Below are 288,358 nucleotides of genomic sequence, written 5' to 3' on the forward strand. Positions count from 1 at the left end.
GAGAAAACAAGTATGTAAACCAAACAGACAGTGTAAAGACTGAAAAGTTAAATTACGAATGTTTGCATTATTTTTGTGTATCGTGTTCTACAATACCGCTTGACGTTGTCACCATTATATCATTCTGTGATTCTATATTAATTTATTTAAAGCAAAACACATAGCAGCTAGTGCAGATCTTATTTGCAGCCTGATGCATACTCAGTATCAGAAGCTCCACTGAAGCTGCCCGAAAAATGTAAAATATTTCCAATTAACAACAAAATCACGGGTGAAGAGTTTATTAGCAAGATACACAGCCTCGCGCTCAGAAACGTCAGCTGGGTGTGAGTGTCGCCTGTGTTTCCAGTGAAGTCGCACGACGTCCATCCGATTGCTCAACAGCAGTGAAGAACGTGAATTTCGTGTAATCGCCAGCCATGGGCGTAGAACTCAGCCTCACGTTTCCGGAAAGTCGGCAGCGTGATGTGCAACCACTTAACAGCTGATCACGAGCGTCATATTCTCCCTAGAACTTCAATTACAGTTACACAGTGTGAACACGGGTAACCTACCTGTGTGTTGTCACCAGGCCAACGTTGGTGCGATCTGGTACTGGTTGGGGAGCATTGACATTAACCTTCCGACAGCGAGCGATTTTCCGATTTTTATGTGTAAAATCGCGAAACAATTATATTCGATGACTGAAATACACTACCGATAAAGAGTTTTCGATCACTCATGAAAAAAGCTATATACTTTATTTTAATATACGAACACATCGCACATACTAAATAGGTCTACAAAACAAATATCTTCTCTCTGTCGTTAAATTCAATATAAAATGGTATAGATTTCAGTTTCTTCAGCATCCTTTGGCTTCAGAACAGCTGCACAAACTCTTGGTATTCTGGAGATACGACTTTGTAGTTTTTTTTTTTTTTTTTTTTTTTTTTTTTTTTTTTTTTTTTTTTTTTTTTGCAAATGATGCACTCCAACATGACTGTAAACTGCGAGGGCTGTCCAGAAAGTAAGTTACGATTGATCGCGAAATGAAAATCACAGTGAAAATCAGAAATGTTTCATTTGTAACAGTTAGCTACACCTTTCAGCTACTTCTCTACGTAGTCGCCGTTCTGACTCAGACATTCGTCGTAGCGTTGTACCAACTTTCCAATACCCTCATCATAGAAGGCAGCCGCCAGTGCTTTCTGCCAATTCTCTACGCTAGCCTAAAGCTCGTTGTCGGTGCCAAAATGTTGTCTTCATAGCCAGCGGTTCGTTTGAGCAGAGATGAAACTCAGTGGGAGACAATTACGGGCTGTATTGTGGGTAACCAAACATTTCCAATTGAAACGATGCAGGAACATCTTCATTGCCCATGCAGAATGAGGCTGAGAATTGTTGTGAAGAAGAAACCGCACGACAGTTATGTAATGTTGGTTGCATAGCTTCAGGGGAAAATTCTCACCAGGCCCTCGTACTTGGCGGGAGACACTATTTTCTATAACATCTTTACGCGCTCACTAACAGCTCAGGAATGAAAAGAGCGCCATAATTCTACCTAGAGTCATACTAGAGACCCTGCCCAACACATCATTGCAAAGCTTTATCGGATTTTCATAGTCGTTTCCAATTCGCGACCGATCGTAATTTTTTCTGGACAGCCCTCGTATTCCATAGAAGATGAACATTAGATGACCTCAGTTTTCTGATCTCCCTGTCAAGTTCGTGACCTCAGTTTTCTGATCTCCCTGTCAAGTTCGTTCCATAACAGTTCAATGGGGTTAAAGTCAGGTGACTGACATGTCCAAATTATATTCTTCATTTCTCCACATTTCTATTTTCTATTGACATACTCTCTGCACAATTTAGAAACATGTTTGGGATTATTGTCGTGCTGCTGAAACAAACAACGATTAATAAGTCTCTTGCCATATGGGACTGTATTGTTGACCAGTATCCTGTGATATCCTTCCTTCTTTAATGTTCCATTAATTCTCACTAGAGCACCGACGTTTTTAGCACCACATGAAACATCCCCACATCATGATCGATGCTCCACTGTGCTGCGCCTTTGGCGTCACACACTAGTTCTTCATACAATTCTCCACAAAGTGGACGAACAAACATTCGACGATAGCTTCCATACACTTCAGTCTTAAATTCGTCCGTGAATAACAACTTCGAACATTGCAGCAAACTCCGGCTTTTATATTGCCGTGCCCATTGCAATCGTTTCACCTTATTTTGCATGTGTAACAAAGTTTGTGGCCAATATGCAGCCCTTTAAACTTTGTTCACGCAGACGGGATTGCACCATTCACACAGAGACTAAAGTTGCTCGCATACCATTTAACTCCTCTCGAATTTCAGGAGCAGTATGAGTCCTCTGACGTTTTCTTTCAACACATATGATGATGTTCCTCGGGATCTTCCAGATCGCGAAACACTTGCATTGGCACCAGTTTTCTTGAATCGCTGCAACTCTTACATCACTACAGATTTGGCTATGACAACTTTTATTGTTGTTGTCTTACCAGCCTTCCTGGTGGAGAGCTACAGTTATTGCACATTTTTCAGTTCCACTTTCCTGCTTCCTACCATTGCCGGCCGGAGTGGCCGTGCGGTTCTAGGCGCTACAGTCTGGAGCCGAGCGACCGCTACAGTCGCAGGTTCGAATCCTGCCTCGGGCATGGATGTGTGTGATGTCCTTAGGTTAGTTGGGTTTAATTAGTTCTAAGTTCTAGGCGACTGATGACCTCAGAAGTTAAGTCGCATAGTGCTCAGAGCCATTTGAACCTTCCTACCATTAGGAGGTAATGTGCTATGAGCTTGATCAGCGTCCAAACACGCTGCTATACGCACACAATATACGGCAATGTAAATTAATGCCAAGTGATGGCTACGCAGACAGAAGAACGAATGAGGCCTATCGGAATGGAATTGTCTCAGGTAAAGGCACGTCATTGTTGTGGCTGTCAGTGCCACTGTTTGCGAATAACCAGCGATATACACAACAAAGGAGGTTAGTATTTACACGTTAATACAACAGACCGCTTAGTATTTATATATCGATACTTGTTTTATTATCAGAATGGGGATATGATAGAATATTCGGAAAGAAATCCCCGTTTTTATCACAAATCCATAATTGTAACAGGCGATCGAAAATTTTTAACTGGTAGCATAATTATTATTTTGTAACAACAAAATGAAAGACTGGGTGGAGAAGTGATCTTTAATTGAGGTTTGACGTATATAATCCAAAAATAAACGCAGAAGAAGCTAAGGCTCTATGGACACATAATACAACAGCCGCGCATGCTACCAGCGAGATCGTCGCGTCAGAAATCCTTTCAGTACACACACGGGCGGCAACGCAACAATAATGGCGCAGCGGTACTAGTTTGCAAGCAAAGCAGAGTGCACGTAAGCATTAGAAATCATGCAGCGTTTGCTTATTCCGTTTATGAATGCAGTAAAAAACGCAACAGCAGCTTTTGGCTCAACCAGTGGTTAGCTCACGGCTGCTGAAAGGAGCGTACGTTACGCTGTTCTTAGGTTTAAGATAAGATGAGAGTAAATATTTTTTAATGAATGCACAGTTGTTTGATGAATTAGCAGTAAAACAAGAGCTCTACTGACAACTGTTCTTCTTCACCTAATGTTCGGGTAGTGGTTGCACTCTAATCGATCTGCATCATCGGCACAGAACTGGCCACCCAAAATTATGTAAAATAATAAGGAACGTTTGTAAAGCTGTGTGAGAAGTGCAGCACAAAAGGTGCATATCGAAATTCACAGAAGAAAGGTGCCTGAAAACTGCGAGGGCATTTGAAAAGCGTACTACACGATCTGGACAATGAAATCTCATCAAGCCAAGGAGGAAGTTAATAACAGAAGAAATGTTTTCGCTGATTACCATGGCAAGACAAATGTATCTAACTCTGGCAGGTGACAATCGTGAACATTGAACCAATCCATTCAAATCACTAATGAAATGTGTGCAACTACACTGAAGGTCCAAAGAAACTGGTACACCTGCCTAATATCGTGAAGGGCCCCCGCGAACACGCAGAAGTGCCGCAACACGACGGGGCAAACAAATGGTTCAAATGGCTCTGAGCACTATGCGACTTAACTTCTGAGGTTATCAGTCGCCTAGAACTTAGAACTAATTAAACCTAACTAACCTAAGGACATCACACACATCCATGCCCTAGGCAGGATTCGAACCTGCGACCGTAGCGGTCGCTCGGTTCCAGACTGTAGCGCCCAGAACCGCACGACCACTCCGGCCGGCCACGACTGGGCATGTACTCGACTAATGTCTGAAGTTGTGCTGGAGGGAACTGACACCATGAATCCTGCAGGCCGTCCATAAATCCGTAAGAGTACGAGGTGGTGGAGATCTCTTTTGAACAGCATGTTGCAAGGCATCCCAGGTATGCTCAATAGTGTTCATGTCTGGGGAGTTTGGTGGCCAGCGTAAGTGTTTCAACTCAAAAGAGTTTTCCTGGAGCCACTCTGTAGCAAAAAAAATGGTTCAAATGGCTCTGAGCACTATGGGACTTGACATCTATGGTCATCAGTCCCCTAGATCTTAGAACTACTTAAACCTAACTAACCTAAGGACATCACACAACACCCAGCCATCACGAGGCAGAGAAAATCCCTGACCCCGCCGGGAATCGAACCCGGGAACCCGGGCGTGGGAAGCGAGAACGCTACCGCACGACCACGAGATGCGGGCACTCTGTATCAATTCTAAACGTATGGATGTCGCAATGTCCTGCTGGAATTGCGCAAGTCCGTCGGAATATACAGTGGACATGAATGGATGGAGGGGATCAGACAGGGTGCTTATGTACGTGTACCCTGGCAAGAGTCGTATCTAGACGTGTCAGGCGTCGCGTATCACTCCAACTGCACACTCACCGCACCATTAAAGAGCCTCCACCAGCTTGAACAGTCCCCTGCTGACACGCAGGATCCGTGGATTTATGAGGTTGTCTCCATGTCCGTACAAGTCCATCTGCTCGGTACAATTTAAAACGAGACTCGTCCGATCAGGGAATGTTTTCAGTCCAATGTCGGTGTTGACGGGCCCAGGCGAGGCGTAAGGCTTTGTGTCGTGCAGTCGTCAAAGTTACACGAGTGGGCCTTCGTCTCCGAAAGCCCATACCGAAGATGTTTCGTTGAATGGTTCACACGCTGACACTTGTCGATAGCCCAGCATTGAAACCTGTAACAATTTGCGGAAGGGTTGCACTGCTGTCAAGTTGAACTATTCTCTTCAGTCGTCGTTGGTCCCGTTGTTGCAGGATCTTTTTCCGGCCGCAGCGATGTCGGAGATTTGATATTTTATCGGATTCCTGATATCTTCACCGCTACCTCGGAGGTGCTTTGTCCTATCTCTCGTGCGCCAACTATAACACCACACTAAAAGTCAATTAAATCTTGATAAACTGCCATTGCAGCAGCAGTAACCGATCTAACTACGCCATACACTTGTTGTCTTACATAGGCGTTGCCACCCGGAGCGCCGTATTCTGCCTTTTTACATATATCTGTATTTGAATACGCATGGCCATAACAGTTTCTTTGGCGCTTCAATGTATCTGCTGTATATTGTGGCTGCAGTACAATGAAGCATTGGTTACATTTAGCCGGCTGAGATAACAGAATTTATTTCACACTGTTATTGTGAATCACAGATGTGTTCATCCAGATGAAAGGGCTATCGCGGGTGAGCTGCTTAGCACTGTTTCAAGTTGTAAATGGCCACATTCAAGCGTAAACGTCACCCCTGGAACACAAACACGAAGAAACGTAATAGTCACGTTTATCTATATTATTTCTCTTCTGATACAATTTTGAGCAAGAGCATCAAAAATTTTTTCACGTTCTTCAAAATCATATTCCTTATGAGACTTGTTCCATAACTCACTGTACTTTTTCACCCCTTCGATGAACAGTTCCACGTCCAAATCGACTGCATCCATGGCAACACGACTGTCGTTGCCGGTTTCTGGATGCTCAAGAGAAATAATGCGAAGCTCCCGGAAGTACTGGTAATTTTTTTACCCTCATGTGTAAGCTTCTTCTGCTTTTATTGATCACTGCGCAGCGGCAGAGACTGGCGAGCACTACTCTCGCCGTATCCTCGAGGCGAGTTCCCAGCGTCACCGTCGTAGTGTCCGTGACTCCATGTTTCAAATGCTCTGCTGAAACGCGCGAGAAAATGACGCAGCCAACTCGCGATAACAAACCGCTCGTGTGCAGTGATACTTACTGGTAATTGTTCTGATTGTTTGGAGTGCCAGTGGCTGTTAAAACAGCGTTCATTGTTGCGGCTTTCTTTGGCGCAGCAGCAGTGAGATGCGCATCGGCAGTGGTCCCTCCAGCGATGACTCGACACAGGACTGACACCACGTCGTCTTTTCAGACGATGGACATATCCGTGTCTGGATGCTCCGACCGTTACCAGACTGCACTCATCATTGTCATCTGGAAGCAAGCTTACACGCACAAGCTTGATAAAATAGTTACAAAATTGCTGGTGGGAGAAGGTACAGTCCAAGTGAGAATTGAGAACAAAGCAACAGAAAATACTCTACGGAAAACAGCGACTTCCGACGTACGAACTGCCCAGAAATTCTATCCCACGCGATAATAGAGTGCCCCGCGAAATCGCACGAAAAGAGCTGAATGCAAACGGCGTCCGCGCCTGGATGGTTCAGAGAAACTACGCGAAGCTTCCGGAAATACTGGTAATTTCTTTACTCTGACATGTATGCTTTTTTTCTTTATCCCTGTAGACATTTTTTAGGAAAGACGGAAAGGGGAAGAAAGTTGTGTACTATCATTACACGTCCTGTGTCTAATGAAAAACACATACTGCGCGCCTAACATATCCCAGGAACACGTCAGCAGTAAACTGCGACTCAGTTTAGACTTAACTGATTAGAGTGCTTTAAACGAAAGTAAGATGTCAAAGTTCATTGCTTTTGATGTCAGTAAAGATAATCGATAAACTATCGGCTAATTCTAGTCTCATTCAAGCTACTATTCGTAGTTTTTGACATTCACTTTCGAACAAGCCACAATTTAAATTGGTGTTATCTTTTTCGAATGACAATTATTACGATTTAAAATACAGGGTGATTCAAAAAGAATACCACAACTTTAGGAATTTAAAACTCTGCAACGACAAAACGCAGAGCTAAGCACTATCTGTCGGCGAATTAAGGGAGCTATAAAGTTTCATTTAGTTGTACATTTGTTTGCTTGAGGCGCTGTTGACTAGGCGTCAGCGTCAGTTGATGCTAAGATGGCGACCGCTCAACAGAAAGCTTTTTGTGTTATTGAGTACGGCAGAAGTGAATCGACGACAGTTGTTCAGCGTGCATTTCGAACGAAGTATGGTGTTAAACCTCCTGATAGGTGGTGTATTAAACGCTGGTATAAACAGTTTACAGAGAATGGGTGTTTGTGCAAAGGGAAAAGTTCTGGACGGCCGAGAACGAGTGATGAAAATGTAGCACGCATCCAGCAAGCATTTGTTCGCAGCCCAGGAAAATCGACTCGCAGAGCTAGCAGAGAGCTGCAAATTCCACAATCAACTGTATGGAGAGTCCTACGAAAAAGGTTAGTTATGAAACCTTATCGTCAACTACCCGAGGCGATGGATCGGCCGCCAGGCAGCCCGTGACAGAGCACTTCATCACTGGCCTCCAAGAAGCCCTGATCTTACCCCCTGCGATTTTTTCTAATGGGGGTATGTTAAGGATATGGTGTTTCGGCCACCTCTCCCAGCCACCATTGATGATTTGAAACGAGAAATAACAGCAGCTATCCAAACTGTTACGCCTGATATGCTACAGAGAGTGTGGAACGAGTTGGAGTATCGGGTTGATATTGCTCGAGTGTCTGGAGGGGGCCATATTGAACATCTCTGAACTTGTTTTTGAGTGAAAACAAACCTTTTTAAATACTCTTTGTAATGATGTATAACAGAAGGTTATATTATGTTTCTTTCATTAAATACACATTTTTAAAGTTGTGGTATTCTTTTTGAATCACCCTGTAGAATGAGCTGTTTCACGCGTTAACACTACGTTCAAAAATGACTACACTTTCCGTGGTCGTGTAGTTACTGAAATACTGATGAATCACATAAATAAATTCAGTTTTTAACAACTTTGCATGTCGCGTTCCCGCGCTGACAGCTGGTTCAAATGGATCTAACCACTATGGGACTAAACATCTGAGGTCATCAGCCCCCTAGACTTACAACTACTTTCCTAACTAACCCAAGATCATCACATACATCCATGCCCGAGGCAGGATTCGAACCTGCGACCGTAGCAACAGCGTTGTTCGGGACTGAAGCGCCTAGAACCGCTCGGCTACAGCGGCCGGCGCGCTGATAGCCCTCACAATAACTTCACCCTTCATAAATAAATCGCTTAATTGCGGTTCTGACTTCAGTTTTTGTATTTATAGAACGACGTGTCCTTAAGGCCTGACCACCTTGACCACTACACATATAATGTGAAAATTTATTTTTTTATCAGAGCCGGATACTCACAAAATTTAGGAAAAAAACGTATTTTACTTTTATAATTTATTCAAAAACAAGCACATAATAACAATGTATTAATTATATATAACTTGATTTAATCACTATTAGATTGCAGTTGCAGACGCATTTATTTTACATTTGTTGGCGGAGAAAATCAGTTTCAAAATGTCAGGTCTAATTCTCAAGTAGGTATGGAGCTTATAACATGATTTGTTGATGTTAGTATTGGTAATCAACATGGATTTCAGAAACTGCAACACTTACTGTATTTTGTCACTTGCCCATATCTTATTCATTAGAGAAAAACTCTTTCGACAGCTGCGTTACTTCCAGACAGACGTAAAACGTATTCAATAATTATACGAAATTTCGTACAATGCAGACTGTTGTCACGAAACTCTACCCAACGGTCTTCAGTAGCAACATTTTTAGCGTTCCAGCTTGATATTTTTTCATCTGTGACGTAGTTGGAAATAAGCGAAAACTTATCGAATACGTCCGTAACTTTGTTTCTGCTATAGTTGGGAGTCACGGACGATGGTGGTTGAGTTTAGACCTATTCTCTCCGAAAGCCAATGAGCGTTCAGCAGCATTGTAAGCGCTCTGCTGTTAATGCCGTAGCTAAGGCGAGCATTAAATGTTATCGTAGCGAGTTATTTAGTGAATTTATATTCCATTTGTTGCGAACTGTCGTCGCTGATGGCGGTGGTAAGTTATAAATTCTGCAGAAGCAAGCGAGAGGCATAATCTGCAGGATACACGCTTCCTTCAAGTGGAAAGCACGAGCATCCACGTATCGCAATTGTCGTTTGGAATCGTCCACAATGCAATCCCCATCTGTGCCTCGACATGCTCGAACTGCCATCGTTGGTGGATCGGACTATAAGAAATCCTTGTGTAATCAGCAAATCCGTCACTTTCTGAATTTCTTCCCAAGAAGGTACTTTTGTCAAAGTTGCCCGTTAAAACACTTCTAAGTCTGCACTGAACTGACACCACTGACCCAAATATTCTTTGCTAATCTTACAAAATTCAGCCGCCTCAGTTATTTCAACCTGTACAAGAGCGGCAGGTTCTTGTAGTTTTGATAGATTACAGACTGTGCGAGGAAGAAAAGGCGAACTCTCTTTACGTACCAGGTTATTTCGGAGACGCTTAATGTCCTTTGTAGATTCTACAGCAGAAACGCGCCTTGCTTCAGATTTTAACACCGGTTGATGGAAAGTCGCTGACTGTACATGCAAAAAGTATAACCATAATTCAGAGGAGGGATTTTCGAAAAAGTTTTTAAAATATTTGGGCATTTACCGGTTCCCTAAAAATAGCTTTTTACGGGCTGAAATATTTTTAAAATTCTTTCAAGCGTCGGCATCAAAGCGAGCCACCTGGTTTTGCTGTAGCCCAGCAGTTTCTGATACTCTGTGTCGTTGGTACCACGGAACGCTTTGAGAGATTCCAATCGAACGCTGTAGATGTAAAGTAATGAGTAAATTTTCACAATGACACATTCGATGTCCACAGGGAGGCCATCTGAAGCTGTTTTGATGACGTTGCGAACTACATGGGCTCCACATCGAATACCAGTGAGTTGCCTTCCGAGGGATAGGTTCAATTTTGCGTGAACATTATTACTCCCTTTTCTATTCTTTCCTCCAAAATTGCAAATAATTTTATTCTCACAAAATGCCGCAATTTTATTATTGAAACCATTGCACGATAATACCTCTTTCAAATAATCGACAACAATATTGGATGTTTCACCAGGCTGCTTTCGAAACTCTAAAATTTTGACGTTCACACCTTCATAAGGTAAAAAACAACGAAACAAAACAATGAATAATTTTACTGAGCAATGATCTGAAGCATCCGTTAACAAAGATATGCAGTGGGCTTCACAATGGTGCTGTTTCAACTCATCCATCACCATAGGTGACAGCACATTTACAATAGCCTGGGCTTTTGTAGGAGCACATCTAAATTTTTCTCAAAATGTGTTTCAATTAAATTAGAGGCACAATCATTTGAGAGAAAGCTGTGGTTTACTTGAACTGTGTGTTAGGACCAGGCATTGACGAGCTAGAAGCAGCAGCTTGATCGGAAAGACTGGGTTTTTTCGATTTTAAATGATTGCTAACACCACTGTGACCAACACTAAAATAAGTAATACACTTTGGACACGTAACACGTGATGCATCACGCCTTTGTTTTATAAATGGATACTTATTTTGCAAAGTAATGTTAAAGGTACACTTGCATTTACAAACACAAAAACATTGAATGAATTGTTTGATTGTGTACGTGTGCCCGAACATTCCAATACAAACTAAAGCTAAACAATGCTGCCGCACGTCAAGTTCGCACTCGCGCGATGTGATTGTTCGCTGAGTTGAGAGGCAGCTCTCGCGTGTAATTCTCTCTCTCTTCTCCACACCGCCCGCTGCTGGCGTCACACGCGCGTTCGAATGTAGGCAGATAGGGGTACGTCTAATCAATTACCGTTTGGTCTGTTTGCAAAAGCAGGACACTTTTGTTCTGGATGGGTAGAACGGGACAGACAGTTTGAAAGCGGGACTGTACCGCCCAAAGTGAGACGTATGGTCACGTTATACAGTATATATGCAGCCTGACAAAAAAGTGAAGCATCCAGAAGACACGGTCGGACGTAAATACAACTTTGTACATGCACACAAATTCGGCTGGTATGTAAATGATTAGAATTGCAATTCTCTGAGACTGGTAGAACAGCCACGAGAGTGCATTAATGTCGTTCACGTCTAGTTTTACTGCATGAACAACGAAAACGTAGTAAGCGATAAACTTTTTTTCCTTTCATCTTTTTATGGGGGTAGTCAGCGACAAAAAGTTTCGCAATGGTTTGATATTCTGTGTAAAGTTTGTTGCAAGTCACTAAGTGCTCCGATTCTCAAGTACTGAGTAAATAAAGTATGGATATTTTCACATCGTGTGCTACACTACTTTTCCATGCACCGCAAAGCCTGGTAGGGGCCGTCAACAGTGTCAAATGTAGCGTGATCACCTTGGAGAACACATAGATGTCGCTCACTCGTGCAAGACAGCGTTATCAGCACCTGGCCGTTAGAAAGGGGCCAAATTAAGGGTCTCCATTTGGCTAGTCGGTCGAAACATGTAATCCGAGAACATGTAATGGACACCCTGTGACATTCTGTTTAACTCCTCAGCTTTGGTCACTGACTCACAGCAGCCGGATCAGGGAATTATTGTTCCATGCATAGCCTACCTTTAACTCCGTGACACAAAGTTGCCTTTGGACTGACTTCGTAGGCTTTGAATGACTGACTGGAATACATCGATTGCTGTTCAGTGATGGGTAACCTTTCTGTTCTACCGCTGATGAGCATTGTCTGTGACTATGGCGGCAACCCGGAAAGATGTCCCGTTCTTCCAGTGTCTTCTGGAGGCACAGTGGTGTTACTAATGGCAGAACCATCGCGTATGACGTCAGGTCCCGGCTAGTACTTACTGAGGGAATTCTGAGGGTATAACGATATATCACAGCTTCCAACGTCTTCATGTGTTACCTCTCACGCGACAGTATCGTGTTGCCATTTTTCAACAAGACAATGCTCGTTTACATATGCCCCATGTCACTACGAACGGTATGCGTGATGTTGAGGTACTGCAAGATCCTCAGTGCCAGTATCCATCATGTCAAGAACCAGTTGCAACAGTTGTGAACCAGCTTGCCTCAGTACACGATACAACAGCTTTACGACACCCTCTCCTACCGAAACAGTACATACATCCACGCCAGAGGGGATGCATCGTCAAATAATTGAGCTCATACTGTCTAGCCTTATACGAAAATTTACGTGTGTGTTAGTACGTTTGTTACTCTTTCACCACGAAACTGTTCGACGCATCTGGAGGAATTTTGGAATGGGGATAGCTTATACCCTGAATTAATACTTACACTACATTACATACTTATACCTCTTAAAGGGATTTGCGGTAGATGGAAAAGTAGTGTAGCACACGATGTGAAAATATCCATACTTTATTTACCCAGTACTTGAGAATCAGAGCACTTAGTGACTTGCAACAAACTTTACACAGAATATCAAACCATTGCGAAACATTTTGTTGCTGACTACCCCAATAAAATGATGAAAGGAAAAAAAGTTTATCGCTTACTACGTTTTCATTGTTCATGCAGTAAAACTGCCGCATGGATCATGACGTTTTGATTTATTGCTTCTGAAGTAGTAACTGTATTGACGACTCATTTTGCAGACAGTGTTCACCTATACCACTGAATGTGTCAGCAAAATTGCATCTCTGTATGAGACATAGTTACGGAGAAACGACGTCATAAACATTCAGCCCCGTCGAAATGAAACAGCAGGGCAAAATTTGCTATGGATGCGTGTGAAATATGTATACAATTACGTGTGATATTTGTTAAATATATTAAAAATAGATATGACATGTCTATGCACTTGCGAAGCCACAGGTAGGAAGGCTCGTCCTAAATCAGTGGAACGATTGCACCCAAATTTGGTAGACATGCTAGTTACGATCTGGAAACAAATACTGTGCGGATAAGATCCTCTAGCCTCCTATTGGGGTGGGAATGATAAATGGATGAGAGGAGAGGGGATGAGCAAATAGACAGACAGAAAGGAGTAAGGAGGTGATGGACAGAGAGAGAGAGGGAGAAGGAAATGGACAGAGAAAGGTAAGAGGAGGAGATGGACAGGGAGATGGGAGAGAAGGAAATGCACAGAAAGAGGGGCAAGAGGAGATCGATAGATAGTGGGGGGGGGGGGGGGGGGTTAGAAGAGATGGACAGAGAGGGAGAAGGAGGAGATGGACTAATAGACCACTGCAGTAAATACATTATCCAGGCAACGCCAGGTTCTCAGCTTTCTGCACTTATTCGCAGAGGACAACACGTCTTGGAACGTTGTTTACAGAGATGCAGTTCAGTGGATTTCTGGCTCTCCATACATATTGAGACAATTGCTATTATCCTACCTGTGCTAAGCATGTCGCAAACGGTCGAGATATTGGCTCATTTTGTAATTTACTGTCCAGTCGCGTAAAAATATTTTCCGTGGAGCGAACGAGTGAGTTGCGAGTGACATAAGATCAGTATTGAGACAAAGGAGGCACGATGCCGCTCTGCATTGTTGCTAGATGCATCCAAGATGGTGGCGATAACGTCATCCAAAATGGTGGCGTGTAGTCTTGGCAATAGGGGATGACGTCATCCAAGATGGCGGCCATGACGTCAGCTGATGATGCAAGTACCGTTATCCAAGATGGCGGCTTTTGGCGGGAAAGTACCACGCCCCCCCTCCCCCAGAAAAATGGCAGGAAGTTCAAATTCCAACAGGATAATGCATCACACCAAGATTATCTCTACTAAGCTAAGAAAATCACGGGAAGATAGGTCACTTGGGCTACCTCCACTAACCTAAGTCAACAAACCGCCACTTCTTCCTATGAACCACCGCCAAGTTTGAATCTTGGCAGGAAGATAAGTCAATTGGGGTTTCGTTACCAACCTAAGAAAATTGTGGGAAACAAAGCTCACCTCCACGAACTTAAGTCTCCTGGCTGTCACCTCTTCCTAGGAACTAGAGCCAAGTTTGAATTTTGTCTGTGAAGAAAGGTTACTTGGGGTTTCGCTACCAACCTAAGAAAATCGCAGGGAACAAAGCTCACCTCCAGTAACCTAAGTCTCCCAGCCGCCACCTGTTCCTAGGGGTCGGCGGGAAAATGACTCAGCCTGCACTAGGCAGATGGAGAGAGGAAGGAGTGTAATTTATTTATTTTGGAGCAATTTATTTAGGGATAGAATATATTTATCACAGTGATACAGAACACACACTCTGACATACCCCAAATATACGGACCTGCGAACTCAAAAAGATGGCTCTGAGCACTATGGGACTTAACATCTGAGGTCATCAGTCCCCTAGACTTAGAACTACTTAAACCTAACTAACCTAAGGACATAACGCACATGCATGCCCGAGGCAGGTCTCGAACCAGCGACCATAGCAGCAGCCGATTCCAGACTGAAGGGCTTAGAACCGCTCGGCCACAGCGGCCGGCAATAATGATGATTTTCGAAGTAGCGAGAATATAAAATGTAGACCAGCTATGGCAAGGAAAGTGTTTCTGAAGAAGAGAAATTTGTTGACATCGAGGATAGATTTATCAGGAAGTCCTTACTGAAAGTATTTGTGTGGAGTGTAGCTGTGTGTGGAAGTGAAACATGGACGATAAATAGTTTGGACAAGAAGAGAATAGAAGCTTTCGACACGTGATGCTACACAAGAATGCTGAAGTTTAGATGGATGGATCACGTAACTAATGAGAACGTACTGAATAGAACTGGGGAGAAGAGGAATCCGTGGCACAACTTGACCAGAAGAAGGGATCGGTTGGTAGGACATTTTCTGAGGCATGAAGGGATCACCAATGTTGTATTGGAGGGAAGGGTGGAGGGTAAAAATCGTAATGGGAGACCAAGAGATGAGTACACTAAGCAGATTCAGAAGGATGTAGGTTACAGTAGTTACTCGGAGATGAAGAGGCTTGTGCAGGATAGAGTAGCATGGACAGCTGCATCAAACTAGTCTCTGGACTGAAGACCATAACAACAACAACAACATGTGTATAATCAACATCAGCATTTGAAATGGTAGCTGTACTCACCGAATTGTCGCGATGGTGAAATTTAGCTTTCCCTTCAAGTTTGTGGTCGTTCATGGTGTGGTTCCTGTTGTCATGTCCTAGTTCATGAACCACGGGCAACGTATGAGTGGCCAAGTAAGTGGTCCTGACAGTCAGGATACCAGTTACTTTGGAATAAGGCTGGACATCTCGGACATATTCTGAATCGTGGTCACCTTTGCGCTCAGACGGCAAAGACTACCAAATCCACCGGTTAGTCCCTCAACCGTTAGGGATAAAACTCAATGGGACCCAGGGCAAGTAAAGCTAGCAACCTGCTTCCCTGGTACTTTAAATATGATGCTGGGAACAATCAGAGCAAAATGCCTCGGACCTTTGGAGGTGACGGAGCCCCACCTCCAATTGACAAACCAGGGACTCCCAAGATACGATTCGGCAAAAGAATGGTAATGAGATGTGGAGCTATTAATATCAATGGGGGCTACTCTGGGAAGAAGGCAGAGTTGGCAAAGGCTGCAAGTAAGATGAGGTTGGACGTTTTAGCTGTTAGTGACTTTCGGGTAAGGGGTGAGAAAGGAGAGGAAGTAGGAAAATACAAGGTTTACCTGACAGGAGTCAAAGCAGGAATAGCGCAATGGGGTGTAGGGCTTTACATGAGGAAAGAAATGGAATCCAGTGTAGTTCCAATAAGGTACGTAAACGAACGACTGATGTGGATAGATTTGATAGTGTCTGACAAGAAAATTAGGATTGTGTCAGTATATTCACATTGGGAAGGGACAGATCAAGATAATATGGATAGTTTTTATGATGCACTCAGTGACGTAGTTGTTAGAGTGAAGGACAAGGACAGCGTTCTGCTCATGGGTGATTTTAATGCCAGGATTGGTTATGGGTAAATTTGGAGAGGACATGGAGGCCAACAGGAACGGGAAACAACTCTTGGATTTCTGTGCCAGTAAGGGCTTAGTAATCACAAAATCCTTTTTTAAACATAAGAACATTCACCGGTATACTTGGGAAGGCAGGGGAAACAGATCTGTGATTGACTATATAATAATAGATCAGGAATTCAGGAAGGCTGTGAGGGACACACGTGTATTCAGGGGATTCTTTGATGACACTGATCACTATTTAATCTGCAGTGAAATTGGTATTGTGAGGCCGAAAATGCACGAGGTCAGGTCCATATGTAGGAGGATAAGAATGGAGAAACTTCAGGATAAGGAAATCAGGCACAAGTACATAACAGTGATCTCAGAAAGGTACCAGTTAGTTGAATGTAGTCAATTACAGTCATTGGAAAAGGAATGGACGAGGTACAGGGACACAGTACTAGATGTGGCTAAAGAATGTCTTGGAACAGTAGTGTGTAAATGTAGGATGAAGCAAACAGCTTGGTGGAATGACACAGTCAAGGCAGCCTGTAAAAGGAAAAAGATGGCGTATCAAAAATGGCTACATACTAGAACTCAGGTAGACAGAGAAAGTTATGTTGAAGAAAGAAACAAAGCCAAACAGATAATTGCAGCATCCAAGAAGAAATCTTGGGAAGACTTTGGAAACAGGTTGGAGACTTTGGGACAAGGTGCTGAAAAAACAATACTGGAGTGTAATTACTAGTCTTCGAAAGGGAGGTAAGAAGGAAATCACAAGTATTATCGGCAGGTCAGGAAAACTGCTGGTGAATCTTGTTGATGCCTTGGGCAGATGGAGGGAATATTTTGAAGAGTTGCTCAATGTAGGTGAAAATACGATCAGTAATGTTTCAGATTTCGATGTACAATGGGATAGGAGTGATGATGGAAATAGGATCACATTTGAGGAAGTGGAGAAAATGGTCAATATATTGCAGTACAATAAAGCGGCTGGGGTGGATGAAATTAAGTCGGAACTCATCAAATACAGTGGAATGTCAGGTCTTAAATGGCTACACAGGATAATTGAAATAGCGTGGGATTCGGGACAGGTTCCATCAGACTGGACGAAAGCAGCAATCACACCAATATTTAAACATGGAAACAGAAAAGATTGTAACAACTACAGAGGCATCTCTTTAATCAGCGTTGTGGGTAAAATCTTCAGGTATTGTTGAAAGGAAAGTCCGAGTAGTAGTTGAGGACAAATTGAATGAAAATCAGTGTGGGTTTAGGCCTCTTAGAGGTTGTCAGGACCAGATCTTTAGCTTACGGCAAATAATGGAGAAGTGTTACGAGTGGAACAGGGAATTGTATCTGTACTTTATAGATCTAGAAAAGGCGTATGACCGGGTTCCTAGGAGGAAGTTATTGTCTGTTCTACGAGATTATGGAATAGGAGGCAAACTTTTGCAAACAATTAAAGGTCTTTACGTAGATAGTCAGGCAGCAGTTAGAGTTGACAGTAAATTGAGTTCATGGTTCAGAGTAGTTTCAGGGGTAAGACAAGGCTGCAACCTGTCTCCACTGTTGTTCGTATTATTTATGGATCATACGTTGAAAACAATAAACTGGCTGGGTGAGATTAAGATATGTGAACACAAAGTAAGCAGTCTCGCATATGCGGATGACTTAGTTGTGATGGCAGATTCGATTGAAAGTTTGCAAAGTAATATTTCAGAGCTAGATCAGAAATGTAAGGACTATGGTATGAAGATTAACATCTCCAAAACGAAAGTAATGGCAGTGGGAAAGAGATATAAACGGATTGAGTGCCAAATAGGAGGAACAAAGTTATAACAGGTTGACGGTTTTAAGTACTTAGGATGCATATTCTCACAGGATGGCAGCATAGTGAAAGAACTGGAAGCGAGGTGTAGCAAAGCTAATGCAGTGAGCGCCCAGATACAATCTACTCTCTTCTGCAAGAAGGAAGTCAGTACCAAGAGTAAGTTATCTGTGCACCGGTCAATCTTTCGACCAACTTTGTTGCATGGGAGCGAAAGCTGGGTGGATTCAGGTTACCTCATCAATAAGGTTGAGGTTACGGATATGAAAGTAGCTAGGATGATTGCAGGTACTAGTAGATGGGAACAATGGCAGGAGGGTGTCCACAATGAGGTAATCAAAGAAAAACTGGGAATGAACTCTATAGATGTAACAGTCAGGGCGAACAGGCTTAGATGGTGGGGTCATGTTACACGCATGGGAGAAGCAAGGTTACCAAAGAGTCTCATGGGTTCAGCAGTAGAGGGTAGGAGTCGGGGTACACCACGGAGAAGATACCTGGATTTGGTTAAGAATGATTTTGAAGTAATAGGCTTAACATCAGAAGAGGCAGCAATGTTAGCACTGAATAGGGGATCATGGAGGAATTTTACAAGGGGGACTATGCTCCAGACTGAACGCTGAAAGGCATAATCAGTCTTAAATGATGATGATGATGATGATTCAAGTTTCTGTAAAATCCTTCCCAGCACTAAGCGGTAAAGCAGATTCATAAAAAGCAGTATTGCTCCAAGTAGCAATAAGCAGTGTGTGTGTGATCCGAATAACATCAACGATCCAGTCACGAGTTTCCAGCGTACTTGACTGAACATTACAGGTTGCTTTGTCAAATCCAAATCTTAGAGTTAGCTTCATGGGAAACATGGTAGCCATGTCAGTAGTCAATAGACTGGTACCTCGCACGAGAAAATATAGTCGCTGCAAGCCGCATTGACGAATGGGTGACATGGTCGAAGTCACATTCAGAAATGTTTCACTACGCCGCCGCAGCGGATCTTCTAATTACAGTACCGCTCACAAAGTCCACGATCATCGAGTAACACGTCGGCATCGTGAACCAATATTCTGTGTTATATTATCGACTCGTTCTCCTCGCAGTTGTTCGGGCGAGTGTATTTTCGTTTGGTCCAACAGGAACATCCGCAGCCAAGGCAGCCGAAGTGTTTGGTGTGTCAAGAGGTATTGTATCAAAGATTTATATCGCTTTCATGGGAAACGCGAAAGGGTGTTCTGATCGCTCGTAAGCGACGGTCGCTGAAGAGGATTATGACGGAAAATAAGAGGACGCTACTAACGTCACTGTAGAACTAAATGCCGCACTCGCGAATCCTGTCAACACCGAAACAACTCAAAGGTTGTCCATAAGGTGTGAATTGCAGGGCGAGCTGGAACACCGAAACGACTCATTAGTGAAGCAAATGCTCGTAACAAGGAAAACGTGGTGGTGAAGCATTAAAACCTGGACTTGGGAGCAGTGGAAGGAACTCATTTCGTCGAATATATCTTGCTGCACACTGTTCCCAACTTCTGGCCGAGTTTATATGTCAGGAATGAAACATGGCGGGCGTTCGGTGATGATCTGGGCCGCCATACCATGCTTTTTTTTTCCATAGGCTCTATGGGTGCTTTACTAGGTCGCATAACTGCTTAGGATTACGTGACCATCAGGTCCATCCCACAGTACGATGCTTGTGCCCCAGTTGTGATGCTGTGTTCCAAGACGACAGGACCCTGTCGTCCCAGCTCGCATTGCACAGAACAGATTCCTTGAGCAAGAGGACGAATTTCCGCATCTTCTCTGGCACTCCAGCCCTGAAGCTGCTGCCAGAGCTGGAATTTTGCCGCCGCGTAAAGTATAGGAGCCAGACTGTAGCAGTGGTGACCTGGATTTTTCATTTTTTTCGTTTTATGTATCGCATATTTAGAGATCTGTTGCCTAGTGTTTTAAGACAGTTCGTACATTTTAGAATCCTTCATATTATAAAAAAAACTGTTCCATTAGTCCAAGCAAATATTTTATTCAGCAATAAAAATCGAAACAATAACAACGCGTTACAAAGGAAAAATTTAAATGCATTAGCGAAAACAGAGGCTGTTAAATAATATTGATAGTAAGTCGCTGAAACTGAAGCAAGTATATAAACATGATGTCGAGGATTAGAGATGAGTTGTAGATTTCCGCCATCGTATTCCAACCTTACGGGTTAGGGTGGGGAGGCGCTGATGGGTGGGTGGGGGGGGGGGGAGAGGGGGAAATACCTTGGAAAGACATCGACCCATGAACCCGTCATTGGTTCTTGTTGTCTGTGAAGACGTCGCTAGATGCGACTTTTATAAGAGGTTTTTTATTGTTTTCTTTCTTGCTTTCTTTTTTTTCGTAGTTGTACATGAATTTCTGGTGGTACAGGATAGAATTTATTTTGTTCTGTAGTGTAATGAGTAAATGTTCGTTGAAAATAATAATATGTAACTGATATTATTTGCATTTTTGACATTAGTAATTAGGTTTTTATGTTTATTGTATACGTAAAATATTTTGATTCTTCGTTTATCATTTATTGCGTTAAGTTTGAGTGGAATGACTTTGTAAAGTTAAATTTATACCGAGATATTGTATAAGCAGAGCGAGAGCGAGCAGAATATCGATTGTGAGGGTCGGACAGTATGAATAGAGCGTGTGTGGCACTTAAGGTTGTACCGAGAAGGCTTTCGAGGTCAAAAGTGTGCTGACTATGTCAACTGGTGAAACAATCAAAAAAATGGCTCTAAGTACTACGAGACTTAACATCTGAGGTCATCAGTACCCTAAACTTAGAATTACTTAAACCTAACTAACTTAAGGACATCACACACATCCATGCCCGAGGCAGGATTCGAACCTGCGGCCGTAGCAGCCGCGTAGTTCCGGACTGAAGCGCCTAGAACCGCTCGGCCACCGCGGCCGGCGAGAAACAATCCGTGGCAACGAAACTGACTAACGATGAGATACTTTTCTGCTCCTTCCCATAATGGAACGTAAAAACGTTTTAAAGTGGACAGAGAAGTCGGACTCTGTAAAACCGCCAGACGATGAGTGTCGCGTTAACTACGACAATATAGCTGTGGACAGATGACATTGTAGTTACGGTGTTCGCTGTGACTGTGCCGTGTGCACTTTAAATACTTTACAATTTCAATGCATATTCGCGCCGTCGCTAACAACCGTGTGCATGAACTGTTAATTGTGCCACGGCAGATAGAAATTTTTGATTTTGAGTGCGCTACTACTGCCAACAGTGGCGAGTTCGCGGTCGCGTTATTCGCATGGTAAACGAACAGACTGTAATTCGGGGATCGAAATAACTTTAAAACCCTGTACTGAACAGTATTACTTCACCGTTGTGCATGAGAAACATAATAAATCGCTTGTGCAAAGCTGAATGTTGGCAAGAACTGTAACAACTTCCAACTATCCAGTGGCCTGTAATACGTCACTGATGGAATCGTTGCCGAGTGGAAAGTGAGATAATTCATCTGTAGCATCTACACTCGACGGAGCAGCTTTCAACACGCCGTCTGCAACGATAAGCTGCCGACAACATTGCACCTTACCACCTGCATCGTAACAGATAAGGATAGCTGCTTTAACTCCCGTCAAAGACTCAAGCAACTATTAAACTTGTTAACTGTCTGGGTGGAACTTGTTCAAAGAAACTAGTCTAACTTGCTTCTTCTTTAAAATAAATGTCATGTTAGCGAAATTTTGTTATTAATGTAGACATTGTTGACCTCCTTTAGCGTAGATGCTTACAGTCCTATGCCTGTTTCTTTCATTCATAATTTCAGCGCTGCTGCTACCGCCTGCTATTTTGGTATCTTATGGTGAATTGAAACACGTGTGCAGTGTAATTGCTGTGAGTGAATTTAATGTGCAATTATTTAGGCATTGCATTTGTTCGAATTGTGGCGTCTGCCATTAAGTTGAATGAAACAGCCAATGACAGCAGAGCTGCTTACACCCGATTGGTGCAATATACGTAGATGCGAGTAAACATACTAACAAGTGTCAGACAGAGCACTGTGTGTTCACTTAGAAGTAAATGTCCTATCACCACATCATCATAACCATATGTGCATGCAGTTGTACTGTACTTAACTGTGTATGCAGAGATAAATATTAGGCAAAATAGTGGAACTTTCGTTAGCAAAATTCAGGAAGTTTTTTTTTCCACACGTCATCAGACTTGCAAACAGCAGGATTGGCTCCGTATTTTATGGTAGTTTTGCGAAAATTTTTGTGGCACTGTTGGGTCATGATCACTGCATATGGCTTTATACATAACTGAACTAGATAACATAGCAGGTTCCGTGTTAATTTTGTTAGACGTGTGTAGCTGGATCACTACATGTTGTAGACTAGGTACCAATGTGTACTGTACAAGTTTTACGTGACTGCACATGCAGTAACCGGTCACAGCTTAAAAAAAAAAAGTGAGCTTATATACTAAGTGATTTGTGATCATCGCTGTGTTGTTTCCTGGCTCAGTTTTGCCTTCTTTCTCTGAAGTGTCGATCACTTTGATTGTTTTCTTTGACCTGGGTCACCTGTCAGTTCTATTTCGTTGTTCGTTTATGTGGTGCAGGGCTGTTGATTTCTTTCCATGCTGTTTCGACTCTAATCGCGTTGTAAAAGTCCCCTCTGTGTGCCTTAGTCATGTGGCCTGTGTGAGAAATGTGCAATGTACACTCCTGGAAATGGAAAAAAGAACACATTGACACCGGTGTGTCAGACCCACCATACTTGCTCCGGACACTGCGAGAGGGCTGTACAAGCAATGATCACACGCACGGCACAGCGGACACACCAGGAACCGCGGTGTTGGCCGTCGAATGGCGCTAGCTGCGCAGCATTTGTGCACCGCCGCCGTCAGTGTCAGCCAGTTTGCCGTGGCATACGGAGCTCCATCGCAGTCTTTAACACTGGTAGCATGCCGCGACAGCGTGGAAGTGAACCGTATGTGCAGTTGACGGACTTTGAGCGAGGGCGTATAGTGGGCATGCGGGAGGCCGGGTGCACGTACCGCCGAATTGCTCAACACGTGGGGCGTGAGGTCTCCACAGTACATCGATGTTGTCGCCAGTGGTCGGCGGAAGGTGCACGTGCCCGTCGACCTGGGACCGGACCGCAGCGACGCACGGATGCACGCCAAGACCGTAGGATCCTACGCAGTGCCGTAGGGGACCTCACCGCCACTTCCCAGCAAATTAGGGACACTGTTGCTCCTGGGGTATCGGCGAGGACCATTCGCAACCGTCTCCATGAAGCTGGGCTACGGTCCCGCACACCGTTAGGCCGTCTTCCGCTCACGCCCCAACATCGTGCAGCCCGCCTCCAGTGGTGTCGCGACAGGCGTGAATGGAGGGACGAATGGAGACGTGTCGTCTTCAACGATGAGAGTCGCTTCTGCCTTGGTGCCAATGATGGTCGTATGCGTGTTTGGCGCCGTGCAGGTGAGCGCCACAATCAGGACTGCATACGACCGAGGCACACAGGGCCAACACCCGGCATCATGGTGTGGGGAGCGATCTCCTACACTGGCCGTACACCACTGGTGATCGTCGAGGGGACACTGAATAGTGCACGGTACATCCAAACCGTCATCGAACCCATCGTTCTACCATTCCTAGACCGGCAAGGGAACTTGCTGTTCCAACAGGACAATGCACGTCCGCATGTATCCCGTGCCACCCAACGTGCTCTAGAAGGTGTAAGTCAACTACCCTGGCCAGCAAGATCTCCGGATCTGTCCCCCATTGAGCATGTTTGGGACTGGATGAAGCGTCGTCTCACGCGGTCTGCACGTCCAGCACGAACGCTGGTCCAACTGAGGCGCCAGGTGGAAATGGCATGGCAAGCCGTTCCACAGGACTACATCCAGCATCTCTACGATCGTCTCCATGGGAGAATAGCAGCCTGCATTGCTGCGAAAGGTGGACATACACTGTACTAGTGCCGACATTGTGCATGCTCTGTTGCTTGTGTCTATGTGCCTGTGGTTCTGTCAGTGTGATCTTGTGATGTATCTGACCCCAGGAATGTGTCAATAAAGTTTCCCCTTTCTGGGACAATGAATTCACGGTGTTCTTCTTTTAATTTCCAGGAGTGTATATCGACGTATCGGTTGCACTTTGTAAATACACTGCCGGTTTTAGAGCTGTATATTTAAGTATTGATTTATCATTGGATATTGTCCGCAGCTCGTGGTCTTGCGCTAGCGTTCTCCCTTAACGCGCACGCGGGTCCCGGGTTCGATTCCTGACGGGGTCAGGGATTTTCTCTGCCTCCAGATAACTGGGTGTTGTGTGTCTTTCATCATTTCATCATCATTGACTGGCAAGTCGCCGAAGTGACGTCAACTAAAAAGGACTTGCAATACGGCGGCCGCCCTCCCCCGCATGGGGCCACCCGGCCAACAATGCCATACGATCATTTCATTTTCATTGGATATTCTTTAGAGCAGGAATTGAAAGGAATACGATGCCCGTTCACATTTGCCGATAACCACTTTGTAACAATGGTAATTGCGTGTAAGTGGCACAATAGAAGGTGTCCGATGGGTCCGTCGTTCGGTTTCGTCACGTATGGGGTTTGCCAGGAACATTTCATGTTGACTTCCCTAGTTTTTTTTTTCTTTCGTTTCTGCCAACGCCAGCGACGTAGCAGTTGTAGTGTCAAAATTGCGTTGTGAAGTTGAACGTTGCAGTTTCTGTTGGTAGCGCCGAGTGCCGATTACGTCAGCATTTTCCCTCATGCGTCTCCGCCGACCACAAAGACCAAACTTGTCATTTGGATTTTTTTTTATTATTTTCACCCAACTGCTTTTCAAGAATGCCGATGTGAAGAAACAGCACACTAGTCGCGATAAAAATTGTTTCTTGATGCAATGGGTGCGCTATTTCTTCACATCGGAAATCTTGCTACTCCACTCACATCACCACTCCTCCCCCCACCCCCAGTGCAATCGGACTTCTTCTTTGTTGATTGTATATTTGCTTCACACACTCAAAGAGAAAGAATGGGCGTGATCAAAACTAAAAAGTAGTGTCACCGATGCATATCGATGCTTTTTGGAAAAAATATTGATATATCCACATTTTATGAACAGCTCTCCTGCGGCCTGCTGTGGCACTTCACTTCCTGAGATGCTGATGACGTAATCTGGCCACCACTGCGGCCTGGTCGACGCGGCGGCGACAGTGTGTGCTGACCATCCCTTGAGGGCACGTGCTGAGCTGAGCGCACTCCACACCCTCTGGGGCCAGGTTGCCACCCTGGATACCGACCGCCGCAAAACGATATTCCGACTGTCGTTCTTCACGCAAAGAATAAATGATCTAATACTTTTCGTGCCTCTATGACTCTTCGCCGCACATCCACCTGACTTCACATACCTGCTGCCGTGATAACGAACTCGCAACATCATCGCAACCTGGAACAGGATGAATAATTTCACCTGCCATCCCAACCTCCTCTAAAGCCGGTAGGCAGTCTGGTGCCCTGGTCGTGAAAAGTACGGCAACAGGGTTTTCCATTCTTGACGCGTACTTGCGAGCATTCAGTCACCCTGAAACAGTTACTATCTCAGTCCTATTTCTTGTATCCAGTACCTCCCCACATCGTGGTTCCAAGAGTTGGTGAGGTGTGTGTCTCAAGAATCACTATTTCTTGCGCATGGCAACTCGAGATTTCAACCCAGCTTCCAGTGAAACGTCCAGACGGACGGTGGTGACAGTCTACATTTAACCTTTGTCCTTATTTCAGCTATTATCATCTGTCTATTCGTCAGGGTCAGATGAACGATCCCACTATCTTTTGAAGGTTTAGTCGTTCTGTAAGAACTGGTGATTACTCATCGCGCCACTTTGTTATACAGTCGCCCTTATAGCCAGGCCTCATCTGTAGGAATAGCTGATTTCTTTACTGAGGATAAGCTCTCGTAAGGACGAAAGTTTAATCTACATACCTCACATACGTGGAAACAGTGGAGTATAATTCTGGTTGCGTTCGGCCTAGGAATTCATGATGTAACATTTTCCATTTTCGAAATTAGAATTATACATTAATACCTTCAGCTGCTGATGGTGCTGATGGGTGTTGATATGTATCACCGGGGACAGGTGAAAATGTGTCCCCCGACTGGGACTCGAACCCGGAATCTCCTGCTTACATGGGAGACGCTCTATCCATCTGAGCCATCGAGAGCACAGAGGATAGTTGGAGTGCAAGGACTATCTCGCGCACGCCTCCCGCGAGACCCACATTCTTACCTTATATGTCCACACACTACATTCTAGTGTCCCTAACCAACAAACTCATTACTCGTGGAAGACATTCTTACCAAGTCCCATAAGAGTTCGGGTAATATGTGTGCATCTGCACAGAAGAGGAAGATCATGGCCGGTATTGACAGAACTATATACGTATATGGATATGATGTCTGTTCTTTCGGACATGTCCGAATGAACAGACACCATATCCATATAAGTATACTTTCCATTTTCGTCCGCAGGTCTTGCTCTCACGGTCGCGTTCTCGCTTCCCGAGCACGGGGTCCCGGGTTCGATTCCTGGCTGGGTTAGGGATTTTCCCCTGCCCCGAGATGACTGGCTGTTTGTCTTGTCATCATCATTTCATCATCATTGATGAATGCGGCGAGTTTGGACTGAGCAAAGGTTGGGAATTTGTACGGGCGCTGATAACCGCGCAGTTGAGCGCCCCAAAACCCAAATATCATCATCATCTTTCCATTTTCAGTGAAAGGAGGGAGCGAGACAGAGGGAAGGACAGAGAGAGGGATTGTTGGGTAGAGATAGCTACTGGCAAAAATTTTGGGATCATGTTTTAATGCAATCCTTTGGGACTCGTAGGATGACACCTGCAAAAGTAATGAAGAAGCTTAAAATTTGTTTCTTATGCACTGTCTGATCACAAGTATCCGGACACTTGCTAGTGGCCGGCCGTTGTGGCCGAGTGGTTCTAGGCGCTTCAGTCCGGAACCGCGCTGCATCCTGCCTCGGGCATGGATGTGTGTGATGTCCTTAGATTAGTTAGGTTTAAGTAGTTCTAAGTCTAGGGGACTGATGACCTCAGATGTTAAGTCCCATAGTGCTCATCGCCATTTGAACCGTTTGAACACTTGCTAGTAGACGTAAATATGGGATGTGTCTACGCTCCGCATTCATGACCGCTTGAACTCTGCGGGGGACACTTTCAATGGGGTGTCTCAAAGTTTGTGGAAGAATGCAACCAAAGAAGGTAGTGATGTTGGACCTGGGTTCTGGAGCGAAGTGACATTCCAACTCATTACAAAGGTATTGCCCTAGGTTCAGGTCGGGACTGTAGCTAGGCCAGTCGACTTCAGAAATGTTACTGTCCATTGTCCCACCCACTAGCAATGGGTGCATTGTCATGGTGTTACAGTCATTGCATCCGAATTGTTCCTCTTCTGTATGCTGTATGCAATGCTTTTAAATACGAGTATGTTCGTACCCTCCTGCATTTAACCTTTTCTTAAGCGCAATAAGGAGACCACACCCTAGCCACAAAACATCTACATACTGTAACACCACCTTCTCCGTAATTCATTGTTGGCACATGACGGCAGGTAACGTTCTCCATGCATCGCGAAATAGGACACTTCCATCGAGTTACCACATGGTGTTGAGTAATCACTCGTTTCTGTCATCCACTGTCCAGTGGAGTCGCTATTTACACCACGTCAAGCGTCATTTAGGACTGTCTACAAAGATGTGTGGCTTATGAAAAGCTGCTGGACAGTTGTACCTCATTCTTTTTAACTCTCTACGGACATTGTACTAGCTGGACTGCCTGTAGCATTTTGTAACTCAAGAGTGATTCCTTCTGTTGATGTCACAACCATCCTCTGAACATTCCAGAGGTCTTTCTGGGCTTAGTTTGACAGTGGTTGATCCCTTGCGTTTCCTCTTCACATTCATGTCACCGACAGTCTAGAGCGGTTGAAATGTCCGTAATGAATATGTTACTAAGGTGACATCCAATGACTGATTTACTCAGCTCTTTTGATTAACCCCATTTTGCTGTTACTGCTTCTGTGCTGACAACACAATACTTCCCGCCTCCTTTTATACTGGGGAGGGGGCGGTCCGCCTCTCCTTCAGAAATGTCATGCCCTCGATATACAGGGTGTAAATTTCAAGTTGGCAAACCAGAATAACTCGAAAATAAGCATCACACGAAAAAATGTGTAGAATCCAAAGTTGATTATTTTCGAAGCGAACATCTGCTGGTGCTAAAATTAGTCCGCCACCCCAGACCCCTGGGGGTGGGGCGGGTGGTACCTTTAAAATTTCAAATGGGAACCCCCATTTTTTGCAGAATCAGATTCTATACAGAAAACTACGTACGTATTGATTAAACATTTGTTTTGATTCTTGGTAGTTTGCACTGTAATTCAAGAAAATCTATGTTCTCATTTTTGCGTGGAAAATGGTTACGGATCAGCAATCTGCGGAAAGAATTAATATATGTGTCAACATTTGTAAAACTCTAATTCCTCTCTTTCAAACCCCACCCTATGGGAAGAGAGGGAGAGTTTTACTTTTAGCGAATCAAAATTTACGAAGTAAATAAGTAGTTTTTGTTAATACGTAACCATTTTCCACACAAAAATGAGAACATGGATTTTCTCGAATTACAGCGCCAACTACCAAGTTTCAAAACAAATGTTTAAGACAAAATGTACGTAGTGTATATGTAGAATCTGATTCTGCAATAAAAAATGGGGGTTCCCATTTGAAATTTTAAAGTTGCCTCCTGACCCACCCCCAGGGGGCTATGGTGGCGGGCTAATTTTAGCACCAGAAAATGTTCCCATCGAAAATAATCAACTTTGGATTCTATACATTTTTTCGTGTGAAGCTTATTTTTCGAGTTATTCTGGTTTGTCAACTTAAAATTTACACCCTGTATAATTACAGGACGTAAATACAGCCACCGAGCGCTGTGGCGCAGTGGTTAGGACACTGGACTCGCATTCGGGAGGGCGACGGATCAAACCCGTCTCCGGCCATCCTGTTTTAGGTTTTCCGTCATTTCCCTAAATCGTTTCAGGCAAATGCCGGGATGGTTCCTTTGAAAGGGCACGGCCGATTTCCTTTCCCATCCTACCCCAATCCGAGCTAGTGCTCCGTCTCTAATGATCTCGTTGTCGACTGGACGTTAAACACTAATTTCCTCCTCCTCCGTAAATACAGCCACTTCGGTTCCACAAAATTTTGTCAATTAATCTTGCGGCAGCGGCTGTATTATGCCGCTGTTGGCCCTAAGCGACCTTGCGGTTATCATTATATTCCATGGAGTATTTTATCTAGTTGGTTGTACTTTTATATTTGAGTTTTTATACCTACGACATTTCTGTTTGACGAGAGCACTTTTGGTCAGACATTTTAAACCACGGTGTGATTACATGTATTCCATGTAACTTTTTATTCTGATGAAGATTGCCCTAGTGCAATCGAAACCGTGGTCAACTGACAAAATTTTGTGCAACCAAAGTGGCTGTATTTACGTGCTGTAATTAAATAGCAGACGGTTGCTTGATCACAGCCAATAAGATGTTTAAAATTTCAAGATGCCCGGATACTTCTGAGACTTCTGCCTGGCAGTCCACTCAGTGGCGACGACGGTCTTCGTTCCTACAGCGTGGACTTCACACAGGCGACTTTTTCCGAAAACAGCTGTGGTTTGCCAGCTCTACCTACGAAACGTGGCAGTATTTCAGTCGGAAGTGAGGAGAATTTTGCGAAGACGAAACTCGACAGGGATTTAAGGCGGTTTGCCAGATGAAGAGCTAGCAGGTGAGTGACGTTTGGTGAATGGGGAGATTGCGAGATGTGCTCGGACCTCGTCGCACAAACGCTGGCGGCGCGTGCGCTGAATGTCTGCGGCTCGTGGCGCGTGTTAGCGGCACTTCGCCGCGGTTAGCACGGCGCGCCAGGCGCCGAGCTGCCACGCGCGCCCTTCGCGAGCTGTCGGCACGCGGAGCGCTTCAGCTACCTGGCGACCTTGCGGTTCAGCCAGACGGGAGACTGCCCGCCCGCGCTGACGCGACCATAGAGCGCCCGCTGACAGAGCCGTTCCTCGTCCGGGGTATTATTAGCGCAGAGCCGAGGCAGCTACAGGGAGCGCGGCGTGTCAAATCGGCAGCTCTCGGCCGTCCACGGTCACGCGCTCCAGGGCCACTCAAATGACTTGCCCAAATTGTGCCTTCAGAGATTCTGTTTTCCACTCTGCCGCTAAGCTGTTCCATTACGTTGTTACGGAGAGTTACTTTGTTTCTTACCAAGTTAACTTCCTTACCGAGCCACCCGGATAACCACGTCTGTTAGCAAGCCGCTTCTGGGGATTCGGGCAGGTGCGCTTGTCCCGCATCGAAACCGCCCGGCGGATTAAAGATGAAGGGCGTATGATGGCCAGCCTGGACGTTGTTTTTCGGCGGTTTCTCACATCCGACAAAGCGAATACCGGGCACATACCCAAGTCCCGCCTCAGTGACGCGACTCGCAAACATTTTGAAAACGTCCGCACTCTTTCCAATGGACAACTCTGTACACAGACGGGTGGGCTACACATATACCGCCGGCCGAGGTGGCCGAGCGGTTCTAGGGGCTACAGTCTGGAACCGCGCGACCGCAACGGTCGCAGGTTCGAATCCTGCCTCGGGCATGGATGTGTGTGAAGTCCTTAGGTTAGTTGGGTTTAAGTAGTTCTAAGTTCTAGGGGACTGATGACCTCAGAAGTTAAGTCCCATATTGCTCAGAGCCATTTTGATTACACATATACCACTCCGGGGAGGGGTGGCGACCAGAAGATCATCCTAACACACCTTAACCGTAGAGGGAGAGGGGAGAAAATTTTACATTGTTACTAAACCATTGTAAATATTACTACCCCAAATATTATTCAAAGGAAGCCATAATTTATATTGCAAAATTTATCCACCAATTGCGAATTAGAGTGTATGCCGGCTATAAGATTTACTAGTAACATATGAAAATTTGTGCCGGCCTGGGACTCGAACCCGGATTTCCCACTTTACTGTAGCAGCCGCCGTAGCCGCTTTGATTATGCGTGCATAACTACCAGTCAGACCCAAACTTCCATATGTCCTAGCGTCTACGTCCCATAGTACTTGTATATGATGCCCGCAGAATTAGAGATATTATTTTTCTCGTCGGACTGCCTTTGCTTTGACATGAAATGCGGTAGGGCAGTCTTTGTATTTTAGTGTCTGTACAGTTCGATGCGATGTTCCTTCAGACATGCACAAAACAGTGTCTCTCCCTCTACGAGAATGGTTCAAATGGCTCTAAGCTTTATGGGACTTAACTTCTGAGGTCATCAGTCCCCTAGACTTAGAACGACTTAAACCGAACTAACCTAAGGACATCACACACATCCATGCCAGAGGCGGGATTCGAACCTGCGACCGTGGCAGCAGCACGGTTCCGGACTGAAGCCCCTAGAACCGCTCGTCCACAAGGGGTCGGTTCTACAGGAATCATATGATCTGTATGCGTGTACAAGGGGACGTAGACATTAGGAGATACGGAAGTTTCGGTTCGGCCGTGAGTCGTGCACAGATAGCCAAAGCGTTCGCTACTACAATGCATCCGGGCCAACATACAAAATGACCTACTACGCCCGCTGAATGTGTGCCAGACTATCACCTTCCTCAATACCCACCTGGCAGCCCGGATACCCCATATCTCGCAGATTCTGCCCGTCACTGCGACAATGACAGCCAGACTACAGGCGTATTTCGCATATTTTATACATTCTAGTCACATCTTCAAAGTCCAGTATGAAGCTCTCACCTTACTGAAGCGGGATGGTGGCCTCGATATGATTAACTACGACAAATTACACCAATACTATGCTCCGGCTATAGAAAAACCAAAACGCTAGTTTTACTGGAATGTTGACCACCGAGCTCGCACCTGTTTCGAGACGCCCACCGACGTCTCTGGCACACAACCCACCTTCGATGTCACATATCGGCCGTTTCTTTTTGGAATTCAGCTACATATGCACCGAGCTGCCCAGGACCAGGAAGACGACCACCCGCGACATCTACCACCTTCTCCGAAAGTCCCCTCCCCGAAACCCCATCGAAGCACCTCACCCCCAGATTTCATGGCCTACAGCTTGGAAAACGATCCACCAACCACACCACACCACTGACACAACCAAGAAGTGGTACCTTCTCGCCAACGGGAAAGCTGCATCGCATCGAGCTGGTGGACTCACCCCTGTGCGTCAATTGCAATGTCGAAGATACAGATTTACATCGTTTTGAGTGTGGGCCAGCAGCTGCTGTCTGGACCATCGTACACAAGATCGTGGCTCTCTACCTCCGAGTACCACAACATCACGCTTCTCCTACCATGATGATATATCCTGACACCACCTGCTTTCCATCGTCTAAGTGGCACGTCATCACGTGTATCAGTGGCACGGATATCAACTACCTCTTCCAGGACGACATCGTCGATCCGGCGGACTTTTGGACACGCCTCCAAGTACATCACCACACCCTTCACCGACATCGACACTGTGAGGCCACTTTCGCGAACTATTTACAGATATTTTCGCCAACCGGCCTCGAAGCTGAAATCTCAACGTAACGTGCCAGCCAAAACTGGACGATCCCACGTTCCCCTTCTACTGGTCAGTGATAGAATGGACGTTGTTCTGACGGCACGCCAAAGTGGAGCATGGCTCGGAAATACTCCTAATTTCTTTCACTACTCTTTTCTCCTCCTCTTCTATGTTTTTTTTCCCTTACACGTGTTTATCCTTTTCATGCATAGCTCTCCATGTGCAGCCTATTTGTTTCTTTCTCCTGTGCTGCCCCATAAAAATACAATAGAAAGTGGGTTGCTGCTGATGGTGAGGCCGTATATTTATATACGTTTACAAAATAAAAAAAGGATATTTCGAAAATATGCCTTTTTACATATTACATTTTCGAGGAATATTGGGTTATATTATGAAGAACGTCGTCTTTTATTTTCATACACTAGAGGTTTTTATTTGTTTCTCATTACCTTCAACTTTTTGCTCGTGTAGTGAGTGTTTCTTCCTTTTGTTCTCTACAAGGACAAAAAAAAGAAAAAGCGTTTAAGGCAACCGCTTGCGTAAAGCGGGAAATCCAGATTCGAGTCCTGGTCCGGCACAAATTTTCATGTGTAAGTAGTAAATCGTATAGGCAGTGTAAATCGTATTCGCAATTTGCGACTACATTTTGTAATATATTCTGGCTGTCATTTGTCAGCAGCGGCTATTCCTTCTGATATACATGCGTGTCCGAAGGAACATTGCGTCGAACTGTACAGACACTTTAAGGGGCTCCGGAACGCCCTATACTTGCAATGTTAGAATAACGCTTATAAATTACATCTTTCCTCACAAAGTATTTGAGGTAGGAAGTTGAACTTTTTACAGACTATTTATTGGAATATGGGCTACAACTTAACACAGGGATTTTACAAAATTTTAGTCCAGTTATTAAAGATGATTTTTTTTCAATTGTAATGAAAATTCACAACATTTTTTTGCAATTTTTTATTTATATATTCAAAAATATACAGCTTTTTGGAAAAAGGCTGTGTTAAATTATGCAGAAGGTACTGTGTAACATTTACTGAAAGTTTGAAACAAATATGTTTGGAAGATCCTTAGAAAACATGTAATTAGTATGAAAAAATAAAAGTTTTGGGAATCGAGCGACAAAGATTGGATTAACTTTTTAGTGCATTCCAGGTCCATAGGATGGATTATCTTCATCCTCTGCAAACTCCTCCTCCAGCTTCCTTTTGTTCCTCCTCCTGTTTACTCTTGCTTGTATTTCTAGACTCTTTACAGCCCTGTCTGCAGCCCGAAGGCGTTCCTTGTCTAAAGCAAGCATCGCTCGTACCATGTTAGAACCTATCTTCATTCCCATATTTCTAAATACCTTGCACCTTACAATGTTGCCATCATTGAAAGTCGCAACAGCATCATACACACCAAAGTGAAGTGTTTCTGTTCCAACAAATACAGTCTTGGGGATTCTCGACCATATAACACTATTTACACTTTCATTGGGGTTTTGAGTTTTTCCGTGAATACACTTTTTCAACAGTTCAGGTGCTGCTAAGTCTCTGAAAATAGGTTTTATCACCTCCATTATTGCATGAGGCAGACTATGCTTATGAGTGTACACTTCACCAGTTAGCAATCCTTTGTTATATTTACACCAACTGTCTTCTTCTTTGGGACACTTACTTGGTTATCGTCTTTATTGTTTACAGTAATAACACATACCTTTGGCTTTCCAACATTTCTCCTTTTCTTAAAAGCCTTCAGAGGATTTCTAATAACTTTACTTTTACTCATTATTATACTTCAACAAAACAGAGACTCAAGAAACAGAATTAATTACGAATATTTTCGAGATAACGACAGAGTAAATAAATATGAAACAATAGACAATCACACCAGCGATATATATTGAACCATCACAGGTTAGCCACAACACATACTTTATCTCACATCACTAAAATGTACCTGATGAACACGGACGTTAATAATAACACCATTTGACAGCAGTTTAACAGCGCCACAGTGGGTCACGCCCATGTAGAACACATTTCAAAAAAACTTTAAAAATAGTTGTAGTTTCGGAATTGAATAAATTATATATCTATTAAAAGGTAATAGTCTGCAGATTCAGAAAACGCAAAAAAGTAAAAATTGAACTTTTCATGATTTTGAACCTTTCCGGAGCCCCTTAAAATACAGACACTGCTCTACTGTCTAATATGGTATGCACTTGTTAAGTACAATTATTAGTGAGCAGTGTGCGGCTCGCATTGATGCCGTTCATAGCTTGGCATCTTGTAATAGCGATAGTGGCGTCCCGTTTTCTTAGTGTGTTCATTGGCGCCACAACGTTTGCTCCCCTTATCTGTCCGTGAGTGGCAGCAGCAGCGCTTATCGATAGCGCGTCCTGTGGTACCGACTTTGGAGCGGCCTCTAGTATTTCCGGGGTCGTCGTGTGTCGAGCCAGTTGAATTGGGACAGAGCAGCAGTGAGGTCCGGACAGCCAGTACTCGCCCAACGGCTGGCGGCACAAATGCGCTGTCCGACGGAAGGATGTGATCACGAGAGAACACGACCACGTCAAGGACCGGATTCAGTGAGTTTTAGTTGAATGGACCGTGATGTTCGAGTAGAGGAACTTTCACTGGTGTGTGTGTGTGTGTGTGTGTGTGTGTGTGTGTGTTTTTGTGTGTCCACCTGTCGAAGTGACCTCATAGCAATAAGTTGTGAGTCGACGATTTGTACTGGGATCTTTGGCATGCCTGACTTGAGTGGGGACGACCATTGGTTGCTCATTCGGTCGGCCGTCGTAGCGGACGACGTGCATTTGGTCTTCCGACCGCTTGTGGCTTCTCTGTGTTTGTGCTGACTTATAATTCGTCCGTGTTGTTTCATAGTGACTGGTTTTAGGATAGTGAGTTTTGGTGGATCTTGTGGTTTTGAATGAGCAGTTATTTTAATGCTGTCTGCATACTGGATGTGAGGGTTTGCGAACGGACACCAGGTCGGGTTGGGGCGCAGCAGCGAGCAGGTCCGTGCAGCGCGAGGGCAAGCCGGAGCCGCTGGCGGCGTGCTGCCACTGCCGGATCGAGGAGGCGTAGCTGCGAGAGCGACAACTTCGTTGCACACCAAACCCTGGACGTCTAAGCTGAGTGAAGAGTTAACTGTTTTAAGGCGGTGAAATATTGCAGCCGTCTTTCATTATTTGTTATTCATCATTGAATCCAGTATTATTCTTATTAGATTTTCTGCCTTGTGGCCGCTAATGACCCAGTTACCTGCTCTGGAGGTTAGCGTACTTTTCTGGCAGTGTACCTTTCCTCGTCGTGTTCATGCTGTCCGACACTACATATAGTTGGACAGCCTCTTGTATTGTACTGTGCAAATTTTTTTTTGGAGGTCTACCTTGTTTCTAATGTTTCCTTCAGCCTCGGGTGTTTCCTGAACACGTTGTGCTGTCTGTCTCTTAACCCTTACCTAAAAATATTCCATTGTTGTACCGGTGATCGGACGTTAGGCGGATTGGTTAGTTGGCTGGTCGGCGCTTAAGTTCCCCCCTAGTTTGAGTTGCCATCTTGTTATATGAGTACAGATCTTGGCTGCCTGTCTCACCTTACCTTATGTTACCTTCCCAGGCCGACCCTTGGAACACTTGCTGAGAACCGCTTGGCCCGATTCCTTAGATTGTGATGTTGCTTTAAGGGTATTTGTAATCTTCTAATTATTGTTGGTGTGGCGTTCAGCCGAGAAATAACTTCACTTCCTTCGTGATAAGGCCTTCAGCCGTGTTACAATAAGTTTTTTTAAGCAAAATTGTTTTAAAAGCAAGGTATTTATTTAAAAAGTGCTATTTGGAATTGTTCTTCTGACTTCTAATTCAGGCCTTCAGCCGTTTGTTGTTTGAGGTTATTGTTGGTGGCCTCCGGCCCCAAATTTGTGGAATTTTTTTCTGTGGTAAGGCCTTCAGCTGTCATACAGTCAATTGTGTTTTTTTAAGAGATTGTTTTAAAATTTTAATTTCTTAAATAAAGTTTACATGTTTGTTGTGCAACCGAGAGTAACTGATTACGGCCCTTTCCACAATCGTAACCTTAGCCTGCCCCATCCTGAGTACCCAGCTCTCACTTAGATCTCCAGTGGTATTTTACATACAAAATAGGTACAAGATGTCTTATTTGATATCCTATAATGACAATTTTACTGCTTACAATGTTATTGGAAAAGAAGTCGTAATTCTGTTATGCACTAGGTACAAGTTGTTACAATTATTATAGCTCCGAGAGCACGGTATTCTACACACGAAAAGAATATATACTTCTTTATTTTAAACATAGCTGCGTAACAGCAACGGTTCCACGTAATTAGATTTAAAAACAGCCGACCCGTTGCAAAGGATAAAGCAATCTTTACCTAGGTTTCGATAAGTTTAAACCTATCTTCTTCAGAAGTCGGCCTGAGGAAAATGAACATCGTGATTTATATGAAAGGTATACACATAAGTCAAGCCCCCCTTTTTTTTTCATTTATTGAATTTCAATTCCCCCCGAAGGGGGGCGGGCTGGCAGCAGCTTAGTACGCCGCTCTTCAGCCGACAGATTTTGTGACAAAGAGCAAGAGAACAAATAATAAAAAAACAGGCGATAAAATCGGAGACTTAGAGAGTAACAAGGCGAAAAGAAATCGTGGAACTTAAAACAACAACACAGGGATGATGACGCTAATAAAAATACATACGAAGTAGACAGGGAAAACAATAGACAATTAAAAAACACGGCGACAGTCTGGATTCTGTTCGCAAAGGAAATAAAATTCACACCGAGCGACAGCATGGTTTCTGTTCGCAACACGAGAAAGACAAACAACACTGAATAGTCACTGGAACACTGCACTAAAAAGTTGGCAAATGTGACACCACAGTCGAGAGCAGGTGGGGGGAAACTGGACAGAAGATGGGAAAACGAAAAAGGGGGGGAAAGGAGAGTAAAAGCGAAGGGGGGAGCCGGGAAAGGAGCTGAAGGAGGATGAGGACCCATAAGAGGGGTGGGGGGCAGACGCGACAGGGAGTGGGGTAGGCAGAGGAGGGGAATACAAAAGGACTGGGGGGGAGAAGGGAGGTAGGGAGGGGTTTAGTGGGGAGAAAAACAGGACAGAAGGGGGGGGGGGGAGAGGGAGCCCAGGGAAAGGACAGAGGGAAGGAGGGGGATGGAGGATCAGAGTTGATAGGAAGGATAAATGGAGGGAGAGAGGGCATCATCCGGGAGGGGGAGGTGACGGAAGCCACCTTGGGAAAGGAGATGGAGGGTGTAGAGATGGAGGGTAGGGGGGACACAACAGTGAAGACGTGGCAGGGGGCGGGGACGGGAGAGGAGAGGAGCAACCAGGGGGTGAGGGTGTTCAAGACGGCGGGAGGTGTAGAGGATGCGGATATGTTCGAGGAATAGGAGCAGATGGGGGAAAGGAATGAGATCATAGAGGATCCGCGTGGGGGACGGGAGGCGGATACGGAAGGCGAGGCGGAGTGCATGACGCTCAAGGATCTGGAGGGACTGATAGAATTTGGGGGGGGGCAGATATCCAGGCAGGACTGGCATAACAGAGGATGGGACGGATGAAGGATTTGTAGGTGTGGAGGATGGTAGAGGGGTGCAACCCCCATGTCCGGCCAGAGAGGAGTTTGAGGAGTCGGAGGCGGTTGTGGGCCATAAGTCAAGATTAGAGTTTAACATATATTAAGAGAATCTTGTATTACAGAATATGAGAAGGATGTCTTGTACTTACAGTATTATATTAACATGGAGTGATACGTCATTGCCATTTTTACAAACATCTCCATAGCTCCATTAGTCAAAATCAAATATAGCCCTAAGAGTAGGGTTTGTCAGATAAATAAAATTAAGTACATGGAAGTTGGAGAGCGCATAAGCAACTGAGTAAAATCGGCCTGCGTGGTAGCACTGCGACCAGGGCAGGTGGCGCTCAGGTCGCGTACTATGTGCCGATTGGGGTACTGAAGCAACATGTAAACTATAAATATTAATTGCGTCCTTAGATAGAGTGACAGTAAATAAAAGGAAAGCATTTAACATTCCCATTATGACAATGTGGGAGCCTTAGAAACAATAACGTAGAAACATATTTCAAAAAGGTAGGTGGCGCATACGCCATGAGTTACATGCAGTGGCATATACAGCCAAAATAAAATTATATTACCATATTAGTGAAGCACATAGAACGTATATAAGTCAAAACTTTAAGAATAAACAGTAATGGCATCTTAAGACATAAATTATGAAAGCTGGTCCACAATCTAGTTAATATACGTATATTCACTGGGATCCGAGGTTTTAGGATAAGCGAGAATTACATGAGGGCCAGTGTAGTGGCAGCCATACATCATGAGTAAATCACATTGCATAAAAGGTAGTGAGCTTAGAGATATAAAAATGCATTATAGCTTCCTGAGGAAATAGACAACTGAGGTTATCAACATTAATGTTATGAATTAAATAGTACGGGTTTAAAGCCTTCAAAAAATTATCTACAGGCAAGGTTCAACTGATCATTGAGTATATTACCGTCTTTGAGCTCTAGATGTTTAAAAATAAATAACTCTTCCCACAGATCTAGTCTCCGTCCTTTAACTTGTCTGTGTAGGATAACCGTGTCTTCTAACTGTTTAGGCGTATGGCCGGTTATCAAGAGGTGTTCAGCAAAAGTAGAGTTGTGAACATTAGCTCCTTTTTTACCTAATAGATGTTCTTTATATCGTGTTTTAACAGCTCTGCCTGTTTGACCAATATAATATGAGGGGCAGTTGTTACAGGTTAGTTTGTATACACCTGAATTAGAAAACCAATCGTTAGCAATTTCTACTGAATGTATAAGATTTCTTTTTAAACTGTTGTCTGTGGAAAAGGAGACGTTACAGTTATATTTTTTATTTAGAAGACGTTTAATCCTATACGAAATGTTACCCAAGAAAGGGATGGAAATAAATTTTTTAGTTTCTGTGGTATGTGTGGGGAGGTTATTACTCAAAGTCGAACAATTTTGGGAAATTTTCTTATTAAGCAATTGATCGATCATATTATGGTTGTAACCATTATTAACAGCAATCGTTTTGATGACATTCAATTCCTTTTGTTGATCCGCAGGTGATAAAGGCGTGGTTACCAATCGGTGAATGGCGGAATGAAAAACGCCAGTTTGTGCGCTTTAGGATGAGTTGAGTCAGCAGGAATGACATTATCTGAATATGTTTCCTTGCGGAAGATATTGAAATGAAAGGTATTATCTTGTATAGAAATTGTTAAATCTAGAAAATTAAGCTCACGTTTATCATTTTGAAGTTCTTTTGTGAAGGAAATTTTTTCATGTAAACCATTGAAAGTGTTGAAGAGCTGCTCTAACTCATGGTCAGTGCCATCAAAAGCAATGAAAATGTCGTCCACATAACGTGCATAATAGCGGATTTTTTGGTGTAATTCTGAACTAGAATTGAAAAATGCTGTTTCCAGGGTGTTAATGAAAACCTCTGCTAGAATACCGGCGAGGGGGCTGCCCATTGCTAGACCATCTGGCTGTATATACATTTTCCCATTAAATGTGAAATAATTGTATTTCAATATGACCTTACGCAAACCAATAAGTTCAGCAATCTGAGTTTCACTTAGTTTTTTATGCTTAAAAAGATTTTCTTTTACAAGGTCTATGGTTTCATCAACCGGGACATTTGTATAGAGGCTGACGATGTCGAAGGACACCAGTCTAGTGTCAGGTGTACATTTTACAGATTGAATATTGTTAATTAATTCCTTACTATTTTTTATAGAAAAGTTATTTTCAAATGTGAAAGCATCTTTAATTTTAAAATGGAGGCGCCTAGCAAGAGTGTGATGTGGACTGCCTATACCATTCACTACAGGGCGGATCGGATGATTTTGTTTGTGCAGTTTAAACTGGCTTCTGAGCACGGGTGGTTTCGGGTTCATATTTATAAGCCCTTTCTTTTGAAACTTATTATACAGGCTGACGGAATTAGTTAGAGTACGCCGGATTTCATTTTGCAGTTCAGCAGTAGGATCTACGGTAACCTCAGTGATGTCGTTTTCCTCAAAAAACTTTACAGTTTTCCCTATATATTCATTTTTATAAGCCACGACAACGGTGTTACCTTTGTCACTCTTAGTGACTAAGGCGTCGTGTTCTCTAAGTTTATGATTAATGCTGAAAACCGGTTTAGAATCTCTGAAATTAGAGAAAACGCAGCAAGTTAAATGTGCTTACGAATGTAATAACATAATAGAAAAAGAAATTAAATTATCTCCTGATAGTCAGTCGGGCGAATATAGTATAGCTTATGCGCTCTCCAACTTCCATGTACTTAATTTTATTTATCTGACAAACCCTACTCTTAGGGCTATATTTGATTTTGACTAATGGAGCTATGGAGATGTTTGTAAAAATGGCAATGACGTATCACTCCATGTTAATATAATACTGTAAGTACAAGAAATCCTTCTCATATTCTGTAACACAAGATTCTCTTAATATATGTTAAACTCTAATCTTGACTTATGTGTATACCTTTCATATAAATCACGATGTTCATTTTCCTCAGGCCGACTTCTGAAGAAGATAGGTTTAAACTTATCGAAACCTAGGTAAAGATTGCTTTATCCTTTGCAACGGGTCGGCTGTTTTTAAATCTAATATATACTTCTGCTTTAGACACTATTATTACAACCTAAGCAAGACCTAGCTTAGCGTTCTGCACAAAGTGCTCTTGAGAAATGTTTACAAAATGTCATCATTTTTCATTTGATCTGTAAGGGCAAAATGAGCATACTTTTCTCCCTTGACGTCTGTACAGGTTCTGCTGCTGCTCAGATGAAATTCCCCAAGCAAATCACCCAACATGTTAGCGTCGGAATCAGACCAAACACCATTCATATTTTGCTAAATTCAATAGCAAAGGACAAGATTAGCACTGAAGAGGGCCAGTATGTTATAAACCCTCTTCTAACTTTGACTGCTTGATATTTCGCCTAAGATGCCACACTAAGATAAACTCAAAGCAATAAGGTAAATATGTCTGTTAGAAATCGGGGAAGCCATTTACGACAAGAGCACCAGTATCAACAAACTACTGGAGTCAGGCAATAAATAAATAGGTCATTGTTAACAACAACGTTTACATGGAGGCACTGGAGAGCACTTGTAGATCATTTGTACAAATTAACGGAAACCACGAAGAGATGTCAACCGCAGTCGTAAATTTTACGAGGGTTTAGTAATCAAGGGTTAAATTCACCATGCTAGATCCAGTGGTAACTATGCCGACACCGCGTAGATGCGGCACAAACATGCAAGGAAAAGCAGATAACTTTCTTATCGAAATAATATACCGTAGATTCCTGGAACAGAAAATCGTGTCCGTAATTGGAATAAAGCACAAAACTACTGTACAATGTCTTGACATAAGCTCAAACGTAATGAGGTATCTTGAACAGAATCACTTTAAAAGCCTACTCTCCTATTTATAATTTAAACCTGATGGTTCTGCTGCTGCTGCTCACGTGAATTCCTGTAAGCTTCGGAATCAGAACCAGCATCATCCACGGAATTTACGCCCTTCACATTAAACCCGATCCATAAGTGAATAAATGTAATCTCACTGAATTTATTTAACTTTTGGAATGACAAGTACTTTGGGAAAGCGTAGCGGGGGATATTGAATTTATGCTACTAAAGGCAGCACAAATGGTCTCAAGTTCGTCTGTACCATGGAAGAGTGTCACAGAGATGCTGAAGAAAGAGGGATACCAGACGCTTGAAGGGAGACCAAGCCTATCCCAAAAAAGCCTGCTGGCAAAGTTTCAAGAACCAGCGTTAAATGGTTAGTCTGGGAATACACTACAACTTCCTACTGTAAAACGTACCCTCCTTTAGGGATCCCAAGGAGAAGATTAGACTGCTTACAGCGTACAGAAGCTTTTAAACAATCATCGCTCCTGCACTCCATAGGGAATGGAACCGGAAGAAAGCGGAACTGCCCTCCACAGTGCATTTCACAGCGGTTTTGTTGAGTCCGAAAGAAGACGTGTATGTAGAAATTCATATTGTACCACAGTCTGCTGCTACAGAAACCTTTGTTATTTCCATAATCAATCTTTCACTCTGTTGTGGAAGGGACGTTGTTTGCTACTTTCTGATAGACTAAAACTGTGTGCCGGACCAAGTCTCATGTTCGGAACCTTGCCCTTCATGGGCAGTGCTCTTACTGAGAGAGAAGAGGTGGCCACGACGTTCGGACCACGGATTTACTTCAAACTTTGCGCACTTTTAGTAGTCCACTAGGGAAACATAACGTGCAAGTACTAAGGCGTATTACTTAGGAGATTTAGAGAGTATGGTAAGAGAAGTACAACGCGTCAGTGACACACCAGTGCGTTGCAAAACTAAGCACGAGATGGCAGCGGTCATGTGGTTAACGTAATCGATGGATTGCTGGATCGAGTCCAGCTCATGCTTTTATTAATTTATATTTTTTCAACACTAGTCATTTAAGACATATTAAATTTGAAAGGTAATATGATGAGGTTGAAATGGCTCTAAGCACTATGGGACTTAACGTCTGAGGTCATCAGTCCCCTAGACTTAGAACTTCTTAAACCTAACTAACCTAAGGACATCACACACATCCATGCCCGAGGTAGGATTCGAACCTGCAACCGTAGCAGCAGCACGGTTCCGGACTGAAGCGCCTAGAACCGATCAGCCACAGCGGCCGGCTGGTAATGTGATGAAAATACACTTGAATTTGCGTCAACTTTTATTGAATTTCCAATTTATTTGGTCGTTTGATGATTTTTACTATCACAACAAATATTATATGTATAAATACCGACAAGTAAACGATCAAACGCATACAGTTCTCCTGAAATTGTATGCGTGTCGTGATTTCCGAAATCCCTTATACCTTCAATCAGGTAAGGTACCGAGAACTGCTTTGCACCTGGATGCTTCGATCTGGAGACATAGGTTTCAAGGACTTGGGACCAGCTTGTAAAGTCGAAGTCAAATATGGATAACTGAAAATATAAATAGCTTTATTGAGTAATACAATGAGTTATAATATGCTAGAATATGCAGGTAATGTACGAATACTCGGCGTATGTGCTTTCGTCATTACAAGTTGCAGGATTATGTGAGCAATGACGACTTATCGGGTGATACCGACTTCGGTAGTCGCCTCTCATCTTCGACTGCAGGGCTTTGAAACAAGTGTGACTGCCTCTACGGGGATCGTGAGGGGTTTTATTATCTTTGGTCGTGGGAAAATGGGCTGTGGAGCGGAATCAAAAACAAGTTTTCTCGCAGCGTCCGGTCGGTAGGTGTAATAGGAGAAAAACGCCTTTAATATCGCGGCCTGAAGGAACCTTGTATTCATCATTTGGCGTTTTCGAGGAGCGTGGAGTTGGTTACGAAAGGCGGTTCAAATGGCTCTGATACTATGGGACTTAACATCTGAGGTCATCAGTCCCCTAGAACTTAGAACTACTGAAACCTAACTAACCTAAGGACATCACACACATCCATGCCCGAGGCATGATTAGAAGCTGCGACCGTAGCAGTATAATTGATGTCAAGTGCTTTTGAAAGCAGCCTTCACTGTTGTTATGTTCTTACGCGTGCCACCTTCTTCCCTCATCGCATTTTGATAACCCAGCTTGGTGTTTAAAGGAACTTCAAAATGCAATCCTCGTCTACGTCTGAGGCACATGTCACGAATTAATGTCGTAAATTCTTGCCTGTGCCCAGCTATTTTAGTGAGATGAATGTTCATATTTGGGTTGGCTTTCGTTTACCATGTCGGCATTAAATTATGTAACTCGACTAAGGTGGCCTTATTCGTTAGAGCATATTTAATGGGTTCTTAATCACGACATATTATTTCTCTTAAATATTAGCCTTAGCTTAAAATTTTTCTAGATTGTGTTTTTGCTGCAGTGACTGAATGATATGTGCCGGCTCACAGTGGCTCATTTAGTCTCTTTCAGTATTTGCTATATACCGGTGTCTCAAGATTTTCCTGCCGAGTTGACATTGTTATGAGGTGCTGAGCCGATTGTAGAAGCGTTTCTACGTTTCCACCAAATACCTCGTGAGACAAAATTTCACTATTTTATTTGTAATTTTGTTTTAAGTCTTCAAGTTAAAAAGGAAATTAAAGATTCCTTGGTATTTTCGCGCCCTGCTGAGACCGTTAGATTGTTGTTTTTTTATCTGAAGCAAACCATTCTCGACCTCTTGGAGTGTCTGCGTTATAATATATATTTGGGAGGAGGTCACTTGGTAGTGTCCTTATAGTAGTCCATATCAGAAGATAATTATCAAGAACGTGCCGTCGACATTTCTCTAAAGGAATCATCGGTGACGAGGCTCGTACGGAAGCGGCCCACTCAATCTGAGTCTGTCAGCCAACTTGGTTCCGCTGGCGTGCCGTCCCGCTCAGGCACGGCCGCAGTGGATGCTCTCTTTCTGCCACGCGTCCGCTGCATTCACAGTCGCCAGAGGCGGGGCGTCAGTCACACTTCCGCTCACTTATACTGTGGACGAGTTAACTTATCGTGTTTTGGACGTATCGGCTTTCTAGGCACTCCACGAGTGTCAGCAGAGCTTCCCGAGGTCTCTGGCGATTAACCTGTTTAAGTGGGTCCACAACCATCCTCATTGCCGGTCTAGCACGGCTAAGTTTAGTTTTACTAAATTCATGTTTCTTCGAAAGTACATCTGGATGATGTCTCTAAGACAGAGGAATTTACCTTAATTCCTTGTTGATTTAAAACTGCAGTGTAAGTTACTATTTATTTAAATTAAACTGAAAGTTTCTATTTTAAAAACTTTATTAAAGGGCGGCCCATGCCCGTTTTTATTTGAAGGTAAATTTTGAAATTGGTACAGTACGTTATTGGGTACTGTGTGTTCGTGTAATCCAGGGGAATTTGCGTATTGGTAATCCATCAGTTCTAAGTTATTGCTCCCGTTAAATTTGTCAATCGTTTGTACAGGGTGATAATTATTGATTTATAGGAAACAAAAACATAAATTAGTGCCAAACTACAGCGTGCACACACCTTATTCAAAATGTAAACATCACTAAGATATTCGGATTTAGGTTATGACATGTTCGATATGCCTGGCATCATTGTCGATGATGTGACGCAGACGAATAGCGAAATTCTACATCACCTGCTGAAATGTCGGAACATCGATGCTGCCTATGACCTTCTAAATGGCTATTTTCAGCTCAGCAATGGTTTTGGGATTATCCCTGTACACCTTGGCTTTAATATATTCCGACAAAAAGGAGTCGCATGTATTCAGATCCGGAGAATATGGTGGCCAATCGAGGCCCATTCCAGTGGCCTCTGGGTATCCCAGAGTGAGAATTGGGTCCCCAAAATGCTGCTCTAGGACATCAAACACTCTCCTGCTTCGATGGGGTCGAGTTCCGTTTTGCATGAACCACGTCTTGTCGAAATCAGGGACACTTGGATAATGGGGATGAAATCATCTTCCAAAACATTCACTTACCGTTCGGTAGTCACGAGGAATATCGCACCGATTATTCCGTGACTGTACATTGCACACCACACCACACCACACCACACAGACACCCAGTTCTCCATCGCGAAATCCGGATTCTCAGTCCCCCAGATGAGCAAATTTTCTTATTGACGAGCCCATCCAGAAGAAAGTAGGATTCGTCGCTAAACCAAACCATACAGCGCATGCTAATTCCATCATGCCCCGTAGAAAACTTTCCGATTTGAACGTCCTAACGCAAACAGTTCTGACGACTTTATTTCATACTGTTCAATAATTGTCACCCTGTATTATAAATGCTTACAAAATTTTTGTCAAAGTAATTTGTTGCTTGGGGAATTGCCCTGCTAGCTACTGTGTATTTCTTACCTTTCATTAAATTTAATGACAAAGTTTATGTAATTTGTAACTACGATTAGTCCGTAAATTATATGTATGTACTAAACTAGTGAATGAAGTATTTGAAATCCCCTAGACCCAGTCCTTCCCATAAAGCCTTGTGGCCACTTAAGAGGCCGTAATTTCCCATTACATTAAGTTTTTCATACAGACACAGGAAATATAAATTTAAACAGCATCCACTCCATCGAATGAATGTAATGTTCCCGAATGATTATAGCATCTTCCGAGTTTGTAAGGAAAGGCAAAGCTCGTTGACAGTTTGAAAAACTTCTCTTTCTTCTGACAGTTTGGGGGTAAATTTCTTGTTTATTGTCAGTCAGCTATGGACAAGTTTGAAAGCGCTTTACGAAGTTTTCAACTAGCCTATAGAAATAAGTCACATAATATTTTCAGCAATATTAAAAATTAATAAACAGCCATGTAACATCGGAAATTCAAGAGATGTTCATACTAATGCACGTACCTTTTCATCACATTTCCTTTCAAATGTATTATGTATGAAATAATGTGAAAAGTGATAACAGAAATACAAATAAAGAAATGGGCGAGACTCGATCCAGCGGTCCACCGATTACGGAGTTTTGACGCTAACCACATTACCGCCGCTACCTCATGTTCATAGCCGCAACGTACTGGTACATCACTGATGCGCAAAACTTCTCTTGCGATTTTCTCGAAGTTACCTAAGTAGTACGCCTTACTACTTGCAGATTGGCATTATTTTGCCGTAATGGACTACCAAAAGCCTACAAAGTTTGAAGCAAATTCGTGATCCAAACATCGTGACTTTCCCTTGTAATTTATGCAGACAGGACTTGTAACCTGTCCTTTACTTCTGGCGCTACCTCTTTCCTTCGTTATGAAAATCTTCACGAATGTTTTCTTATTGACTGTGCCGTAAATTAGCGATCCGCGGTACGGTGAAGTCCTGTCCCAACTGCCAGTTGCGCCTGCGCTCGTGTTGCATTCCTGCTGCTGCAGAGTGCACCCTCTGCTGCAAAACTGTTGAACGTAGCACCACGCTGAGGCTACGAACGAATCAGAGTGGCAGCAGAGAGGGAGCCAGTGGTGGAAGACAGAAGTGGCATCAAGTTAGAGCCAGCACTGCGCCTGTGGACAGCCGTGATTGACGACTTGGCGTGCGGTGCCGGGACGCGGTTGGGACACCGCCAAGTCTTGTTTACATTTCGCTGTGGCTGGCTCCAAGAGTTTGACCAGTGGTAGTGACCCCGCGTATATGGAAAACGGGATGACCGCTACCATCGTAACGAAGTGGAGTCTTAAAGGAGATGTAGCATTATTTACACGACCAGTAAGATGCAACACAGTGAGCGAGTATCGGTGAAGGAGCCAACTGGACGAGGCGGAGGGCAGCAGACGCAGCCTAGAGGATTTTGTGTATGGGCTGAAGTGCCTTGGTCTCAACAGGGCGCATCGGTTCCTGTCTGAGTGAACGGATGGTGCTTGGGTTTGTGGATCCGGGGAAGGCAGTGCTGACAAGATAAAAGAACTCTGCACCATCCGATCAATTATTGTGACCACAGCCTATGTTCGAGGTCAAAGTACAATAACCACTCCCGTATTGCAGGTGGCAGCAGTAGAAGGGGAGGAAAGGTTATAAAAAGTTTGTCAGGGGGATACGGAAAACAGTGCAGTCTTTGTCATACTGCAGAAATGGAGCGATTTATCTGACGCCCAAATATCATGATCATTGGCTTTCCGACCAAGGATGGAGGCATTTCAGAAACGGCTGAGTTTGTAAGATGTTCATGTTCCGTCGTGGTTAAAACATGCCGTGCGTGGAAAAGTGGCACTATCTAAAATAGGCACCGGGACAACAGTGGAACAACATGGGGCATAGATGACAGGGATGAACGACGGCTGTGGAGGTGTGTATGGGCGAACAACCGTGCAACTGTTCAGCAGCTAACCATTCAGATGATCCAAGGGGCTACCAACAGTGTCAACTACTGTCCAGCGAACATTGCTGCATATGCGCCCCCAAATCGAGTGCCTGGTTCATGCAGCCATGCTGACTGCCGTTCATCGGAATTTGCACGCCAGTACCAGAACTGTATGTCCACTGAGTGGCGACAGGTGCCGTTTTCAGACGAATCAGTTTTTATGCTTCAATGGACGAGAATCCTCTGAAAGCAAGCACCCAGTAACAATCATCAGAAGGGTCCAGGCCAGAGGAGGGAGCGTTACGGTATGAGGAATGTTTTCGTGGTATTTCCCGGATCATCTCGTCATTGTGGACGGCACAATGGATCAACACAAGTATACACCTATCCTTGGGAACCATGGGAACCCTTACATGAGTTTTTTTTTTTCTTGGCACAATGGCATCTGATGTGTCGACAGAAGTGCCGACACAGTGTGATTTGAGGGGACCGCAATGCACGCTATAAACACACGAAGGATGGCGTGAGGTCTGAAACAGGATACGTAATGAATGCTATAAAGAAAAGTACGTAGCTTTTGGAATACTTAACTTTAATCCATCCTTGTTGTATACATCGTTCTTGATGAGACATGCTTTATACGATAAGTATCAATTGCTATGTAAGGCTAATGGCGCCTTGCTAGGTCGTAGCCATGGACTTAGCTGAAGGCTATTCTAACTATCTGCTCGGCAAAGGAGCGAGGCTTCGTCAGTGTAGTCGCCAGCAAAGTCGACCGTACAACTGGGGCGAGTGCTAGTCCGTATCTCGAGACCTGCCTTGTGGTGGCGCTCGGTCTGCGATCACACAGTGGCGACACGCGGGTCCGACATGTACTAATGGACCGCGGTCGGTTTAAAACTACCACCTAGCAAGTGTGGTGTCTGGCGGTGACACCACAGCATCTATCACCAGGGCAATGCAACAAGTCACACAGCTCGCAGTGTACGTTGGTGGTTCAAAGAGGACCAGCATACTCCCATGGCCACTAAACACACCAGATTTAAGCCCAATCGAGAATCTGTGGAGTCTCAGTCAGGCTATTCATGCCATGGCTCCTGAACCGAGAACCTAGCGCAGCTGGCCACGGCACTGGAGTCGGAATGGCTCCACATCCCTGTCGGTACCTTCCTGAACCTCACTGATTATCTTGCCGCACATCCGCGCTGCAAAAGCCTGTTTTTCAGGCCTCTGACAGGAGGTCTCTTTATTGTGACTGAACCATGTATCTGTGGTGTAGTTATTTTCTTCAACGACGATCTTACAACAAGTTTTTTGGTACAATAATTCAGCTGCGCGGACTATTGCGTCTGGATGTGTTTCATTTAAATTGTGCAAATTGCTATATCGCAATAATGACGAGGCCACTACACGGCCTACTGTCTTCAGCCGTAAGAATTTACATTTTATTGTGAATCGTGTACCAAGAAATTTGTTCTTTCACTGCTGGCATTGGTTGAATTGCTGATCCCATGTATTGTGACCCATGTTCAGCAATGGGAAGCCAGGCTCAGTGTGCTTTGCTACGAGGAGCGTTCAATGAGTAAAGGAAAACTTTTTTTCCAGGCCATTTTCTGTTAAGGATGCGGAGTTTGTAGTGGGACATCGTAGAATATTCGCGCTTCAGCTCCCGTAGTTTCATGAAGTTCCAATAGGTGGCGGCCATACACGCAGTTTTCAAAATGGCGTCTGTGGCTGTAATGCGTTCCAGACAGACGGCTGTCATTGAGTTTCTTTTGGGAGAAAACTAGAGCATTGCAGGTACTTATAGGAGCTTGCAGACTGTCTACGGTGGCCTTGCAGTGAACAAAACCACCGTGAGTCGTTGTGCGAGGCGTCTGTCGTCATCGCAACAAGGTTGCTCACACCTGTCAGATTCCCGTGTGCCGTCTGGCTGAAAACAGCTGTGACTCCTGCAGTGTCGGAACGTGTGAACACTCTCATTCGAGGTTATCAACAGATCACAATCAAACATCACGCTAATCAACTGTATGCCTCTGTTGGTAGCTGACACACTCGTCCACCAGTGGGGGAACCTGTCAGATTCCCGTGTGCCGGCTAGCTGCACACAGCTGCAGTGTCAGAACATGTGGACATTCTCATTCGAGGTTATCAATGGATCACAATCAAGCACCACGCTACTCAACTGTACGCCTCTGTTGGTAGCTGACACACTCGACCACCAGTGGGGGTTCTCAAAGGTGTGTGCCTGCTGGGTTCTTTGTCGCCTAAGAGAAGACCATAAAGAGGAACGGAGAACCATCTGTGTGGAATTGAAAACTTCCTGGCAGATTGAAACTGTGTGCCCGACCGACACTCGAGCTCGGGACCTTTGCCTTTCGCGGGCAAGTGCTCTACCATCTGAGCTACCCAAGCACGACTCACGCCCCGTCCTCACAGCTTTACTTCTGCCGGCACGGTAACTCAGCGTGTTCGGTCAGAGGGTTAGTTGCCCTCTGTAATAAAAAAACTGAGTTAATGGATCAACGACGAATTGAAACGGGTGTCTCGCGACGTCCACCCCGGGCAGATGCAACGAACGAAAACGAACAGATTGATATTGAAAAAAAAGAAAAAGATGGTAGAGCACTTGCCCGCGGAAGGCAAAGGTCCCGAGTTCGAGTCTCGGTCCGGCACACAGTTTTAATCTGCCAGGAAGTTTCATATCAGCGCACACTCCGCTGCAGAGTGAAAATCTTATTCTGTGTGGAATTGCTTGGGTACTACGAGGCTGATCGTGACAATTTTTTGTCGAACATCCTCACAGGCGATGAAACGTGGATTCATCACTCCAAACTGGAAACAACCGGCAATACATGGAATGGCGCCACACCACCTCTCCTCTGAAGAAAAAGCTCAAAGCCGCACCCTCAGCCGGTAATGTCATAGCTTCAGTCTTCTGGGAGTCTGAAGGCGTTATTCTATTTGATGTTCTTCTTCATGGAGTAGTTGGTTGGTTGGTTGGTTGGTTTGGGGAAGGAGACCAGACAGCGTGGTCATCGGTCTCATCGGATTAGGGAAGGATGGGGAAGGAAGTCGGCCGTGCCCTTTCAGAGGAACCATCCCGGCATTTGCCTGGAGTGATTTACGGAAATCACGGAAAACCTAAATCAGGATGGCCGGACGCGGGATTGAACCGTTGTCCTTCCGAATGCGAGTCCAGTGTGTAACCACTGCGCCACCTCACTCGGTTCATGGAGTAGCTAACAACTCTGCTGAGGTGTACTGTACTACTCTCAGAGAATGAAACACACGACTTCAGCGTGTTCGTCGCCACAGAAATGGAAACTAACTTCTCCTACTCCATGACAATACAAGGCCTCACACAAGTTTTTGCACCCGAGAGAAGCTCATAAAACAAGTAATAAAACTTTATTGGACTGTTCTTCCTTATCCACTCTACAATCCGGATCTCGCACCTTCCTACTTTCATTCATTTGGCTCAATGAAGTATGCACTCTGCGGGAAGCAGTACGTGGATGGTGGGCAGGTCATCGCTTCACCAAGACGCCTTCTCCAACGTCGACCAGTTGAGTAACCCTCTCAGTATGTTGGCGTAACGCCGTCTCATTGAACAGAGATTATGTTGAAAAATAGCTGAAAGAGTGGAGAATAATGTGGTGTATTCGAATCCTGAGTAAAACCGAACTGCTTTAAAAAATGTACTGCATATCTACCAGTAAAGCCCCGATTATTTAACGAATCGAGCTTCCTTATATAATACAGCTTCAAACTCCTATCTGCCTTACAAATGAGTTAATACTCATATTTGACGTTAAGAGGGTAAGCGAGGAAAAGCTTAGAAAGACTAGTTCTAAAGTTTGTTGAAAGACACAAGGAGCTCTCATTCTGAAATATTAAATTATTGTTTGGGTACCTGCACGCCGTGAGTTATGCTATTGTACAAGGATACACGAGAGGCGATGGAGTAGCCATCCGGGCCGAGTTGGTCGAATGAACAACTGGCAGGACCTGACCCCTAACGAGGTTTATTTCTAAAAGAGAGTACACACTGGTGTCTATGGAAGGAAGAGGCGACCGCTAATTCCCAAAGTATAGCTGATGGTATGGGAGAGCCGAAAAGGTGCGAGTTAGCAGTAGAAGCGACGGCGAGCAAGAAAGCGAGCCAGTCCCTTGCACTTCCACGCGCGAGGCACCACGTGACTCCTCTTGGGTCACCTCATTGGCCGAGGAGGTTGAACGAAGTTCACTAAAGGCGTCCCTTGTTCACCACTGCTCACTGTGAGAACTCTAATACGTCAGCACCCCACATTGGAGACGTGAGACTGTGGGTGGCTGCGAAGCATACAGGCTGTTTACATTGACTCAATAAACAGAACAAAAAAATTATTCTCCAGAAATCTATCACGTCTATCCTCTCTGGCGGGGGACACTCACACACTGCTTCAAGATATGTACCCAGTTTGTTACTGTAATACTTGTGTAACTGCGTTAAACCTCAAACGTAAGATTATCTCTCTTTATAAGTGGCTTATCACAGCATTTTAAGTTTTTAAATTCGGTCAGTATTGTATGTAATATCGAAAATTTAAATTTTTGTTGCCCCTGGAAGCTGTTATATAGGCAATCTTTTGGGGAGCAAACAAACGGAACAGGAAACAAATTTCGTTATTTACTCAGGTAAACACCATTTAATATTATCAAGCTGCAATTGAACTGAGGTAAAATAAAAGTGAAAGCTGTTGTCTTGCTACTATAAAACAATTAACATCCTATTTTATCTCTGTAATACTCTGGTTATGTGTTAATATCTGAATATTAATGCTATTTTATAAGTAACTAGGATACATTAGTGGCAAGTTGCTATTACTGAATAGATATGCACTTGTTGTGGTGAGTAAAGACAGGTATAAAACCTTTGTAATTTTAGAATAGGTTCATAGAAGGGACTACAAGTCACGTGACACGGTCCACATAAGTAATTAGATGCATTTTGGTCGAGAGTCTCGAATTTCTCGATGGGACGAAGGAACTGACCTTCCATAAGGAATGGAATTTGACTGAGGGGCAGGTACAGAGGCGTGTAAGAAATGTTGTGAAGTATGTATGTGATACAGGTGCTATTGCATACAAGAAGAAACGAAGAGGGTAAGATCATATATATTAACTAAGGAAAAATATTAATATTCTCAGAGATCTGCAGGAATAAGTAATGATGCGGCAAACGTCTGTAAAAGTAGAAATTTAGCTCTGGTGACTAATAGAATAAGTATGTGTGCTCTAGCCTGAAGCCTGGTTCATAAACTGTCAAGTACTATTCATAGCCTTTTGTGTAAAATTTTCTCTTGATATTCTATAGATTAAAGTAAGCTTGTCATCTTGTGATGATAAAGAGTAAATAACTGAATATAGTTGAAGTAATTTACAAGGAAAGGCAATCTCGTAAACTAATCGGAGACTTCTTTGTTTAGTACATAAGTAACTGCCCATGTTAACGGATGAAAGCAGCAAAATCGATTGTAAAAACTTTCAACGTAAACAATTTCTGTTAGTAATGTAATTAAAATACAGACAGACTTTAGTCATCAAGGTCACTAGGAATGAATTGGTCTCTACCTGGAAAAATAAAACTGTACTTCGTGACCAACAACTCTGATGTTGGCTGGTCCCGGCGGAGGTTCGAGTCCTCCCTCGGGCATGGGTGTGTGTGTTTGTCCTTAGGATAATTTAGGTTAAGTAGTGTGTAAGCTTAGGGACTGATGACCTTTGCAGTTAAGTCCCATAAGATTTCACACACATTTGAACAACTCTGACGTTAATTATCTCGCTGTTCTCATTTCTGCTATTTCCCATTACTTTCCTCCTTCTTCGATTTACTCTCAGTCCATATTCTATACTCATTGGACTGTTCATTCCATTCAGGAGATCGTGTAATTCTTCTTCACTTTCACTGTGGATGACAATGTCGTCAGCGAATCTTGTCACTGATATCCTTTCGCCTTGAATTTTAATTTCATCCCTGAACCTTTCTTTTATTTCCATAATTGCTTCTTCGATGCACAGATTGAAATATAGGGGCAAAAGACTACATTCCTGACTTACACCCTTCTTATCAGAGCACTTCGTTCTTGGTCTACCACTCTAATTATTCCCTTTTGGATCTTTTACATGTTGTATATTACGTCTCTCCCTGTAGCTTTATTCCCTTTTGGATCTTTTACATGTTGTATATTACGTCCCTTCCTGTAGCTTATGCACCATTTGACATGCCGACAAATCCTATGGACGTGTCTTGATTTTTTTAGCCTTGCTCCCATTGTCATACGCTACGTCACAATTGCCTCTCTGGTTCCTTTACCTAACCTAAAGCCAAACTGATCTATACCATACTCAAATTTCTGATTCATTCTTCTGTATTTTATTCTTGTCAGCAATTTGGATGCATGAGCTGTTAAGCTGACTGTGCGATAATTCCCGCACATGTCGGCTCTTCCATAATTCGGAATTGTGTGCATAATGTTTTTGCGAATGTTAGATGGTTATCGCCAGACTCATACATTCTACACACCAAGGTGAATAGTCGTTTTGTTGCCTCTTGCCCCGATGATTTTCGGTATTCTGATGGAATGTCGTCTACACCTTCTGCCTTATAGTCTTTCAAAGCTCTTTTAAATTCTGATTCTAAGTTCGGATACCCTATCTCTTCTAAATCGACTCCTGTTTCTTCTTCTATAACATCAGACAGATCTTCCTCCTCCCAGAGGTCTTCAGTGTACTCTTTCCGCCTATCCGCTCTCTTCTCTGCATTTAGCTGTAGAATTAATGTTGCACTCTTAATGTTACCACCCTTAATATTAATTTCACCGAAGGTTGTTTTGACTTTTCTATATGCTGAGTCAGTCTTTCCGGCAGTCATATCTTTTTCGATTTCTTCACATTTTCCATTGAACTCTTTCGCCTTATCTTCCCTACACTTCCTCTTTATTTCGTTGCTGAGTGACACTTATTTCTGTATTCCTGGATTTCTCTGAACTTTTTTTTAAAGATATCTATTCCCCATCAGCTGTACTGCCTACTGAGCTATTCCTTATTGCAATGTCTACATCCCCAGAGGGCTACGAGTGTATGTAGTGTCTCCGTACCTCACTTCCTATGACATTTCTGTTTGACGAGAGCAAACGTTTTAAACCACGGTGTGATTACATGTATTCCATGTGACTTTTTATTCTGATGAAGATTGCCCTAGTGCAATCGAAACCGTGGTCAATTGACAAAAATTTTGTGCAGCCCAAGTGGCCGTATATACGTCCTGTAATTAAATAGCCCCCCCCCCCCCCAATGAACCATGGACCTTGCCGTTGGTAGGGAGGCTTGTGTGCCTCAGCGATACAGACAGCCGTACCGTAGGTGCAACCACAACGGAGGGGTATCTGTTGAGAGGCCAGACAAACGCGTGTTTCCTGAAGAGGGGCAGCAGCCTCTTCAGTAGTTGCAGGGGCGACAGTCTGGATGATTGACTGATCTGGCCTTGTAACACTAACCAAAACAGCCTCACTGTGCTGGTACTGCGAACGGTTGAAAGCAAGGGGAAACTACAGCCGTAATTTTTCCGGAGGGCATGCAGCTTTACTGTATGGTTAACGATGATGGCGTCCTCTTGGGCAAAATATTCCGGAGGTGAAATAGTCCCCCATTCGGATCTCCGGGCGGGGACTACTCAAGAGGATGCCGTTATCAGGAGAAAGAAAACTGGCGTTCTACGGATCGGAGCGTGGAATGTCAGATCCCTTAATCGGGCAGGTAGGTTAGAAAATTTAAAAAGGGAAATGGATAGGTTAAAGTTAGACATAGTGGGAATTAGTGAAGTTCCGTGGCAGGAGGAACAAGACTTTTGGTCAGGTGAATACAGGGTTATAAATACAAAGTAAAGTAGGGGTAATGCAGGAGTAGGTTTAATAATGAATAAAAAAATTGGAATGCGGGTAAGCTACTACAAACAGCATAGTGAACGCATTATTGTGGCCAAGATAGACACGAAGCCCACACCTACTACAGTAGTACAAGTTTATATGCCAACTAGCTCTGCAGATGACGAAGAAATTGAAGAAATGTATGACGAAATAAAAGAAATTATTCAGATAGTGAAGGGAGACGAAAATTTAATAGTCATGGGTGACTGGAATTCGGTAGTAGGAAAAGGGAGAGAAGGAAACGTAGTAGGTGTATATGGATTGGGGCTAAGAAATGAAGGAGGAAGTCGCCTGGTAGAATTTTGCACAGAGCACAACTTAATCATAGCTAACACTTGGTTCAAGAATCATAAAAGAAGATTGTATACATGGAAGAAGCCTGCAGATACTGACAGATTTCAGATACATAATGTAATGGTAAGACAGAGATTTAGGAACCAGGTTTTAAATTGTAAGTCATTTCCAGGGGCAGACGTGGACTCTGACCACAATCTATTGGTTATGAACTGTAGATTGAAACTGAAGAAACTGGAAAAAGGTGGGAACTTAAGGAGATGGGACTTGGATAAACTGACTAAACTAGAGGTTGTAGAGAGTTTTAGGGAGAGCGTAAGGGAACAAATGGCAGGAATAGGGGAAAGAAATACAGTAGAAGAAGAATGGGTAGCTTTGAGGGATGAAGTAGTGAAGGCAGCAGAGGATCAAGTAGGTAAAAAGACGAGGGCTAGTAGAAATTCTTGGGTAACAGAAGAAATATTGAATTTAATTGATGAAAGGAGAAAATATAAAAATGCAGTAAATGAAGCAGGCAAAAAGGAATACAAACGTCTCAAAAATTAAATCGACAGGAAGTGCAAAATGGCTAAGCAGGGATCACTAGAGGTTAAATGTGAGGATGTAAAGGCTTATCTCACTAGGGGTAAGATAGATACGGCCTACAGGAAAATTAAAGACACCTTTGGAGAAAAGAGAAACACTTGCATGAATATCAAGAGCTCAGATGGAAACCCAGTTCTAAGCAAAGAAGGGAAAGCAGAAAGGTCGAAGGAGTATATAGAGGGTCTATACAAGGGCGATGTACTTGAGGGCAATGTTATGGAAATGGAAGAGGATGTAGATGAAGATGAAATGGGAGATACGATACTGCGTGAAGAGTTTGACGGAGCACTGAAAGACCTGAGTCGAAACAAGGCCCCGGGAGTAGACAACATTCCATTAGAACTACTGACGGCCTTGGGAGAGCCAGTCCTGACAAAACTCTACCATCTGGTGAGCAAGATGTATGAGACAGGCGAAATACCATCAGACTTCAAGAAGAATATAATAATTCCAATCCCAAAGAAAGCAGGCGTTGACAGATGTGAAAATTACCGAACTATCAGTTTAATAAGTCACAGCTGCAAAATACTAACGCGAATTCTTTACAGGCGAATGGAAAAACTGGTAGAAGCTGACCTCGGCGAAGATCAGTTTGGATTCCGCAGAAATTTTGGAACACGTGAGGCAATACTACTGACCCTACGACTTATCTTAGAAAATAGATCAAGGAAAGGCAAACCTACATTTCTAGTATTTGTAGACTTAGAGAAAGCTTTTGACAATGTTGACTGGAATACTCTCTTTCAAATTCTGAAGGTGGCAGGGGTAAAATACAGGGAGCGAAAGGCTATTTACAATTTGTACAGAAACCAGATGGCAGTTATAAGACTCGAGGGGCATGAAAGGGAAGCAGTGGTTGGGAAGGGACTGAGACAGGGTTGTAGCCTCTTCCCGATGTTATTCAATCTGTATATTGAGCAAGCAGTAAAGGAAACAAAAGAAAAATTCGGAGTAGGTATTAAAATCCATGGGGAAGAAATAAAAACTTTGAGGTTCACCGATGACATTGTAATTCTGTCAGAGACAGCAAAGGACTTGGAAGAGCAGTTGAACGGAATGAACAGTGTCTTGAAAGGAGGATATAAAATGGACGTCAACAAAAGCAATACGAGGATAATGGAATGTCGTCGAATTAAGTCGGGTGATGCTGAGGGAATTAGATTAGGAAATGAGACACTTAAAGTAGTAAAGGAGTTTTGCTATTTGGGGAGCAAAATAACTGATGATGGTCGAAGTAGAGAAGATATAAAATGTAGACTGGTAATGGCAAGGAAAGCGTTTCTGAAGAAGAGAAATTTGTTAACATCGAGTATAGACTTAAGTGTAAGGAAGTCGTTTCTGAAAGTATTTGTATGTAGTGTAGCCATGTATGGAAGTGAAACATGGACGATAAATAGTTTATACAAGAAGAGAATAGAAGCTTTGGAGATGTGGTGCTACAGAAGAATGCTGAAGATTAGATGGGTAGATCACATAACTAATGAGGAGGTGTTGAAACGGATTGGGGAGAAGAGAAGTTTGTGGTACAACTTGACTAGAAGATGGGATCGGTTGGTAGGACATGTTCTGAGGCATCAAGGGATCACAAATTTAGCATTGGAGGGCAGCGTGGAGGGTAAAAATCGTAGAGGGAGACCAAGAGATGAATAGACCAAGCAGATTCAGAAGGATGTAGGTTGCAGTAGGTACTGGGATATGAAGAACCTTGCACAGGATAGAGTAGCATGGAGAGCTGCACCAAACCAGTCTCAGGGCTGAAGACCAAAATAACAACAACAATTAAATAGCGTACAGTTGCTGGCTCACAGCCAATCAAATGTTTAAAATTTCTTCCTCTATCTCTTCATCTTCAGCTTGTGTAATGTAATTTTCCTTAAGTGAGAATAAACACTAATTTTTGTTCAAACATTGGGTAATGTTCTATTATTTTGTACCGTCCATACCCTTGGTATGTTATTATTAGGCTTTACAGTGACAGTGTGGTCTTAACTGGCTTGGATGATATCTGCTCAGCCGCCATTGCGGTCATGTCATTAAGATAACTACGAATTGTAGTAATTACTAGAACCTGCATGTCATTAACTTTATAAAGTCCGATCGACCAGTGCGAATAATATTAGCGCACTTAAGATATTTCCAACTATCACGATGGAGGAAATAAGAAGCAAAGACAGTTATTTCTAAACAGTAGTATCCCGTGTCTTATAGGAATTCAATACGTAGACTTTTTGACGGCTCAAACCACCCTCTGTTAAAGGAACAGTTAAAATAAGGACTTTTGTGACGCTTAGGTGCTTACTAAGCAGACCTCTCACGGAACGCAGTACTCTTCTTTGGATCTTCAGCTATCAATCCTATTTGGTTTCGTTCGCATACTCCTAGATATTTAACGTATATGAGTGCTCCAACTGACCGTTTTGTAATCGTATAATCACTGTATAACGAGGATTTCCACTTATTTAAGTGCAGTATGTTACATTTGTTCATGTTGAGGAGCAATACCAATTCCTGCACCAAGCACCGATCCTTTGTAGATCTTTCTCGATTTCCTGCATGTTTCTAGCGTTGCGACTTCCCTACATAAAACTGTATCATCAGCAACTGGTCTCATTGAGCTTTTCCTGAGTCATTTATAAGCATTGTACTGTCACATAAACGTGACCATCTGTCAAAATCCTGAATAATCATCTTCTGCAGCGCGGACCTGCAGGAAGTAAGTCAGTGAGGTTCCGGAAGGTACCGACAGGGGTGTGAAGCAATGTCAACTCCAGTGCCGGGGCTACGCTAGATTTCTCGGTTGAGGATGCACTACGAAAACATCCCGAACGATGTGTTCCTACAGATTCTCGACTGGCTTTCAATTCTAGGTGTTTAGTTACCAGGGCAGAACGGAAAACTCATCCTGGTGCTCTTTGAACCACGCACGTACACTGACAGCTGTATAACAAGTTGCATTGTCTTACTAGTTGACGTCATCGTGCCATGGAAAAAACAAACTGCATGTAGGGGTGGTCATGGTCCCCAAGGACAAATACATACAAGGGTCACTCCAAAAGAAATGCAAACTGTTTTTTTTTTTTAATCCATCTTTTACTCTACATGTTTGAAAGTTTTACAGTTTGTAGATACATCCTTTAGGAACAATATTTTCATTTCTCCACATAATTTCCATCCCTCTCAACTGCCTTACGCCATCTTGGAACCAGCGCCTGTATACCCGCATAGTAAAATTCTGGACCAACCTGTTGGAGCCACTGTTTGGCAGCGTGCACATGGGAGTCATCATCTTCAAACCTTGTTCCACGAAGAGAGTCTTTCAGTTTCCCAAAGAGATGATAGTCACAAGGAGCCAGGTCAGGACTGTAAGGCTGGTGTTTCAGCGTAGTCCATCCAAGTTTTGTGATCGCTTCCATGGTTTTTTGAGTGACATGTGGCCGTGCATTGTCCATTGATTGCCTCTTCGTCTCTGTTGAAAAATGATGGAGCCATGTTTCTTCACCTGTCACAATTCTTCCAAGAAATTCATCTCCACCATTCTCGTACTGTTCCAAAAGTTCACTGCATACCATTTTTCTTGTTTCTTTGAGAGCCACTGTCAACATCCTGGGAACCCACATGGCACACATCTTTTTTAACGCCAACACTTTCAGTATTCTGTAAACACTTCCTTCCCCTATCCCAACATAGAGTGACAATTCGTTCACTGTGATGCGCCTGTCAGCAGTCACCAATTCGTTAACTCTCTGCACATTGTCTGGAGTGTGTGCAGTACGAGGCCTGCCGCTGCGAGGACAATCCTCAATATTGCTGTGCCTGCTTTCATCACGTAACCTGCTTGCCCACCGACTAACTGCACTGCGATCGACAGCAGCATCTCCATACACCTTTTTCAACCTGTTGTGGATGTTTCCCACTGTCTCGTTTTCACAGCACAGGAATTCTATGACAGCACGTTGCTTCTGACGAACGTCAAGTGTAGCAGCCATCTTGAAGACATACTGCGACGGCGCCACTCACGGGAACAGGTTGAACTAAGTTTGAAAACAAGCGGGAAGGATGCATCTTCTGCCTGTAAAACTTTCACACATGCAGAATGAAAACTGTATTTTTACCAAATTAGTGTGTATTTCTTTTGGGGTGACCCTCGTACTTGCGTTTGTCCACTTTGCCTTTCAAAATGACGAGATCACATAGAAACAGCCACGAAAACATTCCCTAGACCAGAACGCACGAAGGGTGATTGCTTTTAGACATTTCACACCGCACTGTCCAACAGCCCTGCGTCCGTTGGAGGATAAAATGTGATCTGCAATGGTCACTATTGCTACACAGCGGACGTCCAGTTGTGGCACTGGCGTGCAAATTTCCAGTCTTCGTTGCCGATGAACAGCAGTCAGTATGGTTCAAATGGCTCTGAGCACTATGGGACTTAACTTCTAAGGTCATCAGTCCCCTAGAACTTAGAACTACTTAAACCTAACTAACCTAAGGACATCACACACATCCATGCCCGAGGCAGGATTCGAACCTGCGACCGTAGCGGTCACGCGGTTCCAGACTGTAGCGCCTTTGACCTCTTGGCCACCCTGGCCGGCAGTCAGTATGGGTGCATGCTGTTGCGGAGACCTATAAGCAGCGACGTTTGCTGAACGGTCTTTGAGGAGACACTACTGACAGCCCTTTGGGTCATCTGACCGGTCAATTGCTCAAAAGTTGTAAGTCTATTCGCCCGTTCATAGCTCCACAGCCATACTTCACCTCTGTCGCCTATGGCGTGTAGCGCACCATTGTTGCCTCCGCCCCGGTTTTGGATATCGACATTTTGCCACGGACGGTATACATAAATCATGGCGGCATGCGAACACTATATAAACTTACCCGTTTTGTAAATGCTTCCACGAGCTCAAAACCCAATGATCATGCCATTTGGGATGTCAGATAAACCGCTCCTTTTTCGCAATAGATAAAGGCTTGCACTGCATCCGCGTCCCACTCCCCCCCCCCCCCCCCCCCCCCATGTGCTTCATGTACATTTCACTTTCAGTGTTGACATCCGCCGTCTGTAAATAGTAATACTACGTTTATGTATACCGTACATGTACCATGTATGTTGAGAACACTAATGGTCGCGCAGCACGTCCATAGCGCACGCCCGAAGTCTTAATTCTGAAGATTTCTCTCCATTAAGAATAACATGCTGTGTTCAATTTGCAAGGAACTCTTCCATCCCGTCACAAAGCTGGTCTGATATTTTTGACGCACATATTCTGCTCATTGGGCGGCGGTGTGGACGTTCCATTTATTGTTTTCAGTTGTCTCCCAAACTAAATTTTCATTGTCTCTCCTCACTTCCCCTCAAAGATATTCCCAACAGTTTTGTAAATTTCAGTATGTTCTATCACTTAGCCATTATTATTTACTTGAAATTCCGTCCTAGTCTCTAATAACAGTCTTTTTGCTCTGTTTCATCATACCTTTTGCATCTCTTACTGTTTTCAGAAATACATCAATAATTACCTCTTTCTAAATTTGTTGTTTAATGTGGTCTGTTACGCCTCCCTATCATTAAATATATTGTTATAATCTACATTTGTGATTACCTATCTGATGGGTTTTTCTCTCTCGCTGTTGTTGTTGTGGTCTTCAGTCCTGGGACTGGTTTGATGGAGCTCTCCACGCTACTCTATCCTGTGCAAGCTTCTTCATCTCCCAGTACGTACTGCAGCCTACATCCCTCTGAATATACTTAGTGTATTCATCTCTTGGTCTCCCTCTACGATTTTTACCCTCCACGCTCCCCTCCAATACTAAATTGATGATCCCTTGATGCCTCAGAACATGTCCTACCAACCGATCCTTTCTTCTAGTCAAGCTGTGCCACAAACTAATCTGCCCCCCAATCCGTTTTAACACCTCCTCATTAGTTATGTGATCTACCCATCAAATCTTCAGCTTTCTTCTGTAGCACCACATTTCGAAAGCTTCTATTCTCTTCTTGTCCAAACTAGTTATCGTTCATGTTTCACTTCCATACATGGCTACACTCCACACATATACTTTCAAAAACGACTTCCTGACACTTAAATCTAAACTCGATGTTAACAAATTTCTCTTCTTCAGAAATGCTTTTCTTGCCATTGCCAGTCTACATTTTATATCCTCTCTACTTCGACCATCATCAGTTATTTTGCTCCCCAAATAGCAAAACTCCTTTACTACTGCAAGTGTCTCATTTCCTAATCTAATTCCCTCAGCATCACCCGACTTAATTCGACGACATTCCATTATCCTCGTTTTGCTTTTGTTGATGTTCATCTTAAATCCTCCTTTCAAGACACTATCCATTCCGTTCAACTGCTCTTCCAAGTCCTTTGCTGTCTCTGACAGAATTACAATGTCATCGGCGAACCTTAAAGTTTTTATTTCTTCTCCATGGATTTTAATACCTACTCCGAATTTTTCTTTTGTTTCCTTTACTGCTTGCTCAGTATACAGATTGAACGACATCGGGGATAGCCTACAACCCTGTCTCAGTCCCTTCCCAACCACTGCTTCCCTTTCATGCCCCTCGAGTCTTATAACTGCCATCTGGTTTCTGTACAAATTGTAAATAGCCTTTCGCTCCCTGTATTTTACCCCTGCCGCCATCAGAATTTGAAAGAGAGTATTCCAGTCAACATTGTCAAAAGCTTTCTCTAAGTCTACAAATGCTAGGAACGTAGGTTTGCCTTTTATTAATCTAGCTTCTAAAATAAGTCGGAGGGTCAGTATTTCCTCACGTGTTCCCGTATTTCTACGGAATCCAAACTGATCTTCGCCGAGGTCAGCTTCTACCAGTTTTTCCATTCGTCTGTAAAGAATTCGGGTTAGTATTTTGCAACCGTGACTTATTAAACTGATAGTTCGGTTATTTTCACATCTGTCAACGCCTGCTTTCTTTGGGATTGGAATTATTATATTCTTCTTAAAGACTGAGGGTATTTCACCCGTGTCATACATCTTGCTCACCAGATGGTATAGCTTTGTCAGGACTGGCTCTCCCAAGGCTGTCAGAAGTGCTAATGGAATGTTGTCTACTCCCAGGGCCTTGTTTCGACTCGTGTTTTTCAGTGCTCTGTCAAACTCTTCACGCAGTGTCATATCTCCCATTTCATCTTCATCTACATCCTCTTCTATTTCCATAATATTGCCCTCAAGTACATCTCCCTTGTATAGACCCTCTATATACTCCTTACACCTTTCTGCTTTCCCTTCTCTCTCGCTATCCATCCTATAATTCTGTATATTATTAGTCTATGATCACATGATGTTCTTAAGTTGTTTAAGAAAGTCGCATTCTTTATAATTTGTGTTATACTGTTCGCTAAATTTGTCGATACAAAGAATAGTTTCTATGACATTTCTTCTGCGATAATTTCTTTAGCTAACGTATTATGGGGCTGATGGAGAATACAAGAACTAAGCTTCTGGAGGGCTGGGGTAAACGAAGTTTGAATTTTTCTACAATTAATATGTCAATAGCTAAAAATATATGCACCATCGGGTATAATAAAGCACCGTATCTCAATAACAGAGCCCAATCAAAGGCACTGATGCAAAAATATGTTTTATCCTAAATGGAGTCCCTCTGAATACTAAACATAAAGTAGATGACAAAAAAAGTAAATTTCAGTTTCGTAAAGTTAAATATTGCTTTTGCTTCCTAGGCAGAGTAGGCAGTATCAATAATGCTTGTTTCAGAAGGAACATGAAGAATATCGAGTCAAGGTTTTCTTCACTTTAAATTTAATTTATTATGTCTGAAATAGAAATGCACCATGAACAATTTGACGAATAATGGGTCCTCAGGCTTTGCACAACTTTCCAACACGATAGTTTTCATTTGTGGCTGTCAACAACTTTTATTGTTTACAATTGCCATGTCTACCAGCTGGCGTTACGAAACATAACAGGTGGTACAGTACACTTGGGGAATGTTACAAATGATCTTCATGTAAGTGTCCGAGTCTATGGCACCAAAGACACGTATGACTAGAACGAAAATAGCATAACGTTTCAAATTCGTCCCTTGTGTTATTTCCTTGGCGTTTACGTTACAAATTTGTAAACGATTAATTTTATCAGTGTTTTATTTGAGCACAAGTTGTCACATGGTACACGTATAGTTGATAAGAAAGTTCTTCCGCAGCTTCTAGATTGACCCCAAGGGATCGGAAGACAGACGACAGAGCTCGCTTATCGTGGGCTCCAGGTTCTCTCTATCTCTTGCTATGTAGTTTCTATCCTTAGAGATTTATGAAAAAATGCATTTGAGTGTCTCTAGTACCTACAGGACTTGGAAAACAGAACTCACGTAGTTGGTCCATCAATTCTTTCCAAATAAACTGTTAAGTTACTGTGAATCGTGCTCACATTCAACATTTGAAGCAGAAACAGTCTGACTGATATTACCTTTTCCTTTTCAAGTGTCTTTTAATTCTGTAAGTAAAATCTTACTTAATTTTAACTCGGATACGAATGCACGAGGCGGATAAAGAAGCCTGGCAAACATTCTCTCGCGGAACTGCACAGCTCATATCATCTGTAGATTATCCAGCACTAAGATAAGCCTCCGGGATGGCAGACCGTAGGGGAGATAAGCCAGATTGTGCGAAACAAGTCTGCGGGATAACTGATTCATGGTTCATACTGGAGACTAGGTTGGGGATGTGTGAGTTCGGTTCCCAAGTTCAGTGTCATAGTTCCAGGTTAAAACTAGGACTTCAACAAAGTCAATAATTACCATGAACGAACACACACTATTACTTTTCTCACTAGTTTTCATGAAGAATGAAATTACTCTGACAATGCTGAAAGGGATGATTGTTAATTCTTTGGTTTTTAGAATGCGTTCTGACTCAGTTTTACTCTGACTCAGTCAACACAGACACAAACGTATTGAAAAAGATTCACATTTGCATGTGATTACATTTTTAAAATTTGATTCGTAGTACAGTTTTAAATAAAATATTAATGGAAACTGATGACCGTGGTGCCAAGAGATCAGGCACTGTGATTATCTCCAAAATGAAAAATTACATGCTGTAGAACCTGCTTAAAGTTCCGCATAGCGGTTTGCTTTGGTAAAATAACGTTGGCCATGTACACTACTGGCTATTAAAATTGCTACACCAAGAAGAAATGCAGATGATAAAACGGGTATTCATTGGACAAATATATTATACTAGAACTGACATGTGATTACATTTTCACGTAATTTGGGTGCATAGATACTGAGAAATCAGTACCCAGAACAACCACCTCTAGCCGTAATAACGGCCTTGATACGCCTGGGCATTGAGTCAAACACAGTTTGGATGGCGTATACAGGTACAGCTGCCCAAGCAGCTTCAATACGATACCACAGTTCATGAAGAGTAGTTACTGACGTATTGTGACGAGCCAGTTGCTCGGCCACCATTGACCAGACATTTTCAATTGGTGAGAGATCTGGAGAATGTGCTGGCCAGGGCAGCAGTCGAACATTTTCTGTATCCAGAAAGGCCCGTACAGGAGCTGCTACATACGGTCGTGCTGAAATGTAGGGTTTTGCTGGGATCGAATGAAGGGTAGAGCCACGGGTCGTAACACATCTGCAATGTAACGTCCACTGTTCAAAGTGCCGTCAGTGCGAACAAAAGGCGACCGAGAGGTGTAACCAATGGCACCCCATACCATCATGCCGGGTGATACGCCAGTATGGCGATGACGAATACACGCTTCCAATGTGCGTTCACCGCGATGACGCCAAACACGGAAGCGACCATCATGATGCTGTAACCAGAACCTGGATTCATCCGAATAAATGACGTTTCGCCACTCGTGCACCCAGGTTCATCGTTGAGTAAACCATCGCAGGCGCTCCTGTCTGTGGTGCAGTGTCAAGGGTAACCGCAGCCGTGGTCTCCGAGCTGATAGTCCATGCTGCTGCAAACGTCGTCGAACTGTTCGTGCAGATGGTTGTTGTCTTGCAAACGTCCCCAACTGTTGACTCGGGGATCGATACGTGGCTGCACGATCCGTTACAGCCATGCGGATAAGATGCTTGTCATCTCGACTGCTAGTCATACGAGGCCGTTGGGATCCAGCACGGCCTTCCGTATTACCCTCCTGAACCCACGGATTCCATATTCTGTTAACCCGTCATTGGATCTCGACCAACGCGATCAGCAATGGCGCGATACGATAAACCGCAATCGCCATAGGCTACAATCTGACCTTTATCAAAGTTGTAAACGTGATGGTACGCATTTCTCCTCCTTACACGAGCCATCACAACAACGTTTCACCAGGCAACGCCGGTTTAGCTGCTGTTTGTGTATGAGAAATCGGTTTGAAACTTTCCTCATGTCAGCACGTTGCAGTGTCGCCACCGGCGCCAACCTTGTGTGAATGCTCTGAAAAGCCGATCATTTGCATATCACAGCATCTTCTTCTTGTCGGTTAAATTTCGCGTCTGTAGCACGTCTTCTTCGTTGTGTAGCAATTTTAATGGCCAGTACTGTAATTTGGTGAAATATTGTATTTGTTAACGTCCTTATTACAGTAGAGTTGAAATGAAACAGCAGAATTGTCACTGTCCGTTTTGCTCAGAAATTTTGAAACAGTCATTTCATGTTTTTCTCCTCCATAAATATGCAATATCCGATTAATGGACTCAAAAAATGGGTCAAATGGCTCTAAGCGCTATGGGACTTAACATCTGAGGTCATCAGTTTCCTAGACTTAGAACTACTTAAACCTAACTAACCTAAGGACATCACACACATCCATTCCCGAGGCAGGATTCGAACCTGCGACCGTAGCAGCAGCGTGGTTCCAGACTGAAACGCCTAGAACTGCTAGGCCACAGCGACCGGCTAATGGACTCATGTGAGAACTGAAGCAGGAGGTATTATCTCAGGCGTTTGAAGTATAATGGCTGCGATTTTGTAACTACGCAAAAAAAGAACCAGAATGTGACACTGGCACATGAACACAACTCCAGTTAAGGTAGAAGCCCCTTAGCATAGATTGTCACCAAAGGAAGCACGCGAAGAGGAAATCTATAAGGCCGATCAAAAAGTTTCCGTTGGAAGGCCCTACAGTCTATAATCCAATCAGCTAAAATCAGCATTAGCATTAAGGCTATCATCCCACCGACTCATACGGTTTAAGGTATCCTTTTGGTAAAACACCATATCTTAATGCGTAAAGGTTCATGCGTAATGGTTCAGGACGGTCAGGTGGTTGATTGTCTCCCACGTCAGTTGGAGTACCTTCTGCGTTACGCCACTTGCGATATGGCGATGTGCGTTATCATGAAGCAGCAGCATTCCATGGCGCAACTTTCCACACCGGTGACTGTCTACTGACATGCTGCCTCACACACATTCATCATTCGCCGACGGATGTCTGGTTTTAGTCGTCAGTCTTCAGATTGGTTTGATGCGGTCCGCCACGAATTCCTCTCCCCTGCCAACCTTTTCATCTCAGAGTAGCATGCAACTTACATCCTCAATTATTTACTGGATGTATTCCAATCTCCATCTTCCTTTACAGTTTTTACCCCCACATCTCGCTCTTATACAATGCAAGTTATTCTTTGATGTTATGACAGATCTCCTACCATATTGGCCGTGTTTTCCGTATATTCCTTTCCTCAGTAATTCTGCGGAGAACCTCCTCATTGCATACTTTATCAGTCCACCTAATTTTTAACATTCTTCTGTAGCACCACATCTCAAATGCTTCGATTCTCTTCTGTTCCAGTTTTCCCACAGTCCATATTTCACTACAATACAGTTCTGTGCTCCAAACTTACATTCTCAGAAATTCCATTCTCAAATTAAGGCTCAAAATGGCTCTAAGCGCTATGGGACTTAACATCTGAGGTCATCAGTTCCCTAGACCTAGAACTACTTAAACCTAACTGACCTAAGGACAGCATACACAGCCATGCCCGAGTCAGGATTCGAACCTGCGACCGTAGCAGCAGCGCGGTTCCGGACTGAAGCGCCTAGAACCGCTCGGCGACATCGGCCGGCTCCAGTTAAGGCCTGTATCTGATACTAGTAGATTTGTCTTGGCCAGGTATGCCCTTTCTGCCAACGCTAGTCGGCTATTTAGGTTCTCATTGTTTCGTCCGTCTTGGGTTATTTTACTGCCTAGGTAACAGAACTCCTTAACCTCATTTACTTCGTGATAACCGTGCCTCATGTTAAGTTTCTGGCTGTTCTCATTTCTGCTACTTCTCGTGGCTTTCGTCTTTCTTCGATTTTTTCTCAATCCTTATTGTGTACTCATTACACTGTTCATTCCATTCAACAGATCATGTAATTTATTTTACTTTGACCGAGGATAGCAATGTCATCAGCGATTCGTATAATTGATATCTTTCCACCTCAAGTTTTAATTCCACTTTTGAACCTTTCTTTTATTTCCGTCATTGCTTCTTCGATGTACAGATATTCAGATTGAGCAGTAGAGGGGGAAAACTACATCCCTGTCTTTCACGCTTTTTAATCTGAGCGCTTCGTTCTTGGTCTTCCAGTCTTACTGTTCCCTCTTGGTTGTTGTACATCCATTTTTCTTTGTCATTTGCAACAGTTTCCAACGGAACTGAACAAAGAATATGGAGACTTCATATCTTACTACAAAGTACGTCGGTTAAGTCAAGGGGCATGCCTGGAATGATTTTTAGGTTTAAAGCTCGCTATTGTTGAATTTATGAAGAAAAGAAGGTATACAGAACCGAGACTTAGAACATCTGGAATGGATTGCAGATTTCGGCTCTTGAGTGGACTTCACTGCACGCTGCTCACAGTAAGACACTGCAGGGTATTGTATTGTATGTATTGTAATTTAACCGGGGTTCTAGAAACGACAGAGGCTCCGTCCTCACCACAGCCGCAGTGGTCCACAACCCCACTTCACCCCTCCGCCGCCCCACACCGAACCCAGGGTTATTGTGAGGTTCGGCCCCCGGTTGACCCCCCAGGGAACGTCTCACACCAGACGAGTGTAACCCCTATGTTTGCGTGTTAGAGTAATGGTGGTGTACGCGTACGTGGAGAACTTGTTTGCGCAGCAATCGCCGACATAGTGTAGCTGAGGCGGAATAGGGGGAACCAGCCCGCATTCGCCGAGGCAGATGGAAAACCGCCTAAAAACCATCCACAGACTGGCCGGCTCACCGGACCTCGACACAAGTCCGCCGGTCGGATTCGTGTCGGGGACCAGGCGCTCCTTCCCGCCCAGAAAGCCGTGCGTTAGACCGCACGGCCAACCAGGCGGGCCATTGTAAGGTAACTTCCTTCTGGTTTGTTACTGACTCATTTGAAAAGAAAATCGCGTTTTACAAGGGACACTCTAACAAAGAAAGTCAAGTTCCGTAATCACACTTGTGTTAAAGAAAACGCGATACTTGAAGAATTCTTTATCGCCTTGAAAGAATAACAAGTTTTGACGACACCGTCAATCTTGCATCTGTTTTCAAGCTATTTGCGAGACCGTTTGCCGTTTCAGTTGAGAACGGTCCTGCGCCCTGTGCAAATGTAACTGACTGACCTGTAAGATAATTCCAGTCTTAAAGACAAATCTTTTTACATTAAAACTGTCCAGGACGTCGACATTACTTCCCTCAGGCAGAGTCTTCATAATGAGGCTGCAGAAGTGCTACAATATTTCGATTGACGCTTTTTAGATTATGAAACTAAATAACTCAAGATTACGTAGCAACTTGGGTCCGAACTTCTGTTAAATTTTCTGCGTCTGCCCCTATGCCAACGGTTTGTAACAAATAAAAATTACATTATGTGTTCAGCGCATCAGAAATAATTAAATAATACTGAAAATTAATTTTGTTTGTGGTCGATGTTGTTGAGAAATGTGAAATTTAAAACAAAGTCGTATATAGTGCAACTGCACTGCCATATAAATGCGGCGCGTTCGCAGATTTCCCCCTCTTCCCCGGTCTCACGCTCCAACAGTGCGATGTGGTGGTGGGGGAAATGTGCCACCCAGGCTTACAAGGGGAGGCCGCCAATTGTGAAATTCAGATTGGATTCATACTGCCCATAATAAAAGCTCATGGCCAGAGGTGTAATGTGGCAAAGCACCAAGATGCACTTCTCAGCCGTTGTCGAGAAAATCGACAGTTAAAAGAAACCGTTGTGGTGAAATACTCTCTACGAAAAACAGTTTTCTGCAGCGTCGTGGCGCAGCGGTAAGCGCTCGGGTTCATAATCCGAAGTTCGCCGGATCGAATCTCGCGTCATGCAATTTTTTTTATTATTAGTTTTTTGTTATTCAAATATATATATATATATATATATATATATATATATATATATATATAAACTATTAATGAATTGCTTATGCATGCTGGTGAATGCGGATCGCTCTCCAACTGTACCGCCTCCATTTTTCCGTTTGTTTAACAGGGTGTACCAAAGCTCTCACGTACGCACTGATTTTCGACGATGTTATAAGTTGCGCTAGGGACCGCATCTACCTTCTTTCGAAGTTAGCACGCAACTACGCTGTTATGCGGCGGCTCGTTTCGGCCCATTCAACATCTGTCCTTCAAGTGTAACGAGCGAGTAACGGAGTTTATATTTCATACCTGCCACAGCGAATTTGTGTTCGTGGGGTCTCTATCTTAATTCGAACGTTTGACTTACGCTATACGTATTCGTTTCGGAATATCGTTTCTACGTCTTCCGTTAACTATACGTGGTTAACATTATGAAGACAATTAATAACATTTGTGAAATACAACTTTGTTTGCGGAAAACATAATGATGTTCGAAGTCACCAGTTTTTCCGCGACAAACGACTTTCAACAACTTATTAAATGCATAATTGTTGCAACTGATTGCCGGGAATTATATATATATATATATATATATATATATATATATATATATGTGTGTGTGTGTGTGTGTGTGTGTGTGTGTGTGTGTGTGTATACACATTTGAATTACAAAAAACAAATACTAAAAAAAAAAATTGCACGGTGCGAGATTCGATCCGGCGACCTTCGGATTACAAACCCAAGCACGTACCGCTGCGCCACGAAGCTATGGAAAACTAATAATCGTAGAGAGTATTTCACCGCAGTGGTTTCTTTTAACTGTCGATTTTCTCGACAACGGCTGAGAAGTGCATCTTGGTGCTTTGCCACATTACACCTGTGGCCATGAGCTTTTATTATGCGCAGTATGAATCCAATCTGAATTTCACAATTGGCGGCCTCCCCTTGTTAGTGCTTTCGCATTAGGGCTCGGGCATGGCCCGTGAGCCGAAATCTTGGTCTTCCCTGCGCTACAGCAAAACATTCAAACACAAATTTTTTGATCGCCCACTACATCTCACAGAAATATTTTGGAGTAAATGAAGCCACATCTGTTTTAAATTATGGTAGCAGTGATCTGAATTGTCATTAACGCTCGTAGTTTAATATAGGTCCTGCTATCATGACAGTCAGTATTTCTTTTGTAAATAAACGTGAGAAGTATGTACTGCATTAAATGAGTGTGTACCCTACAAATTAGATACGCCTGTGAAAACAGTTTGGAACCAGTTATACTAATGGGTTCGGCAGTTTTATTGCGGTTTTTCTTTCATTTTGATACACAGGCTGTACCACAAACATAATTATTACATCTGAGTGTAGACAGCTGATAACCATGTATGTTTCTCCATAACATTTCATTCTCTAGATACAATGAAAGAATATTTGATAAAGCTCTCAACTTATAACCTGGTAACAAGTAATAAGAATATCTTGGTCACGCTTCTAAACAAACACTACGAGATGGCAACTGAGCTGTTTAACATACCCATAGGATACTGCATATCTCATCCCCAGTGACCTCAGGCAAGGGATGCTCCTCATAAGGTCACACCAATTTAAAGAAACGATGTCACACAGTGGATAATGCGTCATTGAATGAAAATTACTTGGGATGGTTCAATGAAGCATGAAAGTATAGATACCACAACTCTCACAGATACATTAATAACTTATCTATTGACAGAAAGAAACAAGTGGTCATGGTAAAAAATTATTTATTTTCATAAAATGATTTACCGGCCGAATAAAGATTAAAAACAATTAAGAAATGGATAAAATGTTGCAATTATGAACTATAGCCTTGGTACAGGTCGGTGGACATATGAAAGAATAGTATGAATCTACATCATGGATACAACCAGTGACTGAAAAATGGCTCATAATTTAAAGAAATATCCCTGAAAATGCAAGAACGAATACCAACAGATTCAGCAAAGTGCATGAAGAGTGCAACTACCTGGCTGCGAATATCAAAAGTGCGAAATTAAAATGTGATGCCATTTAGCTAGCTTCGTGCCCCCTTGCCTCAGTGATTGCATCACCTGTTCATGTTTACCACTTCTAAATTATGGGAATGTGGAAGACGGCTGCAGTAGAGGCTGGAAATTCTGAGTCCAGCTGTCTTAAAGTGAAGTGAGTTCTCAGTGGCACCTTTGAAGCAAGTGTTCTCTTTGACTTTTCTACCGCAAGTATTTCTGGCTTTACTTTATGAAAATTAGCTGGTTCTGCCAGCATAAGAATTTCGCCAGCCAACTGCGGGAAACATTACGAGTCCCGACCAATAAAAATTTTATAACCATTTTTAACAGACTTCAACATTTGTAGATTTTGTCATGCTTAACTAATAATGGGGTTGCGAAAAACATAAGGCAGAAAATCTCCCCCCGGAACATGACTGATTTCCAGTCCCAACCAACCCAAAGCCTTGCACATAGACAGGCAAGGAAAAGCTCGCCTTCTACCGAAATAAGTACTGCGAACCAACCACAGACCTTCTTACTGGGATTGAAACGAACATTCCTGTGTGGCACGACCACAACTAATGGCTGGTCCCGCGGTCTCAAGCTCTGACATTTCCTCCTGGCTCCCAGATCTTATTTTGCCAAAAACTATTGCTTCTAGCATCTCACACGAAGCAGTTTTTATGGACTACAGGTCACACTCCTAAATGCCCGCTGTGTGGACACAGTGTGCATATTGCATTACAAAATGAGATACATGACAGTTTGGGTAAAAACTTTTATGTAACAACACGCACTTATTGCACACCCTTTCAAACATACCTGGATAATATGAGACCGAAGTTTCTCATGACATCATCCTTGTGTAAAACATACTGAGTTTACTTGTCTGCCGGCCGTTGTGGCCGAGCGGTTCTAGGCGCTCCAGTCCGGAACCGCGGTGCTGTTACGGTCGCAGGTTCGAATCCTGCCTCAGGCATGGATGTGTGTGATGTACTTAGGTTAGTTAGGTTTAAGTAGTTCTAAGCTCTAGGGGACTGATGACCTCAGATGTTAAGTCCCATAGTGCTTAGAGCCATTTGAACCATTTTTTTACTTGTCTCGTCAAATCTGGGTAAAATCTCGAGATATCGAGGAAATACACTCTGCCTGTTGTGGCTGCTGTTGTGATAACCATTGCTGTTGGTAGCCAGGGTCCCTGAAATTTGTGATTCCTTGTGAGAACGGCAGCAGCTATATTGGTCAGACTGTCGTTGCCGTTACCAGCCACTGTTCAGAACACTAGAGGCGTATTAGAATTCGAGCACTCAAGTCAGTAGTTTCTGAACACAGCCTCTCAAATAAATGATATTTGATGAAATTAGGATCTTACCCTGTGCTTCTGCATATGAGATTCTAGAAATTAGAATATGCGAAATCAACTTCATCTGGGACAGCAGCTGTAATGTTAGCGGTACGTGGAAGTGAATTTTCGATGCCAAGTAGATACACACACTTGAGATGGATTGCTTACGATCCTACAACAGTGCTATCATCACCAGGGGAGAAAGGGGGGCAGTCTCCGACAGCATTACGTAATCATGACACACACTGAGCTGTCACAAGCAGTCTGTAGGCCACAAACGGTTATAACAACAGGAACCATGACCACAGTTGTTCCTGACTAAGAGGATGATAGATTTTCTCTAAATCTCTGTACTGTACGTAGATTTCACGCCACAAGTGAACTGAGAATGTTATATGCACAACTGGACGGCCTTAAATGGTTAACAGACCACAAAATTGCTCCTCCCATACCTATGCACCGATGATGTATCATGCTGAACAGTGGTGAATACCCACTGTTCAGGGGCACAGATAGTTTGGAAGTTCTCTCGAAATGCGGTCCTGGAAGGTATTATCGAACCTAGACACGTTTTCCATTATGGAGTGCCCAAGATCTGTAGTTATACAGAAATGTCAAATATCAATCTTCAGATCGCTTTTCTTTCTTTTCAACTAACCGGTTTTGGGCCAGTTTCACAACCTATTAGAGTAAAATTGAATTACAATTTATGCAAGACTTTTGTTTCAGATTTTTCAAAAGTTAGTTACTGTGCAAAAGTTGCATACCATCTGTTGCAGTTCCAAAGTAACTTGCTGATAGAGAACTGCAAGTTCACTGTCATAACTAAACTTATACCAGTCTGCTTGGATTTTATATAATAATTTTAAGGTGCGTATTAGGTGCAATACTTGGACCGCTGAATTAAAAAAAGGGTCTTCTCTCTATTTGATGATCGTAGAGAAAGCTTCCCAATTGCCAGACTCCATGCAATGCCACGCTAAAGTTTCCTCTGCCGTATCCAGTTCGCCTCCGCCTGTACGCTGACGTTCACCGCACGTGATGCTTGCCTGAGCTTCCCACCCCACCCCTAAGTAAAGCTGTAACATCTCTTTAAAGAATTCATAATGATTGTTCTCAAAGCCCTGGAGAACCCCCATTGCCCAAGTCTGACGCACATGTATGTGGTATATTCAGGATCAAAGTATAACCTGATAATTCAGCAGTTTCTCTGGGGTCTTCATCTGGTGGATGTAAATTTCTGTTTCCTCCAACACACTGAGATAAAAACATTTCAGCTCTGTGTAGCACCTCCATTTGTTCACTTACTGCGCTAACCTCATGTTTGCCCTCTTTTACTTGTACTCCAAACTACTGACTCTCAGAACTGTGGCCCCAATGTTCCCTGCATCGGATATCAAAATTTCGCCCATTATTCCCTATGTAATATTTACTGCAATACACTTATTCAATCTTGTATACCCCAGATTAATTGTATTTCTTTTGATTTTTCATGGTTGTTCTATGCCTTAATCTATTTCCCATTTGCCCTTTATTTTGCAATGCCATGGTAACATTTTTTGGAAAGAATTTAGCAATTATCTCTGAAACATGCCTTTTGTATGTGAAGTTTAATCCTCTTACTCTCATCATTCGCGTCGTGAATTGACTCTGTAATTAGTCTTCATTGACTGCCAGTCTAAGGGCTAAGGGCACTGTTGAACATTGCATAAAGGTGTGCTCTTTAATGCTGAGCTGAATGATGTGAGATTGCCCCATGAGCAAGGAACTTGGAATTCTAAAAAGTATTTGCTAGAACAGATACAAACATATTCTGAAATATTATGTATGATTAACACATTTAGGAGATGCAATGTCCCAAATGGAAGAATATAAAGCCCAAAAAGTTGGAAATACAGGAACATTATGAGACCCACATTGGCTGGTGTACATAACACAAGTGATAGTATTGACATTCAGCATAAAAGACTGAACAATACATCTCCGGAATACATATATGATGATAATCCCAACGAAATAATAGAATGGCTACAACTGCTCACAGCATCAGCTGCTGCAGGGAACACAGCTCACATAAATGAAATAATATCAGTTATTTTGTAGCTCTGAGAAAGGCGCATTATTGAAAAATTATGGAAACAGTAGTACATAAACTCCACAAACTGATGCGAAAACATTTCCACAAAGATGTGTCATAAAGTGGAAATGGAAATTAAGTCCCATGCTTGTTGACAGAGGGTAGGGGAACGATGCGGGAGACCCGCACCGCCGTACTAGACAAGGTCCTAGTGGAGGTAGTTCGCCTTCCTCCGACCGTAATGGGGATGAATGTGAGGATGAAGACGACACAACAACATCCAGTTATCTCGAGGCAGATGAAAATCCCTGACCCCGCCGAGAATCGAACGCGGGCCCCGTGCTCGGGATGCGAGAACCCTACCGCTAGACCACGAGCTGCGGACTGTCACAACATGTTTAGATAATTTATGGAAGTCAGCTGTCACACGCATTAGACAATATTCACGAATAAACTGTAGTTTTTAATTATATTTTAATGGTTACAGATAAATATTCTAAGTTCACCTGCGCCCTACCTGTGAGAGCAAGGACTGGGAAGGAAGTTGGATGGGTGTTTGTACAATTGTCGCACACAGGAACGACTTGTTCCCCAGAGAAACCTTCGAACAGTCCATGGAGATGGATTTTACACAAGCATTTGAAGAAGGAATGGAGTGGTATGGACTACACCACTACTCGACATTCTCCCACATTAAAGCGAGTATTGTGGAATGTTTGAATAGAACTATAAAAAACAGAATGCGGGTTCAATTTAATCTCCCACAAATAGTTGGGGAGTATAACTGCACTAAAAATAATATAATAAGAATGAGACCAATTAATCTTCAGCCGGCCGGAGTGGCCGTGCGGTTCTAGGCGCTGCAGTCTGGTGCCGAGCGACCGCTACGGTCGCAGGTTCGAATCCTGCCTCGGGCATGGATGTGTGTGATGTCCTTAGGTTAGTTAGGTTTAATTAGTTCTAAGTTCTAGGCGACTGATGACCTCAGAAGTTAAGTCGCATAGTGCTCAGAGCCAATTGATCTTCTTCATAAAGAGCTTCCAAATACGTCAAACGATCGTGTTAAAATGGTGGATCAATGGAAGAGGAATTCAGTACAGGTGTTGTATCCATTTCTGTCTGTCAGTCTCCTGTTTCCCCACTCTATGACCATTTCCCCCTTCCCCCATCTCTCTCCCCTTCCACCCTCTCACTGACCCCGAGCCTTATTTAGTGTTACTGCAAAAGGAATCTTGAGTGGGAGCTGAATTTGCTTAAAATGAACGGGCAATAGTTGGTATCATTGGTACTTGGGATAGGAGTAAGAGCTCTCCAGTTGATGTGTCTGTGAGGATAATACACTCCTGGAAATGGAAAAAAGAACACATTGACACCGGTGTGTCAGACCCACCATACTTGCTCCGGACACTGCGAGAGGGCTGTACAAGCAATGATCACACGCACGGCACAGCGGACACACCAGGAACCGCGGTGTTGGCCGTCGAATGGCGCTAGCTGCGCAGCATTTGTGCACCGCCGCCGTCAGTGTCAGCCAGTTTGCCGTGGCATACGGAGCTCCATCGCAGTCTTTAACACTGGTAGCATGCCGCGACAGCGTGGACGTAAACCGTATGTGCAGTTGACGGACTTTGAGCGAGGGCGTATAGTGGGCATGCGGGAGGCCGGGTGGACGTACCGCCGAATTGCTCAACACGTGGGGCGTGAGGTCTCCATAGTACATCGATGTTGTCGCCAGTGGTCGGCGGAAGGTGCACGTGCCCGTCGACCTGGGACCGGACCGCAGCGACGCACGGATGCACGCCAAGACCGTAGGATCCTACGCAGTGCCGTAGGGGACCGCATCGCCACTTCCCAGCAAATTAGGGACACTGTTGCTCCTGGGGTATCGGCGAGGACCATTCGCAACCGTCTCCATGAAGCTGGGCTACGGTCCCGCACACCGTTAGGCCGTCTTCCGCTCACGCCCCAACATCGTGCAGCCCGCCTCCAGTGGTGTCGCGACAGGCGTGAATGGAGGGACGAATGGAGACGTGTCGTCTTCAGCGATGAGAGTCGCTTCTGCCTTGGTGCCAATGATGGTCGTATGCGTGTTTGGCGCCGTGCAGGTGAGCGCCACAATCAGGACTGCATACGACCGAGGCACACAGGGCCAACACCCGGCATCATGGTGTGGGGAGCGATCTCCTACACTGGCCGTACACCACTGGTGATCGTCGAGGGGACACTGAATAGTGCACGATACATCCAAACCGTCATCGAACCCATCGTTCTACCATTCCTAGACCGGCAAGGGAACTTGCTGTTCCAACAGGACAATGCACGTCCGCATGTATCCCGTTCCACCCAACGTGCTCTAGAAGGTGTAAGTCAACTACCCTGGCCAGCAAGAACTCCGGATCTGTCCCCCATTGAGCATGTTTGGGACTGGATGAAGCGTCGTCTCACGCGGTCTGCACGTCCAGCACGAACGCTGGTCCAACTGAGGCGCCAGGTGGAAATGGCATGGCAAGCCGTTCCACAGGACTACATCCAGCATCTCTACGATCGTCTCCATGGGAGAATAGCAGCCTGCATTGCTGCGAAAAGTGGATATACACTGTACTAGTGCCGACATTGTGCATGCTCTGTTGCCTGTGTCTATGTGCCTGTGGTTCTGTCAGTGTGATCATGTGATGTATCTGACCCCAGGAATGTGTCAATAAAGTTTCCCCTTCCTGGGACAATGAATTCACGGTGTTCTTATTTCAATTTCCAGGAGTGTAGCTTCAATAACAGTATTTTGAATCGCTATAATTTGTGAACGGGGAGGATTACAATGTTTTGGATGATTCAGATTCCATACCAGTATTCTAATTATAAGCCAATAACCCATAGAAACTATTTTCCTAGTTTGTGTTAAGACCAACTGTGAGGAAGAAAAGAAAACACCACATATTGTGTATCCCATTTTTGTTTAAATTTATACAAGGAGAAAGAACACGTTTGAGAGATACCATTTGTCTAATGATGTACATGCTTCCTATCATAGTTAAAATTAGCTGTGAAAATGTTAATAAAACTGCACAGTTTCACAGCAAAGCAGTTATTTTCTCGCAATTAGTTTTAACAGAAAACCCAAAAATTGTTGTTAAAAATACATATATACACTACGTCAGTATGATTATTTATTATAGCATCGTGTAAAAATTCCAAATTGATGAAGCACTATTCGAGATTTTTGCTAACAACATTTTCACTTTATTATTATATATATTTATATATTTAAAATATACAGCCGAGTGTTTATTAGAGTATCATGTAAAAATCTTAAAATAGTCAAAAACATTTCGAGTTTTGTGTTACGTTTACCCTTCATATATTATAGATTATGTTAGGGGTATAAATGCTGACATTTTTATTGGTGACTGAGGAAAGTGTACAGAATATTACATTAGTATTTTCCTCATTTGCGAATAATTGTAGATATTATCAGTTGTAGTATGTTTTTAGGTTGGTTAATACTTCCAACTACATGCGGCAAGAGCAAGCCATTAATGCTTATTCCTCTGGGCATCATTTCAGGTGTCGAAGTGTGGATGCGCGGATACAAAATGGTTTGTTTATACTGACAGACGTAATCCATTTACTGATGCAGTTACGTCCATGCAGAAAACATCAGGTAGTAAATTAGTTGATGTGTTTGTGGAAAGACTGTTAGACACAGAAAAAAAACAACTATACACAATGGATACATATTAAGGTACCAATGATCACAATATCTGCACTTATACCTCTAACATCCTGTATGTACATCCATATACGATACGTATTCAAAAAATGTTCCCTATATCCGTGCGTGTTCATAGTATCGTATAGATATAAGTACATAGGTCGTGAAATTTTCGAGAATTTCGCTAACAAAGCATACCTTTGCATAATGTGTAACTATATAAAGTATATATTCTACATCTGTCCTAATGTTTGTTAGAGAACTGGGTAAAAATTCGAAGCAGCGACGTTTTCGAAATTTTTGGTGACGAAGTTAAACAACGACTTGTCTTTATATAGTAGTGTAGAACAGATAATAATTGTCAAGTGGTGTAGTAGACGAGGATAAGGATTTTGATTTGAAAGAAATGATTTAGTAATACGACCAGGGTTACATATCGTGGAGTCAACTGATTTCAATCAGGTCAGAAAACACTGGAGAGAAACCATCAGAGTTACTTATAGCAGTAACAAATATACTCGAGGTAGGTATTTGTTCCAGAGCACAAAATACATGAGACAAGAGAGTTCCCATCAGATTTTCAGCAAATCGTTGTCGTCACACAACCACAAACGATTAGACTGAGATTTATGTACAAAGAAACAGAAGATAAAAGTGGCATAGCTTCGTTAAGACTTCATAAAAAGTAACATTACCCGAGGAATTGTTCTGAACTTGTACTTAGTTGTTGAAGATTGGACTTAGGTTAAGTTTGTTGGTTTCTGCCGACGATAAACAAGGCAATGGACGTGCGCTGTGACATGAAAGTTTTAATAAGCTGAGTATCTACATTTTATGGTGAGGTATAGGGGTGGAAGGAGGCGTGGGGAGGGGGGGGGGGGGGTGGAGAACATCTTCCTTGGACAATTAAGCCAACGGTTGAATTCTCAGTTTTAGACATGAAATGCTGTACTATGATTAATTGACCGGTTATGTTTGTGAGTTTTAATGTAAGACAGAATGGACTTTAGCCAACGTAGGATGTTCTCTGTCACTGAGCATGGAGGAGTAACCTGAGCGGAATTGGGTTATTCCCGTTTTGATTTCTCTGACAGCTTCTGAGTAGATGGTGGAATTTGATTATAGTTTTCAGTGGCCTCTCTAGTATGGTTGCTATTGAGAAATTATGGGTGAGCTGATACTAGACAATTTGTGCAAACTGTTGGGGTTCAAATATACCTATCGCATATGCAAGAAAAAAGTGATCTAGTGGCTCAAGTTTCATGGTATTAGGTTAATTGTAGGTAATAAAAACGAATGTATGAAGAGAAAAAGCGTTGACCACGGGATGAATTGAAAAACAATAAATTATTATTCATATTCAAACTCATTACAAAGTAAAAAAGATATGCAATTAATAAGATGAGACTTGGTTAAGAAAACAAAAGTTATCGAGAATTTCAAAGTGAGCACGACGAAACAAATAACAGGTGAAGATGTGCGAAATCGATTTGGGGATAATTGTTTTTGACACGCATTAAGCCAAAGAAGACTGATAGGGCCCGTACTACCTTAGAAAATAATAGTTTTTTCCGTAATGAAGAGTGAGGATAAAAATTGGCGACCTAGAGTTACGCAGAGATTAACAGACTTACACAGGATACAGTAGCGTGGAGAACTGTGCCAAGCTACTCTGCATACTGGAGACAGTAACAACAACAAAATTATTATGAGCGTATCGAGTAAGTGGAGACGTTAGTATATTCTTAAAGTGTGCAATGGTGCAATTTCAGATACACGGTGTCTTGTCACTTGTGCTACAGGAAGACAAAGCGACGTCCAGTGAGAAGTACTAGTCACAGTCACTCCACCCTGATCTGTAATCATAAATTTTTCCAGATAATTTTATCCCTATAATCAATACTTTCGAAAGCTTCTGAAAACGTCGTGTGTAAAAGTACAGCAGCATATTTCAGTACACACAATTCGTCGATAGATTCTCAGACTGGCTACAGCAAAAATTTAAAAAAAAATGCAATTTATTCTTGTTTCTTTGTGAGTGCTTAATACAAGTTAATGGTGTTTCATATCTAACTTAATAAAGTATTTAATTATACAGACACTGTTTAATTTTTACAGCAATTGGACATTCTGGAACTAGGAGTAAGTGCAGTTTTCCCTTTTATATCAATAAAACAGAAAATATAAACTTGTTCTGCGTTGTAAAGAAAGGCCAGGAAACAAATTTGTATTTTAAAAAAGGAACGTACCACAGGGTGCTGGTTAAGGTCCACTGCGTTCCTTGATATATATCAGTAAGTAGTACTAAACAAAACAGTGGATGGAAAATAACTGGAGCTGTTACAGGTGCTGACGATAAATCGATGGTGATTATGAGAATGAGAGGAGGAGGAGAAGGAGGGGGAGAGAATGGATGTACAGAGAGATGTTAGAGTAAGAATCCAATTCGCTTGAATGATAGCCCCAAGCGAATTTCACGATGGCTTTACCTGCTCCAGTAACTGAGTGTTTTGATTCTCAGACGTGCCATTTTATGCAGATGTACCACCACCTAACTAGTAGAGACTATCGGTATGATTAAAATACTGGTACTAGTGAAAAATGTTTGACAAATGTGCACGAAACGCGTAGCAGTATAAATGAGAGCTACGATGATAATCCAGTATCGTTAAAAACCTTGAGGAAAGCCACGTGCTAAGCTTACCTGGATCTTAATCGGTATGTCTGCACAACAGAATGTCAGTCGCACCGCAACTGCTTCATCTGCGTTAATGAGACTCTGTGACGTAAGGGAAGCGTGCTTCAGCTGCTCGAAATTGTTAATGGACGTCACGAGCGACACTTCATTGAGTACGGAAATGGGGCAGGTAGCAAGCTGCTAGGTAGTTATTTCGGTGCGTTGTAGTCAAAAGTCTTGACCGTTGTCAGCAGCACTTACTTCATCTTACATATTCTTACAAGGTCACGTAAATGACGAATGCTATATTTTATCTTAATATATAAGCTTTGTACTGTATCAAAATGCATTAGAGGTTTATTTTCTACGTAACTTGTGACTGCGTATGATTACTTTATCTCTTTGACTACAAAAGCAGAGCATCCTGTGTAGCTGGTTATGGCGCAGCCACTGCAGACAGAAATTTTTTCATCTTTGTCATTATCTGCGGTATAATATGATTGGAGCTTTGGAAGCAGTTTTATAGAAATTCGATAATTTGATATGTACGATTTTTATCAAACAGAGTTCACATGACCAACTGCATTGTTGCAACCCGCTCATTAACACAAAATCGTCCCATACACCTGTAGCGTGTCTACTGCTTATTGTAAACAGCGTCTAACGGAAAAGCCGAAATCGGGCAACACCCAATAGGCTAACGTAGATTTCTCTGGGGGCGAGGTGTCATATCAACTTCCCAGTACCAAACCGTTTCCCTTGCATCTACAGCCTTATGCAAGAGTGATTCGCCTAGTTTATAGTGGTGTGCAAGTATGAAGGCGGGTGTATGATGAGCTTTGCACAGAGACGGAGAACACTTCGTGGCGTCGCCAATGTGGTCTTTGACTCAGTCCCACGTATCACATTCCAGCCCTTGGACTGCTGGATTAACCGCCACAGCGGGCCTTTGTTTCTGCTTCCGACTCTACATAGATAAATTTATACGCTCGGAAAACTATCGCCGTAATTTCTTGACTTAGTACTTGACGCGTTTGCTTTATGCTATCCTTAATGAACACTACAGTGGCTAGGTACCGTCACTATAAACTAACACGAAAAATCTGCATGGTACACCGCACCTTACGACTGTGCATCGCTCATTCACCTGCCTTCTTACGTGCACACCACCATAGTTTACTGGGCAACAGACCATATTCACGATCAAAATTACGTCAGGTAACATTTAACTCAACAAAATTCGCACATACTTCTGATTTTCATAAGTTGATGATATGGTTCTCATCTGGGAACTATCTGACAACTCTGATTTAATCTTTTTCATCCTGTTTCTCGAAAAATTACTAAAACTTGTATTCCATAAAAATATACGTTCTCTAATATAATGTTAAGATTGATATAAGGGTACCTTGGAAATTCTCAGCTGACTACAAATGGTGACAATTTTTTAGAGTTTTAAGCAGAGTACACATTTCTATTCAAGAGATCTTCTGCAGACTACGATGTAGTAGAAGTTGTTAGGGAGAAATTAAATTTAATCTGCTACTGTTGTCAAACGTGTTATTTTCTCAGTAGATGATCAAAGAGCTGTATAAATTTTCACCACTTTCTGTGCAACTTCTTCTTTTGGAGTATCCCATTTCTCGAACTCAAATGTATTTCACCTAGTACACAGAAGTAACGTGAGACTGGAGTTAGTACTCAAATAGCCTAAAAATGTATACACTACATGTGTGTGTGTGTGTGTGTGTGTGTGTGTGTGTGTGTGTGTGTGTGTGTGTGTGTGTATAAGTTAACGTGTTCATCCTGTGGTTTCGCACTGGATAATACTTTGGCGCAATTCCATCTATTTTTTGTGTTTTCATCCTTATGACTGGAGGCCTGAGGGACTTTTTGCGTTCACCTCTGTAATAAAATGGAACACCTACAACTGTTCTTACAATGTTGTGTATTATATGGCTACCAGTTTCGGTGCTTCAGTGCACCATCTTTCGGCCTTAACTGATGTTGAGTTAACCCCCTCTGCATCAGTTAAGGACTGAAGATGGTGCACTGAAGCACTGAAACTGGTAGCAACATAATAAATAAGACAGTAAGGACGGCTGTAGTTATTCCATTTTATTGCAGAATTTCTATTTGGTGTGATGAATTGCATCTTGCTCAAAATGTTGTAAAGTGTATTGTGGGTGAGTAGGAGATACAATCTCATGATGTTCTGACACAGTCTTAGGGAGTGCTGCTTGACACAGTCAAGTAGATCAAAAAAATAAACGTACCGTTGCTACCTGATATGAAATGGTACAACCACGTAAGGATGGTAGTAGGGAAAGCGAGTGAACGAGTGCAGTTTACTGAGAGAGTTTTAGCAATGTGTATCTCGTCTGCTGGCCGCTGTGGCCGAGCTGTTGTAGGCGCTTTAGTCCGGAGCCACGCTGCTGCTACGGTCGCAGGTCCGAATCCTGCCTCATGCATGGATGTATGTGATGCCCCTAGGATAGTTAAGTTTAAGTAGTTCTAAGTCTAGGAGACTGATGACCTCAGATGTTAAGTCCCATTGTGCTTAGAGCCATGTGAACCACGTTTTGTATCTCGTCTACAAAGGAGACCGCGTACTGAACATTCGTGCAACCCTTTCTTGAGTGCTGATCGCGTGTTTGGGATCCCCACCAGATCGTATTAAAGGAGAGCTTAGAAGCAATTTACAGGTTTGCTGCTAGATTTATTACCGATAAGTTCGGTTAACGCGCGAGTGCTACGGAGCTGCTTTGTGAACTAAAATGGGAATCTCTGAACGGAAGACGACGTTCTTTTCGCCAGACACAAATGAAAAAACGTACAGAACGGGCATTTGCAGCTGACTGGCGTACGATACTGCTGCGCCAAAGTACCGAGTGGGTATATGGGATAATTAAAGAGCGCCCACTCATGAAGGTCCAGTGTAGGCTGTATTGGTCGTATGGCAGCGAGACTTGACAGATATTGCAAGTTAAAGCGAAACCCATTTAAGCCTGAAAAAATTAGTTCCACTTTTGGCCACCACTGCCACCGTGAACGCGAGATAGATATATAGAAGTGCTTCCATGTGTAATTCAATGTTTCCACGTGTAATGTGATGTGGACAGAAAAAAGAAAACAATTGAGAAAGGCATAATGTTGATTTTATTATTAACCAACACTTACATAATTTGTTCAATATGAGCACTGGAGATGTCGAAGAAATGCTGCAACTGTAAAAAGACTGATCAATAGCTGTTCGCAGCAGTTCCAGTGGAATCTGAGCAACGTTTTCCTGTAGCTGGCCTTCAGGTCTAGCAGAGAACCGACGTATCACTGGTTAACATGTTCTTTTAGGCATCCTCAGAGCCAAAACTCACATGGATTCAGATCAGGTGACCTTGGAGGCTGTGCATCTGAATAACCTCTGGCGCTAACACATTAACTGAAAGTTGCGTTAAGCTGAACTTTCACTGGGCAAGCGACATGAGGTGTTGCCAGATCTTGCATAAAACCACTGGTTTCCACGCAGTTGCGCTCTTCTAAAGAAGGAAGCACACGCTGTACAAGGAGGTCTCGATAACTTACAGACATTACGGATAACCTGGCAGGCCCTCTCCTTGTATTCTCTTCAAAGAAGAGCGAACCGAGAATGAATGTGCTTGTGAATCCACTCCATACAGTCACATACAGCGAGTAAAATGATTTTTCGAGCACAGCGCACGGTTTAACAGTACCCCAAATTCGGGAGCTCTATGTATTCACTGCACCCTGTAGTGTAAAATGTGGCTTGTCATTCCATGGAATATTGCCAGAAACGGAAGACCAAATTTAGAACGTTGATGCCGATCACGAGGTTTCAGTTGCTGCAGCGTCTGGATCGTGTACAGGTACCAGTATAAAATGGACGGCAAAACTTTACGTACTGTTGGAAATGGAAATGTCGTGTGGCTAGGGCCTCCCGTCGGGTAGGCCGTTCGCCTGGTGCAGGTCTTTCGATTTGACGCCAACTTCGGCGACCTGCGCGTCGATGGGGATGAAATGATGATGGTTAGGACAACACAACACCCAGTCCCTGAGCGGAGAAAATTTCCGACCCAGCCGGGAATCGAACGCGGGCCCTTAGGATTCACAGTCTGTCACGCTGACCACTCAGCTACCGGGGCGGACTACGTACTGTTGACCATGGGATGTAAGGTTCTCGTGACACTGCGCGAGCGCTAGCACTACCCGGGGCACGTGTGGCATGGTCAGTTACAGCAACAACAACCTCGTCAATAACATCTACCAGAACAGCACCCTTCCTCTTCCAGGCGCCACACGAAGCTCAACCGTGTTTTCGAATTTCATTATTGTATTCTATAAACCATTTAATGACTTCAGGCTTCTCGTCAGACCTTTCAGTCGGCGATATCCCCTCGATGCAGCACTGTCATTCACGTAAAACAGTCTCACTAACAGTGCACAGTCTCTCTTCTCGACAGCTATACTGGTCACTCACCTTATGGCTTGTCAAATGACAGCGTGGAGGTCATACTGTCATATAACCTGTGTACAACGCCAGATTACACATGTTGGCCAAAATTTGAACTAATTTTCTCCGTTGTAAACCGGAATGCACTAGCATACGTAAAACGTTTCGCCGCGATATGGTGATTACAACCCACACTAGACGTCCGTGAGTAATTGCACTTTAATTATAATTACCCAGTGCATTTCGTGCAAGGACGGCGAAGATAAGTTATGGCTCGTACGGAAGCATACAGACAGTCGTTTTCCCCTCGCTCCATTTGCGAGTGGGATAGGAAAGCAAATGCGTAATAGTAGTACCTGGTATCCTCCGCCATACACCAGGCGGTGGCTTACGGAGAGTGTATGTAGATATAGATGTTCTAAAACATGTATACCTTACAAATATGCCTTCTCTAACGGAATGCTAACACAATTTCTCAGAATATTACAAATGATGACAATTCATCGTTTCAAGTTTCATTGTCTGCTCAGAGAATCCAAAAATAACTGTCGGCATATTTCACAGCAGTAGGTGCCGGTAAAGCTGTTTTTTTTTTTTTTTTTTTTTGTGGGAAGAATGTTACGTGGCCACGGGGAAACCGAAGGTGAGTCCTTGCCGAGGCTGCGGGGTCGGCCCGGCGCGGCGGCGAATTCTGGATGCAGCTGGCATCAGCCGGTTGCCGGGAAAGCTCCGACCTCGCGCACGCGCAGACGCTACGGCTGCCATCCGTCATTAAGTCACCTCTTCCATCCGAAACTGGAGGTGACGGAATAACTATGTTTTCCGACTTTCAAAATACCTCACATTCAGTGCAGTCAACTTATCAGCTCGTAAAGCCATTTGCCGGCTGACCGACCATACAAAAAATTTAGTGATCTCCAGGAGATACAGCGCTAATCCTGTGTATCTCCGCCCCAGTTGTTGATAGCGGTCTCGGCGAGGAAGGGGGTCCACAAGTTTTTTCAGATATGCCATACGCTGAGGTGACAATAGTCATGGGATAGCGATATGAACATACACAGATAGCGGTAGTATCGCGTACACAAGGTATAAAGAGGTAATGCATTGGTGGAGCTGTCGTTTGTACTCAGGTGATTCGTGTGATTATGGGCGCACGACGGGAAGTAACAGGTTTTGTACGCGGAATGGTAGTTGGAGCTAGACGCACGAGACATCCCATTTCGGAAATCTTCAGAGAATTCGATGCTCCGAGACCCACTGTGTCAAGAGTTTGCCGTAAATAACAAATTTCAGGCATTACTTCTCACCAGGGACAAGCAGTGGTGGGCGACCTTCAGTTAACTACCGAGAGCAGCGGCATTTGCGTAGAGTTGTCAGTACTAACACACAAGAAACACTGCACGAAAGAACCGTGGAAATCAGTGTAGGACGAACGACGAACGTGTCCTTGAGGACAGCGCAGCGGAATTCGGTTTTTAATGGGCGTGGCACCAGACGACCGTCGCGAGTGCATTTGCTAACAGTACAACGTTGCCTGCAGTGCCTCTACTGGGCTCGTACCATATCGGTCGGACTCTAGACGACTGAAAAACCGTGACCTGGTCTATTGAGTCCTGATCTCATTTGGCAAGAGCTGATGGTAGGGTTCGAGTGTGGAGTAGATCACCCAAAGCCAACGACCCAAGTTGTCAACAAGGCACTGTGCAAGTGGCTCCAAAATGGTGTGGGCTGTGTTTACATGGAATGGACTGGGACCTCTGGTCCAACTGAACCGATAATTGACTGAAAATGGTTATGTTCTGCTACCTGGTGATTTTTAATTTATTTAGCGTATGGCATCTATATCCTCTTTCATTTCCATAATATTGTCCTCAAGTACATCGCCCTTGTATAGACCCTCTATATACTCCTTCCACCTTTCTGCTTTCCCTTCTTTGCTTAGAACTTGGTTTCCATCTGAGCTCACGATATTCACGCAAGTGGCTCTCTTTTCTCCAAAGGTCTCTTTAATTTTCCTGTAGGCAGTATGTATCTTACCCCTAGTGAGATAAGCGTCTACATCCTTACATTTTTACTCTAGCCATGCCTGCTTAGCCATTTTGCACTTCCTGTCGATCTCATTTTTGACCAGCCTCTCCCCGCGCGACTGCTACGACCGCAGTATCGAATCCTGCCTCGGGAATGGATGTGTGTGATGTCCTTAGGTTAGTTAGGTTTAAGTAGTTATAAGTTCTAGGGGACTGATGACCACAGCTGTTAAGTCCCATAGTGCTCAGAGCCATTTGAACCATTTCCCCGATGTTATTCAATCTGTGTATTGAGCAAGCAGTAAAGGAAACAAAAGAAAAATTTGGAGTAGGTATTAAAATCCAGGGAGAAGAAATAAAAACTTTGAGGTTACATTGTAATTCTGTTAGAGACCGCAAAGGACTTGGAAGAGCAGTTGAACGGAATTGACGGTGTCTTGAAAGGAGGATATAAGATGAACATCAACAGAAGCAAAACAAGGATAATGGAATGTAGTCGAATTAAGTCGGATGATGCCGAGGGAATTAGATTAGGAAATGAGACACTTAAAGTAGTAAAGGAGTTTTGCTATTTGGGGAGCAAAATAACTGATGATGGTCGAAGTAGAGAGGATATAAAATGTGCACTGGCAATGGCAAGGAAAGCGTTTCTGAAGAAGAGAAATTTGTTAACGTCGAGTATAGATTTAAGTGTCAGGAAGTCGTTTCTGAAAGTATTTGTATGGAGTGTAGCCATGTATGGAAGTGAAACATGGACGATAACTAGTTTGGACAAGAATAGAAGCTTTCGAAATGTGGTGCTACAGAAGAATGCTGAAGATTAGATGTGTAGATCACATAACTAATGAGGAGGTACTGAATAGGATTGGGGAGAAGAGAAGTTTGTGGCACAACTTGACTAGAAGAAGGGATCGGTCGGTAGTACATGTTCTGACGCATCAAGGGATCAAAAATTTAGCATTGGAGGGCAGCGTGGAGGGTAAAAGTCGTAGAGGGAGACCAAGAGATCAATACACTAAGCAGATTCAGAGGATGTAGGTTGCAGTAGGTACTGGGAGATGAAGGAGCTTGTACAGGATAGAGTAGCATGGAGAGCTGCATCAAACCAGTCTCAGAACTAAAGACCACAACAACAACAACATGGCATCTACAGAGTAAAATTGCACACATACTATTAATTAATGTTTTAAACGAATTAAAAATATATTATTAAAGGATTGATTGCAAACAACAATATTCGAAAGATTAGGGAGACAGCCACTGCAGCTATTACAAGTCCACATCTAAGCAGGTCACCCACTGAACAGCACGTGAGGTAGCATTCATGATATCCCTCCATTCCCCTTCAAACCTCCTCGTAGGGCATTCGAGGATCAGGTGAGGGATTGTTTGTTCTCCTGCACCACAGTCGCATCGTGGTTCATCAATGAGTTTTCTTTGTGGAGAGTGGCCTTACACCTGCCGTGGTTAGTCCTCACACGATTAAGTCTGCACCAAGTTCTTCTGGACATTTGCATTCCTTCCACCAATAACGAAGGATCAAAATCAGTGATGAGAGGATGGTGATTATTCAGCGACTAGTATTGCCTCCATTCCCTTGCTATGCCGTAACTTTCTGGGAATTTGAGGACTTCGTCTTCCCATAAAGGTTTCCTGGATTTTAGGCGGGTAATTGGTAGATGGTCCAATATTTTTCGGATAGGTATATCTTCAGAGACAGAGGGGCCATTAATTTTCTTCCATTCTCGGATAGCTGCTTGTTGCCTTCTGAGGGAGGGAGGAGCTTTATTGCAAAGGGCATGAAGCCAGGGAAGTGGAGTTGATTGCAGTGTTTCTGAGACAATCCTCATGGTGGTATTAAGCTGGACAGCTATTTTCTTTGTGTGTATGCTCTTGTACCAGACTGGGGCGCAGTATTCTGCCACCGAGTAAGCAAGAGATTGTGCTGCGGTGCGTAGGGTGTTAGCTTGAGCTCCCCAGGAGGTTCCAGTCAGCTTTCTTAATATGTTATTTCGTTTTTTATCTTTTGACTGGTTATTTCTAGGTTTTTTTTATTGGTTAGTGACCGGTCAAGAGTGATTCCTAGATATTTCGGATGGCTGTTGTGCGTGAACGCTCGTTGCTTGTAACTCTCGTCTTGCTTCATGATTGTTCAGGTGGAATACGCTTACCTCAGTTTTATCTGGATTTGGGCAGAGCCTCCATTTCGTATAATACTGGTTAAGAAGTTGAAGATCCGTTGACAGAGTAGCTTCCCTCTCTTCGAATGTCTTGCTCTGAGTGGCTATTGCCATGTCATCTGCAAAGCAGAATTTTTGCGATTTAGTTGCTGGCATGTCGAAGTGTAGACGACCTCCAAGACGGTGTACCCCGGGCAACGGTCCTTGACGACGGAACGGTAAACAGTCTACACACTAGGCGACCGAACTAGAATGAATTTCTCTCACGGTCAAGAAAATCTGCAGAGGGAAATGAAAAAAAAACCTGGTGATCATATGCAGCCACTCACGGAGTTCATGTTCCCAAACAACGATGTAATGTCACAGGGCCACAGGTTTTCGCGATTGGTTTGAAAAACATTCTGGACTGTTCGAGCAAATGATTTGGCCCCCCACATCGCCCATCAAGAATCCCATCGAATATTTATGAGACATAACAGAGAGGTCAGTTCTTGCACAAAATCCTGAACCGGTAACACTTTCGCAGTTATGGACAGCTATAGAGGTAGCATGGCTCAGTATTTCTGCAGGGAACTTCCAAACTGTTGCTGCACTACGCCGGGCAAAAGTAGGTCCGACAAGATATTACAAAGTATTCCACGACTTTTGTCACCTCACTGTATCTAGCTGTAGCCACTTATTGATGATTATATGCCGTAGAACTTTAGTATTGCTTTATTTTACTCGCTGTTCGAAACAATCCCAGACATCTTCTATCGGAATAAGAGTGGATAACTTATCACGCCAGCCGTGGTGCGATCCGGTTTGTCAGCGTTCGTCAAACCATGAGGGAATGAGGGCAGGCTTGAGAACACGGCTGTTGCCATACTGAAAGACGAGAATATCCGCAATATACTCATCGTAAAGATGGTCGCCGAGAATGTTGAAATAAACCTGCTCCGTGTTCTCAGCAACCTGAATGAGTGGGCTCAATTCTTGATTGAAAAACACCCACAAAACATTGCAAAACCACCTCTCATCTGAAATGGACACTCCGCATAGTCAGAGTTAAAACCTCATTGGATCGTCTGTGTTCTTGACGGCTTCGTCTCATTTGAAAATATGCAAAATCGCGACTCGCCGGACAACATTAAACGTTCCCAACTGGATACTCCTCACTTTCTGTGTTCTTAAGCGTACCGAAGACTTACAGTTTTATTTGCAACAGTGAGTAGTTTTCTTGTGCCTGACGTTTTTCTTCTGCCTGGTTTGATGCGGCCCGCCACGAATTCCTCTTCTATGCTAAATTCTTCATCTCAGTGTAGCACTTGCACCCTGCAGCATCATGTATTTGATGGATGTACTCAAATCTCTGTCTTCCTATACAGTTTTTACCCTCTATAGTTCCTTCTAGTACTGTACAGGTGAATAACCTGATACATTACCACTTGTCGTATCATCCCCTCCCATCATCTTGTCAGCGTTTTCTGTATGTTCCTTCCTTCGCCGATTCTGTAATCCAACCTCCTCATTCCTCATCTTAGCAGTCCATCTGATTTTCAACATTCTTCTGTAGCACCACATCTCACACCCTTCGGTTTTCTTCGGTTCCGGTTTTGCCACAGTCCATGACTCACTACCATAAAATGGTGTGCTCCGTACATATATTCTCAGAAACTTCTTCCTCAGTTTAAGAGCTATGTTTGATACTAGTAGACCCGTCTTGGGAGGAATGCCCGTGTTAGTCTGCTTTCTACGTCGTCCTTGCTCCAGCCATCATTGATTATGGCTTCGAAGGCAGCAGAATTCCTTAACTTCTTCTGCTTCGTGGTCCTCAATTCTGATGTTAAATTTCTCGCTATTCTCTTTTCTACTATATTTCCCGTCCAACACATCCTGTAATTGTTCCTCACATTCACTGAAGATAGCAATGACATCAGCGAATATTATCATTGATACCCTTTCACCCCGACTTTTAATCCCACGTCCAAACATATGTTTTATAACTGACATTGCTTCTTCAATATATATGAGACCATGAAATGATGAAATTTACAGATCAATAGCACAAGTGGTTCTGAAGAACCAGAGATAAAAAAAGAAAGAAAGAAATGGTTCAAATGGCTCTGAGCACTATGGGACTTAAATTCTGAGGTCATCAGTCCCCTAGAACTTAGAACTACTTAAACCTAACTAACCTACGGACATCACACACATCCATGCCCGAGGCAGGATTCGAACCTGCGACCGTAGCGGTCGCGCGGTTCCAGACTGTAGCGCCTATAACCGCTCGGCCACCCCGGCCGGCCTACCGGAGATCGACCCATGATAAAACACACATATTAATATGTGGAGTAGCCTCCACTGGTGGCAATGCATGGGCTTACTTTGGCATCCAGTCGATCGTACAGAGGGCGAATACTTTCCTAGGGTACATTATTACATGCCTGCTCGAGTTGTTCACTCAGTTCTGTAAGAGTTGTTGGTTGACGAGTCTCACGAGTCACTTCTCGTGCCATATATTATACACATTCTCAATTGAGGACAAGCCCAGAGATCATGCTGGCCAGGGACGTTTCTGCACGTCTTGCAAAGCACGTCGACTTTCACGTGCAGTGTGTGGAAAAGCATTATTGGATCAACACATCACCTGTTGCAAAAGCGTCAAAGGAACGGGTCTAATAACATTCTGCACATACCGAGGGCTGGTCAGCGTCCCCTCCAGAAACACTGAAGGTGAACGAGACTTGTAACTTATCACACCCAAGACCATAAAGCCAGGGATGGCGCCAGTGTGTCTTGGACGAATGCACTCTCCGAGCCAGTTCTTACCAGGTTTACGTCATACGTGCAAACGACCATCCCTTTACGTGCTTCGTTATTTTGCAACCATGATTTATTAAACTGATAGTTCGATAGTATCCGCACCTGTCGACACCCGGAATTATTTCATTATACGTGAACCCTGACGTATTTCGCGTGTCTCATATATCTTGTACACCAGGTGGAATAATTTTTTCATGGCTGATTTTCCCAAAGATCTTAGTAATTCTGAGGAAATGTCATTTGTTCTATGACCCTCGTTTGCTCTTAGGTCTTTCAGTCCTCTGTCAAATTCTTCTCACAACACCGTATCTCCCAGCTCATATTCATCCGCTTCCTCTTTCCTCTTATATAGTCCCTTTGTATATTCTGTAAGTAGGCTGTTTAGGTTCTTATATTGGTAACGCCGCCGCCACATAGGGCTCTCTGTATGAAAATCACTGGCTGTGCTGTGTGCAGTCTGTGGCTAGTTTGCATTGTTGTCTGCCATTGTAGTGTTGGGCAGCGGCAGCTGGATGTGAACAGCGCGTAGCATTGCGCAGTTGGAGGTGAGCCGCCAGCAGTGGTGGATGTGGGGAGAGAGATGGCGGAGTTTTGTAATTTGTCATGAACTGCTGTATATATATTATGACTATTAAGGTAAATACATTGTTTGTTCTCTATTAAAATCTTTCATTTGCTAACTATGCCTATCAGTAGTTAGTGCCTTCCGTAGTTTGAAACTTTTATTTAGCTGGCAGTAGTGGCGCTCGCTTTATTGCAGTAGCTCGAGTAACCAAGATTTTTGTGAGGTAAGTGATTTGTGAAACGGATAGGTTAATGTTAGTCAGGGCCATTCTTTCGTAGGGATTTCTTGAAAGTCATATTGCGTTGCGCTAAAAATATTGTGTGTCAGTTTAAGCACAGTCGTTGTACAATTTTTCAAAGGGGACGTTTCAATTCCTTCCACATTTCAGCTTTCCCTTCTTTGCTTAGGACTGGATTGCTATCGTAGTCCTTGGTATTCATACAGTGGCTTCCCTTTTCTCTTAATGTCTTTTTAAATTATCTTGTATGCGGCATCTATCTTTCTTCTAGTTATTCAGCTTCTACAATCTTGCCTTTGTTCTCTAGCTACTCCTGCTTAACTAATTTATACCGTCTGTCAGACTCATTTTTATACTCTGTATTCTCTTTCGTCTTCTTCATATACATACACCGAAGTAACATCGGGTGAGCACAAAGAGAAGTAATGTATCTGTTGATGTCTATCTGGTATATTAATGATGTAGAGGAAATTGTTAATTTTAATCTCAGTATTTTCGCTGATGATGCTAAGTCCAAGAGCAAATTCTATAGAGTAAATATTGCAAATCCACTTGCATATCATCTTGGTACGAAAACAGATCTAAATTTCAACGTAGTAAAACGCAAAGTTGAGCACGTCACGAAACGGAAAAGCATTATATCCGTAAACTACAGGTTTAATGAGTCATAAATACAGCCTCTTATCTCATGCAAATATTTGTAAAACAAAGTTATAAAGTGGAACGTTGTCATGGGTTCAGTGTCAAGCGAAACAAACGATTCATTGACATGGTAATAAAAAACTACAGCTTTACTGCATGAGATATTCCGTGCTGAACTTTCGTAGGAACGTAGGGGCTACATGTTAGGACGCGCTAACAAGAAATACCGAGCACTTACAAGAAAGGGCAGCACGATCCAACCTGTGATGTAAGTACCGATAGAGAACTATAATGAAATTCCACGAACCTCGATTAATAACGTACCCCAGTTTGGAAGTATTTTTTTCACGCTAGTGTCATTTTACACATACAATACGTTTCATTCCACTGTGATGATTCGTACAAATGTGTTCTGTATGTTTTATATTCATTTTGTATTAATTTCAGTTTTTACAACATGTTTCGTTCCATGAATGGTTGCTCATAAGTAGAAGATTCATATTGCTTCTAAAGTTTTTGAATAAGCGCTTAGAAACTATAAAATACTTATTGGAGATATGTTACATGTAGAACTGCAAATAATGTTGCATAATCCCTGTGAAAATGTTAGTACAAAATCTGGAACGGAATTATGCCTAAATTATCAGTACGAAAATTGACTTGCAAATTTAAAAATCTTCATGTAATTCATTAGTTATTTATGGATATTCAATAACATCGTATTTTCGAATATAGATATTGAAATTAAATCATACAAAAATTCTAGGAAAGTTTGTAGCACTTAATGAATACATAGGTCTAACTGTAACGTAACAATTCTATCTATTTCTGTATTTTTAAAATGGCCGAGCGGTTCTAGGCGCTTCAGTATGGAACCGCACGACCGCTACGGTCGCAGGTTCGAATCCTGCCTCGGGCATGGGTGTGTGTGATGTCCTTAGGTTAGTTAGTTTTAAGTAGTTCTAAGTTCTAGGGGACTGATGACCTGAGATGTTAAGTCCATAGTGCTCAGAGCCATTTGAACCATTTTTGTATTTTTAAAAAATTGATTAATAACTCATACTCATGTAGCTATTGGTTCAGTATTTCTTTGAATAGGATGCAGTATCTCTCTGTATATCTCAGCTGTTGTTTATTTTGAAGTCAGTGATATGTAAGGGTGCTGTGGATTTTTGGACGTGATGTAATAAAAGTGTGAATTAATGTGAAACAGAAATACTTTAGTTTTATTTTCAGTTACACACCAAGTTCCTAGGATCGTAACTCGTCCCCTGACTAAGTTGACGACGCACTACATTATCTTATCAAAAGTAGCCGGACACCTTTTAGTGTACATTAATGCAGGGTGTGTCCATCCTTCTCCTTTACGACGGCTTGAAATCTGCTGTGAACACTTTCGATGAGTTGTCGGTATGTCTGTGGAGGAATCGCGTCTCATCCTCCCTCAACAGCCAAAACCAGAGAAGGTATTGATGTTGGACATTGGGATATGGAGCGAATTTGGCGTTTTAACTCATCCCAAACGTGTTCCTCAGAGTTCAGGTCGGGTATCTGACACGTCATTCCATTTCAAGGATGTTATTGTCCACAAACCATTGCCTCACAGATGGTGCTTTCTGACGGATGGCATGGTGCATTGTCATGCTGATACAATCATTGTCTCCGAACTGTTCCTCTATCCTTACGCGATACACAATGCTGTAAGATTTGTCCATATCCTTCCGCATTTAGCGTTTCCATAACAGCTAAATAGGGACTAAATCCTAACCGCGAAAAACCATTTCCCTACCAAGGGCCAGCGATTGGTGTGGGTGTAGTAGGTGAATCAACCTCTCAAAAAGTTCAGAGTGGGTCAAATACCCACAGTGGATTTGACGGAATATATGTGCACTGGGAAAACGTTCGTGGAGCAGTTGTGATAACTGCGGTTATGCGCGGAGCACCTGTGCTACATGCAGTTATAGTGACATGCAAACATCTTACTGCCGCAAGTCCTCTCCCAAATAGTAACGTACAGGCTCTAAAACGCAGGACAGTTGCTTTCCCAGCCCGTCGTGCAGCCATTCCAAAGTGAGGCAATAGCATCACGAACGTATGGTGACGTTACTAACCTAACATTCCGGTGTAGCTGCAGTCCCAAATGGGAGAGCAGTTTACTCAAATGATGTCATCGCTGCTAATCATCGTGAGGTACAACAGCCTTCCCGATCGCGAGAGCAGCTCCTCCAACGTTCTCTCCGTGTGCGAACACGTGCATTTATGAAAATACTAGCTGAGAAACCCGACGTTGCCCGTGTATTTATTTATTCCAACCTTCTATTACTCTCTCCTCCTCGCTCCTCTCTCTGTCCATCTCCTTCTTCCCTCGCTCTCTGTGGATGTCCTATTGCCTCTCCCCTTCCTCCTCGCCTCTCACATTACCGATCCCCTCTCTCTTTACCCACATCTCTACCCTCCTCTCTCTAACCACAACTACTGTACCTGCCCATCACCTCCACTCCTCCCTCTATCTATCTCTACTACCTTCTCTCTCAGTCAATCTCCTCCTGCCCCTCAATCTGTCCATCTCCTCCTGACTCACCTCTCTGTCCATCTTTTCTTCACTTTCTTTGTCCATTTTCTCCTCCCCTCTGTCTGTTCATCTTCTCCTCCTCCTCCTTTTCTCTGTCCCTTCTCTCCTCCCCTTTTTCTGTTCATCTCCTCCTCCTCCCATTCTCTGTCCATATGCTCCTCGCCACCTGTTTATTCATCTCCTCTTCCCCCATCTCTCTGGTGGTCTTTTCCTCTGCTCCTCCTCCCTTTGTCCATCTGCTCCTTCCTTTCCTGTCCATCTCCCCCTCTCCTTCTAATTCCATGTTCTTCTTCCTCTCTGTTTATCGGTCTCTTCCTACCTCCCTCTCTCTGTGAATCTCCTCCTCCCTCCTCTTCCCTTTCTCTTCCATTTCCTCGTCCCCTCTGTCAGTTCGTCTCCTCTCCTCCTCCTCCCTTTCTCTAGCCATCTCCTTCTCCCCCATCTCTCAGTTTGTCTTTTCCTCCCCATGTCTCTGTCCATCTCCTCCTCTTTCCTTTTCCTGTCCATAACCTGCTCCTCCTATTTGATCCTATTTCCTCCTTGTGCCTCGCTCTCCGTTCTTCTCCTCGTCCTGCCTCCTGCCTCCACTTTATCAGACTCACTCCAACAGGAGGCTGGTGTTTGTACACATTCACTATTTCTTTCCAAAGCTTAACTAATAGGTGTACCAAATTTGATTCAAATCTTTCCATGGGTTTAGGATGTGCTTTTTAACCGTAGCTTTTCTCGCATATTCACATATCAAATATATTTCACACATATTTAACATATTTCACCCGCATTTCTATACATATTTCAACTCTTTGTCTAGCGAATTTCACCTTGCAGTTTTATTTTCACGCAGCTTAATGTTTATGACGTCGTGTCATTTTGCTGCACAATGATATAATTTTGCAGGTATATTCTGTTGTATATGTGCCTGCTGTCTGCGAAACGTGATGTGAAAAGAGTCAGTAGTATAGAAGTAATAAATTAAAATGTCACGCATGATGCGACAGTTTCTCACGCATCTCAGTGTTTATTTCCTGCAGAATGTGTAGCATAATGATACACTTTTCTAGGTACATTCAGCATTGTAGATGGATTGTGTCTAAGAAACGTGCTGCGAATAGACTTAGTAGAAAAGAAGTAATAAATTAAAACGTCCTGCGTGATGCAGTTTTTCACGGATCTCAGTAAGTAATATATCCTGAACTATGTATCGTAGAATGATGTATTTTTCTAGGTACATTCAGCGTCAAAAGTAGACATCGTCTGCGAAAAGTTTTGCTTATAGTGTCAGTAGCAATGGAATAACGAATTTAAAGGTCTTGCATGATGCGGTAGTTGTTCAAGCATTCAGTGTTTATGACCTCGTTACTCCTGAACTAAGCGTTGTAGAACGATACAATTTTGCTGGTACATTCAGTGGTGAATGTGAATACTGTCTGAAAAAATATGTCAAGAAAACTACTAGTAGTAAAGAAATTAATAAATTAAAACGTCATGCTTCTTGCTGCAGTTTTTGTCTAAGAAAAGCGAAAATATAGTCAGCGAGAAAAAAGTTTCGCAAAGATTTGAAATTATGTATAAAGTTCGACACAAGTCACTAAGTGCTATCAATCCTAGATGATTAAAAAAAGGGTATTCGCGCATCGTGAGCTATACTGCTTTTTCACCCCCATCCTCACACCTTGATAGGTGGTAGTTCCTTCCGGACAGCAAACGAGATGTGTACCAAGTGTGGTGCTGGAAAAGGGACTAAATTTTGCGCCCACTGTAAAAATCTTGCCTGTCAAGGATTTTATCACTGCCGTTGGGCAAGGCATGCCAAAATTTCCCAGTGAGAGTGCTGAAGAAAGACGGCGAGAGACTTGCAGGGCCATAACTGGGATGCCCGCTCCAAATAAAACATCAACACTGAACAAAGAAAAGCGCTCCGTTCCTTAAGAGAAGACACAGAAATAGTCGTTGTACTTGCTGACAAGGGAAACACTACTGTTCTTTTGCCTGCAGCATCTTACTTCGGCAACATGACGGATTTACTGCAGGACTCAGCGTATCGTCGTCTCCAGAAGGATCCAACTGGTGCAGTACAACGGAAGACATCCGCCCTCTTCGAATCCAGGCAGTTTCCTGAACATCTTAAGAAGATCTTGAGAGTACAAGCGCCAGTTCCAGCAAGACACTTTATGGGCTGTCTCGTTTAAATACTGTGCAGCTTCCACAACATTATGCGACACGACGTTCTTTAATCAATGAAGCATTCCAGTTATTGTCGTAATGCGGAAACGGAGCGATTTATCTGACGTACGAAAGAGCATGAGCATTGGCTTTCAGGGTAAGGGTGGAAGCATTTCCGAAACTGCTAAGCTCGTAAACTGTTCGCGTGTTGCCGTAGTTTAAGTATACCGTTGTTGTTGTTGTGGTCTTCAGTCCTGAGACTGGTTTGATGCAGCTCTCCATGCTATTCTATCCGGTGCAAGCTTCTTCATCTCCCAGTACCTACTGCAACCTACATCCTTCTGAATCTGCTTAGTGTATTGATCTCTTGGTCTCCCTCTACGATTTTTACCCTCCACGCTGCCCTCCAATGCTAAATTTGTGATCCCTTGATGCCTCAAAACATGTCCTACCAACCGATCCCTTCTTCTAGTCAAGTTGTGCCACAAACTTCTCTTCTCCCCAATCCTATTCAATACCTCCTCATTAGTTACGTGATCTACCCACTTTATCTTCAGCATTCTTCTGTAGCACCACATTTCGAAAGCTTCTATTCTCTTCTTGTCCAAACTGGTTATCGTCCATGTTTCACTTCCATACATGGCTACACTCCATACAAATACTTTCAGAAACGACTTCCTGACACTTAAATCTATACTCGATGTTAACAAATTTCTCTTCTTCAGAAACGCTTTCCTTGCCATTGCCAGTCTACATTTTATATCCTCTCTACTTCGACCATCATCAGTTATTTTGCTCCCCAAATAGCAAAACTCCTTTACTACTTTAAGTGTCTCATTTCCTAATCTAATCCCCTCAGCATCGCCCGATTTAATTTGACTACATTCCATTATCCTCGTTTTGCTTTTGTTGATGTTCATCTTATATCCTCCTTTCAAGACACTGTCCATTCCGTTCAACTTCTCTTCCAAGTCCTTTGCTGTCTCTGACAGAATTACAATGTCATCGGCGAACCTCAAAGTTTTTTGACATGCATGACAAAATAACACTATTCGAAACTGGCGCCAAGGGAACTGTGCTGCACCATGGACAATAGACGACAAGGGTGAATGACGGCTGCGGAAATGTGTCTGCGGGCAAATAGAGGTACAACTGTTGAGCAGATGAACCAAGTGGTTCGCAACAGCGTCTCCTCAATGACCGCTCAGCGGAAGTTGCTACGTATGGGGCTCCGCAACAAGCACCTTGTTCGTGCACCCATGCAGACTCATGTTCATCGCCGATGAAGGCTGGAATTTGCACGCTAATACCGTAAATGGGCGTCCACCGAGTGACGCCAGGTGGCTTTTTCAGATGACTCGCATTTTGTGCTCCATAAGACAGATAGCCGTTGATACGGACGGCGTGAAACGTCTGAAAGCAAACGCCCTGCAACCAAGAGGAAACGTTACGGTCTGGGGAATTCTCTGGGTGATATCGTCATTCTGGAAGGGAATGGGGGATCAACGCAGGTATGCATCTATCCTTGGGGACCACGTCCCGTGTTTTTCCTCGGCACGATGGTATCTACCAGCAGGACAAAGCAACATGTCACACAGTTTGCAGTGTAGGTGCGTGGTTCGAAGAGCGTCAGGATGAATTTACCGTATCCCCCTGGCCAACCAGACTCTTAGGATTTAAACGCAGTAGAGAATCTGTGGGACCACCTCTTTCGTACTACATCTACATCTACATTTATACTCCGTAAGCCACCCAACGGTGTGTGGCGGAGGGCACTTTACGTGCCACTGTCATTACCTCCCTTTCCTGTTCCAGTCGCGTATGGTTCGCGGGAAGAACGACTGTCTGAAAGCCTCCGTACGAGCTCGAATCTCTCTAATTTTACATTCGTGATCTCCTCGGGAGGTAGAAGTAGGGGGAAGCAATATATTCGATACCTCATCCTGAAACGCACCCTCTCGAAACCTGCCAAGCAAGCTACACCGCGATGCAGAGCGCCTCTCTTGCAGAGTCTGCCACTTGAGTTTGCTAAACATCTCCGTAACGCTATCACGGTTCGCACCGTGGATCCTCAACCGAGAATCCTAGCGCAGTTGGCCACGTCACTGGAGTCTGTATAGCTCCACATCCTGTTGATAACTTCCAGAACCTCACTGAAGCTCTTCCTGCACGTCTAGCAGCAGTCAGCGCTGCAAAATGTGGTTACTCAGTCTTTTGGTTGGTTGTCACATTAATGTGACTGGACAGTGTATGTGCACCGCATAGGCCGTGCAGACAAAGTTAAATGACAGCTCGCGACGACACGTAGAATCAGCCATTTTTACCATCCGCGAATGGAACTGGAAAAATCTTAATATATGATACAGCAAAAAGTAATATCAGCCAAGCACTTCAAACTATTTCACACAAATTTTTCTTTTCGTTATCAGTCTTCTGACTAGTTTGATGCAGCCCGCCATGACATCTCCTCTGCCAACTTCTCCATCTCAGAGGTAACTTTTGGACCCTATATCATCAGTTACTTGTTCGATACATTCCGATCTCTCCCTCTCTCTCTCTCTCTCTCTGTCTTTTTCTACAGTTTATTCCCTCCTGTCAACATGTTCATGTCGTTTCTTATTGTCAGTAGTCTCCATGCGTTCTTCCCTCGCCGATTCTGTGAAGAACTTTCTCATTTCTTATCAATCCATCTGGTTTTCGACGTCCTTCTATAGCACCACATCTGGAACGCATCGATGTTCTCCTTTTCCAGTTTGCCCACACTTCCATCAATGATGTCCTCCAATTGTACATTCTCAGAAATTTCTTAGAAATGAAGCCTAATGTTTGATGCCAGTAAAATCCTTTTTTTCATGCTCGCCCTCTTTGCCTGCTATTAAAGTCCTTGTTCGTCCCTCATGTTAATTTCGTTTAAAGCTAGCAATATTCCATACCTTTCAACACTTGGTGATTACCAATTTTCATGTTAAGCTTATCGGTAATCTCGTTTCTGCTACTGGTAATTCCTATATTTTTCTTCGGTTTGCCTTCAGCCCATGTTCTGTACTCATTGGACTGTTCAGTCCATACAACAAGTCCTGTTTCTAGACTTTCGCTGAGGAATGCAGTATCATCAGGGAATTATATCATTAATATCCTGAATCCTGAATTTTAATCTCACAGCTGAAACTCATTTCTGTTTCCGTCATTGCTTCTTACAGACAGAACAGTTGGAGAGAAAGACGGCGTCCATGCCTTATACGGTTTTTTAATTTAGACACTTTTATCTTCGTCTTCCACTCTTACTGTTCCTTCTTGTTTTTGTGTGTATTGTATATTACTCGTATTATGCTCTCGCCTACCCAGAATTCTTTGAGGATTTGAAACATCTTGCACCATTTTACATTGTCGAACACTTTTTCTAGGTCGATAAATTCTACAAAAGGTACCACTATGGTAACGTTATCTTTCCTGAAGCCAAATAAAGCCAAACTCGTCGTCATCTAGCAGCTCCTCGATTATCTTTTCTTGTCTTCTGCATATTGCGGTTGATAGCATCTTGGGCGCATGAGACGTTAACCTAATTGTTTGATATTTTTCGCGCTTAACCTGCCCTTGTTCTTTTCGGGGTTGTGAATGGCATTTTTCCGAAAGTTTATCGTTGACATCCATTTGTTGTAGAACGTTAGAAAATATTCTGAGCTCAAATATAATGAGGTATCTCGTGCATAACGATATCCTCCATGCCAACCAACATTCCACTTTTGTCGCATGACATCCTGGAAGCTATGAATCGAGGCAGTCATGTAGATGAAGTATTTCTCGATTTCCTAAAAGCATTTGACCCGATAGCACACTTATACTTATGATCAAAAGAACAATCATATGGGGCATCAGACGAAGTATGTGACTGGACTGAGGATCTCTTGGCAGGCAGGACATAGTATGTTATCTTGGATGGAGGGTTACTGACAGATGTGTAAGTAACTTTGGGTGTACCCCAGGGGAGTGTGCAGGTCCCTTATTGGGTCCCTTGCTGTTCATGTTGTATATTAATAATCTTGCGGACAATATTAACAGTAACCTCCGATTTTTCGCAAATGATGCAGTTTTCTACAACGAAGTACAGTCTGAACGAAGCTGTACAGAAACTCAGTCAGACCCTGATAATATTTCAAAGTAGTTTAGTGATTGACATCTTGTTTTAATTGTTCAAAAATGTGAAACTGTGCTCTTCCCAAAACGAGAAAACGTAGTATCCTATGAATATAATGTTATCGTGTCTGTTAAAACCTGTAAACTCATAATACAAATATTTGGGTGTAACACTTAATAGGGACATGAAGTGGAACGATGACATAGGCTCAGTCGTCAGTAAAGCAGGTAGCACAATTCGTTTTATTGGTAGAATACTGGGTAAATGCAATCAGTCTACAAAGAAGACTGCTTACAGATCACTCGTGAGACCCATCCTAGAATATTTCGCAATGTGTAGGACCCATACCAAATAGGACTAACAGAGTATATTGAACGTACGCAGGGAAGGGCAGCACGAATGGTCACAGGTTTGTTTGACCCGCGGGAGGAGGATAAGGTTCGTTTAAAGCAACATGCATACACGGATTTCAACAATCATTTTTTTCTGCGCCTCATACGTAAATGTAACGGGAGAAGTTGTAATAACTGGTGCAGTGGGACGTATCCTGTACCCTCTGCCATGCGCTTCACAGTGGTTCACAGGGTACAGATCTAGACCTAGATGTAGATGGATATTTTAATCTCTTCGTACACCCTATACTTTATTCTTATGCTACTATCAGCACAGAGTTAACTACTTCTGCATTACTTAGCAAAATGTGTACAATCCGGTCCACTTTCTTGGTAAGATCTGGGCTGTTTATCCTAGTTTCTCTGCATTTAGAGCTTTATATGGGACCAATATCATTAACTTTATTTTCATAGCCATTATGTTAGATGCTTGCTCTCATATTTCCATCTGAATTCTAAGAATAATCCATGTCGTGCTGTACTAATCAAGAAAGTGGAAATGTTACTCTGCAACAAAAGTGTTTCACAAATGTAATACAACCTAAGTCTTTGGTGCCTGTAGCGATTAGTGTAACGGAAGAAAATCATCGGCTAGTAATATGGTATTTAAGACCTTCCATCGGCAGAATGCTATAAAATCTTTCAAATATGTGGATAACCTAACAATGAATAAATAAAGAAGGTAAGTGCAATTATGATGCTTTAACGGAAAGCCTCATGTCTGCAGACAAACAAATGAGCATTTCAGACTTTCGAGTATCCTTTGTGACGCAGTTTTCTGCTTAAAATCGTTAGCAGAGGTAAACGTTCAGTCAACACTTCTCTTTCAGAAACGAACACTGCTCTTTCAGTCCCATGACTGCACATATTAGCAAAGAAAGGCTCCTTGTATCTGCTAGCACTCCCGCACAGCTGTAAATGGTTGAAACAAACTTGAGCCCAGTCGTGGGGTAACTATTTCCTGCGAAGCTACATGCATCTGATATTTATAAGACATGTTTTATAAAAGTTTAGGCCTTGAAATCATTGCCTTAACTGGACTCACGTGAGAAGACAAGGGCTAAGGTTATATATATATATATATATATATATTATATATATATATATATATATATATATATATATATATATATATATATAAGGCTGCCAAAAGGTGATGGTGTGGTACGGACTGTGGAAAGCTCATGTGTTAGGACCTTTCTTCTCTGATGAACATGTAACAGGTGAGTCTTATCTGAACATGCTGAGTGACAAATTGATGCGTCAAACTGAACGTTTGTGCGAGGGACTTCCAGACCGGCTTCAGCAGGATGGAGGCCCTGTCCATTTTGCCAACGGAGACTGGTTGAATGACAATTTCATTGTACTAAAATCGATGGCAATTCAGACCCATTCCATCAAGTTCAACTTAATATTTCAAAGTGCATCAACTTTGCACTGAAAAGCACGGAGATAATGTTGAAAATATTATTTACTAACGTTAAAGTGACTAAAATGTGCTTTATTATTATTCATTAGAACTCCCTATGTACCCAGACTTTATGGATACCATGTATACATAGGTCGGACAGGTCTGGCGTATTAGTGTCCAGGTCCGGTGTGCCGGCCAGCCTGTGGATGGTTTTTCAAATGACTGAAATGGCTCTAAGCACTATGGGACTTAACATCTGAGGTCATCAGTCCCGTAGGCTTAGAACTACTTAAACCTAACCCAAGGACATTATACACATCCATGCCCGAGGCAGGATTCGAACCTGCGACCGTAACAGCAGCGCGGTTCCGGACTGAAGCGCCTAGAACCACTCGGACACAGCGGCCGGCGATGGTTTTTCAAGCGGTTTTCCATCTACCTCGGCGAGTGCAGGCTGGTTCCCCTTATTCCGCCTCAGTTACACTGTGTCGGCGATTGCTGCGCAAATACCGTTTCCATGTACGCGCACGTTGTAATTATTCTACCACGCAAACATTTGGGGCTACACGCGTCTGGTACGAGACGATCCCGGTGGTCCATTAGGGGCCGAACCGCACAATCAATTCGATGGGTGGCGGCGGTGGGGTGGATGGACTGCTGTAGCCTGTTGTGGGGTTGTGAACCACTGAGGGCTGCAGTGGGTCGTAGCCTCTCCTTCGTTTCTAGGTCCCCTGTTCAATTCATACATACATCTCGGAAACACACTGTGACGTTACAGTAAATAATTACGGTAGTGACTAAGGAAAATGCATCGCACTGTGAATGACTTCAAGACAGCTGAGCATATAGTAGCAAGTGGTTTAGCGTCTCCTTGTGAAATTTCACGATAAAAACTTACTGTAAGCCGATCGAAGCGCCATAACTCCCAGGTGCAATAATACTGTGGTGCCGCGCGAAGTGGCCGCGAGGTTAGAGCGACACCCCCGGGATAACAAGGCCGTCCAGCAGTGTTAGTGACGTCACACTAAGCGGCCCATAGCCGACGCAGCAGTCCACGGACACCTCCGTACAGACGCGCCTGATGCTAACGATCTTCTGTCCGTCATTCAGAAAGGAGCGAACTATGATTCGAACCAAAGACCAAATTAATATATTCTTGTAAACAGCATAAAGGTTCATAACGAAATACCGATTACATATACGGGCAGGAATAAGTTTAATCGATTGAAGAACTTTGCCACTATTTTATAATTGTCAGAACACTATTTAGCTTTAAAACTTGCATACAGGAGGTGACAAATGCCAACTGACAGCAGGACTTAACATTTTCAAGCTATTACACTGAAAGCAAATTATCTTAAACACTATCATACATAGCAAAACCCTCACAACTTTCGTTTACAATAAGGTAACAAGAGTTCGCTTTATCTCATAAAACACATGACTATTGTGAATTTACTCATATGTTCATGGTGACAGCTCTTTTCAAGAATTTTTACAAGTGTATTCCCAGTAATAAAGAATGGAAACAAAAGATAGATATCAAATATTCTCCTTTTAACATAGACATCACTGAACACAAGATTCTGTCTTGCACTGTGATACTAAGGGACTGCTCTTTCCTTTAAGAGAAGCCTGACAATTTTAAGTTCACTCTGCTATTGAAGATGCACTTCTTGAAACAATATTAAAAATGTTATGAAAGGTAAGGAAATGAAAAACAACCAAGTGCATTACATGTAAGAATGTGAGCAAAAGGCTGAGGCTCTCTTTACTTACCATTTTCAATCTCTCTACAGCTTTTCCACGTAGAAATCACCAACTGCAAGTCTCATTATTGCTGTCTGTTACTAACAAAGTGCTTTTCTATTTAGAAAACCTGACAATTTGATGTTCATTCTGGTACTGAAGATAAACACATTTCAGAGGAGTTCTAGAACCTATTCCTGCCCGTATATGTAATCGGTATTTCGTTATGAACCTTTATGCTGTTTACAAGAATATATATAATTTGGCCTTTGGTTCGAATCATAGTTCGCTCCTTTCTGAATGACGGACAGAAGATCGTTAGCATCAGGCGCGTCTGTACGGAGGTGTCCGTGGACTGTTGCGTCGGCTATGGGCCGCTTAGTGTGACGTCACTAACACTGCTGGACGGCCTTGTTATCCCGGGGGTGTCGGTTAGAGGCGCCATGTCTCGGACTGCGCGGCCTCTCCCGCCAGAGGTTCGAGTCCTCCCTCGGGCATGGGTGTGTGTGTTGTTCTTAGCATAAGTTAGTTTAAGTAGTGTGTAAGTCTATGGACCGATGACCTAAGCAGTTTGGTCCCTTAGGAATTCACACACATTTGAAGATTTGAATACTATGGTCGACTAATACGGTCTTCTTGGAAGCATATTCTCAGAGATGAGTCCTGTGTGTTGACGAACAGATCGTTTGTAAACAGCGTCGATTTTGCGGTAGTTTTCATCTAACTTTTTCCGTGTCTGGAGAAGGGAATTACTGTTGTAATTGGGAACGTAGTGTTTTATTTGTAGGGAATGTAGACGAAGTACCCTAAGTCTTCAGACACTAATGACTCTACAATCGTTGTGGTACGTTTGTAGGAAATTGACAAATGGCGACGTTGCTTAAATGAGATTGTACCGGTACAATTTAAAAACTTGTTCTTATAATAAGCTTTAAAACTGCGTTTGGCGTTGTTAGTGCAAGATAATTATTAGGAATTATGTGGTGAATTTTCGATGCATTCTTTATCTTAAGTTATTAATTGCATAATTATTCTGCTTTGCAGTACGGCAACAGAAAGGCGGTATGGAAAGTGGAACACAGGTGAATTGCATTTAGTTGTAACAGCTTGTTTAAAGGGGTTGATGGATTAAGTGAATGTTCATGATTATACAGTGTGCCTAAGCTAACAACTAAGAGGCATGCTGAAAATAAAAACAAAAACGCGGAAGGTGATAGAGAAATATTTGACCCCAATAAAGCGCTTTACAGAGAATTTGAAAACGACTTGGAAGAGCATATTCTTATATTTGAAGATATAACGTTCGGTTGAAGCATGTCGGACGTAAGAAAACTAGCGTTCGACATCGTAGAACAAAACGAATCGTGCCAGAATTTCAATACATTAGAAGCTATGGCAGGCGAAAAGTAGACTGAAGGAGTCCATCCAAGAAATATCACCGAATCCGAGGGAAATAGTGAACGCTCCAATGAAATGTCAAGACCCAGCCAAGGAGCGTGTGAACCGACGAGCAGTCCATGCAAAACAAGCTAATCGAAACAACGTAGAAGAAATCTGTAAGCACAGATCCACCTCTGAAAACAAAGTGTCTTAGCGACTCTGAGGGAAACAACCACAAAAATGGTTCAAATGGCTCTGAGCACTATGGGACTTAACATCTGAGGTCATCAGTCCCCTAGAACTTAGGACTACTTAAACGTAACTAACCTAAGAACATCACAGACATCCATGCCCGAGGCAGGATTCGAACCTGCGACCGTAGCGGTCGCGCGGGTCCAGACTGAAGCGCTTAGAACCGCTCGGCAACACCGGCCGGCTGAAACCACCACAGAAGCTCATTCAAAAAACAGAGCAGTTCAAAAAATGGCTCTGAGCAGTATGGGACTCAACTGCTGAGGTCATTAGTCCCCTAGAACTTAGAACTAGTTAAACCTAACTAACCTAAGGACATCACAAACATCCATGCCCGAGGCAGGATTCGAACCTGCGACCGTAGCGGTCTTGCGGTTCCAGACTGCAGCGCCTTTAACCGCACGGCCACTCTGGCCGGCAAACAGAGCAGTTGTGAGCTGCGAGTTATGCGAGGAAAATCGAATGGAAGAAATGACCAGTTCCCGGAAATGAAGAATGTGCTCGCGTGGAGAAAAGGAGTGAAAAAGTTCTGTTTCAGTGTCTGCAAACAGTGATGTAAGAACTAAATAATGGCACATGTCCTTGAACTTAGACTAGTATCCATCTTGAAGCTGAGGGAAGTAGTTGGTAAAGATGCTGTACCTACTGGTAAAAATTACTAAACCAGATTGCTTGTTTGTACCACCTGCAGATTTTTTATAAATCAAATTGAGCTTGTTCACTTTCTTTTTCAGAAATTCCGTTCTTTGAATCAGGTAGCAAAAATAACGCCCTGCAGTTGAGAATGACATTGTTTGAATAATTTTATAATAAATAAAATGTCAATAGTGGTGCGATTTAGGAACAGTCCCCTGTAATGATTGTGATGTAGCGGTACCTTTTATATTTTCTCTTTATATAAGAAACCGTGTGCTCTACCTTGTGTATCGTATCTCTGTCTACCAGAAGGTGACGGTCACGATTTGACTGAAAATTCTAAGAATTTTCCATCTTATGCTAAATCAGTAAATGGTCCTTAGCCATCTGTCCAGACTCCCTGTGTCCATAAGCAGGACGAAACATAAAAGGCCGAAATAATAAACGTCTTTTTCCAAAACTATTTGATAGAGGAAGAATGCACAGTAGTGCTTGTCTTAAGTTGTCGTCCGAAAGGCAAAATGGCTGATATCCTTATAAGTGACCATGGGACAGAAAAACAAATGAAATCGCTCGACAGGGAGGACCACTGGACCTGACGGGATACTATTATGATTTTACGTAGAGTATGGAAAAGAACTTGCCCCTCTTCTGGCAGCAGTCTGCCGTAGGTCTTCAAGGGAGCGAAGTGTACCCAAAGATTGGAAAACGCGCAGAAAACTCCTGATTTCACGAAACATCGTCGAACGGATGCACAAAACTATGATCTCTGACGTCGTTCATTTGCAGAATTTTTTAAAATGCTTTTTTCTCGGAATTTATAATATTTTGGCGGCCGATAATCTCCTCTGTAAAAACGAACATGGGTACCGAAAACAACGATTATGTGGAACCAAGATCGCTCTGTTCGTCGACCCAGAAAGCAGTGGATAGAGGCGCCCAGGTAGGTCCTGTGTTCCTCGACTTCTGGAAGGCATTCGATACAGTTCCGCACTGCCGGCCAGTGACGAAAATACGGAATATCAAACCAACTGTGTGGCTGGGTTGAAGAGTCTCTAGCAAACAGCACACAGCATGACATTTCGAACCACAAAAGTAACTTTGGGCGCGCCCCACGGGAGTGTTATAGCACCATCGCTTTTCACAATATATATAAATGACCAGGTGAACACCATTGGATGTTCCATGAGGCTTTCCGCAGATGATGCTGTTGCATACAGAGAAGTCGCAACGCTAGAAAATTGTAGCGAAGTGCGGTAAGTCCTGCACAGGGAGTAGAAATTGACCCTCAATATAAATAAATGTAGCTTACTACGAATTAGTAGACAAAAAGACCTGTTATTGTGTTATTACACGATTGCAGAACAATCATTGGAGGTGAAACTTCCTGGCAGATTAAAACCGTGTGACGGACCGCGACTCGAACTCGGGACCTTCGCCTTTTGCGGGCAAGTGCTCTACCATCTGAGCTACGCAAGCACGACTCACGCCCCGCCCTCACAGCTTTACTTCTGCCAGTACCTCGTCTCCTGCCTTCCTACCTATTCTGGAAACATTGGAGGTAGTTACTTCCCTAAAATATCTAGGAAGCTTCATACGATGAAGATGATGTTTGGTTTATGAGGCACTCCACTACGCGCTCATCAGCGCGCGTATAAAGTCCCAATTGTTACACGGTCCACTCTACCCACTGCCACATATGATGATCATGTAATGATGAGGACAACACAAACACGCAGTCCCCGAGCAGAGAAAAATCCCCAACCCGGCCTGGAATCGAACCCGGAACCCCGTGATCCAGAGGCAGCAACGCTAGTCACTAGACCACGAGATGCGGACACGGTCTCACGGAATGCGACTTGAAGTGGAATGATTGCATAAGATTAATTGTGGATAAGGCAGATACCAGACTGAGATTCAGGAAATGTATTCCGTCATCAGAGGAAGTAGCTTACAAAACAATCGTTTGACCAACACTTGAATTTGCTCGTCAGCGCGGGATCCGTACCAGATACTGCTGACAGAGGTAATGTAGAAGATCAATAGAAGAGTAGCAGGTTCATTTAGTAACCATGAAAGCCTCAGAGAGATGATTAACGAACTCCTGTGACAGACGCTTTAAGACTGACGTTCTGCAACGCTGTACGGTTTATTATTAAAGTAGCGAGAGCGTACGTTCCTAGAAGAGACAACAAATACTTTACTTCCTCCTACGTATATCTCGCGAAACTATCATGTAGATAAAATTAGAAAGATTCGAGTCCACAAGGAGGCTTACCGGAAAACATTCTTCTCGCGAACTATTCGCGACTGAAAAAGAAAAAATGAGAAGTGACAGTGATACACAAAGTACTCTCCGCCACACACCGCAAGGTGGAATACAGATTTAGTTGTAGAAACTAGTTGCAGAGCCATAAAATGAAAATATATAACAACTATCTGTCATTATTTTACAACAAAATGTCTATTGTGCAAGCTGTATCCCACATTTTTTTCAAAGAAAAAAAGTATGTATCTCTTTTATTCGTGACATGTTATTGCATTGGTATGTAATAAATTACTCAAGCACCGCACGAATAAAAAAATTATTTCTGCAACATAAAGAAAATCCCGCAATTCTTTACTGGATTTATTGGTGCAGGCAGATCTTATTTTTTTTTAAAAAAATCGATCTCTCACGCTATCGTTATTTTTTATCATTAATTTAAGGCGCTCATATAGGAGTCTAGTGGCGATACTCATTTACAGGGAACAAATTTCAATTAAACCTTGCTTGTCGTTGATTTCACAGTTTGATACATATCAAGACTCAATTCTTAGCTATGGAATTCTTTTTGGGGAACAAATGCACAAAATATGAACACAACATTCAAACTCCAGAAAAGAGCCATAAGAATAATAACCAAAACTACTAGTCGAGCTCACTGTAAAGATCTGTTAAAAACACTGGGGATTTTAACTGCTCCATGCGAATGCATTTACCAGTCAGTTGTACACATCAAAAATAACATTGGTAATTACTGCACAAACCGCTCTGTCCATGACCATGCAACGAGAGATAGACTTAACTTACATTTACCAAGAAAAAATAAACATAAAACTCAAAACAGCATTCTCTACCAAGGAATAAAACTGTACAATAAATTACCAAAAGTGATTAAAGAAATTGCAAAAATACACTTATTTAAAAGGCAGCTAAAAAGTACCTGTTATGCAATACATTTTCTACATTCAGGGTATACTTAGCTAAAACAGAGTAGAGGTTATGCTTAGCACAATACTAACACCTCTTCATCTTTCTGAGCTCAACATCTCACTCATTATGGAGGGATGCTGACTCAATTTTTCAGGATAGCAAATGGGAAGTTGCGCTACAGAGATCACCAGTGTGTGTGTGTGTGTGTGTGTGTGTAGTGAGTGAAGTGTTATGAAACAACGTGTGTAAAAAAAAGAATGTTATACAAATAAATAATAATAATAATAACGATCATAAAATATCCAACATTCTACATAACACCTTCACTTTATGTTTTTTCCTTCTTTTTTCCTTTCTAGAAATACTTACCCCCAAATTATGCTTAGCACAATACTAACACCTCTTCATCTTTCTGAGCTCAACATCTCACTCATTATGGAGGGATGCTGACTCAATTTTTCAGGATAGCAAATGGGAAGTTGCGCTACAGAGATCACCAGTGTGTGTGTGTGTGTGTGTGTGTGTAGTGAGTGAAGTGTTATGAAACAACGTGTGTATAGTGTGTGCAGTGACTGTTAGTGAGATTTGAGTGAACAGTGTGGCATTACATTATTTAATAAGTTATTTGTAATAAAAGTATTGTATAGCAGGAGTAACTCTAATGATTGTCTCTAACCAGAATTCTGTAAATATACAGGATGTTACAAATAGGTACGGCCAAACTTTCAGGAAACATTCCTCACACACAAATAAAGAAAAGATGTTATGTGGACATGTGTCCGGAAACGCTTAATTTCCATGTTAGAGCTCATTTTAGTTTCGTCAGTAACGTGATCAAATTGTAAATTTTCACAATCAACATGTGTGAGCTGACGAGTATCCGCACGCAATTGTGCAATCACGTCATCAACACAGATTTTCTGCGAACGTTTGGGCAGGCATTGTTGGTGATGCCTTGATTGGGCCCCATGTTCTTCCACCTACGTTCAATGGAGCACGTTATCACGATTTCATACGGGATACTCTACCTGTGCTGCTAGACCATGTGCCTTTACAAGTACGACACAACATGTGGTTCGTGCACGATGGAGTTCCTGCACATTTCAGTCGAAGTGTTCGTACGCTTCTCAACAACTGATTCGGTGATCGATGGATTGGTAGAGGCGGACCAATTCCATGGCCTCCACGCTCTCCTGACCTCAACCCTCTTGATTTTCATTTATGGGGGCATTTGAAAGCTCTTGTCTACGCAACCCCCGTACCAAACGTAGAGACTTTTCGTGCTCGTATTGTGGACGGCTGTGATACAATACGCCATTCTCCAGGGCTGCATAGCGCATCAGGGATTCCACGCGACGGAGGGTGGATGCATGTATCCTCGCTAACGGAAGACATTTTGAACATTTCCTGTAACAAAGTGTTTGAACTCACGCTGGTACGTTCTGTTGCTGTGTGTTTCCATTCCACGATTAATCTGATTTGAAGAGAAGTAATAAAATGAGCTCTAACATGGAAAGTAAGCGTTTCCGGACACATGTCCACATAACATATTTTCTTTCTTTGTGTGTGAGGAATGTTTCCTGAAAGTTTGGCCGTACCTTTTTGTAACACCCTGTATATGTGTGTACGAATTAACTCATTTTAAATTGATCTAAATTTGTAAATACTTTGACATGTCCTATATCCTTGTAAAAAGAGATCTACGGATGAATAAATCTACTACTACTACTACTACTGCTACTACTTCTAACATTTGCAAGACTTTTAGTGGAAAAACGCTCCCAGTGTGCAACCGCACATTCGGAAGGCGTCAGCAGTTAATCTTCTGATTTTAGTTTGGGCAGAAGATGGAAAAAAATGCCATCCACACCTGAACGTCACAGAGTACGGTGCGCACATCGCCGTCAGACAAATGCAGAGCGAGGTTTGAGTGGCGATGACCGTGGCTCGTGCGACGTAGCGTGACGCAGCTGTTGGCACGATACCCACGAGCGGGCGTGTGCGACTACTTGCTGACCGTGATCCTAGCACTTAGCACGGATTTCGCTGCAGGACACGGAATAATTTCTGTACAACCAAGTGCAATACTAGGAATATTTGAAGAAGGAATCTACTGTATAGCCGTGTGAGGAGGGTTATTGAAAGACGAAACAATAACGTCAAATTCTCACCTCGTACGACGAATAACAGTGTCGAAACAGATGAGCAAGGTGAATTGCTTGGACAAGCTTTATCCCCATCAATAACAGATCGAAAGTATGGTGGTAGCGAGCATCAAGCGAAGTTTGTGAGTGGATCAAGGACTTATTGTTAAGGAGGACTCAGATAGTTATCTTGGCTGATTGGCGTCGCTAAATAAACTCGATACAAATGATTTTTTTCCATACGTTTTCGTGTTTTTTGCTGGTTAAAATGTTTTTCTTTGTCATATATGACTGTTTTGCCGATACAGTCTTCACTTTTATTAATCGTCTATTGTCCTCTGTGACGTGTCCTACCGAGATAACAAATTTGTTTCACCTGATTAATTCTGTCGTCATTAATATTTATATTGATTTTAATTTCTTCCATGTGTTTATGCATCAACATTGCTTTTGTTTTCTGTTCGTTCAGTTTCGATTTCAGTAGTTAACAGTGTCTGATAAGACTTGAAGCATTCTATTCGTTTCGTTGTCGGAGTCTGCACCTATTACGATGTCATCACCAAATTTGATACAATGCACCATTCCGTCTTTGACTTTTATTCCCTTTGTCTTTTCCTTCATTAGTTGAATAGCTTCCTCAAGGAACACATTAAATAAATACAGAGATAGGCGCCATCCTTCTATAACTCCTTTTCTAATACTGGCCACTTTCTCTTCCTTACTGATGTTTATTTTTGTACTTTGGTTCTGATAAGAACCTTGAAATAGAGTGAAAACATCTAACAACTTGGTGTCATTATTTTACAACAAAATGTCTATTATGCAAGCCGTACCACACATTTTTTTTTAAAAACAATGCATCTCTTTTATTCGTGACACGTTATTATACTAGTATGTAAGAAATTAGTCAAGTAATGCATGAATAAAAAAATTATTTCTTCAATATAAAGACAATCCCGTAATTCTTTACTGGATTTAATGCGGCATAGCCACAGAAAGTGGGTAAATCCTGAATTAGTTAGTAAAAACTATACAGACAAGAAAATTATGAACTATAAGAAAATAGGGAGATAAGTAATTTTTTAAATGAAGGAAAAACAAATGAAAATATGTAGTCTTACCATGTATGGGACAAATATCTGAAAAAATTAGCTACATATTTTGTAAAACAGGATAAAAGTTGGGTCCAGGTGGTAATAAAATGTAATCCAGAATAAGATAAATCTGACCCAATACGATACTACCACGAATCAGGCATGTATAAAATACAGTGCATTGATTGCAATACATTTTACATTGGAAAAACCAGTAGAAAAACATGTACAAGTTATGATGAACAATGTAATACCGAGAAAAACAACCCACTGAAACTTTCTACATACTTAAGGCATGAAAACTATTTAGCAAACAAATAGAAAATTGTGTTACTACTCTAAACAAAGCAGAAAAAGGTATATCTAGAGATCTCATAGAGATAGACCTCTTCTCTCATTATACTTAAGATCCAAATTTCATTTTGATAAACAACTTCAACTGAATAACAAGAAAAATACTGAAAATTCCCATTAAATTTCATCACAAAAGTAATATTACTCATAATGATAATTATTTGATGTTTAATTTTATGTTTTCTGTAGACAGGTGTACAGCTGACACTCCATCCACCTTGTCCACAACAAAATATTATCCACAAATATTATATTTTGACATCGGCTTCATTATAATGTACAAAGGGTGGAACGGGCATAAGTGTAGATTTTTCTATTGGTGACTGAGTACAGTGTGCTGAACAATATTACATCAGTATTTGTGTAATTTGCAGACTAATAATTGTAGCTATTACGAGTCGTATGATTTTAGGTTGGTTAGTACCTCCAAGTGCATGTGGCAAGAGCAACCAATTAATGCTTGTTTTCCTCTGGGCAGCAGGTCAGTTGTTGAAGAATGGCCGCGTGGACTCAAAACGGTTAGTCTATACCGACGGAAGTAGTTCACTTAGTTGTGCACTTACATCCATATAGACAACAACAGGATATAAAGTTGTTGACATGTTTGGCCGGCCGTGATGGCCGAGCGGTTCTAGGCGCTACAGTCTGGAACCGGGCGACCATTACGGGCGCAGGTTCAAATCCTGCCTCGGGCATGGATGTGTATGATGTCCTTAGGTTAGTTAGGTTTAATTAGTTATACGTTCTAGGCGACTGATGACCTTAGAAGTTAAGTCGCATAGCGCTCAGAGCCATTTGTTGACATGTTTGGGGGAAAACTGTTTGAGACAGAGAAAAAACAACCGACACGCTGATGTGTGTACCTATTAAAGCACCACATATAAAAATATCTACACCTATAAGCATTACACCCTATGTACATAAGAGTTGCTATTAACAAATATTTGTAAGTATTGCTCGTATTTTGCTACAATTTTCAAACATCCTTTTTGATTGAAAATTGTCCAGTCTCCATAACGTTGTACAACAGGTACTGACTGAAACCAACCGTGTAATTAAATATAAATTATGCAGCAGTCTCACGTGTTACGTAATGTCATTTTTAAGTTTATGAATCAGTCCTCTATACTTTCAGTTCAGTCCTAATTTCTTCAACTTTTCCCGTGACAAAGCACATTAGTCGCTTTGGAGCGCTGCAGATCGTGAAGAACCAGTCATAGTTATATGCTGGTACCAGTGACCTTGCAGCTCTAGGATTAGCCATGGCCGTGATAGAGTTTTGTGTCTGCCGGTCGTATAGAATGACGGCAGTAAGACAGGTAGACAAGGAGACGCAACAAATCGGCAGAAACGAGCGAAGAGAATTGCATGTAACGAACACTTGGAGTCGTAAACCTCACACAAGGTAATTGCTCCAACGTGCAGGTAAAGCTACACATCTTCCATGGACAAAACAACACAGACACTACTGGCCATTAAAATTGCTACACCAAGAAGAAATGCAGATGATAAACGGGTATTCATTGGACAAATATATTATACTACAACTGACATGTGATTACGTTTTCACGCAGTTTGGGAGAATAGATCCTGAGAAATCAGTACCCAGAACAACCACCTCTGGCCGTAATAACGACCTTGATAGCCTGGGCATTGAGTCAAACAGAGTTTGGATGGCGCGTACAGGTACACCTGCCCATGCAGCTTCAACACGATACCACAGTTCATCAAGAGTAGTGACTGGCGTATTGTGACGAGCCAGTTGCTGGGCCACCATTGATCAGACGTTTTCAATTGGGCCAGGGCAGCAATCGAACATTTCCTGTATCCAGAAAGGCGCGTACAGGACCTGCAACATGCAGTCGTGCATTATCCTACAGAAATGTAGGATTTCGCAGGGGTCGAATGAAGGGTGGAGCCACGGGTCGTAACACACCTGAAATGTAACGTCCACTGTTCAAAGTGCCGTCAATGCGAACAAGAGGTGACCGAGACGTGTAACCAATGGCACACCATACCACCACGCCGGGTGATACGCCAGTATGGCGATGACGAATACACGCTTCAAATGTGCGTTCACCGCGATGTTGCCAAACACGGATGCGACCATCATGATGCTGTAAACAGAACATGGATTCATCCGAAGAAATAACGTTTTGCAATTTGTACACCCAGGTTCGTCGTTGAGTACACCATCGCAGGCCCTCCTGTCTGTGATGCGGCGTCAAGGGTAACCGCAGCCATGGTCTCCGAGCTGATAGTCCATGCTGCTGCAAACTTCGTCGAACTTTTCGTGCAGATGGTTGTGTTGCAAACGTCCCCATCTGTTGACTCAGGGATCGAGACGTGGCTGCACGATCCGTTACAGCCATGCGGATAAGATGCCTGTCATCTCGACTGCTAGTGATACGAGGCCGTTGGGATCCAGCACGGCGTTCCGTATTGCCCTCCTGAACCCACCGATTCCATATTCTGGTAACAGTCATTCGATCTCGACCAACGCGAGCAGGAATGTCACAATACGATAAACCGTAATCGCGATAGGCTACAATCCGACCCTTATCAAAGTCGGAAACGTGATGGTACGCATTTCTCCTTACACGAGGCATCACAACAACGTTTCACCAGGCAACGCCGGTCAGCTGCTGTCTGTGTATGAGAAATCGGTTGGAAACTTTTCTCATGTCAGCACGTTGTAGGTGTCGCCACCGGCGCCAGCCTTGTGTGAATGCTCTGAAAAGCTAATCATTAGCATGTCACAGCATCTTCTTCCTGTCGGTTAAACTTCGCGTCTGTAGCACATCATCTTCGTGGTGTAGCAATTTTAATGGTCAGTAGCGTATTAGCTGACACGAGGCGCTTAGCGTATTCCGACGAGTCACTACTTTACTTCTTTTCAAAATGATGCAGGATGTCGAGTACACCGACGGACCAATGAAGTCTTTAACTCACATTGTGTGGAACGAGTAGCTCAAGTCGGAGATGATTCTGTGACGTTTCAGGGGTATTTCCCGTCCATGGCTTGAATCCACTCATTCAGATTACCGCGAACATGAACCAAACTGTTTATTTCACCACTGTCGGTAACAAAGTGCTGTCCCTTCTTCTATGTTGTCACCACGAGTACGTTGCTGACGCTCCCCTATTTCAAGATGCCAACAGCCCACTCACATCGTTGCACGCATATATTGATGGTTTGACGGACATCCACACTCTCTATCACAACTTGAGTGTTCTGTTAAATCACGTTTTATTTCATCTGACACAAAATGTGTGGGGACTTAGGACCAGTGGGTAAACCGTAGCGATCAATAGCCTATCAATTTGGTATCTCTCCTGAATAAACGTATAGACTCTCTTACTTACACTGAGGCGGTGTTACATTGTATTAACTTGATATCTCCTCGGATGACTAGTTTATTGTCCAGTGCGGTTACCTCTGAAGGATTTATATCTTTCTGTGTCAAAATAATTCCGCTGAGTTATGAAGTATCCGTTACACTATGACGAAGTATGTCAATCTGTATTTACTGTTTATTAGCGTCGACCACTGCTACAGCAGTAATTGTAGTAAGTAGTTAAGAGGATACTTTACAACGATTTGGAAGTTTATTGTTGGCCTCAGTATCCAGGAGTTGGAATGTCTGCATAACCTTATTCAAAAAAACAAATAGGTTCCAGGTCTTCGTACAAGACTGATAGAAGTTTTGTAGTGATTTTTCACCCATCGGCTTTTATTTACAGTTCTGCCAACTCAGTAGCTACCTCACAGGGATTTTCCACGACAATCGAAGTTAGAGTCTGCATAATAAAAGCGTCGTATGTAGTATATTTTTGTTCACAATCCTCATAGCTAACACTCTCGAACAGCTAGCGACCAAGGTCGGAATACTAGTGACACCTACAAAAGTTACGTGTATCAACAAAGCTTTATTCTGAAAGTATCCAGAACTTTCAAAATATTAGTTAATGAATTTTTGTTTTTTGATTTGACATAATTCCAAAATATTCAATGTTTGTTTCAAACCGAAAATCTTTGAAGTTATTATCAAAGTAAAAGATATTTATGAAAGTAATAAAATAAATTACTCATTTTTCAAAATTATGTATATTATGTAACGATATTAATGCAAAATTGTGGATGTTATGCTACGACATTAATGTACATAACATTGAATGGTAAGTTAATAAAAACCGTTGAAATTTCCCATGAAGCATGTTAAAGCGATTTTGCGAAACAGAAATAAAAATAAGGTTGTGTTTTACAAGTTTTTGGTGACATTTACAGGAAAACTAATTTTCATGGTATAGCTACGTAGCATATGAAACTATCGATATTTAGCCGTCAAAAAATACCAGATTTAATGCATACTTGCACTTCAACTGTGGCAGACATTATTACAGTTTATATGCACACTACCGCTCCCACTTCGAATACAGATGTGTTCAATGCCCTTCATGTTGCCCGTATGTTGGCTAACTTTCGGCGCCCGTTCTATGTACGATATGCTATCTGACAGTTCATTGTTTGCTACTCATCGCACAAATATATTTTTAACAATGTCACTGTATTTTACTGATTTTGTAGCAAAGGTATGCTTAACTACCCTACATTTATTGTAACAAACCTGTTTTACTTCTGCTGTTCATTCCTTGTGCATTTGTTTTTGACATACATGCTTTGCACTGGTATTTTTGCCAAACCTTTGGAGGACACTACCATCAGATTCTTATTTTGATGTTGGTTTAAGAATAATATGAGCCTATTTCACTTCTGAAGATGACGGTTTAAGCCGATGAAACCGGTAAAGTGAACCAAACAAATGTTTTCTTGTGCAGCTTATGACTGACTATCTGCGTTGATATAAGCCAAAGCGTCACTCGAGAGCTAATAAACTTTGTAAATATCCAGAAACATCAATTATGTAATTTACAGCTGGAAATTGGTGTAAACATCGTTAAAGAAGCAAGTGGTATCACAGATTTCCGTAATCAAGAGAAATTCCATAAGATCCTGACTTATTACACAAAAAAGAGAAAAAGCAGTGATTATGGGCATGTCCGGAACCGCGCTGCTGCAATGGTCGCAGGGTCGAATCCTGTCTCGGGCATGGATGTGTGTAATGTCCTTAGGTTAGTTAGGTTTAAGTAGTTCTAAGTCTAGGGGACTGATGACCTCAGATGTTAAGTCGCATAGTGCTTAGAGCCATTTGAACCATTTTTGATTATGGGCATACCGTATCCCAACACAAATGTGTGAATAGATTAGTGATTAAAACCGTCGTCGCCTACGTATCTGGACATGTCTAAGCACTGATTCATCTGACTCCAGTTGATACGTTTTCAGCGAAGACGTCCTGGACATCCGGATAATATGTTGTTGGGGGTCAGTTTCTATTACATGAACTCTGAACTGTTCAGGAGGTGGAGATTCTTTTGGTCACCTGCACATGTCTAACGATGGGTGAGTTAGCGTTCCACGAGAAGTGGAGATTCAACAGCAGTGTCTTACGGCTTATGTGCGAAGATGAGCGAATACTACAATGATAAAATTTTCTGGACTCTTTAAGCGACCAATTGGTTGCTTAAATTTGATTAGTTTGTGAAATAGTAAAAAGCATTAGTGTTCCGAAGTGTACTTCTACAAACGAATACTTGTTTTGTGAACAATAGCAGATGTTCGAAGAAGATCAGTGTAATATCGTTCGAGTGAAAAGTATGACGCTTTAGAGTGTTCTAAAGTGTACCTTTAGAAGCGAGCACTTGCACTTCAGAGATGAGCAGATGTTCCAAGAAAATCGAAGCAATATGGTATGTGGGGCCAAAACCCCACAATTTTCAGTTTTTCTAATACTGGATCAATGAGGGGTAGATTTTCCCGCGATTTCAGCCTGAAATCATAGACTGAGCTGTAATCTATAAATGGTTCAAATGGCTCTGAGCACTATGGGACTTAACTTCTGAGGTCATCAGTCCCCTAGAACTTAGAACTACTTAAACCGAACTAACCTAAGGACATCACACACATCCATGCCCGAGGCCGGATTCGAACCTGCGACCGTAACAGTCGCGCGGTTCCAGACCGTAGCGCCTAGAACCACTCCGCCAGGCTATATAACCCATCCAAATTACAGCTCTGTCTAATTATTAATTACAGACATTTACAATTTAGATAGAAAAAATTATAGATTTTTAGACCACAAAATGGGGTAAAGCCCCACAGTGCTTCCCTGTCCCCGATTTCAGATACACATGGATAAAAATGGATGACTCATAATGAAAACATTTGAAACAATATTGAACTGTAATGTCTCCTAAATCAAAAATAATAATTTCTTCTTTACGGAATGAGGATTAGTAGGTAACCTTAAAGAGTTTTATTAATTAGACTAATGCTTCCAGGTACCCAATAAATAATGTACTTTGTTAGGTCCCCACATTTTTCGTTGAAGTCCCAGGCTTTCATTCTTCTTCTTCGGATACTTCTTCGCCAAATAGTAAGTTCACGTTTATATCTGAGCCAATGTCGTGATGCGAGAAGTCTGAATCTGTTTCGGAAGAAAATTAACTGACTGTTTGACCTTTTTTTTCCTTTTTCGGCCTTAATGTAATGAAATCTAGCATACGTCGTTTTATTTCTACAGAACGCTGCTTTCTTTCTTTAGCACGTGTCTCTTTCTCTGCAGTAAGTTTTTTTTCGGCTTGCATTCTTTTTCCGTTAGTTCTTTGTTGGGTGTCGACATTAGAGGCACAGGTTTCAATGCTTTGCCAAAAAGTTTCCCCTAAATCTTTATTTTAGAGAGCGGAATTATATCTTCAGTTGAGATAATATCACGCAGTGTGTATCGAATGTCATCTTTTGTGGGGATTATCACTGCAAAATTATCGTCACATTATTGGAGCAGCAGGGATGTACTCCAAAACACATGCGGGGATTTGCCCTATTCTACCACTTTCTGACAAATGTGTCATTGTTGATTTTGGAGACCAACTGAAACATCTACTCCCAAGCGAAAGTGAAGCTTAAATGCAGTGGTGTCAACGGGTAATTCGTTGATTCTTCTTTTCAAATCCTACATAATACAACGTTCAAGTAAAAGATAAAAGTTACACTTAAGTACTATAAACCCGACTTACATAATTTTCTCACCTCTCCAGTGACCTCTCGGAGCGAACGTTCATGGAGTATTAACTTACAGTAAGACAAACCTACCATCTAGTGGTCTACTCTTGAATCGGTGACACTCAGTTGAGAAACTTGGAGCGGGTTTTTTCTCACACCTAGCTTTACCCCCATCTACACTGTCGTTGGTATGAAGCTCTGTTCATATAGTGTAGTTATCACGCTCTCTGATAACAAGTCTGAACGACTGACATGATGCATTGTAGCTGCAGATAACACTTTAGATAGAAACAAGACTTATGAAGTTAACCTAAAGTATTCCAAATAGCCCTCAAGAAAATGGCATCTAATAATACGACTCGGTAAAAAAAAATAAGGAAAGAAAGCTACATAGGCGCCACGCGGAGTGGCCGCGCGGTCTCAGGCGCCATGCCACGGATTGCGCGGTCCGTCCCGTCGGAGGTTCGAGTCCTCCCTCGGGCAAGGGTGTGTGTGCTGTCCTTAGCGTAAGTTAGTTTAAGTTGCGTGTAAGTCTAGGAACCGATGACCTCAGTAGTTTGGTCCCTTAGGAATTCACACACATTCGAACTTTTTTTTTTTTTTTTTTTTTTGTACATAGGCATTAACAGCCCGTTAACCACGAGGTCATTAGAGGCTTAGATTGGGCAATGACTGATGCCGATCATCCTCAAGTAATTTAAAGAAATTACAGAAAAACTGAGTCCGAATCGATCCATTACGATTTTAATGCCTGCCCTCCCGAATACAAATCCATTGCCTCAATCATTGTGCCCATTCCCTCAGTAATGAAAGGTAGACGGCCAATAAGACAGGTTCGTAACTTTAAATTAAAGTCGTTTTTATCGCTGACGACTGATGCTCAGGGAAAAGCACAACTACATGAAATTCATGTTGAGGGGAAGGTTCTGGGCTCGATTATGTGAGTAGCGTTCAAAACAAAGGGTACTAAACAACACTAGGGGTATAATTTAAGTCTTTATTCAAAACTAATCACCAGTGGCCGAGCACAACTATGCCACTGTTTCACGAACGAACGATTCCCAGTTACCAGAACGCCAGTAGCTGTGACGTAAGCGAGTCACCCACTGTGTCCTGTCCTTCAGCTAGACGTCGTAGTTGAAGCGTTTCGATTTGAGGTATTTTTGTAGCGGAGCAAACACATGGAAGTCGCAGGCGACATGTCCGGACTGCAAGGAGCACGCTCAATGTGCCCCCACTTGAACTTGGCCACTACACTTTGTGTGACCTTGGAGACATGTGGACGCGTGTTATCGTGGAGCAGAATCACTCCCTCCGTGAGAAGCCCACAGCGCTTGTTCCTGGTGGCGTTGCGAAGGCTACGGAGTGTCCCACGGCACACATCGCTGTTAATTGTTTGTCCGTGCTCGAGAATTCGATGAGTATCGGATTTCGGGCATCGAAATAGACGGTGAGTATCACCTTGCCTGCTAAGGGCACAGCTTTAAATTTTTTAAGGGGAGGTGACGACCCTAGCTCGAGTACCTAGATATCTCACCACATAAAGTTGGTGGGGACTTCAACCTTCCCTCGATATGTTGGCAAAAATACTTGTTCAAAACGGTGGTAGGCAGAAAACATCTTCCGAGATTGTCCTAAATGCTTTCTCCGAAAATCATTTCGAGCAGTTAGTCCACGAACCCACGCGAATTGTAAATGGTTACGAAAACACACTTGACCTCTTAGCCACAAACAATCCACAGCTGATCGAGAGCATCATGACTGATACAGGGATTAGTGATCACAAGGTCGTTGTAGCTAGGCTCAATACTGTTTCTTCCAAATCCACCAGAAACAAACGCAAAATAATTTCTTTTAAAAAAGCGGATAAAGTGTCACTAGAAGCCTTCCTAAGAGAAAATCTCCATTCCTTCCGAACTGACTGTGCAAATGTAGACGAGATGTGGCTCAAATTCAAAGATATAGTAGCAACAGCAATTGGGAGATTCATACCACATAAATTGGTAAGAGATGGAACTGATCCCCCATGGTACACAAAACAGGTCCGAACGCTGTTGCAGAGGCAACGTAAAAAGCATGCGAAGTTCAGAAGAACGCGAAATCCCGAAGACTGGATAAAATTTACAGACGCGCGAAATTTGGCACGGACTTCAATGCGAGATGCCTTTAATAGGTTCCACAACGAAACATTGTCTCGAAATTTGGTAGAAAATCTGAAGCGATTCTGGTCGTATGTAAAGTACACAAGCGGCAAGACACGAATAGCTGCTAGCATGAGTTTCTTAGAAGTAGATACCTTAGGGGTTGCGAAGCAACTCAAATCGCTTGATACGTGCAAGTCTTCAGGTCCAGATAGTATACCGATCAGGTTCCTTTCAGATTACGCTGATACAATAGCTCCCTACTTAGCAATCATATACAACCGCTCGCTCACCAATAGATCTGTACCTACAGATTGGAAAATTGCGCAGGTCGCACCAGTGTTTAAGAAGGGTAGTAGAAGTAATCCATCGAACTACAGACCTATATCATTGACGTCGGTTTGCAGTAGGGTTTTGGAGCATATATTGTATTCAAACATTATGAATCACCTCGAAGGGAGCGATCTATTGATACGTATTCAGCATGGTTTCAGAAAACATCGTTCTTGTGCAACGCAGCTAGCTCTTTATTCGTACGAAGTAATGGCCGCTATCGACAGGGGATCTCAAGTTGATTCCGTATTTCTAGATTTTCGGAAAGCTTTTGACACCGTTCCTCACAAGCGACTTCTAATCAAGCTGCGGGCCTATGGGGTATCGTCTCAGTTGTGCGACTGGATTCGTGATTTCCTGTCAGGAAGGTCGCAGTTCGTAGTTATACGGCAAATCATCGAGTAAAACTTAAGTGATATCAGGTGTTCCCCAGGGAAGCGTCCTGGGACCTCTGCTGTTCCTGATCTATATAAATGACCTGGGTGACAATCTGAACAGTTCTCTTAGGTTGTTCGCAGATGATGCTGTAATTTATCGTCTAGTAAGGTCATCCGAAGACCAGTATCAGTTGCAAAGCGATTAAGAAAAGATTGCTGTATGGTGTGGCAGGTGGTAGTTGACGCTAAATAAAGAAAAGTGTGAGGTGATCCACATGAGTTCCAAAAGAAATCCGTTTGAATTCGATTACTCGATAAATAGTACAATTCTCAAGGCTGTCAATTCAACTAAGTACCTGGGTGTAAAAATTACGAACAACTTCAGTTGGAAAGACCACATAGATAATATTGTGAGGAAGGCGAGCCAAAGGTTGCGTTTTATTGGCAGGACACTTAGAAGATGCAACAAGTCCACTAAAGAGACAGCTTACACTACACTCGTTCGTCCTCTGTTAGAATATTGCTGCGCGGTGTGGGATCCTTACCATGTGGGATTGACGGAGGACATCGAAAGGGTGCAAAAAAGGGTAGCTCGTTTTGTATTATCACGTAATAGGGGAGAGAGTGTGGCAAATATGATACGCGAGTTGGGATGGAAGTCATTAAAGCAAAGACGTTTATCGTCGCGGCGAGATCTATTTACGAAATTTCAGTCACCAACTTTCTCTTCCGAATGTGAAAATATTTTGTTGAGCCCAACCTACACAGGGAGGAATGATCATCAAAATAAAATAAGAGAAATCAGAGCTGAAACAGAAAGGTTTAGGTGTTCGTTTTTCCCGCGCGCTGTTCGGGAGAGGATTGGTAGGGAGTTGGTATGGTTGTGGTTCGATGAACCCTCTGCCAAGCACTTAAATGTGAATTGCAGAGTAATCATGTAAATGTAGATGTAGGTGTAGATAATCCCAAAGTGGCATATTCAAATTTCAACTGGTCTGGTTATTACGAGGTTACGTATATTTTCATTCGAGCACTTATTCCTAAACATATTATTCACTTACTACCTTTGTGGGAGAATGGCCTAGATCATAGAGATTGATAACGTTAGGAAGAGAAGGCAGCGTAGAAAATTCCGAATGTCTAAGAGTAGCCGCGAGCATGGCATAAGCGGAGTCAAGTCACAACTCGCCCACACACGTCCTCGCCGGTCGTTGCGTAAAGAGTCGTTGATGGATTCGTCACGTTTCCATCTTTGACGATTTCTTTACTGACGTGTTTCGCAAACCTCATTTTGCGTACTCCGCAACTGCATCAGTTTCACATCGACCTTGCGTTTCGGCCTGGGAAGGCTGACCAGTGCGAAAATTTTGTAGCGTGTCTACTATCTGTTCTCGTGTGGGTCCCCCTAAAAAAATAATTCTGAATGAGGTTACAAAGTCTGTACCATTTGGGAATTGATTTAGAAACCTTACTTTTAATAGATAGTGATGATTATCGTCAGCAATTAAACTATCAGATAACGTTTTCGGTATAACGGGTTACAGAATACCCATAGACTTTAACAATCAGCTTAGCCACGTTACGAAACAAAAATTTAAAGTAAAACCCACCAGCTCAATCAATACACTGAACTACATCGATATAAAATAGCACTGATCTGAACTGATCCATGAGAAATGGTTTACGAACGTCAGCGACTGTGAAAACAATGCGTTTGTTTGTACATAACTTTTCTGCTACCAGTCACGACTTCCTTTTATTTACATTTTACACTATTCATTTCTGGAGATGGTTCCCATTTTCAGGTGCGTTTTACTTTGAATATTAACCATTTTTCGTAGACTTTTTGATGTGTGAGGTTCTGCTTTATTCTGTTGGCTTAACTGCAATATATAAAAAACCTGTCATTTTTAGGTGATTACCGATCTTTACATATTTGGAGGAACTCGTACTTACAGTTTTCTTATGGCCCTGTTGTGCAGTCTCTCACGTATGCTAAACTTCGCATACAATTTTCTGTGCACAGCTTGTATCGAGAATGAGGAACAGGACAATTCCAAAGACCTTTTTAGATGCAATCATCAGAGATAATGTTATAGGTTTTCCACAGAGGATGACATGCTTTTTTACAAAGTGTATTTATTTTACTAATTGCACGTTTTTTATCAACAGAACAAGTACAACCTCACACATCAAAAACATTACGAAGAAATAGTACAGCACGCGGAGATAAACACACTTGAAAATGGGAATCGTTTCATGAAACGCGTCTTGTAAACTGTAAATAAAAGAAAATCGTCACTAGCAGGAGAATAATTATTTATAAATGAATCCGTAAAACAGCTCAAATAAACATGTGTGCATGTGAGAGAACCGCTGCATCAATAAAATCAATGGGAATGAAATAAAATTTTCTCAAAATAACTTAAATTTTGAAATTGGTGCAAAAGTATGTTGTACGTACAAAAACACAAGTAATTTCCATTGGTTTGCCGCTGCACAGTAGAATGAAGTTCTACATTACCTTATTTCCTAGAAAACGTCACTTGTAGACGATGTAAATTTGGTTACATGTCACTGGGTAAACAGAAGAAGAACTATTCCGCCTCATCTTTCAGTCGATATAACGGTCGCGAGTGGTAAATGGAATGTGCCGTAAAAAAGAAATGCGATGTTGTCATACTCATATTTAGGCAAAAGAAGCAAATTCAGTCGATACACACAAATATTCCAAGAAATTCCAGCACTGTAGCAAAAAAATTTAAATTGTGTATGCATTTTCCACCTTGACAGTATTTTATGCCAACACGTCATTGTTTACACGATTAGTCGATTTCGGCTTTAAACGATTTTCAAGTGAATCCATGCAATCACCAAATAGTATATACAAGATATAACAAGGGATATTGAAAATATTCATATATCAAAGACAGTAATTAGTTCACGAAAGCACAAAGTTTGAACATAGGCACGCTTGCAGAAAAATGTCAGACGCTGTAGTGACGACATTCTTTCGTGGTTTATGTGGATGGAAAGGCTATGATTATGTAAGAAACATCAGCGCAATGTAAACTTTTTTTTAAAATTGTGCCCTTACCCTTTCGTGCTGATCGTGTGAAACACACATTGCATTCTTCTCCTATGACATCCTAAAAGCCATGAACATAAATGAAGGCAGCCAGATAGGTACATTACTGCTTGACTTCTGAAAAGCAGTTGACTCGTACCATATCTACAGTAATTATCAAAAGTACTATCACGTGATGTATCAAGTGAAATTTTTGAGCATATTGATAGTTTATTGTAATAGAAACGATGCATATTATTTTGGTTGGAGGATCATCTACAGATACAGAATTAACTTCATTTGTGTCGTAGGGAAGTGTTCAGGTTATATATTAATATTGTTGCAGACAGCATTAATAGTACTCTCAGAATTATTGCATATGATGCAATTATCATAAGGAAGTATTGTCTGAAAAAAGCTGCACAAATCTTTATAAGACTTCAAAGTGGTGCATAAAATGTAAACTTACTTTAAATGTTCATAAATGTAAAATTTGCTGCATTACAAAACGAAAACCGTAGTATCTTATGTCTATAATATCAATGAATCTCAGTTGGAACAGGTCAACTCACGCAAATATACTCTAAAAAAGAAAAAAAGAATACACCACGAAAGAAGTATATGAATGGGATGGAATCGGTAGATGCGACGTACATGTACAAACAATAGATTACAGTTTCAAAAAAATTGGATGATTTGTTCAAGACAAAGTGCTACACAAATTGAGCAAATCAGTAACGTGTTGGTCTGCATCTGGCCCTTCTGCAAGAATTTACTCAAATGGGCATGAATTTAGAGAGTTGTTTGAGGTCCTCCTGAGGGATATCATGCCACATTTTGTTCAACTGGTATGATAGATCATCAAAATCCCGAGATGGTTGGAGGGTCTTTCCCATAACGTTCCATATGTTCTCACGTAGGGAGAGATCTAGCCAAGGTAGGGTTTGGTAAGCACGAAGACAAGCGGTAGAAACACTGTTACTGAAATGTAATCCCAGGATGGCTTGCCATGAAGGACAACAAAACGAGGCATTGAGTATCATTGACGCTCCTCTGTGTTGTAACGGTACAGCGGATGACAACCAAAGGTGTCCTGCTATGCAATTAATTGGCACCCCCGGCCATCATTCCTGGTTGTCGGGTCGTATGGCTGGTGGCAGTCAGGTTCGTATCCCACCACTATCCAGGGCGTCTTTAGACACATCTTTGCTGTTCATCAGGGCTCAATTAGAAGCGGGCCTTATCACTGAACACAATTCTACGACAATCATTTGTTTCGTCTGTACATATGCACTACAACAACTGATTCCTGTCCCATCCGGATAATTCCTTCGTGATGTGTAGTTTATTTTATATTAAGGTTTACCTTGCTATAATAATTGGTAGGGATATGAAACGAAACAATCATATAGGATCAGTCACAGGTAAAGCAGATGGCAGACTTTGGATCATTGGCAGACGATAGGGAAAGGAAATCAGTCTGCAAAATATATTGCTTACAAAACACTCGTGATAACAATCCTAGAATATTTGTTCAAATATGTCGGACATATGCTAGATAGGACTAACCGACGACACTGAACATAAAGAAAGGACAGCACGAATGGTCACAGATTTGTTTGATCCATGGTAGAACACCAGGGAGATGCTGAAAAAACTAAAATAGCAAACACTTGAAGATAGACACAAACTATCCCGCAGGGGCCTACTTAGGGCCGAATGCAGAACTGCTGATTAAAAATTAATCGCAGTTAAGTCGGCATTAAGCCCCGGTCGACGCCAAGATTCAACTGCACCATCCTCACTTGAAGCTAAACGAGGGAGCTAATCGCAATTAAAGTTGACCGGGATCGGAGGCTCGTTTATCTTGAATTGATCGCAGTTGAAATGAAGTAAGCATATACTGTATTAAGATGGCGTCATATTTTGATGTTTTAGATGGCACAGAAGGTTAAGAAATGTTACATATTGACCGTATCGATCGTCAATACAACCCTATGGTGTGGTTGTGGAAAAGGAAATTTTTTTCGAAGATAATGGGGACACAAAATTGGAAGAGAGATACCGTATTTTAAAAGAAACAATCTGGTGGTTATTAGGTCAGATTAACGGCAGTCTGAAAATTCCTACTTTTCGGAAGGAACGGACTTCTAATGACAGTAAGGGCTGGTGTATTTAATATAATTATTGGTGACAGTGCTAATGCAAGTAGTGCAAAGAATTGTTAGTAATGTATTCGGATCATAGCAGCAATGTCTTCACAATACATTAAGTTTCCTTCTCGAGCCGGCTGGTGTGGCCGAGCGGTTCTAGGCGCTACAGTCCGGAACCGCACGACCGCTACGGTCGCAGGTTCGAATCCTGCCCTGGGTATGGATGTCTGTGATGTCCTTAGGTTAGTTAGGTTTAAGTAGTTCTAAGTGCTAGGGGACAGTTGACCTCAGACGTTAAGTTCCGTAGTGCTCAGAGCAATTTGAACCGTTTTTTTCCTTCTCAACCGGAATTACACTCCGTAATGGATGGTTTTAGCGTATTGGATTGATTTCCTGGAGTCGTTGGTACAGTGGGCTGTACTGACATAAAGATTCAGTCTCCTGCGGGATTCACACAAAGATTCAATCTTCTGGTGGATGTAACGTGGAACTCTACCACAGTAGAAAATCGTATTTTTGATTTAACTGCCAAACCACCTGGGACCACATTTTAACAATACTGGATATCATTGCTCGTTGGCCTGAAATGAAATTAAACACTGTTGTTGCTGTGTGTGACCACTCATTCTAAACTTTCGCATTACAGCTGACTGGCTCTAAAATGTTACCAGTTTAAAATTTTTAGACATTTGGCCTCCTTTTTTTGCCCTCCGCATTGCTATAACAATATTCACATTACGATAACAAACTGAACAAATTTTGTTAACCAGCGTTTTAAGTTGGTACAGCACAGAAATAAGCCTTTCAGTTATCTTGCTTTTTAATCAATGTTGGTGCCATCGGCCCTTTGAAAGTACCAAGTGATGAACGTTGCAATATACTGGTCTTCTACATGTCGCGAAAGCAAGACTACACTATTTACAGCTCACATACAAACGTCTAAGAGGTCCTTCTTCTCGCCCGCCACACACTGGTGAAACAGGAAAGAGCCCCAATAATACTTACAACAGGAAGTACACTCTGCCACGCACTGCACAGTGGATTGAAAACTACGGATGTAAATGTAGATTTCTTTCATCAGAGGGCATTTCTCATTTCATTTGCATATTGCTGTCTTGATTCTTTTGAGGGAGAGGGGGAAAGGGCAATTCAGTGCCTGAAACATGAATAGATATTAGAAGTCCATACATATTATAAAAATTGTGTGTGTGTGTGTGTGTACGTGAGTGTGTATGTTCCACATCTCCTCCTAAATCACAGAACCGATTTCAACCAAACTTGGTACACAGGTACCTTACCGTCAGGCGACAGTCGTGGTGGTAAGAACCACCTGCCTATGAAATAGGCTGGGTGTGTGTGAGGGGGGGGGGGGGGGGGGGGGAGGAGGTGGGACTGAAAAAGAAGCGTAGCCCGCGACGCGTGAATTCTCAGACTTTATTCGTCTCTTATTTGAAAATGACAGCACTTAGCGACTTGCAACAAACTTTACACATAATGTCAAACCTTTAAAAATTTCTTTCTCGCTGACAACCCCTGCAAAATGATGAAAGGAAAAATGTTTAGCCCTTACTACTTTTCCGCTGTTCGTTGAGTAAACGTACTGCTTGGGGCGTGACGTATTTATTATTTCTTTCTTACCAACTGTTTCCGCGACACATTTTACAGACGGTATGCACTTACAACACCGAAAGTAAGTGCAAAATTATATTATTTGACGAGACTTAGTTCACGAGATATGACTGTTGCATCATGCACGATGTTTAAATTTGTTACTTCTTTGATGTAATCCATTAGTAATAAAGCAGACAGTGTCCACATATGTCACTGAATGTACATACCTTATTATATCACTGTACGACACATAGTTCAGAAGATGTGAGGTCAGAAACATTAAGTAGAAGGCCATATGCTTCATCGTACGGGCATGGGCGCACACCTGAAAATAAATACCTGGGCAACACTGGGTTTCTCCGCTAGTAGGGTATGCTGTATTTCGTACTTACTTCTGAAAACGTAACGTCTTGGTAGAAAACATCTGCAGCTGCTTAAGTGGGATGGAGCGTGATACTGGAGAACATAATAAAGTCGTTTGAAAGTCTCCAGTGCGTTTGTGAAGCTCAACCTTTTTTATTTATTTTAATTTATTTATTATTTATATTTTACGGCACAGTTGTTTTGATTGAACGGGCATGATCGGCTGCGCATGTATCAAAAACATTCAGTCACCTTCGTTGATTCTGCGTATTAGCAATCAGCTGTGAAGTTCAGGCTAGATATTGTTTTCCGTAGAAATTGAAGAAAAGAGGGGAATACAGTACTGGAACAGTGACATGTACACATAAATGTGTAACTAGCTCGAATGACGTCAATGGTTGACCTCCAGTGTCTTTGCTTGCGCTTGCCTAGTTGTTTTTCACTGAAAACGCTCAAGTGCCTGCTGTCAGCTTCCAGCAAAAATAAAAAGTAATAACATTCCATACAAGTGTATCCTGCAGCTGTCGAAGTACAGGCTGTATCAAAAAGAATCATCCGATTTGGCACATCTGTATTTCTGAAACTGATAAACATATACAATGAAACTTCCGGGCAGATTAAAACTGTGTGCCGGACCGAGACTCGAACAATGGTCCCGAGTTCGAGTCTCGGTCCGACATATCAGCGCACACTCCGCTGCAGAGTGAAAATCTCATTCTGGATATGCAATGAATTTTGTTTTTGATGAACGGGAAACTCAAAAAGTTACTTTTTCATAGGTGTTCAATCTGCCCTCCTTGAGATCACGACATATGTCAATGCGGTATTCAAATTGCTCCCACACTGTAGCAAGCACGTCTTGAGTTACAACTTCCACAGCTGCTGTTACGCGATGCCTCAGTTCATTCAATGTTGCTGGGAACGGAGGCACATAAACAGAGTTTTTTATAAACCCTCACAAGAAATAATCACACACAGTCAGGTCCAGTGACCCTGGATGGCAGTACTGCAAAGCTGAATCATTTGGTCCAGTTCGACTGATCCATCGTTCAGTAATTCTTTGATTTAAATTGCCCGCACTTCCAGATGGCAGTGTGGCGGTGTCCCATCCTTTTGGTAAATAAAGTCGTTCGAATCAGACTCCAACTATGGGAAAATAATGTTCTCAAGCATCTCGAGATATGTGCTTCCTGTAACAGTGTTCTCGGCAGAGAAAAATGGCCCCTCCACCTTTTCCTGTGAAACTGCACAAAACACATTAAATTTTGGAGAGTTCCTCTCATGTTGTACGGCTTCACGTGGTCGTTCCGTACCCCGTATTCTCACATTATGACGGCTCACCTTTCCATTTAAGTGGAATGTTGCCTCGTCGCTAAATACTAAGCGCGGAGGAAAACTGTCACCCTCGATCTTAGCAAGAACGAAATTACAGAACTTCTCACGTTGTCGTTTGTCACCTTCAGGAAGAGCTTGCAGTAGCTGAATTTTGTATGGTTTCGTGAGTAAACATCGAAGCAACACAAGCCAGACGGGCATCTTGGGCATGTTGAGCTGTCGAGCTGCACGGCGAACGGACTTCTGCGGACTCCTTGTGAAACTATGGCGAACAGATTTCTGCGGACTCCTTGTGAAACTATGGCGGATGCGTTCGACGTCTGTGTCAGACGCTCGGGGACGACCCGGTGATTTTCCTTTACACAAACAACCTATTTTTCGGAATTGTTCATGCCATCGTCTAATGCTCTGTGCTGTAGGAGGATCCACACGATACCAAGTATGAAAGTCACGCTGAACAGTTATTACTGACCCACACTTCGCAAAATGCAGAACACAAAACGCTTTCTGCTGTCCCAACACCATTTTTACTAGAACTGAAGTGGGCGCACACCGCTGCTACCTAGCAGGAACCATGTAAAACTCGAGAGTTTACTGTTTCCAACAATATGTTGTTCAAGCACGCATCTCAAGTAACATGATACTTACGATTTTTTTTTTTTAAATCGGATGATTCTTTTTTATATACCCTGTATTAATTACTACCGATTTATAATGACGCAGAAAGGGGGAAAAGCAGACAGTGGAGTTGTACACTGCTCGAAAGTGATTAGGAGGCTGCATAGTTCGACATCTGAAATAACTTAAAAAATTTAGTGCCGTCTCTCGTAATCAGAGCTTAATTGTATGAAATCCGATAGATTAGTTCCCCCGAAACGCGTTGTAAAACGAAGTCTGTCCTATGTACATTTTACGAGAATGTCATAGACGGAACGATTAAATCAGATTTTAATGCCAACAGGATTGCTAACCACAGCACGCGTTAAGTTTATTGCTGGCGTCCTTACGTCTCTTTAGATACCACTCCCACAGCAGTCTCACCTTGCATACTAGATGAATTTCGGATGACAGCAGATAAACAGAACTGTGGCGTCTGATTTCTGCCTCACAGATAAAAGATCTGCCGGTTATTTTATTTTATTTTAGCGAAACGTGTCACTATTTCTATTGCAGCACCTAATTTTATCACTAATGTTATTGAGAAGTAATTAAAAAAGAGATTGTTGTTGCTTCATCGACTCGTTAGATAAAATAAAGTTACGAATATTAATTATTCCTTTCTTTTGGTATTTAACTTCCCAGTAAATATGTTTCAGTACTCTCAACCGTTTACATCAAGCTATGATACACTATTTGATAAAAAGTATGCGAACACTTCTGTGTAATTTGCTGAGTAATGCGAAACTGGCCACTAGATATGACAAGAGACGGACGTGCCTCTATAAAAGGAGAGGAGGAGTATTCCATAATTAGTGGATAGGCGGTACCAACAGAGCTCTGTGACTTCGAGATATTATTTGTAGTTGATTCTTTGATGGAAGATTGTTACACACAGTCCAGTCATATTAACGTGACCGTCACCTCCTTTCGACGTCAACATGCAGTAACCACTCACAGACGATAGGTGGCAGCAATAGCAGCGGAGTGTATACAGGGTGTTGCAAAAAGGTAAGACCAAACTTTCAGGTAACATTCCTCACACACATATAAAGAAAAGGTTATGTGGACATGTGTCCGGAAACGCTCAATTTCCATGTTTGAGCTCATTTTAGTTTCGTCAGTATGTACTGTACTTCCTCGATTCACCGCCAGTTGAATCAACATGTGTGGACTGACGAGAATCCGCACGCAATTGTGCAATCACGTCAACACAGATTTTCTGTGAACGTTTGGGCAGGCATTGTTGGTGATGTCTTGATTGGGCCCCATGTTCTTCCACCTACGCTCAATGGAGCACGTTATCATGATTTCATACGGGACACTCTACCTGTGCTGCTAGAACGTGTGCCTTTACAAGTACGACACAACATGTGGTTCATGCACGATGGAGCGCCTGCACATTTCAGTCGAAATGTTCGTACGCTCCTCAACAACTGATTCGGTGACCGATGGATTGGTAGAGGCGGACCAATTCCATGGCCTCCACGCTCTCCTGACCTCAACCCTCTTGACTTTCATTTATGGGGGCATTTGAAAGCTCTTGTCTACACAACCCCGGTACCAAATGTAGAGACTCTTCGTGCTCGTATTGTGGACGGCTGTGATACAATACGCCATTCTCCAGGGCTGCACCAGCGCATCAGGGATTCCATGCGACGGAGGGTGGATGCATGTATCCTCGCTAACGGAGAACATTTAGAACATACCCTGTAACAAAGTGTTTGAAGTCAGGCTGGTACGTTCTGTTGCTGTGTGTTTCCATTCCATGATTAATGTGATTTGAAGAGAAGTAATAAAATGAGCTCTAACATGGAAAGTAAGCGTTTCCGGACACATGTCCACTTAACATATTTTCTTTCTTTGTGTGTGAGGAATGTTTCCCGAAAGTTTGGCCGTACCTTTTTGTAACACCCTGTATAAAGCGTGCCAACGGCCTTGCCGCGGTGGTAACACTGGTTCCCGTCAGATCACCGAAGATAAGCGCTGTCGGGCTGGGCTAGCACTTGGATGGATGACCGTCCGGTCTGCCGAGCGCTGCTGGCAAGCGGGCTCCACTCAGCTCTTGTGAGGCAATCTGAGAAGCTGCTTGATTGAGAAGTAGCGGGTCTGGTCACGAAGACTGACAACGGCCGGGAGAGCGGTGTGCTGACCACATGCCCCTCCGTTTTCGCATCCAGTGACGCCCCTGCGCCTAAAGGATGACACGGCGGCCGGTCGGTACCGTTGGGCCTTCCAAGGCCTGTTAGGACGGAGGAGTAAATAAAACGTGTCTGTGGGAGCTCCGTCTTCTCAACGCCCATCGTATCTTCACCCCCCCCCCCCCCGCGCTACTGGGGGCGTGTCTACCATGTCGCGGAGACGTGGGTGTGGGTGAAAGAAGAGCGGCGCTCCGGCAGGAGGAAGCCTGCCCCAGAGGACCAACCAGCTGTAGACTACTTCGCAAACCTCAGGAATTAGCGTGATGCCAATTCGAAGGAGAGGCCATCAAACTGCCCGAGAGGTCAACGGAGGAACAGCAGCCACGCTGCTTACCCTCCCTAATCACCGGACTCGATGACAGTCCGCGAATTCGTGCAGTGCAGTGCAGTACGCGGGATAACAGTGCAGTCGTTGTATTATTGCAGTATCGGAGCGATTTACCTTACGTCCAAAGGGGCATCATCATTGTCTTGTAGGGCAACGGTGAAAGCATTTCCGATACAGCTAAGTTTGCAAACTGTTGTAATATCCACGACACTGTGTTCTAGCCTCAAGATGTTAAAATGAACTAAGTGTACAAACTCCAAAAAATATTATCGATACTACGTATAAAAAAGACTGTATCGTGTAAAAATGACAATAATTATTTCATTATTTCTGTAATAATTTAATTCCTGTGTGAATTAAAACTATTATCAGAGAACTACATTCATAGACAACGACAACTATAATCTTTTTTTGTTATCTGTGATAATTGTGGTTCAGTTGTTCTTCCTGTGCTAACCGATGAACTGTTCGGACGTGAGATGTGTGAGGCCTGTAAAGAGAAAACCTGTAACTACATTATTAATTATTATTTGAAAAATAGAGTCTCTATTGTCTACACGTGGATTTGTATTTATTTCAATTGTAATCCAATCTAATCAAAGTTTTAAGTGTTAATTTTCAGCTCCGCAATTAGGAGCGCAGCCATTGGCGCTAGTTTCACCAACTGCGACATAATCGCGTACACAAACAGTGATCCAATACTGTCAAATGTTTTTTATTCCAGTCTCTGATCACAATATCAATTCTTTAGACAATGACCGTTTTCAGTCCGTAATGACCGTCCTCAGATCTTGACATTTGATTAGCGCTAGTAACTTAAAGCGGAGTTTACTAGTAGCTGGTATAAAAAATATGAAACATTTTTCATTGAGAATAATTTAAAATGCTAAAGAATAGAGAACCGAAGGCTTAAAGACTTTTATTTGACTATATTAACTTGATATAAAAGGAATCGAGAATAACAATAAACAGATGACTATCGTCTGTCTGCCGCCATCTTAGCAAAAATATCTCCGCGGCAGTTTTGAATCGAGAATTTTAACAAACATAAATGTTGTTAGATATTACTGAATGGAAATAAACGTGCAAGGGTGGTCCCGAATATACTTTAAAAGACAGAATTCAACTCAGATTGAGTCTTTAAAACTAGAGCTCACAGCACGTTACGTAATATCAATTTCTTATTTGCTGATGTATGAAGTCTAATTATTTCGGACGTTACGTAATATCAATTTCTTATTTGCTGAACCGGACTTGGAAGAGCAGTTGAATGGAATGGACAGTGTCTTGAAAGGAGGATATAAGATGATCATCAACAAAAGCAAAACGAGGACAATGGAATGAAGTCTAATTAAGTAGAGTGATGCTGAGGGAATTAGATTAGGAAATGAGACATTTAAAGTAGTAAAGGAGTTTTGCTATTTGGGGAGCAAAATAACTGATGATGGTCGAAGTAGAGAGGATATAAAATGTAGACTGGCAATGGCAAGAAAAGCGTTTCTGAAGAAGAGAAATTTGTTAACATCGAGTATAGATTTAAGTGTCAGGAAGTCGTTTCTGAAAGTATTGGTATGGAGTGTAGCCATGTATGGAAGTGAAACATGGACGATAAATAGTTTGGACAAGAAGAGAATAGAAGCTTTCGAAATGTGGTGCTACAGAAGAATGCTGAAGATTAGATGGGTAGATCACATAACTAATGAGGAGGTATTGAATAGGATTGGGGAGAAGAGAAGTTTGTGGCACAACTTGACTAGAAGAAGGGACCGGTTGGTAGGACATATTCTGAGGCATCAAGGGATCAACAATTTAGTATTGGAGGGCAGCGTGGAGGGTAAAAATCGTAGAGGGAGACCAAGAGATGAATACACTAAACAGATTCAGAAGGATGTAGATTGCAGTAGGTTTGCAAACTGTTGTAATATTCACTACGCTATGTTCTAGCCACAAGATGTTAAAATGAACTAAGTGTACAAACTTCAACAAATATTATCGATACTACGTATAAAAAAAGACTGTATCGTGTCAAAATGACAATAATTATTTCGTTATTTCTGTAATAATTTAATTTCTGTGTGAATTAAAACTATTATCGGAGAACTACATTCATAGACAACGACAATTATAATCTTTTTTTTGTTATCTGTGATAATTGTGATTCAGTTGTTCTTCCTGTGCTAACCGATGAACAGTTCGGACGTGAGACGTGTGAGGTATGTAAAGAGAAAACCAGTACCTATATTGTTAATTATTATTTGAAAAATAGAGTCGCTATTGTCGAGACGTGGATTTGTATTTATTTCAATTGTAATCCAATCTAATCAATGGTTTTAAGTGTTAATTTTCAGCTCAGCAATTAGCAGCGCAGCCGTTCAAAAAGATTTCGGGCTTGCAGCCGGTCGTCGTAAACTTCATTGCACGATATTTCGGCTGGACAACTGCCAGCCATCTTCAGGTGAGCTGAACAAAGACTGACGAAGACGTTCTCCGCTCCAGCTGATATAGTGCGCTGATAGTACTGCCGCGCATGGAGACAGAAGGGCCACACCGCCCAGCGGCAGCGCCCTCGCTGGTGGAACTGCAGTACTCAGCTGCCGTCGGTATTGTCGCTGGCCGCAGCTATCGAAGTCTTCTGGCGTCTCCGTCTCGAGCAAATTTCGGAGATGACGGGATTCCATGCGTTATTCAATTGGTAACCACTGTCACGGTTCATTAGATTTGCCGCAATGCGTATTTCAACTGATTCTTTGATAATGGAGTCCCAAAAAGTTTTTGCAGTGGCCAAAATCGAAGTTTTGTCGTACTCCATTGAGTGTCCGTTAGAAGTACAATGTTCCGCAACTGCAGACTTACTGGGTTGCAGTAGGCAAGTACAACGTTTATGTTCTGTACAACGCTCTTCCACTGTACGCGTTGTCTGTCCTATATAGGCCATACCACACTGACACGGTATTTTGTAGATTCCCGCCTGCCGCAGTAACAAATCATCCTTCACCGATCCCAGCAAATCCGAGATCTTAGAAGGCGGAAGAAAAACCACTTTCACATTAAAATCATTAAGAATACTTGCTATCTTGAAGGAGATATTTCCGACAAAGGGAAGAAAAGCTAGTGACTTGGCTGGCGCGTCCTCCTCTTTATCCACTTCCCAGTTCCTGGCTGTAGTTGAGAAGGCCCTGTTAATTTGCCGGGTCGAGTACCCATTGTCTCTGAACACCGTGCTCAAATGTGCCAGTTCCTTAGGCAAATTCTCTGCATCCGACACTGTGAGTGCCTTGTGTACAAGGGTTTTAAGTACACTCACGGTCTGCGATGGGTGATGGCAACTTGAGAAATGTAAACACAAATCAGTGTGAGTGGGCTTGCAATAGACAGAATGTCCCACAGTGCCGTCACTCTTCCGTTTAACCAAAACATCCAGGAATGGAAGGCAGCCATCTTCCTCTAGTTCCATAGTAAATCGAATATTCTCATGGATGGAGTTAAGATGATGAAAAAACTCCATTAAGTTTTCTTCTCCGTGGGGCCACACTATGAAAGTGTCATCGACGCATCTCCAAAAAACAGTTGGTTTACAAACGCTGATTCAAGTGCTGTCTCCTCAAAATCCTCCATAAAAAGGTTAGCCACCAGAGGAGACAGAGGGCTGCCCATGGCGACACCGTCAGACTGTTCAAAATATTCCTGGTTAAACATAAAATAAGTTGAGGAAAGAGTATGTCGAAACAAAGCAGTAAAGTCCTGTTCAAACTGTTGATTAATTAGAATCAAGGAATCCGCAAGAGGTACTTTTCTGAAAGGGGAAACTACATCAAAACTCACTAGAAGATCCGAACTACTTAAGCGGAGAGCCCCCAGTCTGAAGATGGCTGGCAGTTGTCCAGCCGAAATATCGTGCAATCAAGTTTACGATGACCGGCTGCAAGCCCGAAATCTTTTTGAACAGTTGATTCGCCGGGAAAATTTCAAATTTTACCGGAGCTCAGCCAATAGCGCTAGTAACTTACAGCGGTATAAAAAAAATGAAACATTTTTCATGGAGAATAATTTTAAATGCTAAAGAATAGAGAACCAAAGGCTTAAAGACTTTTATTTGAATATATTAACTTGATATAAAAGGAATCGAGAATAACAACAGACAAATTGACTATCGTCTGTCTGCCGCCATCTTAGCAAAAATATCTCCGCAGCAGTTTTGAATCGAGAATTTTAACAAACATAAATGGTGGTAGATATAACTGAATGGAAATAAACGTGCACGGGTGGTCCCGAATATACTTTAAAAGACAGAATTCAACTCGTTACGTAATATCAATTTCTTATTTGCTGATGTATGAAATCTAATTATTTCGGTCGATTTACATGAAATATTTTAATAGGAGACATACGTCAGTGTTGTGCGCGGGTAGCATTTTGAGACTAAATGTTCCTTTTGCTAGAGAAAAATGCTTCCATCTTAAGTAACAGTTGTGTAAAATCTGATAAATGATATGCAATTTGGTGCCACTCACACGACTTTACAGACAACATTTCTACACCACGTCAAGTGGAGGTTTCTTTAGCAGAGTGACAAATATTAGCCGGGATAATCATCTTTGAGATCAAACGAATTGTTACGCTGACAATAGGTAACTGGTTTTATATTTTTTATGAGCTGCATGAAATATCATTTATAAGTAATTCAGGTCGCGAAATACTTTAAACCGGTTCCGCCACACTGTTCACGTGTCACCGTAGTTAAAATATAACGTGTATGGCAAATGCAGCTGTCCAAAACTGGCGCCGAGGCAACTATGGTGCACCACGGACCGTAGATGAATGGTTGAATGGCGGCTGCGGAGATGTGTACGGACGAATAGAGGTGCAATTGTTGATCACCTGACCGCCCAGATGAACCAAGGGGGCTGTCAGCAGTGTCGCCTCAACGCCCGTTCAGCGACCGTTGCTGGGTATGGGTCTCCGCTGCAGGTGCCTCGTTCATGTATCCATGCTAACTGCTGCTCATCGGCGCCTAAGGATGGAATTTGTACGCCACTAACGCAACCGGACATCCACTGAGTGATGACAAGTAGCCTATTGCCCCATCAGACAGATGGCTGTTGGCGTGCACGGTGTCAACCGGCTGAAACGTCGAGGCCGGAGAAGCGTGTGTTATGGCCTGGGGAATGTTTCACGGCATTAGTTATCTCACCATTCTGGAAGGCACATTGCATCTACACTCATGCTCATAAATTAAGGATAATGCTGATACATGGTGAAACAACGCTCCGGTGGGCGGTTTGCGGGTTTAAATCACCTCGGGGTCATCCATGCGGTGCATTTGACCTACGGTGGCGCTGGCAGCAGTCCACATACGCACAGGTGTGTTGGTGCATGTCAGGGTACTGTGCAGCAAGTAAGTGTGCAGACATTTTCAGACGTGCTAATGGTGACTGTGTGTTGAAAATGGCTCAAAGAACACATATTGATGACGTTATGAGGGGGAGAATGCTAGGGCGACTGGAGGCTGGTCAAACACAGCAGGTCGTAGCACGGGCCCTCCGTGTGCCACGAAGTGAGATCTCAAGAGCATGGCAATGATTCCAGCAGACAGGAAACGTGTCCAGGCGCTACAGTACGGGACGTCCACAGTGTACAACACCACAAGAAGACCGATATCTCACCATCAGTGCCCGCAGACAGCCACGGAGTACTGCAGGTAGCCTTGCTCGGAACCTTACCGCAGCCACTGGAACAGTTGTCTCCAGACGACTGAACAGACATGGTTTATTCACCCAGAGACCTGCAAGGTGCATTTCACTGACTACTGGTGACAGGAGAGCCCGTAAAGGCTGATGTCCCAGGTTATGTTCATGGATGAGTCCAGGTATAGGCTGAACAGTGATTGTCGCTGGGCTTTCATCTGACGTCAACCAGGAACCAGATACCAACCCCTTAATGTCCTTGAAAGGGACCTATATGGAGGTCGTGGTTTGATGGTGTAGGGTGGGATTATGATTGGTGCACGTACACCCCTGCATGTCTTTGACAAAGGAACTGTAACAGATCAGGTGTATCGGAACGTCATTTTTCACCAGTATGTCCGCCTTTTCAGGGGTGCAGCGGGTCCCACCTTCCTTCTGATGGATGATAACGCACGGCCCCATCGAGCTGCCATCGTGGAGGAGTACCTTGAAACAAAAGATATCAGGCGAATAGAGTGGCCTGGTTGTTCTCCAGACCTAAACCCCATCGAGCACGTCTGGGATGCTCTCGGTCAACGTATCGCTCCACGTCTTCAAACCCCTACGACACTCCAGGAGCTCTGACAGGCACTGGTGCGAGAATAGGAGGCTATACCCCAGCAGCTGCTCGACCACCTGATCCAGAGTATGCCAACCCATTGTGCGGCCTGTGTATGTGTACATGGTGATCATATCCCATATTGATGTCGGGGTACATGTGCAGCAAACAATGGCGTTTTGTAGCACATGTGTTTCGGGACGGTTTTCTCAACTTATCACCAACACCGTGTACTCACGACCTGTGTCGTGTGTGTTCCGTATGTGCCTATGCTATTAGCACCAGTTTTGTGTAGTGCCACGTTGTGTGGCTCCATATTCTGCAATTATCATTAATTTATGAGCATGAGTGTATCCTCGGGGACCACTTCCACCCCTGCATGCAGCTTGCTTTTCCTCGGCACGACGGCATCTACCAGCAGAAAAATGCAATGTGTCGCACATCAAAAGCTTTGATTGAAGCAGCTGTGCATCGGTTTCAGACAGTACTCCACATTTCGTGCGATACTGAGATGCTATTACAATACAGTGCAGTGCTGTTCGAATTTAGGAGGAATACCAAGTGGACTGAGGCGTGAATGGGCATTTGGACTGAGGAGGGAAGCGTGCTTGGGTAGTCCGTCTAGTTGCGCAAAGCCACCGTGCCAGGATGGCGTAGTGGTTACAGCATCTTCTTGGTGAACAGGAGACCTGGGTTTGAATCTCGTCCCTGGTACAAATTTTCATTCGTCACTGCAGTCTGCATATACGCATCATAGATGTTTCACACATTAAAAGGTCTCTGAAACCATATAGTTTCATTTGAATTGTTAATGTTACCGAATGAACATCTGCGACTTGGATTGGCTTCTGAAGACGCAAGCACTCGGTAAAATTCGAAATTTTCCCTCATGCGTGATTTCACAAGTGTAGAAGAAAACAGTGGAATTATTAGCGACTACATCTGAAAACAGCTGAATTTAAATTGGAAAAGAGACATTTTGTAACTCCTAAAACAACTTAGTTCAGGCACAAATACGCTTAGAATCATTTCCGATCTTGGGGAGAGATAAGCCAGTGAGTTGACAAATTTTCATTCAGTAATGTCATATGGAATAATATTCTGCGGTAACTCATCTTTAACAAAGAAAGTCTTCATTGCGTGAAAACATGCTGTAAGAATAATATGTGGTGCTCACCCTCTATCATCATGTAGACATCTGTTTAAGGAGTTGGGCAGTCTGGCTACTGCTTCACAGTACGTTTATTCCCACATAAAGTTTGTTGTAAATAATCCACTAAAATTAAAAAGGAACAACGAGGTACGGAATTACAAAACCATAAGGAAAAATGATATTCATTAGTCCACATTGCGCTAGTCATTCTATTCTGTAGCAGAATTTCTGTTATTGTAATGTGTGAAAGGTGGTGGTTAGGAATTACAAACTCACATCTGTGTATCTTTTCTTTTTATAAAAAAAAGAAAAAAACAAAAAAAGCTTGGAGATGTTTAAAATATAACCGTATGTACAAATTAATTTGCGATGTGAATGTAAAATAACTCGTTCCACATCATTACGACCTATCGTGCAAAATGATCCATGAAACACGTAACTAAGACGTGTATTGTGATATCAGTAGTCGTTTAAGATGGTGCTAATAACTTTAAACACATGTTTTCGCACCTGGACACAGTTCTAGTTCTGACTTTACTTTCTATGTGAAGCTGTTACACACGCAATAGAATTCAGCATTGTACCAAGCACTAGCTGCAGTAAACATTGATCCTTACCGTAGATGTTTGTATAACAGTGTTAATATATTGTATTGGCTAGCTATTATTCTTTGAAATTTTATATGGACAAACTCTAACGATCAGCACCCACAGTTCGTATTACATGACTGGTGGATGAATAAATAAGTTTCACACAAATTCCATCTTTCACCCTGGAGCTGATTGAGCTCTGTTTTGGTGGCCAAGCGGTTCTAGGCGCTGCAGTCTGGAACCGCGCGACCGCTACGGTTGCAGGTTCGAATCCTGCCTCGGGCATTGATGTGTGTGATGTCCTTAGATTAGTTATGTTTAAGTGGTTCTAAGTTCTAGGGGACTGATGACCTCAGAAGTTAAGTTCCATAGTGCTCAGAGCCATTTGAACCATTTTTTTGAGCTCTGTTTTGAAGCTTCCTGGCAGATTGCAAGTCCGTGGCGTACTGGAACTCGAACACATGCTTTGTGTTTGTGAGCCAACCTCTTCCCGACCGAGATATCTAGAATAAGGAAAAGTAACATCTTTAACTTGTAGTAGACGGCACCCAGTGACCTCTATCTAGTAGTATATAGCATAGAGACCCCCCCCCCCCCCCCCCTGTACTCAGAAGATATTAGTCACTTATATCAGCTGTATTCATCGGAAGTTGGGAGCTCTTAGACAAGGTGAGTGTGTTTGTATCCATGTGCCACGCATCATGTAGTATGTTCCCCTATGGGTGTACAGAGCCAATGCATTTCATTAATAAATACTAAATTTAGCATTTATGATTAGTCTTAGAGTCTCAGAAAGTATGTGGATCACATATTTATTGTATTTGGTGGTTAACTACTTTCTGTACGTTCTGGGGTGCAAGCAGTGTGTGATTGGAGTGAACCAGCCCCATGTTGTTTGTGGCCTTTCCGCTGGGACCAGTCCTGGACTACAATCTCGATCGTAATACGGTGGAGTACTGCTGTAATGATTTTCTTTTTGTCCAACTATCTGCATAGACTTTAAATACAATGAATCAAGGCGATAACTGCCGCTATCGAACTGCAAAGTATGGGACATGAGATCATCACCCATGTAACATGAATGATACGCAGGGAACTGAGGCATTTTTTATTTATGTGTATTACATACGAGGATTTGCCCAGAAAGTGATGCAGCATATTTCTTTATTGAATAATGAGAATTACGCACACGAAAGAATGATGTTGTATCCACACATCCTATTTTTCCATTTAATATCCGTCCCGTACTATGGCTTTCCTCTAGCGCGAAACAAGGGCGTGTATGCCCTGTCGGTACCAATGCTTTTCCTGGTGGCGGAGCCAGTGCTCCACTGTGTGAATCACCTCCCCATTGTCCTCAAAATGTCTTCCACGAATGGCATCCCTTAATGGCCCAAACAAGTGGAAGTCCGAGGGGCTAGGTCAGCGCTGTCAAGTATGACAGCCGTGGATGGTCTCCCCGATTAAAAAGAAATCTTGTACAGTCAGTAGAGATTGCCAGCGATTGGTTTTCTAATTCAGGTATTTACAAGCTAACCTGTAATAACTGCCCCTCTTATTATATTGGTCAAACCGGCAGAGCTGTCAAAACACGATATACAGAACATCTTTTAGGTAAAAAAGGAACGAATATTCGCAACTCTACCTTTGCTGAACACCTCTTGATAACCGGCCATACGTCTAAACAGTTAGAAGACACGGTTATCCTACATAGACATGTCAAAGGACGGAGACTAGATCTGTGGGAAGAGTTATTTATTTTTAAACATCTAGAGCTCAAAGACGGCAATATATTGAATGATCAGTTGAACCTTGCCTGTAAACAATTTTTCGAAGGCTTTAAACCCGTACTGTTTAATATATAACATTAATGCTAGTAACCTCAGTAGTCTATTTCCTCAGGAAGCTATAATGCACTTTCAAATCTTTCAGTTTACTACCGTTTATAGAATGTGTTCTTCTCACGATGTATGGCTGCCACTACAGCGGCCCTCATGTAATTTTTCTCTTATTCTATATTACATAGTAACTGGATTGTAGACCAGGTCTCGTAATTTTCTTAAAAGCCATTACTGATTGTTCTTGAAGTTTTGACTTATATACGTCCTATGGGCTTCACTAATATGGTAATATAACTTTATATTTTGGCTATATAGACCACTGCATGTAACTCACGGCGGAAGCGCCACCTGTCTTTTTGATGTATGTATCTACGTTATTGTTCCTATACCTCCCACAATGTCATAACGGGAGTGTTAAATGCTTGCCATTTTATTTATTATCACTCTATTTAAGAACGCATTTAATATTGATGTTTCAAATGTTACTTCAGTACGCCTATCGGCACATAGTTCGCGACATGAGCGCCACCTGCCCTGGCCGCTGTGCTACTACGCTGGCCGATTTTACTCAGTCGCTTAGGCGCTCTGCAACTTCTATGTACCTATTTTATTTGTCTGACAAACCCTATTTTCAGGGTTATATTTTATATGATTAATGTAACTATGCAGATGTTTGCCTAAACGATAAGGACATATCACTTCATGTTGTTATAATACTGTAAGTACCAAGAATTTTTCTCACATCTTGTAATACAATATTTTCCTAATATATGTTAAACTTCATTTTTGACTCATGGCCGCCGTCACCCCCTGTCCACCTTCTCCAGTTTGCCGATGACACCGCCTTCCTTGCCCTTGCCCCCACCCTACAGCGCTCCCAACGCCTTCTCCAATCCCATCTTGACCGGTTCACCGCTTGGTGCAACCAGTGGTTGCTCAAGGTCAATCCTTCCAAAACCCAGGCGATCATTGTAGGCAAAACCACCCCTTCCTTCCGCCTCCTTGATTTCTATCTCACCGTCTATGGCCGTCCCATCGCCCTCACTCCCACCCTTAAGTACCTTGGCGTCACCCTCGATCGTCGCCTCTCCTGGACTCCCCATCTCCAGACAATCCAAGCCAAGGCACGTTCCCGCCTCCGTCTCCTCAAGCTCCTTTCCGGCCGTACGTGGGGTCTGGACCCCTCCACCATCCTCCACACCTATAAATCCCTCATCCGCCCTATCCTTTGTTATGCCCATCCAGCATGGATCTCCGCTCCCCCTACCTTTTATAAATCCCTCCAAATCCTTGAACGCCATGCTCTCCGCCTCGCCTATCGCATCCGTCTCCCCTCCCCCACGCGGATCCTGTATGATCTCATCCCCTTCCCCCACCTCCTCCTTTTCCTTGAGAGGATACGGATCCTGTACACATCCCGTAAACTCGACCCTCCTCACCCGCTCGTCTCCCCGCTCCTCTCCCACCCCCGCCCGCTGCCGCGCCTGTATTCCCATGTCCCACCCGGTCTCCATCTCTCCACCCTCCTTACCCTCTCCCAAGGTGGCTTCCGCCAGCTCCCTCTCCCTGATGATGTCCTCGTCCCCTCCATCTACCCCTCCTATCAACTTTGACCCTGCCCCGCCCCCCTCTCCCGGTGTCCTTTCCTTTCGGCGCCCTCCCTCCCTTCTCTTCCCTTCCCTTCCCTTCTCTTCCCTTTTCCCCTGTCCCCTCCCTCCACCCCTCTTCCCCCGGGTTTCCTTCCCCCTTCCTCCCTCCCCCCCTTTCTCCCCTGCCCGTGGCATCTCTGCTCTCCCATCTCGCTCTCCCACTCCCCTTCCTCCTCCTCCTCCTCCTCCTCTATTGGCAGGTCCCCGGACTCGCACACGCTCAGTGGACTTTCGCGCGCCGGAGATCACCGCCGTCAGTGTATCGTGTGTGCTGTCATGTTTAGTGTTCAGTGTTTCACCGTCACACTCCATCGTTCACCAGTGCCGTCGTCTTCTTCAGTGTTTGTGCTTCGTGTCACCCGTTCGTCGTGTGGATTGTCATCGAGTGTGAACGGCTTCTTGTGTTTATATGTTCATGTGTCTACTGTTTTTTCCCGCCGATTTTTTACGTGATGTCTCTTCTCTGTTTATCTCATTGTACTCTCTTCGGCTGAAGAGCGGCGTATTGTGCTGCTGCCAGCCTACCTGATTGTTCAGGTGTCAAAATAACAATAAAGTAAAAAAAAAAAAAAAATTTGACTCATGTTTCTCCCCCTCCCGGATGACGAACTTCCCCGTGACATATACCCTTCCTTCCAACTATAACCCGGCCTTGTTCCCCCCCCCCCCCTCCCCAGGGCCCCCTTCTCCTCTTTCCTCCTTCTCCCAGAGCGGATTTTCCTCCATCCCCCCCTCCCCTGAGACCCTGCACCCCATACTTGCCTCTCTCCTTCCCACATCCCTCCCTACCTGGCCCTCTTCCGAGCGCCCCCCATTCCCCTCCCCCATCTCTTCCACTCCCTCCCTTCTTCAGGTCTCCCTCATCTCCTTGAACCTGGCAGATCCTCTGTATTGATCATCATCAGTGCGCCACGTCAGTGTTGTGTTTCGTGCTGTTTCTCGTGTGCGTCAAGAGGTGTGGTTTTTTATTGTGTACTGCCTTGAGATTCGCCGTCAGTGTTACGTTGTGTGCTATGCCATCCGTCAACACCTTTATGCTCCAGTCATACTGTGCCTTGTGTTCTTTTAATCGTCGCAGTGTGTGGCTTTTTGTGTGTGCTACTTTTAAACAGTTTTTTATCTCCATTTTACAGTCACCCCGTTTTTTTGTATATTGCCTTCCATGATGTTCTCCCTTTTTTATATCTATGTTCGCCTTCTTCTCTCCTTTGCTGTTTTTAAATGTCTTCTATTGTTTTGTTCTATGTCTTTCGGCTGAAGAGCAGCGCATATGCTGCTGCCAGCCCGCCCCGATGGGGAATTGAAATACAATAAAGAAAAAAAAAAAAATTTGACTCATGTTTCATACCTTAATATATATTACGATGTTCATTGTCCCCAGCCCGTCTTCTGAAGAAGATAGATTTATATCTATTGAAACCTAGGTAAAGATTACTTTATCCTTTGCAACTGGTCGGCTGCTCTTAGTCTGATTTACGTGGAACCGTTGCTGTAGTGCAGCTATGTTTAAAGTACTGATATTCTACAATTACTAATCTTGTAGGAAAAGGAGTAATATTTTAAATCAAATAAAAAATGAATTTAACGATATATTCAAAATAATTGACACATACACATCTGGCCATAACAGCTATTAATCAATAGTTGTGACAGGAAACCAAAAAATGTTGTCTGTGAACACAATACTTTTATATGATTCCTGTACTTATAATTATTCCTGGAATCTGATGAAACGTTTATTCTCCAGCTAAGAATTAAAGCTGAACACTCAGCTAAATTATCATCTGATGAAAGCTAGTGCAATTCGGAATCGAGCGAGTTAAGAGAGCGAGGGAGCAAAATAAGAAGACAACGATATCAAAAAGTGAGATCGAGGACCCTTGTACAATGACTAATAATGATCACTTATGTGTACGATCTTTGCATATTTAGAGATTACATTTATGCACTGGTATTTCTGTTACTCTTAATATATCCCTAAAGTTTTATACTTTTCATTTGCGCACTTTACAGTGTCTGTTTCCACATATTTACGTTAGCAAGATTCAGGCGAGAAATTTTATTGTGCGGCTATGACGCTATGTACGTAGTTGTTGTTGTTGTCTTCAGTCCAGAGACTGGTTTGATGCAGCTCTCCATGCTACACTACCCTGTGCAAGCTTCTTCATCTCCCAGTACCTACTGCAACCTACATCCTTCTGAATCTGCTTAGTGTATGTATCTCTTGGTCTCCCTCTACGATTTTTACCCTCCACGCTGCCCTCCAATACTAAATTGTTGATCCCTTGATGCCTGAGAACATGTCCTACCAACCGATCCCTTCTTCTGGTCAAGTTGTGCCACAAACTTCTCTTCTCCCCAATCCTGTTCAATACTTCGTCATTAGTTATGTGATCTACCCATCTAATCTTCAGCATTCTTCTGTAGCACCACATTTCGAAAGCTTCTATTCTCTTCTTGTCCAAACTATTTATCGTCCATGTTTCACTTCCATACAAATACTTTCAGAAATGACTTCCTGACACTTAAATCTATACTGGATGTTAACAAATTTCTCTTCTTCAGAAACGCTTTCCTTGCCATTGCCAGTCTACATTTTATATCCTCTCTGCTTCGACCATCATCAGTTATTTTGCTCCCCAAATAGCAAAACTCCTTTACTACTTTAAGTGTCTCATTTCCTAATCTAATTCCCTCAGCATCACCCGACTTAATTCGACTACATTCCATGATCCTCGTTTTGATCCTCGTTTTGCTTTTGTTGATGTTCGTCTTATATCCTCCTTTCAAGACACTGTCCATTCCGTTCAACTGCTCTTCCAAGTCCTTTATTGTCTCTGACATAATTACAATGTCATCGGTGAACCTCAACGTTTTATTTCTTCTCCATCCCTACTCCGAATTTTTCTTTTGTTTCCTTTACTGCTTGCTCAATATACAGATTGAATAATATCGGGGAGAGGCTAAAACCCTCTCTCACTCCCTTCCCAACCGCTGCTTCCCTTTCATGCCCCTCGATTCTTATAACTGTCATCTGGTTTCTGTACAAATTGTAAATAGCCTTTCGCTCCCTGTATTTTACCCCCGACACCTTTAGAATTTGAAAGAGAGTATTCCAGTCAACATTATCAAAAGCTTTCTCTAAGTTTACAAATGCTAGAAATGTAGGTTTGCCTTTCCTTAATCTATTTTCTAAGGTAAGTCGTAGGGTCAGTATTGCCTCACGTGTTCCAACATTTCTGCGGAATCCAAACTGATCTTCGCCGAGGTCGGCTTCTACCAGTTTTTCCATTCGTCTGTAAAGAATTCGCATTAGTATTTTGCAGCTGTGACTTATTAAACTCATAGTTCGGTAATTTTCACATCTGTCAACACCTGCTTTCTTTGGGATTGGAATTATTATATTCTTCTTGAAGTTTGAGGGTATTTCGCCTGTCTCATACATCTTGAGCACCAGATGGTGCAGTTTTGTCAGGACTGGCTCTCCCAAGGCCGTCAGTAGTTACAATGGAATGTTGTCTACTCCCGGGGCCTTGTTTCGACTCAGGTCTTTCAGTGCTCTGTCAAACTTTTCACGCAGTATCGTATCTCCCATTTCATCTTCATCTACATCCTCTTCCATTTCCATAATATTGTCCTCAAGTACATCGCCCTTGTATAGACCCTCTATATACTCCTTCCACCTTCCCGCTTTCCCTTCTTTGCTTAGAACTGGGATTCCATCTGAGCTCTTGATATTCATCCAAGTGGCTGTCTTCTCTCCAAAGATCTCTTTAATTTTCCTGTAGGCAGTATCTATCTTACCCCTAGTGAGATAAGCCTCTACATCCTTACATTTGTCCTCTAGCCATGCCTGCTTAGCCATTTTGCACTTTCTGTCGATCTCATTTTTGAGATGTTTGTATTCCTTTTTGCCTGCTTCATTTACTGCGTTTTTATATTTTCTCCTTTCACCAATTATATACAATATTTCTCCTGTTACCCAAGGATTTCTACTAGCCCTCTTCTTTTTACCTACTTGATCCTCTGCTGCCTTCACTACTTCATGCCTCAGAGCTATCCATTCTTCTTCTACTGTATCTCTTTCCTCCATTCCTGTCAATTGTTCCCTTATGCTCTCCCTGAAACACTGTACAACCTCTGGTTTAATCAGTTTATCGAGGTCCCATCTCCTTAAATTGCCACCTTTTTGAAGTTTCTTCAGCTTTAATCTACAGTTCATAACCAATAGATTGTGGTCAGAGTCCACATCTGCCCCTGGAAATGTCTTACAATTTAAAATCTGGTTCCTAAATCTCTGTCTTACCATCATATAATCTATCTGAAACCTTTTAGTATCTCCAGGATTCTTCCAAGTATACAACCTTCTTTAATGATTCTTGAACCAAGTGTTAGCTATGATTAAGTTATGCTCTGTGCAAAATTCCACCAGACGGCTTCCTCTTTCATTTCTCTCCCCCAATCCATATTCACCCACTACGTTTCCTTCTCTCCCTTTTCCTGCTCTCGAATTCCAGTCACCCATGACTATTAAATTTTCATCTCCCTTCACTACCTGAATAATTTCTTTTATCTCATCACACATTTCATCAATTTCTTCATCATCTGCAGAGCTAGTTGGCATATAAACTTGTACTACTGTAGTAGGCATGGGCTTCGTGTGTATCTTGGCCACAATAATGCTTTCACTATGCTGTTTGTAGTAGCTTACCCGCACTCCTATTTTTTTATTCATTATTAAACCTACTCCTGCATTACCCCTATTTGATTTTGTACTTATAACCCTGTATTCACCTGACCAAAAGTCTTGTTCCTCCTGCCACCGAACTTCACTAATTCCCACTATATCTAACTTCAACCTATCCATTTCCCTTTTTAAATTTTCTACCCTTCCCTCCCGATTAAGGGATCTGACATTCCACGCTCCTATCCGTAGAACGCCAGTTTTCTTTCTCCTGATAACGACGTCCTCTTGAGTAGTTCCCGCCCGGAGATCAGAATGGGGGACTATTTTACCTCCGTAATATTTTACCCAAGAGGACGCCATCGTCATTTAACCATACAGTAAAGCTGCATGCCCTCGGGAAAAATTACGGCTGTAGTTTCCCCTTGCTTTCAACCGTTCGCAGTACCAGCACAGCAAGGCCATTTTGGTCAGTGTTGCAAGGCCAGATCAGTCAATCATCCAGACTGTTGCCCCTGCAACTACTGAAAAGGCTGCTTCCCCTCTTCAGGAACCACACGTTTGTCTGGCCTCTCAACAGATACCCCTCCGTTGTGGTTGCACCTACGGTACGGCCATCTGTATCGATGAGGCACGCAAGCCTCCCCACCAACGGCAAGGTCCATGGTTTATGACGCTATAATTGGTCGAAAGACATGTGGTCCGCAGTGAGGTGGGCTAACTCTATTTCTTTTCTCTTATAAAGTGGTATTTTGTATCCAAATGTTTGGTTCGACTCTTGTAACAACTAGTCTGAGACAAGTCAGTTCCTGCTTTGTTGTGACATAATAGTTTGATAGGATCCTTCTTAGGTTTGGTGATATTTCACTGTCTAACCTTCCAAGCAATAGACTCTATGGCTGTATGACAGAGCTTCATGACGTGCGCAGGTCCTGGTCATATGTTCTGCCTCAGTTATGGATACAGCTACAATTGTCTGCTTCTTACTCTGCCAGGATATTACTGCTCCTTCAGATATGAGCAGTTATCCAGTTGTTGACTTCCTCTCTTCGGAACATACGGGAAAATATGTAACATGTCTATCACTGCACATTTTGTCTATCAAGATTAGACACTGAGAAGTACCATATTGGTGACAACTCTCTTTTCTGAGAAGAAAATAATCTGGCGAATTTATTGAGAACTACATTGAGGAAACATTATTCAAATTCTCACGAGTGAATCCTCAGCATTTTAATACGATTTCATTTGTCACGGACCGAGGCTATAATATATGCAAGGCATTGCAGCCTTTCAGTATTAGACGTGCGTTACACATGTTTTGAACACTGTCCTGACCCACATTTTCGATGACAATTATTTGATAATGAGATGGAAGTGGTTTAATCCATGTCCTACGCTGCTATAAAGACTGTCCATTTCATGAAGAAAGCTGGTGAGAATTCGATACAGACAACCTTGAAGCAAGAAAAGGAGAGTAGATGAAACAGCTTGCTCAAAATGCTAGACTGTAGTTAGACAACACGATAAAATCACGGAAATGCTTCCTGGGAGAGGCATCACTGATAAACTTACTGGTTTCAAACGAACTTGTGACATTTTTAGAGCCATCCAAAGGTGCAATAAGAATGTTGGTAGACGAGAAGTATCTAACAATTCAGTTTATTTTTTTTATGGGTGCACAACCTGAAAGTCGTTCTAATACACGGCCCGAAGATACAGAGTACGTTTAGATTGGTTCAAATGGTTCAAATGGCTCTGAGTACTATGGGACTTAACTACTGTGGTCATCAGTCCCCTAGAACTTAGAACTACTTAAACCTAACTAACCTAAGGACATCAACACATCCATGCCCGAGGCCGGATTCGAACCTGCGACCGTAGCGGTCACGCGGTTCCAGACTGTAGCGCCTATAACCACACGGCCACTCCGGCCGGCACGTTTAGATTACTGTAGACCCAATTTTCTTGTTTAATACCAGCTGCGTGCTCAACAAATGAAACTTGCAGTTAACTGAAAAACGCCAGTTGCAGTGTCACCTGTATCTTGGCAGTACAGTACAACTGGTGTGTTATCGCCTTTTAACTGTAGATACCACGAGTGCTGAAAGAGCGCTGTCTCCACCTCATAGAGGAGAAAGTCGAAATTCGGACTTTGCACAGAATACTAACATTTCTATGGCCGCCCTTACGATCATTGAAAATTCTGTGTCTGACAGAGATGAGATGTTAAATACTGTCAGTCAAATGTGTGGTAAGGTATAACAATATTATAACGTGGCAGTAATATATTATTCTATTTTTGTGGTATCTGTAAGTATTTATTTAGGGACGCTGAGCGAATGGCAGCCGTTCTCTGTAGCCAAACAAGTCTCTTTTTTAGGGGTGACTAGACTGTGTCCCATACCATTAATCTGCCGTTGATGTTGACTTTTCTTTAATCCGAATGGATATTGGCGACGAAGGTGATCGGCTTGGGAGGTAACAGCGTAACTGTGATCTCTTTCCCAAGCTATCTGATTTAACGAGGAGAATATATTGTGTTCCAGCCTCAAATGTGACAAGCGTAAGAAATTTCAGTAAGGCATGGAAGCTTATTTCGGATTGACGATGCAGATTTGATCCGAAACGAGTCGATTCCTTGAATCATAAATACGGTAACGGCGAATAATTTGGAGCTGCGCTACTGGCGATTAAAATTGCTACACCACGAAGATGACGTGCTGCAGACACGAAATTTAACACACAGGAAGAAGATGCTGTGATATGCAAATGATTAGCTTTTCAGAGCATTCACACAAGGTTGGCGCCGGTGGCGATACCTACAACGTGCTGACAAGAGGAAAGTTTCCAATCGATTTCTCATACACAAACAGCAGTTGACCGGCGTTGCCTGGTGAAACGTTGTTGTGATGCCTCGTGTAAGGAGGAGAAATGCGTACCATCACGTTTCCGACTTTGATAAAGGTCGGATTGTAGCCTATCGCGATTGCAGTTTATCGTATGGGGACATTGCTGCTCGCGTTGGTCGAGATCTAATGACTGGTAGCAGAATATGGAATCTGTGGGTTCAGGAGGGTAATACGGAACGCCGTGCTGGATCCCAACGGCCTCGTATCACTAGCAACCGAGATGACAGGCATCTTATCCGCATGGCTGTAACGAATCGTGCAGCCACGTCTCGATCCCTGAGTCAACAGATGGGGACGTTTGCAAGACAACAACCATCTGCACGAACAGTTCGACGACGTTTGCAGCAGCATGGACTATCAACTCGGTGACCATGGCTGCGGTTACCCTTGACGCTGCATCACAGACAGGAGCGCCTGCGATGGTGTACTCAACGACGAACCTGGGTGCACGAATGGCAAAACGTCATTTTTTGGGATAAATCCAGGTTCTGTTTACAGCATCATCATGGTCGCATCCGTGTTTGGCGACATCGCTACGAACGCACACTGGAAGCGTGTATTCGTCATCGCCATACTGGCGTGTCACCCGGCGTGATGGTATGGGGTGCCATTGGTTACACGTCTCGGTCACCTCTTGTTCGCATTGACGGCACTTTGAACTGTGAACGTTGCATTTCAGATGTGTTACGACCCGTGGCACTCCCCTTCATTCGATCCCTGCGAAACCCTACATTTCAGCAGGGTGATGCACGACCGCATGTTGCAGGTCATGTACGGGCCTTTCTGGATGCAGAAAATGTTCTACTGCTGCCCTGGCAAGAACGTTCTCCAGATCTCTCACCAATTGAAAACGTCTGATCAATGGTAGCCGAGCAACTGGCTCGTCACAATACGCCAGTCACTACTCTTGATGAACTGTGGTATCGTGTTGAAGCTGCATGGGCAGCTGTACCTGTACACGCCATCCAAGCTCTGTTTGACTCAATGCCCAGGCGTATCAAGGCCGTTATTACGGCCAGAGGTGGTTGTTGTGGGTACTGATTTCTCAGGATCTATGCATCCAAATTTCGTGAAAATGTAATCACATGTCAGTTCTAGTATAATATATTTGTCCAATGAGTACCCGTTTATCATCTGCAGTTCTTCTTGGTGTAGCAATTTAATGCCCAGTAGTGTAATGTTGTTCCTGTTAGATATCTAATTTCTTAGGTGCTCAAGTTCACATATGTACATTTGAATCAATAAAGTATATTGTGTTATAAAACACAGCAACGTCATTTTTAATTAGTTCATTACGAAAGTTGGTAGTTACATGGAATCCTTGTGAAACTTCTAACTGTTTCCAAATTTTCTTTACGGCATAAAGCAAGCTACTTTCTCTTATTAATCATAACGATTTCGTGACTAGACACTACCACAAAGGAGTATAATTCTGCAGCATAACTAAATTGATATGTGCGTAACTCCATCAGCTGCCCGGTATGTTAGAAGAGACACCAGCCTGCGGACACACAGAGCTGCTTCTCAAACGGTCGCGCAGGGCGTGTCGTTCCAAACGGCGTCTCGTTCGAACACAGACTGCCCACTACCAGCATTCGCACTCTAGAAAGCCAGGCCCGAGCGTGGCGGGCTCGAGTGAGTATGAGCAAGCAAAACGCCGTTTGCAGACCTCTACTACCAACCTCGCTTTCCATCTCGCTCTTCAGACGACTCTACGAATGTTTCCTCAAAGAGGTTATTAGAGATTAAGCACAATCTCGGACTGGAAAAAGACTGTGTCCTATAGAAACTTTTACAGCATTTGCTTCAAGTGATTTAGGGAAGTCATGGAAGCAATAATTCTGGATGGCTGGACGTGGATTGAACCAATGCCCTCATCAATACGAGCTGAGTGTCGTAACTCTAAACTACCATGCTGGGAGAAATACAGTTGGCTGTAGGTAACGGAGAGCTTTTCTTGACTTCTGGAAAGCTTTCCATGAAACTTTGTACTTTCATCTAATAAAACGCGTGTTTCTGGAGTATGTGAACTGCCGTATGACTGGACTATGGGATAAGGTAAGATAATTTGACAGTATTTTCAAAGAATATTTTGTTAGTGCGAAATAACTGAAAATGTTGCAATTAATTATATAAAGTAGCTACATATGGGAGACATTGTATAAACATTTTACGATCTTCTTATTATTGCCATTGTTCATAATTGCACATAGCCTTGAAGTGTACACAGGTAGTAATTTTGCAATAGGTAAGGTTATTCTGAAGTAGTGTTACTTCACAATACAAAGTTTCATTCACCCTACTCCACCAGTCCTCATCTTCAGAACTTGAATGTCCACAACAGTTGTCACACTTGCAGTGAGCTTCGTTGGTCAATTCTTTTTGGCAGCTGTCATCGTAGAGCAAGAAGCATAAAGAGCATAATGTCCATGATGCACCTGTTTTTCTTTCCTTCACATCAATTATGTGTGTGAAATACTTGCTTCCAATAATATTTGCTAGAAACGTTTTGCAGAAAGATGTGGAACTGATGTAAAAGCGACGTTGACAATCGTCCAAATGAGTAATCCAAAAGGAGTCAGATTGTCGTAATGCTAAGTGCCCTGTCGGCGTATATTTCACAAAATAAATGAACCAAATCTCTTATGTATCACTATAGGTCTCATAGTACCCATTGTGTACAAATAAAGTATACATTAATTCTTCATGCTTTCCCGGCGATCTGTTGACACCTTGGATATTCGTAAATCCAGTCGGATAATCGCGTCGTTCTCGCACGATATTTCAACAGCGTGCCTCGCTGTCTTCTTCAGGTGCTACCTGAGACTGGTCCATGGGTCGATCGAGTCTCAAGGAGCACCTGAAGAAGATAGCGAGGCACGCTGTTGAAATATCGTGCGAGAACGACGCGAATATCCGGCTGGATTCCCGAATATCCAAGATGTCAAAGTGTACATTACTTGCTTATTGCAGATCTAAAATGGAATCACATCTATGAAGAAAACAACCACTCTGTTTCTACTGTGAGATTTGCCACACAATAGTAACTTGTTTAATCAATACATACTTATGGTTTTGACTGCAGCAAAGCGTAGCTGTTGTGCTACTCGCGAATAATACATTGTCGTGCCATCTGTTGGCAAAACCAGGAAACACTACATTGAATGGCATCATCGCAGCTAGCTTGTGATCAATGCTGCAAAATTACCTTACCTTACCCTAGACTTCGTAGCGGCCCAGCTCTATTTGAGTTACACTTAATGAAATGTGCAAATACTGATATGTTTGCCATATGTAGTTTCTGCTGGCAATTCGCATAGCTAAATACATGGTCCAATCTCTTCAATGTGACTACCTCCTATGTTCAGCGTCAACAGACGGAAGGTGGGAGCACTAGCAGTGGTGGCTATATAAAATGTGTTGGGGAGACGTCGGAGACGACCCCGCCGAACACCTGATCCTTCGTCTCTTCTTCCCCGGCCTTACCGTTACCTGCGCCACCATCTCTGTCCTCCCTAACGCCCCTATTCCCTTCGACTTCCTCTCCCACATCGACCGTACCTTCTCCTCCTACGTGATCGCCGCCGACCTCAACATCCATAGTCGTTCCGCCGCCCAGTTACGGCGGTGGCATCGGTTCCTCTCCTGCCTTCAAGGCGACCTCATCCCCATCCCCCAGCACACCCGTCCCGAATCCAACTCCACTCCTGATGTTATCCTCCTCACCCGCTCATCTCCCCGATCCTCTCCCACCCCCGCCCACTGCCACGCCTGTATTCGCACGTCCCACCCGGTCTCCATCTCTCCACCCTCCTTACCCTCTCCCAAGGTGGCTTCCTCCAGCTCCCCCTCCCTGATGATGTCCTCCTCCGCTCCATCTACCCCTCCTATCAACTTTGACCCTGCCCCACCCCCCACTTCCGGTGTCCTTTCCTTTGGGCACCCTCCCTCCCTTCTCTTCCCTTCCATTCTCTTTCCTTTTCCCATTTCCCCTCCCTCCGCCCCTCTTCCCCCGGGTTTCCCTTTCCCCTTCCTCCCTCCCCCCTTTCTCCCCTGCCCGTGGCATCTCTGCTCTCCCCTCTCGCTCTCCCACTCCCCTTCCTCCTCCTCCTCTCTTGGCAGGTCCCCAGACTCGCACACGCATAGTGAACATTCACGCGCCGGAGATCATCGACATCAGTATCTCGTGTGTGTGCTTCGTTTTGTGTTTCGTGCAGTTACGACTCCACTGTTCACATGTGCCATCGCCGTTCTCCGTGTTTTGTGCGCTGTGTCCACAAGTGTTAGTGTTTTTATCGTCCAACGTGAACGGCTTCATGTTTATTGTTTTTTTTTGTATCTCCCTTTTTTGCCCGCCGTTTTTTGTATTGTCTGTATCACCTCTATGTCCTGTTATTGTTCCACTTAAGGCTGCAGAGCAGCGTAATGTGCTGCTGCCAGCCCGCCTGTATAGGTGATTAAAATTACAATAAAGGAAAAAAAAAAGACGTCGGAGACCCCACCTCCCGAAAGACTTCCCTACCCAAGAACTTCACATCCTGGCCTAGGTGCCACTCCTTCACTCCCGCATTCTTTCCGCAGCCGCTTCCTTCTACCAACAAACCCGCCACTCTCCCAATCCTTTAATCCTTTCCCTGGGCACCCGTGTCCACCATCTGGCCACCACCCAATGGCCTGACGTCTTCCGCCCCCCATAACTCCCCATTCACTAGCCACTTTCATTTCATGTCACTTTATCTTTCTCATATCATCGCTCCATCTCATCACCACGTTATGACATCCAGCCCCTCCTCGCGCCACCCCTACCGCTCTTCACGCCCCCCCCCCCCCCAAATGTCGGTCTAATCCTTACAGGCCCTTCCCCTTTTCACTTCTCCATCTGTCACTCTCCGACTTCTTTTTCTTTCCCCCTCCTCCCCCTCCCCCTTATTTCACCGCTTCAAGACTATCTGCCACCGCCATCACCGACGCCGCCATGAAGATGAGGCCAGGATAATGGCCTTTCGTTTTCATTCAACTATTACTGTCCCTCCTCCTTTCCTTTAATCTGTCATTTAATTGTGATTTACCGGCTAGCCAATGGGCCGTTTGTTTTCCTCACTCTCCTACTGTCCCTTCTACTGTCCTGTCATCTACCATTTTTAAATTCTTCGCCGGCCAGTCAATTGGACCGTTCGTTTTCCTGCTTCTTCTACTATCCCTCTAAGTATTCTTTTATCTTTTTTTTAAAAAAAAAAAAAAAAGCAGCACAAAGCCAAGTTCCATGCAGCACCATCATGTAATTCTCCCCCCCCCCCCCTTCCCCACCACTTCAAGCTAAAAGGAGAAGCGCCCTAGAGGCGATAAGACTTCACCGACAGCCGAGGCGCAAGCCTCAGTTTATGTGCATCTGCGTCAGAGACAGTGGTTCAAATGGCTCTGAGCGCTATGCGACTTAACTTCTGAGGTCATCAGTCACCTAGAACTTAGAACTAAATAAACCTAAGGACATCACACACATCCATGCCCGAGGCAGGATTCGAACCTGCGACCATAGCGGTCGCTCGGTTCCAGACTGTAGTGCCTAGAACCGCACGGCCACTCCGGCCAGCATCGGAGACAGTACAGTCATTGTCACAGTGCGGAAGCAGAACGATTAATCTGACGTCCAAAATCGCATAATAATTGGTTTTCGAACCAAGGGTGGTAGTATTTCCGAAAAGGCTACATTTGTTGTAAACTGTTCGCGTGCCGCTGTGGCTAAAATATACTATGCATGGCAAAATGACGCTATCCAAAACTGGCGCTGACGCAACGGTGGTGCAGCGTGGGTCATAGGTGACACGAGTGAATGAAAGTTTTAGAGATGTGTATGGGCGAATAGATTTGTAACTATTGAGAAACAGACCAGCCAAATGAACGAAGGTGCTACTAACAGTGTCTCCTCAACGACCGTTCAAAGAACGTTGCTGCGTATGGGACTCTACAACAGTTGCCTGGTTCATGCACCCATGCCGATAGCCGTTCATCGGCGACAAAGGCTGACATTTGGAAGACAATACCACAACTGGACGTTCACTGAATAGTGACAAGTGGCCTTTTCAGATGACTGATGGACGCTGACGCCTGCGTTATGAAATGTCTGAAAGCAAACATCCTGCAACAACCATTGGAAGGATCCTGTCTCGATGAGGGAGCGTTATGATCTTGGGAATGTCTTCGTGCGAGTCCCTGGGAGGCATAGTCATTCTGGAAGGAATAACGGATCAACATAAGTATGCATCTGTATGTGGGGGTCACGTGTGCCTTTGCATGCAGTTTGGTTTTCCTCGGCACTATGGCATCTACCAGCAGGACAATGCAAAGTGTCACACAGCTTGCAGTGTACATGCATGATTCGAAGAGCACCAGAATAAGTTTACTGTACTCCCCTGTCCACCAAACACCCCGGATTTAAATCAAATCGAGAATGTGTAAGACCACCTCTATCGAGCTGTTCTCTCCATAGGATCCTCAACTAAGAAACCCTGTGAAGCTTGCTACGCCACTGGAGTCTACATGGCTACAGATCCCTGTTGGTAACTTCTAAACCTTCATTGATTCTCTTCCAGCACGTCTCGCAATGATCCGCACTGCAAAAGGTGGTTATTCAGACTTTTGACAGGTGGTCTCATTAATGTGGCAGAACAGTGTACATTGATGGCAATAGAAAGTTTTACACGATGCGCACCTTGACGAATTATTACCAAAACCAAACAGTCACTCCAATATTTTCATGCTGTGGGATACACTGATTAAAATTTCTTATTTTCGAGAGCTAATTTTCAGTTCAGAAAAAAGCCATTCCAACATATGAAGAATGATGTAAGTATATAATGTATAATGGGTCCGCCTAACGTTAATGGTGCTTTTCAGTCGGAGATCGGAAAACAACGTGCCCACAGGATGTGCATTTGTAGCTTATTTGCACCTTCCGCTCTTTGGCGTGCGAGAAAGGGGAACAACACATCGACTGATCACACAGATAGTTGGACGTAGTGGAATGACCGCAGAACGAATAGTGACAACATTGCGGCTAGGTAAGTAGGCACAAGCTCTTTCAGAAGGCTGTAACCAGGAGTAGATTGTAGGATTGTTTGACTAGCTTTGACAAATAGATGTATGACAACAGCTGAAATCCAGGCACATGTTCCAGGTACAGCGTCACAACGAATCTTCTGGAAAAGATTACTGGAAGGTAGGTTGTGATCACGAGTTGCCATGCGCTGACACCATGTCACGGTCAACAGGGGCAAGTTGGGCTGGAGTCAAACGGGATATTGAGCGGCGATTAGCGATTAATTTTGCTTCTGTCTGTGGCGTTAATATCGACTCCAATGTATCCGGTAAAATGTCAAAGGAAGCAGCTATTCTCGAGACCCGTACCGCTCCAGTTCCTGGAAACATGACTTGGGGAGATGTCGGTTCCTGGAATCATGACATGGGAAGATGTTGGATATGATAACAGGACTTTCAGTGTTTCCCCTTTATATAAATTTAAATGAAACTTACCGGTCTCTTATCTACATCTACATCTACATGACTACTCAGCAATTCACATTTAAGTGCTTGGCAGAGGGTTCTTCGAACCACAATCATATTATCTCTCTACCATTCCACTCCCGAACAGCACGCGGGAGAAACGAACACCTAAACCTTTCTGTTCGAGCTCTGATTTCTCTTATTTTATTTTGATGATCATTCCTACGTATGTAGGTTGGGCTCAACAAAATATTTTCACATTCGGAAGAGAAAGTTGGTGACTGAAATTTCGTAAATAGATCTCGCCGCGACGAAAAACGTCTTTGCTGTAATGACTTCCATCCCAATTCGCGTATCATATCTGCCACACTCTCTCCCCTATTACGTGATAATACAAAACGAGTTGCCCTTTTTTGCACCCTCTCGATGTCCTCCGTCAATCCCACCTGGCAAGGATCCCACACCGCGCAGCAATATTCTAACAGAGGACGAACGAGTGTAGTGTAAGCTGTCTCTTTAGTGGACTTGTTGCATCTTCTAAGTGTCCTGCCACTGAAACGCAACCTTTGGCTCGCCTTCCCCACAATATTATCTATGTGGTCTTTCCAACTGAAGTTGTTCGTCATTTTAACACCCGGGTACTTAGTTGAATTGACAGCCTTGGGAATTGTACTATTTATCGAATAATCGAATTCCAACGGATTTCTTTTGGAACTCATGTGGATCACCTCACACTTTTCGTTATTTAGCGTCAACTGCCACCTGCCACACCATACAGCAATCTTTTCTAAATCGCTTTGCAACTGATACTGGTCTTCGGATGACCTTACTAGACGGTAAATTACAGCATCATCTGCGAACAACCTAAGAGAACTGCTCAGATTGTCACCCAGGTCATTTGTATAGATGAGGAACAGCAGAGGTCCCAGGACGCTTCCCTGGGGAACACCTGATATCACTTCAGTTTTACTCGATGATTTGCCGTCTATTACTACGAACTGCGAACTTCCTGCCAGGAAATCACGAATCCAGTCGCACAACTGAGACGATACCCCATAGGCCCGCAGCTTGATTAGAAGTCGCTTGTGAGGAACGGTGTCAAAAGCTTTCCGAAAATCTAGAAATACGGAATCAACTTGAGTGTCGATAGCGGCCATTACTTCGTGCGAATAAAGAGCTAGCTGCGTTGCACAAGAACGATGTTTTCTGAAACCATGCTGATTACGTATGAATAGATCGTTCCCTTCGAGGTGATTCATAATGTTTGAATACAGCATGCGCTCCAAAACTCTACTGAAAACCGACGTCAATGATATAGGTCTGTAGTTCGATGGATTACTCCTACTACCCTTCTTAAACACTGGTGCGACCTGCGCAATTTTCCAATCTGTAGGTGCAGATCTACCGGTAAGCGAGCGGTTGTATATGATTGCTAAGTAGGGAGCTATTGTATCAGCGTAATCTGAAAGGAACCTAATCGGTATACAATCTGGACCTGAAGATTTGCCCGTATCAAGCGATTTGAGTTGCTTCGCAACCCCTAAGGTATCTTCTTCTAAGAAACTCATGCTAGCAGCTGTTCGTGTTTCAAATTCTGGAATATTCCATTCGTCTTCCCTGGTGAATAAATTTCGGAAAACTGCGTTCAATAACTCCGCTTTAGCGGCACAGTCGTCGGTAACAGTACCATCGGCACTGCGCAGCGAAGGTATTGACTGCGTCTTGCCGCTTGTGTACTTTACATACGACCAGAATTTCTTCGGATTTTCTACCAAATTTCGAGACAATGTTTCGTTGTGAAACCTATTAAAGGCATCTCGCATTGAAGTCCGTGCCATATTTCGCGCGTCTGTAAATTTTAGCCAATCTTCGGGATTTCGCGTTCTTCTGAACTTCGCATGCTTTTTCCGTTGCCTCTGCAACAGCGTTCGGACCTGTTTTGTGTACCACGGGGGATCAGTTCCATCTCTTACCAATTTATGAGGTATGAATCTCTCAATTGCTGTTGCTACTATATCTTTGAATTTGAGCCACATCTCGTCTACATTTGCAAAGTCAGTTCGGAAGGAATGGAGATTTTCTCTTAGGGAGGCTTCTAGTCACACTTTATCCGCTTTTCTAAATAAAATTATTTTGCGTTTGTTTCTGGTGGATTTGGAAGAAACGGTATTGAACCTAGCTACATCGACCTTGTGATCACTAATCCCTGTATCAGTCATGATGCTCTCGATCAGCTGTGGATCGTTTGTGGCTAAGAGGTCAAGTGTGTTTTCACAACCATTTACAATTCGCGTGGGTTCGTGGACTAACTGCTCGAAATAATTTTCGGAGAAAGCATTTAGGACAATCTCGGAAGATGTTTTCTGCCTACCACCGGTTTTGAACAAGTATTTTTGCAACATATCGAGGGAAGGTTGAAGTCCCCACCAACTATAACCGTATGAGTGGGGTATTTATTTGTTACGAGACTCAAATTTTCTCTGAACTGTTCAGCAACTATATCATCGGAGTCTGGGCGTCGGTAGAAGGAGCCAATTATTAAAGATATGATGGAAAAGACAGATGCTGGGAATCTCCTTGCCGTGACACATTACTGCATTTAAATATGCTAACAGCGTAATTTGTTCCTTAGCAGAAGTTTCATGTGGAGAGCTACGCTGAACAGACTGCAAGAGTAAATCTTTAACTGTGTATTCTCGTTGTTCCACCAGTTGTTCAAGTGGAGGTCTGCTTACCTCACATCTTCTAAAGGGTGATCAGAAACAGTCTGAAAAGATTGTAAGGGCGTTGGTAAAGTTGTGCTGAGAAATAATTGTTAACCCTCCGTTGCTCACGCGGATGACACTCGTCTGCCACATGACTTTCCCGTTCAGTTTTGTCTGAGAGATCTGGATTGAGTTCGTGCCATTTGCAGTACCTTTCTATTAACTATCCAGCTGTTAGCTCCAATCATTGTTGGCTTTCAGTTACGAAAGATACATTGTTTATGAAACATTATTATGGTCTGGAGGACACTTGTCATCCATGCGAGCAATGCTGCCACAATCCGAAACAAAGTAAGTCTTTTTTACTTTATTGCTTTCCTAGATTCAATCGATCTTTCATGTGCGTAAATGTAGACGTATTGAAACTGATTGCAGTTACCTTCCATGTTACCTAGTATTCTCTTTATTTTTAAATTGTGGAAGAAATGTCAAAGGCAAAAAACCTCGTACATAGCTCAGTAGAGATCCTAATGTATGATTGGAATGGTTCAATGAGCTGAGTGACGAAGATGCTCACGGTGATAGCCCTGACTCAGAGACTGGGGATTCTGTTCATGAAAGCGGTCATGGTTTGGGAACAGAACAAGAAGTGTCAGAAAATGATGAATATGAATCACAGGAAGAAGTAACTCAAGACGAGGCATTTTTTAGGGAAAGATGGAATAACTAAACGGAGGAAAAATAAATATCCTACCAGTGTTAGAAGTAGATCTTACGCATTTGCCTGGACCAAAAAATCAAGCTCTTATAAAAAAGACAGAAATAGAAATTTTGAATTTGTTCTTGGATGAAAACATAATAAGCATTACCTCAACATGCACTAATATATACATATGGTAACTTCTCTAGGGAAAGGGACGCTAAAGAAACAGATGCGATAGAGATCAGAGCTTTCATTGGTTTGTTATATCTATGTGGATCTTTGAGATGTTGTAGGAAGAGTATATCGAAAGTGTGGGATAACTCAAAGGGAAAAGGACTTGAATCATGTTATCCATGCATAAGTGAAAACCGATTCAGGTTTCTGTTGAGACGTCTGAGGTTTGATAATATCCGTGATAGAGGTGTCTGCAGAGAGACTGACAAGTTGGCTGCTATCAGAGAGGCACTTGAACTATTCACGAACAATTGCAAAAAATATTTTTTAGCTAGTGAATTTCTTACTGTTGACGAACAGCTTTTGGTATTTAGAGGAAACTGCCCGTTCAAGCAATATATTCCTAGCAAACCAGCAAAGTATGAGTTAAAAGTGTTTGCTTTGGTTGATGTAAAAACAGGTTACACTTTGTATTTAGTACCGTACGCCGGTAAGCAACAAGAGGGACTATGTAATGCCAGTAATTCAGCTGAAGATATTGTTCTTCGAATGATCAAACTGTTCCAAACGTTAGAATATATAATACTATGTACAAACATTAAATGTATTACATTTATATTTAATAAAAAATCAAAAAAACAGTCATAAAGACCGTTCAAAGTATACAAATAGACCGCTTGCTTTGTGGATGACACCAGTCATCTACGCGAGTGACGATGTCACGAATTTTCGTGGGAGTAACGGAGGGATAAAAGAAATTCGCCACGTAGCATCAGTTGCGAGTAATTTAACATTGAAGTTAACCAATCACGTCGTCGTGCGTGCAGATTCAAGCAGCCTGCCAGAAGCGATTTCGCCAAACGTGTGCTTCGTTTGGTTTCCTCAAACTGAATAAACGTAGGATTTTCTCTCCTAGCTTAAATTTATCACTTCCGAAAAAGGCATATTTTAACTGGTAATGAGCATTTCAGTCAGTGGTAACTCATGGACCGACAGGACTTGCTACACATTTTTCTCGTGCTCAGAGCAGTGTTCTCACGCCGGCACACATAGATCTACTCCAAGCCAACGATTCCCATGGTCATCAAGGAATGTAAGATCTGAAGATAATCTCTTAGATGATCGAAACCGGAAATCTGAAAATAGAAATAACAGCTTACATGCGGTCACGACTTCTTCTTTTTCTTCAGTAGCGCTACAGCCCTTGGTGAGCCTTGGCTTCTGCAACAATCTTCCTCAACACTTCTCGGTTATTTGCTCCTCTTTTCCACCCCCGGACACCCATATTGGTGATATCCATTATTACCTCGTCGATCCATCTTCTTCCATGTCTCCCTTTTCGCCTAACTGAATGGATCATACCTTTCATCATTTTCTTTGGAATTCTATCCTCTGCCATTCTCTCCAAGCGTCCTAGCCATCGTATTCGCTGTGATTTGACAAATTTTACTATGTCCCTGCCTTGTATTAACTCTTGTAATTCGGCATTGTAGCGTATTCTCCAGCCATCTTCCTCCCTTATTGGCCCGTAGATTTTGTGTAGTATTTTCCGCTCAATGCTTCTTAGTGCATTTTTATCGTGTTCTGTCAACGTCCATACCTCTGAGCCGTATGTGATAACTGGGCGGACTAGGGAATTATATTTTAGCAGTTTAGTTTTTCTTGTAACAAGGCTATTTTTGAAAAGCTGCATATTTGCAAAGTGAGCTCTGTTTCCTGCTTGTATTCTTTCCCTTATAGCCTTTCCAATACTGTTATCATTTGTTATTAGAGGACACTCCATTGAAGCATTTCCCATTGATGTTTAGGTTTTTACGGGTTCTTCTGGCCTCAGATTTTGACATTACCATATATTTTGTTTTGTTTTCATTTACTATGAGGCCAATTTTTAAGGCTTCTGTTTCCATTGCCCGGTATGTTTCTAGGAGTGTATTGGTATTTCTTCCTACTATGGCAATGTCATCAGCGTATGCACACATCTCGCTAGTTTTCATAAATATGGTGCCTCTTTTGTTGATTTTATTTACCACACTATGCAGGGCTATATTGAATAGGACAGTGGAGAGACTATCCCTTGCTTCACACCTTTATTAAAGTCAAAGCTTTCACTTGTTCTGCTAAGGACCCTTACTTTTGCTCTTGTTTCTGTCGTTGTCATTCTGATTAATCTTATTAATTTAGCACATATACCAACTTCTTTCAGTGCTCTGTATAGTTCTTGCCGATTTATGCTGTCAAAGGCTTGTTTGAAATTGGTGAATAGGAAATGCAGATCTATATCATATTCATAGAACTTTTCCTTCATTTGTCTTATCACAAATATTTGATCAGTTGTTCCTCTGCCTGGTCGAAAGCCGCACTGATATTCCCCTAGTATGCTTTCTGCACACTTCTGTACCCTTTCGTTTAATATACTTGTGAAGATCTTATAAGCTGTACTTAGGAGTGTTACACCTCTATAGTTTTCACATGCTGTTCTGTCCCCTTTCTTATAACTGGGGACTATTATTCCAATTTTCCAATTATCTGGCATAGTTTCTGTTTCCCATACTTCTGATATTAATGTGTGCAGTTCCTTTATTACAGCCTCACCACCAGTTTTATTAATTCAGCAATTATGCTGTCTTCCCCAGGGGCTCGATTGTTTTTTGACTTGTGCACAGCCTGGCAGACTTCTTGTAGTGTTGGCTTTCTTGCCTCATTGGTTTCATTGTCTACTTCCAGCTCCACTCTTCCCTCCTGTGCGGCTCTCTCTTCATCTTCTAGGCTGGTGCTTAGTGTATCTTTGAAATACTCTGCCCATCTTCCCACTATCCGTTCTTCCTCCCTTATCGTTTTCCCATCTTTACTGGAACAGGCCATTGTTTTTGGTTGGAATCTATCCTTCATTTTGCCTATGGCATGATAGAACTTTCTTATTTCACTCTGTCCCTTTAGTTCTTCTAGTTCTTCTTATTCCACTCTCTTTTGTTTCTCTTGCACAGTCTGTTAGCTTTTCTCCTTAATTCTCTATATTGTTCCACATTATTTCTGGTTTCTCTCTGTAGCACTTCTGTTCTTGCCCTGTTCTTTTCCTCTATTGCTGACCTGCAATCTTCATCAAACCATTCCTGGGTTCTTCTGTTCCTTCTTATGCCTATTATTTCCTCTACAGCATCCTTAATGGCTTTTTCAAACCTGTTCCACCTTTCGTGTACTCCTACTGTTGTCTCTTCATTGCTCAACTTTCTCATTAGTGTTACTTGGTATTTTTTTACTTCATCAGGGATGTTCAATTTGTCTGTATTCCATTTCATCACCTTTCCCATTCTGTTGCCATTTGTTAGTGACAGCTTCTCTCTCAAGACTGATTTTATCACAAAGTGGTCTGAATCACAGTTTGGTCCTCTGCAGCTCCGTACATCCGTAACTGACGTGGAGTGGCGTGCAATCACTAAAATATGGTCAATCTGATTGACTACTCCATTATGCGGTCACGACTGAGAGCGTTGAAATAAGTTATAATATTATACGTATCATTGTGTCTCTTATAACAATATTCCAGAAAGTAATAACACAAGCAATCTTTATGCTACAGGCAGTCGAAATTCATATGTCACTATTATGATTTCGGAGTCTGGTTATAGCACTCCGAACACAACAAATGTTAAACATTAATTTACTGTATTTACTTCTGTGTCTATTAAGTTCAAACTAAGTTCCCCGACGCGAAATTATACTTTACATCAATTTCTTAAACGAAAATAATCACTCAAAATTGGCATGCGTTCTCATTGTGGACACTAACTGCTGACTCTTCCAAGGCTAGTAGTAGACTGTGCCCAACTGTATCCCATCTGTCCGTACAGGGCAAACTTTCGCGATGATTTCAGCCGTTTCCAGTAATATTTCTAACAATGATAGACTTCTTTTGTTGTCTTTAGCAGGTTATTTCTTACATTATTAACCCTTTCAGACCCGTTTTTTTCTGGAGGAAGGAAAACTTTTCTTAACGTGTTAGTGGTCTTACGTGATTCTTTGATGATTTTACAATCAAGATCTATACAAAAATATGTACCCGTTTTCAAAACATGCTTTGTACACGTGGCTTCATTTTATGGACTAAAATAACTAATTACTCTTATTCTCTATTGTGATAAATAGTAAAATGATCATTCAATAATTACCATGCAAAATAACAACAACAATATTCAATTATTCAGTGGAATATAGCGAACCAGCCACATCTGTGTATACTGGTGGTATGAGCTGCTGTGTACTGCTACATTGACTTGCTGATGCCCAAGAGTTGCAGCACTTGCGCTTGATGAAAATATTGAACATTCAGAAACGTGTACATCAGGTTTCTATTGGGAAAAAATACGTCTGCTGCAGCTAAGACACAGTAAAATTTAATGCACACAATTGTAGTCAAGAATGCGGAAGGATTAAATGGTAATTTAAATACATTAGTATCAGTGATGAATACAGCTACTTTCCCCTGTGAGGGATATATAGCTTGAAGGGAGGGTGGGGGAAGGACAAAGTTATAGGCTTAAAATTTAAGTGATAGCGTTCTAAAGACGTAGCACCGTTATTAATATTTAAAAGTTTTCATGAATAGCTAATATATAATTAAATAATATGTAGGTTAAGTACTAAGCTGTTAGGCTAAGCCTAAATTAATTATATTAAATAATAAAATAATTTTACTGCTTGCAAAAACTCACATTTACATCAAACAAATACGTTGAGGCTTTTTTGTAGCACATCTCTTGATGATGTCATCAATAAAACTTTCTGTTGGTTCGTCGTCCCCTTCAGATGAAATCTCCACACAAGCTTGGAGCGTTTCCTGACCCATCCTATTCCTTAATTTTGTCATCACCCTGTTCATTGTACTAAATGACCTTTCCACACTACAAGTCGAAACGGGAATGCACAGTACACATTCAGCGAGTGTCCGTAGTGCTTCGTAGCCGATGTCGGCTCTCAGAATGAAAGAAGCAACATCAAAAGACGTATCGCTTAATTTATTACTAACAACGTACCTAAAAGAATGCAAGTCTTCAATAACAGCGTCGTCGTTTGTAAGTCCCAAAATCAACCACAGCTCTTTACAATCATTATCACTAAACTCTAGAAATTTTTTAAAACTTTCAAAATATGCACATAGTTCTATCACTTTTATTGCCTTCTCATCAAACCGTTGCTCAATTTCATCAATCATACTTTAAACAAATTTCCTTGCGCTTGTCATAGCTTGAATCTGCTCCTCTACGTTCGTGAACAGTACACCTTTAACTTCTGTTGCGTCCTCCTGCAGTTTTTTAATTTTATTAAGAATTTCATTTTCTGCACTACATCCATCGCAGTCAGAAAGACAGTCGATGTGTCTTAAATGTTCCAGAGTTCCAGAACCAAATAGAGGGATTTGCGAAATTTTGAGTGATTGTCCCTTCAAAACTTTACATAAGTTTGAGACTGCATTTAACGTATCGTCTAAAATCACTAAACCTACAATGAAATTGGAATTCATCATTTCTAACAAGATTCCTCCAGCTAAACTTGTTAAATTCGCTCCGTCCTTGTGTAAATGTTCACATGCCATTGTAATGGACTCGTAGGTTAGGAAAATAGCATGAACTGTGCGGTGGGTACTTAACCATCGGATGTCAACAGCTTCGGGTATTTTTAAAACAGGTTGTTCTAAAGGACACTGAATTTCATGCAAAACTTCTGGCTCTTCCTCTCTGACAACCGAGCGCGGACTCCTGAGACAGAGCCACTAAAATTAGCAGCACCGTCGAAAGAACAAGATAATAATCTGTCGTAAGAAAGTTTTCTTTTCTTTAGCTCAGTATTAATTGCAATAAATATGGATTCAGCTGAAGTGCTTTTCAACTCAACGAGACACAAAAACCTTTCCTTCAAACGATGGAGACGGTGCAACATATCGAACTACTAAAGACAGTTCACTTTGGTTGGAAACATTTGTAGATTCGTCTGCAATTAATGAAAAATATTTGTCATGGAGAAGTTTTTCAACTTGAAAATCTAAAGAGTCTCCCAAACAAGTCAACAATTTTGCCGCAGTATATTTACTAAGATATGTGGACCTTTCGCTCTGAAATTTTAACCACTTTTCAAGATTAATGTCGCTTTTCAGTACTACCTTACGAATTACAGGTTCATATTTTGTTGTGTGGGGTATTTCTTCCTTACTAAGGAAATACAGTTTCGAATTAACGATGACAATGCTTGGCGGTTTAAAGCTTTTTCATTTTCATTTTGTTTAAATATCTGTGCATGAATTGGAGCGTTTAATCCCTGTAATCGACAATTTTCAAGTGCAACGGCTCTTGCATGTTTTTCTGAGTTGGCGTGCTTTTATAGTTTTCCCGTGCTTCCGGTGGCTTTTCTAAATTTAGTGAAAGGTACAGAAATGAACACTCCTGTTTTCTGTAGAGCTTCGATATAGTTTTTGAAATGCATTTCACACAAATTGCAGAAAACCCCGCCTAACTCGTGATCAAAGTACAACCAATTGTACTTACACTCCCATTTTTTCTGATACTTAATCTCGCGTTCAATACTTTTTTTAGAATTGCAATTTACGGATGGGCCAGAATAGCACATTTATCGTTTGAAAACTGTGGAAGGGAAACTGAAGACTTGGTAGACCTATGCAACTCATCGCCACAATCACTAGCACTTCTTTCGATAGACTCACACTCGTCTTTGTCTTTTGCAATACACTGTCTTTTATTAGAAAAGAAATAAATTAAAGTTTGTTGTTTCGACATTGTGTTTCGCCACTAACACTTCTTTTTATGTTATAAACTGACGAAGACAGCCCACATAGTACACTACATAATCACATCACACTTCCATAGTAACCTGTCGACTGACTGTTACAACCTCACAATAGTTTCAACAATGCATTGAGTTTTTATACAACAATGAAAGCTTAGATTATACTCGTAGAGCAGCGTTGCCAAACGTCCCACTCATGGTGGAATGTACCGCTTCTTTAGGCAAAAATTGTGTATCCTCATTGACACTGTGAAAATCATTGTCAAGTTGTAAGTAGGCTGTTTATGTTTTCTTATTGGCAACGTTACGTAGCGATCTGTATGAAAATCACTGGCTGTGCTGTGTGCAGTCTGTGGCTAGTTTGCATTGATGTCTGCCATTGTAGTGTTGGGCAGCGGCAGCTGGATGTTAACAGCGCGTAGCGTTGCGCAGTTGGAGGTGAGCTGCCAGCAGTGATGGATGTGGGGAGAGAGATGGCGGAGTTTTGAAATTTGTAAGACTGTCATGAACTGCTATATATAATATGACTGTTAAGGTAAATACAGTGTTTGTTCTCTATTAAAATCTTTCATTTGCTAACTATGCCTATCAGTAGTTAGTGCCTTCCTTGGTTTGAATCTTTTATTTAGCTGGCAGTAGTGGCGCTCGCTGTATTGCAGTAGTTCGAGTGACGAAGATTTTTGTGAGGTAAGTGATTTGTGAAACGTATAGGTTAATATTTGACAGGGCCATTCTTTTGTAGGGATTATTGAAAGTCAGATTGCGTTGCGCTAAAAAAATATTGTGTCAGTTAAAGCACAGTCTTGTATAATTCTTCAAAAAGGGGACGTTTCAAAGTGTACACAAATATTTGGTTTGAGCTTTGGACTCATCGATTAGGAAAAATCTATATGGCTATTAAATCTTGGAAATATTCCCAATAATGCAATAAAAAAATTAAAACAATCTTTTATAATGTCAGATGCTACTTCCAATTCCGTAGCAATACCCGGGGACGTGTTTTGCGACATCAGGTTTATTCTAAGGTCAAATAAAGTATAGATACGAGTGGCGGATAAGAATAAAGTTCGCAGCGAGGTTGGGCTGCGTAGCTAAGGGATTAGCTTACACGTTAGGCCGATTGGAGGTGCGGTGAGGGAAGACATGAGAGAGGAAAGGCTGACTTATTCCACAATCAACGTTGCCAACACACCTTGCAACGCTTAGTTTTACCGCACGCGTATTATACAGCAACTACTAATTGGTTGGTGTTAGCAATAATAATAATTATTATTATAATAATAAAAACAGAACAATCGACGCTAAGCGTTCCAAACCTAGCCGATAAGTAACGAAACCAAACTATAGGGACCCAGCCGCCACCTATTGTGTTACACATTCATTTTGCTTGTAAAAACTGCATGTCATCACGACTTCTCCGTAATTGACACCAAACTTCGTTAGCAACAGCAGCTGGCGTAGTTTAAATTTTGTTACAACGGTACAAGTTAACAGACCAGGTGATAATTTTTATGTTTCACCGCAACTATAGATATGAATTTCTCGGAGGGGGGGGGGGGGGGGGGAGAGGGGAGGACTTCAGCAATGTGGCTAATTTATTAGTCAGTGCCAAATTAAATTATTAATACTGGACGTTATGCGTCTTGGCGCAAAGTCTGGGACTGGAGTTCCTTCGACCTGCCGTCGTTCAAGGACACCGTAGCTTACCGCCAGAGCTTTTCCACGCTCTATGTCCATGTGACCCAACCATCTGTCGTTTGTGGCGTGGGTAACCTGTCTCTCTACCGACACATGCAGCTACAGTAGCAACTACAGTTCTGTACAATATGACAATCATAACCCGCAATTTGGCCTGAGCTCCACAGGCCGATTTTGTAACTGTTGAAGACTGAATGCTCACAAGCACGTGATAAGGATGGTAAATTCGTTCCCATGTCTACCAAATGGAATGTTACAGCAGGATAATACTCAAAATTCCTGTTTATACCATAGCGACGTTGACCAGTGTACGAATCATTGGCTGACTTGTCAGGTCTCCCGCTTTGTCATCCTTAGAGAATGTCTTGGACGCGACGGGAAGATGTATATCTTCATTCCGGTCTCCTGCCTGCGACAGTCAAAAAATGACGCAGTATGATGAGAATATATTGGATCTAATGGCAACAAATAGGCCTGAAGTCTTTGAGGATGTCCACATCGTAACTAATATCAGTGACGATGACGCGTTTGTGCCAACAATGATTACCAAATTTCAGGGGACGGCTAAAACAAGCAGAAAGATATATATGTTAAGTAAACTAGGTAAAAAGATCTGTAGTGTCATATTTCAATGAGGAACTTGAAACTTTCAGCACAGGGCAGGAGCATGAAGTGGAACTCTGGCTCAAGTTGAAAAGAATGGTTGACCATGCACCAGATAGAATCGTACCTAGTAGAACAGTTCATAATGGGAGGGACCCTCCGTGGTATACAGTCACTGTAAAAAAGCTTCTAAAGAAACAGAGGTTACTGCATAATAGGTGTAAAACAAAGCATAGGGCTGTAGATAGAGAGATGCTGAATGAAATGCATTTGGCTCTGAAGAGAGCAATGCGTGATACCTTCAGTGACTACCATAGCAGAAGGTTTTCAAATGATATATATCACAAATCCCAAAGAAATTCTGGTCGTATGTAAAAGCTGTTACTGGCACCAAAGTTACTGTCCAGTCCCTACCAAATGAGACAGGAATTGAAGTTGAGAGTAACAAAACAAAAGCTAAAACGCTTAACTTCATTTTCAAATGCTGCTTTATACAGAAAAACCCAGAAGAACTTCTCCAATTTAATCCTCGTACCACTGAAACGATGAATGAAATAAACATTAGCGCCAGCAGTCTTGAGAAACAGCTGAAATCATTAAAATTGAACAAAGCTCCAGGGCCCGATCGAATCCCTATCAGATTTTATACTGTATTTGCGACTGAGTTGGCTCTTCTACTAACTATAATCTGTCGTGAATCCCTCGAACAAAAAACCCATGCCCAGTTCTTAAAAAAAAGCAAAGGTCATACCTGTCCACAAGGAGGGTAGTAGAAATGATCCACAAAACTACCATCCAATATCCTTGACATAGATTTGTTGTAGAATTTCAAAACGTATTCTGCGCTCAAACATAATGAGGTATCTCGAACAGAGTGACCTCCTTAATGCCAATCAGCATGGATTCCGAAAACATCGATCATGTGAAACCCAACTCAGGTATTTCTCATATGATGTACTGAAAGCTTTGGATCAAGGCAGTCAGGTAGATAAAGTATTTCTTGATTTCCGAAAAGCATTTGTCTCAATACCACACTTGCGCTAATTGCGAAAAGTACAGTGATTTGGAGTGTCAAGTGAAATTTGTGACTGGATTGAGGACTTTTTGGTAGCAGGACGCAGCATCTTATCTTGGATGGAGAGTTATCATCATATGTACAAGTAATTTCAGGTATGCCCCAGAGAAGTGTGTTGGGATCCTTTCTGTGTATGTTGTATATAAATGGCCTTAAACAACTTTAATAGTAACAACAGAATTTTTGCAGATGATGCAGTTATCTTTGATGAAGTACAGACAAAGAAGCTGCATAAATATTTAGTCAGATCTTGATAGGATTTCAGACAGGTGCAAAGACTGGCAACTGCTTTAAATGTTCATAAATGTAAAACTATGTACTTTACAAAACTAAAAAAAACGTCGTAACCTATAACTATAATATAAGTTAGTCACTGTTATATAATCGGTCAACTCATATAAGTGTGTGGTTTGAGGTTTTCGGGCGCTAAACAGCGTGGTCATCAGCGTCCAAACGCATAGAAACAGGAACACATGCAGTGAAGGGACGAAGACGGACAGCGAACAAGGAGAACGGCCAAAAGACACAGGCCTGACGCAGTTACAAATCCTCACATACAGAGGCAAAACAAGAGGAGAAGAAACGCACTAAAAAAGGAAAGGAAACACAAGGAAAAGAGAACAGAAATCGAAGTGAAACAAGTAGGTAATCGTGACTGGCGGACCTGTTACCTAAAGCCTGGGTGAGCCAGTCACCCAGCAGCACATTAAAATCCTCTGCCTAAAATCCGAGGTAACAAATTGGACAGGACACAAAACCGTAAGACCTTAACCACAGTCGTTGCGTCGTCTTACAAAATAGAGGGCAAATCCGGTGGCAAGGAAACCACCGCCCTCTGGTCAGAGAATAAAGGACACTCAAGTAAAATGTGGCGGACAGTAATCTGGACGCCACAAGCACTGCAGATTGGGGGGTCCTCCGGCCGGAGTAAAAAACGTGCGTTAAGGGACTGTGTCCGATGCGGAGGCGAGTGAGGAGAACCTCATCCCGCCTGCATGACTGGTAGGACGTACGCCATGGCCGCGTGGTGGCCTTGACCAGACGCAGCTTATTTTCACCGACTGCCAGCCACTCCTCTTCCCATTGACGCATAACACGAAAACGCAAAAGGGAGGTAACAGCATGGAGGGGGACGGCACATTCAACAACGTGAGGGAGGGAACATGCATCTTTGGCATCCACATCCGCCAGTTCGTTTCCCCTAATACCCACGTGCCCCGGCACCCAGCAGAAAGAAACATCCTTCCCCTGCCGTTGCAGGTGGAGTAGGGCACCATGGATGTTCTGGACGACCGTATCCGCTGGGTACAAGTGTTGCACGGTCTGAAGGGCACTCAGGGAGTCAGAACAGATGAGAAACTCAAGACTGGGAACACATCTCATCTGCTCCAATGCCCGCAAGATCGCAAACAATTCGGCATCAAAGATGGTAAACGCCGCAGGAAGCCGTAACTTGACGACTCGATCAGGGAAAACAACAGCACAACCAACAGAGTCCCCTTGTTTAGAGCCATCCGTAAATACTGGTACATGGTCGGCATGCTGGTTTAAAATATCGTAAAATAAGGAGGTAAAAACAAACGCAGGAGTGCAGCTCCTCCGGTACTCTGACAAGTCTAAAAGGACGCTGGGCCTCTGGAGCAACCAGGGAGGCAGGCGGGTAAAACCCTGGAGTTGGGGTGCCACACGCTCCACACCAAGGGACTCAAGCAAACGCTTGGCACGAATCCCAAATGGTCTCGTTGCCCTTGGACGACTGGAAAAGAGACGTTCCATAGGCGGTCGGGTAACAGTAGGGTATGCAGGGGAGGTAGGACAGGCAAGGAATTGACACACCCGTCGCACCATGAGGAGTTTCCGCCGGATGGCGAGCGTCGGTTCCCCTGCCTCAGCGCACAGGCTGGGGATGGGACTGGTACGGAAGGCACCAGTAGCCAGCCTGATACCCTCATGGTGTACTGCGTCAAGAATCTTCAGATACGAAGGCCTCGCTGACTCATACACAGTGCATCCATAGTCATGACGCGACCGGACGAGAGCCCTATAAAACTGCAGCAGACGCGCCCAATCTGCTCCCCAGCACCGATGGCTCAGACACTTCAAAATATTCAGTGCCTTCAGGGCCCGCACCTTGAGGTCTTTAAGGTGCGGCAACCACGACAACTTGGAATCAAAAGTGAGGCCCAGGAACCTCACAGTGTCTCTAAAAGGAAGTATGGCGTCCCTCAGACGCAATTCAGGGGAGGTAAAAGCACGTCGAGAACGATTGAAATGAACACCCACACATTTGTCTGCAGAAAAGGTAAAACCCGTCTTCGCAGTCCATGCCTCTAATCGCTTTATCGTAAGCTGCAGCTGCCGACTATCAGTGACAAGACTGGAGGAAGAACAGAAAACAGCAAAATCGTCCACAAACAAGGAGCACTGGGCAGGACTCCGGATAGTGGACGTGATACTGTTAATGGCGACGGCAAAGAGGGCGACACTTAAAACGCTTCCCTGAGGAACACCATTCTCCTGCACGTACAAATCAGATAGCACATTACCAACCCGATATCGAAAGAGGCGGCGGGAAAGAAAGGACCGAATGAAGATGGGGAGATGGCCACGAAAGCCCCACTGATGGAGTTGATTGAGGATAAGGCGGCGCCATGTAGCGTCATACGCCTTATTAATGTCAAAGAATACACCTAGACAATGCTGGTTACGTAGGGAGGCCTGCTGGATGGCCGCCTCAAGCAGGGTCAAGTTGTCTATAGTTGAACGACATCTCCGAAAGCCACACTGAGAGTGGCTAAGGAGCTGGCTGGTCTCGAGCAGCCAAACCAGGCGACGGTTGACCATGCGTTCCAATGTCTTCCCGACATAGCTCGTCAAAGCAATACTCCGATAACTTCTGGGATGCGTTCGGTCCTTTCCCGGTTTGAGGATGGGAATCAAAATCGCCTCCCTCCACGAGACAGGGAACGTGCCGGATGACCACATCATATTAAAACAATTCAGGAGAACTTCCTTGGATGGCAGCAACAAGTGCTGCAGCATGCTGTACAGGATTTGATCATCACCTGGCGCAGTATCATGAGCCACAGACAGCGCCGAATCCAGTTCCCACATTGTGAAGGGACAGTTGTAGGGTTCAGAATTTGGAGACCGGAAGTCCAAGTGATCCCTCTCGATGGCAGTGCGGTAGCGGCAGAAATCTGGATCACAGTTAGATTCGGCAAAATACATGGCCAGTGTCTGGGCAATGTCTCTCGGCGCCGTGAGTAGACAACCCTGATGCAGCAATGCCGTGACAAGTAGTTGGCTGCGTTTCCCGGAAATCCTCCTGATGGCTTCCCATACTTTTATAGAACTAGTGGAGCGGGAGATGGAGTTCAGGAACGATTGCCATGACCGTCGTTTGCTCTCTTTAAACACTCGCCGCGCCTTGGCCCTTGCCACCCGAAAGGCCGCAAGATTGTCAGCTGAGGGACGGCACTTGAAGCGGCGCAGAGCTGCACGGCGGGCTCGGATGGCTGAGCGGCACTCAGTGGTCCACCAAGGGACAGGGCGCCTCTTGGGATGACTTGAGGACCGTGGGATCGACAATTCAGCAGCATGGGAGATCACGGCTGTACCATGGTCGACCCATTCGTGGACGCTGGCACGGTGTTCCAAAACAGCTAAATCGCTGAAAAGTGTCCAGTCAGCTCTGCAGAGGTGCCACCTGGGCGGCACTGGTAATGCCACAGTCTCATCCAGGAGGCGAATCCAAAGGGGGAAGTGGTCACTAGAATGGAGGTCAGCGGCAACCTCCCACAGAGCAGAATCCGTGAGTGCTGGAGAGCAAAAGGAAAGGTCAATAGCTGACGACGACCCAGAAGCAGTACAGAAATGAGTGGGAGCACCAGAGTTGAGGATGCACAGTTCTTCGGATGCCATGAGGCTTTCCAGAATGCGACCCCTGGGGCAAGTAGTCGTAGAGCCCCATAAGGCATTATGAGCATTGAAGTCTCCCAAAAGGAGAAATGGGCGGGGGAGTTGGGTAATAAGGTCTGTGAGAGCCTCAGAGTCTATTGCATCCTGAGGCGGTAAGTAAACTGAACAGATTGTGAGCCTCCACCCCACAAGAAGGTCAACTGCAACTGCTTGCAAGTCCGCAGCGAGAGGGAGCTCAGATGAGTGGTGCATGTCATGGACAAAAACCGCAACACCACCCTTTGCCCTTTCCCCCATCAGATCATCTTTTCGATACACGGTATAGCCCCGTAAAGAAGGAGCATCAGTGGCCCGGAAATGTGTCTCTTGGAGACATAAGCACAAGGGGGGCTCTCGTACAAGGAGTTGTAATTCGGCCACATGCTTCCTGAACCCATTCAGGTTCCACTGTAATATGGGAGTCAGTGATCAGGGTGGCTGAATTTTCACCCTGCCCCTGTGCTTTGGAGGAGAGCCTGTACTGGCCGGAGATTTATTCCTGGGGCGAGAAGATCGCCCCCGGTCGACATCAATGTCCATCAGCTCCGATGGCGACCCAAGGGAGATGTCAGATAGTACGATGGCACCGTCATCGGACTGACCCTGACTAGTCTCCTCAGGTGGCAAAACCTTCACCTTCGGCGTCTTCGTCTTGGGGGTTTAGAATGCAGAACCTTGTCAACAGTTGGAGCTTTACTCGCCTGGGCAGAAGGTGCCATATGGGGAGGTGCAGGAAGTACCCCAATGTCAGCAACCACGGCCTTGTCCGACGTTGTGGGGAGAGCTGCAGGTTGCAAAACAACCGCAGCAGCACAAGTGCACTGGCAAATGCAGGTATTAGTGCTGACACTAGCAACCTCCGTTTGTGTAGCAACAGCGGCCAACTGTACCGGTTTCTGCAGAGTGGAAGCGAAAGATGTTGTAAACACAGGAGGCTGCATGGCCTTAAAGAGCTTCTTGGCCTCACCATAGGGGATGCGCTTAGATGTTTTGATTTCCTGTATCTTCCGTTCCTCGAGATAGATGGGGCAGACCCGGTTCCAGACAGGGTGACTCCCAGAGCAATTCACGCACTTCACAGGCGATGAACAATCGGCTCCTTCATGGGCAGGCTGACCACATTTACCACAAGTGGCTATCCCATTGCACCCCAACGTAGTATGCCCAAAGCACTGACATTTAAAACAGCGCATTGGGTTGGGGAAATATGGCCGTACTAGCAAACGTAAGAAACCCGCTTTAACATGCTCTGGGAGTCTCGGGCAATTGAACGTGAGAATAAACGAGTCGGATTTGACTAGGTCCCCATCGACTCGTTTCATAATATGCTGCACGTCGACAATACCTTCGTCAGCCCACTCAGATTTCAACTCGTCCTTGGGGATATCCACCAAGTCCCTACATGTCACAACACCCTTACTATAGTTCAAAGTGGAGTGGAGCTCGGTCTCGATAGCGTACTCTCCGAGACAGGTTGCTTTCCTAAGAGAAGTGACTTGACGGGAACTAGAAGTTTCAACTAACAGAGTCCCATTGCGCAGACGCTTCACAGATTTCAGTGTTCCTGCAATTCCCTCAAGACCCTTGTGGATGTAAAAGGGAGAAACTCTCTCAAAGCTGCCTTCCTTCCGTTTGACAATCAAAAACACATTCTGGATATCAGCATATGCTCTGTTACGACAGTCTGATAAATCTCTAGTAACACCAGGCGCTGGAGGACTCCCAGCACGAAGTCGCTTTTTCGATTGGGTGTGTTTTCCTACCAGTGGCCCACCCAATCCACTGGTAGGGGTAAACGTAGAGGTTGAAGGGTCCATTGTGGTCCCACGAGCACCTAGGGAACTAAAGGTCCTCTCAGACAGAGCCCCGCGTGCCTGACTTAGCCTTATACACTCCTGGAAATGGAAAAAAGAACACACTGACACCGGTGTGTCAGACCCACCATACTTGCTCCGGACACTGCGAGAGGGCTGTACAAGCAATGATCACACGCACAGCACAGCGGACACACCAGGAACCGCGGTGTTGGCCGTCGAATGGTGCTAGCTGCGCAGCATTTGTGCACCGCCGCCGTCAGTGTCAGCCAGTTTGCCGCGGCATACAGAGCTCCATCGCAGTCTTTAACACTGGTAGCATGCCGCCACAGCGTGGACGTGAACCGTATGTGAAGTTGACAGACTTTGAGCGAGGGCGTATAGTGGGCATGCGGGAGGCCGGGAGGCCGGGTGGACGTACCGCCGAATTGCTCAACACGTGGGGCGTGAGGTCTCCACAGCACATCGATGTTGTCGCCAGTGGTCGGCGGAAGGTGCACGTGCCCGTCGACCTGGGACCGGACCGCAGCGACGCACGGATGCACGCCAAGACCGTAGGATCCTACGCAGTGCCGTAGGGGACCACACCGCCACTTCCCAGCAAATTAGGGACACTGTTGCTCCTGGGGTATCGGCGAGGACCATTCGCAACCGTCTCCATGAAGCTGGGCTACGGTCCCGCACACCGTTAGGCCGTCTTCCGCTCACGCCCCAACATCGTGCAGCCCGCCTCCAGTGGTGTCGCGACAGGCGTGAATGGAGGGACGAATGGAGACGTGTCGTCTTCAGCGATGAGAGTCGCTTCTGCCTTGGTGCCAATGATGGTCGTATGCGTGTTTGGCGCCGTGCAGGTGAGCGCCACAATCAGGACTGCATACGACCGAGGCACACAGGGCCAACACCCGGCATCATGGTGTGGGGAGCGATCTCCTACACTGGCCGTACACCACTGGTGATCGCCGAGGGGACACTGAATAGTGCACGGTACATCCAAACCGTCATCGAACCCATCGTTCTACCATTCCTAGACCGGCAAGGGAACTTGCTGTTCCAACAGGACAATGCACGTCCGCATGTATCCCGTGCCACCCAACGAGCTCTAGAAGGTGTAAGTCAACTACCCTGGCCAGCAAGATCTCCGGATCTGTCCCCCATTGAGCATGTTTGGGACTGGATGAAGCGTCGTCTCACGCGGTCTGCACGTCCAGCACGAACGCTGGTCCAACTGAGGCGCCAGGTGGAAATGGCATGGCAAGCCGTTCCACAGGACTACATCCAGCATCTCTACGATCGTCTCCATGGGAGAATAGCAGCCTGCATTGCTGCGAAAGGTGGATATACACTGTACTAGTGCCGACATTGTGCATGCTCTGTTGCCTGTGTCTATGTGCCTGTGGTTCTGTCAGTGTGATCATGTGATGTATCTGACCCCAGGAATGTGTCGATAAAGTTTCCCCTTCCTGGGACAATGAATTCACGGTGTTCTTATTTCAATTTCCAGGAGTGTACAACTGGGGTGCGGCAGGTGCCCCAGAGGTTGCCCGCTTGCGACTGTTCCACCCCAACAGCCATGCATCTTATAGGCGCGCAGCACACCGTAAGATTGAGGGGTTTTTATAGAGGTTTACCTTCCTCGCAATCCAGGCGGTCAAGCCAAGATTACCATTCCCCACAGCACACAACATTCCACCGCTGCGCCATGCGGTGCTCGCTGAAGCATGTCCGGGGTTTACAGTGACAGGAGACTGGCGGCGCTGACCAGTCCCCAGCTCAGGACCCCGGGGTCGCCAAGCCCGTACTCAGCAAATGAATGCTGAGCCCCTGGGGGGTTTGGTGGTGGTGGTTAGTGTTTAACGTCCCGTCGACAACGAGGTCATTAGAGACGGAGCGCAAGCTCGGGTTAGGGAAGGATTGGGAAGGAAATCGGCCGTGCCCTTTCAAAGGAACCATCCCGGCATTTGCCTGAAACGATTTAGGGAAATCACGGAAAACCTAAATCAGGATGGCTGGAGACGGGATTGAACCGTCGTCCTCCCGAATGCGAGTCCAGTGTGCTAACCACTGCGCCACCTCGCTCGGTAAACTCATATAAATACCTGGGTGTAATGCTTTGTGGGGATATGAAATGGAATGATCACATAGGATCAGTCGTGGGTGACACATTTGGTGGACTGCGGTTTACTTGCGGTTTATTGATAGAATACTGGGGAAGTGCAATCAGTCTACGAAGAAGATTGCTTACAAATGACTCGCGCGATCCAATCTAGAATATTGCTTTTTTTGTCATCAGTCTTCTGACTGATTTCATGCGGCCTGCCACAAATTCCTGTCCTGTGCCAACCTCTTCACCTCCTCAATGATTTGCTAGATGTATACTAATCTCTGTCTTCCTCTGCGTTTTCTGTCCTCTTCAGCTCCCACTAGTACAATGGAAGTCACTCCCTGATGTCTTAACAGATGTTCTGTTATCCTGTCCCTTTTCCTTCTCAGTGTTTTCCACATACCCCTTTCCTCTCCGATTCTGCGCATAACCTCGTAATTCCTTACCTTAACAGCCCACCTAATTTTTAACATTCGTCTGTAGCACCATATCTCCAATGTTTCTCTTCTGTTCAGATTGTCCCACAGCCCATGTTTCACTGCCATACAATGCTGTGCTCCAAACGTACATTCTCAGAAATTTCAGCCGGCCGGTGTGGCCGAGCGGTTCTAGGCGCTTCAGTCTGGAACCGCGCGACCACTGCGGTCGCAGGTTCGAATCCTGACTCGGGCATGGATGTGTGTGATGTCCTTAGGTCAGTTAGGTTTAAGTAGTTCTAAGTTCTAGGGGACTGATAACCTCAGAAGTTAAGTCCCATAGTGCTCAGAGCCATTTGAACCTTTTTTTTTCAGAAATTTCTTCCCGAAATTAAGGCCTATGTTTGATGCTAGTAGATTTCTCTTGGTCAGGAGTGCCCTTTTTTGCAGTGCTAGTCTGCTTTTGATGTCCTCCTTGCTCTGTCCGTCATTGGTTATTTTGCTGCCTAGGTAGCAGAATTCATTAACTTCATCTACTTTGTGAACATTAGTCCTAATGTTAAGTTCCTCGCTGTTCTCGTTACTTTCATCTTTCTTCGATTTACTCTCAATCCATATTCTGTACTCATTAGAATGTTCATTCCATTCGGCAGTTCATGTAATTTTTCTTCTCTTTCACTCAGGAAAGCAATGTCATCAGCGAACCGTTTCCTTTCAGCTTGAAGGAGATATTGAAAGTATACAGAGAACGGCAACACGAATGGTCACAAGTTGGTTTGATCCGTGGGAAAGCGTCCGAGAGATACTGAAGGAACTGAACTACAAGGCTATTGAACATAGACGTGAACTGTCCCGAGAAAGTCTAATAACAAAGTTCCAAGAACCGGCTTTAAATGATGACTCTAAGGTTATTACAGTCCCCTGCGTATCACCCAGATAGGCATCGTGAGGATAAGATTAGAGTAATTACTGTCTGCCACCGTAGCACAGCGGTAGCGTTACCGCCTGCCACACAAGGGGGCCTGGGTTCGATTCCTGACAGGGGACTGGGTGTTGTGTGTCCATCATCATTGACACCCAAGTCGCCGAAGTGGCGACAACTAAAAAGACTTGCAATACGGCGGCCGCATCCCAAAGGGGATATCCTGGCCAATAAATGCCATACGATCATTTTATTTCTGAATAATTTTGCACGCACAGAATCATTAAAACAACCATTCTTCCCTCACTCCACACGTGAATGGAACGCGAAGAAACCCAAATAACTGCTACAATGGAACTTTCCCTCTGCCATGCACTTCACGGTAATTTCCAGAGTATAAATGTAGATATACAGTAGATATGTGTTTCATGTATGGCAATAAATTCCTCAAAATGGGATTTCCTTTCATGCCACGATGAATAAAAGTGTTTATTCGTGCCTACGTGTGTCATGCCTCTTATGTCGTTGGTGGGCACCATAGAACGCATGGAATGAAATTTCATTCATCTGAAACATCTTACGTGATTAGCATCTGCACTAAGGTAAATACAAGGTGGTGCTGAAAAGTTTGTGGCTATGTTGCCTTGTAGTTGAAATAAGAAACGAAAAACAAATGGGGGCTCATTTGAAAGTTTGAAATGTTGATATGTAACTGGAAAATATCAGGTGTTCACTATCTTTAGGCCTACGGCTCGTTCTGTTGCAGGTGATAGCCGGGATGGCAGAGCCACAAGCAAGTTTTTCGTCGTTGGAGTTGCGGACCATCGTGAAGTTTTTGTTTCTCCAGGGAAAGTCAGCAAAGGATATTCACGCTGAGATACCACGAACACTGGGAGAGAAGTGTGCTTCCTACAGCAAAATGAAAACTTGGATATCTCGTTTCAAGACCGGACATTTCACTCTTTGGAGATGAGCCCTACAATGGTCGCAATCACACAGCTGGAGACTGCAACATCCGCTGCTGTCCATGAGCTGACATGTGAATATCCGCCGGAAAGATAGTGGAAATACTGGGGAACTGCCAGGAGCGTTTTGGTTTTATTATCAACACAATCCTAGAAATATGCAAGCTTTCAGCGAAATGGATGCCAAAATATTTGAACGGTGACAGGCGGAAGGAACCTGTTACGACATCAAAAGTCATTTTGCGTCATTTTGAAACTCCAGAGACCTTCCTGGCGAGGTTAGTGACTGAGGATCAAATCTGGCTTCACATTTATGATCGTGAAATCAAGGAACAATCAAAAGAATGACGCCACAGCGGGTTCCCACGGCCGAAGAAGTTCTGCACCCAGAACGGCTAAAAAAAGACATGGCCTCCGTTTTCTGGGATGAAGACGGGATTCTGTTGGTGGACTATTTACCTTAGACATCTACTGCAACTGTAAATTATAATACTAGCGCACTGGACCAGTTGAAGGAAGCAGTTAAGAATAAATGTCAAGGAAAATTGACCAAGGGTATTATATTGTTGCACGGCAACCCATTTGCGCACACTTCCAACGTTGTGGCTATCAAATTGACGACCCAGGGCTTTCAAACTAGTCAGCCATCCTCCCTGCTCTCCAGGTTTAGCCCCTCTCGGACTATTATGTTTCCGAACTGGAAGAAACTTCTGAAGGGTAACCGTTTTTCAGACTCTGAAGTTATCGAAGAGGCTGTGGAGAGTTGGTTTCGCGCCCGACCACATGACTCATTTGCACGGACTAGAAAAGCTGCAACAACGATGTACTAAGAGTATCGGGGCAGAATATATTGACTAAAAGAGTATTTCAAACTTCTGGCCTTATTCTCTTTCCAGGCAAAGCGAGGAACTTCTCAGCACTCTGTCGTAAATATAAGACCGGTGCTTCATGATGTATCACTTTCCATTTTCATTTCACCGAGTAATCTGCACCCTCCCAGATTCTGTGTAGGCGAGGAAAAAGCTTGAATCTCGGAAAGCGTTTGCGAATTTTAATGTGTTGTATTGGCTATGTACTGGTTGAATACAGCCCTGTGATTGTATGGGATTTCAATGTACAGCTCCGACGTGAATCGGCGTCTGTCCGTTACTTTCGTTCACGGCACTTCCCTCTAACGGCAATCCATCGACCATTTACGCCCTTCTTTCTGCGAAGGCTGCTTTCGTAGGAAGCGGAACAGCCACGGTCCTCTCCACGTGTCTACGTGTTCACTGACACACAGCTGTGGCGATGTGCGGGAGATGGCAACGTCTCGCAAGAAATGTCTCATTCGGGCCCTAAACGAGGCCATTAGAGTTTTTCAAGCATTTCCGTTAATTACGTCCCGACATAATCGCGCATATTACGTTTTGTTGGCGTGTAATGAGCGTTTTTGCAACAAACCGTTTGCCCTTTCTTCAGGCACAAAAGCTACGGTTGCGTCAAAGGGTCGTTAAGAGTCATTCCGTACGCCGGAAGTCGCTCGCCAGCGTCCCCCCGCATTCGTATGCAAAGCGGTGGGGGCTGTCGGAGCATTTGGGTCGTTGTTTGCGCCGTATTAACACGTCACTGTCACACGTCGCCTGTGTTTGTCTTTTCAGGCCGGACTGGGCGCCGCATAGAGCCGTCGCTACGGAAACTTGCGCATCTCACACGCGCTCCGCATATCTCAGTGCGGCATTCTTCCGTTTGCTGCGGTCTGTCACCCGAATGAGTGACTTAGTCACAGTCGTGTAAGTCAGGCACTTACGTCTCTGCGAAAAAGCTCAGACACGCAGGTGTGAACTAGTATGGAGACGTAGGAACTCCAGAATACTTTGTCTTCCGCTGCACCATATTTAACACCTCTAGGCAGAACGTTCCAGTTACATCCGATTTATACACGGCTTTAGGAGACTCCGAAAAATGACATTGAATTAATGACCCATCCAACAAAATCACTGATCGTTAACAGAACAGGCGCTTGCAAGACTTGCTATCAAATAAGGCGGAAGGCACAGATAACATTTTACACCTATATCTGCATGATACCCTGCAAGAACCGTACGGCGTGTGGCGGAGGGTACCCTGTACCACTACTACTCATTTCCTTTCCTGTTCACTCGCACATAGAGCGAGGGAAAAACGACTGTCTATATGCCTCCGTATGAGCGTTGATTTCTCGTATCTTCTCTTTCTGGTCCTTACGCGCAGTTTATGTTGGCGGCAGTGGAATCGCTTGGCAGTCAGCTTCAAATGCCGGCTCTCTAAATATTCTCAATAATGTTTCTCGAAAAGAATGTCACCTTGAGTTCTCGAAGCATCTCCGTAACACTTACGTTTTGTTCGAACCTACCGGCAACACATCTAGCAGTCCATCTCTGAACTGCTCCGAGCCGGCCGGAATGGCTGAGCGGTTCTAGACGCTACTGTCTGGAACCGCGCGACCGCTACGGTCGCAGGTTCGAATCCTGCCTCGGGCATGGATGTGTGTGATGTTAGGTTTAAGTAGCTCTAAGTTCTAGGGGCTGATGACCTCAGAAGTTGAGTCCCATAGTGCTCAGAGCCATTTTGAACTGCTTTGATGTCTTCCTCCAATCCGACCTGGTACGCATCCCAGACACTTCAGCATTGCTCAAGAATAGACCCCACCAGCGTCCTATAGGCGGTCTCCTTTACAGGTGAACCGTTCTTTCCTCAAATTCTCCCAATAAATCGAAGTCGACCATTCTACTTCCGTACCACAGTTATCACATACTCATTACAAATGGTTCAAATGGCTCTGAGCACTATGGGACTTAACATCTGTGGTCATCAGTCCCCTAGAACTTAGAACTACTTAAAACTAACTAACCTAAGGACATCACACACATCCATGCCCGAGGCAGGATTCGAACCTGCGACCGTAGCAGTCGCGCTGTTCCGGCCTGAGCGCCTAGAACCGCGAGACCACCGCGGCCGGCACATACTCATTACATTTAATATCTTTTTGCAACTTTACGCCCAGATATTTAAATCATTTGACTGTGTCAAGCAAGACACTAGCAGTACTGTATCCTATAATTACAGGTTTGTTCTTCCTACTCATCCACGTTTAGAGCTAGCTGCCATTCATCACACCCACTGGAAATTTTGTCTAAGTCGTCTTGAATCTTTCCACAATCACTCAACTTCGACACTTCGCCGCACACCACATCACCATCAGTAAACAACCACTGCTTAGTGCCCACCCTGACGGCAAAATTATTATGTATGTAGAGAACAACAGCTGTCCTACCACATTTCCCTGGGGAACTCCTGACGATGCCCTTGTGTCTGATGAATGCTCGCCATCGAGGACAACATACTGAGTTCTACGAGTATTACTTAAGAAGTCTTCAAGCCACTCACATTCCTTCGGGATTTCTTAAATCACTGAGGGAATTGGCTATCAAACAACTACTCAAGCTAGCCACAAAAACAGAAAGGATAGATAACTGATAGAACTATCGCGCAGTCAGCTTAACATCTCATGTGTCCAAGTTGATGACAAGAAAAATATTCTCATGAAAGGAAGAGAAAACCGAGGAGCTGTTGGATGACGACCAGTGTGGCTCTAGGAATTATGAAGGCAACCTGATGTTGCATCTAATAATGGAAGCAAAGCTTACAAACAATCAAGAGACGTTCATAGGATTTGTTGACCGACAAAAAGCGTCCAACAATGTAAAACTATGCAAGATGTTACAAATTCTCAGGAAAATAGATGTAAGCTATAGGGAAAGATGGATAATGTAGACTATGTGCAAGAACCAAGAAGGAAATAAAAGAATGAAGTGTTAAGATTAGAAAGAGTATAAGACAGGGATGTAGTACATCAGCCTATTCTTTAATCTATATGTCAAAGAAGTAATGACCAAAATAAAAGATAGGTTCAGTAGTGAGATTAAAATTCATAGTGAAATGATATCAATGAAAAGATTCGCTGATGACATTGCTATCCTCAGTGAAAGTGAGGAAGAATTATTAGATATGTTGAATGGAATGGTCGAATGAGCTTGCAATACAGACTGAGAGTAAACTAAAAGAAGTCAAAAGTATGAGTAGTAGCATAAATGATATTACCAATAAACTTAATGTCGAATTGGAGACCATGACGTAGACGAAGTCAACGAATCCTGCTACCTTGGAAGCAAAATTACAGATGACAGCCAAAGCAAGGAGGACAGAAAAAGCAGACTAGCACAGGTAAAGAGGGCATTCCTGGCCAAAAACAGTTTACCAGTACCAAACCTTGTCCTTAATTTAAGAAATTGCTACGAACATTTATTTGGAGCACAGAACTGTATGGTAGTGGGTCATGGAATGTGGATAAAATGGACGATAAGTGAAACATTTCAGATGCTGTGCTATAGAAGGATGTTAAAAATTGGGTGGACTGATAATAAATGAGGAGCTTCTCCACAGAATCATCAAGGAAAGGATAATATGGAAAACACTGACACAAAAAAGTGTCAGGATGACACGACATGTGTTAAAACATCTGAGAATAACTTCCATGGCACTAGAATGAGCTGTAGAAGGTAAAACCTGTAGAGGAAGACAGATATTTGAATATGACCAACAAAAAATTAAGGATGATGAGTGTAAGGATGTAGAGGCTTATCTCACTAGGGGTAAGATAGATACTGCCTACAGGAAAATTAAAGACACCTTTGGAGAAAAGAGGAACACTTGCATGAATATCAAGAGCTCAGATGGAAACCCAGTTGTAAGCAAAGAATGGGAAAGCAGAAAGGTGGAAGGAGTATACAGAGGGTCTATACAAGAGCGATCTACTTGAGGACAATATTATGGAAATGGAAGAGGATGTAGATGAAGATGAAATGGGAGATACGATACTGCGTGAAGAGTTTGACAGAGCTCTGAAAGACTCGAGTCGAAACAAGGCCCCAGGAGTAGACAACATTCCATTGGAACTACTGACGGCCTTGGGAGGGCCAGTCCTGACAAAACTCTACCATCTGGTGAGCAAGATGTATGAAACAGGCGAAATACCCTAAGACTTCAAGAAGAATATAATAATTCCAATCCCAAAGAAAGCACGTGTTGACAGATGTGAAAATTACCGAACAATCAGTTTAATAAGCAAAATACTAACACAAATTCTTTACAGACGAATGGAAAAACTAGTAGAAGCCGACCTCGGGGAAGATCAGTTTGGATTCCGTAGAAACACTGGAACACGTGAGGCAATACTGACCTTACGACTTATCTTAGAAGAAAGATTAAGGAAAGGCAAATCTACGTTTCTAGCATTTGTAGACTTAGGGAAAGCTTTTGACAATGTTGACTGGAATACTCTCTTTCAAACTCTAAAGGTGTCGGGGGTAAAATACAGGGAGCGAAAGGCTATTTACAATTTGTACAGAAACCAGATGGCAGTTATAAGAGTCGAGGGACATGAAAGGGAAGCAGTGGTTGGGAAGGGAGTAAGACAGGGTTGTAGCCTCTCCCCGATGTTATTCAATCTGTATATTGAGCAAGCAGTAAAGGAAACAAAAGAAAAATTCAGAGTAGGTATTAAAATCCATGGAGAAGAAATAAAAACTTTGAGGTTTGCCGATGACATTGTAATTCTGTCAGAGACAGCAAAGGACTTGGAAGAGCAGTTGAATGGAATGGACAGTGTCTTGAAAGGAGGATACAAGATGAACAGCAACAAAAGCAAAACGAGGATAATGGAATGTAGTCAAATTAAGTCGGGTGATGCTGAGGGAATTAGATTAGGAAATGAGACACTTAAAGTAATAAAGGAGTATTGCTATTTGGGGACCAAAATAACTGATGATGGTCGAAGTAGAGAGGATATAAAATGTAGACTGGCAATGGCAAGGAAAGCATTTCTGAAGAAGAGAAATTTGTTAACATCGAGTATAGATTTAAGTGTCAGGAAGTCATTTCTGAAAGTATTTGTATGTAGTGTAGCCATGTATGGAAGTGAAACATGGACGATAAATAGTTTGGACAAGAAGAGAATAGAAGCTTTCGAAATGTGGTGCTACAGAAGGATGCTGAAGATTAGATGGGTAGATCACATAACTAATGATGAAGTATTGAATAGGATTGGGGAGAAGAGAAGTTTGTGGCACAACTTCACCAGAAGAAGGGATCGGTTGGTAGGACATGTTCTGAGGCACCAAGGGATCACCAATTTAGTATTGGAGGGCAGTGTGGAGGGTAAAAATCATAGAGGGAGACCAAGAGATGAATACACTAAGCAGATTCAGAAGGATATAGGTTGCAGTAGGTACTGGGAGATGAAGAGGCTTGCACGGGATAGAGTAGCATGGAGAGCTGCATCAAACCAGTCTCATGACTGAAGACCACAACAACAACAACGATGAGTGTAAGTGCTACTCTGGCACAGGAGATGAATTCACAGCAGGCCACATCTATCCAGTGATAAGAGTGAATGTCGCCACAGACTTTCCAGGATGATGTGTGTGCAAAACAGATACTAGTACCCTACAATGAGTGTGAGTGAATTGAGAGTGTCAGGTTCTGAAAGTGATGTGTTCAGTGACAATATTATGTAAATATGGATCTCATGGTTAGCTGTCCATAACTCCAGAAAGACTGACACTTAGAAAGCAACAAATGCTGTTCACAAATCTGACAGTCATCAAAAACTTGGGATTAGATAATTACTAACATTAGAACAGTATTACAGTTGTACTAACAGTAACTATGGGATATTTAAATCTAAAATAAAATTGCAACTTTATTATGTAGAACAATGTTTCTTAGTACAAGCAACATGCGTAGTTGGAGAGGAATGTCTCTGGATCTTCAGTGCATAAAGCATATTTACAGGACCTCATAGAAGTAGAATAGTAATGAAATGTAATTACCTAGCTGTGAGATGGCTATAATTAAAGCAACAGTGTTGTGAGTGCTGCAGTGTGGACTGTATACATTGCAGGATACTGAAACATCATAGGTATGTTCATTAATCAGTAGATTCCTGGAGTATTTTGAAAAAAATGCTTCCACCTTCTGTCACCAGTTGAAAATATAGCACTGTAAGGAGTCACAATGTAGTGAGGGTCCAGGAAAAGGGGAGGAATCATCAAACACATGATAACGGTGGTTTTGACATGATTATTAGAATATGGTTACAAGATGTCTTCAGTGTGGCCTCTCAGCTCAGTAACAAACAGTATCTGTAACACTGCATGGTTCACAGTTACTGCAGCATATCCAGTGTAATCCTAGTGATATGTCAAAATATGCTCTCCTTCAGATCATGAAGGTTTTAGATGTTGTCATATACTATCCTTCATATCAGGAATGGTCCGAATACATCCTAGATAGACATAGCCTTTCAGATATCCCCACAATCAGAAGTAACTTGGATTCAGGTTGGGGGATTTGAAACGCCACACATCTTCAAATTGTCAAGAGATGATGTGGTCATTACTGAAGTTTTCTCAAAATAAATCTTTCACCTGGCAAATGACTAGTGCTGTGATGCCATCTTGCATCCTACATGTTGTGGACACAGTTGCATATTTTCAAAGCTGGAATCAGTTCACAAGGTAGTCCTTATAATGTGCAAATGTCACTGCACACCTATCAGGTCCATGGGGTGATATTTCCTGGAAGAGAAACAGACTAGGAATGAAGGAGCTTGTGAAATCACACAACACAGTCACATACGCTGAGTGCAGTGAATGTTCATGCAAAACATATGGTGGAGTAGAACCTCATATGTGACAGTTGTGTACATTCATGGCACTGTATGGAGTTGAAATGTGCCTAATCCATCCAAAGAATATTCCAAAAAACAAAGGGCAAAGTCATGGCATCATAACCTATCTTGGAGCATAATTTGGTGTACATTCTGAATCTTGTAGGGATAACAGTGTAAAATGCATTGAAAAATCTTTCGAATTGTTGACCAGAAGAGAGACAATTCCCATGACACAGCTCAAGCACTTGCAGCAGAATTTGACTGCAACTTCACCAACAACTGCCATGGCAATGGCTGTTACACCACTTAATTCACTTGTTTCTTCAAATTGCTTGATATATTCTGTAGCCCATTTCTGAGATGGGACCACATTACAGTTGTTTCTGTTGGCAGTATTCCTGTTGTGCAGTGTTGCTATTATTGACATTCTTGTAAAACAACTTGACTGTATGGCCTTTCTTCTCAATAGCCACTGCATTTCATACAGAAAACTTCAACCTTCATAACCCTTTACACCAACAGCTGCTTCACAAAAGAAATGAACAAATGTCACCAAGTGACAAAAAGGATACTGATGTCAAAACAAGAAACATGCCACACTCTGACTGCTCATATATAAATGTTCAGTATGTAGCCATATTTACAAATTAACTTCTGATGGTGACTGTGAAATGACTCATTCCACATCATTACAATTTATCATGCAAAATGTTTCATGGAACATGAAACTAACTAACTACAGTGCTGTATTATCACCATGTGGCAGAACATGTAACTAGTAATTTTTTCAGCGTACTCCGTGTGTGATGTGGTCATTACTGAACAATATCTATGATATTTCAGTAACCTGAGATAAATACAGCCTGCACTGCAGCATTTGAAACACAGTCAGTTTCATTATAACCATCCAGTAAGTTACAGGCTCACAACTTCTGGTGGCCGTGAAGGATACTATTGCTTTTTATTTCATTGTGTTTTGGATGGATTTCTTCAATTTTCCACATTGCTTACATCTTTTTGATTAAACAGTAATAGGCTGTACAAGTCACTAGTAGAACTGTTATTCTTCATACCATTACTGCAGTTTCAAACTAAATTTTGTGAATGAATTGTGATTCAAGGCAATAACAGCATATAATTTTATTACTGTAACTATGTTAGTCATGTCATTAAAGTAATGTATGGTTCATCATAGCCTCTGGACCATATAGGTCTCCCAGCAATTATATGAAAACTATTGCTTGTGTTAAAAGTTGCTTTGCAGCAATGCCACAGAAATGAGGAATCATAGGACAGGGATATCATATTATGGAGCTAGAAGTATCACAGATTGTGTTAGTAAAGAAAATTAAAAAGCCACCTGACAGATAAATATGCCACACAGAAAATAAAAGTAATATTTACAAATTAGTCTCTATGAGGACAGCCCAAAGAATTTTTCTTAGTCCCTGTAAAAATTTCTGTTGGGTATTGCTACTTGGATGACTAATTACTGTACTGTGTTTTAGTACTTGATGCCCCTGCTTACTTCATAGTGCAGTTAGATGTTAGAGCTACAATTACTGAATATTTATTGTGTTACTCAATGTTATGTGCTGGAAGTATGATTTGATTTGCAGGATCACTTAATGTCAGAAATTAGGGTGTGTTAAGATTATTTTGTGAATTGAGAATTGTACTACGTGACCTATTTGGATAGAATTTGAACTATTTTGTGATTGTCTTTATGCTGAGGGTACTTCTTTATGTATGTTACCAGAGATACAAGCACTTTTTGTATGTCATTTGCAGTTGTGTGCATAGGGCCTCGAGTTGTTGTGGCTGTGTTTTGACCTTTGTTTTCTGTGTTGTAACTTCATCTCTTCTGCCAACTTGTCAACATTATCTTCAACTATCATTACACCTATTCTTCTTTAGTTAGTAATTTTGAGTATTTTTCTGCTGCCATCATGTAAGTTAAAAGATTTTTTCAAAACATTGTGTTATTTACTTTGCTATTACTTATGACCCCATATCTATCATTTCTCATGAAATATGAGATTATCTGGTGTGCGAACACTAACAACTATAAAAACAGCATGTATTCTGATACCAAATAAATAAAGGTATTTTCTCAACACTTTAATGATAAACATGTAATAGAACACAATGTAATTATGAGGAATCAGACAGATCAGGCAAAGAGAACATAATATAGATTAACAACACCAAATATGTTACTCATTTCTTTCAGTGATTACATTTTAGTTTTGTTTTCTGACAAATTTTTTCACGAAACAGCCATAGCCATCCTCCCCCCCCCCCCCCCCTCCCCACCAACCCCCACCATTTATAATGCAACCAGCCCTACTACAAATCAGCAATGAAACCTGTTAAACTTGAATATAATGCGATGCCAATGAAGGCCTCATAAGTCAAGGCATAGCCTCCATGCTTCTTACATCATTTGGTGTAAGTGTTGGTTGACAGTGAGTACTTAGAGTTGCGGTACTCCAGTAATGTAGGCAGGGTTTAGGAATATCCAATGTTTCCACAGAGATATGGTGACATTCTTCTTGTTAGTGCAATCTTGGATACTCAGCACCAGATAACTGTCCAGAATGATGCCTGAATTTCATATGTAGTAGTGCTGTTTTTTTCTTGATGAGGTATAAAGGTGACCCTCAAGGGCTGCTTGACCATCAGATTATTCCCGCATTGAACAACTCATTGGTCTCTGTTTTGGCTGCATTTGTTGCATACAATGGCAACAGTAGCTGAAGATTGTCCACTAAGAGACATGTGCAGACAGTTGACACAGCTGCGCCAGAGGGGAAATTTTTTGTACGTTCCACAGCTCCAGCTGAGTAGCCTATAATATGTAGTCCCCACACATAATTTGGCCTCTAACACTTTATTCTCTACATGAATGTTTATTCTGGTCTCCATTATTGAGGCTAACTTGTTTCATATGGCTCATATGTATGCTCTAAATCATCAAGGACATGTGGCATACAGCTGTATTAGGGAGGATTGACTCAACTGAAACCTTTCCCATTGTCTGTGCATTCCATACTATAGTACAGTGATCATCATTAACTTAATCAGCGATGTACAGCATAAGTGTTGGCAGTTTTGTCCCAGAAATCCTTTAAATAGTTAAAGAACCAATAAATATATTTCCTGGTGCAAGGATACATGAGCACAATAGTGATGCAAAATGTCAGCTCCCAAGATGAGTTCCATTGACTTGGTTAATACAAAAGTCTACTAAGATTGCTTGAAACCTAGATTCACTACCACTCTCGGCTCCCTGGAAGTAGGAATCATGGTGCTATTAGCTATTGTAAGCCATGTTTTTGGTTGAGACTGTTTGTGTCAATTACTTGGCAACACATTAACATCTAAAGCGAAGTCTGTTAGGTAAATATGCAGTACACAAATGTCTGAGATGTACAACTGTAGCAATTCACGCTATAGGATCAGGACACTGAACCATGCTGGTACTTCACTTGCATTTACATTTCCTACACTGGTTGTGAAGGCTGATACATTGGATGGATCATGAATGGCTGTTGTTTGTCAGTGCAAACAGGCAATGTTTTGTGCAGAACCACTCTCAGCAACTCTGCAACTGTTTATATGCAAGTGCTTCTTCTGGGAGCAGCATCCAGCCATGCTTAAACTTGGTCACTATTATCATTTTGGTATGCACAAGAGTAGGTGCATTTCTTGGCTTGCATTCTGAACTGCATGTGGTACCGGCAACAGGCTGGGATTTATTTGTTAACACTACGGTACATGTGGTGGGTAATGCCTTGCCAGCTGGTGCGAGTATGTTCCTTGAGCTACCACTGCAAAGTGCTCATGTCTTTGTGTAGTACCCAGAACTGCTTCATTATGACAGGGTGTTGCACTGACAGATTGGATGAAACTATTGCTGCAGTGCCATTACCAGATTGTGATGCTACACACATCTTTCCATTTTTCAAAGCACTGTACATTTAATCTGCAGTGTCCAACTGTGAAGACATGCAACAACTACTGCTGGGAATCACAGCACTTTTAATAGCAAATGCTAGTTGGTTAACCCTCCACCAATATAAACCATGGACCTTCCCATTGGTGTGGTAGCTTGCATGCCACAGCAATATAGATAACTGCACCATAGGTACAACCACAATTTGGGAGGAGAGGGGAATCAGTTGAGAGGCCAGACAAATATGTGATTCCCAAAGAGGGGTAACAGTCTGGATTACTGACTAATCTGGCTGTGTAACACAAATCAAAACAGTGTGTGAATGGCTGAAAGCAATGGAAGACAACTGCACCATAGGTACAACCACAATTTGGGAGGAGAGGGGAATCAGTTGAGAGGCCAGACAAATATGTGATTCCCAAAGAGGGGTAACAGTCTGGATTACTGACTAATCTGGCTGTGTAACACAAATCAAAACAGTGTGTGAATGGCTGAAAGCAATGGAAGACTATAGTTGTAATTTTTCCGAAGGGCATGAAGCTCTACTATTGGTTAAATAATGATGGCACACTGTTTGGTAAAATATTCTGGAGGTAAATAGTCTCCAATTCAGATCTATGGGTGGGGATAGCTAAGAAGGATTTCATCATAAGGAGACATAAGGAGAAACAAAAATGACATTCTATGGTTTACAGCATTATAATGGGTCACCCTCCTCAAACATTACCTTTTTTTTATTTTTTAGAAATAACCAATACCATTTATACTGTTGTTTCATGTATAGGTTAAAATTATATCTGACTGGATGAATTTCATATGATATTGTATACAATGTGTTATGTTCCGGGCAAAAATATGTAAAAAGAAATTAATTTCTTAGTACTCTGTAAGTACAAATAAAATTACTCTTCTTTTAAAAATAATTGAAATTAAGAAATTTCTGGCATACTTAAAGTTCATATTATTAACTGCACAATCTAATGCTAATTATTAAATTTATTTCTGGACTCAATTATAAAATAATGATATAAATTAGTAAGGATTCTTTTTGTGTCAAGAAAGTTTGTAAATTCTTTTGCTTTGTAAACTCCTTGGAATATTGTGTGTGCCACAGAATGTTAGTGGTAGTGGTGAGTGTGCTTCATAGAAAAAAATAATTTTTTCTAAGTTTGTCAACAACAATGTAATTGTTGGTTTTTTGAACATGGAAATTGTAAAGTCGGTGTGATTTAGAAGAATGAGATAAAATAAAAAAATATGTATAGCAACAGGCAAATCTTCATTAGTTATTTAGTCCAACAAGAACCCCTAATAAGAAATTACAGCCTCAAGAATATACCCTAGACACAACAAGACTTGGAGCCAACAACAATGAGATAATGAAGATAAGTAAAAAGTTTTTCTTTTGTATATCTTATGCCTCTCGAAGTTGTTCAAAATAATCAATAGACTAAGAGGAATTTAATGGCACGGTGTGCAAGGATAAGATTACAGGCGGAGGCTCAGCTGGGATCAGTTGACTGCTAATGAAGTTTGTCTGTTGCAGAAGAAGAAAGACGTGTGTCATTTGTAGCTTATATATACATATATGGAAATTCTAATCAATCGAAGAAAGAAGACCTGAGGACTGCCCAACAAAGTCAGATCTATAGTGATGAGATAATATCAACAATGACAGACCGGATCAATTAAAAGAGGATTTTACAACTATGAAGAAGGACATCAGAGAAGATAAGTACAAATCATTTCAGAATTGTTATTGTTATTATTATTTATTTATTTATTTATTTATTTTGTGGACTCATGTAATTGCCAGTAAAATGAATAGAGATGAGGATAGTGATGTAGATGTGAAAGCTGTAGGACCCAGCTAAGACATGTTTAAACCAAGTGAAAGTGTAGAAAGTAAAGAAACAGTTAGAACTGATGTTAGGCAATTGATTCTGGCAAAACTGAGTGAAAATAATGATAAAATGGACAGAGTACAATATCAAATAGACCAACTTAGCAATCAGGTTTTGGAACTAAAAGATGGGTTGCCAGAGGGATTAAAAAGTGTGAATGAAAAAGTTGATGTATTAGAAAATAAATTTATTGTTTTGGAAAATAAGTTCATGACCCAGTCTGCACAACAAATGGAGAATGTTGATGACATTATGATGTCTATTGCACGTAATAATTCTGAATGACCAATAAAGAATCTGAAGCTGAATCCGAATCTGACATCAGAGTTGAACAGAAAGCTGTAGCAGAAAAAATGGAACAGAACTTTTGTAGTTTAGATCAAAAAATTTTAAATGTTAAAAACAGTATGCTAACTAATATAAATGTTTTAGACCGAAAACTTTAATTATTCCAGGAAAATTGTATTCACAACAATCTGTATTCAAATAACGGTACAGTGTGGTTCAACATTCCAATCAAAAGCTTTCCATCAGAAAATTTACATTCCAGTGGATTTTGTACACCACTGTAGGGAAAGATTCGTGTTGGGCATGTGTGACAACCAAAAGATTAACTTTGTTAAAAGATGTCTTGAAGGTGAAGCTCTATCTTGGGTAAATTTAAATTTAAGTCAGTCGGAAACATATCAAAGTTTCAAAAAAAGTTTTTCAAATAAATTTTGGTCGGAAGCTGAACAAGGGAGAATTAAAAGTGAATTTCTAAATAGACCAAATTATAGGAATTGTGACGGTACCCTGAAAGAGTTTTGTAAGAATCAACTTAAGAAATTAGCACACCTCGACAGGCCATTTGATGAAATAACATTAATCGATGCACTAAAAAGGAGAGATTGCAGTGGGATTTAGTACACGGACCTTATGATTGCCTTGAATAAATTTTACAATACGTTCACAGGATGGATAGGACAGCAGAAAGAAGCATGTACCATAACAATCATAATGATGGAGATCACAATGGTAATAACAACAGAAATGGAGATAATGGTAATTTCTATCAGGATCAAAATGATAATAGAGAAAGAAACTTTGAACATCAGTAGAATAGGAATAAGGGGGATAACCATGGGCAGTTTAATAGGAAAAACAATCATAGAGGTAACTATTCAGGAAATGGCAATCTGCCTCAATGAAGGTCCAGTTTTGGGGCGAGAAACACAACAAGTACAAGACCCCCAATTTACACTTGCATTTAGACAATAATAGCAGGTATCTAAAGTTGAACAGAAGGAACATCAGATTTCTCATTTATGTTATGATCAAAAGTTTTGGAATACTATGTTTAATCATAATGATGTAGGTACTAATCACAAACCAGAATGTGAGGGTAATGAGAATTTTGATGTAGTATGTACTAATGGTCTCCTGGTCAGAAAACAGTGTTACTCATGTATATGAAACGGGTAATAACTGTATTTGGATTTGGATTAGGTGGTATTTTTTATGTAGATATGAATGAGAGCTATGAAATGACTGAGGTTGGTAAGACTGAGTCTGGCAGTTTGTTGCAAATAAATGAAGGTGAAATTCATGACTTTGATGGTAATTTGACTTGTGTTGTTAATGATGTTGCTGATGAAGTAATGTTGGAATAATAATAATAATAATAATAATAATAATAATAATAATAATATGATGATTATGATGATGAGTATCAGGTTTTTGTGGAGTTTAAGATTAATGAAGTTTCAGAGTTCTTTGCAAATACAGGTAAGGTAAGTGATGTATGTGATGATGTAAGTGATAGTCATGAAATACCAGTCCAGTCAAGGCAGTTTTTCATTAATGTTATGCAGAGTAATGATCCAAACAGTAAAGGTGAGTTATCTGTAAGCCTAGAGAAAAAAGGTGAAAATTTTTTGAAATTTATTTGGAACCAAATTGATGATAACATAGATAAATGTGCATTCTGGAATAAGTTAGCTGTGGTTAGTCAAAATTTCTATCCAAGTTGACGGAATGAAGTGAAAGAAGATCTAAGTAGGAAATGTAATTTTGACAGTAATATAATTTGTGTTCGTTCTGTAATAAGTGATGTTAGTTGTGCTATGGAACCCATTAAGTGTGTTCAATGTTTACCTGACAACATGTGCAACCAAGGTAATGTTATGATACCAGTGAAGTTGACAAAACCCTCCAAAAACAGTGTAGATGTAGCATTTGGTGAAATTGGAAGTGATATTTTACATTGATCAGATGGAATGGAACTGTTTGATTGATACATGTAGCCTGATTTGTGGTATATCTGAATGATTTAGAGACAAGATTAAATATAGTAAGAATTTTGTGGAAATGCCTGTTGTAGTTGTAAAGATAATAGGAGCTACAGGGAAGCAAAGCAAATTGGTAAAATCTCAGGTGCTTTTTAACATTCAGTATAGAAAGCAAAACCTTTGAACATGAATGCTTAGTGATCCCCAGGCTGAAAGAAAATATAATTCTTGTTGTGGATTGGATAGTGAAAGTTGAGTCTCATTTTGAATGGAATGCTAAAGGATTATTTATTTTGGAACCTAAAAGTAATACTTATCTGAAAACTAATTTCTGTGTCTTAAACTGTGGAAAAAGTTGTAACTACTTTTAAACATTGTGAACCAATGTGAGTACCAGGTGTTGAGACTGAGGATCAGGATTTTGAAAGTGTAGTAGATTCTAAAGTAAGGGAAGCCACAACCCTTAATGACCTAAAACTTAGGAATTTGTTGTTGGAGTTTAGAGATGTATTTAGTGAAAAAAATATATATATATAAGGGAAAGTGAAAGACTGTCAGTGCATACTTTACCTTAGAGATCATCAACCTCTCTTTCTCAAGCCATATAATATACCTTTTTCAAAAAGGAAAGATGTAGAGAAATAAATTCAGAAAATGGAAACATGGGGTGTAATTGAGAGAAGTAGGAGTGCTTACAGTAATCCTTCAGTTGTGGTAGGTAAGAGAAATGGTGGAGTGAGAATTGTTTTGGACTTTAGACATTTTAATAAATTTCTTATCAGAGAGAATGATCATCCTACGAACATGGACAAGCTGTTACACAAATTTGGTTACATAAAATACATGAGTAGTTTGGACTCTACCTCTGGATTTCACCAGATCCCACTTGAAATTAATTCCAGAAAGTATACAGCATTTTTGTATGGAGGTAAGTGTTTTCAATATTGTGTGGTGCCATTTAGGCATTAGTTGTATATGTTTATTTCATTCTGGTCACTGAAAAGACTTGGGAAGAACATTTGAATCTATTAAGAGATGTATTTTCAAAATTAGAATCAGGAGGCATGACTTTGTAAATACAGAAGTGTAAACTTGGTGTGGAAGAAATTAAATTTTTAGTACTGGTACATGTTATATCTGAAAAAGGAATTGTGCCTGATAAAGAGAAACTTGATGCTATTACCAATTTTCCTACACCTCGTAACAGAAAACAGCTTAAATCATATTTTGGATTAAATGGTTTTTATAGAAAATTTTGCAGCAGCTAAGCTTTGAATGCTCCATGATTGTGTGAACTTTTAAAGAAGAATACCATTTGGGATTGGAATCAGGAGTGTCGGGATACTTTTGATGAGATCAAACAACAGTTGCCTCAGAGTTAGATATTGTTTAAACCAGATTTGTCTCTTCCTTTTTGTATTATGACAAACAGTAGTGATGTTGGACTGGGAGCTCATTTATTTCAGGAGGTTGAAGTTGATGATATTTTTGAACATAGATCTCTTGCATTTGCTAGTAGAATGTTACACAAACATGAAAGGACATACACTGTAATTGAGAAAGAACTTTTGGCTGTACATTGGGTGCTCAACAAATTTAAAACTTACTTACCAGGTCATAAAGTCATCATCTACACTGACCATAAAGCATTATATTATCTTCAGGTGTGTAAGCTTTACCATAACAGAATTACTTGTTGGGCCTCGATTTTACAACAGTTTAATTATGAAATCAAATACATTGAGGTCACAGAAAATGTAGTTGCTGATGCTTTGTCTAGGCTACCTTCAGGAGGTGAATTATCTGACAAATTTAGAGAAGGAGAAAAAGAGTTTAAAATTATGTACTTGAAAGGTGTAAAAAAGGAAAAAGAGATCTAGAAAATTTGCAAAGCCATCCATAGGTATCAAAATCATGATCAAAATTGGAAGTTGATTAAGAGCATGTTGAATAAGAAAGGAGGAGAAAAGACAGAACAGTATTATAAGGTACACAAGGGTTTTTATTCAGGAGACATAAAACTGACTCAGAGGATTGGAAACTATGTTGGCTGGAACAATGTATTGATACTTTAATTACTTATATGCATGAGAGTTTTGGTCATTGTGGATCAACCAAATGCACACAAAAGATTCAGGAGAACAGCTATTTTTATAACATAGGAAGAAGAGTCAAGAAGAAGGCTGCCAACTGCGACAGATGTCAAAGAGTGAAGGTAAGTAACCAAACATGTAGGGGCCAAATGGAAATATGTTGCCTAATAGTAACCTAGATCTCATATCTGTGGATGTTTATGGATCTTTACCTAAGTATAAGAATGTATTTTTTTATGTTTTGTGGTGGCTGATGTATTTTTGAAGTTCATAAAGTTGTTTCCTCTTAAAAAAGCTACCAGTTAGCAAATTAGCTATAAATTTGAAAACACATATTTTCATCAGATGGGCATCTCTAAGACAATTTGATCGATAATGGTTCCCAGTTTATATCTTGAGCTTTGAAAGATTTTATTAATCACACAAAAATAAGGCATATTCTAACCTTGGTGTACCATCCTTTGAGTAACCCTGCAGAAAGATATATGAGAGAGATTATAAGACTATTTAGAACATATTGTAGTAAGAATCATAGCAGTTGGATAGATTATGTCAGTGATTTTGAGGACATTATGAACAGCTTACAGCATTCTTCAATAGGTTTTTCACCATTTGAAATCATATCTAATTGTAGACCAGCTAACTTCATTACCAAAAATGCAGTGCCAATGTCTTCTGCTAGCACTGGACGCTTCTCTGAAGATTTCACTGCTAGGAAGGGGAAATTTTCACTCTCTCGCTCTCTCTTCTTATTTAAAAGTACGCTACCTGTGGATTATCATTCAATGCACCAGAACATATTTATTTCCACTTTGTACAAAAAAACAACTAAACTTTATGATGTAAGCCCACCCATACTGGGCACCAAAGATCAGTTAATTACACATTTTTGAACACAATTAATACATAAGCTTTTATCATGGCTGACTATCCACGTCCAGTCCACATACTCTCAACAGCAGTTCAACGTCTACTAAAAACAGTCACTATCTCCAGTCACTCCATTTGTTTCTCAACAATACAAAGCTACATTACTCTTTGCAGCTGGCCACAGAGCTTCCGGGCCATAATTAATTATTCTTGGCAGGTCACGCTGTACACATGCCATCGCCGACAAATTATCTCTCTTCCAGTTTCGCCTGCACAAACAATAAATGGGTGCAGTATCCCATGCTCATCCTTACACCCTACTTTAAAATAATGCGTGTTTGAAACGGCTGGAACACAAGTGCCTCCAGACTTTCGTAAAATTCTGAGGGCACTACATATCCCTCCCCTTAGCTTGAACACTCTTTATTTTGCACACAACATTTATCTTAATAATTTTTTTCTTAACACTTATCTTGTTACTTTGTACTACATAAAAACATTAGGTACAAAAACTCTCTTCCCTCTCCGGTATTTCATTAAGCTGTTGGTAATATCTTTCATAGACATAGTAGTATGATAAATTAATAGTACCACAAGTATTAGCTATTTCCAATAGATTTATCTACTCTTGCTTCCAGGATTGAGCCAAAATAAATCCCTCCCCTTAGCCAGTTTCAAAGTTCAGGTGTTATTCTGAGTCGACCTTTTTTTTTTTTTTTTTTTTTTTTATGCTGTTGCAATGATAACCACTGGTTTTCTGGGTCTGAAAAAAATTGTTGTACTGAGGGTTTTCTCTTTTTTCTATCTCCTCATGCAGGACTCGTGTTTTCTATTTAAAAATTTTTAGAATTCAAATTTACCGGAAGAAACTTTCCACTACAATCTCAGGTCACTATACCACCCTTTCCCTTTGGGTTCCAATCTATGTAAGGGTTGATACTATGAAAACATCTTCTTCCTCATCCTTGGGTAGGTACGCCCCTTCCATTTATACTAAACTATGGTACAGGTCAATCCCCATTTTGGTGCCCCTGCCCACACAGTATAGGAGTATAGGTCAGCCTCCTCTGGGTCTGCCTACCTGCCTCTCTTTCTCTCATTTCATCTATATTGGATGCACCCTCCCTATCTTCTCTAACAATGATTCATAGTCTTGCCTCTTTCATACTCCTCTGCACACTATTTTATTTAAAATTTCCTGGTAAAGTTTCTATCTACCTCCCCTTTCCTCCTCCTGAGTCCTTCAGTCTAGCTGCTTAAATTCTTCACTTGTTCATTGCTTACAGCTCACTTACATAGCCTTAAAACTAAATATTTTTTGATCCATGGTTGTAACTTTATTTCTTTTCTTCAGGCTATTCGGTCTGCACAATCCTATTATTCATCAGAAACTTATTTGACTTGATACCTCTGGCTTAATATCTATTTCTTTTTATATCCATTCATATTACTTTGTACTACTATAGCTATGAACACAGGTGGATATACACTTTGTCCCCCCTTGTTCCTTTAGCTTATTTGACTCGATACCTCTGGCTTAATATCTATTACTTTGAGATGTGCAACCATCATTACTTAGCACATGTGCTCAAGCCCTTCCTGAGCACTATCTCCCCCCTTATCTGTGACTGTTGTTACATCTCCCTGTGTATTACTTGTTTGGGTCTTTGTATTTAATTGTTCGAGTGTGGAAGTGTGATCTTGTGTCCTGATTCTTCAGCCTACTAAGGTTCTTGAAGATTTTTAGAAATCACGGAAAAGAGAAGGACTTCAGTGATAGAATTATATGAATGTGGACAGAAGGAAAGATAGATTGGTACTCTTAAGAGAAGTAAGAAAGGAAATAAAAGAATTGGTTGCTAACATCGAAGAAAGAAAGAAGACACCCCCAAAGACAGTAAACCCTTCCCATCCCCCTTCCCCAGGATCCCCACTTCACCGGTACTTAAGTGAGAAGCTAGAGGAGGTATGATGTTTGGTGCCTCCTGCAGAATGGACATTCTCACCATCACCTTTGAAGTCCCCGAAGAAAAGATCTTAGCAACTCCTATGGAACGGCAAATGATGAAGAACCAGTCACACTTGTTTGCGAGGGTTGTATGAAGGGTGTGATGTGTAGGTCGTGTCTGTGCCTATGCTACCCACCCCTTTCAAAATTGGATATAAACCCCCCCCAACAACATCACACTTTACAAAAAATGTAAAACATTCTATAAAAATAGAAATTATATACACTATAATCAAATAGTTATTCAGTTAGTCACATCACTTTATATTTCATACACATGTTCAGTTTATGTCATCTAGGTATCATTCTTCCTAAACAGTACCATCATATTATATCTCCTGTTAGAATGTTACCCTGTTAGTTTTATCTCATGCTTAGAGGTTACTGTTTATTGTGACTCCTTAAATTAGTCATAATCGTGTAGTCATAATTGGTCTCTTTTAATACTAATATGATAGCATAGCTTAAGGGCTGTAAATAGATTACAGGATAGTCAAAGATTTGAAGGGAGTTCGGTGTAGGAAAACTAATGTGGAAGCAACACCAAACCCAACTCGTGAACCGGCGGGCGCCACTCCGCCCGTTGACACAGAACGTCAACGTCCCTGGGGACTTTGTACATATCGTTTTATGTCCTTAACATTATACAGTCCCTTTTCCTCTCCTGTCACAGGATCTACTAAATATAGGGTTTTTTGGTGTACTATTGATTGAATATGATAAAGTCCTACATATTTCAGAAAAAAATTTGTGTGTTTTAGGTATGGCTTGGTTAAACTGTTTTAAGAAATGCGTGGGGTGTACCTCCCCATCTGGTTTGAATTTAGGACACTGTCTTGACAAGCCTGAATTTGATCCCCATTGCAAATCAGTTATCATGTCCTTACTTAATATAATATTTTGGGGAACTGTGCCTTTCTCTAGTTTCTCCTACATAAGCTTGAATTCTTTCCTCAACATTTCTAAGTCTTTCTTGGTGTTATCTAAATCAGAAGTTACTATGGGTGAAGAGATATCAACACTTAGTTTCTCTTCAACCTTTCGTCCTATTAATTCTTCTACTTGTTCTTCTAAGCCATTCAAATTTATAAGCTCTGCAGTCATTAACTTTTCTTTGAAGTTCTGTTCTATGATTTCCACCCATGATTTGACCCCTGAAATTTGCACCTGTACTAGAGGGAGCAACTTATCTTGTTTCTGGACATTGTTTTTTAGTGTAGTTAATTCTTGTTCAACCACATCAAATGTGACATTATATACATTTTTCAAAGAGTCATATTTTTCGTTAAATTGTGTTTCCAAATTACTACATTTACAGTCTTCATCATATTCTAGTTTTTTAACTAAACTTTTTATATTAGCTTCATTTCTTTGTTCTAAATCCTTAAATAAAATATTTGTCTGTTCACTCAGGGAATCGGTCAATTCATTTTTCAATTCTTTTTCCATTCTTGCATCAGATTACTTAGGATATTAACTTGAGCCTCTAGTTTTGTGTTTTGCAAATCTAACTTAGAGTTTAATTCTGCCTTTAGTTCATCCTGTTGTGATTCGCCTAAATCTGGTCCCTGTTTTTCAATTCCCATAGCCCCAACAGACTCTATGGATTGATGTTCCTTTTACATTGTGTTTTGTTTTGCCTTTAATCTAGTTATCATTAAAATTACACTCACTTATTTCCTCAAAACCCCACACTTCACAAACAATCAAAGGTCAGTAGTAGCTCACCCCGCTTTGGTGGAAGGCGGCGTTGGCACCGGTGTAAGGTGGTGTCAGCCTTAATGGACGGTGGCGTCAGCTTTTGTGGATGGCTGCATCAGCGTTGGTGTGATGCGACGTTGGTTTTGTTGTACGTCGGCGTTGGCGTTGGTGTGATGCGGCGTCGGCGTTGGTGTGCGGCAGTGTCAGCGTTTGTAGACAGCAGCATCGGGGATTTGAGACTAACTGCAGCATTGTGCAATTTTCTTGATTCCCTTAATCATTTCACCATTTATTAAAATGATATTTCTGGATTAGTTTCGTGAAATCGCTCCTCAGCCTCGCAGTTATTGGTTGCTATGGCAACTCCCAAATGTTTTTTTTTTCTCTTTTTCTTATAACTTCCTTATTATTTCCCCTTCTTTCTCAGGTCCTTTCTGTACGGTCGCCACATTCCTGCGGTGGCCCGGTGTAATGTTAAGCTCCCTCTATACAGCTTAAGCATTTTCGTGGACTTACTTGTTGAAGAATGCTGGTTCTGCTTTCTTGCAGTGCTGATGTCTTCTGCTAGCACTGGACGCTTCTCCAAAGATTTCACTGCTAGGAAGGGGAAGTTTTCACTCTCTTGCTCTCTCTCTCTCTTCTTATTTAAAAGTACGCTACTTGTGGATTATCATTCAATGCACCAGAACATATTTATTTCCACTTTGTACAAAAAAACAACTAATCTTTATGATGTAAGCCCATTCATTACCGGGCACCCAAGATCTGTTAATTACACATTTTTGAACACAATTAATACATAAGCTTTTTTCGTGGCTGACTATCCATGTCCAGTCCACATACTCTCAACAGCAGTTCAACATCTACTAAAAACAGTCACTATCTCCAGTCACTCCATTTGTTTTTCAGCAGTACAAAGCTACATTACTCTTTGCAGCCGACCACGGAGCTTCCAGGCCGTAGTTAATTATTCTTGGCAGGTCGCGCTGAAATGGGTGCAGTATCCCATGCTCATCCTTACACCCTGCTTTAAAATAACGCATTTTCAAAATGGTTGGAACACAAGTGTCTCCAGACTTTTGTAAAATTCTGGGGGCACTACATATTGTTTGGATTACACAACATCACTGAACTGAAAGCATATAGACATGATCCATAAGTATCCAATTTTTGTTTGTCTGTTCTTTTTCCATTGTCATGAATGTAGTATGTAAGTATGTATGTTTCTAGAGTTATGTCTTATCCATTGACTGAGTTAAAAATCTATAATACACTATACAATATGCTCTGTAATATGCTTTAAAATTTGATACATATATACCATTAGACTAAAGGAGCTGCTCTTTTTGCAATTTTGAGATGAGACAATGTTCATAATTTGTGCTGTAAAAATTAGGAACGGTATCTTAGCAAATCTGTGAGTATTACCTTACTAGTCCATTCTTTTCATTGCATTTAACTCTGTGAGTTAATGTTTCATATGTGTACACTTTTTAATTTCACCAGACATAAATCCCATATAACTGAATTTGAAAAGTTACTAATGAGAATGTACCTCATGTGATGTGAAGAAGGCACTGAACAGCATATTAAGTAAACAAAACAATGTTTCAGGATATGATGTGAATGCTGGACAGAAGTTACCTATCAGTTGGAGTATGTCTATGTCTACATCTACATTTACATGGAAACTCTGCAAATCACATTTAGTGCCTGGCAGAGAGTTCATCGATCCACCTTCACAATTCTCTATTATTCCAATCTCATATAGCGCTCGGAAAGAATGTGATGAGATCTCTATGGAGGAAGCTGAATGGCTGTACCCTGCTGGACCAGTAAACTTGCAAGAGACTGTGGGTGCTGGGTAATGTACTTAAGCATCTGTCAACTGGATCTGTGTCATGACTGATATTTGTGAATTGTTAATCGGGACTGCTGAAGACAGTGGTATTCAGCATAAATGCATGCAGGGGATCGACTTTCCAATATATTATGTAACTTTACATCAGTATGTAATTTTTTTTATTATTTGTAAATAAATCTTCTAGATTTTTGTATACATAGGTTAGTTTAGGTGTACAGTTAATGAATAGTGTGGAAAACATCCACTAGTATGGACAATATAACAAGATGTATACATGTTTGCTTTCATACACTGGTTTTGGTTCTCAAGCTACTGGATTGTGTCATCATTCAAAGTTAATTTATGCCTCTGTTTACTTGAATCCATCCTGAGTATTGTGACATTGTATCTATTTGGATATTGAGCTGTGTACAGACTCATGCTCAACTCTGTTTTGGGTACCCCAGGTCAATGCGATTTTGTGTGTGTGTGTGTGTGTGTGTGTGTGTGTGTGTGTGTGTGTGTATTCAAGGAGAGGCTAGATGCTTATTACATTTACTCTTTGCATATGATTGAATATATTGATATGATTATGAGCTTTATTCATTTTGTTGCTGATTTGTACTCGGTGTGGTTTGGATTCATGGGTCAGTCCCCATATCGTATACTTAGACCCTGATATTTTTCCATTACTTTGTACTTTTATGAGTCAACATATCCTTGAATACTGTGGTTTATGAGGCTGATTGATTCCTACTCATGACTGACTATATTCTTCTTGTCAGTACCCATCATCACGAGTTTTTTGATTTGGCTCACTTGTCGTACACTTAGGCTCTGAAATTTTTTCTCTTCTCTTTTGAAGATTTTGAAGGTGTGGTTATATAGATCTTAACTAAAAATTTATAAATTCTAGTAATTTTCAATGCTCTGTACTTATTTCTATAGTTTAGTGGTGTAATGTTGAAGTTCTGACCTTGTATTATTTGTCTTGTGACAGTATGTTCCACAGATCTGAAAATTTGAATGCCATATCCTGATATACACTCCTGGAAATTGAAATAAGAACACCGTGAATTTATTGTCCCAGGAAGGGGAAACTTTATTGACACATTCCTGGGGTCAGATACATCACATGATCACACTGACAGAACCACAGGCACATAGACACAGGCAACAGAGCATGCACAATGTCGGCACTAGTACAGTGTATATCCACCTTTCGCAGCAATGCAGGCTGCTATTCTCCCATGGAGACTATCGTAGAGATGCTGGATGTAGTCCTGTGGAACGGCTTGCCATGCCATTTCCACTTGGCGCCTCAGTTGGACCAGCGTTCGTGCTGGACGTGCAGACCGCGTGAGACGACGCTTCATCCAGTCCCAAACATGCTCAATGGGGGACAGATCCGGAGATCTTGCTGGCCAGGGTAGTTGACTTACATCTTCTAGAGCACGTTGGGTGGCACGGGATACATGCGGACGTGCATTGTCCTGTTGGAACAGCAAGTTCCCTTGCCGGTCTAGGAATGGTAGAACGATGTGTTCGATGACGGTTTGGAAGTACCGTGCACTATTCAGTGTCCCCTCGACGATCACCAGTGGTGTACGGCCAGTGTAGGAGATCGCTCCCCACACCATGATGCCGGGTGTTGGCCCTGTGTGCCTCGGTCGTATGCAGTCCTGATTGTGGCGCTCACCTGCACGGTGCCAAACACGCATACGACCATCATTGGCACCAAGGCAGAAGCGACTCTCATCGCTGAAGACGACACGTCTCCATTCGTCCCTCCATTCACGCCTGTCGCGACACCACTGGAGGCGGGCTGCACGATGTTGGGGCGTGAGCGGAAGACGGCCTAACGGTGTGCGGGACCGTAGCCCAGCTTCATGGATACGGTTGCGAATGGTCCTCGCCGATACCCCAGGAGCAACAGTGTCCCTAATTTGCTGGGAAGTGGCGGTGCGGTCCCCTACGGCACTGCGTAGGATCCTACGGTCTTGGCGTGCATCCGTGCGTCGCTGCAGTCCGGTCCCAGGTCGACGGGCACGTGCACCTTCCGCCGACCACTGGCGACAACATCGATGTACTGTGGAGACCTCACGCCCCACTTGTTGAGCAATTCGGCGGTACGTCCACCCGGCCTCCCGCATGCCCACTATACGCCCTCGCTCAAAGTCCGTCAACTGCACATACGGTTCACGTCCACGCTGTCACGGCATGCTACCAGTGTTAAAGACTGCGATGGAGCTCCGTATGCCACGGCAAACTGGCTGACACTGACGGCGGCGGTGCACAAATGCTGCGCAGCTAGCTCCATTCGACGGCCAACACCGCGGTTCCTGGTGTGTCCGCTGTGCCGTGCGTGTGATCATTGCTTGTACAGCCCTCTCGCAGTGTCCGGAGCAAGTATGGTGGGTCTGACACACCGGTGTCAATGTGTTCTTTTTTCCATTTCCAGGAGTGTATGTATAGATTATGATTTGTATTGTAGATATTTTTCTTGTGTTCCCTGTAATATGTTATGTATCAGTTACTTCTATACATCCATATGCTATCCAGGGCATCACTTTGTACACCGTTTGGCAAACCTTATAGTATGTCACAAAATATTGTAAATGTTCTGTTTCCAAATTTTGTGAGGGGGGATATTATAATTGGTCACCCTCCTCTAACATTATCATTTTTTTATAGAAATAACCTATATCATTTATGCTATCGATTCTTGTATAGGTAAAATTATGTCAGCTATCTAACTGAATGAACTTCATATGATTTTGCAAACAATGTGTCATGTTTTGGGCAAAAATATGTCAAGAGAAATTAATTTGTTAGTACTCTGTATGTACAGTTAAAGTTACTCTTCTTTTAATAATCATTGAAATTATGAAATTTCTGGCATACTTAAAATTCATATTATTAATTGCACAATGTCATACTCCATAAAGATAAAAAAAATTAAAGTAGTAAAAAAATTAAGTATCTTGGTGAGATTATTACCTGGAATGTTAATGAAGGAGTATCATTAGATAGTAGGACATTAAAACTTCAGCGAGCGCAGAGAACCACGTGGCCAACCTACAAAAAACGGTCCGTCTCAATAAATGAGGAATTTCAACATTACTCCACCATCGTTAAACTGGAAGCAACATATGCAAGTGAAACACTATTCAGACTAAATACTCAAGCAATAACTGACAAATTGCAGAAAGTTGATAGAAGAAAACTCTGAACAATTATCAGTAAGAAACAACAAGTTAATGGGCAGTGGAGACTTTTGCCCAATTCAGTAGCGTATAAAGAAAGTGAATCCATTATTGATACAATGCAGAAAAGAAGGATTGCATTTTTTGGCCACATATCTCGCCTATCAAATACTAGAATCCTGAAGCAACTTTTTGACTACTTCTGGAACAGTGAAACCAAAAACATCTGGTTTACAAAGTGATCTGGATGAACTGAAAATCACCATACACCAAATTCAACACAGAGAAGAGAAACTGCTTCTGAAGAACAAATACACATGGCTGACATTCAAACCATCAGAACGGAAGAAGTATGTCATATCTGCAGAAGAATGAGCTGTCAGATCACAGCGAATGAAGAAGTTTTGGGAAACGAAGGAATTGCTGACTGCGAAGACCTAAACTTAATCGTTGTAGACTCTGTTGTATTATGTTTGATTTTAGTGCTCCAATGTGGGCATAAACTATGTAAATAAATAAATAAATAATTGCACAATCTAAAGCTAATGATTAAATTTATTTCTGGACTCAATTATAAAATAATGATATAAATTAGTAAAGATTCTTTTTGTGTCAAAAATGTTTGTAAACTCTTTTGATTTGTAAGCTCTTTGGAATACTGTGTGTGCCACAGAATATTAGGGGTAGTGGTGGGCATGCCTCTGATAGAAGTAGAAGTTTTTCTAAGTTTGTCAACAACAATCTAAAAGGAGGATCACATTGTAATAGTGAGTGAAGCAGGGAACAGTATTGATAGGGGCCAGGGATAAAGTATTGAGAGGGACCTGGTAAACATAGCATCAGCAACGAACCATACTAATGTTGAGTTTTTGCCTATTTTCAAGTGGTACGATCGACCCCAGTTGAACAGCTCTGTGTAATATGGAGTTGGATCGACTACTTCGGGTTGGTGCAGGGTCAGGGATTGGTTTGGTTCCTGTTGACACTATTGGTAGGTGGGGCTTTACTTCTCATGGCCTGCATCTCAATAGAAAAGGGAAGGATATACTGGCTAGTTGATAGCAAATTCTTTAAGGGGGGACATTGCAGCTCATGGAAGTAGTTGTTTTTTAGTTTAAGCTCATTATTTACACATTCAATATTGAAACAAATTTCATCTGAAAATGTAAAGCATAATACTTGTGAAGACAAAATAAGTAAGAGTAAATTTACTACATCAAAATATCAGAGGTTTAAAAAACAAAGTTAATGAATTTCAGATCTGTTTAGATGAGCTACAGTCCAAAAATCCTGTTGATATTATTTGTATTTCTGAACATCATTTAGGTAGTGAAATTGAAATGCTTAATATGGAAGGGTATACCTTAGCTTCAAAGTATTGTAGAAAAGAGATGAAGAAACCAGTTGCCACTTACATTACAAAGGGTCACAATTACAAAAACATTGACAATCTAAAATACTGCAGTCATCAGCATTTTGAAGCATGTGCCATGCAAGTAGTAACACACAAAATAATTATGGTCACAATATACAGGGCTCCAACTGGTTATTTCCAGCCATTCACTAAACATTTTGATGCAATATTAAATTTCTTAACCTCTAAAAATAATGATCTCATACTAAGTGGAGATTTCAATTTAAATTTTCTGGAGGATAGTTACTCAAGATCCATACTAGAGTTTCTTACCACTTCTTATAATCTCATTACCTTAGTACAGTTCCCAAACAGGGTTATGGGTGCCAGCAGCACTGCTATTGATAACATTTTCATAGATACAACCACACTAGCAAATCAGAGTATAAATCCAATATTTAATGGCCTTTCAGATCATTATTCCCAGTTGCTTACATTTAATATAGTGGGGTCTGATTCAACTAATAGCAGGAAGTGGGAAACTATATGAATAATAAATGAAACAGGAATTGAAGGGATAAAAAACTGTTTGAGGAATACAGACTGGAAAGATGTATACAATTCACCTGGGATAAGTGAAAAATATATCTGTTTCTCTAATATGCTGCCCTAAGAAAGTAATCAATCCAAATAGATTAAATGTTTCAAAACCTTGAATTACAAAAGAAATAAAAGTATCTTGAAAAACAAAAAGAAGATTGTACTAAATGTCTAGGGAAAACAATGACTACAGAGCTAAATCACATTACAAATTATATTGTAAAATTCTAAACAAAGTAATCAGAACCTCAAAATGTATTTATTTTCAAGAAAAAATAAATGCCTCTAATAACATGACAAAAACTATATGGAACATAGTAAAAAGTGAAACAGGAAAAACTAATCAGGCAAATGAGGAAAATATTTTAAATGTAAATAATGAGTTCATTAGAGATACCTCCAAAATTGCAGACCCTTTCAACAACTTTTTCCTTTCAGTAGCACACAACTTAGGTTTGCATAGTTCCTCAGAAGACAGCTTAAAATATTTTAAAAAATGCATTTCCACAGACGTTTGACCAAATGCATCTATAGCCTACCTCACCAAAAGATATTTCTAATATTGTTAGCTCTCTTAAAAACAAATGTTCCAGTGGTTATAATGAAATCAGCACTACCATAATTAAATGTTGCTCCCCAGAGCTTTGTGACATACTAAGTTACTTACACTACTGGCCCTTAAAATTGCTGCACCAAGAAGAAATACAGATGATAAACAGTTATTCATTGGACAAATATATTATACTAGAACTGACATGTGATTACATTTTTGTGCATTGGGTGCATCAATCCTGAGAAATCAGTACCCAGAACAACCACTTCTATCCATAATAATATCCTTGATATGCCTGGGCATTGAGTCAAACAGAGCTTGGATGGCATGTACAGGTACAGCTGTCCATGCAGCTTCAACACGATACCACAGTTCATCAAGAGTAGTGACTGGCGTACTGTGATGAGCCAGTTGCTCGGCCACCATTGACCAGACATTTTCAATTGGTGAGAGATCTGGAGAATGTGCTGGCCAGGGCAGCAATCGAACATTTTCTGTATCCAGAAAGGCCCGTACAGGACCTGCAACATGCGGTTGTACATTATCCTGCTGAAATGTAGGGTTTCACAGGGATCGAATGAAGGGTAGAGCCATGAGTCGTAACACATCTGAAATGTAATGTCCACTGTTCAAAGTGCCGCCAATGCGAACAAGAGGTGACCGAGACGTGTAACCAATGGCATCCCATACCATCACGCCGGGTGATACGCCAGCATGGCAATGACGAATACATGCTTCCAGTGTGCGTTCACCGTGATGTCGCCAAGCATGGATGCGACCATCATGATGCTGTAAACAGAACCTTGATTCAGCTGAAAAAATGACGTTTTGCCATTCGTGCATCCAGGTTCGTCGTAGAGTACACCATCGCAGGCGCTCCTGTCTGTGGTGCAACGTCAAGGGCAACCACAGCCATGGTCTCCAAGCTGATAGTCCATGCTGCTGCAAATGTCAAACTGTTTGTGCAGATGGTTGTTGTCTTGCAAACGTACCCATCTGTTGAGTCAAGGATCAAGACGTGGCTGCATGATTCATTACAGCCATGGGGATAAGATGCCTGTCATCTCGACTGCTAGTGATACAAGGCCGTTGGGATCCAGCACAGCGTTCCATATTACCCTCCTGAACCCATCGATTCCATATTCTGCTAACAGTCATTAGATCTTGACCAGCGCGAGCAGCAGTGTCGTGATATGATAAACCACAATCATGATAGGCTACAATCCGACCTCTATCAAAGTCAGAAATGTGATGGTACGCATTTCTCCTCCTTACACGAGGCATCACAACAACGTTTGACCAGGCAACGCCAGTCAAATGCTGTTTGTGTATGGGAAATCGGCTGGAAACTTTCCTCATGTCAGCATGTTGTAGGTGTCGCCACCAGTGACAACCTTGTGTGAATGCTCTAAAAAGCTAATCATTTGCATATCACAGCATCTTCTTCCTGTCAGTTAAATTTCAAGTCTGTAGCATGTCATCTTCATGGTGTAGCAATTTTAATGGCCAGTGGTGTATGTAATGAATCCCTCCACAGTGGTAATTTTCCAGATAGGCTTAAATAATCTATTTTCAAACCATTACACAAAAAAGGAGATAAATCATCAGTGGAAAACTTCTGTCCCATTTCATTATTAGCAATATTTTCAAAAGTGTTTGAAAGGGTTATGTGCAATAGACTTTATAAACACTTATAATAGAAAAACATTCTCATTCACAATCAGTTTGGTTTTCGAAAACGATTGTCAACTGATCAAGCTACATTCACTTTTACAGATGATATATTAGAATCAATAAATCAAAAGTTATTACCACTTGGAATATTCTGTCATCTGGCTAAGGCTTTTGATTGTGTTAAGTACGATATCCTTATACAAAAGTTAAAATATTATGGGATAACAGGAGTAGCGGGCTCATGGTTCTCATTCTATCTTTTTAAGAGAAAACAGTGTGTGTCTGTATAAGGCTTACCACATAACAATAGTCGTTGAAAATATGAAACCATCAGACAAGGGGTGCCCCAGGGCTCTATTTTAGGACCCTTGTTGTTCCTATCATATATTAATGACTTTCCGTATGCAGTGCCACAAAATGCAAATTTTGTATTATTTGCAGATGATTCAAGTATTGGTATAAAAAACAGTACCCATGATCTCACTGAGCAATCAGCTAATGAAATATTTGTAAGTATCAATGGGTGGTTCATGGCAAATGGATTGTCACTGAATTCTGACCAGACCCAGTATATACAGTTTAGCATCTCACAAAGCATATCTGACTCAATAAGTATAATGTATTGAGACAATGAAATTAAAGCTGTAGACAGTGTCAAATTTTTAGGGCTACAAATTGACCACAACTTAAATAGCAAAACTCACATGCTAGACTTAATGAAACGACTTAGTTCAGCTACATTTGCGATACCCATGATAGCAGAAATAGGCGATTTAAAAATGAAGAAGTTAGCTTATTTGGCCTGCTTCCATTCACTAATGAGTTATGGAATCATCATTTGGGAAAACTCCTCTCGCAAAGAGAACATTTTAAAAATTCAGAAACGAGTCATAGGAAACCTTCAGTTTGAGACAAACCTTCAGTTTGAGAAAGAAATCAAAAAACATAATCCCAGCTTATTACATCAACATAAACAGCCATTGGTTAAGAATTTTCAACTGTCAGCAGATATTTTAACTCCACCCAATTTTAAGTCAGTCAATGTGAAATGTCAGCTATCTTTATTGCATCAAAATATTCGAGGACTGAGAAATAAAATTAATGAATTAACTATCTGCATAGATGAATTAGAGTCTTCAAACCCAGCTGACATAATCTGCCTCTCTGAACATCATGTGACCACTGGTATAGAACTTTTAAGTGTTACAGGGTTTAGGTTAGCATCTCATTTTTGTAGATCAGAAATGGAGAAAGGAGGAGTTGCCACATTCATCAGGAACGGTCATAAATTTAAGAACATAGACATTCATAAATTTTGCCTAGAACAGCATATGGAAGCATGTGCAACAGAATTAGATTTTCACAAAAAATCTTTCATAATATTAAGTGTATATCGAGCACCTGCAGGTAACTTTAATCTGTTTGTAAACCACCTTGAAGTTGTACTGGCCCATTTAACAACCAAAAACAAAGAAATAGTGGTTGCTGGTGATTTCAATGTAGATTTCCTTAAAGACTCTCCCAATAAGAACCTATTTGAGTTAGTAACACTATCATTCAACTTAATTCCCACAGTAAAGTTCCCCACTAGGATAACCACTTGCTCACAAACAGCCATTGATAATATCTTTATAGAAAAGTCAAATGAACAAAATTATATTACAAAACCAATAGTCAATGGCCTCTCAGACCATGACATGCAGTTCCTTCTGTTAAATGTTAATACTGAACAGGATATAAAATCTGTTAAATCTGAGCTCAAGAGGGTAATCAGTAAGCCAAAAATTGATTATTTTAGGACACTCCTCAGAGACATTCACTGGACTGATGTTTACAGTGCTCATGGCATGAATGAAAAATATAACATTTTTGCTAATAAAGTGCTTACCTTATTTGAACACTGCTTTCCCCCAAAACTTACCAAGGTTAGAGCAAAGTCTACAAAGAAGCCATGGATTACTCGAGGAATAGGGGTATCTTGTAAAACAAAAAGAAAACTGTATCTGTCAATCCGAAACATTTCCAATGTTGATGCTATAGCACATTATAAGAAATACTGCAAAATATTAAAGACTGTAATACGGATGTCAAAGCAAATATATTACAAGGAAAAGATAGTCATATCAGATAACAAAATAAAGACAATATGGGATATAGTGAAGGAGGAGACCGGTAGAACCAGACATGAAGAGGAACAAATAGCATTAAGAGTAAATGATGCATTGGTGACAGATGTGTATAGTGTTGCAGAACTTTTTAACAAACATTTTATAACTGTTACTGAAAAGATGGGGTTGTCAGGTTCGGTAGATGCTGCTATGGATTACCTTAGACCAGACATTTCAAGTAACTTCCATAATATGAATTTGACCCTCACTACCCCAACAGAAATAACGTCCATCATAAAATCTTTAAAATCAAAAACATCTAGTGGGTATGATGAAATATCAACAAAGTTAATTAAAGAATGTGATTCTGAGCTAAGGAACATATTAAGCTATCTGTGTAACCAGTCGTTTATCAGTGGAATATTTCCCGAATGGCTGAAATATGCTGAAGTTAAGCCACTGTTTAAGAAGGGAGATAAAGAAATAGCATCAAATTTCCGTCCAATTTCACTGTTGCCAGCATTCTCAAAAATTTTCGAAAAAGTAATGTACAGTCGTCTTTATAACCATCTTATCTCAAATAACATACTGTCAAAGTCACAGTTTGGATTTCTAAAAGGTTCTGATATTGAGAAGGCTATCTACACTTACAGTGAAAATGTACTTAATTCATTAGACAAAAAATTGCAGGCAACTGGTATATTTTGTGATCTGTCAAAGGCATTTGACTGTGTAAATCACAATATCCTTTTAAGTAAACTAGAATATTATAGTGTAACAGGAAATGCTGCAAAATGGTTCAAATCTTATATCTCTGGCAGGAAACAAAGGGTGTTATTAGGAAAGAGACATGTATCAAGCTATCAGGCATCATCCAACTGGGAACTAATTACATGTGGGGTCCCACAAGGTTCCATTTTGGGGCCCTTACTTTTTCTTGTGTATATCAATGACCTGTCATCAGTAACATTACCAGATGCCAAGTTTGTTTTGTTTGCTGATGATACAAACATTGCAATAAATAGCAAATCAAGTGTAGTCTTAGAAAGATCAGCCAATAAAATATTTGTGGACATTAATCACTGGTTCCTAGCCAATTCTTTGTCACTAAACTTTGAAAAAACACACTACATGCAGTTCAGAACTTGTAAGGGGTGTCCCAAGAGTATATGTCTAACATATGATGACAAGAAGATAGAAGAAGTGGACGGTGTTAAATTCTTGGGATTACAGCTTGATAATAAATTCAACTGGGAGGAGCACACCACAGAACTGCTGAAGCGTCTTAACAAATCTCTGTTTGCAATGCGAATTTTGTCAGACATAGGGGATATAAAAATGAAAAAGCTGGCATACTATGCTTACTTTCATTCCATAATGTCATATAGGATTATTTTCTGGGGTAATTCATCAAGCCAAGCTAAAGTTTTCCGGGCACAAAAATGTGCAGTAAGAATTATATGTGGTGTGAACTCAAGAACATCCTGCAGAAGCCTGTTTAGGGAACTAGGGATACTAACTACAGCTTCCCAATATATTTATTCCTTAATGAAATTTGTCATTAAAAATATATCACTTTTTCAAACCAACAGCTCAATTCATGGAATCAATACTAGAAATAAGAATAATCTTCACAAGGATTTAAAGTCACTTAGTCTTGTACAAAAAGGTGTGCATTATTCAGGAACACACATTTTCAATAACTTGCCAGCAGCCATAAAAAGCTTAACAACCAATGAAATTCAGTTTAAGAGAAGCCTAAAGGATTTATTGGTGGCCAACTCCTTCTACTCCATTGATGAATTTCTTAGGAAAACCAACTGATTTGTATATAAGTACAACATAACTTCTGCACAATTTCAGTGCAGTAATGTGTTCACTGAAAATTTGTGTGTGTGTGTGTGTGTGTGTGTGTGTGTGTGTGTGTGTGTGTGCTTGTGTGTGTGTAAGTGTGTAAGTATAATCTAACTTCTGCACCATTTCAGTGCAGTAATGTGTTCATTGTAAATAAGTATTACAGTAGTTGTATTACATGTTTCTTACCTTATAAATAAATAAAAAACTTTTTTATTTTAAATTCAGTGCAATAGTATTTGTAAAATGACTCTTAGTGTTCATTAAAAAATGACGATCATTCCACTTGGGACCTGTGGAATGGTACATTAGCTTATTTGTTTTAGTTGTAAATATTTGTCATGTATTGTTGTTTTTCTGACATGTTCCACATCCTGGAGGACCTCCTCACTACGGATCAATTGGAATGAAAGTAAATCTAATCTAATCTAATCTAATATCTGGTGTCAGTCCTAGACCATCATGCAGAGACCTCTTTAAGAAACTTGGTATTCTAACTACTACTTCTCAGTACATATACTCACTGATGTCCTTTGTGATTTCCAACATGCCTCTTTTTACACAAAATAGTGCAAAACATGATTATAATACCAGAACCAAAAACAATTTGTGTATGGATTATAAAAGCTTAACATTAGTACAAAAAGGAATCAAATACATAGGTACTCATATATTTGATTACTTACCAGAGCATATCAAAGGTCTTGTAAGTGATAAAGATGGGTCTTAGTGTGAATTAAAGAACTTCCTGTTGGCCAACTCCTTCTACTCCACTGATGAATATCCTCAGAAGGATTATAGCTCATAACTCTGTCTGCATTGCCACATTCCAGAGACTCCTCTCCAAGGAAAATGATAAATGTAATGTAACATAAGTGTAATATTGGCTTTTCAAATGTGGAAATTGTAAAGTCAGCATGATTTAGAAGAATGATATAAAATAAAGAGACATTTATAGCAACAGGCAAATCTTCATCAGTTACTTAGTTCAATAAGAACCTGCAATGCCTCAAGAATGTACCCTGGACACAACAAGACCTGGAGCCAACAATAACAAGATAATGAAGATAAGTAAAAAGTTTTTCTTTTGTATATCTTATGCCTCTTGAAGTTATTAAAAATAATAACAGACTAAGAGGAATTAAGTGCTGTTGTGTGGGAGGGTAAGATTACAGTGTGGAATGTTAGATCCCTTAATTGGGCAGGCAGGTTAGAATATTTTAAAAGGGTAATGGATAGATTGAAGTTATATGTAGAGGGAATTAGTGAAGTTCAGTGGGAGAAGGAACAGAACTCTTGGTTAGGCAAATACAGGGTTGTAAATATAAGGTCGTGTATGGGTAATCCAAGAGTGGGTTTAATAATGAATCAGAAAATATGAATGTGGGTAAGCTACTATGAACAAGACAGTGACACATTATCATAGCCAAGATAGACACGAAGCCCATACCTACCATAGTAGTACAAGTTTAAATGCCAACTACCTCCACAGATGATGAAGAGATTGAAGATGTATATGATGAGATAAAAGAAATTATTCAGATAGTTGAGGGAGACAAAAATTTAATTCTGATGAGGGACTGGAATTCAAAAGTAGTAAAAGGAAGAAAAGGAAAAATACTGTGAATATGGACTGGGGGAAAGAAATGAAATGGGAACCACCTGGTAGAGCTTTACACAGAATATATGTGGAAGAGACCTGGAGACACTGAAAAGTTTCAGATTGATTACATAATGGTAAAACAGAGATTTCAGAACATTTTAAATTTTAAGACATTTCTAGGGGCAGATGTGAACTCTGTCCACAATTTATTGATTATGAACTGTAGATTAAAACTGAAGAAATTGAGAGAAGGTATGAAATTAAGAAGATTGGACCTGGACAGGTTGAAAGAACCAGACATTGTTGAGAGCTAGCATTAGGCAATGACTGGCTGAAATATGGAAAAGGCATACAGTGGAAGACAAATGGGTAACTTTAAGAGATGAAATAATGAAGGTAGCAGACGATCAAGTAGGTAAAAAGACAAGGCCTAGAAGAAATCATTGGATAATGCAGTATAAGCATATTATCATATCACTGACTTAGTTGTGGAGTATCTTTGCGAGCAGCTGCATTGCAGAGTTGAGCACGTGGCATGGAGCTGCTATGGTGTGTTGTGGGTAGCTCTGCATGGGAAAAGCGTTATTATGGAAGGTCAAGTGTGGCTGCAAGTACTATTATTGTGAAGTAATGAGATTTGGAAGTGGATTCAGTGAAAAGTGTTTAAAGAAGTAATTAAGTATGAGCAGTGCCGCTGATAATGCATTTGAGCATCCGCCCATTTACATGTCATACCGTACAACATCAATCATTTGTGTTGTGTTCAGCCTCCCAGAATAAAACTAAAGTGAACCAGTAAAATAGTTTACCATAAAGGAGAGCAATCAAGTGTCAGTGTCTTGTAGTGATTGTGGGAACATGTATTGGTCATCGCGTTTCTGCATCATCAACAATAAGACGCATCACGACAGTTACGCACACACTTGTACAAGTGAGAAATGTGAACTGTAAATTAACAGTGAATATAATTGCTCATACCATATGTAGCACAGTGTTGTGTTTAGTATTGAGTGGCTCCCCTAAACCTCCTTGCATATTTATATACATAATTTCAGGCAAGCCAGCAGCAGCGTGGAACAGAAATAATATGACTGCCGTGGGTGAACCAAGTATGTGGTATGGAAGAGCACATGGACAAAGTGAGAACAGTTTAAGGGTCCCACACCAGTTGTACCACTGGGAATGTTACAACAGTAGATATTGAATTCAGCTGACAAAAGTAGAAAATACAGAAATGCAGCAAATAAAGCAGGTAAAAGGGAATACAAACATCCAAAAATTGAGACTGACAGGAAATGCAAAATGGCTATGCATGAATGGCTAGAATACAAATGTGAGGATTTAAAAGCTTATTTCACTAGTGGAAAAATAAATATCACCTAAAGAAAAATTAAAGAGGTGTTTGGAGAAAAAGAATTAGCTGTGTTAAGACTAAGAGCTCAGATGGAAAACAAGTATGAAACAAAGAAGAGAAATCTGAAAGTTGGAAGAAGTATTTTGGGGGTTTATACAAAGGAGGTGAACTTGAAGGCTACATTATAGAAATGAAAGAGGCCATAGGTGATGACAAGATGGGAGATACGGTACTGCAAGAAGAATTTGACAATCTACTGAGAAACCTAAGTTGAAAAAAGACCCCTGGAGCAAACAAAATTCTGTCAGAACTACTGATAGCCTTGGCAGAGTCAGCCATGACAAAACTCTTCAATCTGGTGTGCATGATGTATTAGACAGGTGAAATACTCACAGACTTCAAGAAGAATATAATAATTCAAATTCCAAAGACAGCAGCTGCTGGCAGGTGTGACAATTGGAAAATTATCAGTTTAATAAGTCATAGTTGGAAAATACTAATATGAATTCCATACAGACGAAAGGAAAACCTGGTTGAATGACCTTGGGAAAGATCAGTTTTGATAGCCTAAGGATAGGCAAACCTATGATTATAGCATTTGCAGACTTAGACTAAGTCTTTGACAATGTTGACTGGCATACTCTCTTTGAAATTCTGAAAGTAGCAGGGGTAAAAAACAGGGAATGAAAGGCTATTTAAACTAAAGAGCCAAAGAACTGGTACACCTGCCTAACATTGTGTAGGGCATCTGTGAGCATGTAGAAGTGCTGCAACACAATGTGCCATGGACTTGTCTAATGTCTGAAGTAGTGCTGGAGAGGATTGACATAATGAATCCTGCAGGGCTATCCATAAATCCATAAGAGTACGAGGGGCTGGAGATCTCTTCTGAACAGCACGTTGCAAGGAATCCCAGATTTGCTAAATAATATTCATATCTGGGGTGTTTCATGGCCAGCAGAAGTGTTTAAATTCAGAAGAGTGTTCCTGGAGCCACTCTGTAGCAACTGTAGATGTGTGGCATGTTGCATTGTCCTGCTGGAACTACCCAAGTCCGTCAGAATGCACAATGGACATGAATGGATGCAGGTGATCAGACAGCATGCTTACATACATGTCACTCGTCAGAGTCATATCTAAACTTATCAGGGGTCCCATATCACTGCAACTGCATATGCTCCACACCATTACAGAGCCTCCATCAGCTTGAGCAGTCCCCTGCTGATATGCAGGGTATATGGATTCAAGAGGTTGTCTCCATACCCGTACACTCCATCCACTTGATATAATCCGAAATGAGACTCGTCTGACCAGGCAACATGTTTCCAGTCATAAACAGTCCAATGGTGGTGTTGAGTGGCCCAGACAAAGCATAAAGCTCTGTGTCATGTGGTCATCAAGGGTTCACGAGTGGGCTTTCAGCTCTGAAAGCCCATATCAATGATGCTTCATTGAATGGTTCGCACACTGACACTTGTTGATGGACCAGCATTGAAAAGTGCAGCAGTTTGCGGAAGGGTTGCACTTGTGTAATGCTGAACAATTCTCTTCAGTCACTGTTCGTCCCATTCTTGCAGGATGTTTTTCCGACTGCAGCGATGTCGGAGATTTAATGTTTTACTGGATTCCTGATATTCACAGTATACTCATGAAATGGTCATATGGGAAAATCCCCACTTAATCCCTACCTTGGAAATGCTGTGTCCCATCACTTATGCGTCGACTATGACACCATGTTCAAACTCACTTAAAACTTGATAACCTGCCATCATAACAGCAGTAACTGATCTGACAACTGCACCAGACTCTTGTTGTCCTATATAGGGGTTGCTGACCACAGTGCCATATTCTACCAGTTTACATATCTCTGTATTTGAATACACAAGCCTATACCAATTTCTTTGGTGCTTCAGTGTCCTAATTATCTAGAAACCAGATGGCACTTATAAGAGTCCAGGGGCATGGAAGGAAAGCAGTGGTTGATTAGGGACTGAGACATGGTTGTAGCCTCTCTTCCATGTTGTTCAATCTGTACATTGAGCAAGGAGTAAAGGGAGCCAAAGAAAAATTTAGTGTAGGAATTAAAATTCAGAGAGAAGAAATAAAAATCTTGTGTTCTGCTGATGACATTGACATTCTGTCCAAGACAGCAAAAGGCTTGGAAGGGAAGTTGAACAGAATGGACAGTGTCTTGGGAAGAGGATATAGGGTTAACATCAGCAGAATCAGGACAAAAATAAGGGAACACAGTCAAATTAAATCAGGTGATGCTGGGGAAATTAGATTAGGAAACAAGACACTTGAAGTAGTAAATATGTTTTGCTATTTGGGCAGCAAAATAATTGATGATGGTCAAAGTAAAGAGGATATAAAATGTAGACTTACAATGGCAAGAAAAATGTTTCTAAAGAAGAGAAATTTGTTAACATCAAATATTCACTTAAGTGTTAGGAAGTCTTTTCTGGAGGTATTTTTGTGGAGTGTAGCCATGGATGGAAGTGAAACATGGATGATAAACAGTTCAGACAAGAAGAGAATAGCAAATTGTGAAATGTGGTGCTACAGAAGAGTACTGAAAATTATATCGGTACATTATGTAATTAATGATGAAGTACTGAATAGACTTGGGGAGACAAGAAATTTGTGGCATCAAATATTCACTTAAGTGTTAGGAAGTCTTTTCTGGAGGTATTTTTGTGGAGTGTAGCCATGAATGGAAGTGAAACATGGATGATAAACAGTTCAGACAAGAAGAGAATAGCAAATTGTGAAATGTGGTGCTACAGAAGAGTACTGAATATTATATCAGTACATCATGTAATTAATGATGAAGTACTGAATAGACTTGGGGAGACAAGAAATTTGTGGCACACCTTGACTAAAAGAAGGGATTGGTTGATAGTTCACATTCTGAGACATTAAGGGATCACCAGTTTAATACTGGAGGGAAGTGTGTGTGCGTGTGTGCATGTGTGTGTGTGTGTGTGTGTGTGTGTGTGTGTGTGTGTGTGTGTGAAAGAGAGAGAGAGAGAGAGAGAGAGAGAGAGAGAGAGAGAGAGAGAGAGAGAGAGAGAGAGAGTGGGGACTGTAGAGGGAGACAAAGAGATGAACACAGTAAGAGATTCAGAAGGATTCAGGTTCCAGCAGTTATTAGGAGATGAAGAGGCTTGTACGATGTAGAGCAGGTGGAGAGCTGTATCAAACCAGTCTTTGGACTGCAGACCACAACAAAAATTGTTGATTAAACAACTCTTGGTGCAACATTATATCAGATATTTCAGTTTCAATAAATAATGCACAAAGGTGCTGCTAAAACTGTGTGGGCAATTTATCACCAATTAATTCACTTTGCAGCATTTACTGTATGTGTAGGTCTTTTGGTTTATGCAACCATTTAAGCACACTGCCTACAAGACATTGCTATTTATACTGTGCATGGGTGACATGAATAATATCTGACAACAATATTAATGTCTAAGAATTCAGTGCACCAGTCGTAAGAATAAATTGCATACCATCATCACACACACCATAAGTGACAAATGAAAGTTTCAACATTCTGAACCACAGGTTCTGCTGCTCCCTGATATATGGTGGTATCACCACTTTGTTGCACTGCATGTTTGATGTGCAGTAGTTGATAGACAAAATGTTTGTAGGAGGCACAAAACCCAGTAACACTGGAGAATTCTCAATCATTTGAGGGTGACGATCTGTATTTGCACTTTGCAAGCTATTTGTTGATTATCCCAGTGAAGCATGCCCCACTGCAACTGGCATTGTTATTTCATGATAATGTTGCGTTCACTGCTCATGTTTTCCACAGGGTCACAACTTGTGAGGACAATAACCACAATAAAAACAGTACATATGCTAATTCCAAACTAATAAAGGCATTTATTGAACTCTTTAATGAGAAACAAATGATTTAGCACAATGCAACTGCAAGTGACCAGACAGAAAAGATAAAGACAATGTAATACAAAATTTAGCAACACTATAGATGTTAAAGTTCCTCTCAGTGACTGAATTTTAGTTCTCTGTCTAATTTCATCATCACATGTACATTATTACTGATTTGTAGTTATTCTCTGTTTTCAGACCAACAACTTGTCTAACAAAACATACTATGTCCTATTGAGAAAAGCTTTATTACTACTTTACAGTTAATCTTTACATTACTATACTGTAAACCTTAATGACTGGTTTGATTACTTTGTAAAGCAACTAATGTTGAGCTATATTCTGTCTATACTTTTGCTTTACTTGTATACTTCAACAGTAAAGAAGACTACTTACCAAATATCCTTTAACAAGCTAGACTTGACTGGTGTGCAAGTGTGCATTAGCAACACATGTGTGTGTGCATGCATGCCCAAACACAAAACACACACGCACACACACACACACACACACACACACACACACACACACACACACACACACTACTTCTCTTTTGAGAGTAATGTATAGAAACAAATCTATGGCACAACCATGGACAGCCACATGGCACCCTGCTATACCAACCTGTTTCTGGGCCATCTAGACAAACCCTTCCTAGTCTCCCAAACTTCATATCTTATTTAGTTCACTGATGATATCTTCATGATCTGGACCCAGGAGCAAGAAATGCTCTCCTCATTCCTCTGAAACCTTAACGCTTTCTTTACCAGCAACTTTACCTGGCACTCCTCAACCCAATGTGCCACCTACTTGGATGTTGACATTAACCACTCTGATGGTTCCATCCACATGATGTTCATTAACCACCAACAGTACCTGCATTTTGTCAGGTTTTATCATTCTGCACTGAAAAATCACTTGCAGGTTTCATGGCCTCTGATAGGCAATGTATTTGCAGTGACAAAAATTCCCTTGCCCAGTATGCTGAAATTTCACAAATGCTTTCAAAGACAGGCACCACCCCATAGAACAAGTCCACAGAACAGACTTCCCACACCATATCCTTAGACACCCCTAATCCTCCTACTACCTCACCCCAACATTGAAATCAACAAAAAATGACACCAAAATAGCTACAGATTAAAATGATTTTTCCTGTCCATAGTTGTAGGAAATTTTAGTGATCACAGTAGGGCACAGGGTCAAAATATGAAAGGAGAAATTCTGGAACAGTGGAAAAAAGGGTAAAGAGAGAGTAAAATGGTCTATATCATGAGGCTACAGGCAATAATATGCCCAGTTGTGACAGAAATATCAAATACGAGGTTACAGGGCAATAATATGCCCAGTTGTGACAGAAATATCAAAAGCAGTATTCCATCATCCACTGTCCACCCAACCTTCACAACATTCTGGTCCATACCTAGGCCACTCCCACTCCTAACCCCTTGCTATGCCTTATGGAAGACATAGGTACAAGACCAGCCAAATGAATCCACCCAGTACATTATACTCCAGTTTTGTCACAGGCTTATTGTACCCCATCAGAGGCAGGGCCACCTGTGAAATCAGCCATGTCCTATACCAGCTCTGTCACATTTTCTGCACAGCACGTTATGTGGCCACAACTGCAAACCAGCTGTCCACAGAATGAATGGCTACAGCCAAATTGCCACAAAGAACAGATTTGACCACCCTGTGGTACAACATGCTCCTGAGCACAACATGTCCAAGTTGAGTTGCAGCTTCACAACCTGTGACATGTGGATCCTACCTTGAGCACCAACTTTGAAAGCTAAGACAAATTCCTTTTTAGTATTTGAGGTGAATGTTGTGATTTCAATTGTATCCTTTTCCAGTGATGTTGAAATTACTTCTTCCCTATGTTTTGTGTAAGTGGAATGCACATACTTGAGTTTTATGTGAATTGGGTTCCATCCCAGCAGATAGGAAGTTCCCTTGCCCAGTATGCAGAATGCAGGTGCTAGCTTAGGTTCTACTTCTTCAGATGTCACTCCTTGAGCAGTGACAGCTGTGTCAGCTGTATAGAAGAAAGACCATGTTCCATTGTTCGGTGGCTAATCATTGGTGGGGTGTATATAAGTTAGTATTATCACAGTGTTCATAATTTGCTTTCATTGTTGTAACAACTCTGATTTCTTCACGATGCTCCAGCCTTCATTTTTGCTGGCCAGCAGTAAGAGTGTGCCTCATTATTTGCTCCATGTTGTTTTGATACTGAATGTTGAGCTGCTACACTCTTACTATAATGGAATTACGATGTAACAGAGAAAGTATAACACAAATTGTAATATTACATATGGTTCAACTGTCTTGTTGTTTTTGTTCTTGTTAATGTTTTCCAGTCTCAACAGACAGAATTTAGGTGATGGTGCCGTAAAATTAACCCACATTATCAACTTTTACTGAAAATTAAGCAGTTATATACAGTTTTTTTCTTGACTGTTATACAACTTAGGGACTGATGGCCTTATCAGTTAAGTCCCATAAGATTTCACACACATTTGATTTTGTTGTACAACTAATTTTCTTTCATGAAGTGAGAAAGGACAACTTGATGGAATAAAATTTAAAATATTTACTTGCATACAATTTTTTTTCAAATTAAAAATGTACAACATTAGTAAGTCTATTCACAAAATATTGGGTAACCTAGGTTAGTTACATGATAAGAAAAGTGACAGAAAGATCAAGAAGGTATCATTGCTAGGCAGTAGTGAGGAATATCAAAACAGTACTAATGCTGTCACTGATGATTACCAAGTAACTAGTATATTTAAACAACTTCAGAGCTTTGTGATGCCTTTTAAAATTTAGAATTTGGGGTAAGATATTGTATCATAAATCTAGTTGGGGGTTCAAGCAACAGTATACCCCAAACATCAATTTTACAAAGTGGGACATCATTATATATTTCACTGATAATGCACTGCACCATAAAATGAAGATCATGTCATTGTTTGAGCAGTATGATAAGCACTGTTTGAATTGTTCTGTAAAGTCCATTAAAGCTGCTCTTGGAATGTCATTCAGGAGAGATGGATGTTCATATGTGGGCGTGAAGGATCTACTACTCCTCACGCAGTCACCTCATACGCAACACAATCTACATCCACATTTACGTCTATACTCTGCAAACCACAATGTGATGCATGGCATAGGGTACGTCCCATTGCACCACTTATTAGGGTTTCTTTCTGTTCCATTCACAAATGGAGCATTGGATGAATGATTATTTGAGCCTCAGTATGTGCAGCAAATATTGTAATCTTATCCTCATGATCCCTGTATGAGTGATATGTAGGGGGTTGGAGTACAAAGGGCATTCAAAAAGTTTTGCATAGTCATCTCTAATTTTTTTATTTTTTGCAGGAGGAGAATGAATTTTTTTGTGGACATACTTGGAACATTTAACTATACATTGAGCCTACTCAATGTAGCCTCCATCAGCTGAGATGCATTTGGCCCAATGTTCTTTCCATGATGTAAATGCACTTTGGTAAAATTCTGGGGATTGACTTTTACACCATTGCTTGACACAGGAAATAAGGTCTTTCTCACTATCAAATGTGTTACCACGCAGGTGGGACTTCAGATGACCACAGAGGTAAAAATCAGATGGAGCCAAGTAGGGAGGATGACGAACAATTTTCCAACCCATTTTCCTGATTTTCTCCTGTGTCATAAGGGCTGTATGGAGTTTGGCATTGTCATGGTGTAGTCTGATGAGCTGACTCTGAAACTGTGGTCTGTGTGTCTTGATGGCATGTCGCAGCTTGTCCAATGACAAACAGTAATGGTCACGGTTAATTGTGCAGCCAGGTTCCAAAAATTCAGTGAAAATGACACCACACTGATCCCAGAAGAAGGAGACCATCACCTTTCGGCCTGCTGTTCATGAAAGTCTTGGTTTCTTCTTTCGAGGGAAACCCAGATGACACCACTCCATGGATTGGGTGTTGGTCTCAGGTTCAGACAAAAACAACCATGTTTCATCCTGGGTAATGACGCCATCAAAACACTGATTCCACTTCTCAGTAAAGATCTTCATGTGACCCTCCCACACATTCTTCCTCATTGTTTTCATTTCTCTTGTCAATAACCTAGGCACACAATGTGCACAGATTTTTTTGGTCCCTAGTGACTCTACTAGTGATACCAGACTACCAAATGACAAATGAGTCACTTTAGCAAGCTGTTGTGTCATCACAAATCTGTCATTTTGGATGATTTGATCAATGGTCTCCTTATTCACATCACTCAGTGCCATCGATGGTCTACCACATCGCAGATTGTCCAGTAGAGAGAAATCACCTTCTTTAAACCTCTGCAACCACTGCTGTATACTGCTGCAATCCACTGTATCCTCCCATAAACAGGGAGCAACTTCCTGTGAATCGATTTGGCAGAGTCATTGTCACTCTAGAAGAGGAACTCCATCACCGACCATTGTCGCAAGCTCACATATACTTCATTGTCCATTATGGCTCACCTGTAAATAAAAGAAAATACTTTTTTATACCAACTTATAGCTAAATGTTTCAAGTATGTTAACAAAAACTTTCGTTCTCCTCCTGCAAAAAATAAAAAAATTAGAAACGACTGTGGCAAACGTTTTGAATGCCCTTTGTATGTTCCTAGAATAATCATTTAAAGCTAGTTCTTGAAACTTTATTAATAGACTTTCTCAGGATAGCTTATGTTTGTCTTTGAGAGTCAACCAGCTCAGTTCCTTCAGTATCTCTGTGACACTCTCCCTTGGATTAAACAAACCTGTAACCATTCAAGCTGCCGTTCTCTGTATACATTCAATATGCCCTGTTAGTCCTATTTGGTGTGGGTCCCATGCACTTGAGCAATATTCTAGAGCTGGTTGTATGAGTGATTTGTAAGCAATCTCCTTTGTAAACTGATTGCACTTTGCCAGTAGTCTGCCAATAAACTGAAGTCTACCACCTGCTTTACCCATTACTGAACCCATGTGGTTATTCAATTTCATATACCTAAAAAGTGTTATACCCAGATTTTTGTATGAGTTGGCCAATTTCATCAATGATTCATTGTCACTAAAGTCATAGGACACTATGTTTTTTTCATTTTGTGAAGCGCAAAATTTTACATTTCTGAACATTTAAAGCAACTTGCCAATCTCTGCACCACATTAAAATCTTATCAAAATCTGAATGAATATTTATGTAGCTTTTTCCAGATAATACTTCTTTATAAATAACTGCAACATCTGAAAAAAGCCTGATTTTACTACTAATATTGTCTGCAAGATCATTAACATACAATATGAACAGCTGGGGCACACCCGAAGTTACTTCTACATCTGATGATGACGCTCCATCTAAGATAACATACTGTGTTCTCCCTACCAAAAAGTCCTCAACCCAGTCACAAATACCCCCTATGATCATACTTTTGACAAGAACTGTAGATGTGTTATGAGTCAAATGCTTTTTCGAAATCAAGAAATGCTGCATCTACCTGGTTGCATTGATCCAAAGCTGTCACTATATCATAGGAGAAAAGTGCATGTTGGGTTTCACATGATCGATGTTTTTGAAATCCATACTGGTTGGCATAGATAAGAGTCATTCCATTCAAGATACATTATATTTGAGCTCAGGATAATTTTAAGATTCTACAACTAATCAATGTCAAGGATACTGGGCGATAGTTTTGTGGACCACTTCTACTACCCTTCTTGTAGATGGGTGTGACCTGTGCCTTTTCCAGAGAACTGGACATGGTGTTTTGTTCAAGGGATCTGTAACAGATTATAGTTAGAAGCTGCAAATTCGGTATAGAATCTGACTGGGATTCCATTGGGGCCTGGAGCTTCATTCAATTTTAACGATTTCAGCTGTTTCTCAAAACCACTGATGCTAATACTTATTTCGTTCACCTTATCAGAGAGGTGTGAGGATTAAATTGACGAAATTCTTCTGGGTTTTCCTTTGAATATGGAGCTAAGCATTTCAGCTTTTGCTTTGTTACCCCCAATTTCAGTTCCTGTCTCATTCACTAGGGACTGGACATTAACTTTGGTGTCACTAACAGCCTCTACATACAACCAGAATTTCTTTTGGTTCTGTGAAACATCAACTGACAGTGCATTGCTCTCCTGAAACCCAAATGTGTTTCATTCACATCTCTCTATCTATAGCCCTATGCTTTGTTTTAGCCTATCGTGCAGGAACCTCTGTTTCTTTTCAAGTTAATCATTGAGATGTGACACCACTTTTTTAAATTTGTTTTACTTAGTTTACTGAACATATATATCTTTCTACTTCTTTTCAGTCATCCTTTGTACTTTGGTAATCATTGTTGCCACAATCGTGTCATGGTCACTGATACCAGTTTCGATGTGGACATCCTCAGAGAGGTCAAGTCTATTTGTTACCATTAGATCCAATATATTTCCATCATGAGTGGGGTTACCAACTATATGTTCTAGGTAGTTTTCAGAAAAGGCATTTAGTAAAGTTCCAGATCTCAATTCTTTTTTAAGAGGCAACATGCACTAGTGACTGCCAATAGAATTATGAACAAAGAAACTAAGATTAAAGTTAAACAGAAACAAGAACAAAAGATGGACCACACACAGTATCTTAAACCAGAGGAGAAACTTATACTATGACCAACAGCCAGTTGTACACAATAATGAAAACCCTGTTATCAAAATACCATACTATAATATCCTTCACTCTGTTATAATAATAAAGCAAAAGACATGTAGGCCTATTACACATAAAAAATAAATACAACATTAAGCAGATTATAAATCCTAATTTCCCAAAGAATTGGTTTCTCTTGTGGCTACAATGACATTTCCAGCATACCATAAAAATCTTGTGCTGGCTTGAGAGGGTCACCACTGAAGGAGCACAGTTTTCAGTCAATGACTCAACAGATATTTTCTGCTGAGTCACTGCTGCTGCCCAGCCATAAATGTGGAGATAAGAGGATTATTCTAATTATTGACTCTTTTCAGTCCATCAGATCTTTCAAGACATTTAGGAAAAAGTGGCTTAATTTGACAACATTGTTAACTGATTTTTTTATGTCTGCTATAAGGTGTTACCTACAGACAAATCAACATATAATCTAATTAAGTCTTGGCAAATTAATACAAATTAAACTATTTTATTGATCTTATGTGATGTTAATAAAGTCTGTTTGATTATTAGCAATTGGAAAATAATTTAATATGAAGCAAAATTGTGATGGCAATGAAAAACAAGTAAGAGGTGAGATGAAGGAAAATGAAATAAGTTGTGACCATAATGAGTTAATGAATCAAGTAGGAGACACAGAGAATATAAAGATGGTTGAAAATATATTGAGCAAAGTAGTAGAGGATTTAGGAAAGAAAATAGAAGAATAAATTGTGAGAAAAAGTGATTAAATAAGAATCTGAAGATAGAAGCACAGTAGAATTATAAGAAAATCTAAAGCCAGGGTATGCAGAGAGAAAGCAATGTATTACTCCAGAGAAGCTGTATGATACTGAAGAGGAGAGGGTACATCTAGGTAAAGCAAAATCTTGAAATGGGGAGCAATCTGCATAGAGAATGGTACTTATGATGCAAATCTGCAGCAGCTACTTCATAAAGAAATGCACGAGAACAAGAAGGAAATTCAGGAAAATTGAAAGGAAATACAGCAGCTAGCAGTGGAAAGTGAGAGCATCAGTAACAAGATAGACAATATAAGTAATGACATAATGGTGAATACTAAATAAATTAATAATGGGCTCCATATGGTCACTAAACAGCTGAAAGAAGGAAGAGTTTTAAAAACTTAAGGTAGATTGTGGCTAGAAATTTGCTGAAGTGAGAAAGGAAGTACAAGGGAAAATAAGCAAACTGAAGAAAACTAAAACTGGAATTAAGACAAGATTTATGGAGGTCCACAGGAAGGAGGAAAATGTAGAACAGTAACTGGATAATTAAAGCACAAACTGGTGAATCTGGGAAGAGGAAATTGATAATTGAAAAATAATTATGTAAAATTAGGCAGGAAGTGAGTGTTGTAAAGACAGGTGTTGGGAATGTTTATCCTATGTGCAGTGATGGCAGTAATATTTTATATTTGTTTGTTTCTAATAAGTTTGTGCCAAATGGAGAACTACATCCTGTGTCATTTTTGAGGCATACACATGATGATATTCTTTGAAAATGGCCAGAAAAGAGCAAAACTAATTATATAAATAATATGAATATAATAGGGGGAAACATTCAACACGGGAAAAATATATTTAAAAACAAAGATGATGTGACTTTCCATACGAAAGCACTGGCAGGTTGATAGATACACAAACAAACACATACACACACACAAAATTCAAGCTTTCACAACCAATGGTTGCTTCGTCAGGTTGCTTCCCTCTTTCCTGACGAAGCAACCATTGGTTGCGAAAGCTTGAATTTTGTGTGTATGTATGTGTTTGTTTGTGTATCTATCGACCTGCCAGCACTTTCGTATGGCAAGTCACATCATCTTTGTTTTTAAATATATACAAATAATATGTAACACGCAACATATATAAGTATGCTCTGAAAGAATCCGCATGAATAGCTAGTCAGATGCTGATAAAACTTCAGAGTTGTTCAGAGATACGCATCTTGCTTTATACGTTCAGAAATGTAAAACTGTGCACTTAAGGAAAGAAAAGTAATGCGGAGTATCCTGTTACCATAATATCAATGCATCACAACTGAAATTGGCCATCTCATACAAACACCTGGCTGTAGCACCGTGTAGAGACAGGAAATGGAATGATCAAATAGGCTAATTTATGGGTAAAGCAAGTAGAAATCTTCAGTTTATTGGTAGAATGCTAGGTTAATGCAACCAGTCCACAAAGCAGATTGCTTGGGAACCATTCATGTGCCCCATCCTATGCTCAAGTACAGAGGACTTCTGCCAAATAGGACTAACTGGAGATACTGAACATATACAGAGAAGGGCCACACAAATTGTCAGGGGTTAACTTGACCTGTGGGAGGATGTCAGAGAGATGTTGAAAGAAGTAAACTGGCAGACTCTTGAATATAGACTGAAACTATCCCAAGAAATCCTACTTTCAGTGCTTCATGAACTGACATTAAATTATGATCTAGGGATTTACTAAAACCCTATATGTATGACTCACTCTCACAGGAATAGTGATGAGAAGATTACATTAGTTATAGCATTCACAGAGGCATTTAAATAGTCATTCCTCCCATGCTCCATATGTGAATGGAATTGGAAAAGTACCTAATAACTGGTACAGTGGGATGCACCCTCTAGGTTGCATGTTGTGGATGAAAACTTAGATGTAGAATATTTTAACTGATGATGGTGTAACATGATTCTGAGAAGTCAGAGAAAAGTTCACAATTTTTAAGCAATTCTGCAAATTTCTTTCAGAGGAATATAGGTCCAAGGAGAAGAAAAGAAAGCCTAAGATTAATTTATAGAGAGTACCTAATTACAGAAGAGGAAAAAAGCCCCTGAGAGAATATTTTGAGAGATTGTTGAAAAATTAAGAATACTTTGACAAACTATGATGAGATAACAAATGTTTTAAAGCAAGTTATTTATGTTGTAGATGATATACTGAATATTCTCAAATACAGTACAATAAAATAACTTCCTCCTGTAATATTTAATTATCATAAAACAAATTTTAGACACCCTTGCTCATTTATAGATCATGAGGGTATACTAAATTTTACACCTCTAACCTCAGGAAAATTCTTGGATTTAATTCCACCAAATTCCGTTTCCTCCCACTGTCACCTTCTTGTTGTCAAGATACAATCCAATCCATTGGAAGGAGGTGCTGAAATACAGTAATATTTCTCAAGTTGTCTCAGAAAATTACCATTAATTGTTTCATGGAAGTCCTGTCATCATTAGTATATGATCCTAATTCATCTGCTGACAGAGTTAACTGAGAAAAATATGAAACTCTTCATTGAAATTGAAGGTAAATGGTGATGCAGATAGGCTCAGTTTAGATGGTAGCTGCATATCAAATGTCTAAAGTAACAGTATTAAATGCATGATTCTTGTAGCTTGCTATTAGAAAGTGAACTAGCAAATGTATCAGTGATATTCTCTCAATCTATACTAGTCATTTCTTTGGCTAAGTATCCATTGGCTGACTGCTATTACAGATTTCACAGCAAACATAGATGTGTAATCATTTATGTTAAGTGAGGAACTGTTTTCATTGCTATTGGAAGTATTAGTGAACAAAGTATTGCAAAGGACTTTGAGACAGCTGCCATGAAATCAGTAACTGTCACTGTTGATCACTCTCCGTGTGGCAGCCTTAGCTTATTCATTGGTAAGTTAGACTGGTTCCTAAGCAAAGCAGGAGCAAGGACTTGCACTATAGGTTTAAGTGGAGGATTCAGCATTGACCTTTTAAAGGACAATAGCAATCTGTTTGAAACCCCTAACTTACATTCCAAAGTGGATGTTTCAACCACAATAACTATAACTATCAGGACAGCTGTGGATATGTTTCTGACTGCAAAAAGACATATTTATGGCAGAAATGAAAGTTAGTAGTGCAGGGTTCAGTGACCACATGTATCACATACTAAGCACTGATGTCAAAACATGAGTTGCTGAAAACGGTGGAATAAAACAGAGAGGAAAAACTGACAGCTTTTAGTTGTATGACGTTCTGTTTAATAACTCAGAAACTGCTTTTCCAAGGAAGACTATAAATTTTAGGGGAGTCTTTTCAAATAGTAGTTAGTTGTAACTAGAATAAATATAGCTAATAAGAAAAAATAAATACTGCATGAATTGTTAATATAAAGTAAAGGAATTTATAAGGTACATAAATACTATGAACCCAACTCTAAAATACTAAGCAAAGCTGTTAAGCTAGCAGAATGAATGAGAAATGGGGGATATATAGATAATTCACTGACCAAAGCATTTGGGATTATGATGAAGAAGGAGAAAGGTCAAATATAACAAAAGTAATAATATCAATTTGACACAAAACAACAAAACTATTACAAAATTTTAAAAAATTCAAATGTGTTTTGTAAATATTTGACTGAAATAACAAGGAATAGTAAGATGGTGGCACCACGTATAGACATACTAATCAACATATCTGCAGAAAATTACAAGTTTTTAAACCCTGTGTGTGTAAAATGTAGTAAGAAGGTGAGAAATGGTGTTAAATTATGGCCACAGTTGCAAAAATAGATCCATCAACAAATTTTAAATACTTTAAAAGAAAGAAATATGACTTGTGACTGTGAAAATGTGCAATGTACTTATCATGATATATTGTGTTTACAAAAGGAATATCGAGAAGACTGTGTGACTGCTTCATTAAAATGCGATCTTATGTTAGCCAAACTGTTTGCACAGAAGCTTGAAAAAGTGATAGAAGTCGATTCAGAGTGTAGTGAAACTGTTGTAAATGGGCAATACGATAACTTCATAAGGCCAAAAATGTTCCATCGTGTTAACCATAATGAGAGCAACTTTAGTCTCCCAGTAGTAAATAATTTTGAACTCTTAACCTGTGATGAGTCTAAAAGACTTGAAAATAGTGAAAGAAACGAAGTACCTTCACCAAATGCAGAGATTAAAAACCAGGCAAATATGAAGTCTTGTAATAACAAGCAAGGAAATACCGGTACTATAACTTGCAGGGAACATACATATCATGAGAACATGACAACCACAAGTAAGAAGAACAAATAAGGTATTTACATGCTCTCAGACAGTCATAGAAAGGGCTTAGCTGGTATCATGTGTAACATGAAACTATGTTTAAGGTTAGTGGAATAACAAAACCAGGTGCTCCATTGAGTGTAATTCTAAAAAACTGTGAACATTTTTTGGAGCCTGGAAGAAACTGTTTAATAATCAGGGGTGCTAATGACTTTCATCGGAATGAGGATAAACTCGCCACAAGAGCGCTAAGAAGCACACTACAGAAAATTACAAATGTGAACTTCTACATTGCAAGTATACCACAAAGACATGATCTGACGGAAAAAATCTTGCATCAACAAATATATCACTGTTACTAATAGAAAATCTGAAAAAATATGATGAAGCTTTCCGAATGCCACAAATGTGAATGTATCATCTTCAGAAGAAGTCATTTTACCAGGCATGGGCTACACAGAAATAAACTTGGAAAAGCATTCATTAGTTGAGAAATACTTAATGCAGTGTTAGCAGTTGAAGATAAGAATTGCCATACCATACCACTACCACCACCCATCACAGCAACTGAAATTCTCCAACATAAAAATGAAACTGATTCACTGGGAACAGATCCAGCAGTAGAATCTTCACTTGCCACAAAAGTAACTGAAGCAAATGGGCCCTCCATAACAGCTTCAACAGTATCAGAAGCAGCTGCAGACTATACAGTGGCATCATTAGCAAGAAATGTGCCTATGGCCAACGAGTCATCAGATACAACAGGAATTCCAGAATCAAAAGTCGCAGCACAACCAGAAGAAAGAAAGACAAGATGTAGGAAACCTGTGTCCCTAAAGGATTTTTGGTACACAGCCTCAACATGAAGAAACCATTGACACCAGACAATACAAGTAATAGTTCTTCTCAACTGAGTTGCAACAGCTTAAAATTACTTATCCTTAATATACAGTGTCTCAAAAATAAAATTCTAGATCTCGAGGTTGAGGCCAGTGAATATTGTGTTGATTGTATTTGTATCCAAGAGCATTGGTGCAAAAATTATGAATGAGAAAACATTTATATTTCCCCATATACCTTGTCTGGTCATTTTTCTAGGAAGGAAGCCAAGAATGGGGGTGTATGCATTAATGTAAAATCAGATATTAAATTGAAAAACAGGCCTGAAGCTGAACTCCTGAGAACAGAAAAACATTTTGAGGCAACAGCTGTGCAAATGAACGTAAAAAATAGGAAAATAACAGTCAGAAATCTTTTAAAATAAGATTGAAGAACTGCTGACCATCTTTCATGATGAGAAGTCACCAGTAATTGTATGCGGGAACTTTAATGTCAGTATGTTGGTAGATAGTTAATTTAAAATAAAATTCCTCAATATTCTACACAGTTTCAACCTGTTTTTAATATAAACAGTCCTAAAAGGGTAACAAACGCTTCAAAAAGTCTTACAGATAATATATTTTCAAATATATAAAGCCCAGATAGAGAAGTTTTGAATCCTGACCTAGGAATATCTGATCATAATGCAGTTATTATTCAAGTGCTCACTGTTCCAATACATACAAAAATTGTACATTATATGCGTGAGAGAATTTTCTCTCTCAAAAACTGCAACTAGTTTGGTATCACACTGACTAACCAATCTTGGGCAGAAGTATTGTCACAAACTGATACAGATGCTGCATACAATGTTCTCTCCTCTCTTTTCATAGCAAATTTTGAAATGTGCTTTCCAAAAAGATTAGTTAAAATCAACTAATCTAGCCATAGGCACACAAATTTTTGGATCACATCTGGCATTAAAAACTCTTCCAAGAATATGAAAAAATTAAACTCTGAAATGAAAACTAATACTGACCCTAATTTTAAAAAAATATGTTAGTAACTACAAAAAGGTATATAGAAGGGTAATTAATCTAGCAAAAGTATTAAGTAACGATAGACTAATAAGGAAGTCGGACAATAAATCAAGGACATCATGGGAAATTGTTAAAAGAGAAATAGGGAAAAGCTCTAAAGACCAGGATATTGTACTTAAATCTAGTGATAACATTTAAATAAAGAAGGAGTCTTGCCCAATTAAATTAACAACTGCTTTCTAAGTGTACCTGATAAATTAAGCAAGAGCTTTACCAAAGAAGAGGAAACAACAGCACTAAAAGTAGTCAGTAGCATAATAATAAGTCCCACTAATAAATATGAAATATTGAAAGTAATGAACAGTATGAAACCCAAAATGTCTGCAGGACTGGATGAAGTGCCAGTGGCAATAATAAAAAAAGTCACCTCACAAATCATGGAACCACTGGTACATATTACCAATTTATCATTCAGTGAAGGTGTGTTCCCCCATAGACTGAAAATTTCTAAGGCTAAACCATTATTCAAAAATGAGGATACACATAAGATAGAAAACTATAGACCTAAATCCCTCTTTCCATCCTTATCAACAATTTTTGAAAAACTGATGAAAATTAGACTCATAAGCTACCTTAACACCTTCAGTGTTCTAAATTGTAATCAACATGGTTTTCGTACAGGTCACAGCACAGAAACAGCTATACAGGCCTGTACAGAAGAAATTATTAAAATTTAGATAATAACAAATTTGTGGTAAGAATCAACCTAGATCTTTCCAAGGCCTTCGATACAGTAGATCATCAAATTCTCCTTGACAAACTGAAGGCAATAGGCATCAGAGGAATTGGGAGGAAATGGTTTGAATCCAGTCTCCAAAAATGGTTCAAATGGCTCTGAGCACTATGGGACTTAACTTCTGAGGTCATCAGTCCCCTAGAACTTAGAACTACTTAAACCTAACTAACCTATGGACATCCATGCCCGAGGCAGGATTCGAACTTGTGACCATAGCGGTCGCACGGTTCCAGACTGAAGTGCCTAGAACTGCTCGGCCACTCCGGCCGGCTCCAAGATAGAACTCAGGTTGTGGAATCACCTCATCTCAGAATAAGCAAAAAATAATAAAGTGGGTGCCTGATGCTAAGAAAGTGGCTGTAGGTGGCCCTCAGGTTAGTGTTCTTAGCCCCATATTACTCCTAATCTATGTAAATGACACTGAAAGGCCCAACAGATCATCAAAAATTATGTTACTTGCAGATGATACAAGCATAATCATACGTGATGACAGCAAATCCTTATTCACTACAGCTGACAAAGTTCTGAAGAATGTGCAACAGTGGTTTTACAGTAATAAGTTAACAATCAATTCAAATAAAACAAATTACATACAGTACAGTAAAGTAAATGAGAAGGATGATCACCATTTATCATTGAGTGAGCATGAAATAGAGAAAGTCTGGTCTACAAAATTTTTGGGAATGTACATTGATCAGCACTTTAGCTGGAAAGACCACGTTGCATATGAGGTGCAACAATAAAGTAATGAGACTGCTGCGAAAAAAAAATGTTGTTTATCATTTTAGTCAAGTTTAGTGTTGTCTCCTTCAAAGTAGTTCCCTTCTGATTGCACACACTTTTTCCAGCACTTCTGCCATTGATGGTAACATTCCTGGAACTCATCTTCTGTAATACCCTCCAAGACCTTCGCCACAGCTTCTTAGACATCTTGTGTTGTTTGAAAATGGTGCCCCTTGACTGCCGTTTTGACTCTTGGAAATAGAAAAAAGTCACATGGAGTGATATCTGGTGAATAAGGTGGATGTGGTAGTACTGAAATTTGTTTTAAAATTAAAAATTGCTGTACTGACAGTGCAGTGTGGGATGGCACATTATCATGGTGCAGAATCCAATTTAGTCTTCGAATATTACTAGACGAGCCATTTCTCAATTGATCTTCAGTTCTTCTGCAATCATTTTCATGGATAATCTTTGATCAGATCATACAAGTTCACGCACCCTGGCCAAGTTGACATCCATCCGTGAGGTTGATGGTCATCCACTAAGGTCTTCATCTTCAACATTTGTTCTGTCTTCACTAAACATTTTATGCCAATGAAAACTTGAGCTCTTGGAATAACCTCCTCTTCAAAAGACTTCTGAAGCTTACCGTAAGTTGTCATTGCATTTTCACCCAATTTAATTACAGCACAACCCACAACTGAGCAGTTGCATTGATGTGCCACTTGGACTAGAAGCAGCTTATAGACCAAGGTCAAAGATATTGTGTGTAAGCAAGCCTGCAGGGTTGCCACATTTTGCAAAGAAAATCAGTCTCATTACTTTATTTTTGCACCTCGTACATATCCAAAAAACCTCAATTCAGCATGTTTTGCACTGAGAATAGTTTCTAGAGTTTGAAGTGCACAGTGTACAAGATTAGTGTATATGGCTTATTTCGATTCTATTATAGCCTATGGAATAACATTCTGAGGTGCAACTAAATGTCGCTTGAGAGAGGTTTTTAAATTACAGAAAAGGGCCATTAGGATTATTACACACAGCTCTCCACAAACACACAGCAAGCCCTTATTCATGCAGCTAAACATACTTACAGTACCATCTTTGCACATACTAAAAAGCGTACTGCATACAAGAACACACTTGAGCAGTTTACATGTAAATTCAGATCTTCATGACTACAATACATGTATCTGTAAGAATCTGCATGTAGAAAGAACAAGAAAAACAAAAACTCAAAAACATGTGAGCCACTATGGAATAAAGCTTTATAATGCTCTGCCACTCTGCATCAGGGAAACAGAAGATGAAGGACAGTTTAAGTCAGAAGTAAAAAAGTATGTGATAAATAAATTTTTTATAGCGTAGAGGAATATTTTGAATCCTTAAATCACTAACTGATAGTTGTATTGTCAATATCTTGGTGTTCCCATTGTCAGTTCTATGTCTCGTTTATACTCTTTTAACTCTAAATTGTGCAAAATATGTGTCATCCAAAATGTACTAAATATATATAAATTCATCACATATAGTACATGTTGAAAGAGCATGTTATGAACAAGCAATTAATTCAATGTTTTAATTTTCAACATATTATATAATGTTAATTTTATGTGTTTGATAGAAATTTGTAATATTTTGCTGTGCATACTCTGGACAGTATTATGGCAATTTATATATCACATAAATGATGCAAAGGATGATAATAAATGAAATGAAATGTGAAACAAGTACTTCAACACCAACCCCCAGTATGTAAGATGAAAAATTCAAACTCTGTGGCATTTCCTACTCATTAGAAATGTCAGGACTGTTGAAGTTACAATGGCTGTAAGTGAACTGAGAAATACTGTCAGCAGGGTTAAATGAAATATCTTGCACATAAGTAAAAAACATTGCCAAAACAGTGTTGAATTGCTCTCCTATCTGTGCGACTCTTCTCTTATCTCTGAAAATTTTCCAGAAGTACTAAAACTACCAAAGTCATACCTTTGTACAAAATAGGTGAGGCATAAAATTAATAATTACCATCTCATTTTAATAACACCCAGCCTATCCAAAGCAACCGAAAACATTACGTATAACAGGTTCATTAATTTTTTAGTTAAGAATAATCCATTAAGTAGCTATCAACATTTATTTATTTATTTGCTCTCCACATAACAGTCATTTTTTGGTCATTGTTATAGCTTTAGTACAGATATGTATTGAGATCCAGGGTTGTATTAATTGTACTTCTCTGACCAGTAAAATATTGTGGGTTTTATTATTACTTCTGCCAAACATGTTACGTAACACAATGAGCAACACAAAATACAAATTTATGGTATTCAAACATACACATTCACTATCACAATACTGCCACACGTCACAAGCACTGTAGACAAGGTAGACGGGGATAGCACTTGACTCATCAATAATGTTCACACTTGCACAGGTGATGACATGATATCTGTCAATGTCACCACATCAGCTCCCTCCTTTCTTGAAGAGCTGATGGCAGTAATGTGGAGTCATGACCTGAAATGAGACATACCTCACTTTCTTTCTTCCTCCTTGAGGAGTTTTGTGGGGGAGGCAATCAACTGGTCAAACAGGCAGAACACCGCTGGGCCCTTTCTTGGCAACTTGCGTCATCAGTGCACAGAGAGTATAGAGACAAAGCCAATTTGCCATTGCCCATTGTCACCTCAGCATATGTCCTAATTAGTCCAGTCAAATAGTAGATATACCTTGCAAAAGGTGGGGTAGAAGAGTTTATTTTTTCAACTCGTTCATATGGTTGGAAAGATTAGAAAACCGAGTTTTGCCAACAAAAATTCGCTTTGGAAAACTTTCTGCAGTCAAAAAACTTCGAAAATTTCGGACTTTTTTCAGTTTTTAAAATATCTCAGTTTCATTTACAGCGCTTCAAAAAATACCAATTTTTCGAATTTTGAGCATAGTGGTAAGATACCTTATTTTTGAACACTATTTTTTCAGTTTCTGTTTGTGTAATATACACATCATGTTATAAGTTGGAATTTACCACCTCACTTTCAGGTATTCAATTTCTCCGTATGCAACATGAGGATTGCTGGGCACCCAACTATTGTGATTCTTACTTCACTACCTGAAGTTCACTATGGGCCACCTCAGCCCTGGTATTTGTAAAATTATAAATATAAAAATACATCATTAAGAGACATAAACACACACACACACACACACACACACACACACACACACACACACACAAAATAAATTTTCTCAGGAAACTGAACTATTATCTACATCTACATCTACATTTATACTCCGCAAGCCATCCAATGGTGTGTGGCAGAGGGCACTTTACGTGCCACTGTCATTACCTCCCTTTCCTTTTCCAGTCGCGTATCATTCGCAGGAAGAATGACTGCCGGAAAGCCTCCGTGCGTGCTCGAATCTCTCTAATTTTACATTCGTGATCTCCTCGGGAGGTATAAGTAGGGGGAAGCAATATATTCGATACCTCATCCAGAAACGCACCCTCTCGAAACCTGGCGAGCAAGCTACACCGCGAGGCAGAGCGCCTCTCTTGCAAAGTCTGCCACTTGAGTTTGCTACACATCACCGTAACGCCATCACGGTTACCAAATAACCCTGTGACAAAACATGCCACTCTTCTTTGGATCTTCTCTATCTCCTCTGTCAATCCGACTTGGTACAGATCCCACACTGATGAGCAATACTCAAGCATAGGTCGAACGAGTGTTTTGTAAGCCACCTCCTTTGTTGATGGACTACATTTTCTAAGGACACTCCCTAGGAATCTCAACCTGGTACCCACCTTACCAACAATTAATTTTATATGATCATTCCACTTCAAATCATTCCGCACACATACTCCCAGATATTTTACAGAAGGAACTGCTACCAGTGTTTGTTCTGCCATCATATAATCATACAATAAAGGATCCTTCTTTCTATGTACTTGCAATACATTACATTTGTCTATGTTAAGGGTCAGTTGCCACCAAGTGCCTATCTGCTGCAGATCTTCCTGCATTTTGCTACAATTTTCTAATGCTGCAACTTCTCTGTATACTACAGCATCATCCACGAAAAGCCGCATGGAACTTCCAACACTATGTACTAGGTCATTTATATATATTGTGAAAAGCAATGGTCCCATAACACTCCCATGTGGCATGCCAGAGGTTACTTTAATGTCTGTAGACGTCTCCCCATTGATAACAACATGCTGTGTTCTGTTTGCTAAAAATTCTTCAATCCAGCCACACAGCTGGTCTCTTACTTCATTTATCAGGCGACAGTGCGGAACTGTATCGAATGCCTTCCGGAAGTCAAGGAAAATAGCATCTACCTGGGAGCCTGTACCTAATATTTTCTGGGTCTCATGAACAAATAAAGTGAGTTGGGTCTCACACGATCACTGTTTCTGGAATCCATGTTGATTCCTACAGAGTGGATTCTGGGTTTCCAAAAACGACATGATACACGAGGAAAAAACATGTTCTAAAATTCTACAACAGATCGACGTCAGAGATATAGGTCTATAGTTTTGTGCATCTGCTTGATGACCCTTCTTGAAGACTGGGACTACCTGTGCTCTTTTCCAATCATTTGGAACCTTCCGTTACTCTAGAGACTTGCGGTACATGGCTGTTAGAAGGGGGGCAAGTTCTTCGTGTACTCTGTGTAGAATTGAATTGGTATCCTGTCAGGTCCAGTGGACTTTCCTCTGTTGAGTGATTCCAGTTACTTTTCTATTCCTTGGACGCTTATTTCATTGTCAGCCATTTTTTCATTTGTGCGAGGATTTAGAGAAGAAACTGCAGTGCGGTCTTCCTCTGTGAAACAGCTTTGGAAAAAGGTGTTTAGTATTTCAGCTTTACACGTGTCATCCTCTGTTTCAATGCCATCATCATCCCGGAGTGTCTGTATATGCTGTTTAGAGCCACTTACTGATTTAACGTAAGACCAGAACTTCCTAGGATTTTCTGTCAAGTCGGTACATAGAATTTTACTTTCGAATTCACTGAACGCTTCACGCATAGCCCTCCTTACGCTAACTTTGACATCGTTTAGCTTCTGTTTGTCTGAGAGGTTTTGGCTGCATTTACACTTGGAGTGAAGCTCTCTTAGCTTTCGCAGTAGTTTCCTAACTTTGTTGTTGAACCACGGTGGGTGTTTCCCGTCCCTCATAGTTTTACTTGGCACGTACCTGTCTAAAACGCATTTTACGATTGCCTTGAACTTCTTCCATAAACACTCAACATTGTCAGTGTCAGGACAGAAATTTTCGTTTTGATCTGTTAGGTAGTCTGAAATCTGCCTCCTATTACTCTTGCTAAACAGATAAACCTTCCTCCCTTTTTTTATATTCCTATTAACTTCCATATTCAGGGATGCTGCAATGGCCTTATGATCACTGATTCCCTGTTCTGCACTTACAGAGTCAAAAAGTTTGGGTCTGTTTGTTATCGGTAGGTCCAAGATGTTATCTCCACAAGTTGGTTCTCTGTTTAATTGCTCAAGGTAATTTTCAGATAGTGCACTCAGTATAATGTCACTTGATGCTCTGTCCCTACCACCCGTCCTAAACATCTGAGTGTCCCAGTCTATATCTGGTAAATTGAAATGTCCACATAAGACTATAACATGCAGAGAAAATTTATGTAAAATGTATTCCAAATTTTCTCTCAGTTGTTCTGCCACTAATGCTGCTGAGTCAGGAGGTCGGTAAAAGGAGCCAACTATTAACTTAGCTCGGTTGTTGAGTGTAACCTCCACCCATAATAATTCACAGGAACTACCCACTTCTACTTCACTACAGGATAAACTACTACTAACAGCAACAGACATGCCACCACCGGTTGCAAGCAATCTATCCTTTCTAAACACCGTCTGTGCCTTTGTAAAAATTTTGGCAGAATTTATCTCTGGCTTCAGCCAGCTTTCTGTACCTATAACGATTTCAGCTTTGGTGCTTTCTATCAGTGCTTGAAGTTCTGGTACTTTACCAATGCAGCCTCGACAGTTTACAATTACAATACCGATTGCTGCTTGGTCCCCGCGTGTCCTGACTTTGCCCCACACCCTTTGAGGCTGCTGTCCTTTCTGTACTTGCCTGATGCCATCTAACCTAAAAAAACGCCCAGTCCATGCCACACAACCCCTGCTACCCGTGTAGCCGCTTGCTGCATGTAGTGGACTCCTGACCTATCCAGCGGAACCCGAAACCCCACCACCGTATGGCGCAAGTCGAGGAATCTGCAGCCCACACGGTCGCAGAACCATCTCAGCCTCTGATTCAGACCCTCCACTCGGCTCTGTACCAAAGGTCCGCAGTCAGTCCTGTCGGCGATGCTGCAGATGGTGAGCTCTGCTTTCATCCTGCTAGCGAGACTGGCAGTCTTCACTAAATCAGATAGCCGCCGGAAGCCAGAGAGGATTTCCTCCGATCCATAGCGACACACATCATTGGTGCCGACATGAGCGACCACCTGCAGATGGGTGCACCCTGTACCCTTCATGGCTTCCAGAAGGACCCTTTCCACATCTGAAATGACTCCCCCCGGTATGCACACGGAGTGCACATTGGTTTTCTTCCCCTCTCTTGCTGCCATATCCCTAAGGGGCCCCATTACGCGCCTGACGTTGGAGCTCCCAACTACCAGTAAGCCCACCCTCTGCGACTGCCTGGATCTTGCAGACTGAGGGTCAACCTCTGGAACAGGACAAGCAGCCATGTCTGGCCAAAGATCAGTATCAGCTTGAGACAGAGCCTGAAACCGGTTCGTCAGACAAACTGGAGAGGCCTTCCATTCAGCCCTCCAGAATGTCTTTCGCCCCCTGCCACACCTCGAGACGACCTCCCACTCTGCCACAGGTGAGGGATCAGCCTCAATGTGGGCAGTATCCCGGGCAGCCACAGTCGTAGTCCGATCGGGGGATGCATGGGACGAGCTGGCCGTCCCCGACAAACCCCCATCCGGACCCCCATAGTGATGCCCATTGGTAACAGCCTCAAGCTGTGTGACCAAAACCAACACTGCCTGAAGCTGGGAGCGAAGGGATGCCAACTCAGCCTGCATCCGAACACAGTAGCTGCTGCAATAGGCAACCTAATTAGGTAGGTATTTATTCTTGTGTATAAAAGCCACACAGTTGACATTAAAAATAAGAAGCTTTATTACAATTAAAATGCATTGTCAGTTACTAAAAATGTTGACAGTTCTGGGTGTGTAATACTTGTAATATTGCACTTAAGTGCACTTGAGACAGATATGAGCACCACTTCCAACATTTTGTTGGGCCAGGCTCCTCAGTGTCACCAGGAATACCTTCAGTTACGGATTCAGGGTCTGTACATAGAGTTGATCCCAGATTGACCTCTTCTTTAAACAGCGAGTCAGCCTCAGCAAGTTCGTTGATTTCATCAGCGGTTTCTTCACTGTCTTCATACAAAAATTTTAGCACATTTTCACAGTTGACCCCAATACATTTCTTGCAAATTGAAGAACATTTCAAACCCACTTTTCTGCAGGAGCACACTCCGCCACAGTTCAGCTTGCATGAGCATGAAACAATGTGAAGAAGTGCTTCAGGTGCTGGATCTTGGCTCATTATAATGGGTATTGGATTGTGGTCACTGTGATTCCAGCTCCATTTCTTAGGAGGTTCCCAGCTTCCCATCCAACTTTGGACTTGTTGGTAAGTCTGCAATGAATGATGTTGTGCAGCATCTTGTGTAGATGGCAACCGTGCAAGATTCAGTTTGCTTTTTGTGGCAGACTTGGCGAATAGCTGGTACCGCAAATTGTCTAGTGTGTGGGAACTGCTGACACCTCCACTATACAATGTGATAGTAACCTGTTCTCCTGCAGTTATTATTTCTTCACAGGTAGCATGTGGTTTATTGAACGTGCAAAGCACTGAGGTTAGGTGTTCATTTTTCGCAACAATATTGCAGCACTTAATATTTCCTTGATCAAAAAAAGCAGATGTTGTATCACATCTGCTAAAGGGCCTTCTGCATTTCCTCTTCCTGGCTTTAAGAAAAATAAGTTTTCAATGCCTTGCCCCAAACCGGTCATGAGCACAAGCAGGTCAACATCTTCTCCTACAATGACAACACTTCCAAAATATTTGGTTCTTGAAATGGCAGATGTTACAATTATAACATCAGCATATTCTTGTGCCTGGTGCACTTCAATGCTACACTCCAGAAATTCCATTTTAATAAGTGTGATCAAATGCATCTTGTTTCGTCTGTTGTACAAGAACTTGTCCTGAGGGACTTGGTTCACCATCTCTGATTCAACCACAACGTCAACTGAAGAATGTTGTTTGGACCTACGAATCCTCTCAGCAGTCTTTGTGCTACATTTGTCTCCCTCACATGGATACCCATCAAATACAATAGCAAACTGATATCCATAATGGCGTTGCAGGTAAGAAATATAGCTTTGGGCTATTGACTTGAAGCAAACATTTCGAGTCCCAAGTCACTTTGTGGATAAGGTACCCTCCATCAATGACAAAAAATTTACTCGGTCCACCTGACTTCACATCTTCCACTGGAACAAAGGCATTCTAGAATGAAGATTTTGTTCCTTTTTGCATGCCTTTTTCTGAGAATAGGGACATTGGGTAAGGAACAAGCTCATATTTCAGAAAGGCTTTTAACTCTTCTTCACTTTGTTTCATTAAACAAATCCTTTGGAAAAGAGTTAAAGGATCAACAGGAGTAATTTTAGTGCTCGCAGCTTTTACAGAATTGAACGCAGAAAGGAGAGTCACAACTTTATCTTTTCTACAGAACTTTACATCTTGGAAATTGTCACCAACTATTATTTGCTCAAAATTTGAAAAATTGGTATTTTTTGATGCGCTGTAGTGCCTGAGATTCTGGGAGTAGAAAAAAATTGTAAGAATCAAATTTGTAGAGAATTTTGTGCTCTTTAAAAAAGAAAATAGACGTCAAAATGATAGGAGCAAATGAAACTGAGATATTTTGAAAGAAACTGAAAAATGTCCGAAATTTTCGAAGTTTTTTGACTGCAGAAAGTTTTCCCAAGAGAAATTTTGTTGGAAAAACTCGGTTTTCTAACCTTTCCAACAATATGAACGAGTTAAAAAAATAAAATCTTCTACCCCACCTTTTGCAAGGTACAGGCTATTTTTCTGACAGTTTCACTGGACTACATGTGGGCCAAGCAAGTAGCTTGCCAATGACAAGAATGCCAATCTGCTGAACTGGATAAATGTCTTGATGAGGTGGCTTTGTCATGAAACCAAGAGCCCTTTCAACTGCAGGAATATGAACCTCACTAGCCTGACAGAGTGGAGGAGGAGGTGGTCTCTGTGGAAGCTCAGAGTTATTTCCTGCTGGTCCCAGTGCCTGTGAATCCAGTGATTGTGAAGTGCTGAGGAGTACTCAATCATCTGTATGCATAGCCTGCAGCTGCTCAATCAGTTCAGTGTCTGGCTTGCTGTTCTTGTCAATGAAGAATGTGTTTCCTCCCCTAGAAATGATCCTGAACTGCTGAGAGTAGGGGAGATAAAATGGAGGCCAGTCAGCGTCTTTGAGCCACACAAACTGACAGCTTTGCAAATATTTGTGGATGAAAATTTCTTGTTTGTCATGCCTAACTGGACTGAGTGGCCTGCGATGCCACATGTGTGAACACAGTTGAAACATGCAAGGAAGAATGTGCTTTGTCCACTTTTTTTCAAAAATGAGATATGTTTGCCATGAGCTGTAGGATTTTCTGTTGTTTAATATTGTTAAAAGACCAGTGTGTGAACATGAATAGCCCACATTCTATAACCCATTTTAAATTAAGCATGCAGGGAAAGAATGTGCTAATGTCTCTCACTAAAGGGAATAAATGTGCTTTGTCCAGTGCTGCATATTAAGTTTTAGATTCCTTGTGGGTTGGCATACAACGTCAAAGCAAGAAACAGAGAATTTTCCTTTATTGTGCATTGTTGGTACTACTGAAAACCATTGCTTTAGTTTGAGACATTCTGTTTGGTCATGCAAATGTTGTAAGTAATTCATTTCAGTCTGAATAGTTAATTGTTTATATTGAATGATGGGTACTTCATCTGATGATGAAAGGCAGAGTTCTTCAAATTCACACAGTGTCAGGAAAGGGCATGTGTGAGGGCAAAGGAGTACAGTTATGAAGAAATTAAGGGTTCAGTCACAAGAACTGCAAGTTATTAAAGTGTTTTGCAGTGGTAAGTGCTGAAGAAAAATCAAATGTCATATGAAAATTTAGTGATATGATAGATTGGAATGCACATTCATTGTTTCTGACAGACTTCATTACAATATGTCCATTTCACATAGTGCTATCATGGAAGAATGAAGATGAAGCACTGCTTTGAGGATGGAATTTCAACTACAGAGTAAGAGTGAAAGGTGACAACACTGTACATGAAATTCCTACATGCAGAAAGGCCTTCATGGCAGTAGGTGTACATTGGGTAACAAGGTGCCGATTAATGACAGTTCAGAAATTTTTGAAGCCAAGCAAGTCTGCTCAAGCTGGAAGGGTTAAGTGTGGAAATAGGCCATAGAATATTAAGAAAGAAGTAGGAATGGCAGTGTATGAAAACCTTCATTTAAGAATAGATCAAGTCATAACAACAATCATAGGACCAAGAGGTTGTGTCTCCCAGAAGAACTTTTGATGAAAAGAACTGCAGGAAATGTTCCAGGAAAAATATCAGAATTTTGACATTTCATATGAAACGCACAGAATAGTATTAACACTAAATTCAATATAGATTTTGTGTATCCAAGGAATGCACGCTGAACCTGTGGTAAGTAGACTGCTGAAATGAAATTTCTGAATGCAGTGTTATCTGAAAATTTAAATGATGACATGAAAAACCAATTGTTGAAAGGAATTAATGAGATCAGTATTGACCAGAAAGTACACAAAATCAAAAGTGAAACATTTTATTCCAGGAAAAGAAATGCTTATTTAAGGAGCAAAGAGTCTAATGAAATAGAAGCAGCCTGCATGAACCACCAAAAAATGTATGCTTACCAAACATAAGTACTAATGACATCTATTACACAAGGCAATTGTCTGTTTACTCTTTCAATATTCTCAGCTTTGAAATGCAACTTCACTGAAGATATTGTAAGAAAAGGGGGCAATGAAGTTGTGTCCTATCTAATTTGCTTTGTGACAGAATTATTGCACAAGAAAGTCAAACATTTTGAAGTTTTTGTGATTCATCTTCAGGGCAGAACAAGAATAGCACTGTACCACAGTATCTTACCTATCATGTGAGTGAACTGAAACTTTTAGAGACAATGGAAGGAACTTTGCCTATTACAAGAGACTCTTTTTATGGAGTGTGATAAGAATATGGAACTGATTAACATTACAAGCATTAGCAGAAGTTCCACTGGATTGGGTGCAGATTATTGTTGAAGCTTGATGTAAACCTAAGCTTTTTGATGTGGCTGTGGTCAATCAAGATATGATACAAAATTAGAGGTCATTTTCAAAGAAGAAATATTTGAGGAAATGTATTTTCCTAACAAGACTCATCACAAGAAACATACCTGCCTCATTCAACATTGAGCAACTTATAACGGAGCTTGGATTTTATCAGTGGTGAGAGTTCACGGTGACTTAGAGAGTAGCAGTTGTGAGAATACCTATCTCCTGCTTACAAATGTAAAATATATAGACTCATTTTATACAATGCTAATAATAATAATGAAATGTCTTTACAGGTCCTCTGGCAACATCAAAAGAAAAATATCTGATCTGCAGGTTTTGAAAGAGTATCGCAGAAAAGAAGCTAGAGTGTTTTATACAAGCCTTTTACACTAGGCTGAGAAGTGCACACTGGGACAAAGTGATATTATAATTTATTCTTATTACCACTTTATCACGTAAAGTTAAAATAGCAAAGAGAATTTGCTTACCAAGAGGTGTCTTCACTCCAGAATGAAATTTTCACTCTGCAGCAAAGAGTGTGTTGATATGAAACTTCCTGGCAGACTAAAACTGTGTGCTGGACTGAGACTCAAATTTGGGACCATTGCCTTTTGCTGGAAAATGCTCTACATAGTTTTTGTCAGCCAGAAAGTTTCATTTTTGTATCTTAATGTTTCAAACATTGGTTTTCATTCCAAAATAATTTGACACAATGTTTAACACAAAATGCAGTTTTACTTGCATTGTATTCTGTTCCATTATATATGAGTAGCACATTTTCCCCTCATAACGAATGATTTTTCTTTCAATATTATGGCAATAAAACTACAATATAAATATTTATGGAATCAGTTTATATTAAATGTAATGCATATAACATGTTCTTCCAAATGACTTTTGTATTCATTAATTTTGTCCATTAATATCCATGAAATTCAGTTTCAAACTTTAAAATTGCCTCTCCTGAACTATCTGATAATGTGAACAAAGAATGTTCTTTTGTTGTACTCTTCAGTTGTACATGTGTACAAACCACTTATGATGGTGAAAGTCTTGACATAGGCATGATGATGTCACCAGGCACTGTAGCTGCTCCCTGTATACCATCTGTGTGGGTGACCAGTGTATACCTTGTGTAATTGTCACACATAATCCCAGCAGCACTAGCAGCAAGTCATCAAACCATGACAACTCATGACATCTTAGAGCCAGCTTTAAAGTGTGATGCATTCATTCCACCATCCTATTGCTATCAGGATGTCAGCTTGTTGTGTGAATGTGTATGCTACCATGGAGCTGGGGGAATTCTTCAAACAACTTCAAACCGTCACCCCCTGTTGGTTATAATCATCTGTGGTACACCAAACCTTGCAAACTATTACTGCACTAACACCCTGGTCACTGATTCAGCAGAAATATCAGGAACAGAGACTGCTTCTGGATACCTCATGAAGCAGTCAATGATTGTTAAAAGGCAGCATTATCCACTAGAACAATGCAATGGTCCTACAATGTCTACATGACTGTGTGTAAATCTTGCTGTCAATGAGGAAAAACACTCAACTAGCACAAACATGTGCCCGGCTACATTGTTGCATTGGCAACTCCTAACTGCTTGTGCCAAGATATGAGAAGCTCCCTGTATGCCTGGCCAAACTGCCTTCGTAGCTACCAGCTTGGCAGAGGCCCTGTCTCCAGGAAGAGTGACTTTATGGTAGACATCAAAAATGAAAAACTGCTAGATGAATGACTGTGATCTTCCTCCTATTGTGTCATGCCAAATTCTCTGTCATGGGGCCTGAAGTGTCAGATGCTAAGTTGTGAAGCCACAGACACAAAATTTTTGGGAGAGCATTGAAGGAAAACATCATCTTCCTCTTTTGTGGGCAGGTCAGCCCAATTAATAGCACTCAGACTAGGACAGTTGCTGAAATGTCAGTCCACTACAACATTGTGTACCGTTAAATATGTAAATGTACATTTAATCTTGTATTGTGGTATAATGTATTGTCAGCCCATCCAGCTAGCCATTTGGTCTAATGCACTGCTTTTCGAATAGGAAGGCGTGCCAGTCCCTGGCACGAATCTGCCCCGCGGATTTGTGTCGAGATCCAGTGTGCTGGCCAGCCTGAGGATGGTTTTTAAGGCAGTTTTCCATATGCCTCAGCAAATGCGGGCTGGTTCCCCTTATTCCACCTCAGTTACACTATGTTGATGACTGCTGTACAAACACTGTCTCCACGTATGCATACACCATAATTACTCTACCACACAAACATTTGGGATTACACTCGTCTGGTATGAGACTCCCTGGGAAGGGTCCACTGGTGGCTGAACCACACAATAACCCTGGGTTCAGTGTGTGGCGGTGGTGGGGTGGGTGGACTGCCGTGGTTTGTTGTGGGGTTGTGAACCACTCGGGGCTATGGTGGGACAAAGCCTCTCTGTCATCTCTAGGTCCCTGGTTCAATATGCAATACACAATACACACAATAATGTATTGTCCAATATCATGTGACACATTTGTGCTGCTGGTGTGATCAAATGAGTGAAATAAACAAAGACGCAAACAAAAGCCTTGGCAAGATCATAGAACTTTACCAAGACTTCATTTGTGAGGTTATATGTTGATTTGTTTGTAGATCACATCTTACAGAAAACATAATGGAAAGCAGTTAACAAATTATTCTGTGAAAAATTTGCCAGTGTTCTCTTGTAAGCCACTTCCTCTAAAATATACGGTGGAATGGAATGGGTTAATAATTAGAAATAATCCTCTTACATCTAGTTTTGTGTATTAGTACCAGTACAACATAAGTAGAAAGTATGTGCTGGATCATTGACTGATAACTGAATAACTTCAAGAATGATTGTTTCAAGTCAGCACAAGATTTTTATGGGACACGGGAAACAACATTGTAGCCAGAAAATTTGCCACTTCTTTGGGAAATTATGATCTATAATCTCTCTAGATGTAATATTTATTTTTTATGTATAATACTTGTGTTTTAATTTTTTGGTAACATATTGGAGGATATTATAGTATGGTACTTTGGTAATGGAGTTTTCATTATTATTTACAACTTGTTGTCTGGTCATTGTAGAACTTTCACCTCTCAAAATAAGATTCTATGTGTTTGATCCATCCTTCTGTTTAGCTTGAATCCTAATTTCTTCATTCACAATGGATGCTATTGGCAATCAGCAGTGTAAGTCGCCACTTTAAAGGAGCACTGAGTTGCAGACTTTGTCACATATGACAAGACTGAGGGAGGAGGGATAGATCCATCACACCCACACATGATCATCCATCTGTCTTGAATGATTCTGCAAGTGCAGCTTTAATAGCATGTCACAACAATGCACTAAAACAATATGCAGCTCTATCCCTAAGTCTCAATATGGATAAATCCTTTGTCAGTTTCTTTCTGCTGTCCATTCACAATGTATTTCCTTCCACCATAGATATAACTTGGAAAAAAATACCTAAATTCTCTTAAGTACTGGACGTCATGGTTCAAAAATCAAACCAGTCACCAAAGCATACAACCAGTTCACCAACGCTGTAAAGAAGAGTTCCTGTAAGTCTATTCCCCTCAAATGTTGCACCATCTGCATTGAAGGTTTTAATTCAGATATGATACTGCAACCAAAAGACAACTAAAGCCTATTTGAGCAGAGTCCAATGGGTGAGGCTACCATTAATGCTGTACATTCCCTAACTTTCCTGATAGCCTCATTGAAGAGAGAGAGAGAGAGAGAGAGAGAGAGAGAGAGTTGGTTCAAATTGATGGAAGAACTGGATGTGATGTGAAGTAGTTGAAAACCTGGAGACTGTTACAGAAGCTCAACAGAGATTCATCTATGACTAATATCCACTGAGATTTAACAGATAGCCAGATTATGCATCAATGCCTCATGAATGGCTAACTGAAACAAATTAAAACCAGGCATCCTATGTGGGAGCTGTCTGCATAGAAGCATTAATGCAGTAAACCAATATAAATTAACTAAAACTGCTGTGATGAATGATATTCAGGTCGAGCAAATAAATTCAAGAGGGCCACAACTTTACAATAACTGCCTAAGGACATCCAAGATTCCAAAACTATGGAAGGAAGCTCTTGTTACTATTGTTCAGATGCCTATAATGCACAGTAGAACTCCAAAAACTATGGACCAGTATCTCTTCTGTACCACCTATTTGAAAAAAGTGCTATTATCAGACTCATCCAGGCTAATTAGGGGAGCCAAAAAGGACTTGGCAACTTTGATATAGAAATGTTTTGAGGTGGCTTTACGGAAAACAGTGGACATGACATTTTGTAGCGAAAAACCTCAAGTTTCAATTAAAAGCATCAAGTGTCATTTTGATTCAATGTGACTACTATATGTGATGTGGAAAACAACCCATCAGTGCCAGTAATCGATTTATTCCCAACTCATTGCAGCAAACTGAGCATAACTTGAGCTGCGGTAATGTAGATTTCATTTTTAAGGTCAGCAAAATTGTTTGACAGGTGAGGAACGTACACACAGTCTTAAATGAAACCCTGGAGAAAGAAATACCCTGGCGTCAAGTCTGAGGAGTGAGGTGGTCCTTCACAGCCAATCCACTGACCTGGGAAGCAATTATCAAAGAAACCTGAAACTTCCATGAGGAAATGAGGTGGTGCACTATCTTGCTGGTAGTAAACCATCTCATCTCAGTTGTTTTCATCGATCTGTGGAATTAAACCACCAAATAGACCCGCCTACAATATTTCACTGGCAAATAAACAGAATATTATTATTGGAAAATGTTCTTTGAGCTGTCACAGTACTGGGTACCCAGATTTATGTCCTAGCTTGCACTGCATATTGTAAAGTGATGCTATAAGTTTTCAAGCACATCCAGATACACAATAACATGTGGGTAACCTGATGATTTATCTTGGCACAGCGAACAACTCATTTCAATAAAGTTCTTGTGTCAAGAGTAAATTGTAAGCCTGCTTGAAGGCTCTTTAGTGTATTCAGTGCAAAATATATGCCAAACAGTTGTTACAGAGTTTTTTTCATTTAACCGAAACACACAGTGAACATGCTCCACATCACTGAAAGTAACCATTTTAACTGCACTATGCTGGCACTCCTGAGGGTGGACAGGAGTACTGATGCACTATGTGACTCAAACTTGAGGTTCTTTACCTCAAAATGACACATCTTCCGATTCTGTAAGTTATATCAATTAATTTCTATGTCATTCCAAAATCATACAGTCCATTTTGACTCAACCTGTATACTCTTTGCAGGACATCCACAATTGCTAAAAATTTTCATGATGAATGAATCTGTTCCAGTTGTACTTGACAAATCCTTTATTTGGATAAAATCATATGTGTGACCTGAGCTTCAGGGTGTAAATTCCATCTTCAGATGCTACAGAAAACAAGGGAAAACTAAGATGGATTCTTCATAAAATTAATTAACATTTACAAGGCCCATGTAATTGTGAATGTCAAGTCATACCAGTCATGTAAAAAAAATCAAGTACCAAGTGAGATCCTGTGAGGGGTGATGCATGAAAAGATTTTCTGAGCCAAAGAGTGCCACCCCAGGTAAATGGCATCTAACCAAAAAAACCATGAGTGTAACAACAAATAAGCACACATTGTAGCCTAATGTAACTTATGAATCAACTGTGAATGGCTAGACATGTGGAATGGGCTTAAAAAATTAAAATGAAGGCATAAATGCCATAAGATGTGAATTTGTGAACCTCGACAGTAGCTTATCATTTACGTGAGCAGCTTGCCCCATGTCATGGATGCCCAGCAACACTGGTCAAAAGACTGCTGCAGGAATCACAATGAGACATCTCAGTGCATATATATATCAGACGGTGGATGTCACTGGAACTAATACTCAGGGCAGGAGAGATCAATGAAGAAATCGTAGCTAACAACATGTCTGCACCACCACATTTCCTCCCAAATGTCGTCTGCTACTCATTGCACTAAAGCAACTTTACTTATCATGACGTTAGCTAAGATAAGGCCTGCTCTAGAGCAAACAATGAAAGAAAGACATGCAATATATATTGCAATTGTCAAGAAATAAAAATAATAAAAATGTGTAATGATATTGTCAAGAAATAAAATTAGGAAAATCACAGTGCAAAATATAAAATTAATAAAACTGTAGTATAAAATATAAAATGGGCCAAACTGACATACCACAGATTAAACATAATAGTGGAAGATATGTTGGTGTACAGAATACATCGTATTATGAATGCAAGGCTAGGGATACAGGTAGTGCAACACAACATATAGAGAAACTACATAATCATGTGCATAAAATCTTCAGTAAAGTAGAAGCCAGTGTGACTAGTAAACTCTAAAAAATACTAATGATGTACATAGCTACAAAGCTATGCATTAGGTACTAAGCTGAGGAATAATATATTACATGCAGCCCCTTTAAAAGAAAAATTGAGCCTAATTCTGAAAACATTATGCAACACCTCACAATTGACAAGACCAGTAGACAAGATGTTGTATACAGAACATACATGTAGATGACAAAATATGACAACCTATGATAGTGCAGACCACTGTAAGCACTCCAATTAGTTGCTGAGCATCCCATTATGTTTCAGTTTGGTTTACTCATTGAGGTTACCATTTCAATGTTGCAACTTGCACTTTATTATTTCTAACTCTTCCAAAATGTTAAGAACCAATCCTTTGCTTGTATGTGCAAAATTTATGTCATTTTTAATGTTATGCACCAATAAAGTTGACTTAAAATTATGAGAGGAATCATGTACACTAAACCTAGTTTGAAAACTTCTCCCTGTATGCTCAATATATCTTTGCTCACACTATGAGCACACTTAATACTATAAATACCAACATTATTATATGAAAAAATTACGTCCTCTTCATGAGGGACACAGCTTTGCCAATTGTTTATAGGTTAAAAAAAATTGCAGGGATAACAACCACAAGTCTCAAACATCTTTTTGGTTTATTGGATATGGGACCAAAATAAAGGATTCTACAATACTTTTTCTTGACTGCTTCAATGTCTAGCCTGAGGAGGGTATGACTCTGTTTCCCCTTAATTTTTTTATTTAAGTTTGTTAAACAAATCTTCAACAGTAAAAACTGTTCTGCTGTGCTATGTACTCAGTGGTCTGTAATTCTTTTCCGCAGCACTAGAACTCAACAGAATCTCTAACATATGATGAAGCAATGACCTAAAAGCAGCTGTTTTATAAGATTCTGGATTCTTTGATGAGTTATGAAGCAGTGTATCAGTTGTTGAGGATTTATGGAAGACACCAAGTTCTAGATTACTGCCCTTCAAAGTAATACAAAAATCAAGAAACAGTAAGGTACCATGAATTGCACACTCCACTGTTGATTCAATATATGGAGCTTGCTTATTTAGAGATGCATGCATTAGATTCATCTGTTCAATTTTTTTCAGTCATCAGTGTTCTGACTAGTTTGATGTGGCTCTCCTGTGTCAACATCTTCATGACAGAGTACCATTTGCAACCAATGTCCTCAATTATTTGCTGGATGTATTCCAGTCTTTGTCTTCATCATTTACCCTCTGTAGTTCCCTCTATTACCATAGAAGTTATTCCCTAGTGTCTTAACAGATGTCCTATCACCCTCTTTCTTCTCCTTGTCAGTTTTTTTGTACATAGTCCTTTCCTCTCCAATACCATGCAGAACCTCCTTATTCCATATCTTATTAGTCCACCTAATTTTCAACATTCATCTGTAGCACCTCATCTCATAGGCTTTGATTCTCTGCTCTTCTGGTTTTCCCACTATCCATGTTTTACTACCATACAATGCTGTGCTCCAAACATGCATTCTCAGACATTTCTTCCCCAAATTAAGGCCTACATTTGATACTAGTAGACTTCACTTGGCCAGGAATGCTCTTTCTGCCACTGCCATTCTGTTTATGATGTCCTCCTTGCTCCATCTGTCATTGGTTGTTTTGCTGCCTAGGTAGTAGAATACAATAACATTTCTACTTCATGATCATCAATCTTGATGTTAAGTTTCTTGCTGTTTTCATTTCTGCTGCTTCTCTTTACTTTCGTCTTTCTTTGATTTACTCTCAATCCATATTCTGCATATTCTGCACTCATTAGACTGTTCGTTCCATTTAGCAGATCATGTTTTACACCGGGGGCGGTTACAAGGGTAGGAGCCAGAGGGTAGGCAAGAAGGTTTGGGGATTTTACCCTCTGGCTGCTACCCTTGTAACTGCCCCCGGTGTAAAACCTGTCCCATGCACCCTCCCACCACCACCTACTCCAGTCCTGTAACCCGGAAGGTGTACACGATCAAAGGCAGAGCCACGTGTGAAAGCACCCACGTGATTTACCAACTGACCTGCCTACACTGTGACGCATTCTATGTGGGAATGACCAGCAACAAACTGTCCATTTGCATGAATGGACACAGGCAGACAGTGTTTGTTGGTAATGAGGATCACCCTGTGGCTAAACATGCCTTAGTGCACGGCCAGCACATCTTGGCACAGTGTTACACCATCTGGGTTATCTGGATACTTCCCACTAACAACAACCTTTCTGAATTCCGGAGATGGGAACTTGCTCTTCAATATATCCTCTTTTCCCATTATCCACCAGGCCTCAATCTCCGCTAATTTCAAGTTGCCGCCACTCATACCTCACCTGTCATTCAACAACATCTTTGCCTCTGCATGTCCGCCTCGACTGACATCTCTGCCCATACTCTTTGCCTTTTAATATGTCTGCTTGTGTCTGTATATGTGTGGATGGATATGTGTGTGTGTGCGAGTGTATACCCATTGTTTTTTCCCCCTAAGGTAAGTCTTTCCACTCCCGGGGTTGGAATGACTCCTTACCCTCTCCTTTAAAACCCACATCCTTTCGTCTTTCCCTCTCCTTCCCTCTTTCCTGACGAAGCAACCGTTGGTTGCGAAAGCTAGAATTTTGTGTGTATGTATGTGTCTGTTTGTGTTTCTATCGACCTTCCAGCGCTTTCGTATGGTAAGTCACATCATCTTTGGTTTTAGAAACATAAATTTATTTTTAAATAACTTTTTTACCTTGCTTTTGTTCGTATAACCCATGAATAACAGCTAATATTACTTTTATGATAAAAATTTAATGTTTAAAAAGACTAAAGTTTATTAACAACCAGTGGTATCTGCGAGATACGTGCGACCACCCTTGTTCGACTAGAAGGCATGCCTATTGGAAGGTTAATTTATCTACCAGACTTGCCTTTTGAAATCCTGTCAAAAGAAAACCTGACTTTCATAAACACCATATTAGACCCAACACTTCTCACTACCTTGAACACGATGACAGCAGCACAAAATGGTGGTTGGTGACAATGGATAAGGAAACGTCAGAAAAATGGCACAACTGATTTATAACCATAGGCGCTAGTACATCAGCTGTTTGTGTAATTTTCAGCATAATACGTGCACTGCCACTCCAGAAGCAGAGTTTTCCAAATCCCGCACTCACCTTACTTCAACCTGCTGGTCTAAAATGGTCATGCCATTACCAGTGAAAATGTGACTCAATCACAGGTAACAATAACGCAAATTGTGAAAGAATAAAAGAGGGGAAAAAAGTAAAGTGGGGCACAGAAATTCACTGCTTAAGGATCGTAGGAGTGAGATATTGTATGTAGTGTAAAATAAAGTGAAAAGAGGGACACGCCAAAGTTTTGTTTAAGCAGTGAGGAAACACTGATCAATGTGAAACTGTCTCTTAGAGTCAGAACAACAAAACAGGAATATGGAGGACTTGATTAATATGAGAAGGGATATCACACAGACTCCCATCACATGATTGACTGACCTATCAATTACTCCACACTATGCTGTCAACCCTGCTCCATATGTTTCAACTTGTCCTAGATACAGGGGTCCTTTCACAACTGTCAACATGTGGAAACAGGATCAAAACAAGGGCTGGCCAAATGCTGTACACTGTGTAAAAATATGGAAGTATGGCACTGGTGTGCACTTCTGAGCCAGTGGGCAAAGAGGAACAGCGACGTCTGTGACTAGACAAGTATAGCAAATGAACGATGGTGGTTTCACTTCTTTGTTTACATGGTACCAGGAGGACTGAAACACACCCAGTCTTGCTTCAATCTGTATTGTAGTCGTAAATTGTGATAGCTGTGTTGGGAAAGAACCAGAGCTCCAAGCACTAATAGAAAGCACTGAAGTTCGAATAGTTATTGGTACGGAAAGCTGGCTAAAGCTGGAAATAAGTTCAGCCAAAATTTTTTCAAATGACCTAACAGTGTTTAGAAAGGATAGATTAAATATAGATAGTGGTGTCAGAATTAGTTTACCTTGTAGTGAAATTGAAGCAGATAGTTCCTGTGAAACAGTACGGATAGAGGTTATATTTGACTGTCAGGCTAAGCTATTAATTGGATCATTTTGCCAACACTCCCCCCTCCCCCTGACTCAGAAGATATAGTTGATGGACATTTCAAAGAAAACTTGAGTCTCATTTCAAATAGGTACCCCACTCATACAATTATAGTTGGTGGTGTCTTCAATCTACCCTCAATATGCTGGAAAAATTATATGTTTAAAGCTGACAAAAGGTATAAAATGTCATCTGAAGTTGTACTGAATGCTTTCTCAGAAAATTATTTTGAACAATTAGTTCCTGAGCCAACTTGAAGCAAAAATGGTTATGAAAGCATACTTGACCTCTTAGCAACAAATATTCTTGGACAGATAGGGAGTATCATTATGGATACAGGGATTAGCAACCACAAGGCAGTTGCTGCTAGGCTGAATACTGTAACACCCACAACCATCTAAAAGAAACACAAAGTGCATCTATTTAAATAAGCTGATAAAAATGCTCTTAAAGCCTATTTAAGAGAGAGTCTCCAATCCTTCCAATCTGATCATGCAAGCCTAGAAAACATGTGCAATGACTTCAAAGAGATAGTATCGACAGCAATTGAGAGATATATAGCACATAAATTAATAAGTGATGGTACTGATCTCCCATGGTACAGAATACGGGTCAGATTGCTGTTGCAGAAGCAATAAATATAGCATGCCAAATTTAAAAGAACACAGAATCCCCAAGATTGGTAAAGTTTGACAGAAGGTCAAAATATAGCATGTGCTTCAATGCAAGATGCTTTTAACAATTTCCACAATGAAATTCTGAATTCTGTCTCAGAATCTGGCAGGAAACCCAAAGAGATTCTAGTCATACATAAAGCACACCAGTGGCAAGACATAATCAATATCTTCACTGCGTGATAACAATGGTGAAGTCACTGATGACAGTACCACTGAAGCAGAGTTATTAAACATGATTTTTCAAAACTCCTTCACCAAAGAAGATGAAGTAAATATTCCTGAATTACAATCACGGACAACTGCCAAGATGAGAAACAAGATCCATAGTGCCAGTGCCAGTAGTGTCAGTGTCGCCCTAACCACCGTCTGCTTCACGTCTGCTGTGCAGCGAGCTAGCTTAATTTAAGTATTAACAGTATTTTTCTTACTTGTCACCTCTTCATCCATGTGTTTTTGCTTTTAGGAAGCGTTAATTGTCGAGTGCTATTAATAGTGTTCCATAGATTTCGTGTTTGTTTTGAATACAGAGTCCCTTTAGTCAACCATAGTGCCAGTAGTGCTAGTGTTTGTTTTCTATACAGTCTAGAGACATTTAGTGCTAATTTCATTGTTTTCTACAAGAAGTGGCTAGCAATCACAATTTAGTCAATAATCAGCCGCCTTTAGTGAATTAGCAGTCTAGTTAAAAGTTGATTAACTCTCTTCAGTAAATTGATTCCTTAGGATGGATAGGATGTGTGACTGCTGTGTACGGATGCAGGAGGATCCTGTCACTGTTCGCGAACAGCTGAACGTGTTGATGGCCACGGTCAGCCGTCTTCAGGCTGCTGCCTCGGAGTGTAGCGGCAGTGGGGAGACTGGTGCGTCGCAAGGTACACCCCAGGTGTTACATGCTTCACCCACTGTCCCTGCTGTCGAGACATCCTCGCGGGTACCGGGTGCGGTTGGGCCATCCTCTCCCCAAGGGGAGTGGTGGGATCAGCGGCGTTCGCGGCGCACGAGGCAGAGGGTAAATGTGGAGGCTGGCTGTGTGGCATCGCCCACTCTGCCTGTGAGTGGACATGTGGCTGCTCCTTCAGCAAGGTCCGAGCAGGCCCACGGGGGGAGGAGTTTATTAGTTATTGGGAGCTCCAACGTTAGGCGGGTGATGGAGCCCCTTAGGGAAATAGCGGAAAGGTCGGGGAAGAAGGCCAGTGTTCACTCCATCTTCTTGCCGGGGGGTCTCATCCGAAATGTGGAGGAGGCCCTACCGGCGGCGATAGAGAGCACTGGGTGCACCCGACTGCAAATTGTTGCTCATGTTGGCACCAATGACTCCTGCCGTCTGGGTTCAGAGTTCATCCTCAGTTCGTACAGGCTGTTGGTGGAATTGGTGAAGGCGGAAAGCCTCACTCGCGGGGTGGAATCAGAGCTAACTATTTGTAGTATCGTTCCCAGAACCGATCGCGGTCCTCTGGTTTGGAAGGCTTAAACCAGAGGCTCAGACAATTCTGCGGAGATCTGGGGTGCAAATTTCTTGACCTCCGCTATCGGGTGGAGAAATGTAGGGTCCCCCTGAATAGGTCAGGCATGCACTACACGCCGGAAGCGCCTACAAGGGTAGCAGAGTACGTGTGGAGTGCACATGGGGGTTTTTTAGGTTAGAGAATTCCCCCCCCTAGGCCCGACAAGATGCCTCCTGAGACGCGGCAAGGTAGGAGTAGGCAAAATGCAACAGGTAATAACAATATTAATGTGCTAATAGTAAACTGCAGGAGTGTCTATAGAAACGTCCCAGAACTGCTCTCATTAATAAACGGTCACAACGCCCATATAGTACTAGGGACAGAAAGTTGGCTGAAACCAGACATAAACAGTAATGAAATCCTAAACTCATATTGGAATGTATACCACAGAGACAGGCTGGACAGTGAAGGGGGAGGCATGTTTATAGCAATAAGAAGTGCAATAGTATCGAAGGAAATTGACAGAGATCCGAAATGTGAAATGATTTGGGTGAAGGTCACGGTTAAAGCAGGCTCAGACATGGTAATTGGATGTCTCTATAGGGCCCCGGGCTCAGCAGCTGTTGTGGCTGAGCACCTGAAGGATAATTTGGAAAATATTTTGAGCAGATTTCCCCACCATGTTATAGCTCTGGGTGGAGATTTTAATTTGCCGGGTATAGACTGGGAGACTCAAACGTTCATAACGGGTGGCAGGGACAAAGAATCCAGTGAAATTTTTTTAAGTGCTTTATCTGAAAGCTACCTTAAGCCGTTAAACAGAGAACCGACTCATGGCGATAACATATTAGACCTTCTGGTAACAAACAGACCTGAACTATTTGAAACAGTTAATGCAGAACAGGGAATCAGCGATCATAAAGCGGTTACGGCATCGATGATTTCAGCTGTATATAGAAATAAAAAAAAGGTAGGAAGACTTTTCTGTTTAGCAAAAGTGACAAAAAGCAGATTACAGAGTACCTGATGGCTCAACACAAAAATTTTGTCTCAAGTACAGATGGTGTTGAGGATCAGTGGACAAAGTTCAAAACCATTGTACAATATGTGTTAGATGAGTATGTGCCAAGCAAGATCGTAAGAGATGGAAAAGAGCCACTGTGGTACAACAACCAAGTTAGAAAACTGCTGTGGAAGCAAAGGGAACTTCACAGCAAACATAAACATAGCCAAAGCCTTGCAGACAAACAAAAATTACGCGAAGCGAAATGTTGTGTGAGGAGGGCTGTGTGAGAGGCGTTCAATGAATTCGAAAGTAAAGTTCTATGTACTGACTTGGCAGAAAATCCTAAGAAATTTTGGTCTTATGTCAAAGCGGTAGGTGGATCAGAACAAAATGTCCAGACACTCTGTGACCAAAATGGTTATGAAACAGAGGATGACAGACTAATGGCCAAAATACTAAATGTCTTTTTCCAAAGCTGTTTCACAGAGGAAGACTGCACTGTAGTTCCTTCTCTAGATTGTCGCACAGATGACAAAATGGTAGATATCGAAATAGATGACAGAGGGATAGAGAAACAATTAAAATCGCTCAAAAGAGGAAAGGCTGCTGGATCTGATGGGATACCTGTTCGATTTTACACAGAGTACGCAAAGGAACTTGCCCCCCTTCTTGCAGCAGTGTACCGTAGGTCTCTTGAAGAGCATAGCATTCCAAAGGATTGGAAAAGGGCACAGGTCATCCCCGTTTTCAAGAAGGGACGCCGATCAGATGTGCAGAATTATAGACCTATATCTCTAACGTCGATCAGTTGCAGAATTTTGGAACACGTATTATGTTAGAGTATAATGACTTTTCTGGAGACTAGAAATCTACTCTGTAGGAATCAGCATGGGTTTCAAAAAAGACGGTTGTGTGAAACCCTGCTCGCGCTATTCGTCCACGAGACTCAGAGGGCCATAGACACGGGTTCCCAGGTAGATGCCGTGTTTCTTGACTTCTGAAAGGCATTCGATACAGTTCCCCACAGTCCTTTAATGAACAAAGTAAGAGCATATGGACTATCAGACCAAATGTGTGATTGGATTGAGGAGTTCCTAGATAACAGAACACAGCATGTCATTCTCAATGGAGAGAAGTCTTCCGAAATAAGAGTGATTTCAGGTGTGCCGCAGGGGAGTGTCATAGGACCGTTGCTATTCACAGTATACATAAATGACCTGGTGGATGACATTGGAAGTTCACTGAGGCTTTTTGCAGATGATGCTGTGGTGTATCGAGAGGGTGTAACAATGGACAATTGTACTGAAATGCAGGAGGATCTGCAGCGAATTGACGCATGGTGCAGGGAATGGCAACTGAATCTCAATGTAGACAAGTGTAATGTGCTGTAAATACATAGAAAGATAGATCCCTTATCATTTAGCTACAAAATAGCAGGTCAGCAACTGGAAGCAGTTAATTCCATAAATTAGCTGGGAGTACGCATTAGGAGTGATTTAAAATGGAATGATCATATAAAGTTGATCGTCGGTAAAGCAGATGCCAGACTGAGATTCATTGGAAGAACCCTAAGGAAATGCAATCCGAAAACAAAGGAAGTAGGTTACAGTACGCTTGTTTGCCCACTGCTTGAATACTGCTCAGCAGTGTGGGATCCTTACCAGATAGGGTTGATAGAAGAGATAGAAAAGATCCAATGGAGAGCAGCGCACTTCGTTACAGGATCATTTAGTAATCGCGAAAGTGTTACGGAGATGATAGATAAACTCCAGTGGAAGACTCTGCAGGAGAGATGCTCAGTAGCTCGGTACGGGCTTTTGTTAAAGTTTCGAGAACATACCTTCACCGAAGAGGCAAGCAGTATATTTCATTTCTTGTGTTATGTTCATTTCTATTTTACTGTACAATATGCTGTTCTCAATTTTTCAGAAAGACAGTCACAGAACATCTGCACTGCAAGTTTCAAAATTGCATGAGAATTGCAAATTCTGGGAAACTATTTGCCAAAGTGGAGTTTGTAGAAGACTGCCTCACTGATGTTGCATAACTTGTGTCCTGTAAAAGTTAGCAGGTTTCCAGAAATTGGCATCTTCAAACAAACAGTGACATGATATATAAGTGTTATGGCTGGTGATGCACATAGGCAGTCAATAAATAGGGCTAAGGACTTTGTTACTTTCTCTGTTGCATTGGATGAAGCAACAGATCTTACAGATACTACTCAACCAGTAATATATAGATGAGGTGTCAATAATGCTCTGTATTTTTAACAGAGGACGTTTTGGACTTACTTGTTGGTGCATTTGAAAGGAACTACAACACATATAGACATACTCTAAGATGTTGCATAAGCAGTTAATGTTGTTGATGTGGACTGGAATCCATTAATTTCAATGACCACAGATGGAGCATCAGCAATGTGAGGTCATCAGAGAGTACTAATACCACTGAAGAGCAAAAAGCTAGGATGCACAGAAGAGATGTTTGTATGGAATTCACAGCATTGTACATCAAGAGGCACTTTGTGGAAAATCAGCAATGTTAGGAACCATCATGCAAATTGTTGTGCATACTGTTAATTATCTGAAGACACATGAGCTTATGCATCACCAGTTTCATCAGTCCTTGGATAAATTAGGAGAGGAGTATATGGGGCATACATTACTGTACCAAAGTGTCCTGACTCAGTCAAAGAAATGCTAAAAAGATAACATTTGACTATAGTAAATTTCTTACATGAGAAGGGAAAGAGTGAACCAAAATTAGAAGACATTTGCTGGATATCAGACCTTGCATTTCTCATGGACATTATATCTCACATGAACAGAGCCTGAATGTCAGTTAGCAAGATGAAAATAATTTTATTTCTGACATGTTAGAAAAGTAAATGCTATTGAAAGGAAGCTTGCTCTTTGGGAGACTATTGTCTGAAAATGCTGAATATTTTCCTACCCTTTGTTTGGTCCATAGAAGTGCTAGATTTCAAGAATAGGTGTCAATAATTGTACAAATTGAGGGGCAATTTTGAGCATGATTTGTAGATTTACAGGTATGTCTCCTATCATTTGTAGCTTTGTACGAGTATGTCAGTTGAAGATGCTCTGAATCATCTACAGATAGAACTGATCAAACTGCAGTGCAATACACTGCTGAAGGACAAGTTTCTTGCAGTATGAAGTACTAAAGAAAACTACAAAAATTTTCCACAGCAAAAATTTCCACACCTGCATTATGAAGCTGCAAGAGTTATGTCCATGTCTGGATCTACTTACATGTGTGAAAGATTCTTCTCTATAATAAAAATGAATAAATAAAGGTTGCAATCAAATATTAGTGACAAAAATCTTCACAACTGCTTGTGTTTATCAACATGCCTAGCTTTTGTTCCTGACAATAACTTTATTGTTTCTCATCACCAATGATAAACATGTTTTGGATTTCTTTCTTCTTCTAATTTAAAACAGTTATTTACTAACTGTGCCTCATCCTGCTCCATGTTATATGGGCAAATATTGGTATCTGAAAAATTTAGTATTAAACTGGCTGTTCAAGGTATACTTACATGCTTAAAAATTATCCTTTAATTATGGAGAGCCAAGTTTGATACCATTACCATGAAGGGTGTTTAGGTACCTAATGTGAATGTAAAACCAATCGGGCATATTTATGGACCATTTGTTTTTACGTTTTGTTTTAGAATCATGACATTTGTTGATAGGGTAATGGAATAACATGATACCTTCTAATGAGTACATTGCATATTGTGAAAAGAGCATGAGAGTGCCCCAGGTACAGTGTATCCCAGCCAGTGGGTGAAATGAAGCAGCGACATATGTGCTTAGAGACATACACTAAATGAGTGGTGACAGTTCCATTTCCTTGTTTACACATCTGGTAAGTGTGCACACTGTGAGCAGGAAGTTGCATATGTGCAGCAGCTCTGCACATGTGGAGATTTTCTGGCTCGTCCTGATTCAAACCATCAGCACCAGCCTGTCAGCAGGTTATCACAGCCAAGCCGTCCTATGATCACTGTCTGTATCAATCATCACTGCATCTGTGACAATGCCTCCACAAGGCCTCAGGCCTCAGCTGGGCTGCTGCTAACATCCATAGGAAAACCCTGCGGCAGCATGCCAATACCATTGTGCTGGTGTCTGAGATCATCTCCCACTGCATGTAATCTGTCTGAGATCATCTCCCACTACAGCGATAACACTGTTTGTTTGAACAGGCCAATTTCTGGAAACCTGCTAACTTTCACAGGACACAAAAGTTCTGCAACATTAGTGAGACAGTCTTCTGCAAACTCCCCTTTGGCAAATGGTTTCCCAGATTTTGCTATTCTTATGCAATTTTGAAACTTGCAGTGCAGATGTTCTGTGACTGTCATTCTGAAAATGACAAAAGGTATTCTTCTTTTGTAGTGATCCACTAACCTATCCTGTTGTGCTGAACCCTGTTTGTTCATATTCATCAATAAAGCATTTTATTAACTGATTGGCTACCTTGTTTGCCCAATCCATCATTAACGTCCAACAGCGAACCACTCGCCCGTTCCTACTCTGCAGTAAATCCTGTTACAGAAGTCTCTCCCTCCCATCCAGAATGTTAACAATGTGCAAGCAAAGAATTCACATGGATGAACTCACCGGGAGTGTTTCACAGTAGTCACACTGTTCCTGGTATTGTTTAACACAGGGGAGAAAGTGTCACACTGATTCCCCGTGTTGCATGCTTGTGGGCATTTTTGAACAGAGTGCCCCACTTGCTTGCACCTCTGACATTGTGGTTTTTTTATGGAAATGATGAATTTGTCCTGAAGCACCACACATATAACACACAATCTGCACATTAAATACTACCCGTTTCTCCCTTGGTCTAATTACAGGATCAATTTCAGTCAAAGTTACCACAATTGCTGTTGCCTGTTCATGGGAGCTTGGAAACTCCATGTGCACATTCTGTGACAATTTGGATGACAGGCCCCTCAAAAACACATCAAACACCCATTTTCCTGCATCTTGCAAAATTGTTTTATTGGCACATTCATCATTCGTTAATTCATATGTATTGACAGTGATTTGCTTAAAGTGGTCCATGAAATCTTGTATTGATTCTTTGTGCTTCTGTATTATGCTATTAAGTTGTTACAATAATGACACAAGGTATTCTTTTGTAGTGTTCCACTAACCTTTCCTGAAAGTCAGCAAAGGACTGAGTGCCCCACAATTTATCATTGTGCAACACATATGTCTTGGCATTTCCTATCGATTTTAAATCATTTAACAATTGTTCATCACTCCAGTTCTCTAATTTAAACAATAGAAAATCTGGCATGGAATGTAACAATATAATAAGAAGGATAGTTGCTACTCACCGTATAGCGGAGATGTCGGGTCACATTTTCCATTAGGGTTTCACCTACCTCTCATCATGCCCTGAGATGAGAAATGTCCTACCCACTATCCTTCCCACCATTCCCACATTGGTATTCCACCACCCACTGAACCTACACTATCTTTACACAGCCCCTGCTCCCAACCCCTTGCCTCATGGCTTATACCTCTGTAATAGACCTAGATACAAGACCTGTCCCATACATCTTCCCACCACCATCTACTCCAGTCCAGTCACAAACATCATCTATCCCATCAAAGGCAGGACTACCTGTGAAACCAATCATGTGGTCCACAAGCTAAGCTGCAACCACTGTGCTGCATTCTACATGGGTATGACAACCAGTGAGCTGTCTGTCGGCATGAATGGCCACCAATAAACTGTGGCCAAGAAACAACTGGATCACCCTTTTGCTGAGCACACCACCCAGTACAACATCCTTCATTTCAATGACTACTTCACAATCTGTGCCATCTGGATCCTTCTCACCAACACCAACTTCTCTGAATCGCACAGGTGGGAACTCTCTCTGCATATATCCTGTGTTCCCATAACCCTCCTGGTTTCAACCTTCATTAGTTATTGTCCTTACCCTATAGTCTCTTTCCTTTTTTATTCCAGCACTACACAGCCCTCTATTCCACCAACGTACCTATTCTTTTTATTTCTCTCCTTTTCATCTACTCCCTCTCTCTCCTCCACCCTCTGTCTAACCTCCTCACTGCACCTAGCTGCTCTACTCTTCACCTCATTCCTGGATGCTCCCAGTGGCACTTTACTGTCCCCCAGGGCTACCGTGCTGTCCGTCCCCCTCCCTGCCCCAGCCTACTCTTCACCCTCACCCTGTTGCCTCTCCCATAATGCGCTGCTGAGCCTGGCACCAAGTTTGAGTTGCATTTGTGTGTGTGTGTGTGTGTGTGTGTGTGTGTGTGTGTGTGTGTGTGTGTGTTGTCTTTTTTTGACAAAGGCTGAAAGTTAACTTTCTGTCTTTTTGTTGTGCCTTTCTGTGACACAGTATTTCTGCTATATGGTAAGCAATAACTATCCTTTTCATTATGTTGTTACAATTCTTTAATGTCACAGCTGTATGTAAACTATCAACAAACATAAAAATATCTTCCCCAGATTTATAAGATAATGGTGCCACCAGTGTGGCCATACCAGCATTAAGGATAGGTGAAAACGTACCTGAAGATGACCCTTCCTTTACCCTTCAAACATTTCACTTCTGTACACAAAACTTCATTGTCAGCTGTAACATTAGCTACTTCATTTAGTAGATGCTGAATTTCCTTCTGGGTTGTTTCTTTCTCAGTGTCAGACATTTTGCTCAGATTTTCCACCACAAACATATAGCACAACCAAAACAGAAAGGAAAGGTCAAACACAACGAAACAGGCCCAAAGCAAAACCCTTGTTACTGGCACTTACTTGAAAACTAGAGCTGAACGCCACTGCTCTTTCCCCTCCTCATCTTCTAGGTGCCACTGGATGACCTTTTCCAGCTACAGCAAGTATCATTACACCAATATTATAACAGGATTTACTGCAGGGTAGGAGAGGTTAGGTGATTCTCTGCTGGAGGTTGGCAGTGGAATTGCTGAAGAAGGCAGCTAATCAGCTGATAGAAGACTTTATTGATGAAAACAAACAGAAATCGTTCAGCACATCTGAAACAGACAGACCACAGAGGATGGGCATGCCAACACTGCCGTTTTCCATGGGCAACAGTGGCCGCCTGGGTACCACAGCATGCTGGTTGATGGTGGCTGATGGCTGTGGGGTAGTGATGCAGCAGCAAGACAATCTGAACACCCAGGCAGCAGCCATTAGTTTGTGGCCCGGTGGAGACAGTGTTATGGTTGTGGTGATTACTGACACAGTTTATGTGGCATCGGACAGCCGAGCTGTGACAACTTCTTGATGGTCTAATTTTAGTGGTTTGAATCCCATTTCGCCGGCCAGTGTGGCTGAGCGGTTTTAGGCACTTCAGTCTGCAACTGCACGACCACTATGGTCGCAGGTTCAAATCCTGCCTCGGGCACGGATGTGTGTGATATCCTTAGGTTAGTTAGGTTTAAGTAGTTCTAAGTCTAGGGGACTGATGACCTCAGATGTTAAGTCCCATAGTGCTTAGAGCCATCTGAGCCATTTCAATAGTGCCTCACATAATTCTACTTGTTTTGATGAATCTTGGTGAGACAGAGATTTAGTCTGATTGTATTCCAGTGATAATCTTCCAGTGATCCAATTGTCATTCTATGTACTTGTACAGCTGATTGCGTGTTAGCTTGTTGTGTCAGAGTTGATTGTGTATGTTCTTAAGTGTTGACTGCCCAGTCTCTGATTCTTACGTTGGTTGGGGTTGGGTGTGGTTGTACTACCGGATGGTCGAGTGTACATTGTTGTAGGATTATTTCACTGTCGTACCTCAGTCACTAAAAATGGAATCCTTGTAGCATCACTCTGTTGTCTGTCTGTCTGTCTGTCCGATGGTTAAGAACTCTTTCCCTCAGGAACGGATAGACGTATCAAGTTAAAATTTATGTCACATACTAAGGTCTACGGTCTCTTAACGGTGTAGAGTATTTAAGCTTCTAAGCCAAAGTAGTCAGAAGATATGGCCATGTATGAGACGTATTGTGACACTCCAAAACTCACATATCAAAACTTATAGGGTACTTACCGTTGACTTAGAATCGTGAAATGTGTCAGGAAGCAATATTCCACAGTGCAAGTAAATTTTAAGAAATCCGTAAATTGTTTATATTACGCGACATTGTTTTTTGTCATTTGTAATTCGACTGTCTGCCTGCCCTTCTCTTAGACTCCTTTCCTCAGCAATGGGTAGACGTATGCTGTTGAAACTTATGTCACATACTAAGGTCTACGGTCTTTAGACAATATAAAACATTTAAGCTTCTAAATCTTTGTAATCAAAGGATTTATGTGACTTATTTTGATACTCACAGACTCACTCGTCAAAACCTGTAGAGTTCTGTACTTTCCGTTGACCAAGAATCATACAATGAAGCGCAAAGAAACTGGTATAGGCGTGCGTATTCAAATACAGGTAGAGGACGGCGTTGCGATCAACAACGTCTATATAAGACAACAAGTGTCTGGCGCAGTTGTTAGGTCGATTACTGCTGCTATAACGGCAGGTTATCAAGATTTAAGTGAGTTTGAATTTGGTGTTATAGTCGGTGCACGAGCGATGGGACACAGCATCTCCGAGGTAGTGATGAAGTGGGGATCTTCTCATATGACCATTTCACAAGCGTACCGTGAATATCAGTAATCCGGGAAAACATCAAATCTCCGACATCGCCCCGGCCGGGAAAAGATATTTCAAGAACGGGACCAACGACTACTGAAGAGAATCGTTCAACGTGACGGAAGTGCAACCCTTCCGCAAATTGCTGCAGATTTCGATGCTGGGCCATCAACAAGCGTCAGCGTGCGATCCATTCAACGAAACATCATCGATATGGGCTTTCGGAGCCGAAGGTCCACTCGTGTACCCTTGATTAGAGGTGTACATGTCCCGCTTTTAACCCGCCCATGCTTGCCCGGTGGCCAGGCGGGCAGGCCGCCGCTCGTTGTCAACAGAACGGGCAGGCTGCTTCACTCCCAGCCAAGCCAAGCAGAACCCAACCCGGGCAGGCTGCGGGAAACTTGCTTGCCCGCCCATATTACTGCTGAGCTGCGCTGCGCAGCCGTTTAGTCTGCGCGCGTCATTGTCGTATTATGAACGTTAATCAAAAGTTTTTATTTTACCTGAGCACCAAAAGACAAACCCCAACATTATATATATATGTATTAATTTCAGGTAGAAAAAATATTGGTTTTATTTGTATATTCTTCCTTTACGCGTATATTTCGGGCTTCTTATCTATATAAATAAAAATTAATTGCCAAATGTGTTGATAAGCGTAAAACTCGAGAACGCCTGGACCAGTTCGGCTAAATTTTTTTTGCTGTGTTCGTAATTCTCAGGACAAGGTTTTTATGAAATAAAATTTTTCGAAAATCGACCGAAAAATTGGAAAATTTGACAAAAACTGAAAGTGCGTTTTCATTGTGTCCGTGTGTTTGTATTGCATACAATCTTGATGAAATTTTGCACACTATACCTTGAAACCAAGAGGAAGGTCACAGTCTACATAAAATTTCATATGGTGCATGGCAGAGGTTCCTTTACATAACGGAACTCGACAAATTGTACGTATTTATTCCGATCTTGATGAAATTTGGCACACTTGATATTCAAAGCAGGATGAAGGGCGCTGCCTGCTTAAAATTCTGAATGGTGCATGGCGGAGGGTACTTTACGTACACACTTCTACACCAACCTACAATTTTATTCCGATCTTGAAGAAATTTTGCACACTTGACCATCAAGAGGAACATCACTGTCTACATAATATTTCGGACAGTACATTGAAGAGAGTACTTTACAAAAGATTTTGACATCGTTTGTGGGTTACCATGAAAGTTCACTATGTACGCATGTTTCCATGGAGAAGGTTTTTGAATATTTACATGTGCATGTATATGTATATATATATATATATATATATATATATATATATATATATATATATATATATATGTTTATGTATATATATGTATATGTATACATATGTATATGTATATGCGTATATATATGTATACATGTATGTATGTGTATATATATATGTATTTGTCTATGAGTATAGACATTTCGTTTAAAAGAAATTATATATATATATATATATATATATATATATATATATATATATATATATATATACATGTCTATGATCTTTTTGAAATTTGAGAGCTGTCTGACACATTCACAGTCATCGTGTTGGACAATTCGCGCACAGCAAATGTCGTTTAACAGTTGCAAACCATTTTTGGTTGAGTGAACGTGTTATATTGGCTGCAAAAAACCTTGATGTTAACGAAATGAATTTTCAGATTCAAAATATGACACCTGGCGAATTGCTGACATACAAGTCGGTTTATTCCGTTACTAACCAAGATGATGTAGTCAACTATCCTACGGAATTTTTAAATTCGCTGGATTTCCCCGGATTACCGCCTCCCAATCTGTAATTAAGTCGGATCGGCAATCATGTTGCGAAAGGTAAACCAGCCACGTCTTTGTAATGGCACCCGGCTTGCGGGGAAGAAGTTAAAGAACAACGTAATCGAAGCCACAATTTTAAAAGGAAAGTACAAAGGTGAGGACAGTTTGATTCCAATATCACTAAGATTCCGACCGACATGCCATTCGACTTTAAACGGTTATAATTTCCAGTGCAGCTTACATTTGCCATGTCGATAGATAAATCGCAGGGGCAGTTGTTATATGTTTGTGGCATCAATCTTGAAAATCATGTTTTTCACATGGCTATTTGTATGTCACATATTGCCCTGTCGGGACACCTTCAACTTCATTTGTTTACGCACCAGAAAACAAAACTATCAATGCTGCGTATCAAAAAGTATTACAATAAATGCTACCTAGCAATAAACTTTGACACTGATTCACTGATCACCACAAAAGTTGACAGATATATATGAGTTTTCATAGATAGGTGAAGAGGAGATGAACTGAGGTGGCGGAATCCAACAGAGAGAGGACGAGGAGAAGGATAGAGGGTGGGGGGGAGATGGGCCAAGGGATGGGTTCAAAAATGGTTCAAATGGCCCTGAGCAATATGGGACTTAACTTCTGAGGTCATCAGTCCCCTAGATCTTAGAACTACTTAAACCTAACTAACCTAAGGACATCACACACATCCATGCCCGAGGCAGGATTCGAACCTGCAACCGTAGCGGTCGCGCGGTTCCAGACTGTAGCGCCTAGAACTGCTTGGCGACTTCGGCCGGCCAAGGGATGGGGAGTGGGGGGGGGGGGGCGGGGGGTTGGAGGTGATCAAAAAGATAGTGGGAGAGGACTAAATGGATACAGAGAAAATACGGGAGGGAAGATGGACTACGAGAGTATGGAATAAATAAATGCCCAGGCAACGCAATGCAGTCTGTGCTGCACTTTTCAACACCGAAACGGATGGATATTTGTACTAAAGAAGTGAACCTCCACCCCCCAAAAAGAAGATTGGTCACCTCCCCAGAAGAATAAATTATATACGCCCCTATTAACCACTGTATTGCAATGAGAACCAAATTAAGATTTTGGAAGTCTAGATTCTTTAACTTTAGTATGTTTCAGCCAAGTATGACACCAATTTTATAAATATTTAACTACGTTTCCAGGATGTATTTTACTGGTTCTGTGAATTCATTCGAAGTTGGAAAAATCATTCTAAATTGCCAAAATGCATTTTAACAAAATCGAAGGACTTGTTTCGTATCCAGTTCGTCTAAAAACTATAGTACTGGGAATACAATGGCGACCCTGAGCCATTTTTCGCGGCTCCTACGTTTGCGTCATGAGAGTCCACACTTGTAGTCTAGCTCTGCATCATGAGGGACCATATTTCGGACCATCATGATGCAGACTAAAACGACGAGTGTTTACTTGCATGATGCAAATCTAAACGACGACTCTAGACCCTCATAACACAGACCTAAACGACGAGTCTGAATCCTCATGACGCAGATATAGACGCTGTGGAGAGTGGATCAGAGTTTCCATTATATTCCTACTACAATACATTCATGGAAAAAGACGCTCTTCATTTTAGGAGTATTTGTAGTGTCTAGGTCTTCAGCATCTTGACTCTGCATGTGGGATTCCCCTTAATATAGAAATACAAGAATAAAATTACATTTTGCAATGTGTGTGGAACTCAACAAAATAAATTGTAATTTAAACTCATAATGTGTATTGCCTTACTCCACAAATGAATATTTTATTTTGCAGAACACTTTTCAACAAAAAATCTTTACAAATTTTCCTTCAGTTCCCCTGAAAGTATTATTTAGGCCAAACCAGATACTCCTAAAAATATTTGGCTACTTTTGCAAACCCAAGTAACAGAAAATGGTTTACAAACAATAATTAATGTCACTTGGAAGGATCGAAATCAAAAAGTTTAGTCTAAAATGAAAATGAACTGTATGCATTACAAAATTTCTATCTCAGAAATTGATGCCCAGAAAGCACAAGAGAGAAATCTGCACTCTTAATTAGTAAATTTGCGCTCAAACTCATAGTTTCCCGTTTAATGTTCTACTGTATTTTCAATGTGTCTGCTGATTAGTGTTTGAATTAATTATGACGAGATCGTTAAGTCTGTCTGCATTAAGACGTGATCGTTTTTCGCTAATTAGGTTTCCAGCGCAACTAAAAATTCTCTCACTAGACGCACTAGTGGCTGGTATATTTAATATTTTTCTTGCCACACACGCAAGTCGAGGAAGTCGTTGGGAGTTATTTTTCCACCACTGTAGAATATCTCCCTCGTTCACACAGTGTTCTTGCAAGTATCTGCTGACTTCATCATGTAGGAGAGGAGGCTCTTCTGCCCAGTCCTCAAATTTCGCCATTTTGTACGGCCCTGGATTTGTTTCTTGGTTGCTGTGATTGGGCACTTGTACTGAAACTGTACAGGTTCCAATTAATATTTGCAGAATAATGTGAAGATCGTACTACACATAGTTGAAATTATAATAGGTTTTAGATTATGCTATCATTTATCGTCCTGTAAAGTCACCAGAAGATCAAAACTAACTGCAGGACGATTTAAATAAGGTATGTATTTTTGGTGTGAAAATTAGCACTTGGCAATAAATAATGACAAGAGCGAGGTTATCCCTGTGTGTACTAAACTAAGTCCGTTAAACTTCGTTTACAAGATCAACCAGTCAAATCTAAAGGCTGTAGATTCTACTTAATACCTCTGATTACAATTACGACCTACTTAAATAGGAATGGACACACAGAAAAAGCTGTAGGCGTTTTAATGACAAAACACTCTTTTGGAGCATTGCTACGAAGTTGGAGAGCCTTACTAATGACGGAAGAGGTCGAAAGAGTCTAAATAAGGGCAGCTGGTTTGGTATTATCGTAAAACAGGGGAAAGAGTGTCGCGGAAATTACACAAGAGTTGGGGTGGTAATCATTTGAACAATGGCGTTTTTTGACGTGGCGCGATCTATATATGAAATTTCGATCACCAACTTACACCTCCGAATTCTAAGAGATATTGTTGAGTCCCATATACATTGGAAGAAATGATCATCAGAATAAAATACAAAAAAGCAGCGCTCAGACGGAGAGCTGTAGGTGTTCTATCCCGCGCGAAATTCGAGAAAAGGAGACAAATAAGTTGAAAGTGGTTCGATGAACCCTCAACTAAGCACTTGCATGTGTCTTGCAGAGTAACCATGTACATGTAGATGAAGAATATATGCATTATCTTAGGAGCTTACCTTCAGCACACATCTGTCGTGCTGCTTGGTAAACTTCAATTTTTTCATCCTCGGTTAACTTTCTTAATGTGCGGTAGTTAGCCGCCATAAACGTTGCAATTTTATGCAACATACTAACGCACATTTTCTGTTCTAGGGAGGCATCGGCGGCTTGTTTCAAAGGTTTCATGTCCTGAAAATACATTTTCTCAACATACATATTTCACAAGTGGTTCTATAATGTTCAGATGGAATAAAATTACAAACCTCTTCATCGTTATCCCGTACGGTACAGTGAGTTTTTAAGGCATAAAACCACGGTAGAACTAAATGTAGGGTTGGATCCTTGTCACTCTCTAGATCAACTGTGGCTTCTTTAAACGGCTTAAGAAATTCTATAAGCTGGCCAGTTATATGGTGGTCATAACCCAGCATCTTATCAGAGGCACCTTCATTATGTAAAACAGCCTTCACTGAATCAATCTGAGAATGGACTGATACAAGGATGTCAAAATAACTATTCCAACGAGTTGAAACCCACTGCTTTAAAGATGAGTTCAGTCTCACACAGAGACCTCTTCTCTTGAAGTACGAAACCGTAGCCCGCACTGTATTAAGAATGGCTAATATATTTGGAACATTTTCTTTCAAAAACTGTTCGCTCAGAACATGTTTCAAGACTGTGTTTATACTATGAGCCATGCATGGAAGACGCTGATATACTTCGAGAGCTTTGACAATGTTACTGCCCTGGTCTGTAACAAACGTAATTTTGGCAATGTCTTCACGAGAAACACCCATAGTATCTAAGCCATCTTCCAACTCGTTTCGAATATTCGAGCCAGTTTTTGGGCAGTCAGGAAACGCAGAGCACATTAGTACATATTTATTCAAACGCCAGTCTGAATTTATGTAATGCATTGTCACGGACATGTAATGCACCCCTTTGTAATTGTCTGTCCATAGATCAATTGTACTGGCACATATACCAGAACGAATCGCATGCACTATATCTGGGAGCATTTTGCTGCGCACTTTATCAGCTAAGGTTTGAACTTTCCTAGCTACTGTCACTCGGGAAGGCATAACATTTTTAATATCAACTGAGCCATATTTTTTACCTATGTCGATCAGTGTCTGCCCTAAATTAAGAAATCCTTCTCCCTCTATACTGCTAAATGGTCTCAGGTCCTTAGCACACATTTCGACGCACTTTTCGGCCACTAAATCTTTGTCCTCTTTCAAGATATTTACGGAGTGAGGGAACTGCTTGTCAAATTTGCACACATGTCGTAACATACTCGAGGTTCCCGAATAAGTACTTAAGAGCTTTTTACATAGTTTGCATTGAGACACACCTACCGATTTATTTGAAGCGGCCTCATAAACACACGAAAACGTTTCCCATGCGGCACTTGTGCTCTGTTTCGTTACCAGCATGTATTCGCCAGTTGTCAATTTTTTTTCAATCTCACTAAAGTTCGATCTATTCATTGTGCCGCCTCCACCGTTGCGATAAATGAACTGCAGGCTAACTACCTGGCTACTCTAGTCACGGTAGCTCGACAGCGCAACCTGTTGTCAGGCGCAGCAAGCTGAGCGGGTCCCGTGAAGCTTGGCAGGCTTGCGGGAACCCAGGTAGCCCGG

This window comes from Schistocerca americana, chromosome 7 (assembly GCF_021461395.2).
Source record: "Schistocerca americana isolate TAMUIC-IGC-003095 chromosome 7, iqSchAmer2.1, whole genome shotgun sequence".
In the NCBI taxonomy this organism is placed as follows: domain Eukaryota; kingdom Metazoa; phylum Arthropoda; class Insecta; order Orthoptera; family Acrididae; genus Schistocerca; species Schistocerca americana.